This window comes from Corythoichthys intestinalis, chromosome 6 (genome assembly GCF_030265065.1).
Source record: "Corythoichthys intestinalis isolate RoL2023-P3 chromosome 6, ASM3026506v1, whole genome shotgun sequence".
NCBI lineage: Eukaryota > Metazoa > Chordata > Actinopteri > Syngnathiformes > Syngnathidae > Corythoichthys > Corythoichthys intestinalis.
In genome coordinates this window covers 25510428-25798785 of record NC_080400.1, presented here as the reverse complement: position 1 = coordinate 25798785, position 288358 = coordinate 25510428, and the positions used below count along the sequence as shown (strand labels likewise).

The window sequence follows — 288358 nt, the reverse complement described above, 5'->3', positions numbered from 1 at the left end:
CAAATTTTCAAAAACGGTCAAAAAATACTTTTGGGTCAAGGAGCGCCGGAAAACGTTCCAAAACCACATCAGGACTCTCGGCACCACCCAAATGTGCCAAAAAATTTAACTTTTGGAAAAAGTCAATTTTTGACTTTTTTGTAAGGGGGGGTGGTTACGCATTTTTTTCAAAATTTCAAAAACGGGTCAAAAAATACTTTTGGGCCAAGGAGCGCCTGGAAACGTTTCAAAACCACATCAGGACTCTCGGCACCACCCAAATGTGCCAAAAAATTTGGAAAAAGTCCATTTTTGACTTTTTTGTAAGGGGGGGTGGTTACGCATTTTTTCAAAATTTCAAAACGGGTCAAAAAATACTTTTGGGCCAAGGAGCGCCGGGAAACCTTTCAAAACCACATCAGGACTCTCGGCACCACCCAAATATGCCGAAAAAGTTGACTTTTGGGAAAAGTCAATTTTTGACTTTTTCGTAAGGGGGGGTGGTTACGCATTTTTTCAAAATTTCAAAAACGGTCAAAAAATACTTTTGGGCCAAGGAGCGCCTGGAAACATTTCAAAACCCAATCAGGACTCTCAGCACCACTCAAATGTGCCAAAAAAGTTGACTTTTGGGAAAAGTCAATTTTTGACTTTTTCGTAAGGGGGGTGGTTACGCATTTTTTCAAATTTTCAAAAACGGTCAAAAAATACTTTTGGGCCAAGGAGCGCCGGGAAACGTTCCAAAACCACATCAGGACTCTCGGCACCACCCAAATATGCCAAAAAAGTTGACTTTTGGGAAAAGTCCATTTTTGACTTTTTCGTAAGGGGGGGTTGTTACGCATTTTTTCAAAATTTCAAAACGGGTCAAAAAATACTTTTGGGCCAAGGAGCGCCGGGAAACCTTTCAAAACCACATCAGGACTCTCGGCACCACCCAAATGTGCCAAAAAAGTTGACTTTTGGGAAAAGTCAATTTTTGACTTTTCCGTAAGGGGGGGTGGTTACGCATTTTTTCAAAATTTCAAAAACGGTCAAAAAATACTTTTGGGCCAAGGAGCGCCGGGAAACTTTCAAAAACATGTCGGGACTCTCGGCACAGCCCAAATCTGCCAAAAAAGTTGTCTTTCGAGAAAAGTCCATTTTTGACTTTTTTGTAAGTGGGGGTGCTTACGCATTTTTTCAAAATTTCAAATACGGTCAAAAAATACTTTTGGGCCAAGTAGCGCCGCGAAACGTTCCAAAACCACATCAGGACTCTCGGCACCACCCAAATATGCCAAAAAAAGTTGACTTTTGGGAAAAGTCAATTTTTGACTTTTTTGTTATGGGGGGAGGTTACGCATTTTTTCAAAATTTCAAAAACTGTCAAAAAATAGTTTTTGGCCAAGTAGCGCCGGGAAACTTTCCAAAACCACATCAGGACTCTCGGCACCACCCAAACATGCCAAAAAAGTTTACTTTCGTGAAAAGTCAATTTTTGACTTTTTTGTAAGGGGGGGAGGGGGGTGGTTACGCATTTTTTCAAAATTTCAAAAACGGTCAAAAAAATACTTTTGAGCCAAGGAGCGCCGGGAAACGTTGCAAAACCACATCAGGACTCTTGGCACCACCCAAATACACCAAAAAAGTTGACTTTTGTGAAAAGTCCATTTTTGACTTTTTTGTAAGGGGGGTGCTTACGCATTTTTTCAAAATTTCAAAAACGGTCAAAAAATACTTTTGGGCCAAGGAGCGCCGGGAAACATTCCAAAAACACATCAGGACTCTCGGCACCACCCAAATATGCCAAAGATGTTGACTTTTAGGAAAAGTCCATTTTGACTTTTTTGTAAGGGGGGGAGGTTACGCATTTTTTCAAAATTTCAAAAACGGTCAAAAAATAGTTTTTGGCCAAGGAGCGCCGGGAAACTTTCCAAAACCACATCAGGACTCTCGGCACCACCCAAATATGCCCAAAAAGTTTACTTTCGGGAAAAGTCCATTTTTGACTTTTTTGTAAGGGGGGTGCTTACGCATTTTTTCAAAATTTCCAAAACGGTCAAAAACCACATTTTGCCCAAGGGGCGCCGGGAAACGTTCCAAAAACACATCAGGACTCTCGGCACAGCCCAAATATGCCAAAAAAGTTGACTGTTGAGAAAAGTCCATTTTTGACTTTTTTGTAAGGGGGGGGTGCTTACGCAGTTTTTCAAAATTTCCAAAACTGTCAAAAAACACTTTTGGGCCAAGGAGTTCTGGGAAATTTTCCAAAAACATGTCAGGACTCTCGGCACAGCCAAAATATGCCATAAAAGTTGACCGTTGAAAAAAGTCAATTTTTGACTTTTTTGTAAGAGGGGGGTGCTTACGCATTTTTTCAAAATTTCAAAAACTGTTATTTGGGGTGTAACGGTACACAAAAATTTCGGTTCGGTACGTACCTCGGTTTTGAGGTCACGGTTCGGTTCATTTTCGGTACAGTAAAAAAAAAAATTGCTAAATATAAATGCTAGTTGTTTATTACACACTTTTGTGCTTTTGTGTCACTTCCCGTTCACTGACCGAACGATTCATTTGGGCGGTTGTGGGTGGGGGGGATGAGGAGGGCGAACGATTCGTTGAACGATTCGTTGAACGATTTGTTTGAACGAATCTTTTTACTGAACGAACCGGAATTGATTCGTTTTCTCAGGTGAACGACTTTTCCCGTCACTAATTGACGCAGGAGGGCCGCGTCTCGCGTCAGATAATAAACTCTGTCGTTCTTTTCGCGTGTGTTGTGTTGAGCCGCTTCCGGGACACATCTAACACGTGGCCGCACTGTGACTGGTATGCATTGGCTGCTTCTGAAGCCCGCGTTTCACTGTGTTCTCGCGGCGGCCACGTTGTCGCGCTGTTGACGTTTCTGGACTGTCCTACCGTGTTGGTCCTTATTATAGTAGAGAAGATGGAGTAAATATAATCTACACAAAGAAACTGTAACCCGATCAACTCACAGCCTCGAAAAGTAAGGGTTATATTACATCAGAAACTCGTTCGGTACAGGTCCGTTCTGAACCGACTACCACGTACCGAAACGGTTCAATACTATTACATGTACCGTTACACCCTTAACTATTATATATAGTAGCATACTATAATAATAATGTTAGAATTTTTTTTAAGAATTGTTCTGAATAATGTTGGAAAGGCAAAGTCAGTTTTCTGAATCTGTTTACTTTCCATTCTTTTGCACTCGTAAATGCTATCAGCATTTAACATCATTGTTTATTTGTGATTAATTATTGTTATTTAAATGATTATTTGTACTTTAATAAAGAATTTAAGTGTTCCAAAATGGTTTTGTGAATTAATAAGCATGGGCCTCTTGGCTGCATCTCTGATCAGTTTTCTCCTTGTTTGAGAAGAAAGTTTGGAAGGACGGCCGGGTCTTGGTAGATTTGCAGTGGTCCGATGCTCCTTCCATTTCAATATGATGGCTTGTACAGTGCTCCTTGAGATGTTTAAAGCTTGGGAAATCTTTTTGTATCTAAATCCGGCTTTAAACTTCTCCACAACAGTATCTCGGACCTGCCTGGTGTGTTCCTTGGTTTTCATAATGCTCTCTGCACTTTAAACAGAACCCTGAGACTATCACAGAGCAGGTGCATTTATACGGAGAGTTGATTACACACAGGTGGAAATTAAATTTCATATCTTTATGTTTGACGCCTGAAATGTGGCGAAAGGTTGCAAGATTCAAGGGGGCCGAATACTTTTGCAAGGCACTGTAAAAAAAAAAAAAAAATATATATATATATATATATATATATATATAACTGGGTGCCATAACCAGTGTTTTTGTGTTTTCATTCATTTTAATGTCATTAGCTTCTTATTAACTTTGTATTCATGTGTAGTTGTATTTGCAATTATCAACAACTACAAACAATACAATAATGCGTAATAATGAAATAATAATAATAATTGCTAATATTTAAGTTTTATAATGACCAAAAATAGTCCCTTGCCATATGAAGTCAACTTTTGAACAATTGATCACCGCAGTGACCACGTCACTGAAAGGGGTAAAATAATAATTATTAATGTCAAAAGAAATAACAATGAATATAATTTTTTGTGTGTTGGAAATTAAGGACCACAGGCAAAAAAAAAAAACAAAAAAAAAAGCATTAAACCTGTTTTGACCTGGAATCATGGGGTTAAATGCAGATGAGGTTGAGTTTGGCAGTACTCCTCGATAATGTAGGACAAAAAAAGTTTTTTTTAGTCTGCTTTTTTCGTTGTTTTTTTAACTGCCGTGGGCGTGCCAAAGAAGAGTTGCCTCCTTTACGTTACGGCACACACACGCAATTGCATAACGCTTTCCGTCCATTCTCTGAATTTTCTTTCGCGCACTTGAGAAGAAAAAGACATTTGGTGATCACAGAAGAGAACAAGAACTTTCAACTTTCCTTCAAGGACTACTTCGGCGATTAACACAAACAATGGCTGGTGAGTTTTGCATTGAACCCAAACACTTTTATTGTACTTTTGCTTTCTGCCATGTGAACGTCATGTCGAGGGAAAACATGTAGCTTGTATTAAAATACCGAGAAAGTACAATAATGGATTGTTTTCTGGACATTGCAGTCAAATAAATTCATGTAACTTTAACCCTTTGCCACTTTTGGCTACTATTGACGGCGCTAGACATTCCCTGTCATTCTATTCAGGTCAAATGAATCGTACTTTTAACGTTGTCACTGGCAAGCATAAATGATAGTAAAGTTAATATGAAAATGTTAAATTATGTGGACGCCTATGGACTTGAGGAAGTCGGCGTGAAGTCACGATGACGTCACCTCGCTTAGCAACGTGTCGCCATTTTTGAAGGGGGCCCGCACAGCTAAACAGCCATAGGCTGCGTTCCAATCGCGGTTTGAGTTGCCTTCGCTCACTTGCCCTAAGCACTTGCGATGACGTCACACTGAGGCCTCTTGGAGGGAAAGTGAAAGTGGGCTGAGGGGGAGCGAAAGACGTAAATTGAACACACCTGCCCTCGTTCACTAAGGCAAGAAAATCATGGAACAACCTCAAGGTGTGGGAGTAGCGCTATACTGCCTATTTTAAATCAGTGGCGCCTCCAGAAATTCTTCATATGGGTGGCCAAATGGGGCGCCTTAAAACCTTGGGGTGGCACACCAAAAAATAAAAGCCATAATTTCAGGTTTTTACTCTGTTGTAGTATTAAACAGGCCAGTAGAAAATTGTCAGAAAGACTTCAAGACACACTTTCTGATATACTTTTGTTGATGGTGTTATATTGTATATTGTATACTATTATATTGTGTTAATGTACATAGTCCATAATAATCCGGTCACAATTTTGAAATCCGCAGCTACTACAATCTACATTATACTGGGGAGTGGGGTAACCAGTGGGGTAGCCGACAAATTCATTGGGGGGAGCCGTGGCCAGGGCTCGCCACCTCCTGGTGGCACCATTATTCCACATCGCACAAAATATACTGCGACTCATGACAATAAGCCAGAGAAGTATTCCGCGCTTGATCGTAATATATTGGTACTTGGGAATTATCAGAATTATTAGTTTTGTATCAAATTTTATTTGGGCATTTCATTATTTATTTAGTTATTTGTCTATACCTTACAATCTGTAAACAGATTTGATGTTCAAATACATTTAACCTATTTGAAGTTTAGTTTCGGTCTCTCCCAACGCCATTTGATTGACAGAACATTCCTTTCGTTAAAAGCACAATAGAAAAGGCAAGCGAAATAGAAACATCAATGACAAAAATTGTCATTGTTTTTTCCTTTTCTTTACTAACAAAAGTCAATAAAAAAGTAACTTTACTCTTTATTTACTCATTTATTTCTCTTTATTATTTTTTAAATTTAATTATTTTTTTTAATTTGGCACTTCTGTGGTTCCATACGTCCTGCCATAACTGCCACATACAGTCTAATTTTTCTTTATTTTTATTTATTAACAACAATGATACATTTTACAATTCCAAAGGCAGTTTGGTATCTCATTCAAACACCGTGCTGGCTCCTCCATTCATTTTCTTCTTCTCTGGTGGTAAATAGACAGCAGCCAACAGTGTTTGAGCTTCATTATCACCACCGCGTGGACATATTTCCGTGTACCACTGCAATGCATTGTGGGATACAGGGAGCTCCGGAGTGACCATCGTTTTTCACTCGATCACTGAGCCCTCTGAGGGTCCATCTCAGCAAGTTCACTTCGCTGTTTTGGGAATTGGAACGGCCCTTAAAATGGCGGCGGGGATTCCCTCGGGGGGCGGTGGCTAGGGCAAGTGAGCAAGGGCTCATTTAAACCACGATTGAAACACAGCCATAGACAAACGTTGTCTGACATTCATATGTTTCAGCTGTGTTTTGCGTCTTTTGGTCGTACAAACGTCTTAAACGTGACTTTTTATTATCACGAGTCACTGCCGACAGACGCAAGGAAGCGATACAACTTAAAATTAGCGTTTATTGGCTTGCAAATCTGCCCATACAAAGTCGCAGCTGATAGCTGGATAAACAAAGGAATGGCCTGCAGTGGAGTTCGGAAACATCTACAACTACCTCATAAAGTCACCCAGTAAGTTGACCTTTATCAATTACGTGGAATATGTACTTTGTGGAACTAAGAAAACTGGTAGTATATACGGAGTGATTATTTCTGCCGTGACCGGTAATTCGCCTCCAAGCGTTATTTAGCCGTGAACACGCCACGGCGAAATAACCAATTCCCACCGGGCCAATAATATACTGATTGACCGATCAGAGCAGTTCACGGCAAAAGAAAAATAACGCTTTGCGAGTTGTTGCTAATTGGGGCAAAAAAAATCGATTAGGGTTTACTCACCAGTAATAATATATCGGCTGCAAACGTAAATGTGCTTGGATTTAGGTTCCCACAGGCGGGAATAGTCCACGGAACCGTCTTCTTATACTGTTCCTCGATCAATTGCTTTCAGCCATTTGTTTCTCATTTTCTTCTCACGAGGAAGAATGAAGAACTTCAAATGTGTGACAACCAGCAACACAGCAACTTTTCGTCATTCCGACGGAAATAAGACGGCAAATAAGACGAAAGTTGAACGCGTTTGTATTGCAATGCACTACAGAGCAACTGCTTGTGACTCGTCTTTTGCCCCGTTTTCAATATGGCGACGCTTTGTTGTGGCTGGTGACGTCATTAATGCCCGGATGTCCGACTTCTTCTATGGAATCACAGGAGTGATAAATTAAAATAAATAAATGACAATACATAAATGTAAAGTGAAATAAAAGAATGACTAAATGAAGATATAAACGTATATTTTATCATTGACTTTTATTTTTTGTTACTGAAAATCCTAAATGGAAAAAACAACTTTTGTCATTGACTTTTACATGTATTCTCTGAGAAACAAACGGAAAAAAACAAAAAACAATGGCAATTTTTTTATTTGCATTTTCTATTTCGCTTGTCATTGTCTTTGCCTTTGCTTTACTGAAAGGAATGTCCCATTTCAGTCAGTTGGGTGGCACCCAGGGCAGCATACCAGAACTTTGCCCGGGACGTACATGAGGTACCTAGCCTTGTGCTCCGTAAAAAAATTAGATGGTCTCAGCAGGTCTTAAAAAGTCTTACACATTACTAATCTTGAAAAAGTTTCTTAAGAGGGCATCAAATTTTGTTTAGACGGTTCTAAATACAGTGGTACCTCGACATACGAGGTTAATTCGTTCCAGGACCTTGTTTGTAAGTCCAAATAGTTGTATCTGAATCTGAATCTGTCTTTAAATGATGAAACAGTTTTAAAACTTTCACATGTCGAAAGTAGACATGAGGGAAATTATGGAATAATGGGCGCAATTTTAACAACTTTAACGGTTGATCCACAACATTAAATTAATTGAATGTAGTTTAAAGCTGCTGATACAGAATGGGGACTTGAGTATTTTATTTACTGTTTTTAACCGGTAACTTGATACTAAAATAGTAGTTCGGTTTATTTAGCCTGGAGGATTTTTGAACAATTTTGGAACAAATATACAAAACATAAAAAAAAAAAAATTTTTTTTTTTTTAAATAAAAAAAAGAAAATGGAGGGAGGGGGGCATCAATAATCGATTTATAATCGAATCGGAGTCTCTGAATCGTAATCGAATCGTTAGGTTCCCAAAGATTCCCACCTCTAAAGATAATACAACAACAATTTGCAACAATTCCATCATTTATCGATAAACGCATGTCTTTTGGATTTATATCATGCCACTTCGTGTAATTACACACATCGCAACACCAAGAAAATGATAGAAATTTGGATCGATTGTCAAGCTAAAACGACGGGCGCCCGAGATCCCGGAAATCTAGCATATTGTGTGCGTGACGTCACAACAAGGAAACAACCGACTCAGTGCTTAGTACTGAATGGCGGCTATGAGGGCGGACAATTTTGTTTCTAGTTGCAGCGACGAATCCAACGCAACGAACGTTCTTATGGTGACGAGGAGAGTTATGAACCTTTCTTTGGTGTTTTGGGTTATCAATTTGAGCCCAAACGAAAGCCAATTCAGCCTAATGATGATCATTGAGGGGAGCAATCACACTGATGAAACACCGGCAACAGATCGTGTGGAAAACACCGAATGGTTTGTTTTGCATTTCTTTTTGTGAAGCTGATACACCGTGACCGCAAAATAATGTAACGTATAGAATAATTATCATTTATTGTGCTATCATAGGTTTTGGCTCTGCCAACAGACACAAATATGAATGGGATTAGAGGATTTGTTCTATATATTTTACGAGCCATAATTTATACATGTGTCCAGTCCTATATCCAATGCGCGATATGTTCTTTTTTTTTTTTTTTTTTATAAAAGAGTACTCATTCTGGCCATTTCGAGCTTTGCTGCTCCGCTCCTTTGGTTAGCCTGGGGTAGTGGGGTGGTCTCATCAGAGCCAGCCATCGTCCTCTTTCTTGATATCTCGGGACATTTAGGTGGCTGTGCGTGTATGGTGGTCACCGCATCTGCCTTCAGCAGTAATTTCTTAGCAAAACCTGATTTCATTTGTACATTAGAGGTGGGAATCTTTGGGTACCTAACGATTCGATTATGATTACGATTCAGAGGCTCCGATTTGATTATAAATCGATTATTGATGCACCACAAACCCCCCCCCCCCCAATTCCCGCTTTTATTTTTTGTACACTAGTTCCAAAATTGTTCAAAAATCCTCTCAGGCTAAACAAACTACTATTTGAGTATCAAGTTAACTGTTAAAAACAGTAAATAAAATACTCAAGTCCTCATTCTGTATTGGCAGCTTTAAACTACATTCAACTAATGTAATGTTGTGAATCAACCGTTAAAGTTGTTAAAATTGCTCTTGTTATTCCATAATTTCCCTTCCGTCTACTTTCGACGTGAAAGTTTTAAAAACGGTTTCATCCTTTAAAGATAGATTCAAGTCAAGATTTTGCCGATTTAAAAAAAAAAAATTTTTTTAGATAAAAAGTAATTAGGTTCGCTACAACAGCCTTCTAGAGAAGTCTACTGCTTTAAGATGGCGCCTGTTTACTAGCACGGGAAAGTCCGTCATTTCGCATCTATTTCTTGGTATATGATCTAACACGGCCGTCGTCTGTCATTTCACATCTAGTTCCAGGTATATGTGATATCTACCATAGCCATATGTTGCCGTATGTTTGTAGCAACTGGGCGCTGTTTGTAGCGGCTGACGTCTGCAGTCAGGTATTTTTGTTTTTTTTTTTATCTAGTGGCATGAGTTGAACATGATATTTACTCTCGGTCCGTTCCTCATTGCGTCCTGAAGACCGCGCTGACTGTGTTTTATTTCCGCTTTACCTGGTATAATTCATTAATCGGAATTTGGATGTTTGTGAATCGTTCTCGAATCTTCCACGGCCGAATCGCGAATAATCTAAGAATTGGAAATTTCGCACGCCTCTATTGTCCATAGTTCGAATAGCTTTCAGGTGTAAAATGCGCACCACACAAAACCGTGCCAGAGGCTGGGTCTGCAAAATTAGCCCTCTTAGCACGGACGAACTTTACTCATTGTCTGCGTAGTCCAGCTCTTTTTCTCGCGTTCGGGAACTCATTGGTCCTACATTGCGACATTGGCTATTTGTACACCACATAGAATGACAGGTTTGAACCATTTTAGAGATTTTTTGATAAAACACGAACTCTCTCGTCCATCAACAACGATGGCACCTGCCTCGACCTTTTGTTTCCTTGTCTCCGCCCCATTCGGCTGTTTCCGGAATACTTTCGGAAATGTTCGTAATTTTCGATCTATTTTTTTGATAATTGCTCATGAATGTGATTTATTTTTTCGTTAACTTTATTAATATTTGTTATCTTGCCACATAACGGTTCTATTGATACTGTACCTCACAGCCCCTTAGTATTATAATACCCTTTAAGCATTAATTTACGCCATGTTCGTGTTGCACATGTATGTTTATGATGTAAATAGTTTTTTTGTACCGTTAGATAACATTGAGTGTCCAACTGAATATAAAAGAGGGCTTTTTTCACCACCACAAAAGCTTTGGGAGGAAAATTTTATAAGGGTGCAAAATTTGACAACACCGGTCCGTGAAAAAAAGACCCAAATCACACCGGTCCGTGGTGCAAAAAAAGTTGGAGACCCCTGATCTACGTCACAGCTCCCCGTCCGATTGTTTCTTAAGGGGGCCTCGTATAGTTACGCACATTACAATACACAATGAATAGGTTGCCGCTGAACCCTTCACACTAGGCAGTTGCTAGTTTGAAACAGCCTTTAAAAAATAAATAAATAAATAAATAAAATATCTCTTTTGCATGGCGTGGCGGCTTTTATTTTAGTGTGGCAGTGTGCCACAATATTTAAGATGTAAGGGAAACCCTGAATACTAATATAATAATAGTAATAATAATACCTGTAATAATGTAACAAATCTGTTTCTAATGTGGCAGTCGTATTTTGTGTGGTGTACCTGAACACACCATGGGGCTGATGGCAGAGAGAGTGAGTGCAGCTGAGATAGTATTCCTTTCATTTTTAACGTCCTTTTGTTGTGGGCAGTTGGCGTGTTTTTTTTTTTTTTGCACTTGTTCTGAAATAAATGATTAAAAACCTGACGAAGCTGGCGATGGTCGTCACTTTTACTTATGAAGACTGGCAAATGGAGGTCAGAGGAGTATTGTCAAGCAGTTCACGGAGGTGCATCCCACGCTCATATTTTTCCATTTGTAAGCCTCAACTTTTTTCTTTTTTCACCCCTTGCTTTAACATTCTTGGAACCCATGTTGTTTCCTCTCACAAGAAAACCAGCCGTGTGTGTGTCTTGTGGGAAAAAATTAAATTGCGACGCTGTCATAAATCGTCGTATTTCGAGCATTCTGTCGGATGTAGAAACAAATGGCGAGTCAAATTTTACGTCGGATGGCGAAAAGATCGTGTGTCGAAGTGATCGTATGTCGAGGTACCACTGTACTTTAAATTTTAAATTGCTCTTCATTACCTAAATTTGTGCTTGAGAAATGTCCAAGCCACGAAGAAACATATTTTTGCTTATGCAACCTAATTATTACAATTGAAAGTAGGCTATGTTAAGCAGGGAGGAATTTTAGGAATTGATCTTGATGAACATGAACAAATGTAAGTCTTTAGAGTTTAGGGTCGTAAGTTGTATCTTAAATTTTACTTGCTGAAACCTGTAGGAACCCTAAAATTGAAAACCCGTAGAAATACTTAATAAATAGGGAAACATTGTGAGGACAACTTTCCAACTATGTAAGAATACAAGCCTGAATGTCGTGGTTGACTTGCCAAATATGAACCTAGAAAAGGCTTGGTTGTGCTTCTTACAGAAGAACTCAAGGCAGTGAGAACACAGTTCGTGGCAAGGGTGTCCACGACCATAATGGAACAAGTCATGGATAATCTTTTGGATGAAGAGGTCTTCAATTCTGGGGAGAGCGAGGCTATACTTGATATGTCGAAGACCCGCGAACAGAAAGCTCGTCTCTTCATTGAGACGGTGATTAACAAAGGTGATGACGCAAGCTGGAAGATGATCACTCACCTGTATAAAAGGGATAAGAAGCTCGCCAAGGAATTGGGCCTTCCTGCTCAGTCATCCTAAGGTAAGCAGAAGAAGTTCTCGGTGTGAAACGATAACGTCCATATTAATATTGAAGAAAAATGGTCATGTAAAAACTGCCAAAGACGATTTCTCTTTTCTCAGGTTCTTTTATTCTCATGATAAAACAAGAAGCTGACGGCACACAATTCTGGAGTAAAACAGAAAATACCAAAGTACATTTATTGAGGAAAATAACTGGCCGGCCACTGATACGACCTCCGTGGAAGTGGCCCGACCCTTCATCCCATACATTATTTATTTGCATATCAAATAGTGGACCAAACCAGTGGACAGCCCTGTTCCACCCCCTAATTAAGGACGCACTCAAACCTGGCCAAATATGGGCATAGATACTGACAGCACATCCACTTGTCAATCTTATGTTTTAAGGGAGTGTGGAGCTCCCACCCCCTGACCAACATAAAGAGGTCATTACAACCGCGTGTTATGTGCCAGAAACAAAGAACACTGTGTTTTAGGATATACATAGAAAAGGGAAGATACATGTCTGGATTTTTATATGAGTAAATATATGTGTATCATGAGTATAATACTACATGCATATATATATATATTTGTATATGTATATATACAGTGCCTTGCAAAAGTATTCGGCCCCCTTGAACCTTGCAACCTTTCGCCACATTTCAGGCTTCAAACATAAAGATATAAAATTTTAATTTTTTTGTCAAGAATCAACAACAAGTGGGACACAATCGTGAAGTGGAACAAAATTTATTGGATAATTTAAACTTTTTTAACAAATAAAAAACTGAAAAGTGGGGCGTGCAATATTATTCGGCCCCCTTGCGTTAATACTTTGTAGCGCCACCTTTTGCTCCAATTACAGCTGCAAGTCGCTTGGGGTATGTTTCTATCAGTTATGCACATCGAGAGACTGACATTCTTGCCCATTCTTCCTTGCAAAACAGCTCGAGCTCAGTGAGGTTGGATGGAGAGTGTTTGTGAACTGCAGTCTTCAGCTCTTTCCACAGATTCTCGATTGGATTCAGGTCTGGTCTTTGACTTGGCCATTCTAACACCTGGATACGTTTATTTTTGAACCATTCCATTGTAGATTTGGCTTTATGTTTTGGATCATTGTCCTGTTGGAAGATAAATCTCCGTCCCAGTCTCAGGTCTTGTGCAGATACCAACAGGTTTTCTTCCAGAATGTTCCTGTATTTGGCTGCATCCATCTTCCCGTCAATTTTAACCATCTTCCCTGTCCCTGCTGAAGAAAAGCAGGCCCAAACCATGATGCTGCCACCACCATGTTTGACAGTGGGGATGGTGTGTTCAGGGTGATGAGCTGTGTTGCTTTTACGCCAAACATATCGTTTTGAATTGTGGCCAAAAAGTTCAATTTTGGTTTCATCTGACCAGAGCACCTTCTTCCACATGTTTGGTGTGTCTCCCAGGTGGCTTGTGGCAAACTTTAAACGAGACTTTCTTCTTGCCACTCTTCCATAAAGGCCAGATTTGTGCAGTGTACGACTGATTGTTGTCCTATGGACAGACTCTCCCACCTCAGCTGTAGATCTCTGCAGTTCATCCAGAGGGATCATGGGCCTCTTGGCTGCATCTCTGATCAGTTTTCTCCTTGTTTTAGAAGAAAGTTTGGAAGGACGGCCGGGTCTTGGTAGATTTGCAGTGGTCTGATGCTCCTTCCATTTCAATATGATGGCTTGCACAGTGCTCCTTGAGATGTTTAAAGCTTGGGAAATCTTTTTGTATCCAAATCCGGCTTTAAACTTCTCCACAACAGTATCTCGGACCTGCCTGGTGTGTTCCTTGGTTTTCATAATGCTCTCTGCACTTTAAACAGAACCCTGAGACTATCACAGAGCAGGTGCATTTATACGGAGACTTGATTACACACAGGTGGATTCTATTTATCATCATCGGTCATTTAGGACAACATTGGATCATTCAGAGATCCTCACTGAACTTCTGGAGTGAGTTTGCTGCACTGAAAGTAAAGGGGCCGAATAATATTGCACGCCCCACTTTTCAGTTTTTTATTTGTTAAAAAAGTTTAAATTATCCAATAAATGTTGTTCCACTTCACGATTGTGTCCCACTTGTTGTTGATTCTTGACAAAAAAATTAAATTTCATATCTTTATGTTTGAAGCCTGAAATGTGGCGAAAGGTTGCAAGATTCAAGGGGGCCGAATACTTTTGAAAGGCACTGTATATAATTGTAATATCGCCATATTGTGAGAACATTGTTATCCTGAGCCTTGTATCGCAATTTGTATGGGTTCCCAACCCTACTGAAGAACTTAGGTTCTGGCCGGCCTGCTAATAATTGTTCATTGACGATTAAATGTGTTGAGCTTAGGTCATTTTTGCTTATTCCTGTTCATTAAGAGCATTAAAAGAACCTGTATAATGGGAAAATTGACTTTGTTATGCGATAGACGTCCAATCCATTTTGACCGGGGAGATGGCAGCGATCTAAATAAAGTTGAGAAATTAATTAACTCAACTCGAAACCCCCGCGAAAGATTCCTTAGGCTTTTAAAAACTCCCAGCCTGGTTCATTACTCAAAACCGCAATCATGGGCAAGACTACCGACCTGACTGTTGTCCAGAAGGCCATCATTGATACCCTCAAGCAAGAGGCTAAGACACAGAAAGAAATTTCTGAGTGAAGAGGCTGTTTCCAGAGTGCTGTATCAAGGCATCTCAGTGGGAAGTCTGTGGGAAGGAAAAAGTGAGGCAGGAAACGCTGCACAACCAGAAGAGATGACCACAGCCTGAGAAAGTTTGTGGAGAAGGGCCAATTCCAGACCTTGGGGGACCTGCAGAAACAGTGGACTGAGTCTGGAGTAAAACATCCAGAGCCACCGTGCACAGGCGTGTGCTGGAAATGGGCTACAGGTGCCCCATTCCCCAGGTCAAGCCACAATTGAACCTGAAACAGTGGCAGAAGTGCCTGACCTGGGCTACTTAGTACTTTTTTCAGATGAAAGCAAGTTTTGCATGTTATTTGGAAATCAAGGTGCCAGAGTTTGGAGGAAGACTGGGGAGATGGAAATGCCAAAATGCCTGAAGTCCAGTGTCAAGTACCCACAGTCAGTGATGGTCTGGGGTGCCATGTCAGCTGCTGGTGTTGGTCTACTGTGTTTTATCAAGGGCAGGGTCAATGCAGCAAGCTATCAGGAGATTTTGGAGCACTTCACGCTTCCATCTGCTGAAAAGTTTTATGGAGATGAAGATTTCATTTTTCAGCACGACCTGGTACCTGCTCACAGTGCCAAAACCTATGGTAAATGGTTTATTGGCCATGGCATTACTGTGCTCAATTGGCCTGCCAACTCTCCTGACCTGAACCCCATAGAGAATCTGTGGGTTATTCTGAAGAGGAAGTTGAGAGACACCGGACCCAACACTGTGGATGAGCTTAAGTATCCTGGGCCTCCATAACACCTCAGCAGTGCCACAGGCTGATTGCCTCCATGCCACGCCGCATTGAAGCAGTAATTTCTGCAAAACCATTCCCAACCAAGTATTGAGTGCATAGCTGATATAATTAGTTGAAGGTTTACTTTTTTGTAATAAAAAACACTTTTTTTGTATTGGTCGGATGAAATATGCTAATTTTTTGAAATAGTGATTTTGGTTTTTCTCGACTTTTTTGCCAAAATCATCAACATTAAAACAATAAAAGGCTTGAAATACTTCAGTTGTGTGCAATGAATCTAAAATATATGAAAGTCTAATGTTTATCAGTACATTACAGAAAATAATTAACTTTATCACAATATGCTAATTTTTTGAGGACTAGTATATAGACCCTACTCACCTACGTCACAAAATGGGCGTGTCGCTGTTTCCGGCCGCCATATTGTACCTCTTTTTCAGACCTATTCTCATTGTTTTCTATTAGTCGAGCAAGTTATAGAGCAATTCATGGAAGCCCCGGTGTTATCTGACGCTGTAAACTCATTGGATCCGTTGCATAAAAGGCGTTACGTGGAAAAGCTTCAGTTTATCCATTCGCCAGATCCGTATTTGATGCCTAAATCGATGTTTTTCGACCCGCTGGCTTCGCCTGACATCTGATACCCACACAAAATCAGCCTATTCTCACGAAAGTTTGAAAAACTTTAAGAGCTTGGAGGCTTATAAATGCTACGTTGCTGGTTAGGTGAAACACGTCCTCGTACACGAAAATTCGGCAGGAATCTTGTGCTCGGAAGGTGAGTTACGAAATTTTCAATTGAAAATCTTTTGTTCTTGCTAACATCCACTGTCAAGTCTAATGTATTTCATGTCATTTGTCAATGGAGCTAGGGCTTTTAATGTTTATATGGTTTAGCGATAGCACTAACTACATACATACGTGTATGTTGTCGGCGATTAGCCTAGCAATGATCTTAATTGTGGTTGTCAGCCCGAAACCCTCTAAATATATATTAAATGCATCTTACCAGATATAAAATGACTACTACATAATCTGTGGTAGTCGTTTGGAGCCCAGTTGTCTCGTCGAATTGCAGCAGTCAATCGCGGCCTCCTCTTCGTGTCTCTCGGAATACGGTAAAAATTCAAGTCTCTCCGTCTATCTTCTCGGTTTTTGCAACCGACCGCCACACACGACTTCACCATTTTGAGTATTAATGTTGACGAGCAGTAAAACGTGCAATAATAGGAAGAATTTACGAAGCGCTAATGCATTTCTATGGCGAGTATGCGGACATCATGGCGCGGGGGCGTGGCTGTGACGTCACGTGAGTAGGGTCTATAGAACTCCAGAAATTTAGTCCCATCCTGCCATCTTGTGGTGAAAAGATAATATGACAATATGTGATAAGCAATCGGAACATAATTTCATATCAACTGTGGACACGTCCATAAATATAAAACATTTCTCCCAACATTTCTCTAAAAAAATGGAATAAAATAATAATAATAATAATCAATGAAAAAAAGAAATAACAATAAAATAAATATAATTTTATGTGTGGTGGAAATTACGGACCACATGCATGTACAGTATAGTAAAAAAGCGTTAAACCTGCTTCTGGATCTGGAATCAAGGAGTTAAATGCAGATGAAGTTGAGTTTGGCAATACTCCTCGATAATGTATGATTTAAACAACAAAAGAAACATTTTTTAGTCTGCTTTTTTCACCCTTGTTTTTTAGCTGCCGTGGGCGTGCCAAAGATTAGTCGCCTACTATACGTTACAGCACACACACGCAATTACATAACGCCTTCCGTCCATTCTCTTAATTTTCTTTCGCGCACTTGAGAAGAAAAAGACATTCGGTGATCACAGAAGAGAACAAAAACTCTCAATTTTCCTTCAAGGACTAATTTGGGGATTAAAACACAAACAATGGCTGGTGAGTGAGTTGTATTTCTTGTATTCCCCATCCCCCACCTTTATTTTACTTTTGCTTTCTGCCATGTGAACGTCGTGTAGAGGTAAACCTGTAGCTAGTATTAAAATACTGAGAAAGTACGATAATGGATTGTTTTCTGGACAATGCAGTCAAATAATTACAAATGACTCTAACCCTTTTTGCCACTCTTTGGCTGCCGTTGACGGCGCTAGACGTCCAATACATTTTGACTGGGAGTGGTTCCTATGGAGGACCAGGAGTGCAAAAATTCAATAAATAAATACACAATTAAACAAATAATTAAAAGTGTCATTAAAATGCTTTTATTTCAATATTTATTTATTTATTGCAATATTTATTTCAATTTTTATTTATTTATTTCAATTTTTATTTATTTATTTCAATTTATATTTATTTCGATTTTTATTTATTTCAATTTATACTTACTTATTTCAAAATTTATTTCGATTTTTATTTATTTATTTCAATTTTTATTCATTTATTTCAACTTTTATTTATTTCGATTTTTATTTATTTATTTCAATTTTTATTTTTTTTATTTCATCATTTATTTATTTATTTAAACTTTTATTAATTTCACTTTTTATTTATTTCATTCTTGCACTCTTGTTCCTCTGGAGGTGCAACAATGAAATAGTTTTATCTGTCACGTTTGCTCGTCAAAGTTTTTAACGTCTGATTGGTTGCTCAGCAAAGCAAGTCTTAACTAGTCGATCTCAGACAATAGATTGACGCCTGAGGCATTGGCTAATTTTTATGTACACCCGATACATAAAGTGGCAGTGTAGATCCGTATAATCTCAAAAATAATTGCTCCCTCAAAATCACAAAGACGACGAAGATTAGTAGCTTCACTAGCGTGGTCAGTGTAACGGTAGTAGGCTTTGACGCATTTCGCGTGTTGTCCAAGCAAAACATACATATGTCCAAAATGTGCCCAGAGAAGCAGCAAATTTAATCGAGGACACTCTGAGGAGAACTCCACCAGCAGCCCACGGTGGAGTCCAGTCTGTGGCTTCTACATCGCTCGGGCCAGCGCCTTTAAACGGGCTGATGTCTGCATACGGGAAACTCTAGTATAACTCAGAAGTGGAACGGTCCTTGTATATTTACCAGATTTTATTTTATTTTTTTATCAAGTTTTGAAATAAGGCTAAATGACAGAAATAACTAGCAGTTTTACTCTGAACTCCGACATCATTTTTACATGACAATGATTTAGTTTGGGTCTAGGGGTGCTCCAGTGTCTCTCTAAAGTGGACCCGTTGTCGAATAGGTCACCGTTTTTCCCCCCCATATATTTAATAAAGGGACTTGCGCTCTGAAGCCACCTCATTGCATTCTGAAGCCAGCGCATTGCATTACCGTAATGCACATAATGCAAACAATAATCCAAATGAGGGGCGGCTGGTTTGACTTCGTTTTTACGAGTGGAGGCTGGCTTGACCGCATTTCTAAACTATCGAAAACTCTTCGATCAACATCTTGATCTGACAGAGCCGAGATGATGCCAATAACGTTAATTAATTGCTCTGTTTTGTAGGACACGTACCCAGGGTCCAAATGTCCTGCTTCAATTTGTTCTGAGAAATCTAACATGTCCCAAGAGAGCTCGTGCAAAGTCTCAGATAATGCCGCCATGTTGGGAAGAAATAGGACGAAGCAATCGCTTATTACTCGATCAACTCAAGCCCCGCCTAGTTCACGCCCGCCCACCGAGTTTGATGAGCCAATGACAGATAAAATTATTTCATGCGGCCACACGGGAACAAGAGTGCAAGAATGAAATAAATAAAAAGTGAAATAAATAAAAAGTGAAATAAATAAATAAATGATTAAATAAATAAATAAAAATTGAAATAAATAAATAAAAATTGAAATAAATAAATAAAAGTTGAAATAAATGAATAAAAATTGAAATGAATAAATAAAAATTGAAATACATTTTAAAATAAATATAAAATGAAATAAATAAAAATTGAAATAAATAAAAGTTGAAATAAAAGAATAAAAATTGAAATAAATAAATACAAATCAAAATAAATTTTGAAAAAAAAAAATTTGAAATAAATAAATAAAAATTGAAATAAATAAATATGAATCGGAATAAATAAATATAAATTGAAATAAATAATTAAAAATTGAAATAAATAAATATAAATCGAAATAAATTAATAAAAATTGAAGTGAATAAATATAAATTGAAATAAATAAATACAAATTGAAATAAATATTGAAATAAATAAATATTGAAAAATAAAACATTTTAATGACACTTTTAATTATTTATTTAATTGTGTATTTATTTATTGAATATTTGCACTCCTGGTCCTCCATAGGTTCCTAGTCAAAATTGATTGGATGCATGAACATTCCCTGTCATTCTTTTCAGTTCAAATGAATCGGACGTTAATCGTTGTCAATGGCAGGCTTAAATTACACTACCATAATTTTCGGACTATAAACCGCTACTTTTTTTTCTTCATTTTGAATCCTGTGGGTTATAGTCCAGTGCGGCTGATTTGTTGCTTTATTTTGGTTAATAAATCGTCAAAAGAATGTCATAAGACTGTCATAATTATGACATGACACTATATGACAGATGTCATTAAGTAGGGTTGCCACCTGTCCCTTAAAATAAGGAACAATCCGAAATTGGGAATTAAATGTTGCGTTCCGTATTGAACTAATACGGAATATAAATGAATAGATACATTTCTATGCATTTTGGGAGTTTTTGGGATGTCCCTATTTTTCTCTGCCCGTACAGCTTTGGGCGCGAGGGAGGCGTCCCGTATTTCTTATTTCTGAAAGGTGGCAACCCTATCATTGTGTCATCATGACCAAGTGTCATCCAGCAAATTATGTAACTAACTCCATTTATGTCCAGCTTGGATCGTTTAAAACCATTTAAAAGTGAGATAATTTGGCGGATAGTACTAAATGACATCTGTTGTTAGCATTCATGAATGCTCGTTACAGTGTCATGTCAAAATTAAGTTTGTATAATGACAGTTTTATAGCACCACTAACAATAAAAGTATTACATTTTTTTAGCTTAGGTGATTTTTTTTTTTTTTTTTTTTTTTTTTTTTTGCTCCTGAATTGTGTGTTGTATAATGAGAAAATGTACTTTTTTCTTATTCAGTATGTATATTAGAGCTGTCCCGACTAGTCGACTTAGTTGACGTCATCGATGACATAATTACGTCGACGAACACAACATCCCGTCGACGGTTAACTCATTTGCTACCAAAAACGTATAAATACGTTCTATTTTTAATTGTTTCAGTATCCCAAAGACGTATTTATACATCTTTTACGTTTTTTTTTTCTTTTCTTTTTTTACAAGAGACATCTCTGGGTTCTGATTCAATTTAGCTCCAAAGCACAAAGCTGTAAATCCATTTTAAAGCAATAAAACTGGCCACTGGAGGGCAGTAGCGCATTTGGTGAGACCCGCAACCCGACTCAACGGCAACGAACGGCCGGGCCACATGGCCCGGCTGCCAGCGGTAAACAGCCGAATGGTGTCCAGCATGCCACAACCAAGCAGAAGAACCTAGAGGACGCCCGGGATGCCAGGCGCTGAACAACCGAGCACAACGGCCGGGACCACCAGTGCAGCGGACGATGCTGTTGAGTCCGTGCTGCTGGCCGAGCACACCCCGTAGAGACAAGAAAAAATCCATCTTTATGAGACAGGCAGCGATGAGGGAAAAGTTACTCGGCTGTCGCGGCCACAACAGCGTCATCTCTCAGTTAGTTATGTGTAAATAAATAGTTACTTTGCTATCAAAAGCTCTATTTGTCTTATTGTTTATGTTATTTTGTAAAAGGAAGACATTTTTCAGACGTTTGGGATGTAACTGAAGCAAAAACTAGCTGTGTTAAAGTCAAAGTTAGGTTTGAAATGTATGCTTTCACAAAAAGCTAAATTTCTCTGTTTTTTCATCAGAAATTGGAAAATTGCTCAAACTAAGCTATTTTCTAATGCTGATTTCTAAAGAATGGAAAAAGATATGAACTTACTTTTTTACCTGCTAAAAGAAAAAAGTCTAATATTTCTTTTGGTGGGTTCCATGTTTATATGGCAATAGAACAGAATTTTCTGTGGGCCTTCAAAATCAGTCAAAATCTAGTAAAACGGCCGGGAGCAAAGGGGATTGCACTGGTGAAAATGGCTGGGAGTGAATGAGTTAATGAAGGGTTAACAGAATATACTGTATGTGTGGGAAATTTCAGAACGTCGGACGCTCAGAGAGCTGAGTTTTATCACAGCGCGCATGCATACATTTATGCATGCGTGCTGATGGCATACATATGAGACTCCAGTTCCTTTTACAGATGTTTATTGGTCATCAACACACCATAGAATTAAAGGTCGGACATACAAAATAAGGAAACACATCCACATTAAACACTGAAAATGTTAGCATTGCTCCATTGAGGCTAATGGGGAAAAAAGACAACCTACTTTAGCCTGCTATAAAACATTGGCAGTCTTCTCCAAAGCGCAAACTTGCAGTTAAAAGGCGACACTTCAAACATGAAAAATCGCTGGTTCACAGCATTTGCAAAAAAAACAAAAAAAAATCCATTACTTACACGACATGCAATGACAAAAAGTGCTTTTTTGCAGAGTGTAAAGCATACGGTTAGCGGGGTAGCGAACGTACTTGAACATTTCAAAATAAAAGCACGTCACGTTAGTCATATAAATAACAATTTCTGGAGTTAATCCCACATACTTCAGAAATCAGATTGTACACTATGAATAGCTTTAAAATGACACCCTTCATGAAAAAATCTGATTAGCAATGAATAATCATTATAATTATTATAATACTATTATACAGTGGGGCAAATAAGTATTTAGTCAACCACTAATTGTGCAAGTTCTCCCACTTGAAAATATTAGAGAGGCCTGTAATTGTCAACATGGGTAAACTTCAACAATGAGAGACAGAATGTGAAAAAAAAAACAGAAAATCACATTGTTTGATTTTTAAAGAATTTATTTGCAAATCATGGTGGAAAATAAGTATTTGGTCAATACCAAAAGTTCATCCCAATACTTTGTTATGTGCCCTTCGTTGGCAATAACGGAGGCCAAACGTTTTCTGTAACGCTTCACAAGCTTTTCACACACTGTTGCTGGTATTTTGGCCCATTCCTCCATGCAGATCTCCTCTATAGCAGTGATGTTTTGGGACTGTCGTTGTGCAACACGGACTTTCAACTCCCTCCACAGATTTTCTATGGGGTTGAGATCTGGAGACTGGCTAGGCCACTCCAGGACGTTGAAAGGCTTCTTACGAAGCTACTCCTTTGTTGCCCTGGCTGTGTGTTTGGGATCATTGTCATGCTGAAAGACCCAGCCACGTCTCATCTTCAATGCCCTTGCTGATGGAAGGAGATTTTCACTCAAAATCTCTCGATAAATGGACCCATTCATTCTTTCCTTTACACAGATCAGTCATCTTGGTCCCTTTGCAGAAAAACAGCCCCAAAGCATGATGTTTCCACCCCCATGCTTCACAGTGGGTATGGTGCAATCCAATATTCTTTTTCCTCCAAAGAAGAGAACCAGTGTTTCTACCAAAACGTTCCATTTTGGTTTCATCTGACCATAACACATTCTCCCAGTCCTCTTCTGGATCATCCAAATGCTCTCTAGCGAACCGCAGACGGGCCTGGACGTGTACTGGCTTCAGCCGGGGGACACGTCTGGCAGTGCAGGATTTTAGTCCCTGGTGGCGCATTGTGTTACTGATAGTAGCCTTTGTTACTGTGGTCCCAGCTCTCTGTAGGTCATTCACTAGGTCCCCCCGTGCGGTTCTGGGATTTTTGCTCCCTCTTCTTATCATTTTGACACCACGGGGTGATGAGGGAGTTGAAAGTCCGTGTTGCCCAACAACAGCCCCAAAACATCACTGTGCTAGAGAAGATCTGCATGGAGGAATGGGCCAAAATACCAGCAACAATGTGTGAAAAGCTTGTGAAGAGTTACAGAAAACGTTTGGCCTCCGTTATTGCCAACAAAGAGTACATAACAAAGTATTGAGATGAACGATTGGCATAGACCAAATACTTATTTTCCACCATGTTTTGCAAATAAATTCTTTAAAAATCAAACAATGTGATTTTCTGTTTTTTTTCCACATTCTGTCTCTCATGGTTGAGGTTTACCCATGTTGACAACTACAGGCCTCTCAAATATTTTCAAGTGGGAGAACTTGCACAATTAGTGGTTGACTAAATACTTATTTTCCCCACTGTAACAAAATATTAATAATGCTTTCTTGCACAAATTATGCCTTTAAAAAAAAAAAATAATAAAAAAACCTTTAGGTCACTTAATCAACTCGGTAGCTGCCATTGACAATGCTAGATGTCCAAACCATTTTTCACTTGGAGAGGACAACGTCAAAATGGATTGGACATCTAGTGCTGTCAGTGGTAGGCAATGAGTTAATTTATAAGACATTCTAAAAAAAAAAAAAAAAAAAAAATCAACTTTAAAATGTAGTTGGGGTGCCATAACCAGAGTGTATTTTTGTTTTATTCATTTTAACGTAATTATATTAGCTTCTTATTAATATTGTATTCTTTTATAATTGTATTTGCAGTTATCAACAACAGCCAAAAATACAACAATGCTTAATCATGAAATAATAATAATAATAGCTAATATTTAAGTATTTTTATTGACCAAAAATAGTCCCCCTATATGACGTCAACTTTTGAATAATTGGTCACTGTAGTGACCACCTTCCCTGAGAGGGATAAAATAATAAGAATGATTATCAATGAAAAAAGAAATAACAATAAAATAAATATAATTTTTTGCGTGGTGGAAATTACCCAGATAGGAAACCGACATTGGATAAATGTTGATTTTCCATCAAAATCATCAGTATGGTTGACATCGAAATTTTCGACGTGAAGTGACGTTGAAACAACGCGATGTATGTCAGGCGATGGTTGGGTTAACATTATTTTATAGTTGATGAACTAATGTTGACAAATAGTTGATTTATGATTGACTGGGAAATATAACTGAAAAGTCATCGAATTATGCATGAGCGGGTGTTTTGGTCAAAAATGTAACGTTGATTTAGCGTTGTTTCAATATTATTAATAATTGAAATGACGTTTAGGTTTTTTAAGGATTTAAACATTGAAACAACATTAATTGAGGGTGCAAAAGTGACGTTGATTCAACAATACAGTAAGAGATCGACAGCGGAATGTTGATCCAACATCTTTTCAACGTCGGTCTGCTATCTGTGTAGGGACCGTGACAGGCATCTACAGCAGGGGTCCCCAACCACCGGGCCACAGACCGGTACCGGTGGCCGCACAGAAATAATAATTTGGTATAAACGACTGCATTCTGGCCAAATTAACTTTGCCTGTGTCCCTTAACACACTAATATCCCTGTCTACTCTAGATATAATACTACAGGATGGAATATCGTCATAGAAATCCATAGATTGGACTGCTAGCAGTACATCTTGTTTTGTATATCTATGTGCGCTTGTCCTCGATAATGATGTATGGTGTAGGGCGGGAGCATCACATTTGTTCCTTCCCGGAAATAATTAGCCCCCACACTAGAATGAGACAGAAAAAGAGACGTCTTTGGACAGATTTTTTTACGGGGTAAAGGGCATCTGACGAGCCAGAAGATGAGCCTACAACCTCGAAGAAAACAAAATCTATGCTAATTCCCAATCACTAAAGACCCATGAACTGTGAAGGAGTGGATTTGTGACCCGTACGTGAATAAACCGAGTGATTCGAGCATGTCTGTGCAACAGGAATATCAGCTTGTAGAGATCGCAAATCACGGTGACCTTAAACGTACATTTGAGACGGCAACTCTACCGAGGTTCTGGATTAATGTCATTTCGGAATATCCTGACATCGCAAGGAGAGCACTGAAAACTGTGCTACAATTTCTAACATCGTATCTTTGTCAAGTGGGCTTCTCTCACTCTCCCATCTTAGGACCATCTCGTCTCAACGAAACAAGCTCAGGCATCCCACTGATTCAGCGGGTGAGTTGTATTTTCCCGGCACTTAAAACGACCGTGCTCAAACAAATGTTATTTTATATTTGCTTTATTTTTATGCCACCCATTGCCGGTGTTCTGGCAAATTTGGCATGCGCGTAACGTTAAAAATGACCGCGAATGCAACGATTCCAAAGTACACACTACAAACTTTCTTTAAAGAAAGGAATATTAATTTATGTTTGCCATGTTAGCTGCACGCAACAACTGCATGCAGCGCTCTCACTTAATGACTTCGCCGTCTCGTTAAGCATTAATTTACGCCATTTTCGTGTTGCACATGTATGTTTATATTGTAGATAGTTTTTTAGCACCGTTGGATAACATTTCGAGTCCAACTGAATATAAAAGAAGGCTTTTTTTCACCGCCACAAAAGCTTTGGGAACAAAATTTTTTAAGGGTGCAAAATTTGACAGAACACTGGTCCGTGGTGCAAAAAAGGTTGGGGACCCCTGATCTACAGTATATTTAAAAAAGCATTAAGCCTGCTTCGACCTGGTATCAAGCGGTTAAATCAAGGGCGTAGGTTTGGTCTCAACATGGGTAGGGATGATATAACAACATAACCTGCAAGTACAGTTTTTTCAAAGGAAGGGACATTATTAAACCCAAACTGATTGGGTGAACAGGGATCAGGGCTACATTTGTCATGAACACGAAATTAATTAATTAATAGGCCAAATGATCAATGCAAAATAAATCTGTTTTGACTTATACTAACTTTCATGCGTTTTGGTTAAGGTGATACACCATTTGATTCAAACTTTTGTTTTCAAAAACTACTAAAGAAACATTTTTTAAAACCAGAATAAATTTCTGGATTTTATCAGCAAATTCAACATACACAATAAATACAAACCTATTAATAATTTTTTTATCTGTCCAGGAATGCAAAAAAAATAAACGTTTGTCTTTGGACCACTCAGCATTGTCTAAATTAATAACATATAACTGAAAAAAAACTCATAACGTTAACAGCAGAAAACACATAAAGGACATTTCTCTTTAAGCAGCTTCCCACCTGAGTTTTGCAGGTTAGCATGTTCACACAGTTTAATGTTATGCTAAGTGTGATGCAGGTCAGACTTTCAGTAGCAAAATTAATTATGTGTTTCCCATGTCCACAACACTGACGTCTTTTACATTCCTTACAGTAGCTGCTGCTGGCTGAAAAAAAAAACCTTCTAATATCCTTCCTCTTCAAAGGGGTCGGAGGAGTCAACCGGAAATACATCTAGCTGACGATAGCACCAACATATTAGTAGTTAGTGTAGACGTTCAATATATTTCTTGTTGTAGTTTATGTTTCTTTTCTATCTTCTGTTGTGTTTCTTTTCTTCTGTTCCCCCATAACCCCTTCCTGTTCGCTGCTTTGTCATAATAAACGAGGTATGTTGAATGATCACAATGGAAGTATGTCAGACTCTCAATGTGAAACATTAATACTGTTCAGACCAGTGTTGTTAATAACGGCGTTAGAATATAACGGCGTTACTAACGGCGTTATTTTTTTTTTTGTAATGAGTAATCTAATTGATTACTTTTCTCATCTTGGCAACGCCGTTACCGTTACTGAGGCGGAAAAGGCGTGCGTTACTATGCGTTACTAAGTTGGTTGAATAAAAAAAGTCTGAGAGAAACGGACTCACGGAGACGAGAGAGCAGAGCAGGAGTGGGGAAGACGCCGTTGCAACCGCGATGCTAGGTGGCTCCAATAATACCTGACTGTAGCCATAGCCGACAAACTACGCCCATATGACATGGTAGTTATCATATTATAGAACTAGATGCAAATGACAGACACAGCTGCACTGGCAACATGTTTTAAGGACTACATGCATTAGTAAACAGCCGCCATCTTAAAGCAGTAGACCTCTCAGGAAGGCTCTGATGTAGAGATCCTTCCTAGCGAACCTAAGTAACTTTTTTTTCTTTTTTTTTTTTTTTTTAAATCTAAAATGCTCCTAAATCGGCAAAATCTTAATTTAAATCTATCTTTAAATGATGACACGGTTTTAAAACTTACACATGTTTAAAGTAGACAGAAGGGAAGTAATGCAATAACGGGAGCAATTTTAACAACTTTAACGGTTGATTCACAACTTTAAATGGCTTCCACACATAGCAAAGGTTACTATCTGGTTATCGCAATACCCTTGTGTCTAGTTAAGTGGAGGATAAAGAATTGGGCTAGGGCCAATTGTCCCCCAAACCCTTTAAACTTCACATTGCGTGACCTGTTTTTTTTGTTTGTTTGTTTGTTTTTTTTTTTTTTTTTTTTTGAGAAAAAAAAAATTATCACTAGTTACTTTGCCAAGTAACTAATTACTCTTACATTCAGGTAACTGAGTTACTAACGCAATTACTTTTTGGGAGAAGTAATTTGTAACTGTAATTAATTACTTTTTTAAAGTAAAATTAACAACACTGGTTCAGACCATCCGGGCACTTAGACTTCCATTCTCCGTGTCAAACAGCTGAACAGGACAGGTTTAAAAAAAAAACAAACAAACAAACAGAGGGGTCAGAGGAGGCAGCGTGTAGTCGACATGTTGTATTTTTGTCAGGGCTGTGTGGGTGAGCATGTATGGGTGTGGCGGCGGGGGGGTGGGGGGGGGGCATGTTATCAGTCAATCCAACGTGCATATGAGGTTAAATAAAATTAGAACGGTCCGGCAGATTCAGCAAGTGAAAAGGGGTAAATGTAAGTCTGAAAATAATAAATATATCACTTAATAATAGTAGGGTCAATTCTATCCTTAAAACATAAAAAAAGACAATCTAAAATACCTACATAACTGAACTCATACAATACAAATAAGGTTGCCTGAAAGTTGGTGGGGACAATTTGAGGATCATGAAAAGTTGGTAGTGTTATGTCCCTACCGTCCCTATGCAAACCTACACCCTTGGGTTAAATGCAGATGAACTTGAGTTTGGCAATACTCCTCGATAAAGTAGGACTTTAAAAAAAAACACCAACATTTTTTTTTTGCCTGCTTTTTCCCCCCTTGTATTTTAACTGCCGTGGGCGTGCCAAAGATTAGTCGCTTCCTTTACGTTACAGCACCCACACGCAATTACATAACGCCTTCCGTCCATTCTCTTATTTTTTTTAGCGCACTTGAGAAGAAAAGTCATTTGGTGATCACAGAAGAGAACAAAAACTCTCAACTTTAAGGACTTAATCGGCGATTAAAACAAACAATGGCTGGTGAGTTTTGCATTTCTTGAACTTTCCCCCTCTCACTTTTACTTTTGCTTTCTGCCATGTGAACGTCGGGTAGGGGAAAACCTGTAGCTAGTATTTAAATACTGAGAAAGTACAATAATTGATTGTTTTCTGGACATAGCAGTCAAATAAATACATGTGACTTTAACCCTTTTGCCACTCTGGCCACTGTTGACGGCGCTAGACGTCCAATCCATTTTAACTGGGAGTGGCTCCTTGTCAAAATGGATCGGACGGATGAACATTCCCTGCCTCTCTTTTCAGTTAAAAATGAATCATACGTTTAACTTTGTCAATGTAAATGATAGTAAATAGTTAATACGATAATGTTAATTTATGTGGACGCCAATGGAATCACAGGAGTGCCAAAGTGGAAAAAAAAAAAAAAAAAAGACAATATAAATAGATGTAAAGCGAAAGAAATGAATGAATTAATGAAAATATAAAAGTATATTTTGTCATTGATTTTTATTTTTTGTTACTGAAAATCCCAAACGGAAAAAACAATGACAACTTTTGTCGATGACTTTTACTTTTATTCATTTAGAGACAAACGTAAAAAAAACAAAAAAACAAAACAATGGCAATTATTGTCATTGAAAAACATGAACAGGAAAAAAAATATGGCAATTTTTTTTTTTTTTTTTTCGATTATCATTGTCTTAGCCTTTGCTTTACCGGAAGGAATGTTCTGCCAATCAAATGGCGTTGAATAAAGTAAAAGTCAATGATAAAACATACTTTTATATTTTCATTTGTTTCTCTTGTTATAATTTATTTATTCTTTCATTATTATTTTTTTTTTTAATTTAGGCAATCCTGTGATAGGCACCAGGTTTTTACAGAGGCAAGTCAAAGACTTAATTAAATAGCCAAAACTAGTCACTTACCCTTTGAAGGGTTAATTAATTGAAGCATGGCGCACAATTTCACGATTGGAATTTTCGTTAACTTCTGATTTAGTTTAGTTAAAAAATTTGTATGTGAGTGTGTTCAAAATTAAGCAATTACACATTCATATGCAAAATAAGCATAATATATTTTACATTGCCTCTGATTCAACCCAAATAAAGATGTTATGTAAGGTTTTCCTGGTTCTTTCGAGCAAGCGGCTAAAACTTATACAAGATGTGCTTCCTTCACGCCGGCAGTTCAGGGATACATACAGTAATTATTTAAAAAATGTGTCTATTCTTTATTCTTGCAAATGATTCTACAGTCCCTGACAAAAGTCTTGTCACTTATCCATTTTGTAGAAACAATTGCTAATAACCCAACTTTAATTATTCAATTGGTTTCAGAAATGGCTCATGTAAAAGCTAAGACCCTCCCAAATGATGTTGAATGTACAAAAATATATTTGTTTCACTGAAAAAAGATTTATTATTTAATGAAGACATAAAGGTCAAATTTTGGCAAGACAAAAGTTTTGTCGCCTACAGAAAGTAGTGTGAAAATTGAACAAAAAAATGTACTTCAAATACAAAAATATGTTACATAACATAGGCGAATGAAGTAGTGGTGCTGTGAGATCCAAATTTAATATTTTGTTTGACTTCCATGGGCTTGAAGGACTGCTTCCATGCGGTTCGACAAGGATTCATACAATTTATTGACAAAGTCATCAGGAACATCAAAGAAAGCAGTCTTGCATGCCTCCCAGAGTTCATCAACATTCATGGGTTTCGTCTTCCATGCTTCCTCTTTCATCCTACCCCAGACATGCTCAATGATGTTCATGTATGGTGACTGGGCTGGCGACAAGACTTTTGTCAGGGACTGTATTGTCCGTCATTTTTTTAGTCGTATTCTACATAACTTATCTTTTTTTTTTTTTTTTTGACAACTTTTTTTTTTCGCACTGTCCTTGGGAGTTGCTGTATCAATTTGGTTGCATTTCTGCTCAAGAAATGCATTTTTATATAAATACAGTACATCAGAAAAAAAAATTGATTAGGGGTCTAGTGACGGTTTCCCATTTCAGTCAGTTGGGTGGTGCCCAGGGCAGCATGCCAGAACTTTACAAGAGATACCTTGCCTTGCGCTTCTTGAAAGAATTAGATAAGGGAATCAGCTGGTCTTAAAAAGTCTTACACGTTACAAATCTTAAGAAGGCATATTTTGTCTAGAAGGTTTTAAATACTTTTAAATTGTTTTTAATAGTTTTAAATTGCACTTCATTGCCTGAAACTGTGCTTGACAAATGTCCAAGCCACAAAGAAAAACATATTTCCGCTAATGTAACCTTATTATTACGATTGAAACTAGGCTATATTTAGCAGGGAGGAATTCAAGGAATTGATCTCGATGAACATGAACAAATTAAAAGTCTTTAAGAGTTTAGGGTCTTTAAAAGTCTCAGATTTAATTGTTGAAACCTGTAGGAACCCTGAAAAATGAAAACCCACAGAAATACTTGATAAATAGGGGAGCATTGTGAGGACGACTTTCCAACTACAGTGGGGCAAATAAGTATTTAGTCAACCACCAATTGTTCTCCTACTTGAAAAGATTAGAAAGGCCTGTAATTGTCAACATGGGTAAACATCAACCATGAAAGACAGAATATGGAAAAAAAACCCAGAAAATCCCATTGTTTGATTTTTAAAGAATTTATTTCCAAATTAGAATGGAAAATAAGTATTTGGGCACCTACAAACAAGCAAGACCTAGTGAATGACCTACAGAGAGCTCGGACCACAGTAACAAAAGCTACTATCAGTAACACAATGCGCCGCTAGGGACTCAAATCCTGCACTGCCAGACGTTTCCCCCTGCTGAAGAAAGTACACGTCCAGGCCCGTCTGTGGTTCGCTAGAGAGCATTTGATTGATCCAGAAGAGGACTGGGAGAATGTGTTATGGTTAGATGAAACCAAAATAGAACTTTTTGGTAGAAACACAGGTTCTCGTGTTTGGAGGAGAAAGAATACTGAATTGCATCCGAAGAACACCATACCCACTGTGAAGCATGGGATTGGAAACATCATGCTTTGGGGCCATTTTTCTGCAAAGGGACCAGGACGACTGATCTGTGTAAAGGAAAGAATGAATGGGGCCATGTATCGAGAGAGTTTGAGTGAAAATCTCCTTCCATCAGCAAGGGCATTGAAAATGAGACGTGGCTGGGTCTTTAAGCATGACGATGATCCCAAACACACAGCCAGGGCAACAAAGGAGTTGCTTCGTAAGAAGCATTTCAAGGTCCTGGAGTGGCCTAGCCAGTCTCCAGATCTCAACCCCATAGAAAACCTGTGGAGGGAGTTGAAAGTCCGTGTTGCCCAATGACAGCCCCAAATTATCACTGCTCTAGAGGAGATCTGCATGGAGGAATGGGCCAAAATATCAGCAACAGTGTGTGAAAAGCTTTTGAAGAGTTACAGAAAATGTTTGGCCGCCATTACTGCCAACAAAGGGTACATAACAAAGTATTGAAATAAACTTTTGGTATTGACCAAATACTTATTTTCCACCATGATTTGTAAGTAAATTCTTTAAAAATCAAACAATATGATTTTCTGTTTTTTGTTTTCAACATTCTGTCTCTCATGGTTGAGGTTAACCCATGTTGAAAATTACAGACCTCTCTGATATTTTCAAGTGGGAGAACTTGCACAATTAGTGGTTGACTGAATACTTATTTGCCCTACTGTATGCAAGAATACAAGCCTGAATGCTGTGGTTGACTTGCCAAATATGAACCTTGGTGGGGTTGTGTTTCTTACAGAAGAACTCAAGGCAGTGAGAACAGAGTTTGCCAATAAGGTGTCCTCGACTATATTAGAACAAGTTATGGACAATCTTTTGGATGACAATGTCTTCAATCCTGGGGAGAGCGAGGCTATACTTGATGTGCCGAAGACCAGAGCACAAAAAGCTCGTCACTTCATTGAGACAGTGAGTAACAAAGGTGATGACGCAAGCTGGAAGATGATCCATCACCTGTATAAAAGAGATCCAAAGCTCGCCAAGGAATTGGGCCTGCCTGCTCAGTCGCCCCAAGGTGAGCTTACGTGGTTCAGAAGAAGTGCTCGGTGTGAAACGATACCTTCCATTTGAATATAAATATTGTGTGTCACTCTCTCCAGCTGCCTCATTGATGGAAAATAAATGGTCGTCTACGCTCATCCCTTGTAAAACGGCCTTTTGGAATTCCATGAAGAATAATTCAAAGGTTTTGGCCAAAAATGGCATTTTACGCAAACAGTTGTTATTTTATGCTTACTTTTGCCTATTTCTAGGTTTACCCTGTGACCAAAGAATCCATAAAGAATCGCGTTGCTCTGCTCATCACCAATATAAAGTTTAAGGACAGCAGTCTGAACAGAGATGGAGCAGAGGCAGATGAGCAGAACATGCATAGACTGTTGCGTGATTTCGGATATGAAGTTGTCCCATACACAAACTGCACTGGAGAGGTAACCAATAAACTCGTTTTTGACAATTACACTTGCACGTGCTGCGCTACAGACCGAGCTGTTTTGGTTCTGATAGGAAATCAATGAGGCTGTCATCAATTTCTCCAAACATCCCAAACTCCAACACACAGACAGTGTGATAGTAGTGATCATGTCTCATGGAAAATTGGGATCAGTTTGTGGCGTCAACTGGAATAAATTTCAAAAGAATGATGATGAAGATTTGTTTGCCATCGACAACATTTTCAAGCACCTTGACCCAAAAAAGTGCCAAGCGCTGTTGGACAAACCCAAGCTCATCATCATCCAGGCCTGCAGAGGAGGTGACTTAACAGATTCAAGGTACAATATTCATTATTGCATCATTGTAATATTGTCACATGTGTCTTACTCAGTTGAAGAGGGCTCAGTGGGCATCAGGGATGACGCTAAGGGGCTGGTTTCCGATAGTGCTCAGCAAGCGGGTCCATCCGCGTCTGCTGATGACGCCAACATCGTGGAGGATGGCGTACGATTTGTGCACAAAGAGAAAGATTTAATCCTTTTTCTCTCTTGCACCCCTGGTCAGTACATCTATTACCTTTTACCATGATCTGCGTTTTGGGTTGGTTTGATTTTTGTATGTTCATCTGTGTGCTAGTTCTACTAGAGGCTTTGCATCAGTCAAGGTTCATTACTTGATGTGTCATTCACATTAGCTGTCTACTGACACTTGCTGTACAGGTGAAAGTATAGCAGATGACGCTTATAAGAATGCCCCAACATCTATAGACGTGTTTCCGAGGTACTTCCGCATTTCTGCTCGCGACTTCCGTTTTACACTTTTTCTAACCAAAACAACAGTGGAGCTGGAGTGGCATTACTCATCAAAATCTCTCAAAAAAGACAATTTGGAAATGCCGCATCCATCTGCTATCATCACTTGGGATGATAACATGAAGAAATGGCTAGGAGTCGCCACAACTAAAGTAGTTTTGTATTTTATTGATTTAAGGGCAGTGGATGGAAACACAATTAGGAACCTGAAAAGCTCCAAAGCATCCAGTTGAATGTGTACTCATACATGAGTATGGGAATTTTGTGTTCATGAAGGCAGATGTGAAACCAAGACAGTGCCTCCACAAACAATAAAAGGTACAATTAATAATATTGATGATTAATGATTTAAATACAATTCTGTGGCGAGGTAGATCCCCATTGTTGCTTTGAAGCTGGACGCAGTTCAGAACATTCCACTTTCAAGCATATATACAGTGGGGCAAATAAGTATTTAGTCAACCACCAATTGTGCAAGTTCTCCTACTTGAAAAGATTAGAGAGGCCTGTAATTGTCAACATGGGTAAACCTCAACCATGAGAGACAGAATGTGGGGGAAAAAAACCTGAAAATCACATTGTTTGATTTTTAAAGAATTTATTTCCAAATTAGAGTGGAAAATAAGTATTTGGTCACCTACAAACAAGCAAGATTTCTGGCTGTCAAAGAGGTCTAACTTCTTCTAACGAGGCTCCACTCGTTACCTGTATTAATGGAACCTGTTTTAACTCATTATCGGCATAAAAGACACCTGTCCACAATCTCAGTCAATCACACTCCAAACTCCACCATGGCCAAGACCAAAGAGCTGTCGAAGGACACCAGAGACAAAATTGTAGACCTGCACCAGGCTGGGAAGACTGAATCTGCAATAGGTAAAATGCTTGGTGTAAAGAAATCAACTGTGGGAGCAATTATTAGAAAATGGAAGACATACAAGACCACTGATAAGCTCCCTCGATCGGGGGCTCCATGCAAGATCTCACCCCGTGGCGTCAAAATGATAACAAGAACGGTGAGCAAAAATCCCAGAACCACACGGGGGGACCTAGTGAATGACCTACAGAGAGCTGGGACAACAGTAACAAAGGCTACTATTGGTAACACAATGCGCCGCCAGGGACTCAAATCCAGCACTGCCAGACATGTCCCCCTGATGAAGCCAGTACACGTCCAGGCCCGTCTGCGGTTCGCTAGAGAACATTTGGACGATCCAGAACTGGGAGAATGTGTTATGGTCAGATGAAACCAAAATAGAACTTTTTGGTAGAAACACAGGTTCTCATGTTTGGAGGAGAAAGAATACTGAATTGCATCCGAAGAACACTATACCCACTGTGAAGCATGGGGGTGGAAACATCATGCTTTGGGGCTGTTTTCCTGCAAAGGGACCTGGACGACTGATCTGTGTAAAGGAAAGAATGAATGAGGCCATGTATCGAGAGATTTTGAGTGACAAATCTCCTTCCATCAGCAAGGGCATTGAAAATGAGACGTGGCTGGGTCTTTCAGCATGACAATGATCCCAAACACACAGCCAGCGCAACAAAGGAGTGGCTTCATAAGAAGCATTTCAAGGTCCTGGAGTCGCCTAGCCAGTCTGCAGATCTCAACCCCATACAAAATCTGTGGAGGGAGTTGAAAGTTCGTGTTGCTCAATGACAACCCCAAAACATCACTGCTCTGGAGGAGATCTGCATGGAGGAATGGGCCAAAATACCAGCAACAGTGTGAGAAAAGCTTGTGAAAAGTTACAGAAAGCGTTTGACCTCCGTTATTGCCAACAAAGGGTACATAACAAACTATTAAAGGGTATGTCAACCCCTGGGGAAATGTTAATATTCCATCGTTTATCCATAAACGCATGCCTTTTGTATTCATATCATGCCACTTCGTGTAATTACACACAAGAAAATGAGAGAAATTTGGATCGATTGTCAAGCTAAAACGACCTGCGCCCGAGATCTGGCAGATTGTGTGCGTGACGTCATTACAAGTGAAGAGAGTGCCACCGGCCACTAGGGGGGCAGCGCCTGTCTGCATCAATATAATTCCTTCTAGTGAGGGGAGAATTTGGGGTGTTTTGAGCTGTTTATGCTGTTGCATTGTGTTCGTCCTGCACATATTCCAGGTTCCCTCATGAAGAAACACCCCTCGTTGTCAATAAAAGAGAATTCAGAATTGACAGTGAGGGGTGTTTCTTCACCAAGAAAAAGGCTCAGTGCTTTAATACTGAATGGCGGCGATGATGGCAGACAATTTCGTTTCTAGTTTCAGCGACGAATCTGACGTAGAAGGATGTAACGAATGTTCATCTAATGGTGACGAGGAGAGTTACGAAGATTTAATTGGTGTTTTAGGTCACCAATTTGAGCCCAATGCAGCGTAATGAAACGGTCATTGAGGGGAGCAATGACACTGATGAAACATCGGCAGCAGATCGTGTGGGAAGCACAGAATGATTTGTTTTGCATTTCTTTTTGGGAAGCTGATACACCGTGACCGCAAAATAAAGTAATGTACAGAATAATTATCATTTATTGCGCTATCATTGCTTTTCGCTCTGCCAACAGACACAAATATGAATGGGATCAGAGGATTTGTTCTATATATTTTACGAGCGATAATTTATACGGGTCCAGTCCTGTATCCAATGCGTGATATTTTTTTATTATAAAATAGTACTCACTCTGGCCATTTCGAGCTTGGCTGCTCCCCTCCTTTGCTTAGCCTTAGAGTCCTTTGCCAGTCACCGTCCTCTTTCTTGATATCTCGGGACATTTAGGTGGCTGCACGTGTATGGTGGGCACCGCATCTGCTTTGAGCAGCAATCTTTTAGCAAAACCCAATTTCACTTGTCCATAGTTCGAGAAGCTTTCAGGTGGAAAATGCGCACAACACAAAACCGTGCCGGAGGCTGGGTCTGGAAATTTAGCCCTCTTTGCATGGACGAACTTTACCCATTGTCTGCGTAGTCCAGCTTCTTTTTTTGCATTCGGGAACTCATGGATACTATATTCCGATACATAGCTATTTGTACACCACATAGCACAGCAGTTTTGAACCATTTCAGTGATGTTTTGGTCAAACAAATCCAAACGCTACTCTCTCGTCGATAAAAAACAATGGCACCTGGCTCTGCCTCGACTTTCATTCACTTGTAGTGACGTCCCCGCCCCATTCGGCTGTTTCCGGAACACTTTCGGAAATGTTCGTCATTTTCGATAATTGCTCATTAATGTGATTGATTTTTTTGTTAACTTTATCAATATTTGTTATCTTGGCACATAACGGTTCTATTGATGTCTCACACCCCCTTTGCGTTTTCATACCCTAAGATGAACTTTTGGTATTGACCAAATACTTATTTTCCACCATGAGTTGCAAATAAATTCTTTAAAAATCGAACAATGTGATTTTATTTTATTTTTTCCACATTCTGTCTCTCATGGTTGAGGTTCACCCATGTTGACAATTACAGGCCTCTGTAATATTTTCAAGTGGGAGAACTTGCACAATTAGTGGTTGACTAAATACTTATTTTCCCCACTGTATATAGACGCTTCCAGGAGTTCACACAACCAAGCACAGCACAGAAAGTCCCGGAGTGTCATCTACGTCGTGCTGAATACATTTTTGGAGATTCCGTGGGTTCCTCTGTTTCGATTTGGCAGTTTAAAACTTTGTCTACTTCAACCACAATTCAGGGTGTTCTGTCTAAACCGGAAGTTCACAGCAGAAAATTTCAATGATGGCGCCACCCAATTTTTACTCAGGAAACTTGTTTATACAAGGTCATGAAAAATTGTGATAAAAAAAAATTCAAAACAAGTGCGCTTATAACTATTTCTTCAGCCGAATATATAAAAGATGACATCATGCCTGAGTCGAGCACTGCATTTGAAAGTCTGGCTTGTCAGAATTTCTCCACTATCACAAAGATGTTTATTTTTCAAAAGCTCACGGAGAAAACATTGTCATATTCGTTTGCCATACATGTACCTTAGCTGGGAGCTGCGAAGAAGCATTAGTATAGATTCTTCTATTGATTGTAATTGGATGTAGATGAGTCAAAATAATAAGGTTTCCTTATTTGTAAAACCGATTCTGTTGTGTTTACAGACACATGCAATGTTTATGTTGTGACAATACCAGTTAGGCCAGTGAGTGGCGCTGTAGGAGTGTACGTATAATGAGGAGAAGAAGAGATGAGAGCGACTGGCAAGGATGCTATGTTTTCACTGCTACGAGTACATTAAAAAGTAATCGAATGCTTCGTATGGCTGCTTCTTTCTAAATAAACAACACAACAGATTCTAAAACAAAAATCCGTTTATTACTGTTGATTTTAACAGTGGCGTCTACTGCTTTAAGATGGCGGCTGTTTACTAACGCCAGCAAGTCTGTCATTTCGCATCTAGTTCTCTTTACATTATCTAACGCCGCTGAGTGTGTCATTTCGCATCTAGTTCTATGCACATGTGATATCGACCATAGCCCGATGTAATAATACGATTTAGAAAAGTCTGCATTTGAGTCTTCCCCCGAGTCCAGTCCTGACAATATGTTGTTGAACTTCATAATCTTCCATTAAAAGCCTTTGAAATACCTATAATTGCCGTAAACAAATCCTGTTTTGTGAAACTTTGAATGAACAGAATGTTTAGTGTAGCATAGTTGGAGTTGCATGATGACCATAAAACCTCTCAAATTGTACTTTGGGATTGAAATACTTCTTGCCAGGCAGTAATTCTGCTAAACTGCTCCAGTGTCAGTTGGCGAACAATGGCAAAGGAAATGATATGCATACCAAAACTGAGTAGCTCGAGCTTTCAAATACTGATGGAATCACCTCTGTATACATTATACCTGTAATGAAATATGAAAAAAGGTATACAGTGACTTTTGGGACACTTTACACTCTTGCTTGCATTCCCAACCCCAATTGACTGAGTATGTTTGTAAAACAGCTTTGTGCATATGCGGATTTTAAGGGGGGGCCAGCCCCCCCGGTGGTTGGAAAGTGTCATTGCATGTAATTGACTTTCCTATATATATAAAAGTTGTAAAGCAATAAAACTGCTACAAAAATGAATGAAACGAACAAAAAAAATGTTTTTTTTTAAATAACGGGTCAAAATTGTTTTTATTTAGGGGAGTGCAATTTAATTTTTTTCAGTGAATTTTTTTCTTTGATTGAAAATATTTTTTTTGCTTGAAGCAACTTTTTTTTGGATGGAATGATTCAACCACAAATGTCCCACCCAAAATATGGCCCAAACACAAAAAGGATTGCTTCAATCAACGAAAAAATTTAAATGAAAAATTAGGTGTTCAAATACAGATTTTTCAATCTCAAATAATTTTTCCCGTTCAAAAACTTTTTTTCTATAATTAAAATTCTTCTTTGATTGAAGTGATTTTTCTTTATGAAAATATATTTCTTATGAAGCAACTTCCTTTTTGATTGAATAAAAAAAGACAAAAATGTCCTAGCCAAAATTTGGCCCAAACACAAATCAACATTACTTCAATCAAAAAATTTGCTTCAATCGAAAAAAACTTGACTTCAGTTAAAAAAAAAAAAAAAAAAATCAATCAAAGAAAAATAGCTTTCACGTGCATTTTTTTGTTTTTTGAGTTTCAAATTTATTTTTGCATTCATACACATTTTTTTTTTTTTTTTTTGATTGAAGCAACATTTTTTTGGGTTGAAAATATATATTTTGATTGAAGCAACTTTTTTTTGATTGAATGATAAAGATATAAATCTACCTCCACATGGCTCCGCCCAGGGAATACAATTTTTGCCAGGGGTAACTACATTGGCACAACACCGGCCGGCGCACCATATTCAATGGATGACGATCTTGGCGAAAAGTATTGCCTAAGCAGCCTGATTTAGAATTCCCCTCAAGAATGATGGGAAACAAAAAAACGGTCATTGTCAACTTATTATTATAAATATTCTTGTAAGTTAATTTTATAGCTGACACTGCGTTTCGGGGTCATCAACATGTTGTGCCCCCCCTGCCCCATAAGTCAAACTCCGCCAATGGCTTTGTGTATGAAAAACCGTTTATAATTTTTATCTTGTCTCACCCCTGCAGGTACGGTCTCGTACAGACACCCAATCAAGGGCTCTCTACTTATTCAATTCATTGTTGATGCGCTCTACACTCATGCATGTGAGGAACATATTGAGGAGATTTTCAGAATCGTAAGTTTTAATATGAATGTTACATAGTTGCACTGAGGAGAGATTCAAGATGCTCCATACATATGTACTGTCAGAATGTGTTAAAGTTCCCTAAATAATGTAGAGGAAAAGTAACTCTTCCTGTACAAAAGTGTAGGTATAGTACAGGTGTGACAAAGTTGTATTCCAAATTTATCCAGTTCCCCAAAACAATGGATTTCACGTTTTGTGGAATTCCCCCCCAAATGTTTTAAAGTGTAAAAATGTTTATACATCTTCGCTGCCATTGACGTCTTGTGATATCAATAACTGCTAATGGGTTAATTTATTTTTCTTCTTGGGGAAACAAACAATGTCAGATGTTTTGAGCTCTTATCCTCTTATTCAGCCATTTTTGCAGTTAACAAGGTTTTTCCATTCCAGTTATAATGGCTGTCAAATATTTGTGTAATTTTTTTTTTTTTTTTTTTTTTTTGCTTGAGCGTAAGCGGACGCATCCACAGGTGTCTTTTGTATGAGTTTAGTGATGCCAGTCAACTTTTCTGATACAAATATTATTTTTTTCACCAATTTCATGATGTAGTATTGGAGTTTTTAAGTTTTGTGGCTAACCTCATGATTTTTGTTTTCAACCATACAGGTCATGTATCGCTTTGGAAAACTGCCATTTGTGACGAAAAAACAGATGCCATCTAAAGATAGATGCACCTTGGAAAAGCAGTTCTACCTGTTTCCAGGCATTGATTCCTGATCACTTCAAAGCACATTAACATCATATTATGGAAGTTCTTTATCACAATTGCTGCCGTTAATGGCAGTAGATGTCAAATCCATTTTAATTAAATAAGAGGGCAAAAAAGGAAATTGATGCTAATAGTGTCTTGAACAGCTTATCTTTGCAATTAAATGTACTGGATATTTTGGACTATTAAGTCGCACTGGACAATAAGTCACATTTTTGGGGGAAATTTATTTTATAAAGTGCAAAACCCAAGAACAGATATGTCATCTTGAAAGGCAATTTAAAATAAAAATAGAGAAAGTTTCTCGCTAACTCCAGACTTACTTTCTACTGCTTGAGTACCGTTTTTGGCTGCATTTTTCACTATTTGCAGCTTGTAATGTGCAGAACATGATTTTTTTTACGGTGACATTTTGTTCAGCCCTTCTCAGTTGTTTTTATAAGTTACCGCCAATGTTGAAATGCAGGCCTTGAGCACCTCCTTGCGGTTTCGTGTGAAAATAATGTGGAATGCTATAATAATGTGTTACTATTTCACACATAAGTTGCTCCAGACTACAGCGGTACTGCTTCAAATTAATTAAATTTCTTCCAGGACCTAGTTTGTAAATCGAAATGGTTGTATGTCGTGCGCTATTTTCCAATAAGAATACTGTGCATTATAATTTAATTTATTTGTTCCACGCCCCCAAAAACCTATGCTAAATCCTTAACTCTTAAAGTTGTTGCCTCAATTGTCAGTGAATCCCAAAATTTGAAAAATAAGGTCGTAATGGAAGCTTTTTTTTTCTCTCCAAATTATTAAAAAAACAAAAAAAAAACAAATGAATGTGCTCAAATATCTATAACACTTGATAAATGCTGATTTTTCTTTTCTCATGGAACCTGCAGATACATGTGTTGACTTGCAGCCATCAATCCTTTTGAGAAATAAAGTCTAAAAAATCATTAAATTCTGGTGTATCAAATGTGATACATATGACTATAAAGGGTTAATACATACTGCAGGTACAATTACAAATATCAATTACACATAGCTAAACAAAGAAATTATAAATAAAAACCATAATAAATATGAATCATCTTAACTTATAGTGCCTGGCGAACGGAGGTCGGAGGAGACGGTGGGTGGAAGTCTCTTTATCCTTAATCCAATCAACAAAAGGCGTTCCATCTCCTTAATTGCGCAGTGATGTTTAGAGAGCCGTCCCCTAGGATGCTTTGACCACTTTGATGGCTTCCATCTGCTTGAGGACCGCTGAGATCGTACACATATTCCAGCCGTATTGTCGAGCTAATTCACTGACGCGCACACTTCGCTCATATTTTTCTGTCATTTCCTTCTTAATTTCAATGGTAAGCGTCACCTTTTTCCTTTTTTCACCACCTGCCCTAACCTTCTTGGGACCCATGTTGATTTCTCACAAGAAAGTCCGCTGTGGTGTCGTCTTGCGGGAAAACAATGAAATTGCGACACTGTTGTAAATCAGCGCATTTCGAGATTGTCATATGTCCACACAAATGACGAGTCAAATTTTACGTCGAATGTCCAAAGGATAGTATGTCGAAGTACCACTGTTTTAAGTCGCACCCCCCCGACTATGACAAATCTGCGACCTATTGTCCGAACAATACGTACTGTAGTTGTTCTCTCCTTGCAGAAAAATGTGACTAAAATGCTTTCTAAAACAAACAGGCTTCCATTCTTGGACACATGCAAGAAAAGAAAAACATTTTAAAAAAACAAAATTAACTATTTTGACTGCAAATCCAAAAGTTTGTAACACATTCTATCTAATGCATGGAATCACTCTATACAATATAACGTTTAGCCATTATTTCAATATCGAAATAAAACCTTTTTGAGAATTTCATTGTCTTGCTCCAACATGCTCATGTGTGGAAAATTACCTTTTTTTTTTTTAAGTTGCTAAATTTGTTGAGACTATGACGGTGGATTAATGGGATTTCAATTCATTTAAATAAGAAAAGATGATATGCGATACCAATGTCTTGATTTATGGGCAAAAAACAGGGAGTAAATCATTTCTGAATTTGTACCTGTGAGAGTGGGATGGAAGTGATTTTTTCACATCAATCCCACGATTAAAAAAATACAATAAACATTGTAATTTATCCACTGGGCTAAGCCATTGACTCTGAACATTTGACATTTAGCATGACAAGTAACAAACTGCATACAGCAACTAAAAGTCAAAAGAATCTAGGGCCTAAATTCCTCTTTGCCAGAGTTGTGGAATAAAGGTTGGTATTCATGTTGTGAACAGGTTCCAGCACATTCAAATAGGTCCAGGTTGTCACAAGTTTAGAAATGAGGGCCCCATTCCCACGCATCTCCAGTAGAAAATTGCTGGTCAAACATGAAACGTAAATGCTACTTGGAATGCCTGCACACTGCAGTCTAGCCTGCTCACTATTGAACTACTGCATTAAAATCCTGCCTTCACAGACCAGCTAATGCTGTTTTTTTTTTTTTTTTTTAAATTTTGTATTTATTTTTATCATTCGGTTAAAATTATATAAATATAAATGTAAAAATATATATTCTATTATATTTAATTATTTTACCAATAACGCACATTTGATTGGTTGATGACTTGCCCCCCCCCCCCCCCCCCCCCAAGAAATGCACGCGCAGCCCAGACAGAAATATATGTCGACTACATGCTGCTGCCTCCGCCCCTTTCGAAGAGGAGGCCTATTAGAATTTCTTTTTTGGCCAGCAGCAGCAACCACTGTAATTAATGTAAAAAGACGTCAATGTTGTGGAGGTGGGAAACACATCACTAATTTTGCTACTGAAAGTCCGACCTGCATCAGAGTTAGCGTAACATTAAACTGTGTGAATTTACTAACCTGCAAAACTCGAGTAGGAAGCTGCTTAGAGAGGTGTCCTCCTGTATGTGTTTTGAAGGAATCTGACTTTTTAACCAGATTGCCAGAATCACGGCAGCCGAACGCGCTAGCGCAATTCCAATTACCCGGGCTGGCGAAGCCCCGACAACCCGGCCAAACGCTGCGTTTTTATCCTGGTTTTAACCCTTTGTACCAACTCCATTTTAAAACTTGGAAAAAGGCTTCGAAACACTTCTCTGGCCATGGTGAGGTTTTGCTGGTCCTGCAACTGTTACTCATTCGCATCGGGCTCTTTTTGTCCGTCCACATTCATTCAAATCTAATCTGCTTTTTTTCCCCTTATATATGAATAAAATGCACTTTGATTATATTAATAAGTTAGACTAATGCAAACAATTAAACGGTAACTAAAAGAAAATGTATTATTCCCTTCAGTTTTCTACTGTCAACGTTAATTAAACTGTAAGAAATGTAGTTAACCGAGGTTTAACTGCTTCTCCCCAATTTTCATTTTTATTTTATTCATGTGGTCTTAAAGCACCCCAATGGAGCGTTCATTTTTTGTTGAGTTTGGCTGTGCTTGTGGAGAAAAGCATTTATTTTTGCCAGTGATGCCATTGCCAAGAGTAGTGCTACTAATTTCACCAATGAGACGTCGCAACAATAATCACATGACTCCATTACACCAATCAGACGCAAGCTTGCCGATCTATGATCATGCCAGCCTGTTCAATCATGTGGTGTCTTAAAAACACCGTAAAAATGAAGTATTCGACATAGAGTGCTGCTCACATGATTCGAAAGCGCGGTTTTAAATCTCCCAGTTTTTATTTGGCACCGATTGACCACGGAAAACCGGAGATATAATACATTTACTTTTTAAATACTAACTATGAAGGAAGTATTCAATATTCAAACTAGGAACGATTTTCTCCACTAGAGGGCATTGATGCTCTTTGGACAAATCATGCTTAATTTCTTTTTTTTTTTCTCTTGCCGGAAATTCAATTATTATTATTTTTTTTTGTATTTCTTTGGCTTTATTTGGTTACAGTGGGGCAAATAAGTATTTAGTCAACCACCAATTGTGCAAGTTATCCTACTTGAAAAGATTAGAGAGGCCTGTAATTGTCAACATGGGTAAACCTCAACCATGAGAGACAGAATGTGGGAAAAAAACAGAAAATCACTGTTTGATTTGTAAAGAATTTCTTTCCTAATTAGAGTGGAAAATAAGTATTTGGTCACCTACAAACAAGCAAAATTTCTGGCTGTCAAAGAGGTCTAACTTCTAATGAGGTCTAACGAGGCTCCATTCGTTACCTGTATTAATGGCACCTGTTTTAACTCTTCATCGGTATAAAAGACACCTGTCCACAACCTCAGTCAGTCACACTCCAAACTCCACTATGGCCAAGACCAAAGAGCTGTCGAAGGACACCAGACCAGCACCAGGCTGAGAAGACTGAATCTGCTATAGGTAAAACACTTGGTGTAAAGAAATCAACTGTGGGAGCATTTATTAGAAAATGGAAGACATACAAGACCACTGATAATCTCCCTTGATCTGGGGCTCCATGCAAGATCTCACCCCGTGGCGTCAAAATAATAACAAGAACGGTGAACAAAAATCCCAGAACCACAAGGGGGGACCTAGGGAATGACCTACAGAGAGTTGGGACCACAGTAACATGGCTACTATCAGTAACACAATGCGCCGCCAGGGACTCAAATCCTGCACTGCCAGACGTGTCCCCCTGCTGAAGAAAGTACATGTCCAGGCCCGTTCGCAAGAGAGCATTTGGATGATTCAGAAGAGGACTGAGAGAATGTGTTATGGTCAGATGAAACCAAAATAGAACTTTGAAGGGTGGGGGTGGAAACATCATGTTTTGGAGATGTTTTTCCTGCAAAGGGACCAGGACGACTGATCTGTGTAAAGGAAAGAATGAATGGGGCCATGCATAGAGAGCTTTTGAGTGAAAATCTCCTTCCATCAGCAAGGGCATTGAAGATGAGACGTGGCTGGGTCTTTCAGCATGACAATTATCCCAAACACACAGCCAGGGCAACAAAGGAGAGGCTTCGTAAAAGGCATTTCAAGGTCCTGGAGTGGCCTAGCCAGTCTCCAGATCTCAACCCTATAGAAAATATGTAATGGGAGTTGAAAGTCCGTGTTTCCCAACAACAGCCCCAAAACATCACTGCTTTAGAGGAGATCTGCGTGGAGGAATGGGCCAAAATACCAGCAGCAGTGTGTGAAAAGCTTGTGAAGAGTTACAGAAATTGTTTGGCCTCCATCATTGCCAACAAAAGGTACATTACAAAGTATTCAGATGAACTTTTGGTACTGACCAAATACTTATTTTCCACCATGATTTGCAAATAAATTATTTAAAAAATCAAACAATGTGATTTTTTCCCCCCATATTCTGTCTCTCATGGTTGAGGTTCACCCATTTTGACAATTACAGGCCTCTCTAATATTTTCAAGTGGGAGAACTTGAACAATTAGTGGTTGACTAAATACTTATTTGCCCCACTGTATGTAATGGGTTATTGTAAAGTATCATTATAACAACAGTTCATAAAGATATGTTTGTTGTGAGGGAAAAAAATACCATTGTTAAAAAAAAAACAAAAATAAGCCATTACTCACAGTTACTCATTACTTGAGTATTCTTTTCACTGGATACTTTTTACTTGTACTTGAGTACATTTTTTAGATGACTACTTTTACTTGAGTAATATTATTTTGAAGTAATGCTACTCGAGTAAAATCTTTGGCTACTCTACCCACCTCAGCTATCAATTAATTAGGTTTATATCCGTGAGAAACGTAGCCCTGGCCCCCGTTCATCCAATCTATTAGGTCTTATTAATGTCACGTCCCCAGCAAAAAGTGTACATGCATGTTATGCTGATATACATTATCGTCCCTACCAATGTTGAGACCAAACCTACGCCCTTGCATTATAATTTTCTGGCATAGTTTTGACCCTTTCTATAGCACTCACTGAACTCATTAGCTACTGTTGATGGTGCTAGATGTTAAATCCATTTTAAGTGGGAGAAGTTGGCCATCAGCCCTTCCGTTCAAAATGGATTGGACATCTAACGAAGTCAAGGGCTCTGAAAGATGAGACCTGCATTAAGCCTGCCCTCCCATCCCACACAAACTTGGGGCAAATAGTCTGTTTCGTTTGTGCCATAAAACCTTTTCTTTTTATATTATGAACATTCACAGCCAGTCGCCAATTGGACGTCTATTGTTGTCAATGCCAGGTTTTTAACTAAATATTATAAAAGAGTATATAAAAATAAATAAATAAATGAACTTAGAGTTTTATTGGGGGAACAAAAGTGTATTTACACTTGAAACTTCACAAATTTAGATGTTTAACTGCGATGAACTAATACTTTTTTAGAAAAACACCATAATTTAGGAAATTGCGGTTTTCAAAAGTTCCACACACCAGTTTGTGAAGCCGGGATGTGTGTAGTTCACATTTTTGACCAAGACACTGATACAAATCTGAACTACGATTTGTCTGTAAACGCCCATCTGTATCTTGGCCTTTCTTGGAAGTGATTGTCAGAGAGATACACAAGCACCGTTTTTGTTTTTTCAGACAAGCTTTACTTGAAAACAAGACAAGTTGAAAAACAAAACCATATCATTACAACACAACACAAAGGCAGCAGGTTGAATAGGCAACATGGTAGCACGGTTGCAGTTTGATGAGTTATTTTTTTCTTTGTTTTTTACTGGGCTACTTTGAATTCATGCTGACATCTTCAAGTAAGAACCAACAGAATGGACAATTAAAGCTCAACGGTTCTCAAAAGACACAAAAAAGGAGTCATTAATTATATATCTCAACCTGGGCAGACTCCAGTTTTTGGAGCATACTGGCAGTGTTAAGCAAGCTTACAAAACAAAATGACAAGTCATTTCATCCCTTTCCCCTAACGCACTTGAACGTGTTGAGACAATACAACACGCCTCCTCTTCCGCATGCACTCACGCACACCCTTATAAGGAGCTAAAGGAACTTGCACTCATGATGGGAGGAAGTTTGCAACTGAAGCAGGAGGGCATTTTTAACGTTGAGATCCTGATGTAATACAATCAGTTTTACACCAAACCTAACCATGCAGGATGTTTATTTTGTTGTTACTTCATAAGGGAGGTAGAGGAGAGGACTTTGACAAAGTAGTGTTAGGGCAACAGAGGAAAAAAAAAAAAAAAACTACGACGTATACTATGACCCAAAATGGTTCAAACCTGTCATGCTATGTGGTGTACAAATAGCCATTTGTCGCCATGACTTCCTGAACGCGAGAAAAAGAGCTGGACTACGCAGACAATAAATAAGTAAAGTTCGCCTGTGCAAAGAGGGCTAATTTTGCAGACCCAGCCTCCGGCACGGCTTTATGTGATGCGCATTTTACACCTGAAAGCTCTTTGAACTACGGACAAATGAAATCAGGTTTTGCTAAGAAATTGCTGCTGAAAGCAGATGCGGCGCCCACCGTACACGCGCAGCCACCTAAATGTCCCGAGATATCAAGAAAGATGACGATGACTGGCACTGATGAGACCACCCCACCACGCCAGGCTAAGCAAAGGAGGGGAGCAGCCAAGCTCAAAATGGCCAGAATGAGTACTCTTTTATAATAAAAAACATATCACATGTTGGATATAGGACTGGATAAATGTATAAATTATCGCTCGTAAAATATGTACAACAAATCCTCTAATCCCATTCATATTTGTGTCTATTGGCAGAGCGAAAACCTATGATAGCACAATAAATGATAATTATTCTATACATTACTTTATTTTGCGGTCACCGTGTATCAGCTTCACAAAAAGAAATGCAAAACAAACCATTCTGTGTTTCCCACACGATCTGTTGCCGGTGTTTCATCAGTGTGATTGCTCCCCTCAATGATCGTGTAATTAGGCTGCATTGGCTTTTGTTTGGGCTCAAACTGATAACCCAAAACACCAAAGAAAGGTTCATAACTCTCCTCGTCACCAGTAGAAGAACGTTCGTTATGTCGGATTAGTCGCTGCAACTAGAGACAAAATTGTCCGCCATCATCGCCGCCATTCAGTACTAAGCACTGAGCCGGGTGTTTCCTAGTTGTGACGTCACGCACGCAATATGCTAGATTTCCGGGATCTCGGGAGCCGGTTGATTTAGCTTGACAATCGATCCAAATTTCTTTTGTTTTATTGGTGTTGCGATGTGTGCAATTACACGAAGTTGCACGACATAAATCCAAAAGGCATGCGTTTATGGATAAATGATGGAATATGAGCGTTTCCCCAGGTGTTGTAATACTCTTTAAGTTATCAAGTCAGCTAACTTCATGTCTTCGTTCGCAGTGCATTCTTTGCGAGTGTATTTTTATATTTTAAACATAGACTTCACCATCAGTTGACGAGACAGCTCCTACAGACATTACGCCACGGCTTCCTGGCCAGGCAGAGTGTCGTGGCGGCTTTCACTGCGATAAACATATGCTGCGTTCTATCGTCGAATTTAAGTGGAAACAGGATGACAGTTTTGATGCGTACAAGCAGGTAGGAGTCTCTCGAGAGGGATTTGGTCAAGGATTCAAGGCAATTATTATATAAAATAGCACCGTGCATGCACTTTGAAACGTTTGAAAAAACTGAAATGAATGGGGGGGGAAATTGCGTAACTTTAGCTTGAAATATTTACATAAAATGAAGATAACTGCCTGTTTTGTTTGCTTTTTACCAAGAATCTAGACCAGGGGTAGCCAACGTCGTTCCTCGAGGGCCCCTATCCAGCTTGTTTTCCATGTCCCCTCCTCCAACACACCTGACTCAAATAATCAGGATCGTTATCAGGCTCCTGCAGAGCTTACTAATGGCCTGATCATTTGATTCAGGTTTTTTCAAAGGAGGGAGACATGGAAAACAAGCTGGATAGTGGCCCTCGAGGATCGGAGTTGGCTACCCTGATCTAGATTGTTTTACGGTCATATTGATAGAAATTCCGGGATTTACGCAATTATTTACAAGAAATTTTAATTCGAAAAACGTTTTGTTTTGTGACGGCCGCCACGTTGGATTTTGTAATTATACACAATAGCATAACTTAACATTCAAATAATCAGGTAATTTTCAGCCAACTGCCTGTTTTTGGGCAAAAAACTAGTACTGCTTCCATACCAAAAAAAAAAATCGACTTTATTTAACATGTTTTATTTTATGTTACATTTCAACCTAAAATCGACGAGGGCCAGATGGGCAATAGTGACATCGTAATTCAACCTAAATAAATTGTGATTATGTATAGAAAAATGCTAATTTTGCTTTTGTTGAGTAAAATTGAGATGATTTTGCATGCTTTCCTCAAGTTTTAAATTTTCTGATGTGAAAATTAATTGATTTATTAGCTGTTGAAAACTCAAACAAACGTCAAAACTGCACGAAATAAACATTTAAGTCGCTATTTCGGGCAAAAAGTTTAATGAATAGTAAATTTTGCTATTGATCCTGAAAATACAGATTATTGCCTCTGCTTGTGGTGATTTTTGTGCATCTAGCGTAAAATCTGAGAATTTTATAGCCATTTTAAGTTTTGTTTTACTTACAACAAAAAATAATTAATCTGAATTTTATTGGGGAACGACTTTGAATTTTTTTGATGCCACTGCTCATGGAGACTCATATACGCCTCGGGGAGGTGCTTTTTTGGTTTTTTGGCGCCTTAAGTTATAAAAATATTTGAATGATAAGTTTTTGAAAATAGGACCCCTACGGAACGGCCCTGCCCCCCGTTTCCCGTCAACTGATAGTGAAGTCTATGATTTTCAGTATAAACCTCCCTCCACAACATATTGGAAACTGATTTTGCCTAAATCTGGAGAATGTTGCACTGGTTTTGTGGCAAAATAAATCACTTAAAACACTCTGGTATATACAGTACGTCTGCCCCCAATGATTTTGTTGTTATAGAGTGACGAAGCTTGTCTGACTAGCAACCGCAACTAAGGGGGGGGTGGAGCTTTCGTGATAGGTCAGTATCGTGGCCTACATTACATTGTAAAGTGGGTGTAACCAAAATAAATTAAACATTTTGGAGTAGCGTTGAGATGATATTCATGCGCAGTATTGTTTGGTAACTCAAGCGTTTGTGGATTGCCAGAAAAGTAGTGATTTGGGTAATTTCATTTGGAAAATATACAAATTTAATGGAGAAAACTTTTCTGTTAACCTATATTAGTAAAAATACATTAGTGTACGGTACTATTGTTTTTCCTTTTCCTTATAGCCCCAACACTACTTTGTCAGCATTGGGTAGAGAATGAAAAAGAGGAAAAACGGTGTTTGTGTCAGCAAATTCGACTTTGAAATAACAACAACAAAAAGACTTCAGAAAAGTGGCCCGTTATGTCGCTCGTACATAAAACAGACAACTCAGCACATTTTCAAAGTTGGAATGTATAAATAGAGCGAAACATTACGCCTCTTTGTAACTTTTTCCACACAAGAATTTACTTTGAGGGGAAACATCATACTGTTGACAACACTCAAACATTAGTTGCAGCACCTCACATTTTTACAAAATCCCAAACTCATCCCAAAACATGTCGCCGTCGTGTCAGGTGTCACAGGAAGTGACGCGCCCCGTAACAAAAACATTGCGTAATACCTTTGCATTCATGGTAAATGTTAAAGTGAATGTATGTTTCTGTTTATGTGTAAGTGTGTTTGCTAAGGTTTAGGCCAGCGTGCCCCCTAAAGCGGACGCGATGATGATTCCCAGAATAACACAACATATAATAATCATAATTTTCTTCTATTAGTGAGCAACAGAAGACGAGAAGAGAGCGTGAGTCATCCGGGGCAGCAGGGAGCAGAAGAAAATATGTTAGAAAGTTTTGTATTTGACAAACATGCACACGCAGGGGCGGAACTTAGAGAAATGCAGGTGGTGCGACCGCAACCGGGCTTGGGCCTCTAGGGGCCCTGGTTTGTTGGCATAAAGTGGTGATGGTTGGGCAAAGGGCGGGTCAAACAGAAAGGTAAGATGATTTAGTTATTAATATATATCTGCCAACTGCTTGGCCAGTTGTTCGGAGGGGCACACAAATCTCCCCCCTAACACACACACCTCAGAATCATCTTGAGGGGCCCGTGAATAATTGTCAACTAGCACCCCCCGTTTAGGGGTCTACTAGGGTTTTTTTATTTATGCTAATCGCACCCTTGCCCTGCTCACATTTGTTCCGCCACTGCGCACACGCTACTCCACAGTATAGGAGAAAAAGTATCGGGAGCCACTAATACTTTGAAATATCATAAGGTTGCTGATCCCAGTCAATGTATACATCAAAACTAAACCTAAAAGGAGTGAGGAGCATGACATCTATTCAATCAATCAAAATCTAAACGCTAAATGCGAACACATAATGGAAAATACCATAAACATGGTAAAGAAACTAACATCTGTGTTGCAGTAATTAAGATTCCATTTTAGTTACAAGTTAAATTATATGGCGGAAAACACTTAGGTGACTTGAAGTTCCCCTCTGAGACCCCGAATTTGGCCAAATTTCAAAATTGTCCAAGATGCATGTGTGATACATCATTGGAACGCTTAAAATCTCAATTTTCTGGGGGAAGAAACATTTTGAACAGGTGGGCATCGTTAAAAAAAAACTGGAGGTGAGAACACGAGAGAGCATAATTAAAGATGCCATGATTTTAACGAGATATTTTCGCGTACTTACCTCTTTTCGATCCAAAAACTCTATGTAGCATGTATCACCGTATGTCAAGACACAGCTGTGAATGGCTGCAGCCAGATTATTGGGGGATTTTTTTGCGTGAAATATGGTAATATAACAAGGGCCGCGATGCAGAAATCGCAGACGTCAAGGACTGGTCGAAATTTTCTTTTTCATATATTTACCCTTTTAAAGGTTTTTTTTCCTTCAATTTTTCTTTGTTTGGGGGAAAATGCGACAGTAACAAAAAAAAAACAAAAAACAAAGCGATAGTCATGAGGTAAATATCCGTGACTTACTTACCAACACTATTTTTTTGATTGTGACGTAATTTGTTTAAAAGTTTGAAATATAATATAATAGAATACATTTTTAAAGTCGTTCTTTTTTTAAACTAAATATTAGCCATTTATTAATGATTCTCAGCTAAAAATGACAGACATTTTGAACAAAAAAAATATAATAATAAATATAATTACTTACCTTCTTTTTATGACAAAAGCGCAACGTCTGTAAACGGGGGTCTCCAGAGTAAAACGGACAAAAATGAATAGTTCGGGGGCTTAATGCGCCATGCATCTGCTATGGCAGCATATAGACACACATTTTTCATTTCTTTAAAAAAAAAATCCGGATCTTACCGTTTAAAAGCTGACATCACTTTTGGATTTCCCATCCATTTTTAATTAATCATAAAATTTGTTAACTCATTGGCTGCCATTGCTGATGAAAGACATTCAGTCCATTTGAACTAGGAGGGATGGGAGCGAAGGAACATTCAACTGGATTGGACGTCCACTAGTGACAAACTTAATGAAATTCACTGCTGAAGGATGAAAAGAGCCACATGATTGGATGTCTATCCTCGTCAACAAAAATTGTTATCCAGCGCGGTCTCCCAAAACTTTTCCTCACAATTAAATCAAACAGAAATCAAAAAGCCTGCAATGTTTTTGGAATGTCAACATTAAGGAATTCATGCAAAGCGTCTTTGACGAGCTACTTTCAGTCTTATAGAAAGTTTTGCCATGCAAGTAAACCAGTTAAAGGAGACATAATGCATTCTGGTTTTACATTTTAGGGGTAGAATTGTCCGATATGATCGGCTAAAAGCATTTTAAAATGATATCGTATTATATCGACATTGGTTTTTCATTATCGGTTATGGGCCAATATGCACGTTGCCTTCAAAATGAATGTACAGTGGGGCAAAAAAGTATTTAGTCAACCACCAATTGTGCAAGTTCTTACTTGAAAAGATTAGAGCGGCCTGTAACATGGGTAAACCTCAACCACGAGAGACAGGATGTGGAAAAAAAAAAACAGAAAATCACATTGTTTGATTTTTAAAGAATTTATTTCCAAATTAGAGTGGAAAATAAGTATTTGGTCACCTACAAACAAGCAAAATTTCTGGCTGTCAAAGAGGTCTAACTTCTTCTAACGAGGTCTAACAAGGCTCCACTCGTTACCTGTATTAATGGCACCTGTTTTAACTCATTAGCGGTATAAAAGACACCTGTCCACAAAGTCAGTCACACTCTAAACTCCACTATGGCCAAGACCAAAGAGCTGTCGAAGGACACCAGAGGCAAAATGCACCAGGCTGGGAAGACTGAATCTGCAATAGGTAAAAGAAATCAACTGTGGGAGCAATTATTAGATAATGGAAGACATACAAGACCACTGATAATCTCCCTCGATCTGGGGCTCCATGCAAGATCTCACCCCGTGGCGTCAAAATGATAACAAGAACGGTGAGCAAAAATCCCAGAACCACCGAGAGGACCTAGTGAATGACCTACAGAGAGCTGGGACCAGAGTAACAATCAGTAACACAATGCGCCACCAGGGTTCTGCGGTTTGCTAGAGAGCAATTGGATGATCCAGAAGAGGACTGGGAGAATGTGGTATGGTCAGATGAAACCAAAATAGAACTTTTTGGTAGGAACACAGGTTCTCGTGTTTGGAGGAGAAAGAATACTGAATAGCATCCAAAGAACACCATACCCACTAGAGCTGGGAATCTTTGGGCACCTAACGATTCGATTACGATTATGATTCAGATGGTCCGATTCGATTCTAAAACGATTATTGATGCACCCCCCCCCCCCCCTTTTTTTTTTTTTTTTTTTTTAAATATTTTGTACATTTGTTCCAAAATTGTTCAAAAATACTCTCAGGCTAAACCAAACTACTATTTCAGTATCAAGTTAACATATAGCAGTAAACAAATATACAAAAATAACAGTAAATAAAAAAACTCCAGTCCCCATTCTGTATCAGCAGCTTTAAACTACATTCAATTAATTTAATGTTGTGAATCAACCGTTAAAGTTGTTAAAATTGCTCCCGTTAATCCATAATTTCCCTTTTGTCAACTTTCGACATGTGAAAGTTTTAAAACTATTTTAAAGATAGATTCAAGTCAATATTTTACCGATTTAGGAGTATTTTAGATAAAAAGTTAATTAGGTTTCCTTGGAAGGTTCGCTACAACAGCCTTGCAGAGAAGTGTACTGCTTTAAGATGGCGGCCGTTTCCTACGTCTGCATCTAGCTTTTTGTAGATGTGCTGCAAACGCTACCGCTACCGTAGTGCATCTAGTCTTATATAAATGATATCTACCGTAACATTATGTGCATGACGTACTTTTGGAGCAGCTTCAGGTATGTTGTTGTGTGTTTTTTTATCTCGTGGCATGAGTTGAGCTAGAGCCGTGAGTTGAGCATTGGCATTACCCGAGGGGCCGGGTAATGAGAAGCATGATGTTTAGCTACTCTCGCTCCGTTGCTCATTGACCGCGCGGCGCGCTGAGTGTGTTGTACTTCCGCTTTACTTGGCATATTTCAATAATCGGAATTTGGATGTTTGTGAATCGTTCTCGAATCTTCCACGGCCGAATCGCGAATAATCTAAATCGGAAATTTTGCACACCTCTAATACCCACTGTGAGGCACCGGTTGGAAACATCATGCTTTGGGGCTGTTTTTCTGCAAAGGGACCAGGACGACTGATCTGTGTAAAGGAAAGAATGAATGAGGCCATGCATCAAGAGATTTTGAATGAAAATCTCCTTCCATCAGCAAGGGCATTGAAGATGAGACGGGGCTGGGTCTTTCAGCATGACAATGATCCCAAACACACAGCCAGGCCAACACAGGAGTGGCTTCGTAAGAAGCATTTCAAGGTCCCGGAGTGGCCTAGCCAGTCTCCAGCTCCCAACCCCATAGAAAATCTGTGGAGGGAGTGTAAAGTCTGTGTTGCCCAACGACAGTCAAAAAACACTGCTCTAGAGGAGATCTGCAAGGAGGAATGGGCCAAAATACCAGCAACAGTGTGTGAAAAGCTTGTGAAGAGTTACAGAAAACGTTTGGCCTCCGTTATTGCCAACAAAGGGTACACACCAAAGTATTGAGATGAACTTTTGGTATTGACTAAATACTTATTTTCCACTATGATTTGCAAATAAATTCTTTAAAAATCAAACAATGTGATTTTCTGTTTTTTTTCTCCCCACATTCTGTCTCTCATGGTTGAGGTTTACCCATGTTGACAATTACAGGCCTCTCTAATATTTTCAAGTGGGAGAACTTGCACAATTAGTGGTTGACTAAATACTTACTTGCCCCACTGTACGTAAAAGCCTGTGTACAAGGGCCGGCCACATCTTGGCACAACAGTTATGCTTATTGACCATTAGATGTCTCCAAACTAAGATTCTTTGGAATTGTTAAGTGAGCAGAGTGATTTCAACAATAAATATACCGGTAGGGGTGCAGTATAGGCAGTTTTTCCACAACTTCAGTTGTTCTCTTATTTTTCACACAATGTTCATTTGGAAAACCCTGAAGTTGTTACATTTATCATTATTTAATCATCCAGTCACAAAACAGTTAGCCATAATATATTAAGTCTACAACCGCATATATCAGAATCGATTTTTGGGATATTTGGTATCGGATATTTGGAGTTGGACAATATCGGTTATCCGTTAAAAAGTTATTGTCGGACAACTCTAAGAGTTTAGAAAGAAGGTCTGCAACATAAGAGTATTAAAAGGCATATCTTTGACCTTCTGGTCAAAATGCAAATAAGGAACCAAATAAAACTGGCATTTGACTGTTTAAATAAAACAAAGAGCCACAAAACCATGATTTTGTTTTCACATTTGGTACTCCAAAGGCAAAATTATTTCGATAATGTAAAACTAAGTGTAAGTAAATTTTCATTTGTTATGTCCCCTTTAATTGTTTTTTGGTTGATTTACTTTGGTAGGGAAAACATGCAAAGCTCTGCAGGTACTGTGCGATAAAGGTAGGTTTACATTGTATGTCAGGCCTCTTCGTCATTCTTTACAAGCAGCACTTGGTACAAAGTCCATTTACAACAGTAAAATGGGTCTCTTTATGATCGTCAAAGTCGGCTCGGCAAGGTTCTTGTCATGTCCTAACTCAGGCCAACTGCCAGACAAATTATGAGGACGCTCAAACAAGCAGCAATACAACCTCCTATCAGGATCATCTTCTGCATGAGGGAGGAATGGAATGTCAGAAATGTTTAAAGAGCAACCACACAAGGAGTAATTCCAGAATTGTCCATATCAATTCATTTTTATCCATTTAAATGGAAGTTAAAGTGGATTGGATGTCTATCGCTGTCATTGGCAGCAAAACAGCTCAAAGAAAGACCCTAAATGTCACAGGAATTCAAAAGTTGCCTACTTAAAAAAAAACAAACAAAAAAGTACCGTAATCTTTGCATAAGCAAAAATGTATTTTGTCAGTCAAGTCAAACTTTAACAAGGGAGGAGAGAAGTGAATATTTATAGATGCTAGAATTATGAAAAAATGTTAATCATTTTTAAAGGTTGATGGCATTGTAAAATAAAATTCATTGTAAATGAACTACAACCATACTTTATTGATCGTCAGGAAAGGTTGCTGTTCTATTAGAAACCAGTAGATGGCAGTTTCTCCACAGTGATGTTTTTTTGTCATTAGGGCAAAGTGTCCAAATCGGTTTTGCTTTCTATAGCCAAAATAATACATACTCAGCATTATACATTGGGGCAAATAAGTATTTAGTCAACCACTAATTGTGCAAGTTCTCCCACTTGAAAATATTAAAGAGGCCTGTAATTGTCAACATGGATAAACCTCAACCATGAGAGACAGAAAGTGGGGAGAAAAAAAACAGAAAATCACATTGTTTGATTTTTAAAGAATTTATTTGCAAATCATGATGGAAAATAATTATTTGGTCAATACCAAACGTTTATCTCAATACTTTGTTATGTACCTTTGTTGGCAATAATGGAGGCCAAACGTTTTCTGTAACTCTTCACAAGCTTTTCACACACTGTTGCTGGTATTTTGGCCCATTACTCCATGCAGATCTCCTCTAGAGCAGTGATGTTTTGGGGCTGTTGTTGGGCAACCCGGACTTTCAACTCCCTCCACAGATTTTCTATGGAGTTGAGATTTGGAGACTGCAGAGGCCACTCCAGGACCTTGAAATGCTTCTTATGGAGCCACTCCTTTGTTGCCCTGGTGTGTGTTTGGGATCATTGTCATGCTGAAAGACCCAGCCACGTCTCATCTTCAATGTCCTTGCTGATGGAAGGAGATTTTCACTCAAAATCTCTCGATACATGGCCCCATTCATTCTTTCCTTTACACAGATCAGTCGTCCAGGTCCCTTTGCAGAAAAACAGCCCCAAAGCATGATGTTTCCACCCCCATGCTTCACAGTGGGTATGGTGTTCTTCGGATGCAATTCAGTATTCTTTCTCCTCCAAACACGAGAACCTGTGTTTCTACCAAAAAGTTCTATTTTGGTTTCATCTGACCATAACCCATTCTCCCAGTCCTCTTCTGGATTATCCAAATGCTCTCCAGCGAACTGCAGACAGGCCTGGACATGTACTGGCCTCAGCAGGGGGACACATCTGGCAGTGCAGGATTTGAGTCCCCTGGCGGCGCATTGTGTTACTGATAGTAGCCTTTGTTACTGTGGTCCCAGCTCTCTGTAGGTCATTCACTAGGTCCCCCCGTGTGGTTCTGGGATTTTTGCTCACCTTTCTTGTTATCATTTTGACGCCACGGGGTGAGATCTTGCATGGAGCCCCAGATCGAGGGAGATTATCAGTGGTCTTGTATGTCTTCCATTTTCTAATAATTGCTCCCACAGTTGACTTCTTTACACCAAGCGTTTTACCTATTGCAGATTCAGTCTTCCCAGCCTGGTGCAGGTCTACAATTTTGTCTCTGGTGTCCTTCGACAGCTCTTTGGTCTTGGCCATAGTGGAGTTTGGAGTGTGACTGACTGAGGTGGTGGACAGGTGTCTTTTATACGGATAATGAGTTAAAACAGGTGCCATTAATGCAGGTAACGAGTGGACTCTTGTTAGACCTCGTTAGAAGAAGTTAGACCTCTTTGACAGCCAGAAATCTTGCTTGTTTGTAGGTGACCAAATACTTATTTTCCACTATAATTTGGAAATAAATTCTTTAAAAATCAAACAATGTGATTTTCTGTTTTTTTCCCACATTCTGTCTCTCATGGTTGAGGTTTACCCATGTTGACAATTGCAGGCCTCTCTAATCTTTTCAAGTAGGAGAACTGGCACAATTGGTGGTTGACTAAATACTTATTTGCCCGACTGTAGCTTGAAATGGCAAGCATTGTGAAAGACTGTAAGAAGTTGTGTTACTAGTGTTGAATTCGAAAAAGTTCTAACTTCATTTTTTTTCTTTGGATTGACACGATTTCATTGAAGTGTTGTATGAAGTACCAGGAGTACCAAAATTATTTGAATACATGATGAAAAAAAAAATTTTTTTTTTGTGGTCATTTAAAAAAAAAGTATTTAAATATTTATTGATATATTTCAAAATACATATATACATAATGTATTTATTATATTATATTTATATTTGAGATTTTATTTGCATTTGTACTGACTTAGTTAAATGTTACATATTTCAATTTTCATGTTTTTTTTTTTCATTTTGTTCAATTATTTCAGCTTTTATTAATTTATTTCAATAGTAATAATAATAATAAACTTTATTACAGTCTCAATGGTTCCGACAAGTGCTAGACAATACATACAAAAGATTTAAAACACATAAAAGAAAAATACATAATATAATCACAATGCAAAAACCACCCAAAAATGCTTGCATTGAGTGTAAAAGAAAAAATTCAACAAAAAAAAAAAAAGCTTATCGCTGCCATGATTTTGCAGTTTTCAACGAGGCTTGCCGTGTATTAAGACCTGCAGCCACGAACATCTGGTGCTACACAAATCTGTAAGTTACCTGGAGTTTCCGCTTGCTTGCCTGTGTAATTAGACCACAAGTGGGCAATACGTATGTATTTATTTGAAATGTTGAGATGAACAAAAATGAAAGTAGATGAATAAAAGTTTAAAATAATTCTTGAACTGTCAGGCACACCCAACTATTAGCCGCAGTCACCAGATTTCACAAGAAAACAGAATTTGTCCATATTTAAGCCACACTGGGCCATAAGCGACAGGTGTCCATAATGTGGGATATTTACACCACAAGACATGCTGCTCATTAGTAGGCCTGTTGCGATACAAAATTTTAGTAGGCAATACATTGTCTCATAAATTATTGCCGATGGCGATATTATTGTCTTTTTGTAACCAATTCAACCACTAGTGTAGTGACAATATACCGTAATTTTCGGAGTATAAGCCGCTACTTTTTTCCTTCATTTTGATACCTGTGGCTTATAGTCCAGTGCGTCTTATTTGTTGATTTTTTTAGGTAACTTTATTTGACAGCGGTGTCATAAAACTGTCATAAGATCATCAAAATTATGACGTGACACTATCATGGACATTACTGAATGCTTATGTCATTAAGTGTCATTTGGCAAATTATGTCACTAACTCAATTTTTGTCCATCTTGAATCTTTTGCATCCATTCAAACTGAGATCATTTGCTGGATAACACTTAATGACATCTGTTATAAGCATTCATGAACGTTCAGGACAGAGACATGTCATAATTATGATTGTGTAATGACAGTCTTATGGCACCACTGTCAAATAAAGTGTTAGCAAATACCATAACTAGCAATTGATGAAACAATTGGAACAGTAACTGAAGAAATATTTAGCACAGAACATGATTTTCAATTGTTATTTACATCTGTAGCGCTGCAATGCATGCTAAGAGGCATGTTGGATGACAATAGTCAACACCAGGTGGCAGCAGAGGTTGACTGTCTCCCCCAAGGGAGCAGTGATGGCCAAATGAAGCTTCTTGAAGCAATAAAGCTTTGCAGTAATTGGTTCAAAGTTTAATGATGGTTCATTTGGTCTTGTGACAGTCGATCGTATGATGCCGCTGTCAAATAAGGTTGAACCGGTTAATATCTTTTGGTGTAAATATCCCATAATACAGTGAGGACAGCTGCGGCTTATAGTCCAGTGCGGCTTATCTATGAACAAATGCCGTTTTCGTGCCAAATTTGGTGGGCTGCGGCTTATAGTCAGGTGCGCCTTATAGTGCGAAAACTAGGGTATCCTATTAATCACACATTCAAATCTATTAAATTGTGATTGTAAAATAAAACGCAAGCTATAATAAATATAATAATAAATGTTAAAAACAAACAAACACACGAACATGCACACACACAATGCATAACTTGCCATTTGAAAGCAGGGTAATTGTATGTAGAATATAAAATAGGTGAGAAATCCAACACCATGTTGGTTTTCTGCCAAATAGAGCCCATCAAAAGTGTTGATTTGATCCAAAATGACTGTAATCTTGTCCTGCAAACAGCCCATGTTAGCAAATTTGAAGCCAAATTATTCATTGCTAATCAGATTTTTCATAATCAGCTTTTCATAAAGCTTCGTGTTGAATTGGAAGTACAGAATGTAAGAGTAACATCTTTATGACATGCTTTTATTTTGAAATGTTCACCGGAAGTACGTTCATTAAGCCGCTTACCATAAGCTTTACATTCAGTTAAAAAAAAGTGCACTTGTCTCCTATTTTCATTATGTATGTGGTGTCAGTTGTACATTTTCCCGATTTTTTTTGCATTGTTTGCAAATGTTGTAAACCAGCAAGTTTTCATGTTTGAAGTGTCCTTTTACCTGCAAGTTTGCGTTTTGGAGAATACTGCCAATGTTTTTATAGCAGTCTACAGTGGGAAAAAAATAGAATAATAATATAATAATAGCAATGATAATAATGTACACCTGTATGTAACGTAACGAATCGGGTTGTAATGTGGCGGATGTGTTTTGCGTGGTGTACCTGAACGCACTGCTCGGCTGACAGAGTGAGAGAGGGCTTTTTACTTTCACTTTTTGTGTTCAGCTGCAGCGGACAGTAGGCACGTTGTGTTGCACAAGTTCTGAAATGAGTGATTAAAAACCTGACGAAGCTGGCGATTTTTTTGGCGATGTTACAATGATAATAATTGTCACCTTAACTTATAAAGACTGGCGAATGGAAGTCGGAGGAGGACCTTGGAGATCGTAGACATTCTACGGCTGTATTGTCAAGCCAGTTCATGGACTCGCACACCACGCTCATATTTTTCTATCATTTCCATCTTCATTTCAATGGTAAGCCACACCTTTTTCCTTTTTTCACCCTCCGCACAAACATTCTTGAAACCCATGTTGATTTCTCTCACAAGACCACCTCAGAGCCCCGCAGACGGTGGATGCATTTAAAAAAGGACTAAAAACTCACCTTTTTAAAAAAGCTTATTCTAGCTAATTTTATTTGACTGTCTAATTTTTATCTGATTGGTATCTGATTTTATCTGTGCTTCTGTCTGTTTTGCTTTTACTCTTTTATTCTTAGTCTTTTTTATTATTTTTTTTGGGGGGGGCAATGTGTACTTTGAGATTTGTTTTTCAAATGTAAAGTGCGTTATAAATCAAATGTATTATTAATATTATTATTATTATTACAAGAAAATCCACCTTGCGTCCGTCTTACGGGAAAACAAACTCCGGCGCTGCCATAAATCGTCATATTTCAAGCATGTCGTTGGCTATAGAAACAAATGGCGAGTCAAATTTTACGTCAGATGTCGAAAAGATCATCCGTCGTAGCGATCGTCTGTCAATGTACCGCTGTACATTGTCTTTTTTCCATTAGCCTCAATGTAGCAATGCTAACGTTTTACAGTGTTTAATATACCATAGATGTGTGTTCTTATTTTGTCTGAACTTTAGTTCTGCAATGTGTTAATGACCAATAAACATCTGTTAAAGGAACTGGAATCTCATATGTACTCAACCCACACGTTTGCCGATTGCATGCAGCACATGCAAACACACGCACGCGCAAATGTATGCAAGCACGCGACGATAAATCGCAGCGGGGAAAATTACTGACCTCATTTTTATTTACCGTGTGATTACATAATTTGACTTATTACATATCGCGACAGGCTCACTTATTAACCTACAAAATATCCATAAATTAGGCGCACTGGACTATGACCCACAGGGTGGAAAGTGGAGCTGAAACGAATACTCGAGCAACTCTAGTAACTCCAGTTTGAAAACTGATCCGAGTAATTTTATTCACCTCGAGGAATCGTTTCATTTTGCCAACTCTAAGCATCACGTTTTGCCCGGACTACTTTTAATGCGGGACAACGCGCTGACGTCATGTGCGCAGAGGAAGAAGCAATTTAAAAAAACAACAACAACAAAAAAAAACAACAATTTTACTGCAGCCGACAGCCGCTACAAACTTCGCTAACGTTGCTAAAAACTACGCCCGCATGATGCTAGTGTGGTAGCAGGTAGTGTCCTATGCGTCTCATAGATATCGCATGCATTTAGAACTAGATGCGAAATGACAGACTCAGCCGCGTCTGGGCAGCGTTACTAAACAGCTGCCACCTTTAAGCAGTAGACTTCTCAGCGCTAATAAATATAATGTTACTGTCAGACGCTCACGTAACGTTAGCCCTTCGGAGGGTTAGCTTTCTATTGATTATGACCACTGTCGATGCGTGGCTATCGTGTTTTACATACAGGCTTTATTTAATCTGTAAAAACACAGCGCTGTAGAGTGATGAGGGTGTAAAATTAAAACATAATAAAGCTAACTGTCAGTTTTAGCTCAGTAGTCATTGCAGAATAAAACACCAAGTAGCACTGGTCCCTAATGTGCTCCAATAAAGCAGGTATCATACATTTATTTTGAACACTGCAAAAACTCAAAATCCTATCAGTACTTACAGTTTAGTCTAACTCAAAACTTAACTAGAACTTAAAAATAGCTTGACACAAATGGAAATTCAATTTAAACACGTGGGAAAAACACATAGCTTTCAAGTGATGTGTGTTATCAAGAGTAATTACATTTTTAGGTAAGAAATATGTTTTTTTGTTTTTTTAATAAGATCTAGAAGTTTTTTGAGTGAAAGCAGTGATTTTTTTTTTCTAGTCACATCTGAGATGCAATTGTTGGCTGTTTTCAACAATGTACATTGAAAATAAAGACATTGATTGACTGAAAATTGTTCAATATTGGATTAAATGTCTTTTTTTCTCATGTATATTTATAATTGCTCGTTACCTAAAATAAAAAAAAAAAAATGTTTTATCCGATTACTCGATTAATCGAAAGAATTTTCAGTCGATTACTCGATTACTAAAATATTCGATAGCTGCAGCCCTAGTTGAAAGCTTTACAAAACGGCAGCTTATCGTGCAAAAATTACAGTATATTAACATCAAAATAAACTGAAATACAGTAAATCAAAATTTGAGAACAATATTAAATACATCAATAAATATTGTAATATATACTGAAATAATAAAATTCAGTCACTTATTTCATTATGCATATAATTCATTTAATTTTGGCACTCCTGATTCTCCATAGTATTACTATCTGGTGGATGTAAAAGCTGCCATAAATATGGCCTTAGATGTGTGGCGACTCAAACACAGCACACTTGCTCCACATGCAGGACATACACTGCAGCGTGCATGCAGACAACATTTACAACACATGCCACATGCTTGTCACGCCCTCCGACCGCTTGTCACTCACCCTCCGAGCTTTACTCTGGTATTTAACTGCTTTCTTAGTGTCTGAAACAGCCCTCTCCACATAGTCTACCGAGTGTTCCACATTGTACTCTATGCGGTCTATCATCTCTCCCTGGCATAAGTCGGAATGAGGAGGATTGGGGTTGACATGAAAGAGAAGGAAAGGAGGGAGAGAGGGAAAAGTTAGTTTCCAGATAATAAGAGTACTCTCACCCGCCTGTTGGTCTTTTTAAACTTCTTGCATTTGGGGATGGTGTCTTTTGCTTGCTCCACATAGTCCTGGGCCTCCTGCACGATGCACTCGATGTTGTTCACCAGATTGCCCTGCATGACAAAAAAATAGCAGTCTGTGCTGTTGAATCGTTCCTGAATTGGAGGACATTTTACGTCTCACTCTTCTAATGTTGAATAATCTTCATACAAAATACTAATACTTTCTGAGTAAATCTACTTGTCCCACCGCACCTAATGACTAAACTGAATCTCAAAACAGTCCAAATGAAATTTCTTTTTTTACTTTTGGTATTATTTGTTTCATTGTTGTCTCTTGGGGACATTTGTTTTAAAAATGTAATATTTCAAATATTTAATATTATTGGTGGAACAAGTAACAACAACATGCATGCAGTGCTGTTACCGTCAACCTTTTATACTGGTAGAAGAAAAAAGCAGTGAGTCACATGTTATGCTAGACTTGAAATCATCAGTCAGTTTTCAAAAAGAATGAATAGCGCTAGTTAATATCCGTATTTCTTTTTTTCATATTTTTATAAAATCGATAGCCTTGAATTAGACATGTCCCGATTGACGATTTCAAGTTATACTGTGGTAATAAAACATCAAGGTTTCAAAACTGCAAAAATTTTCCGTCATACCGTCTCTAAGGTATTAGCTATTTTATATGTCCCAAAAATGCATGGACAAATACCTCACTTGCAGCTGCAAGGCTCAACCCTCCCCCACCGGTTGTTGCTCAGTGTCAGTGAGTCAGCTGTGCTACACGATGGCTGGAGAGGTGAAATTTTTCCCAATCGAAGGAAACGAAATCGCTGGTATGGGAATACTTCGGCAACATAAGAGTTACAGACGGCCGCAGCTTAGAGGAAGAGGGCCAACCAACATGTAAAACATGTTTGCGGAGGGTGGCTGCCTAGGAGGCAATACCTCCAAATATGATTTCGCATTTATACAAAATTAAAAGTTAGTAAACACTGTCATGAATGTTTCCCACGAGAGTTAACTCCAGCATGTTTAGTGTGTCTAACGGTGGTAAAACGTGTGTTTTTTCTCTCTGGCAACTCTCTGTGTTGAGAAAGAGAGAGTGTGTATAATGTAAACATGATACAAGTCATACACATGCACTTTTAATTTAAAATAATTCAATCATTTGTGTTCTGATGGTAATAATGTTGAGTTGTGGCCGTGGGTTTAGGCTCACCTAAAGGACTGCATTTATTTTTATTTCAATATGTATTCATTTATTCATTTATTTTAACTTAACATTATACTTATGCTCCAAATTGTTAATATGTTTTGAAAAATAAAAACCTAGTTCAATGGAACATTGTATTTTTATTTTAACCCAGATATCTCAAAGTAACACATTTTAGAGCTGTAATTCCAGCACCGTGAAACCGAGATATTTTGGCTTACGGTTATCATACCGTCAGAATATCATGCATATGCCTAGCCTTGATTGAATGTCTCACTCTACCTCATCCAACCCTGTTATACATATGATCAGAATAAAATTAATTTCTTTTGGTATTTTTTTTTTTTTTTTTTAATCTGGAGGTTTGTTCTTTTTATCAGTGGCAACAGGTAGCTTAAAAGCTAGCTTGTAGTCCTAAGAAAAAGCTAATACGAGTATGGATTTGCAACTCTGTTACTGTGATTAGGCCAAATATTGTAAATATCAAATAAATCATGTCCTTAAAGAATGCCATTGTTTTGTAAGATGAGTTGATTAAGGCATCGATAGTTTTTTACCCAAATCTGGTGAATATCAGAGAATTAAAGGCTTAGTTTCAAGGACCTGCCAATCTATTTGAACTGGGAGGGCAGTCAGAGAACAATCGCTGTCATCAGTGGAAGCCAATGTTATTTTTTCTTAAAAAAAAAAAAAATCAAAATATAGTACATGGAACATTCTTACAATAAAGCTTGATTTAGTTATAAACTTAGAACACACATAGCAGGATTTGGTGCATTCATATCTGAAGCCAAATCATATCCCATTAATATTCCAGGCAAAAATCTTATTGAACAAGTGATTGCAACAAGTGGATATGAAATAAAAATAGAAGTCAATTACCTTTGTGCGTCAGCTGGCTGCTGTGTACTCTGGCGCTTAGTGCCAATGATGTGCAAACAAAAGTGTGGAAAAATGAGAGGTAGAGACAAGTCACGTTAATGGTAAAGTGATGGAAGAGAAACTGAGAGAAGCAAAATTAACACAATCGTGTGGCATTTTAAAACAGAAAGGTTAGTTCATTCAATTATCATTTGCAATTAAAGCCTCCGTGAGCTCAGGGAAAAACATGGCATGTGTTCATAAGAAAGCTTGAGAGCCAAAATGGATAAATGCAACTGAAAAATCAGTTTGAGGCTTTGAAATAGGGAGAAAAGTAGTGTCCTCTCCATTGTGCTCAACCTGGATTGTCGATTTTAAAAGTGTATGAAATAATATGTCATATTAACAACACACGCCATAGCACAGGGGTCAAACTCAAGGCCCAGCGACAAGATGCGGCCCACCAAATTATTTTATGCTGCCCGCGAACGTAATACAAGTGGATTGACATGTACAACAATAAAATTCAATTAAAGTTTCTGTAGTGCTCAATAAAGATCGAGTACTACAGATAGCAATATAAAGTTTGCAGTAGTTGACTTGTTCACCTTTTGCTGTTTTGCAGTTTTGTTGTGGAGAATTGTTTCGTTTTTAACAGTGTATAAACGTGCACTGTGTTCTGAATCCTATCGTGAACTTAGAGTTTTTAAATCAGTTTAATGTAGGAAAATCTTAATACCTGTCCGAGAATAGCATATAGCATAGTGTAAAAAATTTAAAGTTTAGGAAATTTAAGGAGGTCCAAAATATTTTAAAAATCTAAATAAAATAGTTACTGTTTTTTTAATTATATATTTTTACAAAAGTGAAATGTAAAAAAAAAAATCTTAATACCTGTCTGACAATAGTATATAGCATAGTGTAAAAAATTAAAAGTTTAGGAAATTTAAGGAGGTCTAAAATATTTTAAAAATCAAGAGAGAATAGTGACTGTTTTTTTAATAATGTATATTTAACCCTTTAACAAAGGTAAAATGTAAGAAAATCTTAATATCTGTCCGAGAATAGTGTATAACAGAGTGTAAAAAATTAAAAGTTTCAGAAATTTAAGGAGGTCTAAAATATTTTAAAAATCAAAACGGAATAGTTATTGTTTTTTTAATGATGTACAGTATATTTAACCCTTTAACACTGGGCGTGTCGGCGGCAAAATGTTTACGCATATCATCTTTGAAGCCTCGTCACGCTGTAATTATGTCACCCATATGCCACTGGTCGGTCTCATTTGAAAGTGAGGAAGTTGAGGTCCACGCCCGTTTTTACTTGAAGTCAATCGACCAAGTAAAACAGGAGATGTCATTCGATTTTTATCAGGGCTGTCAAAATTATCGCGTTAACGGGCGGCAATTAATTTTGTAAATTAATCACATTAAAATATTTGACGCAATTAACGCACATGCCCCGCTCAAACAGATTAAAATGACAGCACAGTGTCACAATGTCCACTTGTTACTTGGGTTTTTGGGAGTTTGTCACCCTCTGCTGGCGCTTGGGTGCGACTTATTTTATGGCTTAAGCACCCATGAGCATTGTGTAATTATTGACATCAACAATGGCGGGCTACTAGTTAATTTTTTGATTGAAAATTTTACAAATTTTACTAAAACAAAAACATTAATAGGGGTTTTAATCTAAAATTTCTATAACTACAAGTCTTTCTATCCACGGTTCGCTTTAACAGAATGTTAATAATGTTAATGCCATCTTGTTGATTTATTGTTATAATAAACAAATACAGTACTTATGTACTGTATGTTGAATGTATATATCCGTCTTGTGTCTTATCTTCCCATTCCAACAATAATTTACAGAAAAATATGGCATATTTTATAGATGGTCTGAATTGCGATTAATTACGATTAATTAATTTTTAAGCTGTAATTAACTCGATTAAAAATTTTAATCGTTTGACAGCCCTAATTTTTATAGTTTTATTGCCCTCATGAAGCATGAAAACGCTGCATGGACCATGTGTCCATATTTCCATGATTTCTTGTCGTTTTTCAAAACCGAAAGCACTACGAAAGACTACATGTCCCAGCAGTCATTGTGAGGTCACAAAGGACGTCATCTGAAAACTTTTAATATATTGGAATGAATCGAAAACTAAATTTAGCGCAAGCTAATGCATTAGTTCATCAACTCGAGGAAGAGGATGGACCAGATTTGTCGTTGTTTTCTTCAGATGAGTCGGCAATTTGGGGACAGGCTGACAGCGCAAACGGTGGAAGAGTGGGCTATGTGACGTAGTGTATGACGTAGCCCTTTGCCTTGTTCAAGGGGGAACTGAGTGGCATGCCTGAAGACATTGAACCGAATTAGTTTCTTGTCAATATATTTGAAAAGACATTTTTTCAATGTTATATTTGATTTTTTTTTTTTTCACTACCAATATTTTCAATTTGTATATAGATGTGTGTGTTCGAGAGGCTTGTTTGCATGTATATACTTTTGATAAGCTGATGGGCGCAATACCTAACCTCACAAAGAGATATCCTCCAACCCCTTTTTGTGTTAGATGATATATACGTATATATACAGTATATATATATATATATGTGTGTGTGTGTGTGTGCGTGTATATATATACATACATATATATACATAGATGATATATATTAGATTAGGGGTGTAAAGGTACACAAAAATCTCGGTTTTGAGGTCACGGTTCAGGTTCATTTTCGGTACAGTAAGAAAACAAAATGCAAAATATAAATGTGCTAGTTGTTTATTACACACCTTTCAACAATAGGAACATTAGCCTATAGAAAGCTAGAATTCTGCTCAAAAAGTAGCGGGCATTTAAAGATAATCCAACAACAATTTGCCTTTCAAACCCCGCGTATTGGTCAGCTTTCTTTCTGAAAGAAAGAAGAAAAAAGAAGTCCTGTGCTAAAGAGAAAAGCAATCCCAATGACAAAGATTAAAACATGCATTTTACAAATGAAATGCCTCAATGAGTCATTTTTTTCCCCTTATGAACGGTTTTGAAAAGCTTTATTGGTGGATTTTCTCATGTTAAAGCGCCACACAGAAATTAATAAATTTAATTGTGTAAGCAGGATCTGTGTATTATTCTTATTATTTAAAACAGGTGTTTTAGCTCATTTCAATTTATTTCATTTAAATGGGCTATTATTTATTTTATTATGTGTTTATATTTTACAAATATGATGTAGTATTCATTTATATTGTATATTTTATGTTGTATAACTTTAGTTCCTATTTGAATATTAGTTCCTACTTGTTTTTTTGTGGTAGTAGGGTTATGTATTGAACACGGGGCCGTGTTGGTTATTATGATAGCAGAGAAGACAGCAGTAAATCAACAAACAATCAACTGTACCCCGATCTACCACTCAAGAGATCTGATGGACTCAAAAAGTGGGTTACGATTGCATATTAGTTTGAAAATCGACCGGATCCACCGTATTTTTACACGAGTGACTTCCGGTCTGGCCGATCCTAGCTACCAGTAGTAGTATTGACGCAGGAGGGTCGCGTCTCGCGTCAAATAATATACTCTGCTGTTCTTTTCGTGTGTGTCGTGTTGAGCCGCTTCTGGGACGCGTCTAACACGCGGCCGCACTGCGACTGGTGCGCATTGGCTGATTGACTTTAACGCCCGCGTTTCACTGCGTTCTCGCGGCGGCCACGTTGTCGCGCCGTTGACGTTTCTGGGTTATACTGTCCTACCGTGTTGGTCCTCATTATAGTACAGAAGACAGAAAACTGTAACCCGATCGACTCACAGCCTCGAAAAGTAAGGGTTACATTACGTCAGAAACTCGTTCGGTGCGCCGCCGTTCTGAACCGAGCACCACGTACCGAAACGTTTCAATACAAATACATGTACCGTTACACCCTTACTATATACATATATATATATATATATATATATATATATATATATATATATATATATATATATATATATATTTATATACATATATACTCATTAATTTGCACTGTTGGTCTACTGTATTTGTATATGTAAAGGCCAAAAACACCTATAACCATACCTGCTGTTTGTGTTGAATTGTCAAATATAAAACTATTCAGTCTTACTTTTTTCTGTTGAATGTTTATCCTAACAAGGTTTATTAAATATTACTAATCTTCAAAACGGTTTGTTGAGCATGTTTGGTTGTCAATTGGACATCACTATTACAAATATTGACGAATATTGTCTTTTTGGGTCCAAAATGTTGATTATAATTGGTCTGTGAAGAAAACAAAAGTTTGGACATGAGGGTTATGGTGTCCTGAAAAAAGGGACCCAACCAGGCCATTGAGAAATTTTTTTTTCTTTGAAATATAAAGGCGGACAAAATAGGCTATGGTGTTAAAGGGTTAAATAGACTATAAAAGTATATTTGCTATTAGGATGCTCAGTAAAAGAAGATTTGTACCATCTTGAGGTCACCAGTGTCTGTAAACGATTGATTGACAATCTGAATAGTCAAAATGAATGAAACCATAATAAGGATGTGGCCCGCGACACAGATGAGTTTGACATCCCTGCCCCACAGAAAGGGGATCAAATGTCTTTTGTCTGTGTTCTAATTTTAGAAGGGGTGGGGGGTGGGTGGGTGGTTACACGCCCCGCTGGTTAAATATTTGGCACTGACACACAACATCACGTAGCGGATGCAACATAAGGGTTTGCACCTGGCTCTCCACCAACATGGCCATGTCCATGAACATGTCATGAAGCTCGCGGATACTGTTCTCCAGCTTGATGATCTCATTGTGCCGCGTTTCAATCTCGTTCATGGCCTGCTCGGTGATGTTGTCCATAATGATCTGATCCACAAAGAGAGCAAAAGCAGAACATTTGGTTGTTCGGGCAGTCTTTTCTTGCTGCCGTCCCAGTTCAAATTGTTTGCATGTCTATCAGCATCAGTGGTAGTGAATTAATTAATTTCCAATCCATTTTTAATTACTTCCCGTTTAATATACAGGAAGCATTTAGAAAAAAGAAGTTTATTGATCTGTGTTGTATGCCAAAGTCACTGAATGGTCAATATCAAATCAGTTTATTTCACTCTGGTTCATATTTCACCAACAATGGCAGCCAATGAGCTAAAGTGAAGTTTGGCCTTGAATAGTGCCATTCAATTGCAGTGAGTAAAAACTGCAACTTTTTTCCTCTGCTTTGAACCCTGCGGCTTACAGTGTAGTCCAGCGCACTTACTGTATACTTACGAATGTCTCTACAAATGGAAGTTTCAGGTAATGACACGCCTCAGCCGGAAAATAAAGCCTTTTGTTATGTAAGAAATTTCAGGATACGAGAGGTAAAAATACAGGGCACTACTGTAAAAGATACGCATGTACTTCCTGCGTTCTGCTTTTAAATGTCACGCCATAAGATCCAGCTGCCCTATTGGTCATAATCTTTCCCGTCATGGTTTAGTATTCTGTTCTCCTTTTAGCCTATAGTTCATGACGTTTTACTTTGGAATTCGCGGTATGATGACGTGCAAAGGTATAGTATAGTATAGGAATAGGTGTAGTTGGCTCGACTTCTTCGCCAAAAGAGCACAAGCCTTCTCATGTTTTTGTCTCACGAAGAGTTTTTTGATTAGATGGAGAGATTTCTTCTCTTCTGGATTAAGGAAAAGGAAATCACCGAGACGGTGGTCCACCACAAGTTCGATCTCTTGAAAGAAGAAGACATTGCCTTATTCGGAAGAGAAGATCCTGCATATATTTTTTCTTTTTTGCTTTGCATTATGTTCTATTATGTACTGCTTTACAGATATTAACGGTTGAGTTGAGTATAATGTTGAGTTAGGTATATGGAATGATTCAAATGTGTTTGGCTGTTGTTTTATTCCAGTTTTAAATTTAATGTAGCATTTCAGTAGTGCTTGGAACGGATTACGGCATTTACATGGAATAGGCGTCTCTACTTTCGGAATTTGTAGGTTACGAGATTACTTCCATAACCAATTAATTTTGTAAGTAGAGATACCACTGTATATTAAGCCTGTCACGATATGCAATAAGTCAAATTATCGCATGCTAAATAAAAATGTGGGAGGTAATTTCCAGGCTGTGATTTATCGCCACATGCGTGCGTGCATACATTTGTGCGTGTGTGTGCTGCGTGCACTCGGCACACGTGCGTGCTGATTACATAGGAGACTCCAGTAGCTTTCACAGATGTTTATTGGCCAATAACACGCCGTGGAATTAAAGTTCAGACATACAAAATAAGGAAACACTTCTATGTAAAATGTTAGCATTGCTACATTGAGGCTAATGGAAAAAAAGCAATGTACTAACCAATTTAGTCTGCTATAAAACATTGACAGTCTTCTCCACAATGCAAAATTGTGGTTAAAAGGTGACATATCAAACATGAAAACTGGCTGGATTAAAGAATTCGCTAGCGATGCGAAAAAAAGAAAAAAAAAATCTATTACTGATACAACATGCATGACGAGAGAGAAGTGCATTTTGTTTTTGTTTCTTTTTACTGAGTGTAAAGCTTACGGTTAGTGTCTTAACAAACGTACTTCCGGTGAACATTTCAAAATAAAAGCATGTCATGTTCAGATTTCTGGAGGCATTCGCATATATTTCAGATTCTACACTTAAGAATAAATTTAAAATGACAGCCATCACGAAAAAACTGGTTGGCAGTGATAATATGATGCAATAAACGATAATAATTTGGCTTCAAATTTGTTGCATGCGCACTTTGCAGGACAAGATGACAGTCATTTTGGATCAAATTACCACTTTTAATGGGCTGTAATTGTCAGACAACAAAAATGACAGTGGGTTTCTCACCTATTCCATATTTAATTAATTTAATTTAATTTATGAGACAATATATCGCCAACTAAAATTTGTTATCGTGACAGGCCTAATGTATATGTTTTTTTTTTTTTTACAGCCTGATGAGCTGTATGCCTTTAGTAGGGTTGTCAAAAGAATTGGAAAGTTACCAGGTATGTTATGGTTACTGAATTGTTGGATCCAGGTAACGTATTTGATTGCAAATGTATCAATACTTTTTTGCATGACCAAAGGTAACCAGAAATTTGGTATCATGGGGTAAATTTATTTTGCACTACCCTTGATAGTAATGGAGAATACAGTATTTTGCATTTTCCTTGTTAACTCATTGGCTGCCAGTGACTATACCTGCGACTTATAGTCCAATTCAGCTTATATATGAATACCGTAATTTTCGAACTATAAGCCGCTACTTTTTTCTTTCATTTTGAATCCTGCGGCTTATGGTCCAGTGCAGCTTATATGTTGATTTATTTGGTATAATAGGTAAATTTTTTTGACAGCGGTGTCATAAGACCGTCATACAGTAACTATGACATGACACTATCATGGGCAATACTGAATGCTTATGACAGATGTCATTAAGTGTCATCCGGCAAATTATGTCACTAACTCCATTTATGTCCAGCTTGGATCTTTTACATCCATTCAAAAGTGAGATAATTTGCTAAAGATAACACTAAATGACCTCTATTATGAGCATTAATTAATGCTCATGACAGTGTCATGTCATAATTATGATTGCTTAATGACAGTCCTATAGTGCCACTGTGAAATAGTGTTACCAAATACCATAATTAGCAATTATTGAAACAAATGGAACAGTAACTGTAGAAATAATTAGCACAGGACATGAATTTTGATTGTTATTTACATCTGTAGCGCTGCAATGCATGCTAGGAGGCGTGTTGGACAACAACAGTGTTGACAGCAGGTGGCAGCAGAGGTTGACTGTCTCCGCAAAGGGAGCAGTGAAGGTGGTTCATTTGGTATTATGACAGTCGTATGATGCGCTGTCAAATATAAAGTGTTACCGGTGAATATATTTTGGTGTAAATATCCCATAATACAGAGAAGACAGCTGCGGCCTATAGTCCAGTGCGGCTTATCTGTGAGCAAATGGCGTTTTCGTGCCAAATTTGGTGGGTGGCGGCTTATAGTCAGGTACGTCTTATAGTGCGAAAACTACGGTGAATGCAGTTTTCTTGTGGAATTTGGTTATAGTATATATGTTGCGCAACTTACCCCTGACGTAAAAATAGCAGGATTGTCACTTTCCAGCATGCTTTCCAGCTCCTCGTTTGTCGTATTTCTTCCAGCTGGGAGGCACAAAAACACAATTAAGAACAAACCCAGTCAGTGAGTTATTTGTATCAAAGCTATCCTGCAATTCCAATTCAAATTCACCTCTGTCTGATTAAAGACCATTTTCCCACATTATTTAGTTTAATTAAAATGAAATGAGCGGGTCTTTTTGCCATCTGAGTTGATCGCTTTTTTAATGGGCACTCCTCCTATAGACGCGCACGATGTGATTTAAAAAATAATTGGTGTCAGAATTCAGGGCAGACATCCTTTGCTAGAGCCGTGCAAAAGAACTTATTTTAGTGCAACTTTTTGCTGATTGCAACACGTCTGGTCCGCAACTTCTAGTAGGTCGTTGTGTTGCAATTTGACTGTTTTACTCTAAAATCATCCTCAAACAGTCAACCTATGGACACAACTTGTAATTAAAACATCTTCATCAACAGCTCTTTGCGAGTTTCCCTGCATACAGCTGAGGTTTTGATGCTCTTCATATAAGTTCAGGGCCCCCTGCGGACGTGTCCTCCTTTCAAAGTATTGATATCTCTTTGCTCAGCTACATTCCGGTGTTCTCCTGGGCACCATTGCCAGAAAACAAGTCGTGGCCAGTCAGCATCAGTCCTCTCTTCGGTCACTCCTACGCACGATTAAACCCACCGTGAAAGCTAAAATAAAACCACCGAAAGATAAGAAGAGAATGTGATCAGAGTCTAGAAGTGTGCCCCCCCACCTTTAAAGATGCACTAAATGAATTTTAAACAGTTTCATGTGTAAATGAAATGGGAGTTCGTCCTGGTTGAGGAGTGTTATCCAAGTAGTTTTTTATTTGATTGCACTTGTGTTTAGGAGTAAACAATAAACAATAATATGGCTACAATGTAAGCATGTCTTACCTATTTGAAGACATCAAAGAAAAAAAATTGCTTTAATCAAAAAATATATTTTTTTTCAATCAAAGATAAAAAAAACATTTGAAAAATAAAATTGCCCTCCCCTAATTTTTTTTTTTTTTTTTGAAAATTATATGCAAAGCAAATGACCGCCTAAGGTGCTAGTCACATGATCTGTTTGAAAAATAATTTTGCTCCCATTATAAAATTATATTTTTTTGTTCATTTCATTCATTTTTGTTGCAGTTTTATTGCTTTTCAACTTTTATATATATAGGAAGGTCAATTTCATGCATTGACACTTTTTGGCCACCATGCCCCCCCCCCCCCCCCTTAAATTTCGCATATGAGGAATCGTATATTAAAAACACTTATTGACGGCAACAGATGTAGTGCTGCAACGTTTACTCGATTAACTCGAGTATTCGATTAGAAAAAAAGATTCAAATTAAATTTTGCTGCTTCGCGTATTCGTTTAAAGTGGCGTTGTAATGGTTGATTTTGAAAGTGTTTGCATTTAGTTTTATTGGGTGGATACACTGCCTTCTAGTCTGCCTCATTTCACTTGGCTGAATCCAGGTGCTTCCTGTGAAGACTAACATAAGCTACGTTTTTGTTTGAGCTAATGTTTTTTTAATGCATTTGTAATTTAGTTTATAGGTATATTTAGCCTATTTTTGTGGGAATATGTGTCTGAACCATTTGTTAAGATCATTGTTAAAAAGTTAGCATTTTAAAGCATTTGAACTAGCGGACTTTTGCTATCTAAGTTAGCCAATTGTTTTTTTTGTTGTACATAGATCCTCCTTTATTAATTTTTTTTATACCGTTTGAGGCTCAGCTCAGGTAATTTAGTTTTCCATGTTCCTTATCCGATTACTCGATAATTCGAACTAATGGTTCTTCGATTAATCGACTACTAAAATAATCGATAGCTGCAGCCCTAAATAGATGTCCAATCAATTTTGACTGAGGGTTCAAATGGATTGAACGTTAATAGCTTCGGCAGCCAAAGAGTTAATAAAGTTCTTTAAAAGGGCAATAAATCTTCTAAATCGTTGCCATTTACACATCAGTTGGGTCACAGCTTGAGTTGAAGGACAGAACAAGTGAGTCATCTATAATAACAACAATTTCCCTCATGCACGCACGCGTGCACGCACACACTTCCTTTATTAGGCGATCTCTCATCTGGTATCCATAACCTTCACCCTGATCTTCACCTTTAATCTTAATCTTTGTCACATCACTCAGAGAGGTTAACCAAAAATAAAATTGCTTCTTCCACTCAGACACAAACACACTTCCACCAGCCCATGTCCACTCCACATTATCTCTTAAATCCCCGCAAAGGCTCTGAGGGAGGCTCTTATTTGTTACCATGGCGACCTAAACCCTGTGAAGCCAAATGCCGAGCCTTGCAAGAACCCGCTCCATCCGTTGACGTTGATATATTATTTAAAAATTCATTTAACACGGCTACCAGTACAGATATGAGTCCGGTTTTCATTTTAAAGACGCACAGGAATGATGTTCATGCACTATTCTACACTACTTTATCACAGGTGTCAAACTAAAAGCCTGGGGGCTATATCCGGACCAGCACACCAATTTGTGTGATCCGCGAAAGTAAACACTATATTCCGCTTACTACTTCATGTTACCTGTTCAAATAAATTCAAATACAATGAAATGAAAAGATTGAAGGTGACAGAAATCTTGACTCGACTTGAGAGAATATAGATTTTTCTTTTGTTTTTTCATTATTTATTTTAAATGATTAAAATTAAGAATACTAAATAAATAATGAAATGTACTGTATTCTGAAAAAATATCTGATAATATTTACTGTTTTAAAAATTACAAAATAAAAAACATTTCGTCTTTCCCTTTTTTATTAAAAAATGTTAATAAATTTTAAAAATATATACAATTTGAAATACTATAAATTTCAAAAACTTTTTTCTTTCCTTTTTATTTGCACCATTTAAGTTTCATTTCTATCAAGTTTAACTAAAATATACATTATACATATTGTGTTAGACAATATTTGCTGTTAAAAGACTCAAAAAAGGGGATTTGGACAATTTTTAGGTCAATGGTTAAGTAATAACAAAGATTAATTCACGATCAAAATAGTTGTTGATTCTTTTGATAACCGATGAGTTGTCTATTAATCGATTAATCTAGGCAGCCTTAGTTGGCAGACATAACGCCTCTCTGAAGGAACGCATAACTACGATGTGGCCCGTGACCAGTGTTGTTAATCTTACTTTAAAAAAACGTAATTAATTACAGTTACAAATTACTTTTCCCAAAAAGTAATTGTGTTAGTAACTCAGTTGCCTGAATGTAAGAGTAATTAGTTACTTGGCAAAGTAACTGGTGATAATTTTCATGTTTATAAATAAAAATATATAAATATATATATATATATATATATATATTAAAAAAAAAAAAAACAGGTCACACAATGTGAAGTTTAAAGGGGTTTGGGGACAACTGACCCTAGCCCAATTCTTTATCCTAAACTTAATTAGACACAGGGGTATTGCGGATATTGCGATAACTAGATAGTAACCTTTGGTATGTGTGGAAGTCATTTAATGTTGTGAATCAACAGTTAAAGTTGTTAAAATTACTCCCATTATTGCATTAGTTCCCTTCTGTCTATTTTCGACATGTGTAAGTTTGAAAACTGTTTCATCATTTATAGATAGATTTAAGTTAAGTTTTGCCTATTTAGGAGCATTTTAGATGAAAAGTTACTTAGCTTCGCTGGGAAGGTTCTCTACAACAGAGCCTTCCTGAGAAGTCTACTGCTTTAAGATGGCGGCTGTTCACTAATGCATCTAGTTATTTATTATACATGTTGCTAATGCACCCATGTCTGTCATTCGCATCTAGTTCTGTATATATGTGATATCTACCAAAGCACCATGTGGGCGTAGTTTGTAGGCTATCGGCTACATTCAGGTATTATTGGAGCCACCTAGCATAGTAGCATCGCGTTTGCAACGGCGTCACACTCCCTTGCCTCCTCCCGACTCCTGCTCTGCTCTCTCGTCTCCGTGAGTCTTTTTCAGACTTTTCTCGTGTCAGTCAACCAACATCGTAACATAGTAACATAGTAACGCACGCCTTTCCCGCCTCAGTAACGGTAACGGCGTTGCCAAGATGACAAAAGTAATTATTATATTACTCACTACTGAAGAAAATAACGCCGTTTAGTAATGCTGTTATATTCTAACGCCGTTATTAACAACACTGCCCGCAACCATAGGCAGAGTTTGACTTTTGTGGCAGGGCAGGGCAAAACATGTTGATGACCCCAAAACGCAGTGTCAGCAATAAAATTAACTTACCGGTACAAGCTATATGCTCAAATAGTAGCCTAGCCCTTGCTTGTACATACTGCCATCCCAGCTGTGTGTGTGTGTGAGCACGCGCGTTTTTCTGTCTGACCTACTGGAGAAGTAGACGCTGCATCCTTTTTGACTGAATATTCCAGCCGGAATCTGTCCTCAGGTGGTTTTGGCTAAGCAAAGCAAGTGGCCGTCTCTAAGGTGCTAGCCACATGATGTGTTCGAAAAATTATTTTGACCCATTGTAAAAAATATTTTTTTTGTTCATTTCGTTCATTTTTGTTGGTTGTTTTATTGCTTTACAACTTTTATAGACAACATTTTACCGGCAAAATCATCTTTCGGAAAGTCAAATATATATAAATATATATATATATATATATATATATATATATATACATATATGTATATATTATATGCATTGACATTTTCAGCCACCGGCCCCCCTCCTAATCTCCGCGTATGCTCGTGACAACGATGAGTGGAAAAGATCTTTGCCAATTTAACAGTTGAACAGCAAAAAGTGATATTTTTGTATGGGTGTATCAGGTGCTCGTGTGTCGAAACTGGAAACAAGTGTTGAAAATTGGGGAGGGGCACCAGAGGATACATCAAGAATGCTCTCTGACAGGTTTTCAGGTGCCAGAGCTGCCGCTTCCTACATGATGAAATGTGCTAGAATGTTGTTTGTTGTTAGCCAAGATGCGATGCAACAGTTAAGTAGTGTTACTGTAAGCCTCTTGAATCAGTGTATCATTTGGTCATTCCTTATCTGTTTTAGAATCCAAAATTGGAAAACAGATAATGACCTTTTTCATTTCTCGTTTTAGAATACAAAATCTGTTTTAGAATCCAAAATTGGAAAACCTAACGATTTATTTCATTTCTCGTTTTAGAATACAAAATTGGAAAACAACTTATTTCTGATTTTCTGATTTTGTTTTAAGATTAAAAATAGAATATGAGCGACGCACAAGTTCCTCTAGGTGAAATATGTACAGAACAACACCACACAAGTGACACGCTTCCCTCATTAAAAAGCACGTACCGTATTTTTCGGACTATAAGTCGCAGTTTTTTTTTTCATAGTTTGGCTGGGGGTGCGACTAATACTCAGGAGCGACTTATGTGTGAAATTATTAACACATTATGATATCATTTCACATGTTATTTTGGTGTTTTGGAGTGAAACTGATGGTTTGGTAAACTTGTTAGCATGTTCTTTATGCTATAGTTATCTGAATAACTCTTAATAGGTATGGCTATGTTCGCGTTCTGCCTTTGGCAATGTGTGTTCAATTGTATTATTGCAGAAGAAGAAAACGTAAGCATTTTATAGCAATTACGCTAGCAGACTTTTGATATGAAGTTAGTCAATTGTTCTTTTGCTGTACTTAGATCCTCATTTATTAATTTTCTATACCGTTTTAGGCTGAGCTCAGGTGTTTTAATTTTTTTTAATGTTCCTTATCCGATTACTTGATTATTCGACTAATAAAATAAGCGATAGCTGCAGCACTTAAAAATAATACAACACAAAAACGAAGAGAACGAAAATACCATGATAATTCCATTCTGTCATTTTCTACTTTTAAATTCAATACAAAATCAAAACAGCGAAAAACAGGCCGTTATTTGTTTTCTGATTTTGGAATTGAAAACGAAACAAATGAAATAACAATTCGCTATCTGTTTTCTGACATGTCATATTTTTACCGATTTTGATTGATTTGAGGATGTTTGTTTTGGTAGCAAAGTTTATTCAAACTATAAAACCATTCTTTCAATCGATGGGGAATGGTTGATACCTGTAACAATGCTTGGTGGTCGAAACGGGAACAATTATGGTATTTCTGTTTGATTTTTATGATATTTTGAGGCCATTTTGCCCAATCACTTAACTCATTGCCTGGCATTGACAACAACAATGACATCTAATTTATTTCAAGGCAATGCATTTCATTTGCAAGGCAAGGCAATTTTTTTTTGTATAGCACACAAAGTAATTCAACATGCATTATATCAAGTGAGAATCAGCAAGACACAATTAAGAAATTGAAATAAAAATACAAATAAAGTGACACATATATCAGTAAGACATTTAAAAAGAAATACAAATATAACAAAAAATAGAGTACTCACTAATCTCCAGCTGCCTTTGAATGCGACCTTTGCAACGCTCCCTGTAGTCCGACTGTGTGGTGTTGTACTCGGACATCACCTCCACAAATTTGCGAGACAATGTGGAGTGCTAGGATGATACAGAGTAACCACTTATTAATAACTCTTTGGCTGCCATTGACGCCGATAGACGGCCAATTCATTCGAACTGTGAGGGCTGTCAGCAATCATTCTTTCACCGTCAGTGGCAATTAAACGTAACCATAAGTGGCAGCAATGCTCCCTTTAATTTTTCATGTGTTTGAGCAGACACACAAGCTCCCTGAGCACACTGCGGACCACGGTGAGCAACATCAGATATGTACTCTGTGGCCACACACCAGTATCACGCCTGGTCAAAACCTTGGATCATGGAGTTACATGGCTTATTAAAAGAATGAAATAACAACAACAATTTTTATTAGTTTACTTTTAATATGATTGATTTGGCCCACTTGAAAAAAAAAAAAAAAAAACTTGTTATTTATGAGATGTATACTATTTTATATGTGAAAGTCCTGCTTTAAACAGAGAAAGAGGCTTGCTTTGGCCTGGGTAAGGTCAAGTTGTAGCATGGGTGAGTTATAAATAAAATATAATGAACAACCAGTATGGGAGTAAAGTATATCAAACTCCCACATTAAAACTGTCCAGACAATAAGGACTAGAGCTGTCCCGACTAGTCGACATAGTCGACGTCATCGATGACGTAAATCCGTCGACGAGCACAACATCCCGTCGACGGTTAATGAAGGGTTAAAAAATATATGCGTGGAAAGTTCAGAATGTCGGATGCTCTGTATGGAAGCGGGGAAAGTGGCACAAAGCCAAAAAAAGCGCACCAGAGTGTCCAAAACATTGACTTATTTCAAAGAAACAAAGGAGGGTACACTCTTTTGTCCTGTCTCTTCAATGCCAAGCTTGGCTGCACGTCGGCCGTGAATAAACACCTCAAGCGCCGTCACCCAGTTTGTAATTTTTTTTTTTTTTTTTCATTTTTTTGTACACCAGAGGATGCTGTCGCCTTACTAATTAATAATGTTTCATTGACAATGGGCCTATAAGTGCTATTAGTATTGTTCTTAATGCTAATTGAAAGGTTTATTTCATTTTATGGTTTATTTTATGGTACAGAAAATTATATAAGGTTAAAAGGTCATAAATATATACAGTATGTACAGTGATTGCACTCAAGGGAGAGATTGTCAATGATAAGGTAATAAATTAAGGTAAAGACAATTCATATAGGCAATTCATTGATATATAAATAAGGTTTAAAAGGAAAAAGGTGAAAAGTTTTTGTTAATTTATAATTGTGTTGTTTTATTTGTGTGCACCGTAGCTCTTACGGTGTGATTACATCAAGAATGGAATAAAAGTTGTAAACCATCAGTTTAAGAGACCATCTTTTCAATCGGGATGCTACACTAGTTAATTCTATCAGCATTTGAACTCATTGTTTATTTCGTGATTTATTATTGTTATTTGCGTGTTTATTTGTACTTTAATAAATAATTTAAGTGTTCCATTATATTTTTTGTGAATTGATAAGCGTCAACAAAAATTTCATTGCTAAATTAGTTTAAAAAAAAAAAAAAAAAAAAATTTTTTTTTTAAAATTATTAGATTAGTCGACTAATCGTAAAAATAGTCGGCTGACTAATCGGGAGAAAATTTGTCGTTTGGGACAGCCCTAATAAGGACACTTAAGATTCTTTGTCTCTGTGTCTGAGCAGCTACACTGCAAAAAACTATCTCCTTAAGACAATCTAAATTCCTTTGTTTTACATTGTAAACCTACTAAAAATAAGTGAACTAATCTGCCAGTGCTTTAAGTAAATTTCACTCACTTAGATTTCGTGAAATCAAGAAAAAAAAATGCTAGCTAAATATACACTGCTGAAGTGTATATGCAATTCATATGCAAAAATAAAAAATACAAAAGAGAATGACAAAAAATTTAAATCATTATCATTTTACACAAAACTCCAAAAATGGGCCGGACAAAAGTATTGGCACCCACAGCCTAATACTTAGTACAGTAGCACAACCTTTAGACAAAACAACTGCTAACAACCGCTTCCGGTATCCAGCAATGAGTTTTCTACAATGGTCTTCTGGAATTTTAGACCATTCTTCTTTGGCCAACTGCTTCAGGTCTCTGAGATTTAAAGGGTGCCTTCTCCAAACTGCCATTTTCAGATCTCTCCACAGGTGTTCTATGGGATTCAGGTCTGGACTCACTGCTGGCCACTTTAGAAGTCTCCAGTGCTTTCTCTCAAACCATTTTCTATTGCTTTTTGAAGTGTGTTTTGGGTCATTGTCCTGCTGGAAGACCCATGACCTCTGAGGAAGACTCAACTTTCTCACACTGAGCCCTACATCATGCTGCAAAATTTGTTGGTAGTCTTCAGACTTCATAATACCATGCACACGGTCAAGCAGTCCAGTGCCAGAGTTAGCGAAGCAACCCCAAAACATCATGGAACCTCTGCCATGTTTGACTGTGGGGACCGTGTTCTTTTCTTTGATGGCCACGTAATTTTCCCTGTAAACTCTATGTTGATGACGTTTCCCAAAAAGCTCTACTTTTGTCTCATCTGACCAGAGAACATTCTTCCAAAACCTTTTTAGCTTTCTAAGGTAAGTTTTGGCAAACTCATGCCTGGCTTTTTTATGTCTCTGGTTCAGAAGTGGGGTCTTCCTGGGTATCATACCATAGAGTCCCTTTTCATTCAGACGCCGACTTATAGTACAGGTTGACACTGTTGTAACCTCGGACTGCAGGACAGCTTGAACTTGTTTGGATGTTAGTCGAGGTTATTTATCCACCATCCGCACAATCTTTTGTTGAAATCTCTCGTCAATTTTTCTTTTCCGTCCACATCTGGGGAGGTTAGCCACAGTGCCATGGGCTTTACACTTATTGATGACACTGCACAGGGTAGACACAGGTCTTTGGAGATGGACCTGTAGCCTTGAGATTGCCCATGCTTCTCAATTTTGCTTCTCAAGTCCTTAGAGAGTTCTTTGGTCTTCTTTCTTTTCTTCATGCTCAATGTGGTACACACAAGGACACTAGCCTGGAATTCCAGACTCACCGCTGTTCAGCAACTGAGTCTGGCGACCGTCCGGCGGATCAAATTCCCAGGGTGGAGCAAACCACAGCAAACAGACAGCGGGTGGACCAATGAGCGACGGGCAGACCCGACGTTGGTAAGGCGAAAAGAAACTAGCACGAGCAGAAAATGGAGAAGTTTATTCAACATGGCTAGCGCGAGACAGACTGTTGTTAAAGACTTGTGTCGATGTGTTTTCGGTAATTTAAAACAGATTTTACCGCGGACTGGAAAATATTCTCGGCTCTCACGTTCGCCATCTGTGTTGTTGTGGAGTCGACTTCTGACGAGCAAGAGTGACGTTGCTCGTTAAGAACATGTCACGCAAATAATCGAATTTGATTGGACGGATGATTTCATTCGCCTCGATAGGCCATTAAGGAGCTGGGTCGCAGACTGTTCTCACAGTGTTTGAAAAATACAGGGAGAACAGTCTGGCCGTGCCAGGCAACAAGGACACAGGACAGAGGTTGAGTCAACTTTAGTCCATTTTAACCGGCTGCAAGTGTGATTTAGTTATTGTCACCACCTGTTATGCGCCACAGGTAAGTAACAGTTGCTGTTACAAATTAGAGAAGCATCACATGATTTTTCAAAGGGTGCCAATATTTTTGTCCAGCCCATTTTTGGAGTTTTGTGTAAAATCATAATGATTTAAAAAAAAAATTTCCATTCTCTTTTGTGTTTTTTGAAGGACCATCAGAGGATGCAGGTGGCCTTTATATGTGTTTCCCCAAATTTCAGCACAATAGGTGAGATCCGGCAAAATCAATGCACTGTTAAGTGTTTGTAGAGCCTTCTCATCTAGCACATTTTGAGCTCTAAAGAGAATAGAAATGCTTCTGGCTAATTTATTTTTCAGATGGCTTACATGTGTATTCCATGTTAATAAATCATTAATTACTACCCCTAAGACTTTGTGTTCTCTAACTTGCTGGATTGTCACATGGTTTATTTGTATGTTGAAGTGCTCCTTGAGACCTTTTTTTGCCAAATAGCATATATTTTGTTTTTTTCAAGATTTAGAGATAATTTATTAGCATTGAACCATTGCTGCAGCTTATTCCACGTTTATTTGCAAAGTCAGACCTTTCAGGTCATTACCTGAACAAAAGATATTGGTGTCGTCTGCAAAAAGTACCATTTTTAATAGTTCAAAGACCTTGTATATATCATTTATATACTGTATAGAATAAACAGTTTTTCATTGCAAGCAAAATAAATGAAGCTATTACTACAAAAGTGTTTGTAATTGCAATCATTTTCTGGGAGAAATTGAGCATTATCTGACAGAATTGCAGGGGTGTCAGTACTTTTGGCCAGCACTGTATGTGAGAGTCCTGCTTTAACCATAGGAAGAGGCTTGCTTTGGCCTGGGTAAGATCCAGTTGTAGCATGAGTGAGTTAATAAATAAAACATAATGAACAACCAGAATGGGAGTACAGTATACCAAACTCCCACATTAAAACTCAAAAAGGAGACTCAAGATTCCTATTCTCCGTGTCTGAGCAGCTGCACTGCAAAAACACTGGTTTTCAGTGTAAGCCTACTAGAAATAAGTGAACTTACCTGCCAGTGCTTTAAGTACATTTCAATCAGATTTCGTGAAATAAGAAGAATAGATAGCTGAATGCAAGCTTTACAGACCGATTAAAAAATATGCTTGTTTGGCAGAAATGTTCTTAATTTAAGAATATATATTGTTCAATGCAATATTTGAAAGCAATTTTTTCTCGATTTAGGTGGAAAATTTAGATGTATAGGCTTAATAAAAACAAATAGTAATATTTACTTAAAGTAAGTGGAATAATCTGATGCATTCTGTTAACTAGTCTCTAACACTCAAAACAAAATGGAGAAAAGTATTTGACTAGATTTAGGAAAAGACGGCATAAAAGTTTGCAGTGGACAGGTTAAAAAAGGGCGGGAAAAAACAAACCGCTTGTTCTTCTATTTGCACGTACACCGATAGCCATTTCGTCCTAAAAGAACCGCATTTGTTTTTTACTTTCGCTTGATGAGTCTGGTATCGCGGCACGTTCCTTTCGCCATGGTAAGGGGTTAGCATTTGTGTCTCTTAACTCCGCTGCACTGTTGTTAGCTAGCTAACTTTTACGGTGCGTATGGGCAGGGCACATATGCACAACACTGTCAATCCTATGATTGGCTGCGCAGCGTAGGTGAAGTGAACTGTATCGTATTATTGGCTAGACACCTGTTGCTCATTGAGATATGTTGCAAAATGGTACAGAAAAAAATTTTGTTGGTCTAATTGACTAGATTATATCAGTTCCAAAATCAGACATTAATTAATACTGTAGCGCTTGCAAAGATTGGCATTGGAATGTTGCGTCATTAAATCAGCACCGGAGTCAAGTTCACTTTTCACCACCAATAGGAGCGTCGCGTTGGCGTATTGAACGCACCAATAGGAGTGTCGCGCTGACACATCACACCGGTCCCGACAGTTGTACTAGTCGCGTTGCCGTATCGAACGCACCAATAGGATTGTCGTGCTGACACATCACTGCGGGGCTGACAGTGATGCTTCAATATGTTTCTGTTGAGTTTTATTTTGCGCACTGCATAGATTTTCTTGTGCTCTGAGGGAACATTGAGTGTCAGTTTTCCAAGTTCAAAGTACAACAATTAATGACATTTGCTTGTTTCGGTTTCTGAATACCTTATTTTTCGAACTATAAGTTGCACCTGAGTATAAGTCGCACCAGACCCAAAATTTTGGGGGGAAATTTATTTCATAAAATCCAGCATATAGAACAGATATGTCATCTTGAAAGGAAATTTAAAATAAAAATAGAATATAGAACAACAGGCTGAATAAGTGTACAGTATGCCAATGTTACATGATGCATGAACAACGAAATGTGAACGTGGCCGGTATGTTAACGTAATATAGCTATTAAGAGTTATTCAGATAACTTTAGTATAATTAACATGCTAACACGTTTACCAAACCATCAGTGTCACTCCAAAACACCGAAATAACATGTGAAATGATGTGATAATATGTTAATAATTTCACACATAAGTCGCTCCAGAGTATAAGTAGCACCTCCAGCCAAACTATGAAAAAAACTGCAACTTATAGTCCGAAAAATACGGTATATAATATTTTTAATTTGAATAGATTTTATTAATGAATTTAAAACATGTTTAATAGAAATGCTAGTTTCTTGCTATTTTTCCAATAATATTTTATATAATACAGTATATACATTTTTTTTTTCTCAATTTATTTTTCCCTTAAATGGCATTCAGTGAGTTGGTCTGAAGAAAAAATTGTTTCATCACATTTATCTGTTTTGAGATTAATTCCGGATAAGCATTCACCTGTGTCTTGCGTATCCTCAAATCGGCCGACGACCTGTTTTGACTTTCTTCCTGCTCGATAGTGTGCTGAATGCCTGAAACACAAAAAGACACAAAAGTGACAAAAATTGTTAACATGTATGTATATTTTCTGCTATTGTGTTAAGACCTTGTTTGGATTGATTTATTGAAATAAGTAGAGCAGAACTTACTCTTTAATTTGGAGCGCACCTTGTTGGCCAGTTTCTTGATGTCTGCCATAAGATCCTCCAGTTCAACCTTTGTTTCTAAGGAAAAAAGACAAAAATAACAATTGTGATTAGAAATACTTCCATAGACATGTGATGAATCCATGTGTCACAAGAGCTTGCCTTCTGTTCCGACTTCATAAAGACAAACAGCATGCCCCCCCATGCTGTTTTCTTCTCATGACTGCAGAGCACTTAAAAGCACACGCTTGCTACAAACCCTGCACTGATATTTTGAAAGTTTGATAAATTGCTTTCACCAAAGCTGCAGTAAGAGTGCAGCTGCATGAATGAAAACTTTTATCTTAAACTTTTTTCAGGTTAAAAGTAATATATTTTAGGCCATGTCAATACTACAAAGGTCTGAAGCAAAAAATTCAAAAGTTACTTTGCTGTATGGGGAAATGTGAGGGTACTGCCTTTTCTGCAATACCCAAAGAATCGTCTGTACCGAGGTGGCAGATCTGGACGCTTCTTTTGTGTTGTTTTGTGTGTCATACTGCGACATAGATAAACGGTCATTTACACCGCTAAAATGGGGTTGGTAATGAGCGGTTGTATGGCAACCCACACTGTGCTAAGGAATGAGAACAACAGTCAATGCATGCAACATGGAAGCAGCACGCGCAATAATATCGTCTCTAACAGCAGCGACGGCTGCTATATACTGTATATGCAGAGTGTTCCAAAAAAATACACTCCTTAGCAGCCAGTTGGTAACCAAAATGTCTATGGATTTTTTTGTAGATTAAACCTATTGAATCAATGATGGCAGCAGCCAGAATAAAATTTGAAGAAAGAAAAATCATTCTTAAATGCTACTGGAACATTTTTTCGGACACCCTGTATGAATATAAATACAAAGATTTCCTCACTTGCTTCTTTATTGTGGCAACGAGATCAATGCACAACAATTCAACCGTCGGCCGCTTCCGCTTCACTCGCTCGCTTCCATATACTGGTACAGTACATTGGTACCTCTACATACCAAGTTAATTCGTTCCAGCACCTAACTTGTAAGTCAAAATGGTTGTACGTCAAGCAGTGTTTTCCCATAAGAATACATTATAATTCCATTAATTCGTTCCACAGCCTCAAAACCTACACTAAATCCTTAATAAATACTGCTGGTACTAGGCCTGTCGTGATGACAAATTTTAGTGTGCGATAATTTATCTCATAAATTATTGGGATATACGATATTATTGCGGCCCCCCCCCACCCCCCAATTTTTTTTCAAACCAATTTACAATAACACAGTGAGAATACAGTATATATTAATACAACAAGTACACCCATTTAAACGCGATAAATATTTACTCTTAAATTCAAAAATACTTTTTAAGAAATCACAACTAAAAACAATAGACCATGCCTCTTAAGTAAAAGACAATATTAATACCGCACAGAAACACAGCATAAATAAAATGTGTTTTTCAAGGGGAAAAAAAATGCACTTAATAACTTAAGCATTTAGGCAAATGAAAACTTTTCCCGTCATAGCTTCTGCAATAGTGTTCCATAGGGATGCAACGATACAGTTAAGTCACGGTTTGGAACGAATTTGAATACGGGGGACACGATTTTCGATCCGATTCAATACATTTAATGCTCTGGGGAAATTTTTTTTTTTTTTTCGTTTTTTTTTTTTTTTTTTTTTTTGCTAACGAGCAAAAATTAAATAAATTGTCATCATATAAACATGCATTTTAGAGCATAATTTATCGTTTCGCGCACACACGTGCGCGCGAGACGATAAATCGCAACGGAAAAATTACAACCTTCATTTTCATTTATCGTGCGATAATTGGAATTATTGCATATTGTGACAGGCTCAGCTGGTACTATTACAAGTGGCAATCATACATAGCAAAACAAATAAATTATTAATAAAAACCAGAATAATAAAATCATAATAATTCCCGTAATAATGTAGCGAATCGGGTTCTAATGCGGCGGATATGTTTTGCGCACAGACAGAATGGTGCGGTTGAGATTTTACTTTCTCTTTTATTCTTTTGTTGTTGCCATGAACTGGGGCAGACAGTAGGCGTGTTGTGTTGCACAAGTTCTGAAATAAATTTTAAAAACTAGGGCTGTCAAAATTATGGCGTTAACGCGCGGTAATTAATTTTTTTAATTAATCACGTTAAAATATTTGACGCAATTAACGCACATGTCCCGCTCAGACAGTATTCTGCCTTTTGGTAAGTTTTACAGCAAGGTTTTTTGTGCTGTCTAACAGCGAATTCTTGTGGTTGCTTTGCGACATGGTTTATTGCTTTCTTGCCAGTTCAATATGGCTGCACGACGTCTCGGGCTGACGACTACGTTGTAATGTTGTGCTTATATGATCCTTGGACAAGATTTGTCCGTAAGTATGGTTGTTGTAAAGAATGTACATATTATGTTAGTAAGCGAAATGTTATATTTTTTGTATGAGACGCTTTTTGTTTATGTTTAGTGAACCTGTATAGCGTGCTAAGCTAACGTTGTTGCTAATGCAATGCTTGTGTACTTTTTATTTTTGTAGTTTCACTACGGTCAAAAGAGGACAGTGGTTTGAGGCCATTTTATTAATAAATCAGATGAAAAAGGAAGAAGTCTGATTATTAAGGCGTCGTTCACTAGCTGTCTAGCTTTGGAAAAAGTAGACGCTTCGGAGTGAGGACAGCATAGACAGATTTAAATGACAGTAGAGTGAAATGCCCACTACAGTCCTTATGTACTGTATGTTGAATGTATATATCCATCTTGTGTCTTATCTTTCCATTCTAACAAATTATTTTACAGAATATATATATAATTTACAGAAAAATATGGCATATTTTATAGATGGCTTGAATTGCGATCAATTGCAATTAATTATGATTAATTAATTTTTAAGCTGTAATTAACTCGATTAAAATTTTTAATCGTTTGACAGCCCTAATAAAAACCTGACAAAGCTGGCAATTTCTTTGGCAATGTTACTACACAAAAGATCGCGTGTCGAAGTGATAGTATGTCGAGGTACCTCGACACGCGATCTTTTCGACATCTGACGTAAAATTTACGCGACATTTGTTTCTACATCTGCGACATGGTTGAAATACGACCATTTATGACAGCGCCACAGTTTCTTTGTTGTCCTGCAAGACAGACGCACAGCGGATTTTCTTGGTTAGTGCAGGTGGCGAAAAAAGGAAAACGGTAATGCTTACCATTGAAATGAATATAGAAATGATAGAAAAAGAATTGTGCTATACAAATGAATTTGCCTTGCCTTGCTTAAAATCCCTACCCCACCTATCTCACTGTCATGTCAGTCACAGGTACAGCGTTCAGGTACAGCAGGCAAAACACATCCGCCACATAAGAACCCGATTAATTCAGATTTGTATTCATATTTTATTTGTTTTGCTACGTATAATTACAATTTGTAATGGTACCAGCAGTATTTATTAAGTATTGAGTGTAGGTTTTTTAGGCTGTGCAATTAATTAGTCCACTCCACACAGTAGAGGCTGAACTCCGTACCGTCCGCTTTCTGTATAAGGGCCTATAGTGCACTGCTGCAGGATCGGGTGAGACATCTATCCAAAACTCACATCATTTCTCCAAAAAGTCCTCAAAATCTCTCCCCCACCTACCTCCCTCTTTCCAGGAATACATACATTGTCACTGGCCACTTGGGGGCAAAAATGCACCACAAAAGCATGAACCATTCAACAGTAAATACAGTGATTGCTTGCACTACAAAGGGATAAAACTCAGAGCAGATGTTAGAAAGACCTTTCCTAAAAAATCACATGAATACACAGAGCTGTCAGATTAATCTTAACCTACCAATCATCAGAACTCAAATTATACGCAAAGGGAACTCATTTCGTTTTCTTAAACCAATGGGGACAAAATAACGGCTCACATACAAAACCTCAGAGAATTAAATGCCGTTTCTACAAAGTAATTTATCATCTAGACGCCGACAGGGATATACAGAGCCGTCGCGTCCCATTAGGCAAACCAGGCAATTGCCTAGGGCCCCCAGCCAGCAGGGGCCCCCTGAGGGCCAACAGATTTAGCACACACAGATTTACTGCACTGTCACTGGGACAAGTGCGACAGTGCCAGTAAAAGCCTTGTGTCTGAATTCCCTGAAGGGGCCCGTTCACTCGCTCTACACCCCCCCCTCCCTCACGTGACTCAGAGTGAGAGTGAGCGGCGATTTGGCTTTTTTTTAATTGGTGTATATCCAAAATGAAGAGAAGTTATCCTTCTGGAAGCGACAAAAGAAAGAAAAATAAAAAGCAGAAGAGGAGAAAAGGAAGCAAGACAGTGGTGAGTGTACTATGTTATTGTAATTTTATGTCCAAATGTAGTAGAAGCCGGGCACTTTGAGTGTCCTAAAAAGCGCTCTATGAGACCGAGGCATTATTATACTTTTAATAAGTATGCTATTGCTCCAAGTCCAACTGTCCCCCTTACTTGCACACGCTCGAAGGGCCCCATGTTGCTTGTTGCCTGGGGCCCCCGGGGACCCTTACTACGCCTCTAGGGATATATTAGTAACTATTAATAAATATGATCTTTTTAAGTTTCTCAACTGAAAGTATTTCTACCAAAATGGTAGTTACTGTATTTTTCCGACTATAAGTCGCACCAGAGTATAAGTCGCACCAGCCATAAAATGCCCAACGAAGAGGAAAAAAACATATATAAGTCGCATCTGAGTATAAGTCACATTTTTGGGGGACATTTACTTGATAAAATCCACACACTGACAAACATAGAACAGATATGTCATCTTGAATGGCATTTTAAAATAAAAATACAATAGAGAACAACATGCTGAATAAGTGTACAGTTTGATAATTTTACATGATGCATGAACAACGAAATGCGAATGTGTGTGTAACATAGCTATTAAGAGTTATTCAGATAACTATAGTATAAAGAACATGCTAACAAGTTTACCAAACCATCAGTGTCAGTCCAAAACACCAAAATAACATGTGAAATGATATAATAATGTGTTTATAATTTCACACATAAGTCGCTCGAGAGTATAAGTCACACCCCCAGCCAAACTATGAAAAAAAAACTTATAGTCCGAAAAATACGGTAATTCTTTATTGTCATAAATTATTGCTATTGGGGTGAGACAAAATATCGAAATGCTGATATATCATACTTTGTATCCCAAAAGGTTAGCGATATGCTCCTGCCAAGAATCGAGATATCGTTTTAAAAAGGTGTCAATGTCTAAAATAGAAATAAAAATGAACCAACAAGTTGCTACCAAAATCTTACTATAATAGTGTCTCAGTTAACGCTAAGGCTACATTGACGGTGCTCGACGCCCAATCCATTTAGACAGGGAACATTCGTTCATTCGAAACCAGAGCATTCACAGTCATTCTGTCCGATTTTCAGGGCATTTACAGGTCACTTGCTGTTCATTTTAGGGCATTCACAGGTCATGTTCTGTTGAGTTTGAGTCCCTGCCTTTTCATTTGGGTGATTCCCTGGTCACTTCCTGTTCTGTAACTCAAAATAAACTGGAAGAGACCCATAAAATACCCAAAAATCAACAGGAAGTAACTGAAAAGCAACAGAAAAATTACCTTAAATGGCCCAAAATGACCTCATTGCCTGGCATTGGCTGCTACTGACAGCCATAGACGTTCAATCTGTTTGAAGTGGGAAGGATGGCAGCAAATTCGTTCATTCGCTGCCACCCTTCCAGTTCAAATGGATTGAACGTCTAGAAGTGATAAACTCATTCCAATTCAGAGCAGAAGCTTGTTTTTCTGTTAATTAGTTGTTTGTAGAATATCTTAGAATTTCCTGAATGTATCAATAATCTTATCGCCATATCGTCAGACCATCGTCATCGTGAGCTTTGCATCGCAAATCGTATCGTATCGTGAGGTACGCAGAGGTTCCCAATTCTAATTGCTATCATCAGTTAGAAACATATATCATGGCAGTTTTTTTTTCCATATTCCCCAGCACTACCAACAGGTATAAAAGTAAAAAATACACATGCAAAGCACAGTGGACTAGTGATTAGAATGCCTGTCACTTGGTCAGGAGGTTAAGGGTTTGAATTTTAGCAAATGCTTTTCTGTGACGTTTGCGCATGGTTTTCTTCAGGTTTCTCATAAAAATAATCAAAAAGTAAATAAAAGAAGTATGTGTATTATACTAATTGAAGAACGTGTCCATAGATATGGATGTAAATGGGTGTGTGTATGAATGAAAATATTAATTGAAAGTTTGAAAAAAAAATCAAAATAAAAGGAAAATCTGCTTAAAGGGGAAGTTCAGGATTTTTGACATCAGGCTTAATCCTCGAGTTAGCAAGGGTTTAATTAGTCGGTGGAGTTGTTAGTTATTTGTTTAAGGGGTCCTGAGTGTCTGAACTAGCGCGAGTAAATTGGGCCATCTTAGCTTGCCAATAAAAAACAACATTTGCACACATGTTAATCATCGATGGCCCATGCAATCAATAGTGTTGGGCTATGTTTTGGGGATAAAGTTATTAGAACTTGCCATGCATGTCAATAATTGCAGTATAAACAGCAACATTTGAAATCCACAAGCTCTGCAGCGGAGCAGAGCGGAGTGTTGTCACGGATTACTTAAAAAAGTAATTTAATTACTGATTACTGATTACACCTCAAAAATGTAATCTAGTTACTTTACTGATTAGTTTATTATCAAAATAAGTAAGTTACTTTAAAAGTAATTTATCAGTTACTTTTTACCATTTTTTCTCCTTTTGCTGCTTCAACAAAAATGACAACAGAAAAATGTCATCGCATGTAATTTAATTTTTCACACAGGGCTTTAACTTTGAGTTAGCGGGGGTTTAATTAGTCGATGGAGTTGATTTCAACCACCATTGAGTCACGCTAGCTTAGCCACTCCGGAGCCCTGAAACTAGCAAATAACTGACAAACTGCACAGAATTTGTTCAAATCAACTCCAACGACTAAACCCCCGCTAATTCCAAGATTAAGCCTAATGTCAAAAATTTTGAACTTCCCCTTTAAAATAAAGCCCTAGCCGTTAAAATGTTGTCTATAAAAGTTGTAAAGCAATCAAACAAACAACAAAAATTAATGAAATGAACAAGAATCCTACAACGTATCTCATAATGGGTCAAAATTATTTTTCAAACAGATCATGTGACTAGCACCTTAGAGACTATCCCTTTGCTTTGCTTAGCCAAAATTACACCTGGGGAGGTAAGATGGATATTTAGAATTTTTTAAATCTTAGCTTTTAAACGCTACCAATAACAACTGATCTTAAACCGTTGATTGAACACAAACAGTGTCAAGATGTATATATACATTAGACATGTGCCGGTTACCGGTTTCACGATTTACCGTGGTGTGAAAATGTTGCGGTTTCAAAACCACTAAAATTTTCCGTCATACCTTAGTACGGTATTCGCTATTTTTTATGTGCCAAAATGCAGCCGAATTGGCTAGGTGCGGCAGCACTCCCCCTTCCCCTGTTTGTTGCCGGGAGTGGCAGTGACGCTATTCTGGTAAACAGCCAGCAAACCCAAAAACAAACCCTCCAAACACAAGGCGTACTTTTCTTCAATTTATTGAGCTCTCAAATCGTGGTGAAATATACAAATGAATACATTTAAAACTTTGTACAATTGTATTTTTCCACCTGTGACTAGGTTCAACAGGATAGCAGTAGCACCATGAAAAAGTTCGCCAAAACACACATTTTCCTTTCAAATTCAATATACAAACTAACTAAAACTTACAAAGACGAATGTTAGCCTTGGCTAAGCTGGGAGAGCAGCTTCGTCGAGGTTTTATGTCTCACAGCCGCTGAGTAAGAAACAAGCTTGAATGAAGGTGGGGGGGGGGAGATCGCGTCAAAGATCGCTAATTGCGAAAAGAGGTCTCACTCCTCACTTTTTTTTTTTTAGATGAAACCTTTCCTCAACAATATTTACATTTTAACTAACTTATAAAACTAACTTATACATTTTTAACTAACTTATTAACTTATGAATTCTTTGTTCTTTTTAACACAAAGGGATGACATCAGGTAGACTAGAGTTGACACAATGGCTGAAAATGGCAAAACTTCACTTGAGCTTCTCCCCCTCAAAAAAACTCTTCCTGGTCCGCACGACGACCACGACTCCGTTCCTTGTTCGCACGACGATTCCGACTCCGTTCCTGGTTCGCACGACGATTCCGACTCTGTTCCTGGTTCGCACGACGACTCCGACTCTGTTCCTGACCCTCGCCCCGATGATGCTGCTCCCCGTTTCCTGCCACAACGTGGCGGTATGGACGACCGAGCACTACCTCGTCTGGGACGCCCGCCTGATCTGCCCGTGCGGTCACCCAATGTCTGGCGCCCCGGGCGCCCTCCCGATCGACCCATGCGATCGGCCCACGTCTGGCGTCCTGGACGCCCGCCTGACTGGCCGTGACGGGCTGGTGTTGCTCCCTCCTCCGAGCAACCTTCTGACTTTTTGTTTCCTCGGGACGTCTGGGATCCGTCCCTTGAGGGGGGGGTACTGTTAGGTTTTGTGTTTGGTTTCTCCTTGTGTGACTTGTCCCTGTGATTACCCATTGCTCTCACCTGTGTGTGTTTTCCCAGTGTATCCTGCAATCTGCATCCACCTGTGTTACCCAGCTGTTCCTCGTCTCGTTACCCCTTGTCTGCGTATATAATGACCCAGTTTCTTGTCACTCCTTGTTGCGTCATTGTCTATGTCAGTGCCAGAGTCGATGTCTATCCTAGCCCTCGTGTTCCAAGTAAGTTTTTTGATACCCAGCCTTTTGTTAGTAACCTGAGTTTTCTTTGCTGCTGTGTTTTTGGGATCACCTCAGTTTTGGTTTGTACTTTGTTTTTTCTGTCGGCCTTAATTAAATCATTTTTTGCACCGCCCTTTTTGCCTCGCTTCACTTTTCCTGCGTTTGGGTCCTCACACACCTGCCCGCCCAGCAATCCCTGACAGTCATACAGTATATATTTTCAATTTTATTTAGAAGTGTTTTTACTTTTTTATAGCAATTATTTTGTTCTTGCTCTAATACTGAGCAACTTGAGCTGTGGCTGTGGGTATAGTCTAGGTTCTATTTATTTTAATTTTATATAAAATATTTGTTATTTTTTGTTTATTTATATATTTTCACATTATATTCATGTTCCAATTTGCAAAAATGTTCTGAAAAAAATCCTGTTCAATGGAAAAAAGTTTTTTTTTTTTTTTTTTTTTTTTAAACCCATACATCTCAAAATTTTGGAGCTATAATTGCAATACCGTGATACCGTGAAACCGTGGTATTTTTGCTCACGGTTATCGTACCGTCAAAATCTCATACCGGCACATGCCTAATATACATACAGTGGGGCAAATAAGTATTTAGTCAACCACTAATTGTGCAAGTTTTTCTACTTGAAAAGATTAGAGAGGGTCTGTAATTGTCACCACGGGTAAACCTCAACCATGAGAGACAGAATGTGGAAAAAAAACAAAAAATCACATTGTTTGATTTTTAAATAATTCATTTCCAAATTAGAGTGGAAAATAAGTATTTGGTCACCTACAAACAAGCAATGATCTGAATCTGCAATAGGTGAAACGCTTGTTGTAAAGAAATCAACTGTGGGAGGCTAGGAGCAATTATTTGAAAATGGAAGACATACAAGACCACTGATAATCTCCCTTGATCTGGGGCTCCATGCAAGATCTCATACCGTGGCGTCAAAATGATAACAAGAACGATGAGCAAAAATCCCAGAGCCACACAGGGGGACCTAGTGAATGACCTACAGAGAGCTGGGACCACAGCTCAAAGGCTACTATCAGTAACACAATGCGCCGCCAGGGACTCAAATCCTGCACTGCCAGACGTGTCCCCCTGCTGAAGAAAGTACACGTCCAGGCCCGTCTGCGGTTCGCTAGACAGCATTTGGATGATCCAGAAGAGGACTGGGAGAATGTGTTATGGTCAGATGAAACCAAAATAGAACTTTTTGGTAGAAACAAAGGTTTTAGTGTTTGGAGGAGAAAGAATACTGAATTGCATCCGAAAAACACCATACCCACTGTGAAGCATGGGGGTGGAAACATCATGCTTTGGGGCTGTTTTTCTGCAAAGGGACCAGGACGACTGATCTGTGTAAAGGAAAGAATGAATGGGGCCACGTATCGAGAGATTTTGAGTCAAAATCTCCTTCCATCAGCAAGGGCATTGAAGATGAGACGTGGCTGGGTCTTTCAGCATGACAATGATCCCAAACACACAGCCAGGGCAACAAAGCAAATATATATATATATATATATATGTAACGGGTGCACGCAGGTCCATGTGGAGCGTGGAAACCTCCCTGCCGATTCCTTCATGTAAGATCGCTAGCGGCTGTGCCGTTGGCTCGAGCTTATTGGTGTAGTGGTTACCGATCTTGCCTGCCGAGTGGAAGCGTCGTTGGCGCGCGGGTTCGCGTCCCGGCCTAGTCAGAGGTGGGAGCGGAACGCGGGGCGGCGCTGACACAGGGGTTACAATGGTGCCGTGACCCGGATCGGCAGCGAAGGTTTCGGGGGGTGAATGTAACGGGTGCACGCAGGTCCATGTGGAGCGTGGAAACCTCCCTGCCGATTCCTTCATGTAAGATCGCTAGCGGCTGTGCCGTTGGCTCGAGCTTATTGGTGTAGTGGTTACCGATCTTGCCTGCCGAGTGGAAGCGTCGTTGGCGCGCGGGTTCGCGTAACGGCCTAGTCAGAGGTGGGAGCGGAACGCGGGGCGGCGCTGACACAGGGGTTAACCCAGTACTTCTCAAATAGTGGGGCGCGCCCCCCTGGGGGGGCGCAGAGCGATGCCAGGGGGGGCGCATGTGTCCTCGGGGAACATGCTTTTTTCTTTTTTTCTTTTTGCCGGACTGGAATAAAGTGTACTTGCACATCCACTCAGTGGGTGGCAGTGGCGCTCTCATTTTCAGAGTGCGTGCAGTATTTTTGAACTAAGGAAGAGCACTCAGCACACAGAAAACAGATATGAAGAGCAGTGCGCCGCCGCCGTTTTCGAAAGCCGTTTTCCGACCGGACTCACTCACGCAGCGATCCACTGTCTTGTCCGGTTCTCACGTCGCCGCCCGAGAAGTGCCATTTTCGGCTTGGGATCGTCACGACGACCGCCCTCACCTACGGTTCTACCTCGGCCGCCGAGAATGCGCTTTTTCCATGCCGTTTGCCTTTTAGCTTTGACTTTTAATACAGTGGGGTGATGAGGAAAGACTACTGTTTACTGTGTCTGAAAATAATTATAGCGGACTGCCTGAAGCCAAATCAATTAAGACGCCACTTAAAGACATTCGACCCCAATCTCATTGATAAGCCACTTGATTGTTTTTCAGCGAAAACGTGCCGAATATTGCCAACAATAGTCCTGCTTTGTCAGTGTTATATCGGTAAACCAGTGAGCATTGTTAGCATGCTGATTGCAAAATGACTCCACACCATTGCAAAGGAGGTAATACTGAGTGTGAGCAGCAAAAATAAAAGCTGTCCTTCTGTCCAAGGACACTCTTTTTTTCCCCTTTATTCATTTTTGTTTTTTCGGTCAAATTTTTTGGCATATTGTCCTCATGAGTAAATGTTTCTAATCAATTTGAATTTGTTATTATTTACGGATTTTATTACATTTTATTTTTCTGTATCAAATGGTCAAAAATACCTTGAGTGTATTTTTACAGTTTGAATGTGACTTTTTTTTTTTTAATTCAGGCAAATTGATGCACGTCAAGTCTTCTCTGTTACAAACAAAACAATGTTAATAAAGTTATACTTTATTATAAGTTGATCTGTTACTTTTTTCTTTAATAGAAAAAAAGGACACAATGTTAGGCAGATGCGTATTTATAATAGTAATTTTATAGACGAATAATACTATTTACAGTGGCGGCGGAGAGTTTGGGGGGGCGCGAAACATTTACGTCTTGCTTGGGGGGGGCGTAACAGAAAATAATTGAGAAGCACTGGGTTAACCCCTCCCACCTCTGACTAGGCCGGGACGCGAACCCGCGCGCCAACGACGCTTCCACTCGGCAGGCAAGATCGGTAACCACTACACCAATAAGCTCGAGCCAACGGCACAGCCGCTAGCGATCTTACATGAAGGAATCGGCAGGGAGGTTTCCACGCTCCACATGGACCTGCGTGCACCCGTTACATTCACCCCCCGAAACCTTCGCTGCCGATCCGGGTCACGGCACCATTGTAACCCCTGTGTCAGCGCCGCCCCGCGTTCCGCTCCGACCTCTGACTAGGCCGGGACGCGAACCCGCGCGCCAACGACGCTTCCACTCGACAGGCAAGATCGGTAACCACTACACCAATAAGCTCGAGCCAACGGCACAGCCGCTAGCGATCTTACATGAAGGAATCGGCAGGGAGGTTTCCACGCTCCACATGGACCTGCGTGCACCCGTTACATATATATATATATATATATATATATATATATATATATATATATATATATATATATATATATATATATATATATATATATATATATATATATATATATGTATATATATATATATATATATGTATATATATATATATGTATATATATATATATATATGTATATATATATATGTATATATATATATGTATATGTATATATATATATATGTATACATATATATATATATATATATATATATATATATATATATATATATATATATATATGTATATATATATATATATATGTATAAAGGTATTCTTCATTCTACATGCAATATGAGGCAAAAAGAAAATAGTCACGCACAGGCACTACTAAGGAAACTAACTTTAATCCGATTACTGGCTTGGAAAAATGAACGCGTTAGATTACTCGTTACTGAAAAAAAGTAATCAGATTACAGTAACGACACTGGGCGGAGCGATATCACATCGTTTTTTTTCACCGCTGACTTTGCCCTTTTCCTCTGTCTGTTTCTACAGCCTCTAAATGCACATTTCAACATGTTGCCGGCCGTCACTTAACTCTGCAGACTGATGTTGCATTCAAGGAAGGTGGGAAGTCAGAGTTTCCAACCTCCTCTATGGAAAAATATCATTAGAACGCCTCCACTATTTGATCACTTACGAGAAGGCAGGTTTACTTGAGGTCAAAATGTCTTTTAATGGCCAAAATAAAAAAACAACTTATCGCGTTCAGCTATCTTTGCTGTATACATTCGCTTGGAATCGCAACTGGTATCCTCCGAGCGGGATAAGTCCGACTTCCCACCTTTTTCGAATTCAGCGTGAGCACGAGTGGCCGAAGCACTCCTCTCTATTGTGGTCGTATTACGCATCTAAAAAAAAAATTAGTCCTGCAGAATGAAATGAATTACGGCTATTGTTTTGGCCGCATGGTTGTTTTGGAACAATGATCTTTGTTTTCGAATGTATTTGATTATGTTGGATCTGTTTGAAGATCCGTATCATTTTTTATTGGCATGCTAGGAAGGTGCCTTTGACTCGCGCTAGCTTAACCACTCTGGAGCCCTGAAAATAACAAATAACTTGCCAACTGCACAGAATTTGTTGAAATCAACTCCACCAACTAATTAAACCTTCGCTAACTCGAAGATTAAGCCTAATGTCAAAAATTCTGAACTGCCGCTTTAAGGAGGTTAGACAAAAATAATAAGGTATTATTGTTAATGCGTTTTAAAAAAGCACTCCCCCAATACTGCCGCTTGGTGTTTATTCATTTTAATTGTTGTTTGGTTTTGCATGTTTTTCAACTTTGAAATGACAGAGAGAGGTCTAAGGTTATGGAAGAATGTAACCATAGAAACACCTCATGAGGTCAGCAGAGCCACCGTCACAGCCAGAGGAGAAAGCAGGCGTGTTCCTGTATATCCCACCTTCTGGTTACTAAACAGAGAAGACCAACCTGCTCCATCAAGTGTCCATTGAGCCTTGTGATTGGCGGTCGAAGAGAAAGGAAAGTGCACGCGCTAATGAAACTGTACAAGTGTGAGGGGAAAAAAATAGAATCAATTGAGCTGTGGCTTCACACTCAATCCCTCTCTTTTCCTCTCTCTCTCTCCTAGACGCCCTCAAACGGAATCTTCAGGTCACGCTTGTTGCCACCATTAATACAGCGTTGCTATGGCGACGCGCGCAGCCGGGACTCTCACCAGCTTCAAATTGTTTCCAAAGTGGCAGGAGAGGGAGAAAGAGGAGGATGGAAGCCGGAGACGAAATCAAGTCGACTGGAGGAAACTTTCCTTGTGTCTTATGAAGTGACAGATAGGATACCGGCCATTTTGACTGAGAGGGTAGGCAGTTAATAATCATGCAATTGACGGTGCTGGATGTCCAATCCATTCTGACTGGGAGAGTGATCAAAGTTCAGGTCACAGAGTATGTGGCAGTTAGCATAACAGATATTAACATTGAATCTGCTAGAATTTACATGAGACAATTTGTTGTCTGTCCCTTATAGGTACACGATAATTATTGGTCCGATAATGGGAATTATGACGTCATCCCAATACATACAATAATATTATTAATAGGACCGATAATATACAGTTTAATTATTTTGGCACTGTGTCGGCGGATTGGGATGTGTGTGTTCATTTCCCCTCCTGTTTTGCCAGTCCAAAGTATCACTGACTGTGTGTGGGAGAAGAAGAGGGTGTTGTGCCACAAATGAAGCGCTCCCTTCTGTGACGTAACGCTGAAACGACGGCAGTGTGCTAAAAAAAAAGCATGGTGTCGGTAGTGTGGGATTTTTTAAAGTTGTCAGTGGAAAACAGTTCACTCGCAATTTGTAACAAATGTAAAACCAAAGTTCCACGAGGAGGGAAAAAAGTGTCGAGCTACAACACATCTTAATAAGCCACTTAAAGCAGAAATGTGAAGTAATTTCATAACATGCCAAATAGGGTCACAATTAAAATAATTAAACATTGTCCAACAAATAAAGCATTAAAAAATAATTTATATGTTGTATATTTGACAAAATAATCGCGTTTCCGAAGTTCGAGCCTGAAAGGGGACGAACCCGGAAGTGATACGTCACACCGAGAACAGCGATGGCAGCGCTCCATACATACGGCCGCCATACAAAGCCCTTCAAACAATGATTCAAACAGTGATATAAGCGATAGATCGAGCTCAAGGGAAGAGATCCAAGTTTTTGAAGAGTTGGAGGAAGAAGAGGAGGTTGGAATTTTATGTTGGACCTAACATGTATTAGCCAGATGCTAATCAGGATGCAAACAATGTGCCTAGACTACCTGACATGGAATGGAGACAAGACCCATCGAGATTACAAGATTGGTAAGATATAGGCTGTTATTATTTTCATGATTTGAAGATGCAGGCATTTGCACATAATTTTATGGTTTTGTCTATCTGATGACATTGTTTAAAAAAATAATAACCAGACTTCATGTTTATTTTGGCAGAGCCGGCAGCTCTCGTGCATATAAAATAATAATATAAAAACGTTGGGGGGAAAGAAGGAGATGAGTCGTCGATGGCTTTCTCCACTTTATTGTGGCAACAATAAGAAAACATAATAATAGCGGACTGCCGCCACATTCGACCGCGAAGTTTTGCTTCTCGCTGATCTCCTCCTCGCCTCCTACTCCAGCGTCTCTTAAACGGATCGTGCATAGTGTCTTGTTATGAGCTTTTTGTTTACAATGTATCGAACACACGACGTGCTGACAACTTTGTCTCTTTATTAACACATGGAGAAGTTCTTATGGAAAAATAAGAACACAGCTCGGCACAGCTCTCGGCAGGAAGTGGCGTCTAATGGCGTGAGGAAATGTAGTTTTTTCACAAGAGTGAACATATTACAAAGCACCACTTCAGTGTTGTCCCGAGACTACATTTCCCATGATTCACTGCGTGACTTGAGCCGCTTGCTGATTCGCTGCGAGATTGACTCAATGCCAACTCGCTAGTTGTCACCTGTCAACGGCTCTCGTAAAACACAAACTAGATGGCTATCAGGTGATCACCGTGAACGAAACGCCGAACTGTACAAATGCAATGCAATGCTTGAAGCATGAAGGTGGAAATACATAATACAAATACAAATAAATGTGCACAAACTCACCGGCGGTGTGTGTCTCTTACGGCAACGTGACTGTGAATTACCGCGACGCCAACCCGCTTATATGCACATCCACACCCCTTTCCCGATTGAAAGTGGATGAACCCTTTCGGACAAGATCGTAGATGACGCACAATTTAAACACGCTTAACCTAGCAAACACAACAACAACTATGATCGGGGATTGCTACGAGTTGGCTTTCGGCTAACGTCGCTAGCTTCTACTGTACATTCCACAACAGTTGGCAGCTCTGCTTTGACAAAGTCATCAGTCATCCATCCAAAAATCACACTTACTTTTTGGCAAATCCTTGATCATAGGCAGACCGGTTATGGAAGCAGGCATCTTCAAAGTGTTTGTAGCAGAGAACACTACTCGATGATGGCGTGAAATTCATTCGCAAATTCATTCGAAAGATGTCCATTTACGTGCCCTGCTATCCTTTGGCCACTAATACAATTTTTCTTTAGAGTGAGAACAAAACATCGCCACACATCGCTGTGGCATCTTACCGAGAAATAATGCAACAAACAATATTGTTCTATGGCGGACTTCCCTCGCACTTCTAGGTGTGACGTCATTTCCAAAATTTTCCGAAGGTTGCCAAAGAAAAGCATTTTCGTTGTCAAGGGCGTTGCTATGGGTTAAACAAAGAATCTGGAAGGGCTGCGTTAAAAAAAATAACGAAAATATGCTTATAATTGTTTAGCCATTGATATTATTCAAAAACATGGTTGGCCAACCTTACCTCACATTTCCGCTTTAAAAGATCACAATTGCTTCGATGGCGTTTTAAAAGAGTACGAGAACACGCAAGCTGCGAATGAATCCGCCCATTCAATTCCAAAGCCAGCTAAGAAAGCCGGGGTCGTACCATTTAACGAGACCTTTGAAAAGTTTAACAAAGATGACCGAGGGCTATAGCGATCACAGAAATGATGACGCTACCAACCATTTTCCCTCATCGAAGACATAGGATTCAGGTGGCTATTTCGCCATTTGGAGCCCAGGATCATCATTCCAAGCCAAATGTTACCAGGAAAGTATGACGAGATTGCCACACGCTTCCATACTTCCATTGGCAACCATGCACGGCACGTAAGTTTCACAACGGACATATGTACTTGTAACAAGGATTTCGTACTGTGCAGAGAAGAAACTTCATGCTTTATTGAAAATGGGTACACTCACTGCCGTTTATATGGATTGTTATGAGGCAAGCCATTAGTCCTTTTTGTTCGACCATATTTTTGATAATGAGGAATGAGTGATGAACCTTACCATATAATGTTTGCATTTTACAGTGTTAGTTATAAGCTAGTAAGTTATTGAGAGGCCTTTTGGTTTTTGATGGGCTTGATGCCCTATAATTGCCAGGTTAAGAAAGTTGTGTTATGGACCAAGACCACAACAGTACAGTGTTTCCCACAGGATTTTAGGAGACTGTGGTGGGAGGCTCTCTGACCATAGGATTTTTTGAAACTGTGGTGGTGGGCTGCATCGGAGTCGGACAGCCACACCATGTCGTGCCACGGCGAATTTTTTTTTTTTTCATTATTTTTTTCCCCCAAGAAGAACCATAACAAAGATATATTTGAAATATTTCATTAGCTAGGCTAATGTTATAGCTCTCAGCTACGGTACATGTATGTAAAATGCGTTGCTGATTACAGCTACGTTACCCTATGTAATAATGTGACTTTTTTTCTCGTAGCAATAGTACGACTTACATCTCGTAGTGACTCAGGGTTGGCAACCCAAACTGTTGAAAGAGCCATATTTGACCCCCCCCCCCCCAAAAAAAAACTGATACAGTATGTCTGGAGCAGCAAAAAATTAAAAGCCTTGTACAAGCCTTATAATTATCAATACTAGCTATATTAGCCTACTATAAAAATGAATAAGTTGGCTAGAAATACATAATTAGCCTTCATGATTAAATGTTTATTTTCCCTGCAGTGGATCCTATAGCGCACCACGTGACTACTCTGTTGTACGATGACACCAAAAGTTTAACTTCATTACAATATTAATGAATTGAAAGAATGTTTGTATCATGTTTGTCCTCCTAGAAAAACTATTAAAACAAAAAATATATTTCCCTCCCCCATCTTTTTCCATTTAAAAAAAAAAAAAAAAAGCTCCGAAGCAGCACTAAAGAGCCGCATGCGGCCCAAGAGCCGCGGGTTTCAGACCGCCGTCGTAGCCCTCCTTTTTCCTTTTTATTTGACCCTCATAAGTACTACATTACCACAACAATAACAGTCCTTCTGTCAATTGACCCATTTACAGGACTGGGGGAATTCTAATGGCCGTGTAAAGTTTTTCTTGATTCGGTGAGAAGGTGAATAGTTTTTTCCCCGTTGTTCGTGAACTAAATTTCCACACAAACGCACATCGAGGTACCATTAACTTAGCAAGGAGAGGTATGAGAGTCATTTTTCGAGGGTCCCAGAGCTCGCGAAATTGGGGGGGCGGGGGGGCGCATTTATCCAACTTTCGTCAGCCGTAATTGTCTGAAGTTGGCGCGTCGGTGTTGTGCCGAAAAATAGCCACTCCACGCGAAATGTCCCCCCGACGGGAGCGCCTACACGTCACTCGTACAAACAGCCTTTTCTTACCAATCGATGGACAAGGAAACGTCGTTCTTGTACCGTGAATATGTATCATTTTACTCTGCTTGAACTAATAAATACTTTACTGTGACCAACGCTCTGAAAATAGAGCAAGGCTTTATTTTGGGCCCCGCCTCTCTGTTTAAGTTCAATCAAAGTTTGCTTTCCGTCCAAGACGGCCGTCCACCGCTCACTTTCGCCGAAAAGTCCGATCCAAACTATTGTAATGCCCCGGATATGGGGAAGAAGGAGAGAAGTCTGTATTTGCTTACCCACTTGATTGTGGTAACAATAATAAAGAAAAACAATAACAAAATAACAGCGGGCTGCTACGACATGCGACCGCTATCTCTCGCTATCTCGCTCGTTCTCCCATTCTTCCTACTCGTTCCCCTTGCGTCTCTTAAATGAATAAATAAATAAATAAAATACTACTCTAAAATGCTGCTCTCACTCGCGCGGGTAGTAGAGTGGAGTGGGCTACAGCTGTGTAATCAGCTGACTGACGCATCTGATTAGTATCTTTTTTTTTTTCGGCGGGGGGGGGGGGGGGGGGCGCAAACGAGACTGTGGCGGGCCCAAACGAGACTGTGGCGGGCCGCCACAGTCTCTTTCATTGGTGGGAAACACTGAGTAGTGTCTAGTCCTGTTGCACCAAATGTTTTTATCTGATGACCAGGCACTATACCTGTTGGGTTTATGTTTTAGTTCAGTGCTCAACATTCAGGGGACCCATCGTCAATGAAATTTACTGATTGATTGTGATTGACTCAAATTATATTTCAAAAAAATAAATATTGGCACTTAATTTGAAGTCGAGATTGTTCTGGTCTTTGTTTTGTTCATTATAATAATGTTCATGCCATCATAAAAAATGGTTAGGTCAAAGGTTATGTTGAGTCCACCACTATTTTTTTTTTTAACCTCCAGGTGTTCAAAAACTCAGGTGAGTATACATTTAAAAAATTATATATTTATTATCGGTTATCGATATCGGTATCGGCTTTGAGGAGCAGGAAGTTATCGATATCGGTTTCAAAAAAATGGATATCGTGCACCCCTACTGCCCCATTACTTGTTCTCATCCAAAAAAATAAAGACAATAAACATTTTCTTTTTTTTTTTTTTTTTTTTAATCAGGTAAAGTATCCTTTGCTGTCAGCATCAGCTCTCCTTCCTTTGTGATTTACAGCCCATCCCTGTGATCGCCAGCCTCAAGTCAGGGCACCATGACACTAACTCCCGAATCAAATGGATTCCTTCGCTCTATCGTTAGTCAATTTGCTGCCTTTCCGATGCGCCTTTATCTTACCTCTCTGTCTCATCTCGGTAAATGTACAACTAGTCTTTTGTGTGTTTGCCCTGCTTATCGACTGGTCTGGAGTCCAGGTGGCACCTTTTCAAGGCTGACCTCATCACTTGAACGATGTACATTATTTCCAACACAACGGGGAGTAAACTATTCACACATAACAATATAGAGACTTTAATCAACATAATTTTGCAAAGTGAGAAGAAGCAGAGTGTACTGTATAATTACATAATTATAATGTGAATGGTCAAGGTTCAGAAAACTCTGGTGCAAGATCTGTATGTGGCTTTACTTTTAGAAGTATAAAGAGTAACAAAGATAATTTTATTTCATGCAAACGTCACTTTTCAGGATTTATAGAGTTTATGTTTCATGCAGAAATGAAGTCTGTTATTTGTAGCAGTTATTCAAAATAATATAAAAACCCAGACTTTACTATCAGTTGCCGAGACAGCTCCTAAAAACATTGCGCCACGTCTTCCCGTAGGGGGCCGGGCCAGTCAGAGCATCGAGGAAGCTTTCACTGCGATAAAGTCAAACACACGCTGCGTTCTAATGCCGGATTTAGGTGGAAACGGAAACAGGACAAAGGTTTTAGTGCATACAAGCAGGCAGGACTGTCTCGAGTGATTTGGTCAAGGATTCAAGGTAATTATTAAATAAAATAGCACCATGTATGAAGTTAGAAACGTTATGAAAAGAATGGAAAAAATTAGCGTAACTTTAGCTTGAAATATTATTGTAAAATGAATAATAACTGCCCATTATTTTGCTTTGAACCAAGAATCTAGACTGTTTACGTTTATATCTATAGAAATTCCGGGATTTAGAACTTAAAAGTGTTTTTGTTTTGTGATGGCCACCATGTTGGATTTTGTATCCATACACAATGCCCTAATTTTACATTCAAATAATCAGGTAATATTTGGCGAACTGCCTGTTTTCTGGCAAAAAAACCCTAGTAATTTAGACATTTCTGCATTTATATTTTAAAAATTCGGCTTTTACGTGTTTTATTTTATGTACAATGTATCAAAAAAGTGAGTACACCCCTCGCATTTCTGCAGATATTTAACTATATCTTTCCATGGGACAACACTGACAAAATTACACTTTGACATAATGAAAAGTAGTCTGTGTGCAGCTTATATAATAGAGTTAATTTATTTTCCCCTCAAAATGTAGCCATTAATATCTAAACCCCTGGCAACAAAAGTGATTACAACCCTTTGAAAAACCGTACATCCCTAAATGTCCAAATTGAGTATTGCTTGTTATTTTCCCTCCAAAATGTCATGTGCCTCGTTACAGGAGTGCTGTCAACATTGCTGCAGGGATTGATGAGGTGGGGGGTCAGCCTGTTAGTGCTCAGACCATACGCCGCACTCTACATCAAATTGGTGTGCATGGCTGTCACCCCAGGAGGAAGCTTCTTCTGAGAAGACGGAACACAAGAAAGCCCGCCTGTCTCATCAGACGATAGGACATGGTTCTAGTGATCCATGTGCTTTGTTGACATGTCTTCAGCAAACTGTTTGCGGGCTTTCTTGTGTACAGTCTTCAGAAGATGCTTCTTCCTGGAGTGACAGCTATGTCAATTTTTAACATGTACAATTACATTGGTGCAGTCATATTCATTTTTTGACATGGTCATCATTTCTTAGGACCTTTAAACGCTCTGTCATTGTTATTTCATGAATAATAAAATCGAACAATTGTACACGAGCATGTTAACAATTAAAATTACCATACAGTATTGACTAAAGCAATTAAAGGGAAAATTATTCTTTTTGGTTATTTAAAAACAACCAGGTCTCAAATACAAATATGTAATACTTGTAGAGCTGAAACGAGTACTCGAGCAACTCGAGTAACTCGAGTTTAAAAACTGATCCGAGTAATTTTATTCACCTCGAGTAATCGTTTATTTTGACAGCTCTAAGCATCACGTTTTGCTCGGACTACTTTTAATGCGGGACAACGCGCTGTCACGTGCGGAGAAGAAGAAGGGGGGGAAAAAAAACTTACTGCAGCCGACAGCCGCCACAAACGACGCCGACGTTGCTAAATACTAGCCCGTACGATGCTACGTTGGTACAGGTAGCGTCTCATGCGTCTCATAGAGATCACATGTATGTTGAACTAGATGCTAAATGACAGACTCGGCCGCGTCTGGGCAGCTTTAGTAAACAGCCGCCATCTTAAAGCAGTAGAGCGCTAAGCGCTAATAAAGAGCGCTAAGCGCTAATAAAGAGCGCTAAGCGCTAATAAATAAGATTAACGTTCCTGTTCTGAAGTCACGTTAGCCCTGCGGAGGGCTAGGTTTCTATTAATTATGACCACTGTCGATGCTTGGCTAACGTGTCTTACATACAGGCTTTAACATAACATAGCATTGTGGAGTGATGAGGGTGTAAAATAAAAACTTAATCATGCTAACTATCAATTTTAGCTCAGTAGTCATTGCTGGATAAAACACCAAGTAGCACTGGTGCTAATGTGCTCCAATACAGCCTGTGTCATACATTTATTTTGAACACTGCAAAAACTCTAAATCCTATCAGGACTTACAGTTTAGACTAACTTAAAACTTAACTAGAACTTAAAAATGGCTTGACACAAAGAGAAATTCAATTGAAAGACGTGGGAAAAAATCCAAACTTTTAAGTGATGTGTGTTATCAAGCGTAACGGCATTTTTAGGTAAGATATATATATATTTTTTTGTAATAAGATCTAAAGTTTTTTGAGTGAAAGCAGTGAATTAGTCTTTTTTTTTATTTTTTTTATTCTAGTTACATCTGAGATGCAATTGTTGGCTGTTTTCAACAATATACATCGAAAATAAAGACATTGATTGACTGAAAATGGTTCAAAATTAGATTAAATGTCTTGTTTTCTCATGTATATTTATAATTGCTCTTCACCTAAAAATATATTTGTTTTATCCGGTTACTCGATTAATCGATAGAATTTTCAGTCGATTACTCCATTACTAAAATATTCGATAGCTGCAGCCCTAAATACTTGTTTTCATTACGAATCTTTTTTTTTTTTTTTAATTAAAAATATTTTTATGAATAAAAATATAAATTGATACACACAGAAGTTGTTTTTTTTGTTTGTTTATTATTTCATGATTTAACTCTTTGCCTACCTAAACCCTGACAACAATAGCTGTTCAACTAATTTGAACTCAGAGGACTGGCTGTGAGTGCTCATGTTTCACTGCAAGCGCTCATTCGCTGCCAGTTTCTCCCAGTCAAAATGGATTGGACGTCGAGCACCATCAATGGCAGCCAATGAGTAAAATGAGTCTCCTATCAACGTTAAGAAATAATTCATCTATGTGTACCGTTTAAACATGAAAGTGAGGACTTTTCACGTTTTCCATGCTTTCACATTGTTTCTCGTGCCAAACTCCAACTGCTGCCTGCCAGAAAATGAGTCCACAAATAAACACACTCTGGGATTTCACACTGTGTGATGTGAGAAAAAAATTAGCCATTCTTTCTTTACTTGAAATTTTCCCACAAAGCTAAGTAGGCAGTCTGGTGCAGTAGTTATTGTCTGTGTATTTTACCATCTTTGCATAATCAAGTGAATATTAACCTTAATTTGGTCCAGCACCACAACGTTTTATTGTACTTTCCCAATCACGATTTTTTAGCTGCCCCCAGTTTTCTGAACACTGTTGCTCCTGAGTCATCTACTCAACAGCTCGATAGATGCGTGGTTTAATTGCAGTCTTTTTTTGGGGGGGTGGGAGGGAGGCTGAACACAACTCCCCCCTGTGAAGTGAGCATCATGCCAACATTCCCGATGCCCCCCACCGAACTAAAGTGCTGTTTAAAGGTACCGTGCCATGTTAAAAAAAAATCTCTGATGTTTTATCTGGTTTGGAAGATAAATTGGTATGGAAATGGCCAGAAGGTCCTATTTCAGATTATTCTACTTGGTCAAAAACACCTGGCAGTTCACAATCATTTTACACCAGCTATAATAATCATTTTAAATTTCCCAATGGATGTTTTCCCATTGAAAGGGAACGTGAGCTTCCTCCACGAGATTCACACTCTCCCACAGAGGACCCCTCCAACTGGCTTCAAACCTTCTTCCAGAAAACTTCACCACTCACATACTCTTAGACCCTGCTCTCCTTATTGCTTTTTAACAAGTCTCCTTTTCGTTTTTCGGTCATCAAATCTACTGTTTAAAAAAAATAAAAAATAAATATTAAATTTAAGGCATACTGGCAGCTAGAGTTATCAAAATATTACCACTACAGAAAAGGGAAACGTAAAAAACATAAAAATAAGAATGTCCCGATCGCATATTTTTGCACCCGAGTCCAAGTCACCTGATTTTGAGAATCTGCCCATACAGAGTCCAGATCCGATACCTAAAAAAGTCTTTTTTTTGCTCTATATCTATTCTGAAACAAACGCGGTTGCGCGGTGTCTGTAAACAGGGGTCTCCAGGGTAACACGGACAAATTAAAAATAGTGTGGGGGCATAAAGCGCCATGAAACTGCTATGGCAGCATATAGACATATTGTTCTATCAAACACAACAGTTCTTTTGGCTTAAAATACAGCAGTTTATTTTAAGGAGGGGTGCAAGAGCAGAAACTGCTTTTTCAGTCTTGTCTGTATGTGTGTATATATATATATACATATATATACACACACACATATATATACATATATATACACACACATATATACATATATATACACATATATATATACACACATATATATATACATATACATATATATATATATATATATATATATATATATATATATATATATATATATATATATATATATATATATATATATATATATATATATATATATATATATACAGTGCCTTGCAAAAGTATTCGGCCCCCTTGAATCTTGCAACCTTTCGCCACATTTCAGGCTTCAAACATAAAGATATGAAATGTAATTTTTTTGTCAAGAATCAACAACAAGTGGGACACAATCGTGAAGTGGAACAACATTTATTGGATAATTTAAACTTTTTCAACAAATAAAAAACTGAAAAGTGGGGCGTGCAATATTATTCGGCCCCCTTGCGTTAATACTTTGTAGCGCCACCTTTTGCTCCAATTACAGCTGCAAGTCGCTTGGGGTATGTTTCTATCAGTTTTGCACATCGAGAGACTGACATTCTTGCCCATTCTTCCTTGCAAAACAGCTCGAGCTCAGTGAGGTTGGATGGAGAGTGTTTGTGAACAGCAGTCTTCAGCTCTTTCCACAGATTCTCGATTGGATTCAGGTCTGGACTTTGACTTGGCCATTCTAACACCTGGATACGTTTATTTTTGAATCATTCCATTGTAGATTTGGCTTTATGTTTTGGATCATTGTCCTGTTGGACAGATAAATCTCCGTCCCAGTCTCAGGTCTTGTGCAGATACCAACAGGTTTTCTTCCAGAATGTTCCTGTATTTGGCTGCATCCATCTTCCCGTCAATTTTAACCATCTTCCCTGTCCCTGCTGAAGAAAAGCAGGCCCAAACCATGATGCTGCCACCACCATGTTTGACAGTGGGGTTGGTGTGTTCAGGGTGAAACCCTCCGTGCATTGTAAGGAGTTTCCTTGTCTTGATGTCGGTAGCCTGCATCTCTTCCAGTGGCCAGGATACGATGCCAGCAGGGTATCTGATTACTGGTAGGGCATAGCTGTTAATGGCCTGGATCTTATTCTTGCCATTCAGCTGACTCTTGAGGACCTGCCTCACCCTCTGTAGGTATTTGGTTGTGGCAGACCTTTTAGTTGCTTCCTATGGTTTCCATTTGCCTGGGGGATCCCCAGGTACTTGTAGCTGTCCTTCACATCTGTTATGTTGCCTTCAGGTAGTTCAGCCCCTTCAGTTGAGATCACCTTCATATACAGTGCCTTGCAAAAGTATTCGGCCCCCTTGAATCTTGCAACCTTTCGCCACATTTCAGGCTTCAAACATTAAGATATGAAATTTAATTTTTTTGTCAAGAATCAACAACAAGTGGGACACAATCGTGAAGTGGAACAACATTTATTGGATAATTTAAACTTTTTTAACAAATAAAAAACTGAAAAGTGGGGCGTGCAATATTATTCGGCCCCTTTACTTTCAGTGCAGCAAACTCACTCCAGAAGTTCAGTGAGGATCTCTGAATGATCCAATGTTGTCCTAAATGACCGATGATGATAAATAGAATCCACTTGTGTGTAATCAAGTCTCCGTATAAATGCACCTGCTCTGTGATAGTCTCAGGGTTCTGTTTAAAGTGCAGAGAGCATTATGAAAACCAAGAAACACACCAGGCAGGTCCAAGATACTGTTGTGGAGAAGTTTAAAGCCGGATTTGGATACAAAAAGATTTCCCAAGCTTTAAACATCTCAAGGAGCACTGTACAAGCCATCATATTGAAATGGAAGGAGCATCAGACCACTGCAAATCTACCAAGACCCGGCCGTCCTTCCAAACTTTCTTCTCAAACAAGGAGAAAACTGATCAGAGATGCAGCCAAGAGGCCCATGATCACTCTGGATGAACTGCAGAGATCTACAGCTGAGGTGGGAGAGTCTGTCCATAGGACAACAATCAGTCGTACACTGCACAAATCTGGCCTTTATGGAAGAGTGGCAAGAAGAAAGCCATTTCTCAAAGATATCCATAAAAAGTCTCGTTTAAAGTTTGCCACAAGCCACCTGGGAGACACACCAAACATGTGGAAGAAGATGCTCTGGTCAGATGAAACCAAAATTGAACTTTTTGGCCACAATGCAAAACGATGTTTGGCGTACAAGCAACACAGCTCATCACCCTGAACACACCATGCCCACTGTCAAACATGGTGGTGGCAGCATCATGGTTTGGGCCTGCTTTTCTTCAGCAGGGACAGGGAAGATGGTGAAAATTGACGGGAAGATGGATGCAGCCAAGTACAGGAACATTCTGGAAGAAAACCTGTTGGTATCTGCACAAGACCTGAGACTGGGACGGAGATTTATCTTCCAACAGGACAATGATCCAAAACATAAAGCCAAATCTACAATGGAATGGTTAAAAAATAAACGTATCCAGGTGTTAGAATGGCCAAGTCAAAGTCCAGACCTGAATCCAATCGAGAATCTGTGGAAAGAGCTGAAGACTGCTGTTCACAAACACTCTCCATCCAACCTCACTGAGCTCGAGCTGTTTTGCAAGGAAGAATGGGCAAGAATGTCAGTCTCTCGATGTGCAAAACTGATAGAAACATACCCCAAGCGACTTGCAGCTGTAATTGGAGCAAAAGGTGGCGCTACAAAGTATTAACGCAAGGGGGCCGAATAATATTGCATGCCCCACTTTTCTGTTTTTTATTTGTTAAAAAAGTTTAAATTATCCAATAAATTTTGTTCCACTTCACGATTGTGTCCCACTTGTTGTTGATTCTTGACAAAAAATTAAAATTTTATATCTTTATGTTTGAAGCCTGAAATGTGGCGAAAGGTTGCAAGGTTCAAGGGGGCCGAATACTTTTGCAAGGCACTGTATATATATATATATATACACATACAGTGGGGAGAACAAGTATTTGATACACTGCCAATGGGTTTTCCCATTGTCAGTGTATGAAATACTTGTTTAAGGGATTAAATGAATTATTGTCATGTTACTTAAACATGAGTTACTGCCTAAAAATACATTAACTTATGTCAATTAAGGGACCCTTATTGTCAAGTGTTACCATTGTTTCCGAAAAATGGGATATGCCGTTGTCATGGATAACCTTTAACGTCCAATCAGGATTCAACTTTAAAAAACCTTTAAAGCATCATTTCAAAATACTCATTTAGATCTTCTTTATAAGTGTGCAAATTTGAGAAGAAAATATGAAAGCATTTTATTTGTTCAACAAATTGTGTGGAAACATCCACAGAACATAAAGGGTCATTCATTAATCATAGTTCTTCGTGAAGTGCTCCCATCAACAAAATGCAATGTTAACTTCTACCCACCTGCTATAATTCTTAATAGTTTTGTTGTGTGTAACAGTTTTAGTGAAAAAGTTACTGTGTGCGACTGTTTTCAGTGTGGGAGACATAACACCCGTTCATTTTATTTTCCCCAGGGACACTAATTACAGCTGTGACAATACAGGTAACAATAAACTTATGGCTATTTTGAGGTGAGATGTGGGTGTAAAAATTGCTGCAGGAGGGATTCCAAAAGTTGAAATGAGAACAACCTGCTCCTCCTAATAAAAATAAATGGATCTTAACATAGTGAACAGAGTATCCACCTCCATCAAGGATTAAACATTTGTCTATGGAGCAAACGAGTGGAGCCCTGCATCTTAACAGCTGCTCTAATGCTTAAGTTTCACATAGATCCACCTGGATTGCCTCTGGATGCCAGGGAAGGCAATGTAATAAGATCCTACTCAAGCACAACAAATTACTTCTTGATCTGGTGGGTATTGACAGGGGTGAAAAGCATCTAAACGTATTAGATCGGATTTTTAATATTAAACTTCAAATGCTTCTAAGTCCAAATGAAGGTAGACTGGATTTGATTTGATGTTTTCCTTCTTAGAAAAGACAGGAAAGTTAGCGCTTTGAGAAATTAATAAGGGCCCTGTGACTTGTAATAGATTTTTTTCTATACGTTTTAGAAGAAGCCGCCTTAACGAACAACTCTCTGGGCGACCACTAAACCAATGATCAATGGTTTTTGACCTTTCGTTAAACAATCCATTACTCGCCACACCATCAATTTTGGTAATAAGAAAGAGAAGTGGACAGGGCTAATAATTTCCAATATCTCAACTGTAAAAATGCAATTTGGCAGCAGAAAAAAAGGAACTTCGGTCATGTCTCTCTGTATAACACACATTGGCTTATACCTAGATATGAGTGTGCACACATTAATTTATTATGTGTAAGTGGGTTGTAATTATAGAAGACAGGGGAGGATGAGAACAAAGGAGGAGGTGAAAGATTGGATCCTGGGGTTTAAAAGTTGGAGGGGGTGTGGGACACGTAATGTCATTATAAAAGCAATAAACCACGAAGGAAACATTCAACGTACTGCTACACTGACTTATAATTCAAATAAAAAAAGAAATTCCAAGGTGTTATCAGTGTGTGGCTATGCTTTTTTTCCAAATCGGAAATAGGGTATAGTGTAAAATAAATGAATAAATAAATAAATAGAACACAGTACTGACAGCTGTGGATTGTCACAATTTGACCGTTAAAATATAGTGAAACTATAAAATACTTGTAAAAGCAGTACCATTGTACTGCTAATTTCTAAGGTAGATTTTTGTAGATTCGCTTTAAAACTGAAAAAAAAAATTAATACTGCATGTTTTTTCACATTGTGATCCATATGTCACTGGTTTTGACGATGATGTCAGTAAGCTTCTTTCCACATTTTTCCCACTCCCAACCGGAATGTAAACCCACATGGTAATCCTGGCGGTCAAGCATGCTGACTACTGAGCTACTGAAGAACGGTTGGAATAAGTCCAAGTAGAAGGTAAAGAAAACTTTACTCCCTGATACTGTAACTTAAAAGTGTTAGGGCCTCCCCCCCTCCCTCCTGACACTTAACCCACCTAACAAAAAGAGGCAGAATCAAGACTGGGCTATTAGCTCAGTATTCAATAAAGCTGTGTGAAATTTCCGATACTTAGATTATTCGCGATTCGGCCGTGGAAGATTTGAGAACAATTCACAAACATCCATATTCCGATTATTTAAATATGCCAAGTAAAGCAAAACTAAAACACAGTCATCGCGGGCCTCGGGACGCAACGAGGAACGGACCGAGAGTATACATCCACAACTCATGCCGCTAGACACAAAACAGCCAAAAAAAACCCTGCAATTTCTGGAGAAATTACTCTGGGTCTTTGCCGTGTGGAGATACAGACCTTAGCCCCGCCCAGGTTGATTTGGGGACATTTCGGGAACAATATCAGGTCACTTCCTGTTGATTGGGAACATTTGGGCGCCGTGTCCTGGTCATATTAAGTCATTTTGGGACAATTGGGGGGCATGGCCTGGTCATATCAGGTCTTTTGGGGAGCGTGTCCGATTGATATCTGGTCATTTCCTGTTGATTTGGGGACATTGTTTTTTTTTTGCCATTGAAAATGAATGGGAAAAATTTGGATGTCCACGGCCGTAAATGGCATCGACTTATGTAGGTGTCAATGAAATCCAAGTACATTGGCATCAATACAATGGACAACCATGCCCGTCAATGGCATTAAACAAAGTAAGTATCATTGGAAATGAATGGGAAATTTGGACGTCCATGGCCGTCAATGGCACCACCCTCCATGAACGTCAGTGTAATCGGGGACATTTGGGGGACACGGCCTATTGACATCTGGTCATTTCCTTTTGATGTGGGGACATTGGCTTTTTTCCATTGAAAATGAAAAATGAAAAAATTTGGACATACGTGGCCGTCAATGGCATCAATATCCATAAGCGTCGATGGAATCCAAGTACATTGGCATCAATAGAATTGACATTTCTGGCCGTCAATAGCATCCGTCTAAATTGGCCTCAATGCTATGTCAATGCCATTGAAAATTAATGGGAAATTTGGACGTCCATGGCCGTCAATGGCATCGGTTTAAATATGCCTCAATGGAATCCGAGTACATTGGTATCAATAGATCCGACATACATGGCCGTCAATGGCATCAATGCAATTTAAATTTCATTTAATTGGAAATTCCATTGAAAGTGAATGGGGAAATTTGAACGTTGCATTACATTTAAAATGAAAGGGCAAGTTTTTGGCAAATTTCCGGGGAACCGCAAATTTTTCCCAAATTCTGTATACAACTTTTATGCCCCTCACCATCCCATAATTTTTGAATTCCAAATTATGTGATTTGGTCAGAAATTGTAGGATTAGATACATTTAGATTTTTTTTTTTTCCTTAAAATTGGCGTTTACGGGCGAACTGAAAATTTTTCGGGGGTCCTTCGAATAATTCCCTGGTCGCATTAAAATTCCGGTCGTTTTGATATTGGAACGGTGCCGATCGGTCAAACGGTTCGGGCTGTGCGGCACGCCGAAGAAATCCCATTCAAAAAAAAAAACAAAAAAAACAATAACACTATCTTGGTCTTTTTTCAAAGACCCAGATAATAAAAAATAAAAAAATACACAAAACAGCAATATGCATGGCTGACCTAACCAACCAACCTATCTGTGAGATTAGAACCACTTCCATCTAAAAATTTAAAAGCAGACGTGTGGAATTATTTTGGATTCTACGAGAAAATCTTCTTATAGAAATAGGGGATTTCGAAGAATGTTGAAAGCAAGCCGAGGTACATCATCCCATCCCGACGCCGTTTCACTGACACAGCAGTCCCGGCTCTCTACAAGCAAACGAAAGTAGGAATCATGTCATCGCTGTCGAATGTAGGCAGAGTCGCCGTTAGGTGTGATGCGTGTGATACATCTGTAGCTCCCGAATTGTTTGGTACAGTAATTGCCCATTTCATAACCGATGAGTGGGAGCTGAAAGCACACGTGCTTCAAAAAAGAGCAATGAACAAGATTGCTAATATGGTTGAGCTGCTAAGCGGTGCAGTAAATGAATGGAACATCGCAAAAAAAGACGTTTCTGTTGTTACAGACAACGCAGCTATTATGGTTGTCACTGCCCAGCTGAGTAACTTTAGCCATCTGACATGCTACACCCACAAGAAGAAGCTAAACACACTTGACCTGTCTTGCATATTGTTGCGGTTCGGATGCAAAAGGACTTAACGGTTTTTTGTTTTTTTAAATAATTTGTACCTCAGGGAAACCTGTTAATGTTTACATGTTCATGTTTCCTCAGCATAAAGCAGAAAAGCTCTTTTGGGCCATTTGTATTGAAGTAATAGTACACATTGTCTTTCATTTATACATGAGTTCACTTCTAATTGGATAGAAATTAGGGCTGTCAAACGATTAAAATTTTTAATCGAGTTAATCACAGCTTAAAAATTAATTAATCGTAATTAATCGCAATTCAAACCATCTATAAAATATGCCATATTTTTCTGTAAATTATTGTTGGAATGGAAAGATAAGATGTAAGACGGATATATACATTCAACATACTGTACATGAGTACTGTATTTGTTTATTATAACAATAAATCAACAAGATGGCATCAACATTATTAACATTCTGTTAAAGCGATCCATGGAAAGAAAGACTTGTAATTCTTAAAAGATAAATGTTAGTACAAGTTATAGAAATTTTATATTAAAACCCCTCTTAATGTTTTCGTTTTAATAAAGTTTGTAAAAATTTCAATCAAAAAATAAACTAGTAGCACGCCATTGTTGATGTCAATAATAATTATGGTGCTGAAACCCATAAAATCAGTCGCAACCAAGCGCCAGCAGAGGGCGGCAAAACACCAAAAAACACAAGTGCGTCAAATACTTTAATGTGATTATTTTTAAAAAATTAACGCCCGTTAACGCGATAATTTTGACAGCCCTAATAAAAATATATTTCTGCAAGATGCTACGATTTATTCTGTTGAAGATTGAAGGTAGCTGCTGATACAGAATAGGGACTTAAGTATTTTGTTCACTGTTTTGAATTGTTAGCTTGATACTGAAATAGTAGTTTATTTAAGCGTAGAAGATTTTTGTACAATTTTTGTAACTAATGTACAAAACATTAAAAGCAGCTAATAGCTGTGTAGGTGGATGTGTGTGTTTGTGTGTGTGTGTGTGTGTGTGTGCGTGTGTGTGTGTGTGCGTGTGTGTGTGTGTGTGTGTGTGTGGGGGGGGGTTGTGCATCAATCATCAATTTATAATCGAATTGTAGCCTCTGAATTGAAATCGAATCGTGAGGTGCCCCAAGATTCCCACCTCTAGTATTCAACATGTTTAACTGCTGTGGTGATGGCGTGAGTTCAAACTGATTGGAACAGGTTAAGAACAAAATAGAGAAAGTTACTTTTTGCTATATAATTATAGGTAGACTATAGTTTTGACTTGATTGTTGTTAAATTGACAAAAAACATTTTTACTTTTTTTTTTTTTTTTTTTTAATGGTATAATTCTGGCAACCACAGCTGCTAGTAGCGCATCAACCCCCCACCAGACAAAACAACCCCCTAATTTGGATAGGCCGCATTATGTGGCTTTTTTTTTTTTTTTTTTGTCAAAATACAAAGAGACTTTATCTATAATTAGAAACTGCAATTTCTGGAGAAAGTACTATGGATCTTTGCTGTGGGAGATACCGCCCAGGTTGATTTGGGGACATTTCGGGCACACGTCCTGTTGATATCACGCCGCTTCCTGTTGATTTGGGGACATTTGGGGGACACGTCCTGCTAATATCATGTTTCTTCCTGTTGATTTGGGGACATTTTCTGGGACGCGACCTGTTGACATCAGGTCGCTTACTGTTGATTTGGGGACATTCTGGAGACATCCTTGATGCAAAAAATATATAATTTTAACGCCACAGGGCATAAGGTATACAATCAGTTTGTTGTCATTTACTGATGTGCTTGGATGCACAATAAGGAACCAAGGAAATTGAACGATTACGCCTGATTAGGTTATTGCTCACTCGCTAACACAAGCTTAAAGTTGAGGAATGTTACTAACCATTTTTAAACCTCATACATCATAATAAAAATAAATTAGTTTTAACTGCAGTCTTTTTAAATATAAAGAGGAAAAAATGGAAATGAAACAAGAAATTATTATTATTATTATTATTTTTAAACCTTTCTTTAAACAGCGTCATAGAACTTGAATTTATAACATAGTAAATAGAATTAAACCTAAGAATGGAATCTCATATTTTTCTATATGTACTCCATGGAAGAAAACACACCAAGGCATGCATCTGGAGAAGCTTGAAAAATAGCAGGTAGAATAATTATGCAAACTCTTTACAGGAAAGCCTGAGCTGTGTTCCAATTTCATATACCGGTACTGGAAATCGTCTTATATACAATGGCTCAATGACTCTGTAAAGGAGTGATTTACCGCTCCAGTGCAAGCTTTCATGTCATGATCCCCCTTTTATATCATTGTCCGACTTTTAATGAAAAGATACTGTTGAGGTGGTTGCAGCTTAACGTTGGATTCTTTGGAATAATTGACGGAGAATACGTTTATTTCAGCCAAAACTCGACGTGTTTAATTTCCACCGACATGCGGATACATCCTCTCTCATTGCTGTCTTCACAGGTAATGCCACAAATCAAAGTAATCAAAGTCAAGCAAAACATAAGTAGCACTTTAGACAATGAAGTCCCATCCTGTCATGTTGTGGCGAAAAGATAATATGTCAATAATAACACGCAATAGGAACATCATTTCCACATCAACAGAGGACACATTCATAAATACAAAACATTTCTCGCAATAGATACCCTGCCCACTGCTAAGAAGCATGGCAGTTAGCAGTGGATATATGTCAGAATTGCTCATTTTGTGCCTCGCTGCCCTTCTGACAGGAAGTTCAAGGTAAAATAGTGTGTGTCTATGTTATCACTCAAAATCGGCCCACTTGTAAAGTGCATTGAGGCTATAAAGCGGTCAATGCGATCAGGGCGGTTGGTTTATTAAGGAGGTCCTGGCGCCCCGAGGGTACGGTGGCAGGTAGTGATCTACACGTAATGAGCAATCCTGACATTTGCATCAAGCACTGATTGATGCATATATCAAAAACGCACACACACGGCATTGATTTGTATCTTAGGCTACGATTGTACCATAGGGTGTGATGCCCAATTGGGATTTTTAGTTAGTTTTGTTCAGCTGTTCATATTGCACAAACATGCGATTCGCAAGGTGAAGGGAACACTTCCATGAGGTCACACGCATGCGGACTGTGACACATGTGACACACCATCACAGTGTTTATAGCATAGACTTCATAACCTATTGACAAGACACGGTAAACAGGGCCAATCCGTAGGGGGCCTATTTTCAAAAACTTAAAATTCAAATATTTTCAAAACCAAACTGTGCTGCAGCTCAGTTTCAGGGTGTTGGCAATCTTCTTGTAGCCTTGGCCATCTTCATGTAGCACAACAATACGTCTTTTAAGATCCTCAGAGAGTTCTTTGCCATGTGGTGCCGTGTTGGAACTTTCAGTGACCAGTATGAGAGAGTGTGAGCGCCGCACTACAAATTTGAACACACGTGCTCCCTATGCACACCTGGACCTAGTAACACTAACGAGTCACATGACATTTTGGAGGGAAAATGACAAGCAGTACTCAATTTGGACATTTAGGGATGTCGTTTCTGAGGAGTCTACCCACTTTTGTTGCCAGGGGTTTAGATATAAATGGCTATATTTTGAGTTATTTTGAGGGGAAAATAAATTAACTATTATATAAGCCGCACACAGACTACTTTTCATTGTGTCAAAGTTTCAGTGTTGTCCCATGAAAAGATATACTTAAATATCTGCAGAAATGCGAGGGGTGTACTCCCGTTTGTGATACATTGTATATATATAAATTACATATTTATAATTATATATACAGTGGGGCAAATAAGTATTTAGTCAACCACTAACTGTGCAAGTTCCCCCACTTGAAAATATTAGAGAGGCCTGTAATTTTCAACATGGGTAAACCTCAACCATGAGTGAGAATGTGAGAAAAAAAAGAGAAAATCACATTGTTTGATTTTTAAAGAATTTATTTGAAAATCATGGTGGAAAATAAGTATTTGGTCAATACTAAAAGTTCATCTCAATACTTTGTTATGTACCCTTTGTTGGCAATAACGGAGGCCAAACGTTTTCTGTAACTCTTCACAAGCTTTTCACACACTGTTGCTGGCATTCTGGCCCATTCCTCCATGCAGTTCTCTAGCGCAGTGATGTTTTGGGGCTGTCGTTGGGCAACACAGACTTTCAACTCCCTCCACAGATTTTCTATGGGGTTGAGATCTGGAGACTGGCTAGGCCACTCCAGGCCCTTGAAATGCTTCTTACGAAGCCACTCCTTTGTTGCCCTGGCTGTGTGTTTGGGATCATTGTCATGCTGAAAGACCCAGCCACGTCTCAGCTTCAATGCCCTTGCTGATTGAAGGAGATTTTCACTCAAAATCTTTCGATACATGGCCCCATTCATTCTTCCCTTTACACAGATCGGTTGTCCTGGTCCCTTTTCAGAAAAACAGCCCCAAAGCATGATGTTTCCACCCCCATGCTTCACAGTGGGTATGGTGCAATTCAGTATTCTTTTTTCTCCAAACACGAGAACCTTTGTTTCTACCAAAAAGTTCTATTTTGGTTTCATCTGACCGTAACACATTCTCCCAGTCCTCTTCTGGATCATCCAAATGCTCTCTGGCGAACCGCAGACAGGCCTGGACGTGTACTTTCTTCAGCAGGGGGACATGTCTGGCAGTGCAGGATTTGAGTCCCTGCCGGCACATTGTGTTACTGTGGTCCCAGCTCTCTGTAGGTCATGCACTAGGTCCCCCCGTGTGGTTCTGGGATTTTTGCTCATCGTTCTTGTTATCATTTTGACGCCACGGGGTGAGGAGGGAGTTGAAAATCCGTGTTGCCCAACGACAGCCCCAAAACATCACTGCTCTAGAGGAGATCTGCATGGAGGAATGGGCCAAAATACCAGCAACAGTGTGTGAAAAGCTTGTGAAGAAATACAGAAAACGTGTAGCCTCCGTTATTTCCAACAAAGGGTACATAACAAAGTATTGAGATGAACTTTTGGTATGGACCAAATACTTACTTTCCACCATGATTTGCAAATAAATTCTTTAAAAATCAAACAATGTGATTTTCTGTTTTTTTTTTTCCACATTCTGTCGCTCATGGTTGAGGTTTACCCATGTTGACAATTACAGGCCTCTCTAATATTTTCAAGTGGGAGAACTTGCACAATTAGTGGTTGACTAAATACTTATTTGCCCCACTGTATATATATAATTATATATTATATAAAAAATCTCAATTCTTGGTTAAAAGCAAAAGAAACCGTGCAGGGAGCATTTATTTTACGTAAATAGGGCGAATCTGCGGCTCGTCTTTAAGTTCACTGTGGCGCCGCCTTGCTACAAGTCCACAGCAAAGAGATTTCTCGTTGAAATTCTTGTGAATAAATGCTTAAATCCCTGAATTCTTTATAGATATGAACAGTCTCGATTCTAAAAGGAAAAAAAAAGGGGATGTTTGAATTTACTTTACTTAAATCTGTCAAAGAATGATCTCTATGTTAGCTATTTGTAATGATAAGGGGGCTGCCACAATGGCTTTTTCCATTCAAAATTCTTGTGAATAAATGCTTAAATCACTAAATTATTTATAGATATGGACGTAAAACTGTCTCGATTCTTTGTTAAAAGAGCAAAAAAACGGGCAGTTACGCATTTATTTTAGGTATATATGTCGAAGAATGACACCAGTGCCATAGCGGTTCCCATTCTCCCATTGATTTTTTTCACAACGTTTCAAAATGCATGCATGGTACAAAAAATACAATATTTACCTTGAATCCTCGAACAAATCGCTCCTGAGACAATCCTTCCTGTTTGCATGCGGTACAGCTTTCGTAGTTCTTAAAAAAATCCAAGCTTAAATCCGTCATGAGTGTGTGCAGTCTTCGGCTGACTATTAATAATTGAAGCTCGGCCCCCTATGGTAAGGGGTGATGCAAAGAATGACGAAGTATCAGGTCAATCGGTCATGAAGTCTGTAGTTTATAGAAGTAAATCCCTTCTGGAAGACTCAGCCGTCACGCTTTTTTTGTAATGTTTAAGGATTTTATGCTACCGGAGGAACATTTTTTTTGTGCAGTATTAAGAAGCAAAAAATGTTTATTCTAACCCGGAAGTGGGTCAACATGGACACACCCTTGCATACAATCTAATGTTATTAGTGCTTGGTTTGTGCCGGTAAGCTTTTCAAAAAAGAATATGCCGAGTAAACACTGCTGCTATGGAACTTGTAGAAACGACTCGACATTACGACATATGAATGATGTTTTCCTTTTACGTTTCCCAAAGCCAAAAAATCGGAGGAAAAAATGTGAAGAATGAATCAACTTGCGCAGATGTCCAAAAGACCAGTTTAACGCCAGCAAGGTGAAGCCATTCACATTTCATATGCAGCAAACATTTTGTTGGGGGCCATGGTCCTACAGAGGACAAAAATGTAAGTCATTTTGATATTTTTACCTATTTTTTAGCGTGGTGTTTTGCCGTGCTGCTTCTGTCTGACAATGAATGACCTGAAAAAAATCAAAATGGTATCTGACTGCCACTGTTGTTATCTTTTCTGTTGCAAAAAAAAAAAAAAAACTTTACTAAGGGGGAAGTGTAAAGAAATTATAGATCTAAGATTTGTTATTAATGAAAAAATTAAAAGTGTTCGCTGGCTGTCACTGAGTAGCATTTGCGATCGCTATACAAAAATAGCAATGTAAATTACCCCCAAGAACGGTCAGAGACGTAAAACAGCCAGACCATATAATTTATAAGAAAGACAGGGCATATGGTGGTAAAAGATAGATTGTTGAAACAGGAGAATGTCATTGTCAGTGGCGTAAGATGAACGTTCACAGTGCAAGGGCATCGGATACATACTGGAATAAGCATGTACAGGTATGAGATTCTGACGGTATGATAACCTTAAGCCAAAATATCACGGTTTCACGGTATTGCAATTACAGCTCTAAAATGTGTTAGTTTGATATACCTGGGTTAAAAAAAAAACCTACTTTTTTCATTGATTTCATTGAACAGGATTTTCATTTTTCAAAACATATAAGTAAATTGGAACATAAGTATAATGTTAAGGTAAATGAAAATAATTTTAAAAAACTGAAATATACAATAAGATTAAAATAAATGCAGACCTTTAGGTGAGCCTAAACCCACAGCCACAGCTCAACATTATTACCATAAGAACAAAAATAATTGAATTACTTTCCATAAAAAAGCACGTGTGTATGACTCAAATCATTTTTACATTATAAACACACACTCTCCTTATCAACACAGACAGTTGCCAGAGAGAAAAAAACGTTTTACCACCACTAGACACACTAAACACTAGGAGTGGGAACCTCTTGGTACCTAACGATACGATACGATTTGCAATACAAAACTCACGATAACGATGATCTGACGATATAGCGATATAACGATTTCCGATACATTGGTCAGGAAATCATTCTAGGATATTCTACAAAAAACTAATAAACAGAAAAACAAGCTTCTGCTGTGAATTGGAATGAGTTTATCACTCGTATACGTCCAATCCATTTGAACTGGGAGGGTGGCAGCGAATGAACATTCGTTCATTCGCTGCCATCCCTCCCACTTCAGACGGATTGAACGTCTATGTCCGTCAGTGGCAGCCAATGCCAGGCAATGAGTAATTTTGGTCCATTTAAGGTTATTTACCTGTTGATTTTCAGTTACTTCCTCTTGATTTTGGGGTATTTTATGGGTCACTTGCTGTTTTTTTTGCGTTACAGAACAGGAAGTGACCTGGGAATCACCCAAATGAAAAGACAGTGACTCAAACTCAACAGAAAATGACCTGTGAATGCCCTAAAATGAAAAGCAAGTGGCCTGTAAATGCCCCGAAAATCGGACCGAATGACTGTGAGTGCTCTGGTTTTGAATGAACGAACTTTCCCAGTCTAAATGGATTGGGCGTCGAGCACCGTCAATGGCAGCCTTTTTTTTTCTTTTTTTAACACCTTTTTAAAACGATATCTCGATTCTTGACAGGAGCATATCGATAACCTTTTGGGATACAAAGTATCAGAATATATCACCATTTCGATATTTTGTCACACCCCTACTAAACACGCTGGAGTTAACTCTTATAGCTGGTCGGAAACGTTCATGGCAGTGTTTACTAACCTTTAATTTTGTATAAATGCGAAATCATATTGGAGATATTGCCTCCTAGGCAGCCACCCTCCGCAGACATGTTTTACATGTCGGTTGGCCCTCCTCCTCTAAGACGCGGCCGTCTGTAACTTTTCTGTTGCCGAAGTAATCCCATACCAGCGATATTGTTTTCTTCAATGGGGAGAAAAAGTTTAGAAGTTTCACCTCCTCCAGCCATCGTATATCACAGCTGACTCACTGACACTGAGCAACAACCGGTGGGGGAGGGTTGAACCATGCCGCTGCAAGTGAGGGATTTCTCCCTGCATTTTTGGGACGTAAAAAATAGCTGAGACCTTGAGACGGTATGACGGAAAATTTTTGCATTTAAAAAAAAAAATTTTTTTTTTTGAAACAGTGACGTTCTCTTACCATGGTATACCTTGAAACCTGTAATCGGCACATGTCTATACTGGAATTATATCCACATATGAAAAAGGCCCAGATGTGAAAACACCGGAATCGGACTGTTCATACTGCATAAAAATGTAAGCATATGGACTAAAAAAAAAACGTAATTGACCTGCGGTGAGAACGTAGCCTTGGATGCGATATCGTGCTGCTGTGTGTGTTACGGCTGTACAATGGCTAATTAAAGACCTCGTCTGTCTGACACATGCACCAGGGAGCAGATCGATGCGTCCCCAGGCAGGTAAGTGGTACAGGATCAATGAGAAGGGAGGAAAAAGATTTTTGGGGGAGCATCCCTCGTTTAAGAGCAGGGGGCCCAAATCGATGCCCTGACTTGAATGAGCAGCAGGTGCGAGGAAAGACAAATGGGGTTGCCAGGGGATGTCAAAAAGATTGTGACTGGTGAATATAATGAACTGGTGAGAAAGAACAGGACAAGCTGTGCCCCTCGGAGATGCAACAGGAGCATTTTTGACAAAATAGCTCCTATCTTCCAACCTTTTTGAGAAAAAGAATATCTCCTCTATGTGGGGTGCTAGCCAACTTTCGACAGGCATTTTAAAGCCAATTAATAGCCAGGCTGAATCCAATCCAGACCACTGTGGCGTGGAATTATGTGTCACAAGAGCCCATCCGGAGTGTGCTTCTACTTCATTTTCATGACAATTATTAATTAATTGAACTAATTTGTGACATCTTTTTGAGCTAAGACTGTTCTAATACGCATCTCGCTCAATAAAGTTTACTTGTGCGATATAGTTATGGTCTCCGGAGCCTGGTTCGCAATCAAATCCCTCGCAGGGATATATGCTGGAGAGGAGATGATGAGTTTGGCAGGCTGTCAGGCCAACGCCAGAGGCACTGAGACACAGGGTTGTGTTAGTAATCACTTCCTGGTCGCTAAATCGTGACCTATATATTAGCTGTGTCCCAATTTAAAGCAAACCTCTAGACCTCAAACATTTGAAAGTAAAGGTTTTCCATTCTCAAGTCATCTATCAACATTAACAGTGACATACTTTAACTGATTTTTTTTTTTTTTTTTTGGTTTAACATTGCTGGAAAAACCTGTCGCTAAAAACCTCGGTGAAATTTGAATACTTATATTTATTCATTCAATCATTTAAAGTGCCTGTGACACAAGAAAGCATGATTATTTCATATTACACACGGTATTTTATGCTCCTGAATGGAATGGATGTGTGTAGAAGCGATCAATATATTTACGAATTTTTTTTAAATCCCGCGCTACGAAAATGAGAGACTTCTGGTCACAGTCTTGGATTTAGGATTTTGCGGATGAATTCGTTTATTTTTCGCATCAAGCCAGCCCAATGCGCTGCAGGCTTTTGTTGCTCCACCAGGTAGAGAGGTGTGAGGCTTTTTGGAATTTGAAAAGATCCTGTTAACAGCGAAGAATGGGCAAAACAACAAATGAAAGACCATTTGGACGGACGAGGAAGTGAGTAAGCTACATGTTTTATATTACGTCAAATACTGGGATCATGGCACACGTTTTAATAAGAAGGAAGCTTGCATGAGGTTGCTGGGGCAGCCCCCTGCTCTCGTCTACGGTTCTCGATTGTGTCGAGACTTCCACTCCTCTTGGGCCTCTTGGCCTGCCCGCCGAGAGCGCACTATCCTCGGCATGGGCTCAGGCAGCCACATGCTCCGACGTTGGCCGGTTTGTCCACCTAGAATGCAACACTTTCGGCGTTCATTCCCCTGCGCTTGTGATGTCATCACCGGTGATGAGCACTACCTGCCAAGGGAACGACGAGCCGAAACTTGCTCGCCGCCAGGGGCTGGCCGATCGGTGAAGGCAATCACCCCCGCCACCGTGTGCGACATTGGTCGGGGTAGTTTTGTGTGATTTTTTTGTGTTCGAAAGGCAAGGAAGAGACTTGGGAGAGCTGCTTGGTTTGGGTTTGCATGTAGCTCAGCTATTAGTCTCCGAGTCCCCGCAGGGAAATGAAAAGAGCCGGACTAACTATGGTGGCATAAAATACTGTTCGGGAGGTTTAAGAAGTTTTTACCATTATGCAGTAATTTAGCCCTGTCGTACTGAATGAATGCATCTCTCTACTCCAGACATGTCCAAAGTCCGGCCCGGGGGCCAAATGCGGCCCATGGTCAAATTTCATCCGGCCCCCAGCCTCTGTCATAAAATCAATAACATCTGGCCCGCACACAGACTTAATAAATTGGTCAGCAATACTGCAACCAGCATATGAAGTAGCTTACACAGCTGCTCCTCATTTACCCACTAAAAGGAAGCAGCACTTTAACCCTTTATTGCCAAATGTATCACATTTGATACACCTAAAATTTCATGATTTTCAGACTAATTTAGAATTTTGACATTTCTTTTTGGAAAAAAAAATGATGGATGAAAGTCAACACATGCATCTGCAGGTTCCACAAGAAAAAAAAAAAAAACACGATTTAGCATGGGTTATAGATATTAGAGCGCTTATTACACATATTCATTTTGACTTTTCTTTTCACAAATTTGAAAAAAAAAGGTTTCTTTAGGACCTTATTTTTCAAATTTTGGGATTCTCTGATAATTGCTTCATGGTGCAGGTATTTAAGGGCTAAGCAACATTACTCCGTGTGACCCTCTACTTCCAATTTTCTAAAATGGCGACACTCAACAAAAAAAAAGTTGACTGTGACAGCAGACGCTTCAAGGATAGGTGGAAATTGGACTATTTCTTCACTAAAATACGCAACAACTGTGTCTTGCCTCATTTGCAAAGAGACAGTCGCTGTTTTTAAAGATTTAAATGTGAGGCGATATTACCAAACAAAGCACGCTAACATGTACGACAAGATTACAAGGAAGATACGCAGCGAGAAATTGAAGCAACTTGAAGCTAGTTTAATTTCACAGCAGTAGTATTTCGCAAGAGCCCGACATTCGAAAGAGAACGGCGCAAAGGCTAGTTGTGAGATTGTTGAAATTATTCATTTAAAAAAATAATAAAGCAAATGTGACAAATGGCTTGTTAAATTTTGCTTAAATATATTGTTCTACGTAAAGGAAGTCAGCCAAGGTTGGCCCCCCACATTTTTACCACACCAAATCTGGCCCCCTTTGCAAAAAGTTTGGACACTCCTGCTCTACTCCAATATTTTTACAGGATATTCTTTGTATCCTAAGTATTTTTTCCTCAGTTGTTAAATAAATTGTATGGTCATGACTAGGGATGGGAATCGAAATCCGATTCCAATTCGGAACCGGTTCCGAGTGTTTCGAGGCCTCGACATCACAATGAAAAAGCCTTAACGATCCCTTTAACGAGTCCTAAAGACGCGTATTGCGTCGTGACGTGTCTTGTTGTCCAGACGCATCAAACTAGCATGGCGCCAAGAACCACTCGCTCCAAAGTTGGACTACACTTCACCAGGAAAGAGTGTGAAAATGAAAGGTTACGACGGGTAAGCACGAGCATTGCAGCCATAAACATAACAATGACAGCACGTAGGTTCAAACGCTCGAAAGTGTGTCTTCACTTTCACACACGGAAAAATTACAACAAAGCGACTTGCAGTCATTGCAAGGTGGAGATAACTGCATCGGGAGGGAATAGACTGCACTGTCCTCACCGAGACAGCTACACAGCTAGCTAAACTCCGAAATGACGATACAGAAGACGTTGGTATAATTTGCTGACTTTATTCAACCATCACTTGAAGAGTGAAACTAAGAATAGAAATGAAACAAATCAATTTCGTCCCCAATAACAAACAGGTTTGCATCAACGTAAATCAGCGATGATTAGCTGCTAATAACAGTATGGTTAGCATTCGTTCGCTAGCATTAGCACATCGTTCAAACCACTACACAACTGGATTTAAGTGTCCGATCGCGAGTGGAAACACAACAACAACAACACAAAAGATTATACATACAGGCGTTGCCTCTGTAGATATTAACATTAACAAAGAACGTAGGCTCGTAGAAGTGTTTCCCTCTCTCACTTCGCACGCTCACTCGCTTGGATGCGGCATTTCTTCGGGTGCCCAAACTGCGGCCCGCGGCCCAAATACGGCCCGCCTCCACATTTGGTCCGGCCATTTTGAAATTTTATTTTTTCTCAATCGTGTTATTTATTTCCTGGCCTTTTTCCTTGAAGAATTCAGAGCGGGTTATTTGGTTATTATCTATTTAATTAATAGTGTTTTTATTATTAATTATTATTATTATATTATTATTTTTATTTTATTTACTTTCATTCCGTGAAGAATCCAGAAAGGGTTATTTGATTGTGGCTTTCTGAAAAACAATTTTTTACATTTATGCACTTCTGCAATCGTCACACTTTTTTTGTTACAAACTGACCCCGGCCCCTCATCAGAGAAGGGGAAAAGTTATGTGGCCCTCACAGGAAAAAGTTTGGGGACCCCTGCTTTAACACATATTGCCAAACGCAGAACAACAACCTATCTCCCAATATATACCAATATTTTTTATTTCTATGAGATAAATGTTTCAGTAAAATGTTACACATTCTTGTGTATTTGCCACTTATTGCCACAGTTAACATTGAGGCTTTGGGCCTCTTTTGATCTCGTTGTGAGTTTGTAAGGTTGTGAGTTCTGATTAAACAAACTCGATGCCAATCAAAACATTTGTTGTTCTTTTTCCCCAAATTAGAATCGATAAGAGAATCGATAAAGAATCGAATCGTTAAGCAATATCGATAATGGAATCGGAATCGTAAAAATCCTATCAATTCCCATCCCTAGTCATGACAAATAACAGTCTAGTGCTAAATGGAATATAAAATATTAAAAATGCTGTCTTTGTCGCCTTTTTCCCGTTCTGAATCTTTCTCCTACTCAAAATAAGACTGTATGTCACATACTCCCTCTGGATCGCTAATTATGTTATTAAAAGCCACACTTGAACCATTGAACCACCTCCTCTGTTGGGCTCAATGCTAAATCCACCGAAATCGCTCGTTTGCTGACGTCATCACCCAGATGGAGATGCCAGAGCACTATAATGACAGGAGGAGCTAAACGGCAGATTTAAAGAGACATTTCTCATCATGTGCGCTTTGCCAAATTGTTGTATAATAGTCGAAACATCTCAAAATATGATTTTCATTCCAATAATAATGCTATTTAAGATTTTTTTATGGTGTGGTGTCTCATGCGCTCTAAAACACGCAAAGCCTTCTTGGACAAGGCTATGTGCTAGGGATATTAGTGATGTATCCTCCAAATTGTCTCAAAATAGCTTTCAAGAAGGACATATTTGGAGTATAGATTTGGAGCATTCTTCTAATTTAAATCAATTGGGACAGGCCTTGGCACAGTGTGTGACAGAACTGGCTTTCAAAAGCAGGTTTCTCAGGCTTCATACCCTCAATTGGGACACAGCTGATGAGTTTTTCCATTTTGTAGTACTAGTTTAATGACCAGTAAGTATTTGTTATCCGCGTAATAGCACCATCAACAAAAATTCTTTAACAATAGGCGAAAGCCAAAAATATTCCATGATGCAGAAAATCGTCATGTAATATATGCGATATATCTCCCAAATCAGTCTTACTCTCATCGGGGTTTGGTGATGCAAGGATTGCACTGTGTTTCCTCTTCACCTCCTCAACCTTCTCCGCCAGGGATTCAATGAAACCTCGGATTTCCTCTACCTGTCGAAAAAAGCAAGAAAAGAGAGATTTAGATCCGTTCTGAAGTGGGAGGAAACATTCATTTGACAAAGGTATAATTGAAAATAAACAGCAGTAAATTGAAGTAAAATAAAAAATCAATTTTCATATCGAAATGCCCCTAGAAAAATGTTTTTAAACTTATCACACAATCAGAACAGCTTACCCCAAAAGCTTTGTGGCACTCTAAAAAAGCAATGTTGATTTTTGTTGTTGTCGTCATAAAATTACATATTAAGCACATTAAACTAACAAGTTTTCTTTGAATGAAGATTTTTATGGTGTTCTTTTAGCTGCACACAATACAAGGAAGCTGGACCACATTACACCGGTTTTGAAATCGCTACACTGGCTTCCAGTGAGTCAAAGGATAGACTATAAAATACTACTGCTCGTCTACAAAACACTTAATGGCCTTGGACCAACATACATGCTTGACTTGTTAGATTCCTACGAGACATCCAGACCCCTAAGGTCGTCTGGAACTGGTCTTCTGCATGTTCCAAGAACAAGAACCAAGCAGGGTGAGGCAGCATTTAGTTATTATGCTCCTCACCTCTGGAACAACTTACCCGAACCTCTGAAGTATGCTCAAACTGTTAGCTCTTTTAAATCAGGGCTAAAAACGCTTTTGTTTAGCACTGCATATCCATAACTGTCTATATATTTCAATCTACCTGCTTTCTATTCCTCTTGTGCTTATCTCCATTGCTGATTTCAATTATTATTAGGAGTAGTAGTTTTTGTTTTATTTTTTATTTTTGTTTTATTTGTATTTATTTATTTTTATTCTGTGATTAAGTGCGATCTTTTGTCTTGGTTTTCACGTTGTATTGATTTAAATGTGATTTTTATGATCTTCATGTGATGTAAAGCACTTTGAATTGCCTCGTGTTGAATTGTGCTATATAAATAAACTTGCCTTGCCTTGCCTTGCACACTTGAAATGTGTCATTTGTCTTCGAATAAAGGCTCCTCTCTTATAGCTGTCCATGCGTCAGTCAAAGTTTAAAAATTGTACTCGCTCTGAACTCGGTGACACAGTAACAGGCTGTCTGTCTGTGCATCGTTGCCATGGAGACAAGTACCGCTCTCCACTTGCTGGCCCAACCAAAATACATACTGAAAACTAACAAAAATGTATTCATGTATTACATCTACCAAACGTATGTAAGCATATGGATACCAAATCCTCCAAAAAGTCCAGTGTCACATTTTGTGTAATATGTTGTAATATGTTGCAAGAGGTGGAAGTGACTGACAGGCAAATCCTCCAGTTATCTCTCTCATCAATCTCTGGTGTCAACTGAGCTGCAGATGAAAATGTGACATGAAGGGCAATGACAGCCAAGCAGGGCGGAAGTAATAATTTATCAAGAAAATCGGGTTATGAGCTTGGTTATGTAATGAATTGAACTCGCAAGCCAAGGTATCACTGTACACTTGAACATCATGCTTTTGACAATCTGCCACGAGCATTCGCGCTTTGACATCCTAACCAATCAGGGCCCTTTCCATCTGCTTCTGGCAATATGGGGGCAACATCTGGAGCAGCAGCAGGTCACTTCATCTCTCACGTCAGCGCTCTTTATCACTACCGACTTTCATCTCACCGCGCAAAATGTCTTGCACCTGTTCCGCTTCGGGCCTGCCCACGCCAACCAGCAAGCTCGGTAGATAGATCATGTGTTTGACAGTTTTCTTGCGGCTCATTTTTCACCTCCCTAGATCACCCATACGCAGAAGCAGTATATTACAAACATAAATACAATAATCAAAGAGTAGGGATTGACATTAAAACAACTCAGAAATTCGAAATAATAACAAATGTTGCACCGATACCAGTATCGGCAGGGGTCGGCGATACGTTACTAAAATGGTGGTAGTGGTGAGTACCAACAAATAGGGCACCGATACCATTTACTGGTATCACTTGACCGCAGCCTTCTTTCTCCTGACACTCACTACACTCTGTGTTGTGTGATGACACGTGATCACTTTGCATGCCAAGCAGCTACAGTGGGGCAAGTAAGTATTTAGTCAACCACCAATTGTGCAAGTTATCCTACTTGAAAAGATTAGAGAGGCCTATAATTGTCAACATGGGTAAACCTCAACCATGAGAGACAGAATGTGGAAACAACAGAAAATCACATTGTTTTATTTTTAAAGAATTTATTTCCAAATTAGAGTGGAAAATAAGTATTTGATCACCTACAAACAAGCACGATTTCTGGCTCTCAAAGAGGTCTAACTTCTTCTAACGAGGTCTAACCAGGCTCCACTCGTTACCTGTATTAATGGCACCTGTTTTAACTCATTATCGGTATACAACCTCAGTCAGTCACACTCCAAACTCCACTATGGCCAAGACCAAATAGCTGTCGAAGGACACCAGAGACAAAATTGTAGACCTGCACCAGGCTGAGAAGACTGAATATGCAATAGGTAAAAAGCTTGGTGTAAAGAAATCAACTGTGGGAGCAATTATTAGAAAATGGAAGACATACAAGACCACTGATAATCTCCCTCGATCTGGGGCTCCATGCAAGATTTCACCCCGTGGCGTCAAAATGATAACAAGAACGGTGAGCAAAAATCCCAGAACAACACGGGGGGACCTAGTGAATTACCTACAGAGAGCTGGGACCACAGTAACAAAGGCTACTATCAGTAACACAATGCGCCACCAGGGATTCAAATCCTGCACTGCCAGACGTGTCCCCCTGCTGTAGAAAGTACACGTCCAGGCCCGTCTGCGGTTCGCTAGAGAGCTTTGGATGATCCAGAAGAGGACTGGGAGATTGTGTTATGGTCAGATGAAACCAAAATAGAACTTTTTGGTAGAAACACAGGTTCTCGTGTTTGGAGGAGAAAGAATACCGAATTGCATCCGAAGAACACCATACCCACTGTGAAGCATGGGGGTGGAAACATCATGCTTTGGAGCTGTTTTTATGCAAAGGGACCAGGACGACTGATCTGTGTAAAGCAGCGGTCTCAAACCGACTCCACAAAGGGCCGCAGTGGGTCCTGGTTTTTGTTCCAACAGATCCAGCACAAACAGTTCAACCAATGAGGTTTCTACTAACATAAGCAGCACCTGATTGCAATCAACTGATTACACTTGTAAGAAACCAGATTGGTGAAAAGGTATTTGTCTCGTTTGGTTGGAATGAAATCCAGTACCCCCTGCGGCCCTTTGAGGACCGGTTTGAGACCACTGGTGTAAAGGAAAGAATGAATGTGGCCATGTATCGAGAGATTTTTAGTCTCCTTCCTTCAGCAAGGGCATTGAAGATGAGACGTGGCTGGGTTTTTCAGCATGACAATGATCCCACACAAAAAGCCAGGGCAACAAAGGAGTGGCTTCGTAATAAGCATTTCAAGGCCCTGGAGTGACCTAGCCAGTCTCCAGATCTCAACCCCATAAAAAATCTGTGGAAGAAGTTGAAAGTCCGTGTTGCCCAACGACAGCCCCAAAACATCACTGCTCTAGAGGAGATTTGCATGGAGGAATGGGCCAAAATACCAGCAACAAAAGCAAAAGCTTGTAACTGAACAATGAATGTTACCAAACAAACCTTTGACCAGGCCGACCGTCACAGTCCCCAGCAGAATAAGGAGCAAAACACAGGGTAGGGTACGTCGCTCATGTTCAATACATTTTTTATGGAATGAGCGCGACAAGGTGAAAATCGCCAACCCTCTTGCGGTGAAGCTACACACGACGTTCGTGCACATGAAATTTCACGCTTGTACATGTGCACCGATGATCAACGATGCAACATAAGAAAATAAGATATGGCTTGATTTCTGTCGCTGTCACCAGTCACTACAACCAATCAGCAAATTCCAAATGTTGTTAGAGAACACAACCTATTTTCAGAGCAACAAAATGGAAATATCAGTGCGACATCCTAGTAGGGCTGGGAGAAATGGCCTTAAGTACTTATCAAAGTAAATTGAGCAGATTTACCTCGATAATGATAAATGACTATAAATTCGCTCAAGTTGACTGTTTTATCATTTTAAAATCCGAATCAATGCATGAAATACAAATGAACCGTTTCTCGTTGATTTATTTCCGCTCTCAATTTACCATATTTAACAATCAGCATGGTGCTTTGCATGGCATCAGCACCATTGGTGTGTCAATGTGTGCGTGAGAGGGTAAACGTGTGCAAATGTAAAGCGCTTTGGGCATTATAACAATGTAGATAAATGCTGTATATAAGTACTCTCCATATATTTACCATTTACCAATTGTACATGCTGTGTAAACGTTAAGTATATAAAAATATCTTATAAACAATAAGCATTCAAGTATGAACATTTATAACAGCTTGTATGACTTGAACAATGTACATTATAAATATCAATATCTCAACTGTGCAAAAATGTCATAACACAAATGCCTTACACAAAGAGGGGCTGAACAGTACACTTCAGACAGAGTATCAGACAACTTATTGTTAATGAATGCTGTGACATGATTACACAAACACAAGTGTTTACTTCAAGGTTTCAAGTGTTTATTTTTTCCCCGGAGCATTTTCTGAAATACATGCACGCACATATGCACACCCTCACACACACAACCATTAAGCTATACTGCTCTAACTCTTTTACCAATAAAACACTTAAGATTTTATGATGGCAGTAATGACGCAGAATAAAGCAAGCACATACAGAAAGATAGCTGTGGCCATTTAACGGTCATATTCTAGGCTACACTGTTGGAATATACTTTATGCTGAATGCTGTACCACCCTTTCCCGCTTGGGGCAATTTGCCGCCGGCCGCCCCAGCAGGCCCTGGATGGACGCGCGGGACGGAAAAGGTGACGTGCCCGTTCGCGTTGCGCCGCCTCGGCCGGGCCGGATCATAAAAGCCATCAGAGAATTCACACACACACACAGATACAACATAATGCGACATGCTGATTGCTAGATGCAATCGTGCACAAACCAATCATTAAGTTCAGCCGTTTGGACAAGGTTACAGTCGCTGTCACAGGTGGTGATGGCGACTTTCTTCGCACCACACTATAGCCCCTTTCACACACCCCCAAACAGCGGGAATATCGCAGGATTTAATCGTGCAGCAGTTGTATGTAAAACAAATTCCCAGGTCGACTGACAAGGAGATTACGCGGACATTTCATGGGTGTTAAATTCCTGGGTCACAGCACAATGGCTGATGACTTAAGTATCATGGCGGGCCGATCATCACTTCCTCCCTCTTTGCAGTAAGACAAAAAGTGGTATACAAACATCGCAATTATCAGCATAGCAAGCTGGAAATAGCTAAATTACACTGAAAAAAATAACGAAATTAAATTGCTACACGATCCTAGAGCCAAGGAAGAAAGTATATCGTCCATCTTTGGAAATGTGTGGTTTATTTTGTTGCATATGTTAGGGTCCGCTGCTGCGGAAACTAGGTTGTACTTCAAAACAGAAAACAACGGAGGGATGCGTTCAAGGGTTTATTAAATACAAAAATACACGCGTTCAAGGGTTTATTAAATACAAAAATACACGCGATTGCAAAAAAAGGGGGAATTACACAACGCGTCTGCGACAGTAGAACCGATGAAGAGAGTCCATCGTCTATATTTGGAAATTCGTGGTTTATTTTGTTGCTGATGTTAGGGTCCACTACTGCGGAAACAAGGTTATACTTCAAAGCACAAAACAACGGAGGGATGCTTTGCAGGGAAGTATATGTTTTAGTTAAACACACAACATGTAATTAATTTCTTTTCTTGTCTAAACTTCTCCCGGACATGTCAACAAACAGCAAGAAGCAAGTTTTCGAAGAATTGTTCACTAACTGCTACATGTGAGGTTTGCGGTTAAAATTTATTCCTCGTAACTTCAATTTCAGCTCACCAAAATATGGCAGAATGACCGTTCATATCTTGAAAACTCATTGGTTATGTCATTTGTAAGGCAAACTGCGTCAATTTTGTAGCTTTGTCTTGGTTTTATTGCAGTACATGAATGATGTTGTTTTTTTGTCCACTCAGCATCTATGTACCTGTATTCTTATCAGCCCCTGCCTTCAGAATCAATGGTGCTGGCCGATTTGATTTTACACTGCATTAGCTACAGGGCTGTTTCTTGGAAAAAAATCAGCTTTCAGATTCATGTTCAGGGACAGTGAAGTAGTGGAGTAAGTCGCCACTGAAAGTCCAATATACCTCATGCATGACCCGCCACTGGTTAATATTCTGTTATCTCTTTAATTAGCTGTTGATTGGATTTTTTCCCCTTCGAAAACCAACATAATTGGTTTGAGAAGGCCACCTGGGACAAACCGGCCTGGATGAAAGGCTCATTGATGCAAACATTTGAAAGCCACAAACGGCGTCCGTTTGACGGGAAGATGATGTGAGTGAGCCAGGATGAAAGCACTACCAAGCTGTCTCACTTTCCAGACCACGTGTCGGTGAGTCACGGTGCGGCTCTCATAAGACAACAAGAGCGAATTTTATTAGTGTGGGTGCAAAACAACATCAGACGCGGTCGCAAAGTGCACACGCAAACACACACATACAGAAATACAACAAACACACTGTTTCACTTTCAGGGTTTCACAGGGCTTTGGCATGTACTGGCACTATAATTCCTGCCACTGATATGTTGTCCAAGTCCTGCTTATGAATTCACAGGCACAAGCAAGAAATAAATGACATCTTTTTTGTTTTGGTCTGCTTCGTAATGAAAGCTCGGGGCGCCAGCAAGTCTTACATCTGTTCACTTTACACTTGCATCATCAGTTTGGAGTGTGCTTGTCATAAAAACAGAACTAAACTGATAGTCAACGGTGAGTGAGTGCTGATCAATATATGACCAATTCAAATAGGCAAGTTTCCGAGGTACTTCCGCATAACTTATAACCGCATTTCTGCTCGCAACTTCCGTTTTCCACGTTCTCTAACTAAAAAACAATGGCGCTGGTGGCATCACTCACCAAAATTCCTCAAAAAAGACAATTTGGAAATACCACATCCATCTGCCATCATCACGACATGGGAAGACAACATGAAGAAATGGCTAAGAGTCACCACAACCAAAATATTTTGCATTTTATTGATTCAATGGCAATGGATGGAAATGCAATCAGAGACCTAAAAAGCTCCGAGGCATCCAGTACCTATGTACCTGCACAGCAACAAACGTCGTGCTGAATCATTTTTGGAGAGTCTGTGGGTTCCTCCGGTTATATTTCGCAGTTTTAATTTGGCCTACACACTGCTTATTTCAACTGCACTTCAAATTGTTCTGTCTAAACCGGATGTCTGTCGCAGAAAATGTCAATGATGATGCCGCTCAATTTTCGCTTAGGAAACTTGTCTATAAAAGCTTTAATTCTCAAAACTCGTCTATCTTGCTTATTGTTTTTTTTTTCTTTTTTTCCCACCCACAAGTGTCTCAAAATCTTGCTTGCTTGTGTCTTGTTCTTCTTGGGGAAGACACTAACTAAAATTACTACTCTTCCATTATTCTTGGATGGATCAGAATGAAATTTGGTAGGTATCCTAAGGACGTATACGTATTAATCCTTAGAACCCAAAATTATTGTGATGCCAAATAACCAATGATTCAAATACTAAGACTTTTCTAGGACCTTTTTAATGATTTTTGTGGTATCACAAAATATAGGCAAAATAACTCAAGATGTAATATTATGTAGTCGATGTGGTATTTTAAATCAAAATGCTTCTGAAAGTTTTTAACGATAACTTGGATTAAAAAGCTCGTTCCGAAAAAAGAAAGCCAACATTGAGCTAAATAACAATTAGCACTTCGGAATCATATTTTAAGACAACTTGGGGAACTTCGGGGAGAAGATAGTTTCAGCTGAAAATATAAACCAATAAACTATTACAGGTCAAAGAATTCAAGTTAACGCATCAAGACTACAGCAACTTGGCCTAAAGGTTGACTAAAATAACTCAAAAGGCAGAAGTGTTGAACATAGATGAACAAGAAACTTTACTTCCAAAAAAACAGACTTATCATTTCGCAATGTACGTATATTAATAACCATGAACAAAGATCATCATTAAAACAAAACAATAGCCATTGCTTTTACATGTCCAATTCTTGTCAAAATAGCTGTGAAATCAACACACGACATGCTTGCACATGTAGCGAGCTGTGAGCACGGCCCGTGTCGAATGGGGCGCCTGCTGCTGAACGATATCAGGAGGGTAAAGGATTCATTACGACGACCATCTGGGCCTCGTGTCAACTTTTCCAAGTCAACAGATGCTTTTTTTTCGCAACAAAAAGAGGAAAGAAAATGCTTTATGATTCCACTGATTCTATGCACCAAGACTGAAAAACGATGTTGGCAGTAGAAGCCATTGTGAAAACACACCTTTAATGAGGTGCACAGAAGCCTCAACTGAATCCATAATACAATAGGTCCTCTATATTGCAGTTTTTTGGAACAAATCTTTTTGTCTATTTTGTAGCAATTATTTTTTTAATACTATACTAATGTCAAATTTTTAGACGCAGTGGTGCACGGGTGTAAAACAGGAGTGAGTTCCGGATCTGACCCACCACCTAATTTTGTTTGGCCTGTGAAAGGCTAAAAACACAAAATTGCAAATTGTTGTCACTTTTAAAAATCGCTAAGATAGTGCAAGAATTTTTTTATAGGCGCCCAATTCATTGAAACTAGGACTTGCATTGAATGCTAATCCTTCAGTGCCATACAAGGCGATAGCCGTCTAACTCATTTTGACTGAGAGGAGTGAATGAAAGAACATCAAAATGGATTGAACGCATAGCAATGGCAGCCAAACAGTTAAATTAGTGCCCTGTAATAATTCGAGCATAAAGGGGACAAAGGAAAATGCATTGTTGTATATGTACATTCGTATGAAAAAGTATCTGAGCCTTTTGGCATTTCTCACATTTTTACATAACATCAACAGCAAATGTGATCTGATCTGTCAAAATCACACAGATGTAAAAACAGTGTCTGCTTTAACTAAAACCACCACTAAAGCCACACATTTATAGGTTTTCATATTTTAATGAGGATAGCATCCAAACAATGACAGAAGGGGGAAACATAAGTAAGTTAACCATCACATTTAATATTTTGTAGCCCCCCCCTTTGGCAGCAATAACTTCAACCAAACGCTTCCTGTAGCTGCAGATCAGTCTGGCATATCGATCAGGACCAATCTTGGCCCATTCTTGTCTTGCATGAATCGCTGTCTGTAGGTCATGCCAAAGCATCTCAATGGGGTTCAAGTCTGGACTTTGAGTTGGCCACTCCAGAACGTGTATTTTGTTCTTCTGAAACCATTCTGAAGTTGATTTGCTTCTGTGTTTTGGATCAATGTCTTGTTGCAGCTTCCATCCTCTTTTTAGATTCAACTGTCTGACAGACGGCCTCAGGTTTTCCTGCAAAATATTCTGATAAACTTTTGAATTCATTCTTCCATTAATGACTGTAAGTTGTCCAGGCCCTGAGGTATCAAAACAGCCCCAAATCATGATGCTCCCTCAACCATGCTTCACGGTGGGGATGAGGTGTTGATGTTGGTGAGCTGTTCCATTTTTCCTCACCACATGATGTTGTGTGTTACTCCCAAACAATTCAACTTTGGTTTCATCTGTTAACAAAATATTTTGCCACAACTTCTGTGGAGTGTTCAAGTGCCTTTTTGCGAACACTAAATGAGCAACAGTGTTTTTTGTTGTTGTTTTTTTTGTTGTTTTTTGTTTTTAAGACAACAGTGGCTTCCTCTGTGGTGTCCTCCCGTGAACACCATTCTTGGCTATAGTTTTACATATAGTTGATGTGTGCACAGAGATATTGGACTGTGCCAGTGTTTTCTGTAAGTCTTTAGCAGACTCTGTAGGGTTCTTTTTACCACTCTTGAGTATTATGCACTGAACTCTTGGCGTCATCTTTGGTGGACGGCCACTCCTTGGGAGAGAAGACAATGTGCAAAACTCTCTCCATTTGTAGACAACTTCTCTGACTTGATGGCTGAACATCCAGACTTTAAAGGATGGTTTTGTATCCTTTCTCAGCTTTATACAAATCAACAATCCTTGATCGCAGGTCTTCAGACAGCTCTTTTGACCGAGCAACGATGCACATCAGACAATGCTTCTCATCAAGACAATTTTTACCAGGTGTGTGTTTTATAGTGGGCAGATCAGCTTTAAACCACTCATCAGTGATTGGGCACATGCCTGATTTAAATTGTTTGGTAAAAAATGGTTTTAATTGCGTTTTAAGTCCTTAGACAGAGGGTTCACTTACTTATTTCCCCCCCTTCTGTAATTGTCTGCATGCTATCCTCATTTAAATATGAAAACCAATAAATGTTCGGGTGGTTTTAGTTAAAGCAGAAACTGTTTTTACATCTGTGTGATTTTGACAAAGATCAGATCACATTTGATGGTGATTTTATGCAGAAATGTGAGAAATTCTAAAAGGTTCATATACTTTTTCATATCACTGAATATTCAAACCCCAATTAGCTAGATGTTGTGAATAGGGCTGTAACTAACGATTATTTTTCATAATCGAGTAATCGGACGATGAAATTAAACGATTAATCGGATAAATGACAATTCAATGACATTTCATAATTTACCTTGAAGTTGTTTTCGGCTTGTTGTAGGTAGCAATGAAGACAAAATGGATGACTATTTCCTTCAACTGTATCGATTATCAAATATGTTGGCTACTAATTTATAAATCAATTTAATTGATTAGTTGTTGCAGCTATATTAAGAACCCTGTTTACACAGTAAGATGTCCAAAAGTTGGCAAAAATGTGAATTGTTGTTTTCCAAACTAAAAGCAGATTTTTGTTCATGTCCTACTTTGTCGCAACAAAAATATAATGAGGAAATCTGATAAAATGTACAACTGAGAAGTTATATAATATGTTGTAATTTCAAGAATTTAGACAAGTTTAAAGTGAAAAAGGTCAAAAACGATTATTGGTTATCAAAATAGTTGTCGATTTATTTACTGATCAATTACCGTATTTTCCCAAATATAAGGCACACCCGTGTATAATGCGCACCCCAAATTTACTTATAAAATCTAGGGAAAATTATTGTACCTGTTTACAACGCGCACCCTAATTTTAGCACCAATATATAGAAGAATACAAGAAAACAGAGCTCGTGTACAGATACAGGAATGTCATTTTACTGACTGGTGAAACACAGCATAAGCATAGCACATTGGTAGTTCAAAACATTACCATAAACAGACAATATTTATGGTAATAATACGATTTGACATCTTTTCCAACTTACCAGAATCTAGGAGAAAACAAAACAGATGTAACTTTTCTTTTAAAGGCTGCTGTATAACTTGCTCGTTTCATCATGATGAATAAATGTTTCTTCCATGGATTGATACGATAAAATGAAAGTGAGAACGTAAGTCGGAAATCCGTAAGAGCTCATCGCTGTCGACACGACAGTAACAATAGGAACTATTGTTATTTGGGTTTAAGTTTCCCGAGGGACAGATATAGCTGACGGACACAGGAAGTCTGTTTGCTTACATTTGTTATGGTCCGAGTTGCGGCGCTGCAATAAACGTTGACTCAAATGAGTTCAAGAAACTAAATTCTGTGCTTTATGAAGAGTGAAAAGAGCGGAATTTAACACAGACGAAATCATTCGGCCGATTAGAGTGAAGTATTATCGAAACAAAATGGTGACGTCACGCACCGTAATTGTCGGCAACGGGTCGCCGCATACGTTTCTTCAACACAACGTGGCCGTATCAATAAAAAAAAAAAAAATTCGGTTTATATATATATGTAATATATATATATTTCTCCCTCCATCCATGTACCCGTTTACAATGCGCACCATGATTTTACAAGTTGATTTTGGGAGGAAAAAAGTGCGCGTTATATTCGGGAAATTATTGTAGTTGACGATTAATCGATTAATTGTTGCACCTCTAGTTGTGAACATCTCAAGTCATATGATATTACATTCACGCAACATTTTATATTTTCTGTAAAAATAAATGCCCTGGAACAAATTAACAAAAATCTATAAATGGTTGGGTGATTAAGAAAGTCAAATTTAGAGCCATGTTAAGAGCAAGTGCACAGTGAAGGACAGAGTAATCTGCTAAGGCCGTCCACCTAAAAACCTAATTAACACACACAGTCGGGGTAAGACGCTCAATGGATTCCATTTTGACCTTCATCTCCTATACTTCACTGTCTGACGTTATTACCTCTATTGGAAAAGTCTCCAGCTCAGTGGTGACCTGCTTTGACAATGTCTTACTAAAGAGCAGTGTTCTATCTAAAAGTGGAATTCCAGACAAATTGCGGCCGCATGTTTCAAGTTACAGGCTGTCTGTCGGAAGAACAGAATAGGCAGAAAAGCAATGTGAGCGAACTTTATAATGGCGCCCATTTCATCTCCATTGCAGCCTTTTTTTTTTTTACAGTTATTCCAACAAAAAGGATGCTTACCCTTGAAAGGCAAATAGAAGAAAGGCCTTTTGCATATCAAGTTGTGATTCTTAGACAGCAGTGAAAAAATCATGCACTCAGCCAGCAATGCTAAATGACAGCTTGACTGGACTTGACAAAAATGAGTCACATTTTGTAATAAATTTTAACTGTGATATGGATTCTTTGAGGAAAATCAATTGCCTCGATTAAACAAAAATAACGCACAAATATTTTGTTGCTGTACTTAACCCTTTATAAACTTACTGTACTTTTATACTCATTTAAAGGGCAACTGAAGAGCTTTTTGGATTTCGCTCTTGAGTGTTTTACTCAGTTGAATTGTATTAAATGCATCATTCGCTGTCTCAAAAAGTCACGTAAAAAAAAATAATAATAATAATTGACCGCGTAGTTTTTGAGTTATGGCCATAGCAACACCATAGCAACGAGGGACGCGCCGCCCTGCCGACCGCTACCCGATGACGTAACTTTCAGGGAGCCTCGCCACCACTCTGAACACGGAAATATAGCACCATGCTATCCTCGCCATATATTGCAAACATTTTCTGGGTTTTACTCGCGAGATCCGTCATGCCATCGCGATGTGTAGCGATGAATTGCTCACAGGAAGACTCGAGACTCTATGCGTGGTGCAAAAAAACTTCTCCTGCAAAGGTTTGGACCGTTTTTATGAGCATGCATACAAGTCCCCAATCGGCTCATTGTTTTCATCATTTCAGCGACGACAGCTTTGAAAACCTACAACAATGCAACCTTGGTTTTACAAAGACGTAAGTAGACCATTACTGGCTTTTCTTGATAAACGAGGGGGACTCCTACTGCCTGTTTGTTGAAGCGCGACATTTTTTTTGTTGCTGCTGCCCTGTCATAAGTAGATAAGTTTGCTGACAGGTCTACTCATGTGATTTTATTACTATATCAATAGGTATTGTGTAAATTCGAATGTCCCCAGCACGAAATAGGTCCTTGGCTTGTTGTTTTTTGGCCTGTCACAGGGTAAATATATATTGAAAAATCAATAACATATCATTCATATAGCCACATTTGGGCTAGCTTTACCATATTTAGATCGGTAGGAGCTGTCCCATTACCTAATATCCAGTTTTAGCTATATGGAGCGCATGGAAAAATATACAACCATGTAATCACATTCTCTCAAATAAAAAAATCACGATGCTGGACTTAAGCTTACCACTCACTCTCCCGTTCGTGAAGTGTTCGAGCTGTCAATTGGCGTCATGACGACATCTGCTGTGTCAAGTAAATCGCCGCCATCTGACGCCTCAGGTTCAAACATGTGGGGATTAATTGTAGTTCATCTTTCCTGGGAGCCTTTGCCATCGGTATCGTCACGAAAGAGCGATCCTGAATGGTTACCTTTGGTGGAAATATCACTGACAACTTTGTTGCTGCTATGCTAGTTGTGGATAGTCTTCTCTGTTGCGTCGGGGAATCTACGTCACACTTCCGGGTTTGCGAAGGGATCATAAACGGAGTGCAAAAAAACTAAAAAAACGCAAATTATCCTTGCAATTACGTGTTGACAATTTCATGGTTGTTTTGACGAACTCGTCCAAAGTTTATATTCGTAAAATTACACCAAAATCCGGAAAGGTCTTCAGTTGCCCTTTAACTCATTGACTGCCATTGACAACGCTAGACCTCCAATCCATTTTGTTCGGAAGGGCTTGTGGCTGCAGTGCACTGGAAGTTGAGTATTCTTCATCAGTCTTTCCAATTTTAATGAATGGGATGTCTATTGTTATCAATAGCAGGCGATTAATTTTATTAGAGTCTCAACAGGGCTAGGGAACCTATGGCTCACGAGCCAGATATTGGTCTTTTGACGGCTGAATCTGGCTTGCAGACAAATCTTTAATTATTTTTTTTTAAATAGTTCTGTTAAACTCCTTTGCGCATTGCGCGAATCGGCGACGGTCACTGGCGACTAGAAAGCCGATTCACAGTAATTTTTGCTAGTTGCTAGTTGCTACAAACATTCGTCAACAAACGGCTATGGTAGATATCACATATATCTACAGCTAGACAAATTGGCAAAATCTTGACTTGAATCTATCTTTAAATGATGACACAGTTTTAAAACTTTCATGTCGAAAGTAGACAGAAGGGAAATTATGGAATAACGGGAGCAATGTTAACAACTTTAACGGTTGATTCACAACATTAAATTATTTGAATGTAGTTTAAAGCTGCCAATACAGAATGAGGACTTGAGTATTTTATTTACTGTTTTTAACGGTTAACTTGACACTAAAATAGTAGTTTGTTTAGCCTGAGAGGATTTTTGAACAATTTTGGAACTAGTGTACAAAAAATTAAAAGCGGGGGGGAATGGGGGGTTTGTGGTGCATCAATAATCGATTTATAATCTAATTGGAGCCTCTGAATCGTAATCGAATCGCCCAAAGATTCCCACCTCTATTGTTGAGCCAGTTCACAGATTTGCAGCCCACGCTCATATTTGCAGTTTCATTTCAATGGTAAGCTTCACATTTTTCCTTTTTCCCCACCTGCACTAACATTTTTGGAACTCTTGTTTTAATTTCTCTCACAAGAAAATCCGCCATGCGTCCGTCTTGCGGGAAAACAAAGAAACTGCGGCTCTGTCATAAATCGTCGTATTTCGAGCATGTCTTCAGATGTAGAAACAAATAGCGAGTCAAATTTACGCTGGATGTCGAAAAGTGTATTGAATCGTGTATTGAAGTGATCGTATGTCGAGGTACGACAGTATAAAAAATTATTTAAAGCAAATGATATTAAAAAGAAAAAAAGTTTTATCTTATTGGGGGGTCACAAACACTGTGTACGTCAGTTTTTATTCATTTTAATGTTATTATTTTGGTTTTATTATTTATCATTTTTTATAATATCTAAAAAATTATGATGATTAAAAAGTCGAGGGGTTATGTGTTCAGTTCTGTATGTCTCTGTATGCTTATGTTCAAGACAACTCAAAAACGAATAAAGGTATTATCATCAAACTTGCAGGATATGTTTGTAATATGAAATGGAAGAGAGATATTTTGGGAACGTTTTGTGGATCTGGAGAAGGCGTTCGACCGTGTGCCTCGGGGAGTCCTGTGGGGGGTGCTCCGGGAGTACGGGGTACCGAGCCCCTTGGTAAGGGCTGTTCGGTCCCTGTACGACCGGTGTCAGAGTTTGGTCCGCATTGCCGGCAGTAAGTCGAATTCGTTCCCAGTGAGGGTTGGACTCCACCAAGGCTGCCCTTTGTCACCGATTTTGTTCATAATTTTTATGGACAGAATTTCTAGGCGCAGCCGAAGCGTTGAAGGGGTCCGGTTTGGTGACCTCAGCATTGAATCTCTGCTTTTTGCAGATGATTTAGTGCTGTTGGCTTCATCAAGCCGTGACCTCCAACTCTCACTGGAGCGGTTTGCAGCTGAGTGTGAAGCGGTTGGGATGAAGATCAGCACCTCCAAATCCGAGACCATGGTCCTCAGTCGGAAATGGGTGGAGTGCCCTCTCCGGGTCGGGGATGAGATCCTGCCCCAAGTGGAGGAGTTCAAGTATCTTGGGGTCTTGTTCACGAGTGACGGTAGGAGGGAGCGAGAGATCAACAGGCGAATCGGTGCAGCGTCTGCAGTAATGCGGACTCTGCACAGGTCCGTAGCGGTGAAGAAGGAGCTGAGCCGAAAGGCAAAGCTCTCGATTTACCAGTCGATCTACGTTCCTACCCTCACCCAAAGCTCGTGACCGAAAGAACAAGATCCCGGATACAAGTGGCCGAAATGAGTTACCTCCGCAGGGTGTCCGGGCTCTCCCTTAGAGATGAGGTGAGAAGCTCGGTCATCCGGGAGGGACTCGGCGTCGAGCAGCTACTCCTCCGCATAGAGAGGAGCCAGCTGAGGTGGCTCGGGCATCTGGTTCGGATGCCTCCCGAATGCCTCCCTGGAGAGGTGTTCTGGGCACGTCCCACCGGCGGGAGGCCCCGGGGACGACCCAGGACACGCTGGAGAGACTATGTCTCTCGGCTGGCCTGGGAACGCCTTGGGATCCCGCCGGAGGAGCTGGTTGAAGTGGCTCGGGGGAGGGAAGTCTGGGCTTCCCTGTTAAAGCTGCTGCCCCCGCGACCCGACCCCGGAACAAGCGGAAGATAATGGATGGATGGATGGATATTTTGGGGTAATAAGGACGACAAAGACTATTTACTATTTACTGTATCTCAAGTTAACAAGTAAGGTGATATGATATGATATGGTATGATACGATACGATACGATACGATGCGATGCGATGCGATGCGATGCGATGCGATGCGATGCGATGCGATGCGGTGCGGTGCGATACGATACAGATACGATACAGGAATGTCAAATGCAATATTGCTGCGGGTCATATTATATGTAAAGGTTTCCTTCATGCCATCGTGACCGTGATTCCATATGAATGTGTCAAATAATTAATTATTTGTAAGAAAAATTGAAAGATACTTGAAGCGGGAAGCCATACCATTTTCTTTTCAAACTATATAATTTATTTCAAATTTTGGATTGTGCACAAAAAAAATCACTCAATTGTGCAAATTTCTGTAGTTTAGCATGAAGCGCGGTGTTTTCGCCTGCTAACCGTTGTTCAGTGTAAATTTTCAAATGGCGAAAACGGGCATCTAAATTTCTGTGTGGCCGCATCTAAATTTCTGTGTGGCCGGAAGGAGCAAAGTTTGAATTGTAGGCTTATAAAAAAAATTATAAAATTATATCGAGGCAGACCGGGTTGCTGTGACAAAACAGTTTGGAAAATTGCCTCGAATATCTCGCTCCTGCCCATAAGCGCTCAATACAGATTGAAGCTCTTTTTAAGACGCCCGAGTGTGTTATTGTGCATCTTCACTCTTTTTTGTCAATCTTCAAGCCTGCCACGTACTGAATACATGATATGTGAAAAAGCAATTTGGCATTAAGCACCAGCAAGGCCTGGCAGATTGCTTGCCTTGTTGATCGTTCGTACGCACACATGCTGTGTTATGAGTCACGCGATGCTATGAAACATGTTTGTAAGTCTGCCTTCCACACGACTAACATCAGAAATATGTTTTATGCAAGGCAGTTATGGTACTATGGCAGCTAAAAGCACAATAATAGGCAAGTCTATAAATAGCGGAACATTGACAATTTAAAAAGAAGTTACTGGGCACATAATGAAATCACCCTGCATGCAACTCGATTCCCCAGCAGGTCTTTGTTTCTCTTGGGAGGAAACGTCCCCTAACACAGAAATGAGCCCAACTTCAAACCTTCTAACCCGCTTTTCTGATAGCTGTACAAATGTTAAATTCATGTTCATGCAATATCTGCCCAGCACGTACAATAAAAAACACTCCCAGATGCGTACAGTACTGTATTTTATATGCACTGATGCCTATTGGTCACAAGGATGCAGAAATTGCAAAAGCAGTCAAAATGTGACAGGGAGAGCATTGCTGCTATTGTCCGATTAACTCATTGATTGCCATACGTCCCAATAATTATCACAAATAATTGAACGTCTATCGGCGGCGGCGGCAGCAAATAATAATGCCGTAATTTCTGGAATATAAAGCGTACCTGATTATAAGCATGGGCCAAATTTCACAAAATTTTAGGAATCCTCATATATGCCGTATCTGACCATAAACTGCAGGTGTCCATATATTAACATTGTATATTTACAGTACATAGATGTTAGACAGAAATATTTGATTGATCAAAAATATTATTTGTTAACCAGATAAACACGCATCAACATCACCAACTCGTGTTGTCTGAATGCTTAGAAATAAAGTAACTTTCAAAAACAGGTGACTACATTTTCAAAGATATATAATCCACTTTACCTTGCCTTCTAAAGTTGAAGTGGAAGAAATCCTCTTAAAAATGGTTAACAGCTAGTGCTAGCCCTTTTATAGCAGCTTTGTTGTAACATACAGTGGCAATTAAGTCCTCTGAGTTCCAGTTGAAAACTGCTAATCAACGCTACCGTTGCATTCTGTTGTCATAGCAAAGAGTGGATGCCCATCCATTTAAAATTGTTCTTTTGTAGCAGCATATAGTATCAGATGTCTGACGAGCTTCTGGCAAGCTTTATCGTGTCGCAGCTGAGAGCTACGTCATGGCAAAATTTGGAAAGCCATTCTTTTAAAATATACGGAGCCCCTATTTTAAGCAATCTGGTGCGCACCAGAAACTATCTGGTAAATAGGGGTGTGACAAAACATCGAAATGGTGATATATCGTGATACTTGCCAAAAGGTTATCCATATGCTCCTGCCAAGAATCGAGATATCGTTTTAAAAAGGTGTCAATGTTTAAAAAATATACAAATATATATAATCAAATGAATAAAAACATTGTGGTGGTCAGTCAATGTTAATCTTATAGATCGAGTGCAGGGAAATATATATGGAATCCCTCCATTCTGAGGAAAAAAATATGGAATCATGAGAAACAAACAAAGAAATAACAATCAAAACACATCTCTAGTATTTAGTAGCACCACCTCTGTCTTTTATGACAGCTTGCAGTCTCTGAGGCATGTACTTCATGAGTATTCTTCATCAATTTGGTGCCAACTCTCTTTGATAGCAGTTGCTAGATCATCCATGCAGGTCGGAGCCTCGCTGTGGGCCATTGTTTCCAATTTCCACCACAGGTTATCAATAGGGTTGAGATCTGGGCTATTTGCAGGCCATGACATTGACTGGATGAGTCTTTCTCTCCAAGGGATGCTTTAACAGTTTTAGCTCTGTGGCATGATGCATTGTCATCTTAGAAAATGACAAACATTTTCAATTGAAGCGATAAGAAAGCTGTCTAAAATTTCAATGTAAATTTGTGCATTTATTGACGATTTAACCCCGGCCATCTCCACAGTGCCTTTGCCTGACATACAGCCCCATATCATCAAGGGCTGAGGAAATTTTGATGTCTTCTTGATCAATCATCTTTGTAAAACTCACTGGAACGGCACCAAACAAAAGTTCCAGCATCATCACCTTTTCAAAAGTCAAGAATCTGCATTGGACAAGGTGTCAAGAGTCAAGAATCTGCATTGGACAAGGTGATGATGCCGGACCTTTTGTTTGGTGCTGTTCCAGCTAGACTTTAAATGGCCCAAAATTACCTAATTGCCTGGCATTAACTACCAATGACAGCCATAGACGTTCAGTCCATTTAAAGGGGTGGCAGCGAATGAACCCCTCCCGGTTCAAATGGATTTGACGTCTACTAGTGATAAACTAATTCCAATTCACACAAGAGGTTTTTCTGTCATTAGTTGTTTGTAGAATATCCTAGAATGATTTCCTGACCAATGTATCGATAATCGTTGTATCGTCATATCGTCAGATCATCGTTATCGTGAGCTTTGTATCGCAAATCATATCGTATCGTGAGGTACCAAGAGGTTCCCACTCCTATTGGTAAACATTAGCATTATAAAGCATTTAAGCTAGCGGTGTTTTATTTTGAAAGTTAGGCAATATTTGTAAATATTAGCATTATATAGCATTTAGGATAGCAGACTTTTACTATGCGAGTTACCCAATTGTCAACATTAGCATTATATAGCAGCTAAGATAGCGGACTTTTGCTATGCTGCTTTCTAGTCAGCCAATTGCAACAATTGGCCAACAAAAGTTTGCTAGCTAAAATGCTATATAATAGAGATGTTCCGATCGATCGGGTCCGATCACGTCATTTTCAAAGTATCGGAATCGGCAAAAAAAATATCAGTCATGCCTTTTTTAATATATATATATATATATATATATATATATATATATATATATACTGTATATATATTTTTTAATTAAATCGTTTTCTAATTGTATTTAACGTTGCAGACAAAATGTCTTACACTCATCCAGAGTCTTTAATTTTGGCTTAAAGTGGGGCTGTCAAATTTATTGCGTCAACGGCGGTAATAACATTAAAATATTTAACGCAATTAACGCATGCGCTGCACTACCCACTCACGCATTGACGCGTTTAATCTATAATGGCACCGTATTACGTATACATAGAACTAAAAGGCAACGTAAAATGAGTAGAGAGAAATTTGGCAGCCTTTGAAGCCTTTTTTTAATTGGCTAAAGCCTTACAATCCCTCTCTCGACGATCAGAAATATTGTGGGAAGCAATGTGGGAAAGAAAGATAGTAGTTGATCTTTTTCTTAAAACCCTATTTTATTTCCCAACGCTGAGAAGATATATCAATTGGTACCATTACGCACAGTCATGGTTGCACTTCCCATCATGCATTTGGGCAGAAGTTAGATGGCTGAATTATCATTTACTGAAAGCTCATAAAAATCCACTAGATGGAAATCTTTAGTCACAATATACAAAGTCTCAATTATCCTTTAAGAATTACAAGTCTTTCTATCCGTGGATCCCTCTCATAGAAAGAATGTTAATAATGTAAATGCCATCTTGAGGATTTATTGTCATAATAAACAAATACAGTACTTATGTACTGTATGTTTAATGTATATATTCGTCCGAGTTTTGTTCATTTATTTCTTAATGCATTGCCAAAATGTATATGATCGGGAAAAATTATCGGGAATGATTGGAATTGAATCGGGAGCAAAAAAAAAAGCAATCGGATCGGGAAATATCGGGATCGGCAGATACTCAAACTAAAACGATCGGGATCGGATCGGGAGTAAAAAAACATGATCGGAACAACCCTACTATATAATGCTATTTTTTACCAGATAGTTTCTGGTGCGCACCACATTGCTTAAATTTATTTTAATTCTGTCGATGTCCCTATAGGGGCTCTGAAAAATTATGTTTAATTATCCATTTTTTAACAATTTTAACAAGAAAATATGAAGGTCGTTTTTAAAAAAAAAAAAAATAAATAAAAACATAAATAAGCCACTTTTAAAAGCCGGACGGTAGAAACGGCAAGAAAAAAAGTAGCGGCTTATAGTCCAAAAATTGCGGTAATCATTTGGAGATTAAATCAGTTGGCATAGCATCAGCAAGGGTTAACAATAAATCATGCCAAATGTTGATGAGAAAGGAAAAAGCCAAAAGATTGATTAGAAACATGCAAGCAAGGTGAAACAATAGCACAGAATGGTGTCCAGTTGACCAGTACAGTGTCAGCAAAACATTTAATTATTGTAATATGTTGAATTTAATTTGTATTTTTTCTCGAATGCATGCAATCTCCACTTGATGTACAGGATTCATATGGGGAGGAAGGTGTTCTTATATGTTTAAGTGGAAAAATAAAAATTCACCTGCTCAAAGAATTCATCCATGAATCCTTTGTCCATCCCAACAGTGACGTCGTCCTCCTCCTCAGTTGTCTCCTTTCCCTGCAAAAAACAGCAACGTTTAAGTTTAAGTTTAGTACCTTGCCTAAATTGAGGTACAATGCAAAAAAAAAAAAAAAAAATGTTCAATTGCACTAGAAACATTACCGCATATATCACTACCCCACCAACTAAGTAATTATAAAAATTAAGAAGAATAATCTCAACATACTCAAGTACAGAATCTCACTGGGAAAAAAATCAATCAATAAATCAATCAATCAGCTTGCATCTATCACCTAAATTCGGAAAAGAACTATGATACCTTTTAAAGTAAATGTCCCAAGTAATTCATGTATAAAAAGTCATTTTTTAATATACCATTAAGGCCAATAAATATTTAACAATGAACCATGCCACATGCAAGTTTCCTTCAACAGGTCCATTAAGCACTTTATTTAAATGCAAGGATGAATGGGAATTAATGAGCCATCATCTTTACTGCTCGCAAAGTGTTTAATGCGGTCACAACGGAATAAATTTACACAATGTTTCTGAAGGTCACGGCAGCCCCGTGAATAAAAATGGAGGGCGGTGAGACAAAATTTCATGTTAGTTAACTTACATCACTACTTGGTCTTAGCAAGTCAAATGTCATTGTATGTAGAAATGTTAGCTGTAGTAACATGTTCACAAATACAATTATGACACCCCCCCCCCAATGTTTTACTACATTCATATAGGACAGTGGTCTGAAACCTACGGCCTATGGGCCAGTTTTGGTCCACAGGACAATATTTTGCGGCCCGCACTTGACATCCAACGATTCGATTACGATTCAGAGGCTACAGTTCGATTATAAATCGATTTTTAATGCACCCCCCCTCCCCAGCTATTAGCTGCTTTTACTGTTTCGTACAATTGTTAGAAAAAATGTACAAAAATCCTCTCGTGCTTAACTCATTCACGCCTAGCCATTTTACAGGATTTTGACTGATTTTGACAGGCTCACAAAAAATTCTGTTCTATTGCTATATAAACATGGAACCCACCAAAAGAAACATAAGACTCTCTTCTTTCAGCAGGAAAAAAAAGTTAGTCCATACCTTTTTCCGTTCTTTAGAAATCAGCATTAGAAAATAGCTTAGTTTGAGCAATTTTCCAATTTCTGATGAAAAAACAGAGAAATTGAGCTTTTTGTAAAAGCATACATTTCAAACATAACTTTGACTTTAACACAGCTATTTTTTCCTTTAGTTACATCCCAAACATCTGAATAATGTTTTCCTTTCACAAAATAACTTCAACAACAAGATAAATAGAGCTTTTGATAGCAAAGTAACAATTTATTTACACATAACTAACTGATAGATGACGCTGTTATGGTCACGACAGGCGGAGTAAACGTTTCCCTCATCGCCGCCTGTCTCTGCTTGGCGAGCAGCACGGACTCAACGGCATCGTCCGCTGCACTGGTGGTCCCGGTCGTTCTGCTCGGTCGTCCAGCGCCTGGCATCCTGGGCGTCCTCCAGGTTGTTCTGCTCGATCGTCCGTCGCCTGGCATCCTTACGCCTGGACGTCCATTCGGTCGTCTTCCGCCGGCGCCCCGGCTGTGCGGCGGACGTTCGTTCCTTTGAATCAGGTTGCGGGTCTTACCAAATGCGCTACAATTGTTTACAAACCCCGGCGAGTCTGTTATTTCGCATCTAGTTTTCTATACATGTGCTGCTAAAGCCGCGGAGTCTAGTCTTTTCGCATCTAGTTCTTTATACATCTGATATCTACCGTAGCATTATGTGGGCGTAGTTTGTAGTGGCTATCGGCTGCACTCAGGTATTATTGTTTTTTGTTTTTTTTCTAGCAGCACGAGTTGAGCCTGATGTTTACTCACTGTCCGTTCCTCATTGCATCCTGAAGACCGCGCTGACTGTGTTTTAGTTCCGCTTTACTTCGCATATTTCAATAATCGGAATTTTTGAATCGTTCTCAAATCTTCCACTGCCGAATCCCAAATAATCTAAAAATCGGAAATTTCGCACACCTCTTATTAGTGTTGCCCACAGATGTTTTGCAAAGGGCTATAAAATAACAACAAAAATTTAACAAAATTAATGAATTAATTCAAGGATATATTTTACGAAAATCCAACAATTTAAATAGTAGTGAATTCTAAAAACTTTTAAAAAGCCATGAGTATACATGTGCTGGTTACCAGTTTTAAGGTATACCGAGGTATGAAAACGTCAGGGTTTCAAAACAGCAGAAATTTTCCGTCATGCCGTCCCTAAAGTATTAGGTATTTTTTATGTCCCAAAAATGCAAGGAGAAATCCCTCGCTTGCAGCTGCAAACCTCAACCCTCCTCCACCGGTTGTTGCTCAGTGTCAGTGAGTCAGCTGTGCTACAGGATGGCTGGAGGAGGTAAAACTCCTGAACATTTTCCCCCATCGAAGAGAACTAAACACTAGTATGGCAATACTTCGGCAACAGAAAAGTTACAGACGGCCGCAGCTTGGAGGAGGTGGGCCAACCGACATGTAAAACATTTTTGCGAAGGGTAAAGCAATACCTCCAATATGATTTCACATTTATACAAAATTAAAGGTTAGTAAAAACGGTCATGAATGTTTCCCACCCGCTACGAGAGTTAACTCCAGCGTGTTTAGTGTGTCTAGCGGTGGTAAAATGTGTTGTTTTTTTTGTCTCTGGCAACTGTCTGTGTTGAGAAAGCGAGTGTGAGTATAATGTAAAGATGATACCAGTCATACACACGTGCTTTTTATGGAAAATAATTCAATCATTTTTGTTCTGACGCTAATAATGTTGAGCTTTGGCTGTGGGTTTAGGCTCGCCTAAAGGACTGCATTTGTTTTAATTTAATTTAGAATATATTTTTTAACATTATACTTATGTTCCAATTTGCTAATATGTTTTGAAAAATAAAAATTCTGTTCAATGGAATTTGTTTTGTTTTTAAAACCCAGATATCTCAAAGTAATACATTTTAGAGCTGTAATTACAATACCGTGATACTGTGCAACTGTGATATTTTGGCTTAAGGTTATCATATCGTCAGAATATCATACCACACATGCCTAGCCATGAGTAATAAAAGTATAAATAATTCTAAATAACATACAATTGATCTTAAATAACAATATTTGAAATGATTTTTTTTTTTTAAATTGATACATTTTTAAAAAGTCACATAAGGTAAGTATGTGCCATCAGTGTTTTGCTCTTTTTTCCTGAAATATTTTTGTATTTTATACATCTCTCACATCGCTTAATACTTTGGCTGCCATTCATCAATCAGTCGTCCGCTTCCAGCCTCTCCCAGTTAAAATAGATTGGACATCTTTTGCTATCAATAGGTGTTTTCAATATCAATTTCCCTATTTTACTTTCTACCACAACACATACTGAGTGACCTGGGCTGGTAGAGAATGAGTTAAGATAATGATAACCTTTGAATAGATGTGTACTGGAAGGGTTAATGTTGAATTTCATAGTTGTTGCATCTTTCGCTATTTAGCAGCAAAATTGCATGTTGGTTCTCCATTTTAAGTTTATTATTCTTTATTCCAAATGTAATCAGTTTGGAGCTTCTCCCATTATATTTGCTACAGGTGGACTCTGCACTCTGTCAAGTCCTAAAGATGTCAAGTAAAGTGACTCAAGTCCCTTATCTCAGCTGAACAACTTTATTTATTTTATTTACCGTATTGGCCCGAATCAAGTGTGTGAGGGTAGGAGGGAGCGGGAGATTGACAGGCGGATCGGTGCAGCGTCTGCAGTGATGCGGACTCTGCACCGGTCCGTTGTGGTGAAGAAGGAGCTGAGCCAAAAGGCGAAGCTCTCGATTTACCGGTCGATCTACGTTCCTACCCTCAACTATGGTCACGAGCTGTGGGTCGTGACCGAAAGAACAAGATCCCGGATACAAGCGGCCGAAATGAGTTTCCTCCGCAGGGTGTCCGGGCTCTCCCTTAGAGATAGGGTGAGAAGCTCGGTCATCCGGGAGGGGCTTGGTGTCGAGCCGCTACTCCTCCGCGTTGAGAGGAGCCAGTTGAGGTGGCTCGGGCATCTGGTTCGAATGCCTCCTGGACGCCTCCCTGGAGAGGTGTTCCGGGCATGTCCCACCGGCGGGAGGCCCCGGGGTCGACCCAGGACACGCTGGAGAGACTATGTTGCTCGGCTGGCCTGGGAACGCCTTGGAATCCTTCCGGAGGAGCTGGCTGAAGTGGCTGGGGAGAGGGAAGTCTGGGCTTCCCTGCTGAAGCTGCTGCCCCCGCGACCCGACCCCGGAATAAGCGGAAGATAATGGATGGATGGATGGCCCGAATATATAACAGTGTTTTTTTGCATTGAAATAAGATTGAAAAAGAGGGGGTCGTCTTATATTCGCGGTCTAGACATTATACCCATTCACGACGCTAGATGGCGCCAGATATCATTGAAGCCATGACAGATCTCAGCTACTCTCCACATTCACAACGCTAGATGGCGCCAGATATCATAGAAACAATGTTCTGTCATGACAGATCTCAGCTACTCTCCCCATTCACAACGCTAGATGGCGCCAGACATCACTGAAGCGATGTTCTGTCATGACAGATCTCAGCTACTCTCAAATTTAACCAGTCTGCATTATTTTATTGCAATGTTTTTCCTTATTCAGATTTGTTTCAAGACTACAGTTACAGTTAGACTTCACTTTGATGGTTATGCAGTTATGGCAATTTTGTTGTTTTATCACAATACATTGGTTTATATATATTTCAAAAACCAGAAGCCATTCATTTACAAATGTGATTACACTTTAGTTTACATATTTAAATGTTCAGATATTAAGATTTGAATGAGGCAAAATAATATGCATTTTCTCTCAAATATATTGTCATAATCATTTGTTTCGGATGTAATGTAATTATTTTCTGTATAAAAAGTAATTTGGTGTTCAAAAAGTCTTTTTTCAAACTTGAGTCTTGAAAAAGAGGGGGTCATCTTATAATCAGGGCCGTCTTATATTCAGGCCAATACGGTTATTTATTTATTTTAGCTATCATGCTTGCGAGCGAAGCTGCTTTTAAAATGGAATCATCAGGAGGAAGAGGAGGAGTAGGCCACTCAAAGGGACTGAGTAGGAGCTCCCGGAAGGAAGGGAGCAGCAGTTGTGTGTTCTGCCTCCGCACAGCGAGAAGACAACACTAGTTTGCCTTGCTTTGGCGAGGAAGAAGAGAAAGAGTGGCCCCTAAAATGCCTGAAGCGACATCCCCCTGAGCCCATCAGATTCAGCTTTCCTGCTGAGCTACAAAGAGGCTGGAGGTGGACATCAGTGATGGACTCTTGACTCCGTCTCGGGTATTTGGCTTCAATGACCGCACATTCAGCACATGCTCTGAGCAGAACGTGCAAGGGCACTGACACATAAAGTACATGTCCATAGACATGTGCTATGAGGTTTTGATTTCAGTCCTTTTTTTTCCCTGTCGAACAGATATTTTGATTTTGGGTCACTTCCTGTTGAATTTGGGTAATTTACAGGTCCCTTTCTGTTGATTTTTGTTTTGTTTTTCCAGGGAATATCCCAAAACGAATAGGAAATGAATGGGGGATATTCCAAAATGAACAGGAAGTGCTAGCTGTGAATGCTCATATTTCAGTAGCAGTTAGAGCGCTGGAAGTCCAATCTACTTCGAACTAACATTTCTTCATTTGTTCGCCTTCTAGTCAAAATGAATTGGACGTCTAGTGCCGTCAATGGCAGCCAATGAGTTAACATACACTCTATTTGAGTAGAAAATTTTGGTAGCAACCTTTTTAAAAAAAAAAATTTAAAAAAAAGAAAAAAGAAAAAACAATGACACAATTTTAAAACAATATTTCAATTCTTGGCGGGAGCATATCGATAACCTTTTGGGAAGCAAAGTCCTCTACATACAAAGTTAGTTCATTCCAGGACATTGTAAGTTGAAATGGTCGTATGTCGAGCAGGATTTTCCATAAGAATACATTATAATTCCATTAATTATAACATTAAATCCTTAGCTCATTTGCTCCCAAAAACGTATAAATACATTTTTAATTGTTTCAGTGTCCCAAAGACGTATTTATACGTCTTTTACTTTTTTTGTCATAAGAGAAGTCACTGGGTTCTGATTCAACTGAGCTCCAAAGCACAAAGCTGAAAATCCATTTTACAGCAATAAAACTGGCCATTGGAGGACAGTAGCGCATTTGGTAAGACCTGCAACTCGATTCAACGGCAACGAACGGCCTGGCCACACAGCCGGCAGAAGGATGCAAGGCGGCGGACGACCGAGCAGAACAACCGAGAGGACGCCCGGGATGCCAGGCGCTGGACGACCGAGCAGAACGACCGGGACTACCGGTGCAACGGACGATGTTGTTGAGTCCGTGCTGCTCGCCGCGGAGACCCCGCAGAGATTCACAAAAATCCATCTTTAAGAGACAGGTGGCGATGAGGGAAAAGTTTGCGTGGCTGTCGCGGCAACAATAGCGTCATCTCTCAGTTAGTTGTGTGAAAATAAATTGTTACTTTGCTATCAAAAGCTCTATTTGTATTGTTTTTTTATCTTATTTTGTAAAAGGAAAACATTATTCAGATGTTTGGGATGTAACTAAAGCAAAAAAATAGCTGTGTTAAAGTCAAAGTTATGTTTGAAACGTATGTTTTCACAAAAAGCTCAATTTCTCTGTTTTTTTCATCAGAAATTGGAAAATTGCTCAAACTAAGCTATTTTCTAATGCTGATTTCAAAAGAATGGAAAAACATGAACTGTTTTTCCTGCCTGCTGAAAGAAGAGAGTCTAATCCTTTTTTTAGTGGGTTCCATGTTTATATAGCAATAGAACAGAATTATCTGTGGGCCTTGCAAAATCAGTCAAAATCCAGTAAAACGGCCGGGAGCGAAGGGCCTTGCTCAGGTGAAAATGACTGGGAGTGAATAATTTAATAAATACTGCTAGTAACATGACAAATGGTAATTACACATAGCAAAACAAATAAATTATAAATACAAATCGGAATAATATTATAATTTTAATAATAATAATTCCTGTAATAATGTAACAAATTGGTTTCTAATGGGGCGGATATGTTTTGCGTGCTGTCGTGCTGACGTGACAGTGAGTCAGGTGCAGTAAAGATTTCATTTTTTGTTTTTGGCGTCAACTGCGGCGCACAGTAGACGTGTTGTGTTGCACAAGTTCTGAAATAAATGATTAAAAACCTGACGAAACAGGCGATTTCCTTGGCGATGGTACCACAATTATAATTGTCACCTTAACTTATATGACTAGCGAATGGAAGTCGGAGGAGGACCGTCGAGATCATGGAATTCTACGGACGTATTGTCGAGCCAGTTCACGGAAGCGCACACCAAGCTCATATTTTTCGATCATTTCCATCTTCATTTCAATGGTAAGCGTCACCTTTTTCCTTTTTTCACCACCTACACTAACCTTTTTGGAACCCATGTTGATTTCTCTCACAAGAAAATCCGCCGTGCGTCCATCTTACGGGATGACAAAGAAACTGCGGCGCTGTCATACATCGTCATATTTCTAGCCTGTCGTCGGATGTAGAAACAAATGGCGAGTCAAATTTGACGTCAAATGTCGAAAAGATCGTGTGTCGAAGTTATCATATGTCGAGGTAACACTGTATTGCGACTAGGGGTGTAACGGTACACAAAAATCTCGGTTCGGTACGTACCTCGGTTTTGAGGTCACGGTTCGGTTCATTTTCGATACAGTAAGAAAAATAAATGCAAAATATAAATGTGCTAGTTGTTTATTACACATCTTTGTGCTTTCAACAATAGGAACATTAGCCTATACAAAGCTAGAATTCTGCTCAAAAAGTAAAAAAGTAGCGGGTATTTAAAAGTAATCCAACAACAATTTGCCTTTCAGACCCGTCGTATCGGTCAGCTTTCTTTCTGAAAGAAAGAAGAAAAAAGAAGTCCTGTGCTAAAGAGAAAAGCAATCCCAATGACAAAGATTTTAACATGTATTTTTAAAATGAAATGCCTTAATGAATCATTTTTTTTCTTATGAACGGGTTTTAAAAGCTTTATTGGTGGATTTTCTCAAGTTAAAGCACCACACAGAAATTAATAAATTTAATTGTGTAAGCAGAATCTGTGTATTATTCTTATTATTTAATTACAGGTGTTTTAGCTCATTTCAATTTATTTTATTTAAATGGGCTATTATTTATTTTATTATGTGTTTATATTTTACAAATGGGATGTAGTACTCATTTATATTGTATATTTTATGTTGTATAACTTTAGTTCCTATGTGAATATTAGTTCCTACTTGTTTTGTTGTGGTAGGAGGGTTTTGTATAGAACACGGGGCCGTGTTGGTTATTGTTATAGCAGAGAAGACAGCAGTATATCAACAAAGACAAGTCAACTGTGCGCCACTCAAGAGATCTGATGGACTCAAAAAGTGGGTTACGATTGCATATTAGTTTGAAAATCGTCCGGATCCACCGTATTTTTACACGAGTAACTTCCGGTCTGTTCGGTCCTAGCTACCGGTACTAGTATTGACGCAGGAGGGTTGCGTCTCGTGTCAAATAATAAACTCTGCCGTTCTTTCCGCGTGCGTCGTGTTGAGCCGCTTCTGGGAAGCGTCTAACACGCGGCCGCACTGCGACTGGTGTGCATTGGCTGATTGACTTTAACGCCCACGTTTCACTGCGTTCTCCCGGCGGCCACGTTGTCGCGCCATTGACGTTTCTGGGTTATACTGTCCTACCGTGTTGGTCCTCATTATAGTAGAGAAGACGGAGTAAATATAATCTACACAAAGAAACTGTAACCCGATCGACTCACAGACTTGAAAAGTAAGGGTTACATTACATCAGAAACTCGTTCGGTACGCCTCCGTTCCGAACAGACCACCACTTACCGAAACGGCTCAATACAACTACATGTACCGTTACACCCTTAATCGCGACATATCACAATTTCGATATATCGTCACACCCCTATACCTTGGGTTAAGGGGGTTAACCATGGTTAACATGGCAGCAGGACGGAGATATCATCCTTTTGTGTTTCCTATTAAAGCTTCCTTTGTCTTAGTATTGGAGCCAAAGCGAGATGCCTCCTGCATTAGACATGATTCCAATGTGTGTCAGCTGCACTCAGAGATTTATTATCATAAAACAGCAAAAGCAGCATTCATTATGTATGTGCACTCACTCACCAGCATGAGCATACACTTTGAACTTCTGACAATGAATTGTTTTCTGCAGTAGGCAAATAAAAGTATGGGGAGCACATTAGTGCTAAAGCGGTGTGGTGCTGATGAAACACAAGTATCATTTGCAATGCATATAGAGTAATTATGTGCGTGTGTATCTGATATTTCAATCTGGCAGTGACGCAAAAGTACTCAAAACCTGGTATGAGGTTCTGAAACCGGTTCATTCATCCGCTTTTGTGTGTGTGACAGACAATAAATACATTAACCCTTTCGGTGACAGCGTTCACTATATTGGACAGCTATTTAAAAGTTGATAACTTTTATCTTTTTACCCTTTATAAGGCCAGTGACTATTTTGGTCATCTAAAAAAACTAAAATATTAGCAATATTATTATTATATCATTAAAAACTATAATAATCATTACTGTATTTTTATATAATTGTACATCTATAATTGAATTCAATGTTATTAAAAGCTAAATTATTGATATTAAAATGAAAAGAAATAAACCATGGTTACCACTGCAAGTAAGACTCTAAAGTACATTTTTTTCCCAGAGTATTTAACTCATTGCATGTGATCGACTGGGATAGATGTCCAATTCATTTAAACTGGGAGGAATGGCCATTATTGGTCATTTGTTCACTGGCCCCCAAAATGGATTGGACGTCTAACGCCGTCAATGGCAGCCAATGGGTTTATTGAATGACCGGTTAGGGTAAAAAAACATAAATAAATGCATTTTTAAGTCATAATCTGTGTAGTGCTGTCCCGACTAGTCGACGTAGTCAATGTCATCGATGACGTAAATGCGTTGACGAGCACAACATCTGGTCGACAGTTAATGAAGAGTTAGAAAAATATATGCGTGAAAAGTTGAGAATGTCGGAAGTTTGGTATCCTCCAAGCTGGGAAAACCGCACAAACAAAGCCAAAAAAGTGCACCAGAGTGACCAAAACATGGACTTATTTCAACGAGACAAAGTAGATTACACTGTTGTGTCCTGTCTCTTCAATGCCATGCTTGCATACTAGGCAGCACTTGGGCTGTAAACAAACACCTAAAGCGCCATCACTTAGTTGTAATTATGGAAGACGACAGGAGACAAGAAGCTGGCAGATCGTAAGTCCATCTAATGAATGAACGACATGTTTTTTTGAAGTTGCTAAGCCTGTCGCAATATACAATGAGTCCATTTATCGCACGGTAAATAAAAATGTGCGGTAATTTTCACGGCTGCTTTTTATCGCCGCGTGCGTGCGTGCGTGCATACATTTCTGCGAGCGTGTTGATGGCATATGAGACTCCAGTTTCTTTCACAGATGTTTATTGGTCATTAACACACCGAAGACGTCCAGACATACAAAATAAGGAACACATCTACTAGTATAGCATTGCTACATTGAGGCTAACGGGGAAAAGACAACCTACTTTAGCCTGCTATAAAACATTGGCAGTCTTCTCCAAAACACAAACTTGCGGGTAAAAGGTGACAATTTAAACATGAAAAATCTCTGGTGAACAGCATTTACAAACGAAAAAAAATTTATTACTGACACCACATGCAATGACGAAGTGCTTTTTTACGGAGTGTAAAGCTTACGGTTAGCGGTTTAGCGAACATACTTCCGGTGAACATTTCGAAATAAAAGCACGTCATGTTCGTCATATAAATGACGATTTCTGGAGTTCATCTTACATACTAACACATACAGAATTCAGATTCTTCACTATGAATAGCTCTAAGATGACACCCTTTTTGAAAAATGTGATTGGCAATGAATAATTATTATAATTATCATAATACTATTATAAAGAGTTGTACACTATAATATTAATGCTAGATATTTTTTTAAAGAATTGTTTTGAATCATGTTGGAAAGGCGAAGTCAGTGTTCTGAATCTGTTTACATTCCATTCTTTTGCACTAGTTAATGCTATTAGCATGTGACCTCATTGTTTATTTGTACTTTAATAAAGAATTTAAGTGTTCCAAAATGTTTTTGTGAATTAATAAGCATTAACATAAATTTCATTGCTAAATTAGTAAAAAATAAATAAATAAAATTATTAGATTAGTCGACTAATCGCAAAAATAGTTGGCTGACTAATCAGGAGAAGATTAGTCATTTGGGACAGCCCTAAATCTGTGTACGAAAGGGTTATTCAGAGTTATACATTACTTGAATTGGGAACTGACTACTGACAGTGGAGAAAGACCGTTCATTTTCCCGTTCCTATAATATTTCTTTTCAGATGACCCAGTCTGAGTCTGTTGCTGTTATAAAGGTGCTGTATTACCTGAACAATCCATTCATTTTGCAGTTTAAAGTCCTTTAGATTAAAACACTAATAAAGTACATCATAACAGTGTGGTCAAATACAAGACAGGAAGGGCCTGTGCGTGCATGTAACATGAGTGTAAAAGTGATTGGTTAATACCGAACACAGCCACATCTCCAGTTTCAACTAAAGTGACTGTAATTAACTGAGCGCCATGGAGAAAGAAAGTTGTGACACTTTCTGATCTCGCCGCGGGTGGTCACGTGGTTGATGAGGGCGTAGTTCCATAGTTCCAAGCACAAGCAGTGCTGTAATGGTTCTCTATGGAACTGACAGCGTCGATTGCAACATTTATGGTGAAAATGGATAAAATCTCGCATCTACAGTGGGGCAAATAAGTATTTAGTCAACCACTAATTGTGCAAGTTCTCCAACTTGAAAATATTAGAGAGGCCTGTAATTGTCAACATGGGTAAACCTCAACCATGAGAAACAGAAAGTGGAAAAAAAAAAAACAGAAAATCACATTGTTTGATTTTTAAAGAATTTATCTGCAAATCATGGTGGAAAATAAGTATTTGGTCAAAAGTTAATCTCAATACTTTGTAATGTACCCTTTGTTGGCAATAACGGAGGCCAAACGTTCTCTGTAACTCTTCAAAAGCTTTTTACACACTGGTGCTGGTATTTTGGCCCATTCCTCCATGCAGATCTCCTCTAGAGCAGTGATGTTTTGGAGCTGTCATTGGGCAACACGGACTTTCAACTCCCTTAACAAATTTTCTATGGGGTTGAGATCTGGAGACTGGCTAGGCCACTCTAGGACCTTGAAATGCTTCTTACGAAGCCACTCCTTTGTTGCCCTGGCTGTGTGTTTGGGATCATTGTCATGCTGAAAGACCCAGCAACGTCTCATCTTCAATGCCCTTATTGATGGAAGGAGATTTTCACTCAAAATCTCTCGATACATGGCCCTATTCATTCTTTCCTTTACACAGATCAATCGTCCTGGTCCCTTGGCAGAAAAACAGCCCCAAAGCATGATGTTTCCACACCCATGCTTCACAGTGGGTATGGTGTTCTTCGGATGCAATTCAGTAATCTTTCTCCTCCAAACACGATAACTTGTGTTTGTACCAAAAAGTTCTATTTTGGTTTCATTTGACCATAACACATTCTCCCAGTTCTCTTCTGGATCATCCAAATGCTGTCTAGCGAACCGCAGACGGGCCTGGACGTGTACTTTCTTCAGCAGGGGGACACGTCCGGCAGTGCAGGACTTGAGTACCTGGCGGCGCATTGTGTTACTGATAGTAGCCTTTGTTACTGAGGTCCTAGCTCTCTGTAGTTCATTCACTAGGTCCTCCCGTGTGTTTCTGGGATTTTTGCCCACCATTCCTGTTATCATTTTGACGCCACGGGGTGAGCTCTTGCATGGAGCCCCAGATCGAGGGAGATTATCAGTGGTCTTGTATGTCTTCCATTTTCTAATAATTGCTCCCACAGTTGACTTCTTTACACCAAGCGTTTTACCTATTGCAGATTCAGTCTTCCCAGCCTGGTGCAGGTCTACAATTTTGTCTCAGGTGTCCTTCGACAGCTCTTTGGTCTTGGCCATAGTGGAGTTTGTAGTGCGACTGACTGAGGTTGTGGACAGGTGTCTTTTATACCGATAATGAGTTAAAACAGGTGCCAATAATACAGGTAATGAGTGGAGCCTCGTTAGACCTCGTTAGAGGAAGTAAGACCTCTTTGACAGCCAGAAATCTTGCTTGTTTGTAGGTGACCAAATACTTATTTTCCACTCTAATTTGGAAATAAATTCTTTAAAAATCAAACAATGTGATTTTCTGTTTTTTTTTCTACATTCTGTCCCTTATGGTTGAGGTTTACCCATGTTGACAATTACAGGCCTCTCTATTATTTTCAAGTAGGAGAACTTTCACAATTGGTGGTTGACTAAATACTTATTTGCCCCACTGTAAGTACTTGTTTGATGATGTCATTGCACTATAATATATTTGTAAATGCTAGTTTCACATTTGGAGTGGTAACGTGAAAACTGAAACTATGTTAATTATTACACTGAAGGGAACTTTCCCATGTCGTGGGGGAAGGTTTCATGTTTGTGATAGCACTAACATTGGAAATCGACTTTTACATTGAAATGCGAGATGATTTAAGTTTTTCTTTTTCACAACTGTTTTTCCAGAGAATGTAGATTTCCTTGATTCATTTACATGTAGTAATACATTAAAGAATAACGACTCATTACCGTTTAATGAAAATAATTTTTTTTATTGAACAATTGGTGAAATTGGTGTCATGGTTTACTGTTTACACCAGGGGAGTCCAAACTTTTTGCAAAGGTTTGGTGAGGTAACAATGTGGTTGACCGACCTTGGCTGACGTCCTTTATGTAGAACAATATATCTAAGCAAATTTTAGCAAGCCATTCTGTGTGTCACATTTTCTTGATTTTTTTTTTTTAATTAATAATTTCAACAATCTCGCAACTAGCCTTTGTGGCGCTCTCTTTTGACTCTCGGGCTATTGCGAAATACTGCTGCTGTGAAATTAAACTAGCTTCAAGGTGCTTCAATATCTCGCTCTGTATCTTCCCTGTAATCTTGTTGTACATGTCAGCCTGTCTTGTTTGGTAATATCGCCTCACATTGAACTCTTTAAAAACAGCGACTGTCTCTTTGCAAATGAGGCAGACAGTTGTTGTGTATTTTAGTGGAGAAATAGTCCAATTTCCACCTATCTTGACAGCCAGCCATTCAAATGTATGAGTCCGCCCTTGTCGAAACCATATTTGGAACTATTCAAGGCTCCATTACCCGGAAGTAGTAATATAATGGATCCTACGGGAGTGTTGCAACTCTCTTTCTACATAGCTCTGAAGTAACTAAAGCAAATAAGGAAAAATTCTTAGCAAAAGGCTTTTTAAAAAAACTGACTTTATTTGAGGTTAATCAGAAGCACTATAAATGGTGATTGGATGTGATTCGTTATTCTAATAAAGCCACATCTTCTGCAAAGCAACACTCCCCCCCAATTTCTTTAGATTGTATTTTTTTAGCATCACACATTATCTCTATATTTAGGCGTTGACATGAGTTATAATGCAGCCCTTCACTTAATGCCATTAGGTTGAATGTGATTCTCCGCCATATACTTTATCATAAACCAGGGTAAAGAGCTCACATACAATGCATCAAATTAGACTTGACTCATTCAAACCTTTGGGACATTGTGTGCCTACACACACTGAGAGCTCTTAAGACTATTCTCCTTCCGGCTTATCTGGCAGCGACATCACAGACACTGACACTACAACATTCAAACAACGCAGTGCTTCAGTTTGTTTACAGGGGCAAAACTGAGCAGACGTGGCACAATTTTATAGAGATGTAACGTGGATCTAGAATTATAATGGAGAGGGACTGTTTATGAGTCAAGTTCCATTTAGTGTTAATGCTGAGAAGTGCAACAAAATGTACAATGCTGGCCAAAAGTATTGGCACCCCTGCAATTCTGTCAGATAATGCACAATTTCTCCCAGAAAATGATTGCAATTACAAATGCTTTGATAGTAATATCTTCATTTATTTTGCTTGCAATTAAAAAACACAAAAGAGAATGGGAAAAAAATTAAATCAATATCATTTTCCACAAAAATGGGCCTGACAAAATTATCGGCACCCTTTGAAAAATCGTGATGCTTCTCTAATTTGTGTAATTAACAGCACCTGTTACTTACCTGTGGCACATAAGAGGTGGTGGCAATAACTAAATCACACTTGCAGCCAGTTAAAATGGAGTAAAGTTGACTCAACCTCTGTCCTGTGTCCTTGTGTGTACCACATTGAGCATGGAGAAAAGAAAGAAGACCAAGCAAAATTGTAAGGAAACATGGGCAATCTCAAGGCTACAAGTCCATCTCCAATGACCTGAATGTTCCTGTGTCTACCGTGTGCAGTGTCATCAATAAGTGTAAAGCCCATGGGACTGTGGCTAACCTCCCATAGATGTCGACAGAAACGAAAAATTGATGAGAGATTTCAACAAAAGATTGTGCGGATGGTGGATAAAGAACCTCGACTAACATCCAAACAAGTTAAAGCTGTCCTGCAGTACGAGGGTACAACAGTGTCAACCCATACTATCCGTCGGCGTCTGAATGAAAAGGGACTCTATGGTAGGATACCCAAGAAGACCCCACTTCTGACCCAGAGACATGAAAAAGCCAATTTTTTTGTCAAAACACAAATTTTGCAACCCATCAAAAACTGCAACTATGCGGTTCTGCGCATGCGTGTAACATTAAAAATGGCCGCGAATGCAGCAATTCCAAAGTAAACACTACAAACTTTCTTTAAAGAAAGGAATATTAACTTACGTTTGATCGTGGATGGATATGTAGAAAAGTTGCCATGTTAGCTGCACACCGCTCTCTCACCGTTAATGCCTTCGCCGTGTCGTTAAGCATTAATCAATAAGCCCGGTTCACACAGACGCGATGTTGGAAATTGTAGCAAGGTTTTCAGTGTTCTCGTAGCGCTGTCAGGATATTCCGGAATTACTTTAATTGTCTCCAATGTACATTTAAGGTCGCCGTCATTTGCGATCTCTACAAGCTGATCCTCCTGTTGCACAGACATTCTTGAATCACTCGGTTTATTCACAAACGGGTCACGAATCCACGCCTTCGCAGTTCGTGGGTCTTCGAAGTTGTAGGCTCATCTTCTGGCTCGTCAGGGGCCCTTTTTCGCCGTAAAAAATCTCTCCAAAGACGTCTGTTTTCCAGTCATTTTCGCTCGTGTGGGGGAACAAATGTGCTGCACCCGCGGCCTAGTCATACGTTATTATGGAGGACAAGCGCACATAGATATATTATATATACCAAACAAGATGTACTGCTTGCAGTCCAATCAATGGATTTCTATGTCGACATTCTAATCTATACTGTAGTATTATATCTAGAGTAGACAGGTATATTATGTGTTAAGCATGGGCACAGGCCAAAATTAATTCGGCCAGAATGCGATCGTTAATCAAATATTATCTCTGTGCGGCATGGTAGCAAATGCGCCACGGACCAGTACCAGTCCGCGGCCCGGCGGATGGGGACCCCTGCCATAGAGCACCTGTGGAAAGACCTGAAAAGGGCAATTTGGAGAAGGCACCCTTCTAATCTCAGAGACCTGGAGCAGTTGGCCATAGAAGAATCGTCTAAAATTCCAGCAGAGCATTGTAAGAAACCTATTGATGGATACCGGAAGCGGTTGTTCGCAGTTAGTTTGTCTAAAGGTTGTGCTACCAAGCATTAGCCTGAGGGTGCAAATACTTTTGTCTGTCCCATTTTTGGAGTTTTGTGCAAAATGATTATAATTTAATTTTTTTTCATTCTCTTTTGTGTTTTTTCATTGCAAGCAAAATAAATAAAGATATTACGACCAAAGCATTTGTAATTGCAATCATTTTCTGAGAGATCTAGCATTATCTTACAGAATTGCAGGGATTCCAATAGTTTTGGCCAGCAGTGTAGGCTGAGTTTAAAGTTCTTGTGCAGGCCGTAGTTTGGACACCCCTGATCTAGAGGTTTACCTAGCCGTTACTGCTGACCAAGAGGACAAACTTACCCATGAAAAAAATAGTTGTACTCCAGAGATATTTGGAATTTTCCTGAATATTTTCAAGCATTCATTCAGGTTAGTTTTTTGTTTCGTTTTTGATCTCAGGACAAGTACATACAGTATACTTAGAAAGTGTATGTTCAAATAGTTTCTGTGTGCATTGGATATATTTGAAGGATGGGATGGGAAATATCCTCCAATTCTGTGGACATTACTCAGTCATTACCAGTGTTGTTAATAACGGCGTTACAATATAACGGCGTTACTAACGGCGTTATTTTTTTCAGTAATGAGTAATCTAATTAATTACTTTTCTCATCTTGGCAACGCCGTTACCGTTACTGAGGCGGGAAAGGCGTGCGTTGTTACCGTTACTGAGGCGGGAAAGGCGTGCGTTACTATGCGTTACTAAGTTGGTTGAATAAAAAAAAGTCTGAGAGAAACGGACTCACGGGGACGAGAGCAGAGCAGGAGTGGGGAAGACGCCGTTGCAACCGCGATGCTAGGTGGCTCCAATAATACCTGACTGCAGCCATAGCCGACAAACTACAACCACATGACACGGTAGGTATCATATTATAGAACTAGATTCAAATGACAGACACTGCTGCATTGCCAACATGTTTTAAGGACTACATGCGTTTGTAAACACCCGCCATCTTAAAGCAGTAGACCTCTCAGGAAGGCCCTGATGTAGAGATCCTTCCTAGCGAACCTAAGTAATTTTTTTTTTATCTAAAATGCTCCTAAATCGGCAAAATCTTAACTTAAATCTATCTTTAAATGATGAAACAATTTTCAAACTTACACATGTTTAAAGTAGACAGAAGGGAACTAATGCAATAACAGGAGAAATTTTAACAACTTTAACGATTGATTCACAACTTTAAATGACTTCCACACATAGCAAAGGTTACTAGCTAGTTATCGCAATACCCTTGTGTCGAGTTAAGTGGAGGGTAAAGAATTGGGCTAGGGCCAATTGTCCCCCAAACCCTTTAAGCTTCACATTGTGTGACCTGTGGGGTTTTTTTTTTTTTTTTGAGGAAAAAAAAAATATCACTAGTTACTTTGCCAAGTAACTAATTACTCTTACATTCAGGTAACTGAGTTACTAACGCAATTACTTTTTGGGAGAAGTAATTTGTAACTGTAATTAATTACTTTTTTAAAGTAAAATTAACAACACTGCATGGCACTAAATGCGTTAGTAGACAGCCGCCATCTTAAAGCAGTAGACTTTTTAGGACGGCTCTGTTGTAGAGAACCTTCCTAGCGAACCTAAGTAACTTTTTATCTAAAATACTTCTAAATCGGCAAAATCTTGACTTGAATCTATCTTTAAATGATGAAACAGTTTTAAAACTTTCATATGTCGAAAGTAGAGAGACGGGAACAAATGCAATAATGGGAGCAATTTTAACAACTTTCAACAGTTGATTCAGGGTAAAGGGTAAATTAGGGTAAAGAATTGGGCTCGGGCCAATTGTACCAAAAACCTTCACAAAAAACTTCACATAGTGTGGCCAATGTTTTTTTTTTTTTTTTTTTTTTGAGGGAAAAAAAAAAAGTAATTATCACCAATTACTTTGCCAAGTAACTAATTACTCTTACATTTAGGTAATTGAGTTACTAACGCAATTACTTTTTGGGAGAAGTAAGTTGTAACTATAATTAATTACTTTTTTTCAGTAAGATTAACAACACTGGTCATTACTCATTACTCAGTCTTGGCGCACATTTGATGACTCTACAATCGACACTTTCTAGTTCCATCCCCATATTCCCCTCAAGAACCACTCAAGTATGTTTTTGCAGAAAGCGACTAAAGTCGAAAAAGATGTCAGATAAGGCCTCCCTGCAGCGTGGAGGCTTCAGCAGCATGCACACAAGATGAGGGTGAATCATGTGGGTGGCAGATGAGAAGGAGCACAGCAGCACTAAGTCAATGTGTGCATGTGTGTCCTCTCCCTGACAATCCCCCTCAACATCCTCCTGTCTTAATGGTCTTTTTGCTCTCCATCCTCCAGATTTGATCTCCACTGGAGAAGTGAGCATTGGGCCCACACAGCTTAGACATTATCGCCTCCTCCTTCTGCGTTTTACCTTCTCTATTGCCCGACTGCTCGGCACCATCCAAACAAGCTCTCCTTAAACTAATTCCCTAACCGCCAATTGAGAATTTTTGGTGGCTTCGAGAGTCAGTAGGAGCCAATGGGTATTGATTCTGTAGGTCCTAGTTTAGTGTCAATAGGGATTTATTTGTGGGCAGTTGTTCGATACAAATGGGAGCTAAAAGTGTTTTTTGATGGGTCCAATAACATTGACCAATTTGAAATCAGGGCGTGGGGGGAATCATTTATTTGAGGATTCCAAAATAATGTCCATTTGATGAAAAATGAACACTTAAAAAGTGTCAATTTTTGTTCAAATGTGTAATTGGAGAAGACGCAGTATGAATCTTGTATTTAAATGACTCAATGGGACTTAATTGGACGTTCTTGGTCAAAAATAATGATCGACAGTGGAGAACTTTTTCGTGGCTCCGAGTCAACAGGAGCCAAATGTATTGATTTTGTGTGTTCTAATTTACTGTCAATGAGACCCAATACACTGGCTGCCTGTGGTTAGCTGAGATAGGCTACAGCACCCCTGCAACGTTTCTGAGGATAAGCGGTAGAGAGGATGGATGGCTGGATAGATGGACGGACGGACAAATGGATGGTCCCTGACCGCCAATGGAGAAATTTTTTGTGGCTCCGAGAGTCAATAGGAGCCAACGGGCATTGATTTTGTGGGTCCGAGCTTACTATCAATAGGGATTTGTTTGTGGACAGTTTGATATGAATGAGAACCTATCGCATGTTTTTTGGCTGTCCAATAACATTGTCCATAAAGTCAAATTACTCCAAAGCGTCCAATGTAGAGCTGAAACGAATACTCGAGCAACTCGAGTAACTCGAGTTTAAAAACCGATCTGAGCAATTTTATTCACCTCGAGGAATCGTTTAATTTTGCCAGTGCTAAACATCACGTTTTGCCCGGACTACTTTTAATGCGGGACAACACGCTGTCATCACGTGCGTGCAGAAAAAGCAATTAAAAAAAAAAAAACTTACTGCAGCCAAAAGCCACTACAAACTACGCCGACGTTGCTAAAAACTCCACCCGCATGATGCTAGTGTGGTACCAGGTAGTGTCCGATGTGTCTCACAGATATCGCATGCATTTAGGACAAGATGCAAAATGACAGACTCGGCCGTGTCGTAACGTTACCCCTGCAGAGGGCTAGGTTTCTATTGATTATGACCACTGTCGATGCGTGGCTAACGTGTCTTACATACAGGCTTTATTTAATCTGTAAAAACAGCGCTGTAGAGTCATGAGGGTGTAAAATTAAAACATAATAAAGCTAACTGTCAGTTTTACCTCAGTAGTCATTGCTGAATAAAAACACCAAGTAGCACTGTTCCCTAATGTGCTCCAATACAGCAGGTATCCTACATTTATTTTGAACACTGTAAAAACTCAAAATCCTATCAGTATTTACAGTTTAGACTAACTTAAACTTTACCAGAACTTAAAAATAGCTTGACACAAATGGAAATTCAATTGAAACACGTGGGAAAAACACACAGCTTTCAAGTGATGTGTGTTATCAAGCGTAATTAAATTTTTAGGTAAGAAATATGTTTTTTTTTTTTTTAATATATAAGATTTTAAGTTTTTTGAGTGAAAGCAGTGAATTTTTTTTCTAGTCACATCTGAGATGCAATTGTTGGCTTTTTTCAACAATGCACATCGGAAATAAAGACATTGATTGACTGAAAACGGTTCAATATTGGATTAAATGTCTTTTTTTTTTCTCATGTATATTTATAATTGCTCTTTACATTAAAAAAAAATGTTTTATCCGATTACTTGATTAATCGATAGAATTTTCAGTCGATTACTCGATTACTAAAATATTCGATAGCTGCAGCCCTAGTCCAATGCATGACTTTTTTGGTAGAATTTTCCCTCTTTTTATCATGAGGTCATGAGGATTGAACAACAGTTTGAAGTTAGAATGGGTAAAATTGGGATTTGGGAGGAGACATCATGTGTGGGTCGTTTCTGAATGTAGATGGGATTTAATGGAACGTTTAACGAAAAAAAAAAATTGTCCACGAATGATCAATGAAGTTATAAGATTAATCATACAATCTCAACTACGTCTCATCTACATCGTGCTGACTACATTTCTGGAGATTCCGTGGGTTCCTCCGACTTGATTTTGCAGCTTTAACTTTTTCAACACACTGCTTATTTCAACCGCAATTCATGTTGTTCTTTCTAAACCGGAAGATCGGAACAGACATTTTCCAAGATGGCGCCGCTCATATTTCGCTCAGGAAACTTGTCTATAGTATGTAGTTTCATGTACATACATCGTTACATGTATGTAGTTAATGTGAACAATGTGATTTGAATGACTCAATGGGATTGGATGGGAGGTTTTTGGTCAAAATAATGACAGCTAATGGATATATCCGAATCATCGTTGCCACCCCTTCCCAGTTCGACTGGATTAGACTCCTCATCCTGACCTACTCTGGCATAGTGACGAGCCGAAAAATTCACATGAATACAATCGTCAGACAATGTAAAGTTAGCTTATGACTTGGAACACAACCTGCACTCTCAAAGAAAATCAATTCTGGGCACGAAGTCAGAATGTCGGCAGCTGCCAATTCTCAGAGAGACAACTCCTTTCACTGTGGGGGATCCAGCCTGTCATCAAAGCACCTGGTTATTCTCATTCTGACTCGTTAACGCATAATTAGCCGACGGATATGGATATTGAAATTAGAGGATGACTGATGCGGGATTTTCAAAGGCCAATGTCGATATCTTAAAAAAAATTTCAGCTGATTGCTGATATTCAAAGCTGATTTTGTTTGCTGATATTTGAGGTTTATACACTTTTTACATTTTTAAAGCACGTCGATTATGAAAGGCAATTTTTGAAAAATTGTTTGATTTAAAAAAGCCCTACATCATAGTGACGAGAATGCCACTAAATCCATTAATTATTATTTGTGTTTGCTATTATTAATTCACAAAACATTTCTGAACACTTATTTGAAAGAGAGTTTAAGAGGAATAAATTTAAAATATGCATTTGTATTCCAGAAGAAGTCCTAATTTTCACCGAATAAATACCTGTACATAAAACGCAGACACTCTGAGAACTATGCACTCTTTTAGTAATCGACAAGCATTAAAATAGTTGTTTTAGCGTCGATTATTCGTATTTTTCGAGTGGTCAAGTCGCTGTGCGCCAAATAGTTTCATCATTCATCGAACTGTTTGTTAAAACTACGACATTATCTTCCCTTCAAATCAGGGAAAGTGAAAGGTGAAAAAGCTAAGAGTCCAGTCATCCAGACAGCAGATATTGTTCTCACAGCTGCAACTAAAGCAAAAGCAGCAGCCGAAGAATAATCCCTGAAAAGTCACTTCATCATTAAGCAAAAAAAAAAAAAAAAAAAAAAAAAAAAAAGAAAGATGGCAATAGTGACACTTGTTCAAGCAGCCGATTTATTGTTCTGAGACTTTGAAAATAAAGCAGAAATATTATTTTCAATAAAAGCAATTCAGCTATTCAAGAACAACATTTACGCGGCAAGCCATGATGACTCACCCTGTTTAAGTGAGCCAGATAAAGATTTCTAAGGCTTAAACCTGTTCCATCATGACAAGTGAAACAATAACATACTAACATTTATGTTAGCAGCTATCCACTTTATTATTTTTGCAAGTCATTATATTTGATGGTGAATGAAATAAAAGCTCCACTGCAATGTGGTGGGTAGGGTTGGGCATCGAGCATCGCGCATCGATGAGACCCAGTTCTAACACTCCAATGGTCCCGGAACCGTTCAAATTTTTAAATTTCAATTTCATGTTTCAATGCTCTGACCGCCGAGCGGAAAAAAATTGCTGCCGAAAACCACGAAGAAGAAGTCACAAGAAGCGCATGTTTGTGCACTGCAACTCGATTACAACCGTGGACACTCAAAAGCGGCACTCAAAAATTTGGCTCAACTTTACAAAAAAAAAAGACCAGTCGGCTCAGTGCAACATTTGCAACACAACTATATCATGCAAATTTGGCTGCAGGACCAGTATGATTAAACACTTCTGAGTAGCATAGCCGAGTGCCGCGCCGGTCTTCTAACCAGTCAGAAAGGTAAGCAAAACCATAAATTACGTCGGTCGTCTGGTGTTCCCACAATCCTACCCCAGATTAAGCAGTGGGATGGATGGATGGATGGATGGATGGATGGATGGATGGATGGATGGATGGATGGATGGATGGATGGATGGATGGATGGATGGATGGATGGATGGATGGATGGATGGATGGATGGATGGATGGATGGATGGATGGATGGATGGATGGATGGATGGATGGAAAATGGGATGAGAATAAGTCATATCATTACCTCAGGCTATGGTCAATATCATGTATATAGAACTAGATGCGAAATGACAGTCGGTAGCATTAGCACATGTAATAGAGGACTGGATGCGAAATGACAGACTCGCTGGCGTTAGCAAACAGCCCCCATCTTAAAGCAGTAGATGCCTCCGTTAAACTCAACCGTATTAAAAGATCGTCAAATTATAAACAATAGAAGAATTTATACTAATGCTTCGTCGTACTTCCCAGCTAAGGTACATGTATGGCAAAAGAATATGTGTAAATGTTTTCTCCGTGAGCTTTTGAAAAATAAACATATTTGTGAAAGTGCACTCCTGTGAAAGAAACTTCATTACATTCAAGTTCAAAGACTGATATTTATATACAAGTTAAAAATAGCCCTGTGAGAAGTTCATATAATTCATGAATTTCATATTAATTGTATCAATAATAAATAATAATAATAATTATAATAAAATAATAATAAATAATACTTAATTTTAAATTCATATAATTAAAAAAATCATCTAGAAGTTAGGACATATAGTTAATATAAACTAATAAATTTTTAAACTTTAAATTTTTTGACTCTGCCTCATGATTTTGAACAGGAGGGCATTTAAAAAAAAAAAAAAATTGATCCAAAAACTCCATGTAGCATGTATCACTGAGTGTCAAGACACAGCTGTGAATGGCCACAGCTGGATTTTTTGGGAATTTTATGGGTGAAACATGGTAATATAACAAGGGATGCAGAAATCGCAGACATTAAGGGGTGGTCGACATTTTCTTTTTCATACATTTACCTTTTTAAATGTTTCCCCCCCCCCCAATTTTTCTTTGTTTGGATCAAATATTTATCCTTTAACATATCGAAAAAATGCGACAGAAACAAAAAAAAATACAACTAAGTGATAGTTATGAGGTAAAGATCCGTTACTTTTTTACAGACACCCTTTTTTTCCATTGTGACGTAATTTGTTTAAAAGTTTAAAATATGCGAGTGAATAATTTTTTTAAAGTCGTTTCATTTTCTTTTTAAACGAAATATTAGACATCAATTAATGATTCTAAGCTAAAATTGACAGACATTTTGCATAATAAGTATAATTAATTACCTTTGTTTTATGGCTGGGTTGAAACAAAAGCGGTTGCACGACATCTGTAAACGGGGGTTTTCAGGGTAAAACGAGCAAATTAAAAATAGTTTGGGGGCTTAATGCACCATGAATCTGCTATGGCAGCATATACAGTGCTGCTCGAAAGTTTGTGAACCCCACAGCGATGGTCAGATTTTTTGTAAAAAAAACTAAAATAACCTTATTAAATGTTAAGTTATACCCAAATCCACAATACTGACATTCCAAATAATGGACTGAAACAAAAGAAATAGTTATATTGTCATTCTTTATTTAACAAAAGTGGTTGATTTAAGAAAAACTCAGATATCATGTGTGCAAAAGTATGTGAACCCCTTCAGTTAATAGGATATTGCGCCTCCTTTTGCAGAGATTACCTCAACCAAACGGTTTCTGTAGTGACTAATCAGCCTCTCACATCTACTTTGGGGGATTTTTGCCCATTCTTCCTTGCAGAACGCAGTCAGTTGAGAGAGGTTTGATGGGCGTCTGGCATGAACTGCTCGCTTCAGGTCCCGCCACAGCATTTCAATGGGATTTAGGTCAGGACTTTGACTGGGCCAGTCCAGAACACGAATCTTCTTCTTTTTCAGCCATTCCTTGGTTGTATTGCTGGAATGCTTTGGATCATTATCATGTTGCATGATCCACCTTCTGCCAAGCTTTAACTTCAAAACAGATGGCGTCAGGTTATGTTCTAGGATTTGACAATATTCCTCAGAATTCATGATTCCCTGGACTATGTGGAGTTGTCCAGGTCCTGAGGATGAAAAGCAAGCCCAGATCTTGACATTCCCACCTCCATGCTTCACTGTTGGGAGAAGGTTCTTTTGGTGGTATGCAGTGTTGACTTTTCGCCAGACATGGCGGTTTTGGTTGTGACCAAACAGTTCAATTTTGCACCTACATCAGTTGATGAAAACTCTTTTTAATTTAGTCTCGACAACACAACTGTTAAAAAAACAAAAAAAAAACTACTGAATTGATTGATTAGGAAATCAGGTTGAAATAATAGAAAATTCCAAAATGTTGAGGGGGTTCACAAACTTTTGAGCAGCACTGTAGATATATTGTTCTATCAAACACAACAGTTGTTTAGGCTTAAAATACAGCAGTTTATTTTAAAGAGGACTGCAAGAGCAGAAACTGCTTTTTCAGTCTAGATTACTTTCATTAGTTTCAGTAGCAGCACGATTAGTATTACCACAAATAATACTGTCTGTACTGCCTAGTTGTGGGCGATCTTGGAAGGAAATTTGAGGTGACAGAAAAGGGGACTAAAAAAATAGTACCAAATATGTACCGCATGTACTCGTGTAATGAGTACACACTGCAACTGGGCTTTTGGCCTAGTGTTTAGCGTGGCCTCCTGCTGTGCTGGACACACCGTCAAATCCTGGACGAGTTGCAGATCCATGCAGACAGGTTACACTTGATGCTTTGGATGTACATCATTGTTATTGCACACAATGCTTAAGCCACCCCTGTTTTCCATTGCAATGTAAACATAGCACAAATCTAGTGCAACGGATAACTGACAGATTGAAATGGAAACAAAATTTGGAAAAGTGGTGCTTGCCCTGAGAAGTTAAATATAAAATAACAGTTAACTCTTTTATGCACAAATTATGACAGTTTTTTAACCTTCGAGGGCACATATTTGAATCACTGGCTGCCACTGATGGCGTGTGCTGTCCAATTCATTTAAACTGGAATGACTGGCCCTCAATGCTTATCTTTCTGTGTCGTTGACGACAAGTTCCCGTTCACCGTGGATAATGACCAAAACATAGTGGGGTGAGTAAGGTACGTCGTTTGTATTATTTCAAATACTGGGATCGTGGCACAGGTTTTAATAATGAGGGAGCTTGCATTTTGTGCGTGAAAATATTCTCTGTCCACTGAGAAAGCCACACGGCCGATGACCAGCTACTTGTCGCACACCATGGTCGCCAGCCGATAAAGGCGTACCCGCCGAGAATGTGCTTTCCTCGGCTTGGCCACGAGCAGCTCCCCGCTCTGACGTCGGCCAGTTTGTCTGGCGGTCATTTTCCAGCTGCGTCCCTAGCAACGAGCACTCCTGCCCGCAGCAGGGGTACGACGAGCCGTAACATGCTCACCACCGGGGCCTGGTAGATCAGTGAAGACAATCAACCTCAGCGCTGTGTATGACATGAGTCCGAAAGGTGAGAAGAAGTCTCAGATAACCTGAACGGTTCGGGTTAGCATGTCAGCTAGCTGTCAAGCCTCCTGTTTGGTTTATGCTCTTTCCTCCGAAGCCGGGGCAGGGAAATGACAAAAGCCGGACTAACTCCAGTGGCATAAAATACCGTTCGGGAGAGGAAGAAGTCGGCAGTTTTGACCATTATGCAGTAATTTTACCTTGTCGTAATGAATAAATGCATTTTTAATATTTCATATTCCATTTAGCACAAGACTGTTATTCGTCATGACCGTTAGGGGTGTGCCATCTTAGGCACCCCATGATTCGATTCGATTACGATTCAGGGAGCTACGATTCAATTCGTGAAAGATGATCACGGTATTGCCGATGATCACGGTTATCACGATTATCATGATTATCGATGCATCGTACATAACTAATAACTATAGCAGACAAACAATTTTTTGTTTTAATATATCCTAATTATTCAACATGAACGATGGAAACATGCCCCTAAAACAAAAAACTGCCATTAGGTTTCTTTTTAATTTATTTTTTACAAGAAAGTGCAAAAACTAGGGCTGTCAAAATTATCGCGTTAACGAGCGGTAATTAATTTTTTAAATTAATCCCGTTAAAATATTTCATGTAATGAACGCACAAATGCCCCGCTCAAACAGATTAAAATGACAGTACAGTGAAAGGTATACTTGTTGTGTTTTTCGGAGTTTTGCCGCCCTCTGCTGGCGCTTGGGTGCGACTGATTTTATAGGCTTCAGCACCCATGAGCATTGTGTAAGTAATTATTGACATCAACAATGGCTGGCAACTAGTTTATTTTTTGATTGAAAATTTTACAAATTTTATTAAAACGACAACATGAAGAGGGGTTTTAATATAAAATTTCTATAACTCGTACTAAAATTTTATCTTTTAAGGACTACAAGTCTTTCTATCCATGGATCGCTTTAACAGAATGTTAATAATGGTAATGCCATCTTGTTGATTTATTGTTATAATAAAGAAATACAGTACTTATGTACCGTATGTTGAATGTATATATCCATCTTGTGTCTTATCTTTCCATTCCAACAATAATTTACATAAAAATATGGCATATTTTATAGATGGTTTGAATTGCGATTAATTGTGATTAATTACGATTAATTAATTTTTAAGCTGTAATTAACTCGATTAAAATTTGTAATCGTTTGACACCCCTAGCAAAAACATTAAGCATTTTAAAGGGAGTACTTATTTCACTCAACAATACAATAAAATTTACATAGGTGGAATGAATTCCACATTTTCTAGAAACAAAGTGTCCTTAGAAATAAGACTTCTTTTAACCAATATACCTTGTTTTCACAGATTTCTGTACTATTTCGCAGGTTTGTAGTGTTACCGCTGTACTTAATCGTGGTTTTACGCGTTTCTGCATGGCAAATACACGTTAGCGAATTAGCTAATTAGCTTAGCGCTCGGCGCTAACTATTAACATCTCAAAAACAACAACAATAAAGGCTAAACAGTACAAGAAGGTTCGTGTACTCACCTCTTGTAGACGCACACGGGTCTTAGCAACACACTCAAGACATTTTTCAATTGACATGATTTAAAACTAGGGCTGTCCCGATCCAGGTTTTTGCACTTCCGATCCGATACCGATACCGACCTATCTGAGCATGTGTTAAAGTTTAAAGTTATTTAGCCTCCTTACTTAGTTGTCAGACTCATGTTGAAAAAGTTTTAGTACTCTTGATAACAACTAGCCAGCTGAATTAGCTGAGTTTGAATAACACACAACGGTTGGTAACAAGAAACTGACCTGTTTATTCAGTGACAAACACAAAACATTATAAATAACAAACAGAAATGGCATCGTCAGTCAGTAAAACGTGCAAATAATATTGTAAACTGTCTTAAAAAAGCAAAACACACCAACAACCTCAGTGGAAAATCCCACAAATCCCCCAAGCTATTAGATGCTTTTAATGTTTTGTGCATTAGTTACAAAAATTGTATTAAAAGCTTCTCAGGTTAAATAAACGACTATTTCAGTATCAAGTTAACATTTTAAAACAGTAAATAAAATACTCAAGTCCCCATTCTTTTAAAATTGCTCCCGTTATTCCATAATTTCCCTTCTGTCTACTTTCGACATGTGAAAGTTTTAAAACTGTTTTGAAGATAGATTAAGGTCAAGATTTTGCTGATTGAGGAGTATTTTAGATAAAAAGTTAATTAGGTTCGCTTGGAAGGTGAAATGATCCCACACAGCTGACATTTTTACTGATAAAGTCTCTCGGTAAATTAGGAGACGGTAATGTAAATGTAGTGTGTTGAAGGTGTGCCGTATAATGCGGACCGGATTTTAGGGAAACCGAAGCAAAAACTGGAATGAATTATGTAAGTCGGTGCGCTGGAAAACCCAGACCGGACTTTAAAAAACTGGATCGGAAGTCTGGATCGGAATTTTTCCGTGTTCCGATCCGATACAGATGCGCATTTTTTTGCCCATATCGGCGTCCAATCCGATCCAAATATCGGATCGGGACATCTCTACTTAAAACTACAGCAGAAAGACAAGGAGCAATGAACTATCTCTCTTCCCCTCTTGCTCTAAAAAATAACGTGCCTCTTCTCATACACAAATTTATTTTCCAGTCTTTTGAAAAACAGTAAATCTCTCACTCATTTACAGGCAGCATAGAGGTGTCCGGGCGGCAGACGTGTCTCGAATTTTGTTCCGCTACGAGCGGCTGTGATAAAGTTATGAGGGAAAATCATCGTTTTTCAGCCTTGAATTGTCACGTGTCGAATCGCGATGCATGTAATAATCGTTTTTTTGGAACTCCTCTAATGACCATACAATTTATTTATCAATTGGGGAAAAATACTTAGAAAAAAAGAATATCCTGTAAACATATTGGAGTAGAGAGATTGAAACAATCATGACATCTTGCTGCTCTGTGTCATATTTTCCTCATTCTAAGTCTTCCCCCTCAATGGGCTGAAATCTTAATCAGATTGCCGACGTCATCATCCAGCAGGCGGGTCTAAACAGCAGATTAAAAGTAAAAATTCTTGACATCTGCGCTTTGCCAAATTGTTGTATATTGTCGAATCGTCTCAAAACATGATTCTAATTCACATAATAATGCTATTTAAGATTTTTCTTAAGCTGTCACAGGCACTTTAATTTTTAAGCACAACTTTACACCTTGGGTGCGATGCGCATGGTTTAAAGACATTTAAAGGCTAGTTTTCTAGTACAAACCAACAAATCCAAAGCCACATCATATAGAAATCTCGTTTCTAAAAATAGTTGTTTGGGTGAACAAGGCCAAAGCCACACACACACGGGTTCAAGAGTGTTTGTGTCACATCCATGCTATTAGTTAATATGTCACTCTGACTCCAAACAGGCGCTGACAGTGGGTATACACGACCAGCCGCCTGAGCCAACAGTGAAAATGAGGAAGGAGTCCAAAGTAGAGTTGACAGCCTGCTGATAAATTATCCATTGGAGGAAAAAACAGAAGAGCGCAATAATGGTGGAAGTTGTCTTGCTGAGAGAAAAACATTATACGGGAGAACTAGACGGCATGTTCTTCTCAAATGAGAAAATGAGGAGGGATGATTATTTCCAGCTGCAGCATTTATATTGCAGGAAAAATGCATCTATTTTATAAAAAGCGTAACAGGCTCAGAGTGATAACCGCATGACAGATAGCAAACCCCGTGGTGAAATCTCTAATAAGCTCATCAACTTGGGCTTTAGCGGCCTGATAAAAGCTGACAGTCACATCACTATCGAAGCCATCTGTCACTGAACCTCTGACGGGCCAAGCGGGAGCGGCGGGCACGGGTGACGGCGCATCACCGACCCGGTTATTGAGACTGACAGCTTTGGGGCGTTGAGGCAGACGTGTAGTAAAATCCAGAAGGACAGCATTGGAGAAAAGGCTGCAGTCCCTGGCAAAAGCAGCAAAAACAAAAAAAGTCCATTTTCTGCCAAAGCGGCACACGTGGACAGAAGAGTAAACGTCAAGCTGCAACGACAAAAAACCCTGAGTCGCCGCTCCTAAATAATGAACAACAAGGCTGTTTAATACGCAGCAGTCATACATTTAAAAAGCAGCATGTTTCACGCATCACAAAAGGACAATAAAAGCTTGAAGGGCTGTTGACATTTGTGGCTGAGAGTTCGCTGAAAACCACACGCACCGAGTTGGCCTTCGACTTTTAACTACTTCAGCTATCTTGAGCCTGATATCATCAGAGAAAAGCAAGTAGAATATGAGTTAGGAGCTCAGCTGGATATTGAGGCATGAATCAAAAGTGCAGGAATTTCTCAGAACTGAGTAGTGTTACGAGTAGGGATGGGAATCGAAATCAGATTCCAATTCCGGACCGGTTCCTAGTGTTTCGAGGCCTCAACATCACAATGAAAAAGCCTTAACGATCCCTTTAATCATTCCTAAAGACGGGTATTGCATCATCATGTAACGTGACGTGTCTTGTTGTCCAGACGCATCAAACTAGCATGGCGCCAAGAACCACTCGCTCCAAAGTTTGACTACACTTCACCAGGAAAAAGGGTGAAAATGGAAGGTTACGATGGTTTAGCACGAGCATTGCAGCCGTAAACATGACAATGACAGCACGTAGGTTCAAACGCTCGAAAGCGTGTCTTCACTTCATGAGGAAAAATTACAACAAAGCGACTTGTAGTCGTTGCAAGGTGGAGATAACTGCATCGGGAGGGAATACGACTGTACTGTCCTCACTGAGACGTTAAGGCTCAGTCCTGGCTATACAGCGAGCTAAACTCCCAAATGACGATGCAGAAGACGTTGGTATAATATGCTGACTTTATTCAGCAGTCGTTATGACACCATCACTTGAATAGTGAAACAAAAAACAGAAATGAAACAAATCAATTTCATCCCCAATAACAAACAGGTTCGCATCAACGTAAATCAGCGATGATTAGCTTGTAATACAGTAATAACACAAACGGTTAGCATACGTTCACTAGCATTAGCACATCGTTCAAACCACTACACAACTGGATTTAAGTGTCTGATCGCGAGTGGAAACACACAACAACAACAGAAAAGATGATACATACAGGCGTTGCCTCTGTAGATATTTTACAAACATTGACAAAGAACGTAGGTTTGTAGCAGTGTTTCCCTCTCTCACTAACTCGCTCACTCGCTTGGAAGCTTTGTAGCTGCACTTCTTCGCGTGAGGAAGCACAAGGGCGCCCCCACTTGAGCGTGAAAGCACACTAAAAACTAAAAGGCATACATTTCAATATAATGGTAAATAACACATTTTAACACATATTGCCAAAGGCAGAACAATAGGAGTGGGAACCTCAGGGCACCTCACGATACGATACGATTCGCGATACAAGGCTCACGATAACGATTATATCACGATACAGCGATTATCGATATATTGGTCAGAAATTGGATACATGAAATTCTACGATACAACTGTTGAAACGAAAAAAAAAAAAAAGATATTTAAAAATAGAAAAAATACTGTTTAAGTCCTTTATTAAACAGTGACACCTTTTCTGTGCAACATTGCTGTAAAATATAAATCTACTGCAAATTGTGCCCCTGCACATATAGAGGAAACCAACCACGACCACTCGTATCGCTTGGAGAGATCATGATGAATGGCACCCTTAATTTCTTTAAAGTTTTAAATCTTTAAAAAAATTAATAAATAAAAAGTGCCGTAGGTGTCAGCAGTTGAGCTTGGAGTGGGGCAATGATAAAATTGGTGGGTCTTTTCTTCGTATATGACCTTTGTTGCTTGGTTTGAGCACTTCCGCTATCTGCTTCAGCATTTAAGATGTCAGACTTGCTCAGTCACAGTCCTCACCTTAAAAACAACAAAATAAAACAAAAAATATTAGCTACTTCATAGCGTTTGAGTTGAAATCCTGATTTTTTTTGTGTGTTGGAAGTATTGAATTAAAAAAAATATGAATTGAATGTATAGAAATTAAAAATTCAATAATTACCTATTTTTAATATGTAGGCTACATTAATTATCATGCACATCACTTTATATATCTTACCTATTCAAACCATTTTATAGCTTAATGTATCAAAATGACAGTAATAACAGTTTGTGTAGTTTGTTTCTCAAATAATATCAAATAAATCGGTAAATTCATGTGGGCTAGTTCGATATTCATTTTCATCCAGTTTAGGGTCCTGGTTTATTTTATATCATTCAACACCAAATGTCATCAAAATAATACATGTAAATTAAAAAGTCAATTACATTGCAAAACTTTCTTACCTCAAGTGATGAAAGCGAAGCTCACTAGCTCCGGTGTCCACTACGTCACCAGCTCCCAGTGAAACTTATTTTTCTTAGACAATTCTTGCATACAGCAAAGTCCTTGTTCACCTTACTTCCTTTCTTGTTGGTGTAAAATCTAAAGTGTGTCCCCATGTGTGATTTGTAGCAATATTTTTCTCATTTTTTCCTCCACCGTTCTCACGGAGCTTTTTTATTTTTTCAACCCACTTGGAGCTTCCTCTCTTCTTCTCTAGACAACTTGTGCGCACTTTACCCTCACACCACTCCCGAGCGCCCCTAGTGGACCACCAAGGAATTGCTCAACAAACATTGAGCAGTTTACAGCATCCATACTCCATTGTATGGCCAATATGTTAAATAAAAGTATCGATTCTTGGCGGGAGCATATCGATAACCCATCGGGTTGCAAAATATCGCGATATATCGCTGTATCGAGATATTGTCACACTCTTACAGAACAACGACCTCTAAGCCAATATATACCTTTTTTTAAAAAAAAATTCTGTTAGAAAAATGTTTCAGTAAAATTTTACACATTCTTGTGTATTTGCCACTTATTTCCACAGTTAACATTGAGACTTTGGGCCTCTTTTGATCTTGTTGTGAGTTTGTAAGGTTGTGACTTCTGATTAAACAAACTCGATGCCAATCAAAACGTTTTTTCTTCTTTTTCTCCAAATTAGAATCGATAAGAGAATCGATAAAGAATCGAATCATTAAGCAATATCGATAATGGAATCGGAATCATAAAAATCGTATCAATACCCATCCCTAGTTACGAGAGTAAATTACAGTTGATGACCGCACATCCATTAGTGTGCTTTTAATGGAAAAATGTGTTGGTTTTAGTACTCACAATTAGACATGTGCCGATTAACGGTTTCAAGGTATACAGTGGTATGAAAACGTCACGGCTTCAATACCGCAAAAATTCTCCCTCATACCGTCCCGAAGGAATTGGCTATTTTTTTATGTCCCCAAAAAGCAGGGAGAAATCCCTCGCTTGCAGCTGGAAGGCTAAACCCTCCCCTACCAGTTGTTACTCAGTGTCAGTGAGTCAGCTGTGCTACACGATGGCTGGAAGAGGTGAAACTCCTTAACCCCCCCCCCCATTGAAGAAAACGAAATCCCTGGTATGGGAATACTTCGGCTACAGAAAGGTTACAGACAACCGCTGCTTGAAGGAGGAGGACAAACCAACATGTAAAACATGTCTGAACCCCACGTTGCTCCTTGTGCTGTGTCACCAGTAGGTAGATGGCGAGATAGTGTAAAGCGCTTTGAGCGCCTTCAAAGGTGGAAAAGCGCTATATAAGTATAACACCATTTACCATTTACCATTTGCGGAGGATGGCTACCGAGGAGGCAATACCTCCAATATTATTTCGCATTTATACAAAATTTGTGTGTCTAGCAGTGGTAAAACGTGTTTTTTTTCTCTCTAGCAACTGTCTGTGTTGACAAAGAGTGTATAACATGATACAAGTCATACACACGTGCTTTTTATGGAAAATAATTCAATTATTATTGTTCTGATGTTAATAATTTTGAGCTTTGGCTGTGGGTTTAGGCTCACCTAAAGGACTGCATTTATTTTAATTTCATTTAGAATATTTATTTCCTGGTTGTTGTTTTTATTTTAACATTATTCTTATGTTCTAATTAGCTAAGATGTTTAGAAAAATAAAAATCATGTTTTGTTTTTTCTTTAAACCCAGATATCTCAAAGTAACACATTTTAGAGCTGTAGGCCTAATTGCAATACCGTGAAGCCATGATATATTGGCTTAAGGTTTTCATACCGTCAGAATCTCATACCGGCACATGCCTACTCACAATTCATTAAATGTTCCTGCGCTTGTGCACCTAACAGAAACAAATATTGGTATTTGACGTATATACAGTGATCCCTCGTATTTGCAGTTAATGGGGACCAGAACCCGCCGCGATAAAGTGAAAAACCGCAAAGTAGCGCCTAGATGTATTTATTCAGATTTAGCATTGGAAAGGGATACATATAAGACATGATTTTTCAATTTTTTTCCCCAAATTATAATTTTAAAAAAACTTATGTACCAGTATATACAGTACTGGCCAAAAGTATTTGCACCCCTGCAATTCTGTCAGATAATGCTCAATTTCTCCCAGAAAATGATTGCAGTTACAAATGCTGTGGTAGTAATATCTTCATTTATTTTGCTTGCAATGAAAAAACACAAAACAGAATTGGAAAAAAATCAAACTACACAAAACTCCAAAAATGGGCCGGAAAATAGCATTGGCACCCTTTGAAAAATCATGAGATGCTTCTCTAATTTGTGTAAGTAACAGCACCTGTTACTTACCAGTGGCACATAACAGGTGGTGGCAATAACGAAATCCCACTTGCAGCCAGTTAAAATGGATTAAATTTGACTCAACCTCTGTCCTGTGTCCTTGTGTGTACCCCATTGAGCATGGAGAAAAGAAAGAAGGCCAAAGAACTGTCTGGGGACTTCTGAAGCAAAATTGCGAGGAAGCATGGGCAATCTCAAGGCTACAAGTCCATCTCCAAAGACCTGACTGTTCCTGGGTTTACCGTGCACAGTGTAATCAATAAGTGTAAACCCACTGTGGCTAACCTCTCTGGATGTGGACGGAAAAGAAAAACTGACAAGAAATTTCAACAAAAGATTGTGCGGATGGTGGATAAACCTCGACTAACAAAGAAGTTCAAGCTGTCCTGCAGTCCAAGGGCACAACAGTGTCAACCCGTACTATCCATCGGCGTCTGAATGAAAAGGGACTCTATGGTAGGATACCCAGGAAGACCCAACTTCTGACCCAGAGACAGTGCCCGTGTGCATGGGATTATGATATATGAAGACTACCAACAAATTTTGCAGCATGATTTAGGGCCCAGTGTGAGAAAGCTGGGTCACCCTCAGATGTCATTGGTCTTCCAGCAGGACAATGACCCATAACACACTTCAAAAAGTACTAGAAAATGGTTTGAGAGAAAGCACTCAAGACTTCTAAAGTGGCCAGCAATGAGTCCAAACCTGAATCCTATACAACACCTGTGGAGAGATCTGAAAATGGCAGCTTGGAGAAGGCACCCTTTCAATCTCAGAGACCAGAGCAATGTAAGAAACTCATTGATAGATACGGGAAGCGGTTGTTCGCAGTTGTTTTGTCTCAGGGTTGTGCTACCAAGTATTACGCTGAGGGTGCCAATACTTTTTTCCGGACCATTTTTGGAGTTTTGTGTAAAATTATAATGATTAAATTCTTTTTTTTTTCCATTCTCTTTTGTGTTATTTCATTGCAAGCAAAATAAATGAAGATATTACTACCAAAGCATTGGTAATTGCAATCATTTTCTGGGAGAAATTGAGCATTATCTGACAAAATTGCAGGGGTGCCAATACTTTTGGCCAGTACTCTATATATATTCTAATAAATGTTTTTTAAGCACTTCAAATGTAATAATTATGATAAGATTTAAACATGTAACTATTCCACCAAAATATTTTTACACAAGAATAAAGTAGAAAATGCTTGTCTTAATTAAATGCTTCATTGCGTGAGTCCACACAAATACGCTCAAGTTACTCACTTGCACACAATGAGTTGCCGGAGCAACTGTTTAACAAGTTAAACGATGATTGATGCATGCGGCGCCTTTAAGTGCTGGCTTCTAAGCGTCTCAGGCAAGATCAAACCTTAACGTCTGTCAATCATCGTTAACTTTGATAAGCAATTCCAGTGCACTGTATGACCAAGAAAAGCAGCAGGAGCGAGAGTGAGAGTCTACGTGATTGTTCTTCCTCTGGCCAAGATGCACCCTCTCGCCAAGTCAAGGTCAAGGACAGACAGACGGTGAATTATGATTATTTTGGATTGAACCACAAAAACATGGTGTAATTTTCGAGGAAAAAGCAAATGGCCAGAAAGAATGGTAAGAGAAAATAAATGTTAAATCACAAGATCGAGGGGCTATTTTTAGAGGCTGTGACAATGACTGATTGCCTCAATCTTTGATTGCAATTTCATACATTTTGGAGACAGGAGCTCTCCACACTTTGCGTTTTAAAAGCCCCAGGTTCATATCGTTACCGTTGGGTAGAAATCTCAAAATGTAGTCAATATTTTTCACGTTGTCTGTTATTTTTAAAAATTAATGACAAATATTGACTGCAACAATACTCTGTATGTTCAGCTGAACTAGCTACTATCACTTTTTTCCTGTCCAGCTGACTCATTCACAAAGGTGGTCCAGTTTTGTTTGGACTCAAACTAAACCCCACATGTAGCTGTTGGCACAAGAGGGGTCAAAAGGGTAACCAAACCCTGAAACTAAACAGATGTGAGTGTTTCAAAAGGGGACAATCACACCTTATCCTACTTTGTATCTGTGCTTTTTCTAATCAGATTTTTATCATAAAGCCCACTCGGGCTGCAATTAACAATTATTTTTATAATCGATAAATCGGACAATTAATCAAATGATTAATCAATTACTCAGATAAAATTCACGTTTTTCAATCACCTTCACAATCCAGCTTGAAGTTATTTTAGGCATGTTGTAATAATTAGGACAAAATGGATTATAATTCAAAACTAATATTCTATTACAGCTCCCTGTAGTCTACAACTGGACTGTTTCAAGTAGCTAAAATTTGTTAAAGTTTTCAATAAAGGTTTTGAGTATAAAACATAAAAACAATTCCTCAGTACACAAATCAGACAAAAGTCCTGTTCATTCAAATAAAAATTTTAAAAAAGTGCTGCTGATTGAGATTTTTTTTCTTGTGGGCAAATCGCTGATATAAATTGCGTCAATGACTCATTTATTTTGTTTAAACAAACTAAACAACAAAACCGAAAGAGGAAATTCTGGGGAGAAAAAAAAAAAAAATTCAACTGCTCGAGCACCAAAATTGGTGCCGACTACTTTATTTTTCGGACTATAAATCGCACCTGAGTATAAGTCGCACCTGCCTAAAAATGTGCAATGAAGAGGAAAAAAAATATTTAAATCGCACCGGATTATAAGTCGCATTTTTGGGGGAAATTTACTTGATGAAATCCAACACATAGAAAAGATTGAAAGGCAATTTGAAATAAAAATACAATAGAAAACAACATGCCGAATAAGTGTACTGTATGATAATGTTACATGATGCATGAACAACGAAATACGAACGTGGACAATATGTTAACGTAACATAGCTATTAAGAGTTATTCAGATAACTATAGCATAAAGAACATGCGATCAAGTTTACCAAACCATCAGTATCACTTAGGGGTGTACCAGAACACAAAAATCTTGGTTCGGTACGTACCTCGGTTTTGAGGTCACGCTTCGGTTCATTTTCGGTGCAGTAAGAAAACAAAATGCAATATATAAATGTGCTAGTTGCTTATTACACACCTTTGTGCTTTCAACAATAGGAACATTAGCCTATACAAAGCTAGAATTCTGCTCAAAAAGTAGTGTGTATTTAAAGATAATCCAACAACAATTTGCCTTTCAGACCCCGCGTATTGGTCAGCTTTCTTTCTGAAAGAAAGAAGAAAAAGAAGTCCTGTGCTAAAGAGAAAAGCAATCCCAATGACAAAGATTTTAACATGTATTTTACAAATGAAATGCCTCAATGATTTTTTTTTTCTTATGAACGGTTTTCAAAAGCTTTATTGGTGGATTGGTGGAAGTTAAAGCGCCACACAGAAATGAATAAATTCAATTGTGTAAGCAGGATGTGTGTATTTTTTTTTTAATTTAATTACAGGTGTTTTAGCTCATTTCAATTTATTTTATTTAAATGGGCTATTATTTATTTTATTATGTGTTTATATTTTACAAATATGATGCAGTATTCATTTATATTGTATATTTTGTGTTGTATAACTTTAGTTCCTATGTGAATATTAGTTCCTACTTGTTTTGTTGTGGTAGGAGGGTTTTGTATTGAACACAGGGCCGTGTTGGTTATTATTATAGCAGAGAAGACAGCAGTAAATCAACAAAGACAAGTCAACTGTGCCCCGATCTGCCACTCAAGAGATCTGATAGACTCCAAAAGTGGGTTACGATTGCATATTAGTTTGAAAATCGACCAGATCCACCGTATTTTTACACGGGTGACTTCCGGTCTGCCCGATCCTAGCTACCGGTGGAAGTATTGACGCAGGAGGGTCGCGTCTCGCGTCAAATAATAAACTCTGCCGTTCTTTTGGCATGCGTCGTGTTGCGCCGCTTCTGGGACGCGTCTAACACGTGGCCGCACTGCGACTGGTGTGCATTGCCTGATTGACTTTAACGCCCGCGTTTCACTGCGTTCTCGCGGCCACGTTGTCGCGCCGTTGACGTTTCTGGGTTATACCGTCCTACCGTGTTGGTCCTCATTATAGTAGAGAAGACGGAGTAAATATAATCTACACAAAGAAACTGTAACCCGATCGACTCAAAGCCTCGAAAAGTAAGTGTTACACTACGTCAGAAACTCGTTCGGTACGCCTCCGTTCTGAACTGAGCACCACGTACCGAAACAGTTCAATACAAATACATGTACCGTTACACCCTTAGTATCACTCCAAAACACCAAAATAATATGTGAAATGCTATAATAATGTGTTAATAATTTCACACATAAGTCGCTCCAGAGTATAAGTCGCACCCCCAGCCAAACTATGAAGAAAACTGCGACTTATAGTCCGAAAAATACGGTAATTTGATCATTGATTAGTTTTCAGTTACCTTAATAATTATTGTGGCAGCAAAACTCAAAACTTTTATGCATTAAAGGCATGTGACCTGTGGTTTATTTAGGTTGGTACAACCAAGGCTGCTGCTATTTCTGTTTTACTCCCTGTGGTACTGTTAGTGCATCTTTTCAGCAACGTGAAGAGGCAGCAAGACACGCCTCTCGCAATCACACATGCACGCGCATGAACACAGACAATGAGGGTTGGCAGAGCAGCGTTGTCTCCCTGGAGGCCAATTCATAGCAAGATCCTCCACTAAAAACTGCACAGCCGTAAATTGTTTCCCTCTCCCTCCACACCTTAACTGCCAATTACGCAGATCTGACAATGGCCACTTTACCACAGGCATAAATGCAAAGACTCGGACGTACACACACAAACTGAAAGAGTCTTGCAGATGTTGATACTGGCTGTGTAAGAGCCATATTTGTCATTTTGTTGGAAACAAGCACGCAACACAGTAATGCAGTGACGTGCGGTGAGGTTCATGGTTGGTGAGGCACGGACTCCTTTAGTGTCAGATTTCCAAATATATAAACCAAAAAGGGTAGCTTATTCAATTGGCTACTGGTTAATTAATATCTCATCAGCATTCTACACAAAACACGCACACACGGTACATATTATCGATACGTAAAAGTAAGAAAATAACATGCATTTGCTCCACACCCTCAATGTGTTGGTCGTCGCAATTCTATAATTCATGCAACATAAATGAGAGTAAAGAGTGGTGTACAAAACCACAGAATTCAATTCTGACCTTTAGTGAAATATTTAGTTGTTTTTAAAACTTTTAATTCTGATACTTTAATCAATTTATTACAGATTGCTAAACAAAAAGTGTGAAAAGAAAAACAAAGAATATTTTATTTAAGGTCAAAATTTAGTTTTTAAATATTCTATTGTATTTTTCTTGGTCTAAGCTCTTTTTTTTTTTTTTTTTTTTTTTTTATAAGATTGAAATGACAACTGTGTGCTCTTGCGGCTGTCCTTCACCACAAAAACCGGCGTTACTTTGGAAGGGCATAGGTTTGGTATCAACATTCGTAGGGACGATATAACAGCATAACCTGCATGTAGGTACACTTTTTGCTGGGGACGGGACATTAATTAGACCAAACAGATTGGATGAAGGGGGCAAAGGCCCACATTTCTCATGTATATGAACCTAATTAATTAATAGGCAAAATGATCAATGCAAAATAAATCCTTATCTTCTGATAATAACTTTTACATGCATTGGTTCAGATGATACACTGTTCGATTCAAACCTTTGTTTTCAAAAAATACTAAAACATTTTGAAAACTTCCTGAATAAATGTCTGGTTTTTATTAGCAAACATAAACATAATGAAAATAATTCACTTAATAATGGTAGGGTCAATAACATATGGAACTATTGAAAGATCTAAATTCTCTATGTAATTGAACATTATATCATGCAAAAAAGGTAAGGTTGCTTAAAAGTTGGTGGGGACAATTTTAGCATCCTGAAAAGTTGGTAGTGTTATGTCCCAACCGTCCCTATGCAAACCTACGCCCTTTTTGTAAAAGTCCTCCTTATTTTCCTTTACTTTAAAAAAAAATCTCTCCGCCTCAGTGGAGAGGATTGCTTCAATTAGATCGTTCTGTGTTCTATTTGACAAGCCAGAAAACACAGTGGATGTGTCCAAAAGTCTAGCTAACCTTTCATCTTTCTCAGCAAACCATGTAATCGTTCTACATATATGCCACGTTTAGAAGAGCTTACACGCTCATCGTTACCACGAAATGTTAACTCCTGTTTAGCTAGGATGCAGGTTGCATTAATGAGGTCTTTCAAACTCTTTTCTTTACCTTAGCATTGAGGATGCTACCATTGAGCTTCCGCTGTTCGTCAAAGCCAAATCGATCCTTGAGCTTCCAAAAGTTTTTAAAGCAATCAGGCTTTGAATGTGAGTGGTCGAGCTCTCATGTTTGCTGAGGCTTCGCGGTAGTTTTTTAATGTCACAATATCTCGTGTTAGTCCAGACATTGGCACAAGTTGAGAAGAAAAGGCAGGGAAAGCAGCAAAGGCGATTTTTCGAAGGACAGCCACATAGCCAGTCTTTTCGGGTGTACCAGTCCGTTTGAAAAGCGCGAGTTATCTTCTGTCCCGTAGTTTGAAGCAAACCTTTTAGCTCCGGTGTAGTGTTAACCGCGTCCACATTTAACGGAAAGTCCAGTTTCGCGTACGCCCCCTTGCAGTGCGGCAGAGTACTATCTGCCGCAACCTGTGCCTTTTCACTGCGGTTTTATTTCCCTTTAGCAAAACTAAATATGTCACTAACAAACATTAAACTTTAAGGGATAAAGACATTAGCCAGACTGTGGAAAATCAGGTCAAATAAACGTATCTGGAAATATTATAATGGCGACATGCAGATGTACGGCAACCAGCACGCTCCAATTCCATGTATCAACCCAGTTTGTTATGGATTACGCAATCAGAGGTGAGGCTTTACTCGTTGCTGCCGCACCTCTCGTTTCATTTCTTTACTTGAACAGGAAATAGGCAAATTCAGCGATTTTGACTATAAAAAATGTTTGAAATGAGTCATACATAAAGAGCAATGGACAAATATTCATATAAATTTGATGCTATGATTATTTTTTTGTCATGATAGGCAGGTGAGGCTCGGCCTCACCTGCCTCCCCTGACCGCACGTCACTGCAGTAATGTCACTAAAAAGGGGGTAGTGATATTACAGGATGTTCTTTATAATAAATACAGTGCCTTGCAAAAGTATTCGGCCCCCTTGAACCTTGCGACCTTTCGCCACATTTCAGGCTTCAAACATAAAGATATAAAATTTTAATTTTTTGTCAAGAATCAACAACAAGTGGGACACAATCCTGAAGTGGAACAAAATTTATTGGATAATTTAAACTTTTTTAACAAATAAAAAACTGAAAAGTGGGGCGTGCAATATTATTCGGCCCCCTTGCGTTAATACTTTGTAGCGCCACCTTTTGCTCCAATTACAGCTGCAAGTCGCTTGGGGTATGTTTCTATCAGTTTTGCACATCGAGAGACTGACATTCGTGCCCATTCTTCCTTGCAAAACAGCTCGAGCTCAGTGAGGTTGGATGGAGAGTGTTTGTGAACAGCAGTCTTCAGCTCTTTCCACAGATTCTCGATTGGATTCAGGTCTGGACTTTGACTTGGCCATTCTAACACCTGGATACGTTTATTTTTGAACCATTCCATTGTAGATTTGGCTTTATGTTTTGGATCATTGTCCTTTTGGAAGATAAATCTCCGTCCCAGTCTCATGTCTTGTGCAGATACCAACAGGTTTTCTTCCAGAATGTTCCTGTATTTGGCTGCATCCATCTTCCCATCAATTTTAACCATCTTCCCTGTCCCTGCTGAAGAAAAGCAGGCCCAAACCATGATGCTGCCACCACCATGTTTGACAGTGGAGATGGTGTGTTAAGGGTGATGAGCTGTTTTGCTTTTACGCCAAACATATCGTTTTGCATTGTGGCCAAAAAGTTCAATTTTGGTTTCATCTGACCAGAGCACCTTCTTCCACATGTTTGGTGTGTCTCCCAGGTGGCTTGTGGCAAACTTTAAACGAGACTTTTTATGGATATCTCTGAGAAATGGCTTTCTTCTTGCCACTCTTCCATAAAGGCCAGATTTGTGCAGTGTACGACTGATTGTTGTCCTATGGACAGACTCTCCCACCTCAGCTGTAGATGTCTGCAGTTCATCCAGAGTGATCATGGGCCTCTTGGCTGCATCTCTGATCAGTTTTCTCCGTGTTTGAGAAGAAAGTTTGGAAGGACGGCCGGGTCTTGGAAGATTTGCAGTGGTCTGATGCTCCTTCCATTTCAATATGATGGCCTGCACAGTGCTCCTAGAGATGTTTAAAGCTTGGGAAATCTTTTTGTATCCAAATCCGGCTTTAAACTTCTCCACAACAGTATCTCGGACCTGCATGGTGTGTTCCTTGGTTTTCATAATGCTCTCTGCACTTTAAACAGAACCCTGAGACTATCACAGAGCAGGTGCATTTATACGGAGACTTGATTACACACATTTGGATTCTATTTATCATCATCGGTCATTTAGGACAACATTGGATCATTCAGAGATCCTCACTGAACTTCTGGAGTGAGTTTGCTGCACTGAAAGTAAAGGGGCCGAATATTATTGCACGCCCCACTTTTCAGTTTTTTATTTGTTAAAAAAGTTTAAATTATCCAATAAATGTTCTTCCACTTCACGATTGTGTCCCACTTGTTGTTGATTCTTGACAAAAAAATTTAATTTCATATCTTTATGTTTGAAGCCTGAAATGTGGCGAAAGGTTGCAAGATTCAAGCAGGGCCGAATACTTTTGCAAGGCACTGTATAAGGATGAACTATATTCTATCGGTTTATGACGGTTTATCAATGCGGGGTGCGCCAGCCTCAACAAGGCCTGTGATGATTTGTCCCAGGTGAAGATGGACCAAGCAGTATCAAGTGTTGCCACTGCACAAATGGTAACGAAAACATTTAAGGAGATTCGGGACCAAGAGAGGCTCGCTCGCGGGAACCAGGCCAGGGCGGATGATGACTGAACCACCTGAGCGGATTGCGGCGGAGGTGGGCCTCCATGACTCCCTCAGCTAGTCCTCCTTACACAAATCTGACAATTACCCTAATTGATGAACTTACAATTGATCGACAACTTTACCTAAGTGTTACATCAAATCAATGACTTTTGGGAAGAAAATTCATGTGGGAAAAAAAAAAGCTGTTCAGGTACCACAATGTGCAATGCCTACTCAAATCTAAGAAAAAAGATTCAAATTTATTTGTGCTGCTTCAAGTATTCGTTTAATTAAAGTAGCGTTGTAATGGTTTGTTTAGAAAGTGTTTGCATTTAGTGTTATTGACTTGGGTGAAACACTGCCCTCTAGTGCCAACAGTGAATATGATGTAACTCATTTCACATGGCTAAATCCAGCTGCTCCCTGTTAAGACCAACACAAGCTTTTTTTTTTTTTTGAGGTAATGTTTTTTTAACGCGTTCGTAATTTAGTTTTTAAGAAAATTTAGCCTTTTTTGTGGGAATATGCGTTTGAATCATTTTCAATCATTTTTTTTTTAAAGTGAGCATTTTATAGCATTTAAGAGAGTGGACTTTTGCTATATAAGTTATTATTCTTTTGTTGTGTTTAGATCGTAATTTTTTATTTATTTTTTTTATACCGTTTGAGGCTCAGCCCAGGTATTTTAATTTCTTTATGTTCCTTATCCGATTACTGGAAATAACTAGTTCGATTATTCCACTACTAAAATAATCGTTAGCTGCAGCCAGTGTTGTCAGTAACGTGTTAGTTAGTAACGCGTTACTGTAGTCTGATTACTTTTTTCAGTAACGAGTAATCTAACGCGTTCATTTTTCTATACCAGTAATCTGATTAAAGTTAGTTTCCTTAGTGTCTCCACGTTACTATTTTTTTCATTGCCTCATAAAGTATGTAGAATGAAGAATATTGTAGTCATGTACGAAGAGCATTTTGAATAGACAATGCTAAAATAAAAGGTTCCCGGTACGTGTTGCCATGACAACCTCTTAGCTATTTACTGTTTTGGTCCCGCGTCGCATGTGTTGTGGGACTGAAGGCGTGGGCCAGGCGGGTGGACATTCGAGCAGAGTGTTGAGACGTTGCGAGGGAATGTTGATCTGTGGATATCCATGAATGAAGGTATTTTTCCTTCATTCTGGAGGGTATAAGCAAAAGGTTGGACCCCCTACTTGCGCGGCCGTTTCGTAGCTTTGCCGTAGCAACGACAGGCAGTCATCGCTCCAAGTTGGCAAGCTTTGTTTACTTCATATGCGTGTTGCACATTTATCCCGTGAGGTGATGTGTTCGTTTAGAATCTGTGGGATGTGTTGTAAGTCCGATTGAGTGTAAAGTGCTCAGTTGCCGCCACGTTTTGTGGCCAAATTGACCGCGTGTGCGTTGAGAGGAGTACTTCCGGGTTATGCACGCGCATCCGCGCCCGCCACCACCTTTGCAATTTTGTGCAGTCAGTTTGCATTGTTTTTACATTGGCTCTGATATGCTGTTAACCATAACCCAAAATTCAGAAGTTTTGACATTAGACTTAGAGTAAGCGGGGTTTAATTGGTCGGTGGAGTTGATTTCAACAAATTCCAAGCAGTTTGTCAGATATTTGTTAGTTTCAGGGCTCCAGAGTGGCTAAGCTAGCGCGAAATTCTGATATTCCCCTTTAAATTCAATCATCGGAAAGTCAATTACATGTGATGACATTTTTCTGTTGTCATTCTTATGTTGAGGCGGCAAAGGGAGAAAAATGGGTAAAAAGTAACTGATAGATTACTTTTAAAGTAACTTAGTTACTTTGATAATGAAGTAATCAGTAAAGTAACTACTTTTTTCAGGCGTAATCAGTAATCAGTAATTAAATTACTTTTTCAAATAATCTGTGACAACACTGGCTGCAGCCCTAATTTTTATTTATTGATTTATTTTTAACAACAAAAAAGAATCTACCAAACCTTTATTTTTCTTAACACCAGGGGGTGCTGCAGCACCCTCAGCGCCACACTTCCCGCGCCACTGCTGTGAATGCTGATTTTTCAGTGCCATTGGCGGCGATGGACGTCCAATTCATTGAATAAACGTGACGTTTAGCGCCGTCGGTGACAGCCAATGAGTTATATGACTGCCATGTAAGGGTTTAAAAAACGAATTCTTGTATAAAAGGGGTTAATATATGTTGACTGTTGTAGTTACTTGAGGCATTTTAACAGGTGAAATGGGCGGCGTGGGACTCTTGCGAAATTGCGCGGATCGATGAAACCACACACTTGCAAACAGACGTAGTGATTTATCACAGACCCGTGACACACTTTCACCCATATTATGGAGGCTGGTTTAGCTCCTATAAATCTAGCGCTAAAGCCCAAATTATACAAGGCAAAGCGTTCTGACAAGTCAAAATGTCTTTAGGATAAAACAGTTATGCAGTTACACTAGGGTTTAGGAGCATATTTGGTCACAACTGTGGCGCGCGTACTACTTTTTACGCACGCTATTCCAAAAGTAAAGGTGCGTTAAATGGTGGGAAAAGCAAGAAAACACAACTTACATGTCGAAGTTCTTGCATGCGGTCCTTCATGGTGGAATTTTAGGGATGGCGGTGATGATGGAGCGGATGTGGACACGCCAATAAGCAGGCTGAGGATGCGCGTAGGGCGGCTTCACTAGGAAGCGATTTCCCCCCCTTTTTTTGTGTGTGTGCTCCTCGTTCCTCCTCAGTCTCGCCCGCCAACTTCCTCCTCGAAAGAGCCGTATGGACACGGGGATGGAAAGGACCTGTTGACTGGAAGTGTGACTATTCACTCGGGGAGGACAGAAAGAGCGAAAGAGGGAGAGAAAGGAATGAGAGAGGGGTCGGGAGGCTCTGGTGGGCTACGGGATTAGGTTGAAAATTGACAATCGATCGAAGGCTAACTGAGATAACGCCCAGGTAGTTGTTTTCACTGCGTGTGCCGATTCACAGCGCCCCCTGTAAGGTTAGTGGGCATATTGCAAGCAAGACCCCGAAGTACAATAATGAAATACATACTGTCCTTCTAAAAAAAAAAAAGCATATTGTGATAAATTCATTATTTTCTGTAATGTACTGATAAACATTAGACTTACATATATTTTAGAGTCATTACACACAACTGAAGTAGTTCAAGCCTTTTATTGTTTTAATATTGATGATTTTGGCAAAAAAGTCAAGAAAAACCAAAAATCCCTATCACAAAAAAATTAACATATCATGAAAAGGTACTCTAAAGAAGCTACTAACCTAATCATCTGAATCACAAATTAACTCAAAACTCCTGCGAAAGATTCCTGAGGCTTTTAAAAACTCCCAGCCTGGTTCATTACTCAAAACCGCAATCATGGGCAAGAATGCCCACCTGACTGCTGTCCAGAAGGCCATCTTTGACACCCTCAAGAAAGAGGCTAAGACACAGAAATTTCTGAGTGAATAGGCTGTTCCCAGAGTGCTGTATCAAGGCACCTCCGTGGGAAGTCTGTGGGAAGGAAAAAGTGTGGCAGGAAACGCTGCACAAACAGAAGAGGTGACCGCACCATGAGAAAGATTGTGGAGAAGGGCCGATTCCAAACCTTGGGGGACCCGCAGAAACCTGGAAAGGTGCCGCATTCCCCAGGTCAAGCCACTTTTGAACCTGAAACAGCGGCACTTAGTTTTTTTTTTTTTTTTCAGATGAAATCAAATTTTGCATGTCATTCAGAAATCAAGGTGCCAGAGTTTGGAGGAAGACTGGGGAGAAGGAAATGCCAAAATGCCTAAGTCCAGTGTCAAGTACCCACAGTCAGTGATGGTCTGGGGTGCCAAGTCAGCTGCTGGTGTTGGTCTACTGTGTTTTATCAAGGGCAGGGTCAATGCAGCTAGCTATCAGGAGATTTTGGAGCACTTCATGCTTCCATCTGCTGAAAGGTTTTATGGAGGTGAAGATTTTATTTTTCAGCACAACCTGGCACCTACTCACAGTGCCAAAACCACTGGTAAATGGTTTACTGACCATGGCATTACTGTGCTCAATTGGCCTGCCAACTCTCCTGACCTGAACCCCATAGGGAATCAGTGGGATATTGTGAAGATGAAGTTGAGAGACACCAGACCCAACACTGTGGATGAGCTTAAGGCTGCTATCGAAGCATCCTGGGCCTCCATAACACCTCAGCAGTGCCACAGGCTGATTGCCACCATGCCACGCCGCACTGAAGCAGTCATTTCTGCAAAAGGATTCCCGACCAAGTATTGAGTGCATAGCTGATATAATTAATTGAAGGTTGACTTTTTTGTATTAAAAAACACTTTTTTGTATTGGTCGGATGAAATATGCTAATTTTTTAGATAGGGATTTTTGTTTTTTCTTGACTTTTTTGCCAACATCATCAATATTAAAACAATAAAAGGCTTGAACTACTTCAGTTGTGTGTAATGAATCTAAAATATATGAAAGTCTAATGTTTATCAGTACATTACAGAAAATAATGCTTTATCACAATACGCAAATTTTTTTTAGAAGGACTAGTATATGAAAAGCAGACTAGGCTGAAAAAGCAGTTTCTGCTCTTGTACCCCTCTTTAAAATAAACGGCTGTATTTTAAGCCAAAAGAACTGCTGTGTTTGATAGAACAATATGTCTATATGCTGCCATAGCAGTTTAATGGCACAATAAGCCCCGAACTATTATTCAGAACCGCTTGTTTCAACCCAGCCATAAAAAGTAATTATATTTATTATTCGAAATGTCATTAATTGATGTCTAAAATAAAAAATAAAAAAAAAACTACTAAAATTATTTAAAAAATTATTCACTCACATATTTTAAACTTTTAAACAAATTATGTCACAATGAAAAAAATTGTGTCTGTAAATAGGTCACCTGATAACTATCACTTAATTGTATTTTTTTTTTTTTTTTTTTGTTACTGTCACATTTTCGCAATAAATAGTCGATCCAAAGAAAAAAAAAACCTTCAAAAGGGTAAATATTTGAAAATCTCAACCACTCCTTGATGTCTGCAATTTCTGCATTGCGAACCTTGTTATATTACCGTGTTTCACCCATAAAATCCCCAAAAAGTCCAACTGTGCCCATTCACAGCTGTGTCTTGACACTCGGTGAGAGATGCTACACAGAGTTATGGATCAAAACAAGAAAAGTACGCGATAATATCTCATTAAAATCATGGTGTCTTTAATTATGTTCTCTCATGCTCTCACCTCGAGTAAGGGTTTAGGGGTTTAAAAAAAAAAAAAATTTTTTAAATGCCCCCGTTCAAAAAAATTCTTCACCTATGAAATTGAGATTTTAAGCTTTTAAACTTTCCAATGATATACAGTATCACATATGCAAATAGGACAATTTTGAAATTTGGCCAAATTGGGGGTTTCAGAGCGGAACTGAGTGTTTTCCGCCATATATCTTGAAAACTTTGCTCTTTTAATAAGCTGAAAAGCTTCAATCTTCTACAATCAACAAAGTTTAAACATGGAACTGCTTTAGATATGTCCATTTACTTGTAATCGCTCGATCAAATTTGTTGGTTTCATCTTTTATGTTAAATTGTCAAAATACTTATACTGAGCATTCCAAATTTTTGGCCTGCCCTGTACATGATGTTATTTGTCCTTGCTCGGTGGATTGAAAATGGAGGAATAGCAGGAAATCAAACATTCCAGTATACAACAGGAAGGACAGAAATGATATTCAAACCTAGATGTAATTACTATGCTCACACCATAATAAATCAGTACAACAACAAAAAATAATCGGTTCTGTAATTAAAAAAAAAAAAAAAAACAAAGGTTGTGTTCTGTGCTCGGAAATGAGTTTTTTTTTTTAATTTCTCAAAATACTATTGAACCCCTGACAATTTCATTTATAAATTATGTGGCGTTTAAATCAGCAACTTCATTTTCAATTCCATCCATCTTTCCATCCATCCATCGCCTAATGCAGGGTCGGGTTGCGGCGGTAGCAGCTTTAGCAGGGAAGCCCAGACTTCCCTCTCCACAGCCACTTCAACCAGCTACTCCAGGGTATCCGAACCAGATGCCTGAGCCACCTCACCTGGCTCCTCTCAACGCGGAGAAGTAGCGGCTCGACACAGAGTCCCTCCCGGATGACCGAGCTTCTCACCCTTCTCTAAGGGAGAGCCCGGACACTCTGTGGAGGAAACTCATCTCGGCCGCTTGTATCCGCAATCTTGTTCTTTCGGTCACGACCCACAGCTCAAGACCATAGGTGAGGGTAGGAACATAGATCGAATGGTACATCGAGAGCCTAGCCTTTTGGCTCAGCTCCTAATTCACCACTATGGACTGGTGCAGATTCCGCACCACTGCAGATCCGCCTGTCGATCTCCCGCTCCCTCCTACCCTCACTTGTGAACAAGACTCCAAGATACTTGAACTCCTCCACTTGGGGCAGGTTCTCATCCCCGCCCCGGAGAGGGCACAGCACCCTTTTCTGACTGAGGACCATGGTCTCGAGTTTGGAGGTGCTGATCTTCATCCCAACCTCTTCACACTTTGCTGCGAACCACTCCAGTGAGAGTTGGAGGTCATGGCTTGATGAAGCCAACAGCACCACAGCATCTGCAAAAAGCAGAGATGCAATGCTGAGGTCACCAAACCGAAAACTCTACGCTTCAGCTGCGCCTAGAAATTCTGTCCATAAAAGTTATGAACAGAATCGGTGACAAAGGGCAACCTTGACGGAGTCCAACCCTCACTGGGAACGAATCTGACTTACTACCGGCAACGCGGACCAAACTCTGACACCGGTCATACAGGGACCGAACAGCCATTACGAAAGGGCTCGTAATCCCATACTCCCGAAGCACCCCTCACAGGACTCCCCGAGGGACACAGTCGAATGCCTTGTCCAAATCCACAAAACACATGTAGACTGGTTGGGTGAACTCCCATGCACCCTCGAGGACCTTGAAAATAGTGTAGAGCTGGTCAACTACTCGGCGGCCCGGACGAAAACCACACTACTCAGAGATTCGACTTCCCGACGGACCCTCCTCTCCAGCACCCCTGAATAGACTTTACCCAGGAGGCTGAGGAGTGTGATCCCTCTATAAATGGAACACACCCTCAGCTCCCCCTTCTTAAAAAGGGTCTGCTAATCTAGAGGCACTGTCCCCGATGTCCAGGCAATGTAGGGCTGTTGTGTCAGCCACGACAGCCCTACAACATCCGGAGCCCCGAGGAAGTTAGCGCGAATCTCATCTACCCCGGGAGCCTTGCCACCGAGGAGCTTTCCAAACATCTCAGCAACTTCAGCCCCAGAGATAGGAGAGCCCACCTCGGAGTCCCCAGACTCTGCTTCCTCAAGGGGGCGTGTCAGTTGAATTTAGGAGGTCTTTGAAGTATTCTCCCCACAACGTCCCGAGTCGAGGTCAGCAGTACCTCATCTCCACTATACTAGGTGTTAATGGTGCACTGCTGTCCTCCTCAGATGCCGGATGGTGGACCAGAATTTCCTCGAAGCCATCCGGAAGTCGTTTTCCATGTCCTCGCCAAACTCTTCCCATCTCCGAGTTTTTGCCTTGGATGGCCACATAACAATCATAATGGACACCCCACCAAATTTTACTGAGCGTAGTAAGTTCTTCTCTTGGACCGTCATGTTCTGTCTCACTATGCAGGATACTTATCACCGAAAAATTTTCCTTGGTTTCATTAGTCCACAGTACCTTGTTTTATAATAATGATAGGTTATCTAAATGTGCTTTAGCATACCTCAAGCGAGTCTGTTAGTGGCATGTGCACAGACAAGGCTTCATACCTATCACTCACTCAGCTTCTTCTTGTTGAACGATGTACAGTGACACCATTTGCAGCAGAATGTAGTTCTTTAGTGGTGGTCTGTGGGCTGTCTTTGACCATTCAGACCATCTTACACCTTTTCATCTGATATTTATTTTCCCTGCCACCTCTGGCCTTAATAAGGATTGTTTGTGGTCTTCCTTTTCTCATTATATTTTTCAGTGGAACGTGACACCTGAAATGTCAGCGATATCCTTTTTTTTCTTTTTTAATAGCCTTGACTTGATGATGTTGAGCAATATTTCTCCAGGTTATATGAGAGCTATTTTTAAGTCCCCATGATGACACTCTTCCTCGGAGATTCAAAGAGAAACAACATGCAATTAGCCACCTGAAATACATTTTTTTTTCAAATACATGATTTTAAACATCTTTCTATAAATTCAAGGCTTGATAAACTCACATGCTAATTTTGCTTTCCAATTAACCAGTGTTAATGTTACAGGTATTCAAATAACCAAAAATAAGCAATTTTTGCATCTGTGTAATTTTGATTTGATGCACTTGTTAGGACAATTATATCTTAACTAGGGCTGTCAAAATTCTCGCATTAAGGGGCGGGAATTTTTTTAAAATAATCACAAATTATTTGACACAATTAACGCATATGCCTAGCTCAAACAGATTAAAATGACAGTACAGTGTAATGTCCGCTTGTTACTTGTTTTTTGGTGTTTGGCACCCTCTGCTGGCGCTTGGGTGCAACTGGTTTTATGGGTTAGTACCATGAGTGAGCATGGTGTAATTATTGACATCAACAATGGCGAGCTACTAGTTTATTTTTTTGATTGAAAATTTTACAAAGTTTAATAACACGAAAACATTGAGAGGGGTTTTAATATAAAATTTCTAAAACTACTAACAGTACTAAAGTACTGTTACAGTACTAACAGTACTAAAAGTACTAACATTTATCTTTTAAGAACTACAAGTCTTTCTAACCATGGATCGCTTTGAGAGAATGTTAATAATGTTAACGATATCTTGATTTATTGTTATAATAAACAAATATGTTTGTGTATGTTGAATGTATATATCTGTCTTGTGTCTTATCTTTCCATTCCAACAATAATTTACAGAAAAACATGGCATATTTTATAGATGGTTTGAATGGCGATTAATTACGATTAATTTTTAGCTGTAATTTTAATCGTTTGACAGCCCTAACCTTAACTCATTTTATGCTTTACAGTGTTCTGATTTGACGTTTCCTTATGTCACATTAAACTGTTCCAATATTCTTTGTATGTGGCACACTTCTTGTACTTTTGAACTGTGTGTGTGACCAGCGTGCGATTAGCAGAGGTGGGTTGAGTAGCGAAAAATTTTATTCAAGTAGGAGTAGCGTTACTTCATAATAATATTACTGAAGTAAGTGTAAAAGTAGTCATCCAAAAAATGTACTCAAGTAAAATGGTATCCAGTGAAAAGTACTCAAATATGAGTAATTTTTGTTTTTGTTTTTTATTTTTTATTTTTTTGAACAATCGTATTTTTTTCTTTCAGCACAAACTTAATGAACTGTTATAATCATAATGTACAATTACCCACTGCATAACCACATTAAGCCCAAAAAAAACAAAAAAAAAAATCCATTGAATTCTGGCAAGAGAGACAAAAAGCAAAAGAAACATTATTCCTCCACAGAGAATGAGTGCCCTGCCCCCTGGTGGAGAAAATAGTTCCTAGTTTGAATAGTGAATACAGTGATCCCTCACTACTTCACGCTTCAAACTTCGCGCCCTCAGTCCATCGCGGATTTTTTTCAATTAAAAAAACAAAAACAAAACACAGATGAGCTGTCCTGAGCCGATCGCGTAGTCTAGCTCTTTGTCCCTCTCCCTGCTCTTTGTTGGTCAGGCAGTAAGTTCACTGGAGTTGCGTATTAAGGTTAACGATGTTTGACGGACGTTTAATGTTTGAACTTCGCTCTTCTGGCAAGATCAAAGCGCCGCATGCGTCAATCGTCATTTAACTTGTTAAACAGTTGCTGTGGCAACTCATTGTGTGTGAGTGAGCAGATTTGAGTGGACTCACTCAGTGAAGGATTTAATAAAGTCAAGCATTTTTCTGCTTTATTCTCGTTTAAAAATAATTCGGTGGTACAGTAATATGTTTAATACTTCTATTACATTTGAAGTGCTTAAAATCATTATTTTATATATATATATATATATATATATATATATATATATATATATATATATATATATATATACACACATAGACACCAGTTATTTTTTAGATTATACTTAGGATTTTTTTAAAATGTAATATATATATACTTATACATATACAGTGTATTTATATATATATTTATATATACATAAAATCAGTCGCACCCAAGCGCCAGCAGAGGGCAACAAAACACCCAAAAAACACAAGTAAAGAGTGGACATTACACTGTGCTGTCATTTTAATCAGTTTGAGCGGGGCATGTGCGTTAAATGCATCAAATATTTTTACGTGATTAATTAATTACCGCCCGTTAATGCGGTAATTTTGACAGACCTACATCGAACACAAAATTTTTTTTTTTTGGGGGGGGGGGGGGGGGGGCGGACGCTACTTTCAGTTTTTCACTTATCGCGGTGGGTTTTGGTCCCCATTAACTGCGAAAAACGAGGGGTCACTGTCCGTCAGGGGTCCCCAAACTATGGCCCGCGGGCCGGATACAACCCACCTTCACATTTGGTCCGGCCCCCTGAACAATTTTGTTTTTTTACTTGTGTTATTTCCTGGCTTTTTCTGTGAAGAACCCAGAGAGGGTTATTTGGTTATTATCTATTTAATTAATAGTGTTATTATTATATTATATTATATTATTATTATTTTTATTTAATTTACTTTTGTTCAGTGAAGAATCCAGAAAGGGTTATTTGATTGTGGCTTTCTGAAAAACAATAAATTTTTACATTAAGGCACTCCTGCAATCGTCACACTTTTTCTGGTACAAACTGACCCCGTCCCCTCATCAGAGGGGAAAAAGCCCTCACAGGAAAAAGTTTGGGGACCCCTGCTGTACGTGGTCAATTGGTGCAACAAAAAAACTGGAGTAGAGGTTTGAATCCATTCTTGTGAGTCATGTTGAGGCCAGCGCTCTATCTCAAATTCTTCATTTTTTACGGTGCTAAAAAGACACCACGTGATTGAACAGGCTGGCGTGATCATACAACAGCAAGCTTGAGTCTGATTGGTGTACTCGAGTCGTGTTATTATTGTTGCGAGTCTTGCGACGTCTCAATGATGAAATTAGTAGCGCTACTCTTGGCAATGACATTGCTGGAAAAAAAATAATAATAGGCAGTGTTCAGAGAAGCGGAGTATTTTGAGCTGAACATCTGCTGCCAGCTTCTCTCCAGAAAGACGGCTACCCCATCTGTGTTGCTTGCCAACGTTGGGTAAGATAAACCTAACAGTAGTGCGCCTTTTATGTCAATTCTGAAATGTTTCAGTCCATGTGTCTTTTTTTATATATCAAAATGAAGTTGTCCAAACACAAGGATTTACACATAATAGAAAATAATGGAGGTACACATAATAGAAAATAATGGAGGTTGTCAGGGGTGCCCGAACTAGTTCATACCACTGAGGTCACAAGATGTATATTTATATTCATTAAATGATTAGAGAAAAAAAAAAATCTGATCCAACATTTCTTTTTTGTAATGGTACCTAAAGTAAAGAATTTCCTGGAAATGTTTGGTGCAAAATTATGATAGTCAATGTCATTTGTAATTGACAATAACAGTTTTCCTTTATTGATTTCCCAAAAAATATGTGGTTGCTATAGAGGCTAATCAGGACATCATTGTAGTTATCATTATAGTTTTCTTAATTATTGATCATACAATGTATGAGTATAGGTTTTTCAACTTTTTGTGTAGCAAAGGTGTTGAAAAAGATCATACATCATCAGGAATTTTTTTTTCTTTTTGTTTATCTTGTAAATTGAATTCAGGAAAATAAATAACCATGGTTAAAAAGAATCTGATGCTTTGTTGTCAACACAAAAGCTTGCTTTACTAAGTCATCACCACGCTCCAACCTCAGTGATAGGGATTGATTAAGAGATGTAACATTCTCTCTTAAAAATTGTCAGAACGATGAAACCCCAAGAACATGTCCAGTATGATCACATTCACTGCGTACGTCTATAGCAGTCAATGCCACTTAAAACCCAGCACGTGCGTTTACGTCGGCATACGTCGTTGTGTTAATCACGGCTAAAAATGAGGCCTCCGCTGTCGTCCTGTGTATTTCGTGTCTGCCCGGACCTCGCTGAAAGACAACATCACACATAGAAGTGAGACCAATTTTACAAGCTGTACTGTATGTACATAAAATAAATAGACTGGTCTCCATACCGTCCTTGTCGTCGTCTCCTCTCCTTCTTTTCCAGAATCCAATCCCTTCCCTTCTTTACAGATTTTCCTTTCATGCTTTTGAAGCGGCATCTTCGCAGGGACAAAGTAGAGGTAATTAAGGGTTTGTTGTGTGCAAGTCAGGTCGTGTGAAAGGCAGGAAAACCCACAGGACAGAGTTTCACGTCAAGCAGGACGACAGCCTTTCTGATTTTTGTCTCTGGGCCTGTTGGGTTCATGAGTGCACGTACAATTCAACCTGACTCGCAACCCAGGCCCACACCTACATGCCCTACTTTCATTTTTTTAACTACAACAACAACAAAAACTGTCATATACTGTATTTTTCAAACTATAAGTCGCAGTTTTTTTCATAGTTTAGCTGGGGGATCGACTTATACTCTGGAGTGACCTATGTGTGAAATTATCAACACATTATATAATTTCACATTTTGGTGTTTTGGCGTGAAACTGATGGTTTGGTAAACTTGTTAGCATGCTCTTTATGCTACAGTTATCTGAATAACTCTTAATAGCTATGTTACGTTAACATGCTGGCCACGTTCGCATGTCGTTTTCATGCATCATGTAACATTGTCATACTGTACACTTATACAGCATGTTGTTCTTTATTGTATTTTTATTTTAAACTGCCTTTCGAGATGACATATCTGTTCTATGTGTTGGATTTTATCAAGTAAATTTCCTCCAAAAATGCGACTTATACTCCGGTGCGATGTATGTTTTTTTTTCCCCCTCTTCATTGCGTATTTTTGGGCTGGTGCGACTTATAGCCCAAAAAATACGGTAATTAGATTTCAATTTCGCACGTTTCTGAACAGGAGGGCATTCCCCCCCAAAAAATAAAAAGTTTTAAACAGCAAAACCCTAACTGGAGGTGAGAGCACGCGAGACCATAATTAAAGATGCCATGATTTTAATGAGATTATCGTGTACTTACCTCTTCGATCCAAATACTCCATGTAGCATGTATCCCCGATAGAGGTTAGATTTTGTGCCCGAACCCGACCCGACCCGACCCGAATGTCGGGCCCACATTTTAAGCATTCACGTTCGGGTCAGTTCGGGTCGGGCCGCCATGCCGGACTAATAAATTATTTAAAAAAAAAAAAAAAAAAAATTGGAGAGCAGGCTCTCTGTATTGCGCTTCTGCTTGTGCGTGTACACGAACGCCGTGGCGCCGGCCGCTTTTTCATTTCCTTGTCAGAGAGGCGCGTCCATGTGAGAACAATATTCCACACACTCAGAAATATGTTTAACAAACTTTCCCAGCGTTAGTTCGTTGTGTGAATGCTTTGATAATTCTCAAAAAAAATATGTAGATTATTTAAACATTAAGAAAACTTGCGTTTTTTTCTGCCAACTCGAAGAAATGAAAATAAATTGCTGCTGCTGCGTTTTTTTCCGCGTCACTCCAAAAAAAAAAAAAAAAATTGGAGAGCAGGCTCTCTGTATTGCGCTTTTGCTTGTGCGTGTGCACGAACGCCGTGGCGCCGGCCGCTTTTTCATTTCCTTGTCAGAGAGGCGCGTCCATGTGAGAACAATATCCCACACACTCAGAAATATGTTTAACAAACTTTCCCAGCGTTATTTCGTTGTGTGAATGATTTGATAATTCTCAGAAAAATATGTAGATTATTTAAACATTAAGAAAACTTGCGTTTTTTTCTGCCAACTCGAAGAAATGAAAATAAATTGCTGCTGCTGCGTTTTTTCCGCGTCACTCAAAAAAAAAAAAAAAAAAAAAAAAATCGGGTTTTTCGGGCTCGGGCCTGCAAATCTAGTTAAGTGATCGAGCTCAGGCCGGGTCGGGCCTCAATACCAGCGGGCCGTGTCGGGTCGGGCTGGATTTTTTAGGCCCGAACTAGGCTCTAATCCCCGAGTGTCAAGACACAGCTGTGAATGGCCACAGCCGGGTTTTGGGGGGATATTATGGGAGAAACATGGTAATATAACAGGGGTCGCGATGCTTATTCGAGTTTATTTTAAAGAGGGGTGCAAGAGCAGAAACTGCTTTTTCAGCCTTGTCTGTGTTTTCGCCATATATAAAACAAGCACTCATGTACTATTACAAGCTCAAAGGTGCCCTCTCCTGGCTAACTCGTACGTACATTTGAGAAGTCTGCAATTAAATATACAGACCTTATACAGAAAATTCAAAATCGTGCTTTGAGGATCTGAGTAGGCTGCTGTATCTGATTTCCTGCACAAAGTTAGAGACCAAGTTGTGGCAGATATTGAACGAGCAAATGATCAGATAGCGCTCATGTCTGCGCTGAGAAGAGTTTGAGATATTTTAGTCTCGCCCAGTGGGAGAGATTTGCTGGTTCAGCGATCGTTTTAGTGAACTTCCTCTGGACCGACTCAACAGTTTATATCTTCCTGCATAGTGGGGCAGCAAAGCAAAGTCCAAAGTAAGTATTTTTCCACTATATAGTGTTTGCATGCTTTGAGGGTCTCTGGATCCAGCCACACAGTTGGGCAGCTTTGAAAACCTTGAGCTTTATGTGGCTGGTAAATCCGCCATCAGTCGAAGGTGACACCAAGGTCCATTGAATATAATGTATTGAGTTTTTACAACAACAAAAAATTATATACATTGGCACCTCGACATACGATCGCTTCGACACGCTATCTTTTTGACATCCGACGTAAAATTTGACACGCCATTTGTTTCTACATCCGACGACATGCTCGAAATACGACATGACAGCACCACAAAAGAACCCACGGCGGATTTTCTTGTGTGAGAAATCAACACAGGTTTCAAAAAAAGTTGGTACAGTTGGTGAAACAAGGAAAAAAGTTACGCTTACCTTTGAAATAAAGATGCAAATTACAGAAAAATATGAGCGTGGGGTGCGCATCCGTGAACTGGCTCGACAATACGGCTCCACGGTCCTCTTCTCACCACCGTTCATCAGTCCTTATAAGTTAAGTTATTATTATTGTGGTAACATCGCCGAGGAAATCGCCAGCTTCGTCACGTTTTTATCATTTATTTAAGAACTAATCCAACACAAAACGCCTATTGTCCGCAGCAGTTGACTGTTCTCTCAAGAAAACGAAAGTATTATTCTCAACCGCACTGACATCTCTCATTGCGACGTCAGCCCAGCGGTGCGTTCAGGTACAGCAAAAAAAAAAAAAAAAGTCTGATCCCATTAGAATCCGATTCGTTACATTATTTAAAGGAATAATTATTAGTGTTATTATTATTCCAATTTTTATTTATAACTTATTTGTTTTGCTATGTGTAATTGCCATTTTTAATAGTACCAGCAGTATTTAACGAGTATTTAGTATAGGTTTTTGGGCTGTGGAACGAATTAATGGAATTAAAATGTATTCCTATGGGAAAAGCCTGCTCGACATACGACCATTTTGACTGACAAACAACGTCCTGGAAAGAATTAACTTTGTATGTAGAGGTACCACTGTATTTTAATTTGTATTCTTTTCAGTTTGGTCGATTTTAGTGACGCTGGTGGACAAAAGCGGTAGTGTTTTGCTTTAAGGAAGACTGCGTTTCCCATGAGGACCAGCACACACCCGAACAGTGTTGTAAAATCATCAACGAATCAAAAATCAATCTCCCGGTCGCCTGTAGATGGATTAAACAACATTTCTGTTTGCAGCAGCTGTGTGAAGGATGAATAGCTATAAGGTAATGAATCCAGTTGTGGCTAAACAATAGCTTATGACGGTTAGCAACCGTGTGGCTTAGTGTGGCATTTGCATTATGACTGAATGTGGGGTGCACAGGTGACCTATTGAACTCAAACGGGTGGTGGGTGGATGGTTACTCATGGGGTAAAGGTGGACTTTTTTTTTTTTTAGGTAGATTGACAAATCTTTGAGTGTCATAATTATAGCTGATTCTCAGAGGTACGAATACTCATGAAACCCAGCATATTTCAAATTACTGAAAAATATACAATACAAATTCGGCATTCTTTTTTTAATTATGTCTCTATAAATCGAAATGTATCTATTATTGAAATTTCAGACCTCTACCTATTTTCTAAGTGGGTGAACTTGCAAAATCACAATGGGTGCAAATACTTCTGCTCCTCAGTATATATAAAAGGAGCCTACTAATAATAATTGTGCCCACACCTCGTGATACTTTTTTGGCATTTAAAAAAATTGCAACTTTCCATTAAACTGAGATTAAGTGCAGAGGTCACCATTATAATTTTTAAAACGGCAAGACCTGAAACCTTTTTAAACAACCAAGAGCTGTGCAACGTTAGGTAAACAGGAGGTCAAATGTGCGTCAAGTAGCTTTTTGCGTTCCACTGTTGTTTATACATGGCGCATCTCATCAATGCTGCAAAGGACTCACCTGACTGGGTGTTAAAGCAAACGATAAGAGAAGCTCATATTTCTACACACACACACACAAATTATCTGCTCAAATGCATTTACGCAGGTATCTACTCGGAAAAATGTCCAATTAAATAATGTGTTAGCAGTGCACATTTGGCCTGAGGTGGCATCTTAACATCATAAAAAGCGATAAGAAGATTGGACACTTTTGGGAGTTTAATCCAATAGACACACTAATGTGTTTGTCATAAGCAGGTTATTGCATCTGTGTAAACAAGAGTGATTGTGTGCATGTGTATCTTTGTACCTTTGTCCTGAATAGTGGACCTGGTTGGAGACATTCTTGTCCGATGTTTCGGAGCCCAAACCCTGAGGTTTATAATGTAGCACTGTCATATGGGTTGCAATACATTGGGCAAAAAGGCTTTGTAGAAAAATTCAACACTTTTACAAATATGATATTGATTTGGATTGAGAACTTAACCAGTTGTCAAGCACTACTTTGTAACACCTCATTAATCATTTGCAACATACCTTGGGCAAGACGCCAGTCACGCCAGCAAAGAGACACAAGAAGAACCTGCAAAGACGCAAAGTGAGCAACAATGGCAACGCTATGAGAGTCACACAAACGGTAAGTAAGCCACTGACTTCTTCGCCTTGGTACTGTTGGGGTAGTCCACCACCATGCCTCCGCTGAAGCCTGCCCTCATGGCCTGCGACGTGATCAGTTCCAGCTACCATAAGGGGGAAACATAAATCTATAGTTATAACTGGAAAGCAAATATTTTTAAACAATAATCGGCAAACATTTTGCCCGCACGTTTACCTGCTCAGAGTTCTCGGGATAGAGCTGAAAAACAGCCCGGGCACCTCTAGACTGAAATACGGAGAACAAGTGAAGTCATTAGAACAGTTTATTGCTCTTCATTGACGGAATCAAGGACATAGTTCGCAAAAGCCCATTCAGCGCAGAGACTAGGGCTGCAGCTATCGATTATTTTATTAGTTGAAAAATCGATGAACTAGTAAGTTCGAATAATCGAGTAATCGGATAAAGAACATGAAAAATTAAAATACCCGAGCTGAGCCTCAAACGTTATAAAAAAAAATAAGGATTTATGTACAACAAAAGAACAATTGGCTAACTTACACAGCAAAAGTCTGCTAGATTAAATGCTATAAAACGCTATTTAATTTTTTTTTTTTTTTTTTTTTTTTTTACAATGCTCTTAACAAATGGTTCGGACACATATTCCCACAAAAAATAGCTAAATATACCTACAAACTAAATTACGAATGCATTAGAAAACATTAGCTCAAACAAAAACTTAGCTTATGTTGGTCTTAACATGGACCAACTGGATTCAGCCATGTGAGATGAGGCAGACTAGAGGGCAGTGTAGCCACCCAAATCAATAAAACTCAATGCAAACACTTTCAAAATAAACCATTACAACCCCACTTTAATTAAACGAATATTCGAGGCAGCAAAATTTAATTTGAATCTTTTTTTCTAATCGAATACTCAAAGTTAATAGATTAATCGTTGCAGCACTAGCAGAGACTACAGTTTTATCCTTGAATTAACAAATAAGAGTAGTGTGGCGAGAGAAGTACTGTTAATTACAGATACAGATTTTCAGCGCCAATATTTAGAAATTCGACGTATATCGGTCTCGGCCATTTTTTCTTTTTAATCTGACCGGCTGATATGAAAAAAATCAATTTAAAAATAGGTTTATTTCGGCTCAGATGCAGCCGCGCCTCTCTCCTGCTTGCTGTCTCATGCACTAGTATTTACTAAGGATGCAATGACAAAGCTAAGTCACAGTTCGAGGGACACAGTTTTAGATTCGATTGAATACAGTTAATGCTCCGAAACAAAAAATACAAGTGTTTTTTTTGTTGTTGTTTTTTTACTTTGCTAACAAGCAAAAATAACAATGCCATCATATAAACATGCATTTTAGTGCATGATATTTGTGTGCTTACTTCTTACTGATCTGAAGAAATTTTGTATAAAACTGCTGAGAACAATCTTTACCGTTTGTAAAGTAAGGTGGGGCACACTACAGCTCTCTTAGCAGCTATGTTTACCACATGAGCAAAACATCCTATTTGTGGTCCAAGTCCATCTGTGTTACATACTGAATTAACAATATTTGCAGCATTATCTATAGTAACTGGTATGGATTGATTTGGCCTGCTTAACTTCCATTCAGTCATGGCGGTTTTTAATTCATCGATGTAGTATATGGACTACGCGTCCCATGATCACTCTGGGCTCACGCAGCCAATGGCATGGGACTTGGGGGTATCTAACGTAGCACATCTAGGCTGCTATTAGATGATATCTAGTGTGTACGCGCGCGAGTGCTGTCGGGGCATTAAAAAACTTAAACGCTACAGAAGCCACGTCTGCTCATTACTGCACAACACCCCCATTTGACAAACAGCGCTCTTAATTTGCCACTCATTGTTCATCATGTAACCGTGAGTTAGCTGTCTGTGTCCCAGGGTGTTAGGCTGTCTCGTGTCAAACCGAGGCCAAGTCGGCAACAATATATTGGCAGACATTGCTGTACATATCCATAAAGACAGTCTTTGTTAAATATGTACGAGTGGGGATAGTGTATCAGCAAACCCAAAATGCTGCCACTCAACGGATCTGTACGACGTTGAAGCCGGCAAGACGCCTCCTTAAGCTTCTGTCTTTCCTCACGAGCAATGATCCTCGTGCGCCACGGCTCCCGCACAGTGGGTATGAGGTGCAGTCTACACGCCAGCAAGCTGTTTGGGAGGCATGCACGGAGAAAACCTTTCCTCACCTCACAATCATAAACGCAAACGTCTGGATTTCGCCAAGCGGTACTGGGGCTTCACCTGGGACCGTGTGCTTTGGTCAGATGAGACCAAGATTAAGCTTTTTGGCAACAAACACTCTAAGTGGGTCTGGCGTGCCACGAAAGATGCGCATGCTGAAAAGCACCTCATACCCACTGTGAAGCATGGGGGTGGGTCAGTGACGCTATGGGGCTGTTTCGCTTCCAAAGGCCCTGGGAACCTTGTTAGGGTGCATGGCATCATGAATGCTTTGAAATACCAGGACAAATTAAATCAAAATCTGTTGCCCTCTGCCCTAAAGCTGAAGATGGGTCGTCACTGGGTCTTTCAGCAAGACAATTACCCTAAACATATGGCCAAATCTACACAGAAATGGTTCACCAGACACAAAATCAAGCTCCTCCCATGGCCATCTCAGTCCCCAGACCTCAACCCCATTGAAAACCTGTGGGGTGAGCTGAAGAGGAGAGTACAGAGGAGAGGACCCAGGTCTCTGGATGATTTAGAGAGATTTTGCAAAGAGGAATGGCTGAAGATCCCTCTTTCTGTCTTTTCCCATCTTGTGAAACATTATAGGAGAAGATTAGGTGCTGTTTTGTTGGCAAAAGGGGGTTGTACAAAGTATTAACACCAGGGGTGCTAATAATTGTGACACACATTATTTGATGTCAAATAATTATTTCTTTATGTGGGATTTTTTTTCCCCACTGAACAAATGCACTTGTACTGAAGGTTGGGTTTTTCTCTTTTTTTTCCATTAAGGTCCCGTATTATTTAGAATTTAAAAAAATATTAGAAGATAAAAAAACACATAATTATTATAAATTCAATAATTATGGAGGGCACTGTATAAATAAATGAACCTTTGGGTCCAGTGGGAGGAGTGGCCACATGAATTATTAATTTTTTTTACTCCAATTTTTAATTTTACGGCAAATGAATATCTGCTCCAAAAATTGGTTATCAGCCCCTCACGTTGGGAAGTGGGGGTGAACGCCAGTTAACATTACAAGGCAGCGAAAGGGTAAACGGCGCAGGCTCAGTGATGCCCCCTGTTAGCTCGCAATTAGCCCGCTAGCTTATTGAGCAATGTTCGTTTTCACTGCTGGACCACTGCCACTAATAGCTGCCCTTTTCCTTGTTGAATTTAGGGCTGTCCCAAATGACTAATTTTCTTCCGATTAGTCAGCCGACTATTTTTACGATTAGTCGACTAATCTAATAATTAATTTTTTAATTATTTTTTTTTACTAATTTAGCAATGAAATTTTTGTTGACGCTTATCAATTCACAAAAAAACATATTGGAACACTTAAATTATTTATTAAAGTACAAATAAACACGTAAATAACAATAATAAATCACAAATAAACAATGAGTTCAAATGCTGATAGAATTAACTAGTGTAGCATCCCGATTGAAAAGATGGTCTCTTAAACTGATGGTTTACAACTTTTATTCCATCCTTGATGTAAACACACTGTAAGAGCTACGGTGCACACAAATAAGACAACACAATTAGAAATTAACAAAACTTTTCACCTTTTTCCTTTTAAACCTTATTTATATATCAATGAATTGCCTATATGAATTGCCTTTACCTTAATTTATTACCTTATCATTGACAATCTCTCCCTTGAGTGCAATCACTGTATACAGGACTGTCTCAGGAAATTAGAATATTGTGATAAAGTTCTTTACTCTCTGTAATGCAATTAAAAAAACAAAAATGTCATACATTCTGGATTCATTACACATCAACTGAACTATTTCAAGCCTTTTATTATTTGAATATTGCTGATTTTGGCTTACAGCTTAAGAAACCTCAAAAATCCTATATCAAAAAATTAGAATACTTCCTCAGACCAAGTAAAAAAATAATTTTATAACAGCAAAACTAAATCAAACATTTGAAAATGTCCATTGATGCACTCAGTACTTGGTTGGGAATCCTTTTGCACGGATTACTGCATCAATCCGGCGTGGCATGGAGGCAATCAGCCTGTGGCATTGCCTAGGTGTTATTGATGCCCAGGATGCTTCGATAGCGGCCTTCAGCTCATTTGCATTTGTAGGTCTGGTGTCTTTCATCTTCTTCTTAACTATACCCCACAAATTCTCGATGGGGTTCAGGTCAGGGGAATTAGCAGGCCAATCAAGGACAGTGATGCCATGGTCAGTGCACCAGTTACTGGTGGTTTTGGCACTGTGGGCAGGTGCCAGATCATGCTGGAAAATGAAATCCTCATCTCCATAGAGCTTTTCAGCAGATGGAAGCATGTAGTGCTCTAAAATCTCTTGGTACACAGTTGCATTTACTCTGGACTTGATGAAACACAGTGGACCAACACCAGCAGCTGACATGGCTCCCCAAACCATTGCTGACTGTGGGAACTTCACACTGGATTTCAAGCAACTTGGATTTTGCTCCTCTCCAGCCTTTCTCCAGACTCTGGCGCCTTGACTTCCAAATGAAATGCAAAACTTGCTTTCGTCTGAAAAGAGGACTTTGGACCACTCTGCAACTGTCCAGTGCTTCTTCTCCATAGCCCAAGTCAGACGCTTCTTCCGTTGTCTTGAGTTCAGAAGTGGCTTGACCATGGGAATACGGCTATTGTAGCCCATTTCCCGGACACGTCTGTGAACTGTGGCTTTTGATACCTGGACTCCAGCTTCAGCCCACTGTCTTTGAAGCTCCCCCAAATTCTGGAGGCGGCTCTTCTTCACAATTTTGTTAAGGCTGCGGTCATCTCTCTTGGTTGTGCAGCGTTTCCGGCCACATTTTTCCCTTCCAACAGACTTTTTGTGGATATGCTTTGAAACTGCACTCTGTGAACAGCCTGCTCTTTGAGAAATTTCTTTTTGTGTCTTACCCTCCTGATGGAGGGTATCAATGATGGTCCTCTGGACAGCAGTCAGATCAGCAGTCTTCCCCATACTTGTGATTTAGTTTACTGAACCAAGCTGAGTGTTTTTAAGGCTCAGGAAACCCTCGCAGGTGTTTCAAGTTAATTAGATGATTCAGGTGATTAGTTGAATAGCCTACTTGTATACTTTTTCATGATATTCTAATATTTTGAGATAGGATTTTTGAGTTTTCTTAAGCTGTAAGCCAAATTCAGCAATATTAAAATAATAAAAGGCTTGAAATAGTTCAGTTGATGTGTAATGAATCCAGAATGTATGACATTTTTGTTTTTTTAATTGCATTACAGAAAGTAAAGAACTTTATCACAATATTCTAATTATCTGAGACAGTCCTGTATACTGTATATATTTATGACCTTTTAACTTTATATCATTTTCTATACCACAAAATAAACCATAACATGAAATAAACCTGGCGGCACGGTGGCTGAGTGGTTAGCACGGCTGCCTCACAGTTCTGAGATCAAGGGTTCAATCCCGGGCTTCGGCCTTCCTGTGTGGAGTTTGCATGTTCTCCCCGTGCCTGCGTGGGTTTCCTCCGGGAACTCCGGTTTCCTCCCACATCCCCAAAACATGCATGGTAGGCTGATTGAACACTCTAAATTGTCCGTAGGTATGAGTGTGTGCGTGAATGGTTGTATGTCTCCTTGTGCCCTGTGATTGGCTGGCAACCAGTTCAGGGTGTCCCCTGCCTACTGCCCGTAGTTAGCTGGGATAGGCTCCAGCACCTCCGCGACCCTCGTGAGGAAAAGCGGCATGGAAAATGAATGAATGAATGAAATAAACCTTTCAATTAGCATTAAGAACAATACTAATAGCACTTATAGGCCCATTGTCAATGAAACATTATTATTTAGTAAGGCGACAGCACCCTCTGGTGTACAAAAAAATGAAAAAAAAAAAAAAAATTACAAACTGGTTGACGGCGCTTGAGGTGTTTATTCACGGCCGACTTGCAGCCAAGCTTGGCATTGAAGAGACAGGACAGAAGAGTGTAGCCTCCTTTGTTTCTTTGAAATTAGTCAATGTTTTGGACACTCTGGTGCGCTTTTTTTGGCTTTGTGCCGCTTTCCCCGCTTGCATACAGAGCATCCGACATTCTGAACTTTTCACGCATATATTCTTTTAACCCTTCATTAACCGTCGACGGGATGTTGTGCTCGTCGACGGATTTACGTCATCGATGACGTCGACTATGTCGACTAGTCGGGACAGCTCTAGTTGAATTTACCAAGATTTTGACCTTATTTCCCTGGGTAATATTGTGCAGCCATTGAGGTATGTTTTTCTAACCAAATATGTCTCTATTGATTTACTTTTATAGCATTATTGTACGCTCTGCCATGGTTGTACTTTCTAAATGTGTGTTCATAGTTTGACGGTGACAAATACATAAATGCCAGTTGTAAGAAGAACTATGGTGTAATTGATGTTAAGGGAGGTAAGAAATATTTTATTTTTTACTTTATCAATATGACATAATACATGTTTTTGAATAGTTATTTTGAGATTAAAGGTACTTGAAGGGTGAATTCAGACTTTGGGTCATGTCACCAGCTTAGGAACGTAGAAATTTGTTCGCAAACCAGGGACCAGCTCTATATTCAACATCCAGGATCTAATGTAAATAAATCAGTCGACAGATTAAAACTTACCAAAGAAGAATAGAGAGTACTAAAGAAGGCATAGAGTCTTTTGGGGGGACTGTGTGTGCGCTTGTCAGCATTACAAAGCCACTGAAGAGCCGAGATACTGAGAGATACGAAAAAACAACAAAATCAATTTAACTAAAACAGTACAGATACATGCAATGAAAATGACAAGAAATATTGTACCTAACACAGCCGTCAAAAGTTCCCGGACGGAACGGCATCCCTTGGCCCATGTCTCCCAGTAGAAGATCTCCTTCCACCTCTCGGTCCAGTGCCACATCTGACATGCGTATTACGGGTGTGACAAAATATTGAAATGGTGATATATCGTGATACTTTGCATCCCAAAAAGTTATCAATAAGCTCATGCCAAGAATCGAGATATCGTTTTAAAGATGTGTCAGTGGTTAAATTTTTTTTTAAAAAGAACTAACAAGTTGCTACCAAAATCTTCCACCATGATAGTGTCTCAGTTAACTCTATTGCTGCCTTTGACGGCACTCGATGCCCAATCCATTAAGACTGGGAAGGGTGAATGAACGTGTAACCAGAGCATTCAGTGACTCTTTCCGATTTTCGGGGCATTTACAGGTCACTTCCTGTTGAGTTTGAGTCACTGCCTATTCAGTAGGGAGATGCCCGGGCCACTTCCTGTTCTGTAACCCAAAATCATCCAGAAACTGACACATGAAATGCCCCAGAACCAACAGGAAGTGACTGAAAATCAACACGTAATGACCTGAAATGGCCCTATATTACCTCGTTGCCTGGCATTGGCTGCCACTGATGGCCATACAGGTGGGAGGGGTTCATTCGCTGCCACCCTCCCAGTTCAAATGGATTGGACATCTAAAATTCCTCTAAACGTGATAAATTTACAACAGAAGGATGACGATAGCTTGTTTTTCTATTTATTAGTTTTTTTGTAGAATGATTTCCTGACCAATGTTGTATCGCCATGTTCTGAGATCATCGTTATCGTGAGCTTTGCATCGCAAATCGAATCATATCGTGAGGTTCAAAGAGGTTCCCACCCTTAATACGTATAGAGTTACAAGTGATTTTTTCAAAATGAAATATATCCCTGGTGTTCTAGGTTGGAGCAGTGAGGAGTGCCCAAAACTAACCCAGCATTGCCGTGCTGATGTCCACACCGACCCAGTAGTGGCGTTCCTCTGTCAGGTAGTCACCACTGAGACCCGAACCGCACCTGAGAAGTTGGGAGTACATGACCAATGATTGTTTCACAACTCAAAGGCTTACGGTACATTAATTCATTCAACATTAAATGATCATGTTTATGTGCCATTTAACGGGGAAGGATGTCTAATCCATTTTCACTGATTATTCGCTCCAGCTCCTCCCATTCGAAATGGATTAGATGTCTTTCGCCGTCATGGGCAGCGAATGAGTTAAAATTTTATTTCAATGAAAGTATGATGCAAGTCTATGGGATCGAAATCATAGTTAATGATTTTGATCCCATTGTAATCCAATTTCAGTGGCTCACCCCACATCCAGCAGGAAGCTCGGCTGCCCTTCCGGAAGGTTCAATAGTTCCACGGCTCTCTCCGACATCTGAGTCTGAATCTCGATCATACGAGAGCTGACAAACAACAGAAGAGATTGTCTTTAATGGGAGGATTGTCTTTGACTTTTTACATTGGAAAGCCTTGAATTAAACACCCCAAATGTTGTTACCACAACCATACTTGATTTATTGATTTAAGTCAAGCCAAAAATTCACTTACTTCTGAGAGTACTTCTTTGCTTCCTCAGCATTGTAAAACTATGTAAGGGAGAACACAGAATTAAAACCTGCGCTCTGTTTACATCGAAGTTGTTAGCCGAGATGTTACAAACAAGTGAAAATGAGCACTGACCACATCTGGAGGAGCGGTGTGCTCCGGTCGTCGACAGGAGCTCATATTAAGCCTAGAAAATACGTGAATGTAAATTACACCTCAAAAAACCAATTTCAATCTTTTACACATGTGTGTACTCGACGTGGGAAGCTCTTCTTCGGCAAAAAAAACGAGGTTAAATTACAGACATGAGATCAGCATCTCGCCATCTAGCGGCTGTTTTCACCCCACCTTTTTCTACGAAATTACACATATTTATATATTTATTTATTGGTGGGGGTGGGGGGTCATAGCTTTATTGACAAAAGATCAACTTTTAAAAATGTTTGAAAACCTATATCCACAGTAACGTAGTAACATAAGCATGATGATTTTCATGCTCATGTTGATTGTGACGTAGCTAACCTCTCCTTTGTGATTGGTTAGGCTTCTTGAACCGCTCTGTTATCCTTGATTCCTATTGGCCCATTTATGCATGACGTACACGGAACTTGGGTTTGTTTTCTCTGTTCAATGAGGGGGGAAATGGCGGAGGTCGCCCACAAGCTGGGCGGCGGAGTTTGCCGCTTGTCCACCCTCAGGTACGGCCAGAGTCGACCGGTGTGCTCCGGGGAAGCTTGGCGTGATAAGGACACTTTTACCGTATGCCGGAATAAGAATGTTTTAACAGAAAATGAAGGCGACATTCGGCTAAAAAGCATAAGGGCAGAACCCAAAATAGAAGTCAGGCCAGTGGGAAGACCTTATCAGGTGACTGAAACTTGTCTGGACCTTAACTCTCCTCGTTTTAGTGGATTTGTTGTTCATGCCAATGAGACTTTGAACGGTTTAAACAAGTCTTTATTTGGACCTTGGAGGCTTTCCGGGAGCAAAGCAGTTTCTTCCGATTGTCTTAACCCCCGCTTCACGTCAAGTCAGCAGCTTCGAGCTTTCTGCATCCTCATCCGAGTCAATAAGTCGGAAAGACGGCACAGTGTTCCTTTTAAATTGAGAAGCTACAGCCGGACGAGAGACTCTAAAGATGTCCCTTTGCACAGAAACAGGACGGCCTATTATGACATCCTCAAAGTTTCCCCCAATGCCACCCAGTCCCAAATCAAGACGGCCTATTACAAGCAGTCATTCATCTTCCACCCGGACAAAAACCCTGGAAATGCCGAATCTGTTCTGCGCTTCTCTGAGATCAGCGAGGCCTACACCGTTCTGGGGAACAAAAGTTTGAGAAGAAAATATGACCGGGGCATTCTCAGCACGATGGATGTCCACGGTGCAGGAAAACCCCCTTCCAAAGACACCCAGAGTAGACCCACTCAGCAGCAGCAGCAAACCACCTCTCGGCGGTTCTCCCAAACTGGAGGGAGGCCCATGTACGACTTCGATGCCTTCTACCAGGCCCACTACGGCCAACAGCTTCAGCGGGAGAGGGAAATGCGAGCCAGGAAGGAGCGTGAAGTTGAGGCGCGCAAGGAGAAGCTGCGCAAGTGGAAGCAATACAAGATGATCGAGGGCACGGTGGGCTTGCTGCTTCTCGCTGCGGGCATCATCTTGATAAGCATCACAGAGCCCTGAAAGGGGAGCTGCATCAGGACGACTTGGACAGACGGAAGGACGTGTTGGCACCGTTTTAGTCTTTATGTCCGTCAATGTACTCGCCGATACGAGTGCAGACACTTGTAAATTCCAACAACAACAAATGTATTTTAGTTTAATAAAGGATGGTTTAAAACGATACCATACATTGCAATTGTCAGTTAAACTTCTTTAAAGGAACTGCTGAAATTGAGTTCTAATTTATATGAATGGAAAAAAACAAATATTGTGTTGAGTTGGCTACTGTGAGATCACAACAGTATTTTCGAACATGACCGTCTAGTTAGGGGTGACCAAATCCGGTCCTTGAGAGCCCCTATCCAGCTTGTTTTCCATGTGTCCCTCCTGTAACATACCTGAATCAAATGATCAGCTCATCAGTAAGCTCCACAATAGCCCGATAACGATCTTTATTATATTAATTATTTGATTGAGATGTGTTGGAGGAGGGAGACATGAAAAACAAGCTAGATAGGGGCTCTCGAGGACCGGACTTGGGTACCTCTGGTCTCAGTATTCCTGCCAAAACGAACGCTCCAAAGAAAATAAATTAACTGCATTAAATACCCAAAACATTTGGACTACATTGTGGTATTACATAATAACAAACTAAAGTACATAGTTATTTTGCATGCAGAGTGGCCAGTAGTGACACATTCATTTTTGTAGGCGCCCTTGTTGAAAGCTGACATCTTGCTGCATGCTTTGAATTTAATAAGAAATGATAGCGCCATCTTGTGGATGAACAAAAAAATGAGTACGCCACCAGTCTATTACTTTTTTTTTTTTTTTTTTTTTGCATATCTTTAAATAAATACTAGGGCTGTCAAACGATTAAAATTTTTAATCGAGTTAATTACAGCTTTAAAAATAATCGTAATTAATCGCAATTCAAACCATCATAAAATATGCCATATGTTTCTGTAAATTATCGTTGGAATGGAAACATAAGACACAAGACGGATATATACATTCAATATACGGTACATAAGTACTGTATTTGTATATTATAACAATAAATCAACAAGATGGCATTAACATTATTAACATTCTCTTAAAGCGATCCACGGATAGAAAGACTTGTAGTTCTTAAAAGATAAATGTTAGTACAAGTTATAGAAATTATATATTAAAATCCCTCTTAATGTTTTCGTTTTATTAAAATTTGTAAAATTTTCAATCAAAAAATAAATTAATAGCTCGCCATTGTTGATGTCAATAATTCACCATGCTCACTCATTGTGCTGAAAACCCATAAAATCATTTGGGCCCAAGCGCCAGCAGAGGGCGCCAAACACCAAAAAAAACAAGTAACAAGCGGACATTACGCTGCAGTAATTTTAATTTGAGCGGGGCATGTGCGTTAATTGCGTCAAATATTTTAACATGATTAATTTAAAAAATTACCGCCCGTTAACGCGATCATTTTGACAGCCCTAATAAATACAATTATAGATTCATAAAATGTTAAAAAATGAATTAAAAACTGGTTATAAGCATTGTGTTTTCTTGTGGTAGCTTTAGAGCAGATTGTTGATCTGTTGACCACATTAGTCACGTAGCATATTTAAACCAGCCTTATTTGATATTACTATGTTTAAGTATTTTCTCAAGGCATCTTTAGTATGTTTGTATGCATCTAAACAAAAGAAGCTGAAAGCACACGGTTGTTCTTCGGGTGACAAATTCGCCTCTTGTAGATGTTTCGCTGGTGTAGCACATTTTGGCAGAACACCGTTTTTTTCTACTCTCGTCTCATCCCGTTTTTCCTGTTCATTTTGCTTTTGCTGCTGTCATGCTCATTAATGTTCCTCTCGGGTTCAAATTGAAAGGGTTAAACATATTACATGTTTATTCCTCCACAGTGATACTCTGGAAGCCCGGCAGTGTAGCCATGTGACTTCACTGCCCTGCCATGTCAACAACAATGGCCACCTACTCGTTATACTAATTTTACAAACTATAAAAACGAAAACATCAAGAGGGGTTTCACTTTCAGTATCACATTATTTTAACTCAAAATAATAAACATTTATCGTTTAAGAACTACAAGTCTTTCTATCCATGGATCCCTTTAAATTTCACAGTATTTAACTCTTTGCCTACCATTGACAATGATCGACGTCCTTTTCATTTAAACTGGGGGGGACTGGCTATGCCATTAACAACGCTAGGTGTCCAATCTATTTGGACTGGGAGGGCTACCAGCGATCATCTGTTGCCAGCATCTTCCAGTCAAAATGGTTTGGACATCTAGCACAGTCAGTGGCAGCCAATAAGTTCCCTATAAAGGATGAAGATTACCTTTGTTTTTGCAGTGTGACGTTTCTCTGTAGAGAACATCGAACCACCGCACAATGACGTCACCTGTGCAGAAAACTGATGATTCTGTTAACAAAAGCGGATTTTTTAGGATTTACTTTGAAATACACTGAATATACAAATAACGCATATTATCATCGCTTAATTACATTAGTTTACAAAAAGAGACAGGAATCAAAATACTTTGTTCACATTTTATTCACAGAAATATAAAGTAGCATGTCAATTACATCACTTTGTACAAAATTGCACAGACTCTTCAAAACTCAGTCAGACTACGGAAACAAAGCTTTGAATCTTTACCAAGTGTTACCAAAACAAAAGGGAACCAAGACTGCACAGACTCTTCAAAACTCAGCCAGAAAACAGAAAAAAATCTTTTTTTGTTTTGCTAAATTGACAATGTGTTCAGGGCATAAGCAGTCTGTGATATGTTAGAAGGGGCCCTTGTACAATAATAAGACTCAAAAGGGGGAAAGTAATTTACAACAGCTAAGGAATAATAAATATGTTTCCAAAAATAGGATTTAAATTGGCACATTAACCTCCTGGGCTGTCTTGGAAAACGCTGCGGTCTGGCCACTCTTGACAACCCATCGATATGTTACTTCTACCTGTGTGCTGTTGACTCATTGGCTGCCATTGATGGCAACTTGATCATTCACTGCCAACCCTCCCAGTAAAATGGATTTAACCGCATATCTAAGCTACACTTAACCTAAAAGGACAAGCTTGCACCGAAAAACAACCCAAATTACTCGAATACAGAACCACACCTGCATTCAAGTGGATAAAATAAGCCAGTGGGATAGCAAAATGGTAACCACCTTCATTTGTATGGAACTGCCTCACTTTTAAAACACTTGCAAATTGATGTAGAAAAATGCATGATCATTTCAGTTTCATTTTTTTTCTTGCTGCATCCTTGAAAACTGAGAAGTTGTACGAAATATAACTTGAAAAATTATCGCTAAGTACATCGAGACGCCCCGAAAATGCTTGGTATTTTCTTGAATAGATGTTTATTGAGGAGTGGGAGGGGGGTGGGGATTTTTGCATCAGGAAAGTTGCCATTTAGTTGAATGGGTTTTTAAGAGCTGATTTCAACCACAGTACAATATATAGGAATATATGTTAATATATTACACTGTTTTTAAGTTACAAATATTTTTGGAATATATATTACATATAATCTGCTTTAGGGGAAATGTAAAAAATATATCTGGTTATAATATACAGCATATTATATAAAATCTCTGTAAAAATAAAGGCCTACAGCCTCATACTGTAAATGCTTCAGCCCCAACAGACACTTGGTGTCTGTACAACTAAATACACAAGCAACCCCAGTTATTACATGAAGACTTATGATGTATATATTGTATTCATTGATACTGTTGGTGTGTGAATAATTTGAAAAACTAGCAGGCTACACACATATGGAACAAACTAAATGTAATTATACTTTCCATTTGAGAGTTTTGTGCGGCTGGCATGGCTACACTGTTACATTTCCTTAAGTAATTTGAAGGACAGATTGCACTTGACAATTTTACTATTTATATGTTTAGGTCTACTAGAGGCCTTACGTTGTTGACTTGACACACAAAAGAAGAAACGCGCCACGTGCTGTCATGGTGCTTGCCAAAAAATGTTCACATTTCAATATATAAAAAAACCCCACACAAGTTGGACTGTTTCAAGAATGTCAACAAATAAGGTTCATTTAAGACAACTTTTGGCTGAATTTGCAAAATTTATGTTGTTGTTTTTTATTTTCATTTGCACATTCAAGTTTTTTTATTTTGTCCTCTCATGTTTCTGACCAGTTGATAACATATAGTAAACCCAAGACAACATTTTTCCCTAAAGTGTCAACGATTAAATGTGTGTCGCCTGATTTTGATATAATGGCGCTCCCATGGAGGTGGCTAGGGTATGCCATGCCTCCCTACCCCCCAATAAATTTATTTTACCTGACTGCTTAGTGTACTGTAGAATTTAATGACTGTATTGTTCTGTGCACAATAGATAATTAGTAGATAATTAGTAGCATTAAATTTAAGGAACTAAAACAAAGGATATCTATCAGTAAGCATTTCCTTAAAGGGACAGACAACACCGAGTAAAATAGACCTTCATTTGAAACACAGTTGCGCAAAGTATTTAAAGCGGGAGTTCAGAATTTTTGACATTAGGCTTGATCTTCGAGTTAACGGGGCTTAAATTAGTTGGTTTAGTTGATTTCATCATCAATTCTGTGCAGTTTGTTAGTTATTAATTTCAGGGCTCCAGAGTGGCTAAGCTAGCGCGAGTCAAATAAATTCAAAATGCAGATCATTGTTAAAAATGCCCATGTGGCCAAAACAATGTCACACCAAACTGCCGTAATTCATTTATTTATGCGGGACGATTTTTTAGATGCGTAATGCTACAGCAATATAGAGGAGTGCTTCGGCCTCTCATGCTAATGCTGCATTCGAGGAAGGTGGGAGGTCGGACTTATCCCAATCGGATGGTACCAGTTGCGACCTCAAAGCGTTCCAAACATTTTTTTTATCTTGGCCATCAAAAGACATGTTGACCTCCAGCAGACTTGCCTTCTCCTTAGCGATCAAATGGTACAGAGAAAACGACGGCTAAGGTAAATAGACCAAACTGCTTTCTTTAGTTTTACTACAGACGGTCTGCTTTACAATGGCAAGCGCATTTTGTCAAGTGACGTGTGATTGAAGCAACTCGTGAAGTCAAGGTACTTTTTTTCTGACTTCACAACTAGTGCCTCCCAGTGTCGTTCCAATTATATTTTTCCTGGTCGGAGGTTGGGAAAACTTCAACTTCCCACCTTCCTTGAATGCAGCATCAGTCTACGGAGTCTTGACTGAAGAACGACAACATAGTGAAACGCGCATTTAGAGGCTGTGGAAACAGACAGAAGAAATAAGCATATGAGAGTTTCCACAAATTCCCTATGAAGAACGAGGAACCATACAAACTGTGGATAGTTGCTGCTAGCTACGACATAAACACAGTGGTGAAAAAAAATATCACTCCGCTCTGCAGCCTGTTACCTACAGAGCTGCTGGATAACAAATGTTGCTGTTCATACTACAGTTATTGACATGCAATGGTAAATTCGAGTAACTTCATCCTGAAAACATAGCCAATTTTTGATTGCATGGGTCATCGGTGATTTTCATGCGTGTATATGTGGTTTTTTTATAGGCATGCTAGGACGGGCCCATTGTCTCATGCTAGCGTAGCCTGTCCAGAGCCCTGAAACTAACACATAAATAACTAACCGCAGGGAATTTATTGAAATCAACACAACTCGAAGATTAAGCCTAACGTCAAAAATTCTGAACCTCCCCTTTAAGCACTGTATGCAAATGGCACTTATAGGCCCGAGCACAGGTGCATTTGATAATGGACATTAATTATGTCACGTGGAGCAGGCATTTTGGGATACTGGCATTTCATTGGTTAAAATAGTTCAAGCATTGATCAAATGCCAGACAGATACTACCTGGAAATACTAATTTTTATTTACTTTTTCTCCACTATTTTACATCAGAAAAATTAAAATGTTTTTTTTTCAACTTTGTAAATTAGATTATTTCCTCTGAGACGCATATGATAAAAGTTTTTGTCTGTCCCGTTATTTTTTTTTCAGATACTAATCAACGGTTTACTACAATAGATTAACGAAAGGCTGAAATTATGGTTTTAGATTTTAAGTGTGCCCATTTGGCCACCTCTGTGAAAAATTTCTGGACCTGCCACCGTTTTGACAGTAAAATGATGAAACCCCAAGCCAAAACGCCCAACTTCCCAGTTTTCTTAATTGCAGCACAGGCCCTCCACGAAACACGTCTACTGTATGTGTGTTGAGACTCCTTGGAGGAAACATGGAGGATACCACATATGGACTCAGAGCAGCTTTCCAAACATGAGCCTAGCTTCGTGCTCAATTCAAACTCGGGTGTCGAGAAGGAAGCGGTCAGATGAGCTGAATCAAAGCCATATGAGTAGAGGGGGGTGACTTCCTGTTGCTCTTTCTGCCTACACAGATCCTCGCCGCTTAAGTGTCATCTAAGCGTAGCCCTTTGTCACGCCTCATTACGATGCCAAGCGCAGCTGTGCAGCCTGACCAAGTCGCCGCTGCTCTCAAATCAAGAGAAACAGGAAATTGCTGTCAGAACCCAAACAAACAACACGGCGTGCTCAATAGAAAGAGTATTGGTTCTCCACGGCTCGAGCCCGCCGGTTCCCGTCGGCGTCGTGGTAGTCCTCTGACGCGCTGCTGGAGGCCTCCAGTAGCCGCTCCGAGCTGGTGCTGCGGCTTTGTAAGCCCCCGCCTGTGCCCGGGTCGCTGCGGGAAAGGGAAGGGAGAGCCGTGGGTGAGGATGAGGTGCTGGAGGAGAGCGTGGTGTCTGCAGGGGGCACGGAGGAGGGCGAGATCCCGGTAGGGTGCGGGGCCGACTGGGCGGAGTCTGGCCGGCAGCTTGCATCTGCCCTGGGCGGGGTGACGAGTGGAGGCACGCTCACTTCTGTGGATGGTTTAGAGAATATACATTAGGATTGCACCTTTGGAAAGCTTCACCCCGCATTAATGGATGGATGGATGGATGGATGGATGGGTGGGTGGATGGATGGATGGATGGATGGATGGATGGATGGATGGGCATCAAAAACATTGATGATCATTGTAAGCCCTCCTAAACTGGATTAGATTAGCGCCGATATTGGCACTGAATCATACTGAGTTTTATATACAAACCCTACATTGTTTTTGTATTCTTACTGAAACACTTTAAAATGCCACAAGATAGCACAAGATTTCGTACGGATACGAAATTCATTCGTTCTGTTATGGGTTTTGTATCATGATTTTTCCATTTAATTAATCACGTTTTACGTGTACATCGCATAATTTGTCTTTAGCTCTACTAAAACACCATATTAAATTTGCGTTCATGTCCTTTGTTTGCCTGTTGTTATTTGTAATGCTTTGTCGCCTCCTAGTGGCATTTGAGTGTAACTAGTTTGTTCGATTCCAGCTCATTTTGCAGATGCCATCACATGACTACTTGAGCTCATTGCAAACACAGAGTACTAAAAGATGACCTAACTTAGGCAACTATTATATGATTGCAGTTCTTGCTATTTTATATCGCTGTTTGTGCCTTGATGAAGCGTCACTTGTATTTGTTTCATGTACATGAGCATTATGTAGCATATTTTGCTTGTTTACATTTAGTAGTTATATTATTGCATTGCTGTGAGCAGGAATGATCTATTACAGTACGTATTATCTTTCGTACGTATGATTAGTAATCTTTCGTAATATAAAGCGGAAAAGGCTTTGAAAAACTTTCTGTAAAATGAATTTTTCATGTAATGAAGCTTTCGTATTTTGAGGTACCACTGTAAATGTACTGTACATGAACTGTTTCTGTGCATTCTCCACTCAGTTGTCATTTCTTATCTAAATTGGATTTTTTTTTTTTTTAAGTGATGACAATCATCTGGATAAAATGTGTTTTTTTAAATTAATTATTAGAATAATTAAAGAACATTAAGCCTGTCGCGATATGCAGTAAGTCAAATTATCACACAGTAAATAAAAATGAAGGCGATAATTTATCGCTGCGTGCGTGCGTGTGCTGCGTCCACTCGGCAAACGTGCGTGTTGATTGCGTATGAGACTCCAGTAGCTTTTACAGATGTTTATTGGCTATCAAAACGCCGTAGAATTAAAGTTCAGACATTCAAAATAAGGAAACACTTCTATATAATTTTTTTTTTTAAACTTTAGCATTGCTACATTGAGGCTAATGGAAAAAAAAAGAAAAAAAACATTATTAACATTCTTTCTGTTAAAGGGATCCACAGATAGAAAGACTTGTAGTTCTTAAAAGATAAATTTGAGTACAAGTTACAGTAATCTTATATTTAAAACCCCTCTCAATGTTTTCGTTTTAATAAAATTGGTAAAATTTAAATAAAAAAAATAAACTAATAATTTAACTATGAAAGGTAGTGATTGAAATACACCACAAGGTGTCAATGGCGAGATTTAAATTAATTAGAGATCTAGCCAAGGCAAAGTCTGAGCAAGTTTTATGTGTATTTTGCATAGCTATTTTGATTGGAAATGCCAGTTCTCTTTGCATTGGTCTTTTCTTTTTGTGAAGATTATTTTTTTGAGGATAGGAATATTATTTTTGTTGTGCTTTCACTAAATGATACTGTAGCGACTTAACTGTTCCGCCCAAATGCATGATGTGAAATTGGGCAACAATGACTGTCGGTGGTGGCTGGAATTGGTATACAGTATCTTCTGCGTTGTGTTCAATTAAGTGTGTTAACAAAAAGATTTGTCTCCTGGGAGAGATAGGAATATTATTTTTGTTGTGCTATCACTAAATAATACTGTAGCAACTTAACTGTTCCGCCCAAATGCATGATGGGAAGTTGGGCAACCATGACTGTCAGTGGTGGCTGCAAGTGGTTTACAGTATGATCTGCGTTGTGTTCAATTAAGCGTGTTAAGAAAAAGATCATCTCCTGTCATTCTTCCCCACGTCGCTCGCCACAATACTTTTATATCTGTTGTGAAAGAGTTGCCAAAGCTTAAGCCAATTAAGGCGCAGTCCAATGAACGCCTGTGTCCACTCGCATTTCTCTGCCTTTTCACTCTCAATGTGCTAAAACGGCATCATTGTAAACTGTTTGAGGCAACGCATGAACGGGTCATTCCGTGCATGCGTTAATTGCGTCAAATATTTTAACGTAATTAATTTTTAAAAAATTAATTACCACCTGTTATTGTGATAAATTTGACAGCACTACTTAAAATGTTAAAATTGGTCTTTAAAAAGCAATTGCCTCTTACCTAAAAGCTCTGTGTCGATCTGCAGTAAAGAATTTTTTATTTTTATTTTTTTTCACAATTCCGATCATTTCAATACATATTTTACACGATGGTCAAGTTATGACAAGTTTGACAACCTATGTGACAACCAACCCGGTTCTCCTCTACCAGTGAAATTTTGTAATTCACGGCAGGAGTGGTTTCCTTGTGAAAATTCAGGATTTACTGTGTCTTGGTGATACTCGTTGAGCACTACAAGGCTACTCTTTCACAAACAGTGTGGGCTTTCTTTTATTATCCTTTCTCAGTGAATTCAGCAACACCGGTGCCAAAGACAAGCCTGACCAGTGTATCAATAACGCCTTTTACAGCAGAATCAAACCCTGGCTCTATACACAACACAGAGGGCCCCTTTATGACCACCAAAGCAGGGCTGGGTCGGTGAGTCTGGGCCATTGCTGTATAATCGCCCCCTCACTCTCCTGTACAGGAGGGTATTCATGGCCTGCCAGTGTGGAGGGTCCATGCAGTGCAGGTTCACTGAGTTTCAGCCACGCTCACTTCTGTACGGAGAACACAACATGCAGGAAGGTTCAGTGTCAACCTGTTCTATCGCTTGAAGTTTACAGCATGGATTGGGCCACTTAATCAGTGTGTTAAAGAGGTACTAATGTCCTTTTACAATAACTGAAACTTTTACAAACATGGGATAGGTCGAAATGGGAGTGTGCCCTGGTTGAAGTTTGTTATCTGTGTAGTTATTGATTTGATTGCAATCGCCTTTTGAGTTGAATCATTCTGCAAACGGTAGGTTTTTAAATTGATCAGGATGTGACACACTGTGCCTCATTATGCCTGTACCTGCAATCCACGTTGTTGCCTCATCAGCCATCGTGCTGTGACCCGGGAATTTAACGCCTGCTTTCACGCACACCGCTTCCCGGGAAAGTCCTGGACATTATACTACGATGCGACCCGTGAATTGTCTGCATAATCAGTCGACCCGGGAAATTGGTTTCACACATAAGGACTACCCCGTTTAAATCCTGCGATTTTCCCGGTATTTTGGCGTGTGGGAAAGGGGCTTATGTTTATGTGTGCTGTACTCATTGCCCAGTCTCTGTTTATACAGACCACAACCCCTTGGTGTTCCTCTCAAGGACATCCCACTATCATCAATGCTTGATGCGCTGGGCATAGCTGGAGCAGGGCTATAAGCTTTTAATCAAACACAAAAGGGCGTGAACAATGTTGCGGCTGACGCCTTGTCCAAGACTGGTGACTAGTTTTTCCTTGTGTGTGTGGTTTTTTTTGTGTGTGTCTGTGTGCCTGTTGTGACCCCTCGTTGCTGCTTGGCAGCCCTCGTAGGTCCTGGGTTATTTGTGCCGTTACCTTTTGTCTTTATGAGCGCAGGGTGTTACAGCTCAAGGACGTAGTCTTTTTTTTTAATGCTTTCATTCTCCCTCATTTTCTCCTCACAGATCGCCCAACTGAGCCTAATCATCATCGCCTGGTATTTAAGACTGGCCGGCCAGCCTGATGACAGCTGACCACGTTCGTTCAGTTATGCTTTTGTTGGATTTGGCCTGTGTTATTTTTGAATGTAATTAAATTATTTTGCACATTTTGATTTTTGTTTGTAATAAACCTTTGTCGTTTATTTTGGACACTTTTTCTGCAACCTGCTCCCGACACCTTCATTTTTACCACGCTCGGTCATTTTTTCCGTTATTGTGCTGTACGGCATGTAACAATTGGCATTAAAACCTGGCACGTATGTGTAGTTTTTCCATACCTGCATTGGCACTTCTCTGTACTTGAACATAGGACCGAAGCGTGATGTCCGCCGAGCCCCCGGACTCCAGCGGGATGGGATGAGCATGGAAGTGTCGCAGCATGTCCGACACGGTGTGGAACCACAAATGGTGGACGTGGCACTGCCCATTGTCGTTGACCGACAAACGCAAATGCTGTGGTAGGAGGGAGAAACAAACAGCTCGGTTCAGTTAATAGTTGAAGCAAACGCGGAGAGACAGAGGGTCAGAGGTGGGCGGAAGCGTGCGACACACAGGGCGAGTTGGCGGCTTCCTCCACACGGTTGGGTGACAGGATGCAATGAGCAGGAAACGTGTTACATAATGTGAGTGGACGTAAATGACGAGGAAGAAAAATACAAATGCAAAACATATTTTGCTCCTTTTTTTCATTAGCTAAACTTCATGAGCTAAGCTGTTTGCCTGTTTGTGTGCACAATTTAAAGTGTCTTTTTGCCTAAGCTACCAGTGCAATATCTGTTTAATCAGGATGATTAACTCATTCACTGCTAGCCCAGGTAATACTGTATGTAGGGGTCATTATGTTCCTGACTTCAAGTTTTTAATTATCATATATACAAAATGCTAAATAATGCAGTTTCTGAGTAAATGTACTTGTCCTGAGCAAAAAGAAGTAAGAAAAGATTCTTGAAATTTTTTTTTTTTTTTTTTTTTTCAGCGCCATTTTTCTCTTGTCCCACTCCATCAACGATCATATTAAATCGCAAATTATACGATTAAAATAAAATTTAAATGAACATTTTTGGGTATTATTTGTTTCATAATTGTGTCTTGTAACTGCGGGAACATTTGTTTTAATAAACATATAGCGCTGGCAAAAGTATTAGCACCCCTTCAATTCTGTCAGATAATTTATTCCCAGAAATTGATTGCAGTTACGAGTGCTTTTGTAGTAATATCTTCATTTATTTTGCTTGCAATTAAAACACACAAAGGAAAATGGACAAAAAAATCAGGCCATTATCATTTTACACAAAACTCCAAAAATGGGCCAGACATAAGTATTGGCACCCTTTGAAAAATCATGTAATGCTTCTCCAATTTGTGTAATTAACACCACCTGTTACTGACCTGTGGCACATAACAGGTGGTGGAAATAACTAAATCACACTTGTAGCCAGTATAAATGGATTAAAGTTGACTCAACCTCTGTCCTGTGTCCTTGTGTGTACCACATTGAGCGTGGAAAAAAAAGACCAAAGAACTATATGAGGACTCAAGAAGCAAAACTGTGAAGAAGCATGGGCTACGAAAAATTGGCGAGAGATTTCAACAAAAGATTGTGCGGATGGTGGATAAAGAACCTCGACTAACATCCAAACAAGTTCAAGCTGTCCCGCAGTCCGAGGGTGCAACAGTGTCAACCCGTACTATCCGTCGGCGTCTGAATGACAAGGGACTCTATGGTAGGATACCCAGGAAGACCTGACTTCTGACCCACAGACATAAAAAAGCCAGGCTGGAGTTTGCCAAAACTTACCTGAGAAAGCCAAAAACGTTTTGGAAGAATGTTCTCTGGTCAGATGAGACAAAAGTAGAGCTTTTTGGGAAAAGACATCAACATAGAGTTTACAGGAAAAAGCGCGAGGCCTTCAAAGCAAAGAACACGGTCCCCACAGTCAAACATGGTGGAGGTTCCTTGATGTTTTGGGGTTGCTTTTCTGCCTCTGGCACTGGACTGCTTGACCATGTGCATGGCATTATGAAGCCTGAAGACAAATTCTGCAATTATTGCAATGCAATTATACGTTATTCTGCAAATTTTGCAGAACAATGTAGGGCCCAGTGTGAGAAAGCTGGGTCTCCCTCAGAGATCATGGTTCTTCCAGCAGGACAATGACCCAAAACAAACTTTAAAAAGCACTAGAAAATGGTTTGAGAGAAAGCACTGGAGACTTGTAAAGTGGCCAGCAATGACTCCAGAACCGAATCCCATAGAACGCCTGTGGAGAGATCTGAAAATGGCAGTTTGGCAAAGGGACGCTTCAAATCTCAGAGACCTGGAGCAGTTGGCCAAAGATGAATGGTCTAAAATTCCAGCAGAGCTTTGTAAGAATCTTATTGATGGATACCGGAAGTGGTTGTTCACAGTTATTTTGTCTAAAGGTTGTGCTACCAAGTATTAGGCTGAGGGGTGCCAATACTTTTGTCTGGCCCATTTTTTGGAGTTTTGTGTAAAATGATAATGATTGATTTTTTTTTCATTCTCTTTTGTGTTTTTTCATTGTTAGCAAAATAAATGAAGATATTACTACCAAAGCATTTGTGATTGCAATAATTATCTGGGAGAAATTAAGCATTATCTGACAGAATTGCATGGGTGCCAATACTTTTGGCCAGGACTGTCATATTATTAGTGGAAATTATATTGTACTAATGTCGATATACAACATGCACGCAACCGCGCAACCATAAACTTTTTTCCATGGTAGAAAAAGCAGTAAATCACATGATATTACAGTCTTGAAATCATCAAACAGCTTTCGAAAAAATGGGTCAACACAATTTATGCCATTGCTTCTATTTTTAACAAATAGTTAGCCTTGACTGAATGTCTCACTCTACCTAATATGACCCTGTCATGCATATGATCAGAAAAAAATTTAATTTGTCCTCTGACGAAGCAATAACAGCTAGCTATACAGTTAGCTTCTACGCCTGAGAAAAAGACTGATACTGTAGTTTTATGATCTATTATTAGCTATTATGTAGCTAAAAACCAGAGAAGTGAACGCTTCTTTTATTCTTATTATTCAAGAATAAAAGAGCCAAAATATCCTCCAAATCTGGAAGGACATTTTAGCTTTACAATTTTCATTGTCATTGCTCACCTTGGCTTTGCCCTGGAAGTTGAAGGTTAGGACGTACTCGCCGGGCCGCGTCTCACTTTGCCGTATCACGAAGAGCCCGTGACTCCTCGCCCCGCCCGCCAGCACCAGCTGTGCCGCACGGACACGCGACAGTGTCCCGTGAAACCATGGGTAACCTGTGAGGCTAGCGTCAACCTCTGGCTCCTTCGATCCCTCGCCTGCCAAACAGAGATTTTTGAGACTGACTTCCTAAATAGCGAAAAAGATTCTAGAAGGAGTGTCGAAATTATTACCTGCAGCATTGTTGGCGCTCTGGGCCTCTGGGGACTGGAGGAAGCGCTCCAAAGGCATATGGGATGGATGCTGGGTGAAAGGGGGTTCCCTGCAACGCACTGAGGGGGCACTGTAATGCTCTGCTGCCACACATAACCTCTCGGGAGCTCGGTACACACCTAAACAAGTTTGTTTCTGTCATTTATGAGACATTAACAGTACATGCGAACCTGACGACGGGTCTTACCCTCGGAAAGCAGCTCGCAGCTGCACGAGGCCACCATGGAGCAGTCTTTGGATGAGGCCTGACCGTGCGGACACGACGCCAGCTCGATGTCGTCGCCGCTGTCCCTGTGTACGAGCACGCCGGAATGACCAGAACAGAATGTAAACAAACAGCAGCATGTCCAAACACACCCTACAAATAAAAGTTGCTGTTGCTCCATCAACATGCAAGAATCTCAGTCATTGCTGTGTGTGTTAGAGTTTTTGTAAAGGAAGCCTGTCAAAACCTCTGCTAATTGAATGATTAATGGCTGTATGTTTCATGCCTCTGCCCCCACCCTTGCTTGCTTTCGTCCTTCCTTAGCAAATATTTATGCGGAGGTTTACCCAGGGTCTATGCAGTCCTGGATGTCTGCGACCCAAGAGTTTTTCTGCAGTGAGTCGATGGTTTCCAGGATGTATTCGCCCCCGTTCTCCACCTATGGAGTCATAAGTCAAAAGTTAGACTTGTGCTTGAAGACGTGAATTACAGAGTGTTGCTCAGTTCTTACCTTTAGGACAAATGTATTATCTTTGTCAGGCATCTCCAAGGGCATTGTCGTCCTCACCTCTACAATAGCTGTCAAAGGGATGCTCACCTTTGCTTTTGAAGACTGAAAAAAGAGAAGATTTAAGTGAAAGGTGCACATAAGATAACTTAAGAAATATTTGGTCAATAATGTCATAATGACTACAGCACATTAAATATATATGCACTAGCGATCAACCGATATGTGTTTTTCAAGACCGATAACGATTATTAGTTGTTAGAGGGGCCAATAACCATCTTTTGGAGCCGATATTCATTTGGAGTAAAAGTGTAAAGATTGGTGTAAAAAAATTGAATAATGCAAACACTGAACTTCATTGAAATGCCTACAGCATGTTTATTGAATCACACAAATAGAAAATAAATGTTTATTGAATCACACAAATAGCAAATGTTTATTGAATCACACAAATAGAAAATAATATCTCCAGAAGTGCCTGAATTTCCTAAACTCAGAAACATCTCTTATAAAGTTGAATAAAAGGTTAAATAAATAGCTCACTGAAAAGTTTCCACAGAAAATACAATACAACAAAAATGCAGGGAGTTCTCAGGCTCATCAGCACATCTTGTAAAATTAAATAAAAACTAAGATAATAGCTCCCTGAATTTTTCCCTGAATTCTCCGCCCTGATGACCTCATCTAAGTATCCTTGAGCAAGATACTAAACCCAATGTTGCGCTTGGTGCTGCGTCACCAGTAGGTAGGTGAGGATATAGTGTGTAGAGCTTTGAGGGCCTTAAAAATGGGAAAAGTCGAAAAGTGTTTCTCCATTTATCATTACCATTTAACCCACCGAATGTGTCGGCGGCGACAAAATTATGCATATCACCTTTAAAGCCTCGTCACGCTGTAATTACGTCACCCACGTGCCGCTGGTTGGTCTTATTTCAAATTGTTTTTACTTGAAGTCAATCGACCAAGTAAAACGGAAGATAATGTCATTTGAGTTTTAGAGTTTTATAGCCCTCATAAATAAGCATCAAAACGCTGCATGGACCATGTGTTTATGTCCATATTTCCATCATTTCTTGTCCTTTTTCAAAACCAAAAGCACCACGAAAGACTACATATCCCAGGAGCCATTGTGAGGTCATGAAGGACGGACGTAATGTGAACATCTTTAATAAATTGCTGAGCGAGGCGCCGCCTACGAAGAGGTAGCGACCGACAGCCGGTTGGATTGAGCGAACGACTTTGAAACGTGGGGAATAAGTCAAAAACTAAATTTAGTGCAAGGTAAGAGAACATTTCATCAACTCGAAGAAGAGGATGAGCCAGATGTGTCGCTGTTTTCTCCGGTTGAGTCAGCAAGTTGGGAAGAGTGACAGGCTGACAGCGCAAACAGAGGAAGAGTGGGCTGTGTGACGTAATGTATGACGCGGCCCTTTGTCCTGTTTAAGGGGGAACTGAGTGGCATGCCTGAAAGAATTTAACTGAACTACTTTATTGTCAATATTTTTGAAAATACTTTTTTCAATGTTATTTTTGATTTTTTTCCACTATCAATCTTTTCAATGTGTATATATGTGTGTTCAAGAAGCTTGATTGCATATATATACTTTAAATAAGGTGATGGGTACAATACCTCACCTCACAAAGAGATATTCTCCAAACCATTTTTGTGTTAGATGATATATATGTCTTGTTCCAGTCGCCCACTTGACATCAGGTTGTCCTGGTCCCCCAACACCTGACGTGAACCTTGTTAACCCGAGCAACGTTCGAGCCGGTAATACTCTATCAATGATTGTTCTGTTCATTCTGAGGTATAGGCATATAGCTTGAAGGGCTTTGGAACATCTGTGCCGAGTACGCACAGGAGACCCCAGAGTCGAGGTGGGCAAGTGGGCAACACCTTCAAAGGTGGTCGAGAACAACTGAGCCAAGATCCTGTGGGACTTCCAGATGCAGGCAGACAAACTGGTGAAGGCCAACCAGCCTGACGTGGTGGTGGTGGATAAGCATCAGAAGAAAGCAGTAGTGATAGATGTAGCAATCCCGAGCAATAGCAACTACTTTGTATCCCAAAAGGTTATCGATATGCTCCTGCCAAGACTCGAGATATCGTTTTAAAAAGGTTTCAGTCTTTAAAATTTTTTTTTTTTTTTTTTAAAAAGGGGACCAACAAGTTGCTATCAAAATCTTCCACCATAATAGTGTCTCGGGTAACTCTAAGGCTGCCATTGACGGTGCTTGACGCCCAATCCATTTAGACTGGGAACGTTCGTACATTCAAACTAGAGCTACAGCTATCCATTATTTTAGTAGCCGATTAACCGATAAACTATTTCGAATAATCGAGTAATCGGATAAGGAACATAAAAAATTAAAATACCTGGGCTGAACCTCACACGGTATATATATACATATATATATATAAAAAGAGGATATATGTACAAGAAAAGAACATTCAGCTAACATGCGTAGCAAAAGTCTGATAGCTAAAATGCTAACGCTTTTTTACAATGTTCTTAACAAATGGCTAAGACATATATTCCCACAAAAAATGGCAAAATATACCTTTAAACTAAATTACGAATGCATTCAAAAAAATCATTAGCTCAAACAAAAACCTAGCTTATGTTGGTCTTAACAGGGAGCAGATGGATTAAGCCATGTGAAATGAGGTAGACTAGAGGGCCGTGTAGCCACCCAAATCAATGAAAATAAATACAAACATTTTCAAAACAAACCATTACAACGCAACTTTAATTATACGAATACCCGAAGCAGCAAAATGTAATTTGAATCATTTTTTTCTAATCGAATTCTCGAGTTAATTGATTAATCGTTGCAGCACTAATTCGACACCAGAGCATTCGCAGTCATTCTGTCCGATTTTTGGGGGCATTTACAGGTCACTTGCTGTTAATTTACAGGTCATTTCCTGTTGCGTTTGAGTCACTACCTAATCATTTGGGTGATTCCCAGGTCACTTCCTGTTCTGTAACTCAAAATAAACACGAAATGACCCATAAAATACCCCCAAATCAACAGGAAGTAACTGAAAATCAACAGGTAATTGACCTTAAATGGCCCAAAATTACCTCATTGCCTGGCAATGGCTGCCAATGACGGCCATAGACGTTCAATCCATTTGAAGTGGAAGGGATGGAAACTCATTCCAATTCACAGCAGAAGCTTGTTTTTCTGTGTATGAGTTGTTTTTAGAACATCCTAGAATGATCTCCTGACCAATGTATCGATAATCGTTGTATCGCCATATCGTCAGATTACGTTATCGTGAGCTTTGTATCGCAAATCGTATCGTATCGTGAAGTAACAACAGGTTCCCACTCCTAATAATAACACTCACAACCAGCACGCAGGCTTTCCTATGTTTATACTCTTTTTATTGTCTTTTCTTTAAAACAAATAAATATGTTTAGATTAGCAATTTAGCATTAATTTTCTTCCATATCCCAGTGAAATAGCTGTAATAGTTTCCTTTCAATGAAAAGCTTCCTAATTAGTTCAATTCTATGTTACTAGACTAGTAAGACAAAAAATAACACCACTTTACAACATACAATTGACAAGGGTCCTAGGTAAAAATAACTCTTTTACTGTAAGATACCATACTTAACGTTAAAATAGTTTCAAACGTAACCATTAGACGACCTGTCTTTGGTTGTATGGTGAGCAGGCCTCAAAATGGTCCTTCATGCATGATAATTAGGGGCCCAAATGAGTCATGGCGTGTCGAGCCACACCCCCCGCCCCCAGTCTGAAAAGCACTCAAACACAGCAAGAAGAAGGCCAATTTTTCACGCCATCATTGGACTGCAACAGACACAAAACAGGAAGCGTTTACATCATGTGATCAAAGAGCCTGCCCTCCATTTGCCCTCTGCCAAGGATAATCTGAATACATCCAAAGGGTGTTTCTATGCGTGTGTGAGGAGACTGATGGTCTGGTGGAGGCTTATCAGCTGATCTGTCTGGAGTAACAGCGTTCTCATCTTGATCCTGGCCACCATCCACACCCACAATTCCTGTCTGAGGATCAAATGTCAAGCAAAAACCTGCCCATGCACCGCTTCCGGTAAGCCTGCGGCAGGCAGAGCCCCCCCCCCCCATCTCTAAGGAAAATGAAGAAGCATTCATGGCTGCTGATCTAACCAATTAGAAACATTAAAAATATTGAGTTTTTCTGCATAACATGCTTATTTTGAGGTGGTGGAAATAGCAATCTATGAATTAAAGAAAATGTAAATGAATTGATTAAATTAAGTTGAATCCATCTATTTACGTACCAGTTGCCAGGCTCCATGTTGACTTTGTTTTTATTAGATTCTTTTATTTCATGTAATGTCATGTTTTTCTATTAAACTTTTTTACATTTTGTCAAAAATATTTCTATATAAAAATAATAATAAATAATATTCTACAAGTAAACGTAAGTCATCCCAAAAATATACTCAAGTACAATTAGAAAAGTATTTGGTGAAAAGAATACTCAAGTAATGAGTAAAATTATGAGTATTTGTTCACAATGTTTTTTGTTTTTTTGTTTTTTTTTAAAACAATTGTATTTTTTTCTCAGCACAGTTATATATAGGAACTGTTATTATTATACTTTGAAGAAGACTCAAATATAATCAAATTTATTTATATAGTCATTTACAAAAACCCGAGAGGTTCTCAAAGTGCTTTACAAAAATGCAAAATATAGTTAATGATAAAGTCTATAACCTATTACATAACCACATTAAGCCAAAGGGAAAAAAAAAATCATTGAACTCCGGCGAGAGAAAAAAATACAGAAATGAAGCATCATTCGTCCAAAGAGCAGAAGTACCCTCAAGTGGAGAAAATATATTTCCTATTGTTAAACTAAAAGGATCATATCTCCGGTTTTCCATGATCAATCGGTGCCAAATAAGAACGAGGAGAGAGGATAAAATCTGCGCTTTCGAGTCATGTTGACGGCAGCGCTCTATGTCAAATATTTATTTTTTTCTACGGTGCTTTAAAGACGCCACATGATGGAACAGGCCAGCGTGATCATAGAACGGCAAGCTTAAGTCTGATTGGTATAATGGAGTCATGTGATTATTGTTACAACGACTACTACTGGTGTCTATGGCACACAAAAAAAGTAAAATCGAATATGTAAAATAAAGAGGAAAAATAATACGACTAGAGTAGCCGAAAGTGGCGGTGTAAGAATAGCGTTTTTTTTGTAAACAAATCTACTCAAGCAAAAGTAAAAAGTATGACTTAGTAAAATTACCCTTAGAAGTACATTTTTCCCAAAAAGTTACTCAAGAAAATCAATGTAACGCGTTACTACCCACCTCTGAACCATACTGATGTGAAACGTTGGTATGAACTTGTTCCAAACCATATAAGTTCTTGGCTTTGACCCTTTTACTCCATTAAAATGAATGCCTTGCAAAATGACCAACATGATACGACTTGTAATTCTAGTGGGAATAGTAACTGCCATTATATCAGTAAGTCAGTAATTGAGGAAGTTGACATCCATACAGTAGATCTCTTCAGGGCGTAGTCTTAATAATATACTTACAGTTTGAAGTTATGACCTTGTGGAGTCAGGTTTTGAAGAATGCCTTTTCACGGCGGTTCCTCAGAATATCTTTCAAATTGGCTTACGATCTAAATTGGGAATGGCCTTGGCTGAGATCTGCACTTTGTATTTCACTGAAATAGAAGATATTCAACATACCAGGCTTTTTTACACCTGTATAGCAATTTCCATGCTGTCTCTGTATTTATAGTTATGCATTTTTTCAAACATTATTTACAAAGGTAATGACATACATTTTGAGGTTATGAGCAGCATACAATGAAGTTCTTTGCACAGCCGCCTAAAAATATGTCGTCAAGCGGAACTAATTTAAGTTAGCACAGTACATACTAAATGTACACTGGTCGATCTGTTGGGGAACACTTGGGGCCGATTTAATAAATTTGGGGGGATGGATGATCATTTGATCACACACACACACACACACACACACACACACACACACACACAAACACACAAAAAAATCAATCTTGCCCTTTGTGAAGAGTCAGTTAGCAACATAAGTCAGTTAGCATTTGGCCGCGGACATTTGCAGTCATTAATATGAGCATGTGAGTGCATTGCGACCCCAACATATTTAGAATTGTAACGTCTGCCGCTCGTGGCTAAGTTTAATGCGTCAAGGAGTGGAATTTGTATTGACAGTCCAGATATGCACTGTGTGGTAATTGTTTTGCACCCGCTAGATGGTCTCATTACTGTCTTTCCTTTGTAAGTGAATTCAGTCAGTTAATATTTGTTTAGAGAATGCACACAATAGGCTGCCGCATTAATGCTATTTTTAGACCGCAAGGCTGCGTGACGTCACCATCGTAAACCGGAAGGGGGTCAACATCGAAGTACGCTTGCATATAATGCTAGTACTGCTTGTTTTCTGCTGGTAATCTTTCAAAAAAGAACATGCCAAGTAAACACTGCTGCTATGGAACTTGTAGAAACGACTGTAGACATTACAAGATATGAAGGAAATTTTCCCAATACGTTTCCCAAAGCCAAAAACACACGAGGAAAAAATGTGAACAATGGATCAACTTGTGCGGACGTCCAAAAGACCAGTTTAACGCCAGCAAGGTGAAGCCATTCACCTTCATATGCAATAAACATTTTGTTGGGAGCCATGGTCCTACAGATGGCAATGCTGATTCATTTCCTGCCACAACCTGCCCGAAGAGGCGAAGCCATTTTCATATTCTTACTTATTTTTTAGTGTGGCGTATTGCCGTGCTGCTTCTGTCTGACAATGAATGACCTGAAAAAAATTAAAATGGTATCTGACTGCCACTGTTGTTACCTTTTCTGTTGTAAAAAAAAAAAAAAAAAAAAAAAACCTTTAGTAAGAGGGGAAGTGTAAATAAATTAATAGAATTAAGATTTGCCATTAAAGAAAAAATGAAAAGTGTTCTTTGGCTTTCACTGAGTTTCATTTGCGATCGCTACACAAAAATAGCAATATAAATTACCCCCAAGAACGGTTACAGATATAAGACAACCAGAGGATATAATATATAAGAAAGAGTAGACAGGGCATATGTGGATAGCTTGTTGAAGTAGGAGAATGTCATAGTCAGTGACGTAAGGCAATACACACAAGAAAAAGGTGTCGATAAAAAAGCTACCTCTGGATCAGGTCGGCTCTTTTTCCCCATCTTTTTCAGCCCTCGACACTCAAGCCATCTTCTTTCACTGAACATTTGTATGTTCTTCCACATCTTTACCAGTCAATTTGGCAGCAGGGACATCATTTTCGAACAGAATTGGTAGGTTTAGCTCAGTAAACATATCGTTCGTACACTATTTAAAAGCATCTAGCATGAGTGACAAGACGAGTTTGATCCCCCTAGCAACCGTTGCTGACGTCATAAATATTAATGAGCAAAGGTGACGTGTTTTGTGCGGTACGCTATTGGCTCAAATTCAAACTGTTTCACCATTAAAAGGCACTAAGATTAAAAAAAGAAATAAAGACTTAGACACCTGATATGATTCAGTAGCTTCTCCGGAAAAAGTATTTATTTTTTATAATTTTTTAAATTTATTATTATTTTTTTTTTATTCATTATTTTCTCAATCCTTGCAATTTTTGTTATGTAAAGAAAAATGCAACTTACATTTTAATTTTTGGTAAATTAAGTTATAATTTATTAAAGTTTTTATCTTTTCAGTTATTTTAGAGATCTTCTGCATGTGAAGTTGAAAAAGACAGTCTTGGTTCACAAGTAACGGTCAGTGTTTTCCAATAAAATAAGATTGATTGGAATATTAAAGGGGCAGGCTGTTGGTTCCCAAAAAACTCGTGATCGGGAAAAAACAAGATCGCCAGGTCAGAGTTTTCAAAGATCAGTGATCAATGATCGGCCAGAAAACTGATCCGGGCACGCCTCGTACTTACTGTTTTTAATTTTAAATATTTATTGTAATTGACTAATGGTTAGTGTAAGGGACTATGGCTTTCCTTTGTGCGTTATATGACCACTTCTGTATGAAGAGAACTCTTTCAAAAAGTAAACCTGTAGTAGCAAAAGTCCATTTAAAAGTCCAATGACCTTTGAACGAGCAGCATAGTAAACCCTGTAAACCAGTTAAAAGTAATAAACAGTCAATTTATGCTAGAACTCTCACCTATGGATAATTTGGGAGTCTTCAGTGAACTTTTCATGCATGTTTTTGGAGTGTGGGAGGAAAGGAAACCAAAGTACCCTGGGGAAAACCCACACAAGCATTGGGAGAAAATGAAGAAAACATTTTCTATACCACTCTCATTTACACCATCACTGAGTGGGAACTAAACCCACACTGGTTGTACCAAAGTCAGCTTGTACAGTACAAGACAGTTGAAAGGATAACATCTTACCTGAGACTTTTGCACAGTATTACAAATGTACAGTGTTGGGAATAACACCGTTATAAATAACGCCGGCGTTATTTTTTTCAGTAACAGGGTAATCTAATTATTTTTTCCGCCGTTACAACACCGTTATCGTTAATGACGGTCAAAAGCGGTGCGTTACTTACTTTGAATAAATTGAAGAAACTACCAGCCGTAGCGAGTCTACTCTGCTCTGTTTATTTGTCATCAAAGACTTGGGGTGCATTCAGGTTCATGGCAATGAAAATAACGATGGAGTTACCGTTTGATACAGTCATAATGTGCAGGTCCTGCACCCATCCGCAGCAAAACTGTTTGTAGCTTTGTAGCGATTTGTAATTTCGGGGTTGAGTTTAGTAACATACACCAAACAATAAATAAAGCAGAATGTCCACTTCGCGTAATTGTGGAAGCCCGTCAACATCTTTACTCCATTTGTCTTGGGCTTGCTCGTAAGGGTCGTAAGGGCGTTGTTGTTAAATCTCACGTGATCCCCCATTCTGTGACGTAAACGCTCGAGCCTAATAGCGCACGTACGTCAGAGCCGGTTGTTTATATGTGAATTGTCTCGCCCTGTGTTTGTATATGTGTATTTGTTGTTAATAAAGTTTGTTTAAAACAAAAAAACAAAAAACTTCAGAGCCGGTGTTTTCACACACAAACCGGAACAGTGCGTGCGGCAAACACACACACGCAAAACAGATGCAGAGGGATATGATGGCAGAGCATTCAGAGGAAAATTTGTCCTTTACGAGGTGGAGATATAAACACTATTTCAAGTTGGTCGAAATTAAAGGAAAGAACGTGCATGTAAAGTGTAATTTATGTCCCGGGCCAAAGCTTTTGTTGACATCTGTGGTAAGCAATTCAAATCTTTTTATTTGTGTTGCACTTCAAGCGTAGGATAAATCTGTTGCTGGTGAGGTGCATAAATATTACAAGGTTCTATAACACAACTACCTGTCTGTTCTTCTCTATTCAACTGACTCGAATACTGCTCAGAAAATTTCAAATTTTTTGACATACAACAAATTCTTTTTAAAGTAACAGAAATAGTTACTTTCCCTGGTAACTAGTTACTTTTACTATAGAGTAATTCAGTTGCTAACTCAGTTACTTTTTGGAAGAAGTAGTGAGTAACTATAACTAATTACTTTTTTAAAGTAACATGCCCAACACTGCTAATGTATGTAAATAGATTTTCAAGAAGGTTCATGCACACATCTATATTTTAATCAATTATTTGATGGGACAGTAGGGTGTGTGTATGGTCAGCAGGCCTCTGCTGTGTCATCATGCACCAGCCAGGAAGGAGACTGCGCTGGTCACTTTAATCATTCGACACCGCTGAGTGTGCACTCCCATGATGTGAAAAGGACAGCAGTAATAAAGCTTCTTCTCGTTTATGGAAGTGTTCCTTTCGCATGTCGATGCAAATATAATACAGCATGTGAGAGTGCTGAGGAACAACAATTGCATGTTCCTTTTGCTGGTGACTCATACAACTATTTTTGGTTCTTTGTTGTCACCGTGTGCCCAAGATGAGGAAGTGATTGGATTTTCTGCAAAAGCAGTGGGAAACTTTGCAATGTGCTAACAGTTTCCACTTTTCTGTCTCGAGACCCCGCAATCAGCTCTCCTTTTGCGCAAGCCTATTCAAACCACCTGAGCCACTTTCACCCCGAGTTCCTAGCCGAGGAGGATTTGCACAAACAGAGCTGCGCAGCCCCGCGGGCTTCAAAAGGTCATGGGCAACAATGTGGAAATCCCACATCAACAAATGGGAAGTACAATTCTTTAATGCTAATCTTATAAGTAGCAAAAACAAGGAATTCATGGACTTTTCTGTTGCTTATACTCACTCAGCTTGGAGAATTATATGATTGTAACATCCATTCATTCATAGTTAGATATTAGTTTTCTAGATTAACAAAATTGAGCTTCCACACAGAGATTCTTAGCCCAAGATTTGGCAGCAAATCTGCTTTAAGATCTGCCGCACGCAACAGCCAGAGTACTTAATCTGAAACACTATCATCGAGAAAAACACCCACCACATCACAACCACACCATGCCAATCTATACTAGGCATGGGTTGATATCAGCTTCTCACAGCATGATAACTTTGAGCAAAAATATCATGATATCACGGTATAAAGCTCTAAAAAGTATTTTTGAGAAAAATAGGGTTTAAAATTACTGTGTTCCCAATGAAAATGTACAGTTTATTTTTAAAAATGCAATACTTGTTCCATTAAAAATAAAATCACACATTACAACAGGCATGAAAATGGGTCAGGGGTTAAAAAGGTGAGAACAGTGTGGAGGACATATGTTCCGGCGTTTTGCCAAAATGTCTACAACGGCAAAACGTCCTACGGTATCCGAGGCAAATTTGACACCCAAAGTACTACCGTGTGCTCTCAACTTGTTTAGTTTAGATGCATACAGGCAGAACGTACCAAAATATTCTTTAAGAAAGACTTAAATGTAGTTATATCAAATAAGGACGGTTTAAATACGCTACGTGACTAATGTGGTCAACTGCTTTAAAGCTACCACAAAAAAAACATAATGGTTAAAAATGTGGGAGGGTAATACATGCAAAAAGTATTTTTGCGGGAATGAAAAGGTCATAAAAAACTCAGTAAAAACAAAAATAGTGAGTACTCGCCGCTTTTAACTGATGTGCGCATGCGTGCGAATGTTTGCGCAAGCGCGCTGAGCATTGTGTAGGACGTTTCACCATGTAACAAGGAATGGCGTACCGCGCACAGGCTATTTTTAGACCGTGACGTCGCATCGTAAAGCGGTTGTAAAGCCTAAGTGGGACATTATAAACCCGCCCTCGCATAGACACAACGTAATTTGTGCTACTTTTCTCCGGTAATCTTTCAAACACAAACATGCCTATAACGCATTGCTTTTTTGGAACTTGTAGAAATGACTCTAGACATTACGACACATGAAGGATGTTTTCTTCATACAATTCCGGAAACCAAAAACTCGGGAGGAAAAAATGTGAAGACCGAATCAACTTGCGCGGACTTTTAACACCAGCTCGGTGAATCCATTCACATTTCATATGCAGTAAAAATTATGTTGGGTTGGCATGGTCTTGCAGAGGACAAAAAGGTAAGCCATTTTTATATTTTTAACTTATTTTTTTAGCGTAACGTAACGTTGTGCCGTACTGTTTCTGTCTGACAATGAATGACCTGAAAAGAATTACAATGGTATCTGACTGCCACTGTTACCGTTTCTGTTATATATATAAAAAAACAACAACTTTAGTAAGGGGGAAGTGTAAATAAATTATAGACTTAAGATGTGCTATCAATGAAAAAAATAAAAGTGTTCGTTGGCTGTCACTGAGTAGCATTTGCAATCGCTACACAAATCTAACTAAATTACCCCCAAGAACGGTAAGAGACGTAGGACAACCAGAGGATATATAAGAAAGCCAGGGCTGATGGTAAAGGATAGCTTGTTGAAACAGGAGAATGTCATTGTCAGTCGCGTCGATAAAAAGCTAAAGCTATGCATAGGTCGGCTCGTTTTTTTCGTCTTTTTCAGCCTTCGACACTCAAGCCATCTCTTTAACTGAACATTTTTATGTTCGTCCACATCTTTGCCAGTGAATTTGGCACCACGCACATCATTTTCGAAGAGAATTGGTAGGTTTAGCTCTGTAAACATGTCCTTCGTACATGATTTCCGTTCATTTCCTATTAGGGACAAACGGTGGCTTGTCCCTACTTAGCAACAGTAGCTAATGTCATGAATATTAATGAGCGGAAGTGACGTGTTGCTTGCGGTACGCCATTGCCGAACACCGGTACACTGTACAACCCAACAAAATATTGAGCTCTGTCTAAACACAATGTGTTTCAGTAATCTGCAGGTGGCACCACAGACACATATACCTTGCGCAGGCCATGTTTTATTTAGAAACAAAGTTTACTTTGAAGCTGAACGAGTTAGGTGTTTAACACTGTGCACGAATGTTGCACTGAAAAAAAGGCGCCACACGTCCCCGAAATACCAATTACAGCGATATTACAAAGAAGCTTGTGTTTCTTCTTTTATATTACCGTTAAATACACAAGCTTGACGCTAACTTAATGGGAGCTATTTTTTCACTGGAGATTTGACTAGCTCTGGCAGTGTTCGACGCAAGTTGCAACAAACGGCAGTAACTTTGTTATACAGCAAAATATGAGAAGGATTGAAACCGTTACTTACCAAATCCAATATGCTGGCAAATGTATTCATCTGAAAAAAATATTGGGAGTGAGACCTCTCCTCGTCCAGCGAATGTGAATTTGTGCTTGGGGCAAGATCATCTGTCGCAAATAGCGATCTTTGACGCTATCCTTTTTTGCACTTCAAGCTTGTTTCTCACTAAGCGGTTGTGACACTTAAAACCTCGACGAAGTTGCTCTTCCAGCTATGCCTAGGCTAACATTCGTCTTTGTAAGTTTTTAATTAGTTTGTATTTTGAATTTGAAAGGAGAATGTGTTGTTTTTGGCGAACTTTTTCATGGTGCTAATCAGTTGAAGCTACTCACATATGGAAAAATACTATTGTACAACGTTTTAAATGTATTTATTTTGTATATTTCAGTTACCGAGATTTGAGAGCTCAATAAATTGAAGAAAAGTACGCCTTGTGTTTTGTTTTTGGGTTCGCTGGAATAGCGTCACTGACACACAAAGCAACAGGGGAAGGGGTGAGCGCTGCCGCGCAACTTTTGGCTGCATTTTTGACACATGAAAAATAATAGCGAATCCCGTCCTACGGTGTGAAAGATAATTTTAGTGGTTTTGAAACAGCGACGTTTTCATACCATGGTAAACCATGACACCGGAAACCGGCACATGCCTTCCCCCACCCCCTTAAAAACGTTTTCCTCAGATCTATACGATTCACGTAGGTCACCCCTTTTGACTTCAAAATGGCAAATTTCACCGAAAGGTGAGAGATTTTCATGCCTGTTACAATTTGCAGCCGTGGTGAGCTATTTTTAGAACATAAATGGGTTACTTTTGTGATCTAGGGGTTTAGCTGATGCCTGCGGGCACCAAGTTGATTATCTCTGCTCTACGAAAAATAAATAAATTTCAACAAAAAATGTAACAATTCAACTTTGAAACATAGTGAACAATCCATTCATTGTTCAAGCTTAAAGGTACAACTAAGGATGTCCCAATTCTGATTTTTTTAAACTTCCGGTCCGATTTGTTTCAAGATATGTGTGCCGATACAGAGCCGATGCAGATCCGATGTTTTTAGAACAGTAAAAATAAAAACTAAAAAAAATCTTGTTTTTTTCTGAGCTTTGCTGCTCGCTTAATAATATTACTCAATGCCCTGTTACTATCATTAGTTTCTAGCAGTAGTCTCAGTCAGCGGACATATTTGCCTAGTGGTTTGATTTATGGCATCCGAAAAGCAAGATGTTACTGAAAGCACGCGACTACTAGGTCGGATCCGATCTTATCACCAAATCCGATACTCCAAAAATTTTTAGCGTTGATACCGGTACTTAGTACAGATCGGGACAATACAACATATAGCCAACGTACAACGCAACAAGCAAATGTTGATTAAAACATTAAAACAACAAAAGGGAAAAAAACAGCATCCACTTGCCTACCATCATGTTTGTGACATCTTGCCACCCAACCAACTGTGCATGCGCTGAAAATATGTGCAATACCGTAGTGTACATAATGAAAAATCCCTTATGATACACTACTGTTCAAATGTTTGGGGTCGCTTAGACCCCAAACTTTTGAACGGTAGTGTATGTCAACAAAGATCTTTCTATACATTTAAATCAGTTACTAACACCCAACCAACTGCGCAGAAAATATGTCAACAAAGATGCCTACCTTTAAAGCGGTTATCAAAACATGGTGCTTTTGCTTTTAGAACAACAGAAAGAAGAATAAATGATAGAGAATATATGATGGCAACCCAAGCACTTTAATCCAGTGCACCACTAACACCAGAAAAATAATTCTACGATTGTATCATTGTAATGTAAAGGTGCACCTAATATCTGGCTTGAGAGGAAGTTGTGGCCTTTAATAATAATTTAGAATAGAAACGATGATAATATCTGACAACAAACCTTTGGCGGCACGTAGAACTCCAGTAGGAACTTCTCGGCCCCTTCGTCCCTCTTGCTCTTCCTCAGGAGCAGGCGGCACTTCTGCCACTGCGCAGCACCCATGCAGTTGGTGTCATCGGCCACCATGTACCGAAGCGCTCCTTCCCTCTGGATCTCCAGCATCTCGGCCTTGTGGCCCTGGGAGCTTCTGGACAGTCTCAGTTTTTGGGACCACTTTTCCCCCCCCGCGGTTGTCGTGGTCTCACCTCCGGCAGTTCCGTTCGGCCTCCTGACCGCGGAGGGACCGTCAGGTTCAGGAGAAGCGCGGCGATGCCACATCTCCTTCACCCCATCCACTACGCACAGGCTCATGTTCCTCAGTGAAAAGCCTTTCTTGAAGCGAGCTTTGGGATGGCTCACCGACACATCCTCGGAACTGCGGGACTGACCCAGGGCGGGCACTTTGTGGGTGGGTTGAGGGCCGCGGGCACCAGCCATGCCTCCGCTTCCTCCGCCTTCAATCCCACCTCCTCCACTGTCCATGCTATCCAGGGATTCGCTGGAAGCCCCGGCGTCCTTGCGTCTCTGGTAGAGCTCGTGGCTGTAGGACAAGGGGCAGCCCTGTATGCCCAGAAATGGAACGATGCTGTACTTGGGCGCAACGTTGAAGCCGTCCTCCCCCGGCGAGCACGACTGGTTCTCCCTAGCCTGGCTCAGAGCCACCGAGAAGCACTCCAGAAAATGCTGGGCAAAGTGTTGAGAGAAGCTGGCGTCGGCGCCGGGCGAGTCGTAGCACGGATTTTCTGATAGGAAGCGCTGGAACTTATCAGCGAAGTCTACGGCCGAGGCTCGAGCGTGGAGTTCGCAGAACTCTCGCCAGTCAGGCAGCGGGCACGAGGATGAGAGCTCCGGGCTACCGGGCACCGCCGCTCCGTTCATCACTGGGCCATGCCAACCCACCGAGGGGAGGCTGGAGGGGGAGAAGAAGACAACAATGGTGTGAAGTCAACATTTTAGGTTGCTCTTAACAGAGCAAATCTGTCTAACACAGGACACACTCGACAACAAATGCCCAGTTTCATTCTGGATTTAATTCAAAACAGTGCAGCTTTGAGTCTTAGATGCATGTCCACCCTTCTTTCATTTCCTGTTATTGTTCTGCTATTGCCATTTAATAGGTCAAATGGGAAGATGGGAACATAAGGAAACAGCATGACCAAAAAGGAAATCACCAGCGTCTGGCCCAGCCCTGAGCTTGCCCAGCTTGACTTCGGTGACAAGCGATCGAATTATGGTGACCGTCTGCTTGTAGCTTCTCTCAGAGCACTTTTAAAGGACTCTTGGGGGAGTCATCCATCTTACTTATTGACTTTGACAAACACCTCAGAAAAAATGCCAGATTTTGACTAGAAAAAAAAATCAAGTTAAATAGTCCCCTCAGGAAGTCGCGATTGTGGAATGTACCGCAAATTTCCACTTCTTCCGCGGAAACCCAAGCAGCTCGCGGCTTACAGGGCTAGGTGCTGGATATTTCATTATACCTGTAGTTTAATCCTGGCCACTGGATGCCACCATAAAATAGCACCTGCAACTGACTCTGCATGGTATGGAAAGAGAACAAGATCACTGTTTTGAATGTTGTAGAGCAGGGGTGCCTAAGTCCGGTCCATCGAGAGCGCCAAACCAGCTTGTTTTCCATGTCTCCCTCCTTTAACACATCTGAATGAAATGATCAGCTCATTAGCAAGCTCCGCAGGAGCCTGATAACGATCCAGATTATTTGATTCAGGTGTGTTGGAGGAGGGAGACATGGAAAACAACCTGGATAGGGGCTCTCAAGGAACGGACCTCAGCACCCCTGTTGTAGAGCCTCACTTATATTGGCCGGGAAGTGTCAGGCAAATTGTGAATACAAGTGCTTTGCAAAGGAAAAAAAGGTGAATGCTAATAGTCTCAACACAAACGCAATTAGCCACAACTCAAACGGAAAATGACCACGACAGGAGTACAGAGCATAGAGCACAGTAAGTGGATTTACAACAGAGGCTGGCTTACAAAGGTAGATATAGATACTTTCTGTCTGTGACCATCTCTGCTCAGAAGAAGTCATTCTGGAGATATTGTTGTATGCCATTAGCTCCCAACGTTAGCCACTGACGTTATAATCCAGTAGAAATCGTTGTAGCCCGAGATGTTTGTAATTCTGACATCAGCCTGTCAACTTTTTTTCCTCAAACAGTTTTTATTGGCAGGCAGAAGTAATGTTTAGAAAACAAGTGAATAATTTGAACGTAACTTTAATAGATATGTCCTCTCCCCCTTAAAATCCATCTTCCCTCCGGGGTTTATGTGTTTTATGTAGGCCTGTCAAACGATTAAAAAAAATTTTTTTTTCATTCATTCATTTTCCATGCCGCTTATTCCTCACGAGGGTCGCGGAGGTGCTGGAGCCTATCCCAGCTAACTTCGGGCAGTAGGCAGGGGACACCCTGAATTGGTTGCCAGCCAATCGCAGGGCACAAGGAGACACACAACCATTCACGCACACACTCACACCTATGGACAATTTAGAGTGTTCAATCAGCCTACCATGTTTTTGGGATGTGGGAGGAAACCGGAGTTCCCGGAGGATTAAAATTTTTAATCGAGTTAATTACATCATTACATAAAATTAATTAATCGTAATTAATTGCAATTAATCGCAATTCAAACCATCTATAAAATATGCCATATTTTTCTGTAAATTATTGTTGGAATGGAAAGATAAGACACAAGACGGATATACTGTATACATTAAACATACGGTACATAAGGACCAGAGGTTGCGCCAGACATTTTCGTTGTCTGTCATTTTGACTGACAGGGTCATAAAAATCCGGTCATAATCTATTTTTACCCGTCACTTAAATTTTTTAAATGATAATGATGACATATTCAATAGTATTTAGTTTTCATTCATTTTTAATTAATATTGTAACGCTTGCTTGGCGGCGAAAAATTAGACTCGAAAGTCGTGGTATTTTTCTCCCTCTTTTTATTCTGCTTACAGGTAACAACACCAACAAAACAACAACTCCGCCCCCAAAGAAAAAGAGGCAACTATATAGACCCCAATCACCAACGTCACACAATGATCTTAATTGTGGTTGTCAGCCCAAAATCTTCTAAATATATATTAAGTGCATCTTACCAGATATAAAATGACTACTACATAGTCTGTGGTGATCGTTTGGTGCCCAGATTTCTTGTCGAATTACAGCAGTCCATCTCGCTCTCATCTTCGGGTCTCTCAGAATACGGTAGAACTTCAAGTCTCTCCGTCTATCTTCTCTGTTACTGCAACCAACCGCCACACACGCCTTCACCATTTTGATTATTAATGTTAACGAGCAGAAAAACACGCCGTAATAGGAGGCATGTACGTAGCGGTAATGGGCAAACACGACGAGCTGACACACAATATGGCGGCTCCAGTCAGGGGGGCGGAGTTGTGACGTCATGTGATTGGGGTCTATACACAGGCGGCAATCTAGTCCACCAATTGGATGACGCGCTGGCACACCGGGTGCACCATAAGAACCTCGCGTTGATGTGTCAGTCACGGTGCCGCCGCCAGACCCCGGTGACGCTACAATATTCTGACAGAATAGCCAACGACGTCACGCATTAAGAGAGACAATAGCTAATTAATATGCTCACTCGCCACCCTGTGGTCTGGGGTGTGAATTGCAACCTGTCAAAATGATGGACGGACTTCAGTTTTTTCCGTTACCGTTTTGAAAAACCGGTCAACGACGGAAAATATTCGGTTAACGCGACCCCTGATAAGGACTGTATTTGTTTATTATAACAATAAATCAACAAGATGGCATTAATATTATTAACATTCTGTTAAAGCGATCCATGGATAGAAAGACTTGTAGTTCTTAAAAGATAAATGTTAGTACAAGTTATAGAAGTTTATATTATAACCCCTCTTAAAGTTTTCGTTTTAATAAAATTTGTAAAAATTTCAATCAAAAAATAAACTAGTAGCCCGCCATTGTTGATGTCAATAATTACTTACACAATGCTCATGGGTGCTGAAGCCTATAAAATCAGTCGCATCCAAGCGCCGGGAGAGGGCGGCAATACTCCATAAAACACAATTAACATGTGGGCATTTCACTGTACTGTCATTTAAATCTGTCTGAGCGGGGCATGTGTGTTAATTGCGTCAAATATTTTAACGTGATTAATTTTAAAAAATTAATTACTGCCCGTTAACGCGATAACTTTGACAGCCCTAGTTTTATGATATGTTGGCTTGGTGTATAATAACGAATGGTGAAGCAGCTTGCCATGAGCTGGGACGCAATGTAGGAATAGAAAGAAAAAAATGTGCAGCGGGCTGGCAATCAATGATAAGCTACAATTCTACCAAGGGCCCACTTAATTTCAATAGAGGTAGGTTCTTCTGAGCTTCACTCGAAAATTCCTGGCTGCCAGACAGTTGCAAGTAATCTGGTTTTTATAACAAGGAACAATTACCAAATACTGTATCACATATTTAGCTAGCATCAATGCCTCTAATCCTAGTGATACTTTTTGAGATAGTTTTGTGACGTTTGCATAAAATGTGATGGAGGGAGGTGGTTCATCCAGAGTATGCATACATAATGCTCCACTGGCTTGGGGATAGGAGCGAGGTGTGATGAAAACATGGCTGAAAGATGCTTCTCCCCATGTACGTGCTAATGCAACCCTGTTGGCATGGAGGATGAATTGTAGGCATAGGAAACAAGCTACACATACTGTAGTAGCATTCATTTTCCATAAAGTGTCATAAGGGTAAGATTGTAGACTTCCTTGACACCGATAAACTCAAAGTGAAGTCTCACACAGGTAAGGGCAGCACCAAACTCACATAAAGAGCACAAGATCAGACTCCACAGCGTGATTTCCAGTCATGCATACTGTCTGTCTACACACACAAGCGATAGCGACACATCTGCAGAGGACCATTGTGCAGTAACACACATGTTGATCCTATTATTTGTTTCTGTGATGCATGAACATGAAAGGATGTCAAGACGGAAGTGGGCAGGCTCGGCGACACACAGATACGCGTACACCCACACACACAGAGGGATGACAAACATTCCACACGTGGTGAAAGGCCATTGGTACAACATACGACACACACGTGCGAGACATTGCCGAAATTTCTTGGAAAGGCAGCTTGCTTGTTAACTCATTGGCTGCCATTGACCATTTAGCTAAAAGCAATAGCAGTGAAACATTGCTGCAATATATAAACACCTTTCTGACTCAGGAGTAGTGTGGCCATTCCCACAACATCGAAAAATGAGGTCAACTTGCAGAATTTAGTGAGGAAAGAAGAATCGCAACATCAAATTTAAGTGTAACATTACAATTTTCTACATGATACTGTAGCAAAGCTATTATAACACAGTCATTCTAAGATACATTATTCATTCCAAGACAATTATCTTTGACATACAGTAACATGATATAGGGCTAAAAAAATCTTATTACAGAAGGCACACATGCTTTTTTGGAGAACATTTATGGTTTCAAATATGCAAACTAAATTTGCATGAAAATAAATTAATTAAAAATACATATCTCAGTTTTTGATAGAGCTTTTATGTAAACAACAGGGAAAAAATATTTTAAATGTGCATGTAAAAAGTTTAAAATATAGCACGACACTGATGTGACATAAAAAAAGTTAATTTTTATAATATGCAGAAAATTTTATGGTACAACATTTACTAAAGACAAAAAAGTCCAGCAACAACAACTACTGGCGAGGCTAATTTTGTGAGCAACTAACTGCTAGTGTGCTAACACAAACGACAACAATTGAATTAAAGTCACCAATTCCCCTTTTTGGCAACTCTTTGTCAATGAAAATGTAGAATAAATAAGTGAAAAATGCTCAATGCAACCAGCAAAGGCCTTCGAATAAACGACTGTCCTGCATAAATCAGGACGTATGGTGATTGTACTCAGGAGACATGGCGTAAATTGGTAGCGGTTCCAATCTCTTTAATTGTGAATGAATTTAGACATTAGTTACATATCAGCCCCTTGCAAAGGACAACTTAACATGAAAGTGCTGATAAACAAATCAATGCACTTTAAGCTACTATGTGCATTTTTGAATCCATCACATCATCTCAATTCATTCACTAAGTGTTGGTGTGTGAGCAAGTCAGTATCTATTCAGCTATTTAAATACCTGCACCGGGCCAACTTTCCACTCATTCAGCAAACAACAACAACACTTGCGGTACAATTGTCAAACTGCACACATGGATGTGCCACTGTAAGAACTACACAGACACACTTTCAGAGTCAGCATGAAACTGAAACCGTGGGATGGAAGGAAGTGGACAGTTGTGCCTCAGCACACTTTAGCCTTTTGGCGCATAATGATTGACAGTCAGGAGAAGGATCTATGAATGAAAGAAGGAGCCAAGGGACGACGTGGAAGGCGGCTCCCATGTTTTGGCTGCAGCTGCTAAAACAATCCAGTGAGTGTATGAGTGTGGAGGTGGGAGACAACGCGGAGGACCAAAGGGAGCAGAGGCCTCCCCCTGCCACCCCCACTTTCAACCTCAAGGCCACTGGAGCCAAACCTCCTTCCGCTATCTCATCCCTATCTGTTGTTAAGATCTACCACTACTGAGCCTCCCCCTTCTCAACTCCCCCATGGGGGTGAGGAGGGCTTGATATCTCTGTCAGATGCTTGGGTGAACTGAGTGTAACAGTAAACGGAGAAGCGAGGAGAGAAATTAAAGCACAGTGTGGAAAATACTATTTTTCATCTTAAGAGTGACAAACTGTATGCTTCATGAACCTCACCAGCAGTGGTTGGCCTGTCGATATGCAAATTTACTTTGTTGTTCATTATTTGAATACTGAACAGAGACATGTCGACCTATAATAGATGGAAAAAGGATAAAATCCATGTTTGTTACTTGATTTTCTTTGACTTTTTTGTGATGTCAGTAAAGAATGGTATTTGTAAAGGCTAAGGGGAATGACCTTAAAACAGGAAATTGATCTTAATGCTACAGGAAGGTAGTCCACACCCATCAGTCCTGGATTTAAAAACAAATAGCTTGACCAAAAATATATTCGAGCTTTTATAGTACACTTTAATTATATCTTGGAATTTTAAAATCGATAAACGGACCACTTTCTCAAACATCGAGTGTTCTTCACTTTCAGCCAATAGTTTTATTTGTACAGTGGTACCTCTACTTAAGAACAGGCATGCAAACTGGTTAGGGGTGAAAAAGGTGACAAAGTAACATGGACACACTGCATGCGCGGAAAAGTGCATTTCATAGTGCAACCAGAGACATCTCAAATTAAACACAGTACATAATAATTTAACATATACAAGTCTAAATCTCTCAGCCTGAAATCAGAACATATAAGACGCATTAAGTAGCAAATTATACAAAATACAGTATGTACCATTTGCATTAGGCAGAGAACAGCTGTACAGCATAAAATATGAATTTACAGGTAGAGTATAAATTCCATTCACTTAACTATTATGTGTTAGAGAGAGAGAGGGAGAGAGAGACAGACAGACAGACAGACAGACAGATAGAATAAAATTACAAGTCTTCAAAAGCTTTAACTGTAGTGATGATAATTGTATTTACATTCAACCAAAGCAATTAGTACCATGGTCCTTAATTTCGATTGATAGGGCATCATACTGGATAAACAGAAGTACACCTGTAGGCTGTTTTATGAACGGGGGTGTGTACGAACAGCGCGGGAATTGGTGTACTTTCAAATGTGATCTGTAGCGGAGCTCTCCGGTTTGATAAACTCTTGATGGCTAAACAAATGAAATGACCTACACAACAAGGCAAAACTCTTCCCTTTCTGTAATTATCGAGAGTATTGAGGGGAGCTTAAATAACTCGCTGTCAAAAATAACTGGTGACCATTCAGAACTTTACTAACAAAGCCCGGAACATGTCTTGTATGGAAGGCACTAGTTCATCATTGCTCATGATTTATCTATTTTTTAATCGTTAATAAGCGCTTTACAAAGGGACCTTAAATAACTCGTCACAACGCCAACTGGCAACAATTCAGATCCCAACTGACGTTCCCTAACTTTACTAGCAAAGCCCTGTGTGAAAGGCGCTAGTTAGCCCCTCCGCAGTTAGAGCTACCTCGAGTAACTGCATTCTACGAGGCGGTGAAATATCGAGGACTATCTGAAGTCAGTTATCAAGAAATTAAGCGAATACTATTGTTATAGACGCCATTACAAGCGCAGGAATTGATCGAACGACACGATTGAAAATTTATGAAGACTTATTATAGGCCATCCCTAAAACTTTTAGCTTTAAGATGTTAAGAATTTTTGACATTAATCCCTTACCTTGCCGCAATTTCCAACGGGTCTGGGCAAGAAGCTGGGATGGAGAGGGGTTCGGCCTCCTCATTGCTGATTGATGATAACTGTGCTCCCGTCTCTTACCCTTGTCCGTTATTTGTTGTCACGAGAAGCACGAGAAGAGAGTGGCGGTGATAGGTCTAGGTCATAGGACTAGAGTGTAGTTTTGAGCATGGACTACGGTTTTGAAGTTAAAAAACCTTCAAAAAAAAAAAAAAAAAAAAAAAAAAAAAAAAAAAAAAAACATGTCCTTGTGTGAATCTCATTGAGCATGGGGGGAAAAAAAGACCAAAGAATTGTCTGAAGACTTCAGAAGCAAAATTGTGAGGAAGCGTGGGCAATCTCAGGACTACAAGTCCATCTCCAAAGACCTGTGTCTCCCGTGTGCAGTGTCATCAATACGCCCATGGCACTGTGACTAACCTCCCTAGATGTGGACGGAAAAGAAAGAATGAAAAGAGATTTCAGCGAAAGATTGTGCGGATGGTGGATAAAGAACCTCGACTAACATCCAAACAAGTTCAAGCTGTCCTGAAATCCGAGGGTACAACAGTGTCAACCCGTACTATCCGTTGGCATCTGAATGACAAGGGACTCTATGGTAGGATACCCAGGAAGACCTCACTTCTGACCCAGAGACATAAAAAAGCCAGGTTGGAGTTTGCCAAAACTTACCTGAAAGAGCCAAAAATGTTTTGAAAGAATGTTCTCTGGTCAGAGAGACCGAAGTAGAGCTTTTCGGGAAAAGGCATAAGCATAGAGTTTACAGGGAAAAAAACGAGGCCTTCAAAGAAAAGAACATGGTCCCCACAGTCAAACATGGCTTTTTTTTAATCCACATACGCCTTGCTTTCTGCTCTGCGCACGGCCTCACACCCTCCCTCTCCCATCCCTTTATTCCTCACAGTCACTGCAGCATTTGCTTATTAAAATTAACGATCGTCGTGGTCTTAGATCTTGCCAAGAAGCGAACTTCAAAGCAGATTAATGTGTCAATCATCGTTTAACTTGTTAAACAGTTTCTGCAAGGAAGCCGCGCTGGAATGAATGTGTGTGTGTATGTGGAAACGTTGGAGACATAAAATAAATGCCAGAAGTGATCATGAGGAGTTTGAAATTTCTACATGTCACTCCAAGATTCACAGCTAAGGTAGATAAACAGAAGCATTTAATAAAGCCAAGCATTTTTCTACTACAGTACTTTATTCTTGTTCAAAAATGATTTGGTTGGACAGTTATGTTTAAAACTGATCATAATTAGGACATTTGAAGTGCTTCAAAAACCATTTATTTATATACGTTTTTTAAATCACTTTGGGGGAAAAAGTGAGAAAAAAACATGTTTACATGTATCTCTTTCCTATGCTAAATCTGAATAAATACATTGAGCACAAAAAAGACACACACACAAAAAAAAAAAAAAATGGGGGGGTGCGCTACTTCGCGGTTTTTCACTTATCGCGGCGGGTTCTGGTCCCCATTAACCACGAAAAACGAGGGATCACTGTACACTGTGGTGATAGTGAGTCATCCAAAGTCTTTCCAAACAGCTATTCAAGTCATCTAGAGAAAATTTCTTTAAAAAAAAAAAAAATATATATATATATATATATATATATATATATATTTTTTTTTTTTTTTTTTTTTTTTAATATCGCAATATAATATCGCAATATATCGCAAACCCCCCAAAAACCGCCACAATAGTTTTTTCCAATATCGTTCAGGCCTAATAATAATAATGATTATCCCTTTCCGATCCTCTGAAATTGATGCGATTTCAGATCACACGAGCAGAACGGGACATCTTTTTTTAAAACATCTGGATTTGAAATTTCTCAAGACACTCTGCAACAATTAATTGAATAACATGGAGTCATGTTTCTGCAGTTCTGCGGCTACTATCATTCTATACAACCAATACTAAAACGAAAAACAAGTTAAATTTCCTATACGATTAAATAATTGATTATTCGGTTGAATACTTGATTCTAAAAAAAAATTGAGTTGCAGTCCTATGGGGGTAAAAATCTCAATTTAAATAAATCAGGTAAAATATTTTCTCATATATATTCTTTTACTGGCATTTGATGCGCTTTTCATACAAATACATGCCAGCACGCACATCACATGCCCCCTGCAAGCTGCTTCATGCCAGCAGCACGCCCGCAGTGATCAGCTAATGAGCATGATTGGCCATGTCGTGCGCTCACCCCAGGCGGTTTGGGATGGCCGTGTTTTATAAGATTAGCCTGCACAGCGCGCGCATACGCACAAACAACGCACAAACACAGCTCGCAGTGGGTACAGTACACGGCGGCACGCAACCTCACTATGAATTCATTAAGGATGTTTTCTTATGTAAGATGTAAATAGTGCTGTAGAGTTAGGACATTTCAGGACGAAACAGCTGTCGTGTCACACACAAACACACTCAAACCACTCACACAGTAAAACAATGAATTGCTTGTAACATGATGAGCGGTATTGATCAGATTAGTAACGATTGTGGTAGTATGCGAGCTTGTAGCGTTGGGACAAAAATGATGACAGATGAGAATGTCAAAAACTTCAGATCAGAAGTGACGGAACAAGAAACAGAAGTTGGGGGTTATCAGTAAAAGCATCCCGCCCCACCCTGGTTCCGCTGAACTTTGAACTGACTTCTGATAACCTCTCAGACGCAACTGGCTCAGAGGTTTTGCACTGGGCAGGACAGCAGGAATGAGAAAGTCTCAAAGAACTTTGATCTAAATGTAGATATACTGGTAGATACAAACAGTCAATTTCAGTACAGGGTTGGACTGCACTCCCTAAAGTTGAAGGAAAAATATGAAAGACTAGAAACTAGCCTGTATAAAAGATCTAACATTTCGTAGGGGCAACCACATCGTCATGACAATTTTTCAATTTTAAGGTTAACATGCCTTTTAAAATGTGGCTGGTCTGGATAAAAAGAAATGTTGTGCCGATACCGATGCTAGTTTTGGAAGGTGTCCTGATCCGTTACTAAAATGCTGGCATCAGTATCAATAATGCACCGATGGCATATGTACTGTTCGAGGTTTTGTTTCCTACTGCTAAAATTAACAGAAGTAGAAGAAGTAGCAGTAGAAGAAGAAGCTTTTTTTTAACGGTAAGTGTTGGTACAATACAAGCAATGGCCTATAATGCTTACAGCTTAGTATTTGAAATAAAAATGACGTAATTTTCACGTTTTTGATAGTTTTGTTTCTAAAACATTTCAGATATTTTAATGAAAACTTTTATTCTTTTTGGCTTTTCCCTTCAGGAGTTGCCACAGCCAATCAGTTGTCGCTTCGACTCATTTGATTGGTTAACCAATCGATACATCAATCCAGAAAGATGCAGCATTATGCACCTAGTATTATCAAGCACCTTTACACTGGCTGTAAATGCAAAAGGCTGTCATTGTGTCCCCCCCAAAAGAAAAGAAATGGAATGAGGAGTCAAGTCAACCCAGCTATTTTTGGCCTTCAGAGATTGTATTAATTTATTGGCTACCATTAACAACAATATAAATCCAATCCGTTTTGACTCATGATCATTTGCCGACAGCCCCTCCCTGTTGAAATGGACTGGATGTCTGTAAACATCAAAGTCACTGTCATTGCAGTGCCATTGCCACAACATTGTCACATGCGTGTAACTAATAATATCTCCTCAGCCATCTTTTTTTGTGCTGAAACGATTAGTCGATTAACTTAAGTAATTCGGTTGGAAAAAACATTCGAATGAAATTTTGCCGTTTCACGTATTCCTTTAATTAAAGTGGCGTTGTAATGGTTTGTTTTGAAAGTGTTTGCATTTAGTTTTATTGATTTGGGTGGATACACTGCCCTCTAGTGGCAACAGTAAATATGACAGAAATCATTTCACATGGCTGAATTCATCTGCTCCCTGTTAAGACCAACATAAGTTTTTTTTTGAGCAAATGCATTCATTCGTAATTTAGTTTATAGATATTTTTAGCCGTTTTTTTTTTTTTTTTTTTTCCCCTTGTGGGAATATGTGTTTGAACTATTTGTTAAGAGCATGGTAAAAAAAAAAAAAAAAAGTTAACCTTTTATAGCATTTAAGCTAGCGGACCTTTGCTATGCAAGTTAGCCAATTGTTCTTTTTTTATTACTTAGATCCTCATTTATTTACTTTTTTTAATACAGTTTGAGGCTAACCTCAGGTATTTTAATTTTTTCATGTTCCCCATCCGATTACTCAATTATTCGAACAAACTAGTTCATAGATTAATCGACTACTAAAATAATCAATAGCTGCAGCCCTAATCTGTTTCCATATGGGTACTACATAGTCTGGGTACTACACATGCAATATTTGGACAGTTACACTATAGCATTTTTACACTGTTACATAAATACCTATGCACAAATTGTAATTTGCGCCATCATATCAAGTCAGCCATCTGCCTTCTAGTCTGAGTACTCTATACTGTCATATACGCACTGTACACCGAAAACTGTGTTTTTATTTTAGCATCTTTGATATTTTTTTCCCTCGTCAAAATCTATCATTTCCAAGTGTTCCATGTTATTGTTCCGTATAAATGGCATTGACACGAAAAACGAAAGAACAATGTCAACCTGGAAATTTTCCACTTTAAATACTAGCATCAGGCCATTTTGACATTTACACTAAAATGTGTTTTTCATCTTTTTTCCCCTTGTCCTTGTTCTACATAAATAGCACTGACATTTAAATACGTAGAAGCGCTTGAATAAGCGAGCATTTTCCCAACCTTGAGCTTTTAAAGGGTTTTTTTTCAATCCTTGTTCATGGCACTGTCCTTTATCAACATCGCCGACAAAGAACGGTGATCCAAACCCGGCAAATCTCTGCGACGATATAAGCACCTCACTGCCACACAAGGTGTAGTCATCCATAGGAAAACTCATGTGAAGATGTACGCATTTCCCAGCTGGCGTTGCCTGAGCTCACAGATCTGCAACCAGCCTCCGCCATCACCAAACAATGGGGCCGACGAGCCGAGGCGTCCATATGGCATCCAGCGATAAAAGGATGGAGAACGTGTGGGAGACGCACATTCCATCGCTGACTTCCATTTCCTGTCACTCACCCACCAGGTCTAACTAATTTCACAGATGACCACAGGCATCCAAATACAGTACGAGCGTAACACCTCCCGGCAGTAGACAAGCTTTTCATTTACTGCACTTAACATTAGGAACACCTGCAACATCATAATCTTAAAAAATGCTTAGTATATTAAATGATACTGTCAGACATTTAAAACTATACTCATTATTGTGCTTGTGACTTATTAGTTTAATAAGCTCAATGACTAAACTCTCAGATCAAAACACTCATGTCTCAAATCCTATCTGAATTTTCATGAATGAACATGGTGTTCATGAACTCCATTAACCTGTAAGACACCAGCAGAACAAGTAGTGCAGTCTAAAGTCCTGTACTAAAGTGTCTAAAGAAGTGTACTTTCTAAAAACATAAAGTATACCATCATGACATAGATTGTTATGAACTGAATAGCGAATATATATACTGAATATACTATATATAGTAAGATGCTGGATCACAACTTAATGCTTCGGTGGTTCTGAAAATTTTGACATCAAGTATCACCATAATAATCAAGATTACAGTTGCGTAGTATGTCCAAGTCTTCATCGAAACACTTTAACCCTTTAACACCAAAGCCTATTTTGGCCGAAATTGCATGCATTTGATGTTGCCTTTATATTTCAAAGAAAAAATTGTTTACAATGGCCAAGTTGGGTCCTTTTTTTTCAGGACACCTTGAACTTCATGTCTAAACTGTTGTTTTCTTCACTGACCAATTATAGTCCACATTTTGGACCCAAAAAGACAACAACAAAAATCCCGAAATCTTTTTTCAAAATTTGTAATGTTGATGTGCCATTGACAACCAAACATGCTCGACCAACCGTTTTGAAGATTGATAATATTTATTCAACTTGTTAGGATAAACATTCAATAGAAAAAAATAAGATTGAATAGTTTTATGTTTCACAATTCAACACAAACAGCAGGTATGGTCATAGGCGTTTTTGGCCTTTACACATACTATGGTCAAAACAGGTTATATACTGTACAATATAGTGAGAGAAAAAAAAGTATATATATCATCTAACACAGTGTTTGGAGGATATCTCTTTGTGAAGTTAGGTGTTGTACTCATCACCTTATCAAAAGTATATAGGTACATGCAATCAAGCTTCTCGAACACACATCTACATAAAAATTGAAAAGATTATAGTGAAGAAAAAATATGTAACTTTGGAAAAAAGTATTTTAAGAAATATTCACAAGTAGTTCAGTTCAATTCACAATACAGTACACAATAAAGTTTTTTTTTTTTGCGCACTCAATAAAGCTTCTTCTTGAACAAGTCACGGAGCTGCGTCACACACAACGTCACACAGCCTACTCTTTCGCCGTTTGCGGCTTTGCGCGCTGCTGTCACTTCTACTCGCCGAGACGCCGACTCATCCCAAGAAAACAACGACAAATATGGCTCATCTTCTTCCTTGAGTTAATGAAATAATGCATTAGCTTGCGCTAAATGTAGTTTTAGATTCATTCTGCACGTTTCAAAGTCGCTCTCTCAAACCAACCGGACGTTGCTTGCTTCGCATGCCTCCCTTTCAATAGTTGGCGCCTCGCTCGGAAATTTATTAAAAATGATCACATTCGGTTCGTCCTTCTTGACATCACAACGGCTCTTGGGATATGTAGTCTTTTGTGCTGCTTTCGGTTTTGAAAAAGGACAAGAAATGATGGAAATATGGAGATGGATACATGGTCCATACAGCGTTTTAATGCATATTTATGAGTGCAATAAAACTATAAAACTCAAATGACATTATCTCCCGTTTTTCTTGGCCGATTGACTTCAAATAAAAACTGGTGTGGACATCAACTTCCACAGTTTCAAACGAGACCAACCAGCGGCACGTGGGTGACGTAATTACAGCGTGACGAAGCTTCAAAGACGATAGGCGTAAATGCGTCGCTGCCGACGCGTTCGGTGTTAAAGGGTTAAACATGATTTAAATTAGGGATGTCCCGATCCGATCACGTGATCGGAAATCGGGCCGATCATACCATTTTTCAGAGGATCTGAATCGGGTGAAAAGGATCAGGTTTTTACTAGGGCTGTCAAAATTATCGCGTTAACGGGCGGTAATTAATTTTTTTAAATTAATCACGTTAAAATAGTTGACGCATTTAACGCACATGCCCCGCTCAAACAGATTAAAATGACAGTACAGTGTAATGTCCACTTGTTACTTGTGTTTTTTCGTGTTTTTGTCGCCCTCTGCTGGCGCTTGGGTGCGACTGATTTTATGGGTTTCAGCACCATGTGAATTGTGTAATTATTGACATCAACAATGGCGAGCTACTAGTTTATTTTTTGATTGAAAATTTTACAAATTTTATTTAAATGAAAACATTAAGAGGGATTTTAATATAAAATTTCTATAACTTGTACTAACAATTATTTTTTTAAGAACTACAAGTCTTTCTATCCATGGATCGCTTTAACAGAATGTTAATAATCTAGTCATCTTGTTGATTGTTATAATAAACAAATACAGTACTTATGTACCCTTATGTTGAATGTATATATCCATCTTGTGTCTTATCTTTCCATTCCAACAATAATTTACAGAAAAATATGGCATATTTTATAGATGGTTTGAATTGCGATTAATTATGATTAATTAATTTTTAAGCTGTAATTAACTCGATTAAAAATTTTAATCGTTTGACAGCCCTAGTTTTTATTTGATAAAATATATTTATGTTTTTTTGCTTCATGCTCGTACAGCCTCACACTCTCCCTGTTGTTGCTTTTCGTAGTCACCAGTGCAGCTGGCGTTTGGTACTTAAAGTTAACGATGACTGAAAGGTTTGTAGCTTTGATCTGGCGAATTAAGGCTTGGTAGCTCTACGATCAAAGGCACAAATGTGTTAATAATCATTTAGTCAAACTTCGTTGTCAAAAGTTACTAAAATACAGTGGTAGCTAAACCTACGATCGCTTCGACATATGATCTTTTCGACATCCGACATAAAATTTGATTCGACATTTGTTTCTACATTGGACGACCTGCTCGAAATACGATTTATAACAGCGCCATTGTTTATTTATTTTTCCGCAAGATGGACGTACGGCGGATTTGCTTGTGAGAGAAATCAACTTGTGTTCGAAAAAGGTTAGTGCAGGTGATGAAAAAAGGAAAAAGGTGACGCTTACCAGTGAAATGAAGATATAAATGATGGAAAAATATGAGCGTGGTGTGTGCATCCGTGAACTGCCTCAACAATACGGCCGTAGAATGTCTACGATCTCAACAGTCCTCCTCTGATCTCCGTTCGCCAGTCTTTATAAGTTAAGGTGACAAATTATTATTGTAACATCGCTAAAGAAACCGCCAGCTTCGTCAGGTTTTTATTCATTTATTTCAGAACTTGTGCAACACAACACGCCATGAAAAGTGAAAGTAAAAAAAAAAAAAAAAGCAACTCTCTCACTCTGTCACGTCAGCCATGCACGCAAAACACACCTGCCACATTAGAACCCGATTCGTTACATTATTACAGGAATTATTATTATTCCTATTATCATATTATTCCGATGTTTATTTACAATGTATTTGTTTTGCAATGTGTAATTGCCATTTGTAATGGTACTAGCAGTATTTATTACGGATTTAATGTAGGTTTTCGGGCTGTGGAACGAATTATAATGTATTCTGATGGTAAAATCCTGCTCGACATACAACCATTTCGACTTACAAATCAAGGTCCTGGAACGAATTAACTTCGTATGTGGAGGTATCATTGTATATGTTTTAAACTCTGCAACACTCATGGAAAAAACGGAAAAAGAAGTACTGTAAAAAGAACAGTACTGTAACGTGTTGTAACTTTTGTTCAAATAATTATTGAAAAAAAAAAAAAAAAAAAAACTTTCGGTATCGTATCGAGAATCCGTATTGGCAGAGCCTCAAAATCAGGTGACTCTGACACGGGTGCAAATATATGTGATCCGGACGTCCCTGATTTAAATATTCCTGCATATGTACATCATCAGTTACTCTCAGAAAGTGACAAAACACACATCCCTAATTTAAATATTCCTGTATATCATCAGTTACTCTCAGAAAGTGACAAAAACTCTTAAATCCACAGGAATGTGACATAAAAGTAAACTAAGTACTTGCAAATTTGCTCTAAAACCTCCTAATAGTAATTTCAAACTTTTGAATCGACTAAAATACTCCCCAAAAGTAAACTACATATTACTAGATGTACTATATACTCCCAATATTCTGAAAGTACTTTTAAAATTTCCTGAAATTCTCAGTAAAAAAAAGTCTCAATAGAAATAGTACTTCAGTTGAGACGTTTCAAAATAAATAACTATCAATATGTTGTGTATTTTATAATTTCAACTAAAACCTAAGAAAAGATAAAACACCAGCTGAGGTGGTGGAACTGCAACCATATTAGTTGACCTGTGGCGCAGTTGTCGCAGAGATCTACGAACTATGCCTAGCAACAAGTGGCCAGAACTATAAACTTGAACATTTAAATAAAACAAAAAAAAGTATAACAATGAAAATATTGGGATTTGAAGCGATCTTATTGTAACCCGTGGAGGAACTCTGGTGAAGCCTAACAACATTTACCTAGCGACATTTAACTGGAATAAGAATCAGAACCTTTGAGCTTGGCAGATCAGATTGCATTTCAGTTTAAAAATGAAAATCTACATTTCTGTTGTTCTTTTTTCTCATTTGAATGACAAAAGATGAGTCTCTAGTCTATTGCAATGGGCTTTCTTTCTGGCTCACCGATGTTATTGGGCTTATTGAAAGACACCCGATAGAAAGTCAATAGCAAACCCAGCAGAAGCAGCAGAGGCCCGGCTGGCGCAGCCCTGCTCTTGTGCCAACAGTGGACTTCATGAATGGAGGCTGCTGCTGTTGAATGGCTCACACATGCAAGCAGCAGATGAATGGCAGTCTTTGGAAACAACACCACGCAGACGCCCACCCGGAGACCACCAGCAGCAGCCAGGCAGAAGGGTCTGAGCTCCTCTTAAAATACTGATAAACGGATTATAAGAAGACCCCCACCCCTCCCCAGGGGCGGACTGGGACTAAAAAGCAGCCCTGGACTTTGACTCAGCCCAGCCCACAAGATACGCTATACGAAGGGAAACAGACCCCGTAGAGGTGTCCGGGGGCATACCGCCAAACCCTCGGGGAGAATTTTTTTTTTTTTTTTACATTTTATTGTAAAATGCATCAATTTCTTGCACTTTAAGAGAAAATGAAGAAAATATGTCTAGACTGTCACTGTCTGACTTGGGGCGCTCAAAGTACTGCAAGGCTGAACTGGAGTTGGGTTCATTTTCTGTACTAGCTCTATGATAGACCTGAATAAACAAATGAAAATGTATTCTTCAAAGCAAGTTTTATGTATTCGGGCAAATTCCACATTCTGAAACTGTCAATGATTATGATGATGATGACAATACATTCATTCATTCATTCATTCATTCATGTATCCAATTGATTATAATATATCTCTATATATCTCTGTCTATAAAACGATTTCATTGTTTATGCCATAATTCAGTGGTCTCCAAACTATTCCACATAGAGCCGCAGCGGGCACAGGATTTCATTCCAACAAAACAAGACAACACCTCTGCACCAATCTGGTGTCTTACAAGTGTAATCAGTTGATTGCAGTCAGGTGCTGCTTGTTTTAGCAGAAACTTCATTGGTTAAACTGTCGGTACTCGATCGATTGAAAGAAAAACCAGGCCCCGCAGTGGCCCTTGAGGACCGGTTTGGACTTTGGAGACCCCTGCCATAATTAATCTTGCCATACAAATAATACATTTCAATGAAAATACAAAAAAACATTTCAAGACAAATCCTGTATACATAACCTTCATTGGAAAGTATTAACCAGAAAACAAAACGATATATAAATGATTAAAAATATATATCAATTTAACTACCTAAACTTTAAAGTAAAACCATTCATTTTATTAATATTTTGTTATATTTCTTCTGAATTAATATTGCTGCTGCGTGTGCATACGTTGTTTTACAGCTATAATATTTTTTCTTAGGAGAGTGATAGTAGGACTAGCATATTATAACTTGACACGATTGCAAACGGGTACATCGACTAGCTGGCACTAACCCTTTAATTGTCATTTATTTCATTTAAAATGTACCTACCTTGTGGATAACAATTGCCAGTATACCGAGCAAGTGACCCTCTTCATCCCTTTTTACTTGCTCTGCGCTTGTCTGGGGAACTTCCCTCTCGAACTTCCACCAGCTTATCATTACCTCCTCCCTCTATTTTTCTCCCTCCCTGCACGGGCTGCACGTCAAAGCGGCTGCCCCCTCTCACCATCGCCGGGGCTGGGCTGCTGTTACCCAACATGGCCGTTGCAGCCAGACTGCTGCTTGCGAAAATATTTGTCAATTTATGACATTTTAATGCTTTGCTCTCCAGTTTCTTTAATTTTTTTCTTCCTAACCTTCTCCGCGCCACCCTTCTCTTTTCTTTTTTTGCCACCACCATCCATATTGGGCATTAACGCTCGTCGCCATTTTGCTTCCACAAGGAACCAATGAAGGCAACTTTGTGCTTCTTTCGTTCTTCTATCGGACTGGCGATGAACAGCCAGGCGCATTGCTGCCACCTGTCGGATTGGATGCAAACTGTAGATAATCAGAGGCTAGGGGGGACAAAAACAGTGATCTATAATGAATGGCGGCCGCCGGCCGTCCAGGGCACCGGCCGTTCTGTGATCCTCCAGAACCCACAGATTACCAGTCCGCCCCTGCCCCTCCCTCGGTCCTCCCCTTATGCTTAATCTTCACCTCCAAAAGTGACTGAAGCGCCCCTCCAAAATGTCCGAAATGTCGCACACCAGAATAAACCCCTTTTCTTTCTCTTCCTCCTCAACATGGAATCGCTTTTTTCCACGCACATCACACATGACACCATGAAAGAACAGATGGATGCTGACACATTAAAGCGGGGCTCATTCACCTCAGTGTAGGGCTGGTGTCATGACGACGACGGCTGGCGGACCAGATACTGCCTCGTGAGGTCCTCTTGCACCGGCTCGAAAGTCCACCACCTCACACTTGGACGCCCGATGTCCTTCCACTCCGCACGGATACGCCTTCTTCACGGCCCGGTTAGCTCGACGTTCATCCCCGCGAACTACGCAGTGTGAGCCTGCCTGGCTGTGAGTGGCTTATCCCGACCCGAATGTCGATGCCTGCCCGACAAGCTAGCGGGAGGAAGATGATAACATACTTCCGGTTAGGCTCTTCCAGTATATAACCTTCAAACACGTAAAATTAGCTGAATTCGAAAGGTTTTGGGATACCAAAGACAAACATTTTAAGAATGAAGGTCAATGTGTTATGCTGGTTTCAAAAATGAACACTAACTGCTTGACAAGTGGTCTTTGTTTGATTACGATGACCTCACATGTGTCCCCATAATTAACTTTGAAATCCCATCAACTGGGGTTTAGCGGAGTTTGACGAAAATATATTTTACAAACAACCCCAAGTGCATGTGAATTTTAAATATGAAATGCAATGTAAACCATAAAAATTAACCGCTTATTGGGCAACTGACAATTTTTGGTCATTAAAAATAATAAATAAATTTATTTATTTATTTATTTATTTATTAATTAATAAAATAACCCCATAAAGACCTGGCGTCCACATATGTGACGTCCTCATATGTCTATTATAACTATATACTGTTACTATTAACCATTATTAATATATATATTTTATCAATAAATAACAATTATTCATAGAATGTGTATAAAACAAAATAACATTCAAATTAGTAATACTGTAATTTTCGGGCGAAAGACCCCAACTTTTTTCCTTCATTTTGAATCCTGCGGTTTTTAGTCCTTTTTTTATTTTATTTTATTAAACCTGTCCTGTTCAGCTTTTTGACACGGAGAATGGAAGTCTAAGTTTTAACAGTTTTAATGTTTCACATTGAGAGTATGACATACTCCCAGAGGTGACAGTGAAAGTGGGCCAGAACTGTCAGGAACGCAGTTCCGGTATAAGATACAGGGCCAGAACGCAGTTCCAGTATAAGATTCAGGGTCAGAATGCTGTTCCGGTACACGGTTCTTTGATTCCCAAAATATGACGGCAACTGTCAAAACGCTATGTTAAAAAAAAAAATGCTAAGCTGCCACACATACATTTCATCTCCAAGAAGAAAACAATCTACCAACATCAGATTTATATACACATGTGTTAAAAACAAGCATAATAAAGTGTTTGTGTAGCGTAATCCGTTTCCACCAATATTTATTATTTATTTTATTCCACGAACGGCATGGAGGTTTCCCCAGCTGCTGCAGTTTTCGAAGTCTGACGATGATGAGTCATGTCAATGTGCGAATACACGCAGCAAAGCAAAACGCCTGGACTCATTTATCCGTTCAATTGGCTGTCATACTGACATGTGATCAGCAGAGATAGTTAGCTCTGATTGGTTCAAATGTCCATGTCTTCTGGAGCAGCAAAAAAAAAGGTTGAATTGATGCGACAAAAAAGGGCAATGCAACATAAAATAGATCAAATCTTTAAGAGCAACGAAAGACATGAGGAGGCTTACTTATCATATTCAGTTTTATTTGCTCTGATGGGGAGGTTCAGAACATCTGAGCTGTCAATGTGCACTTTGGACTTAAATTTGTTCATTTATGTTAGGCTATTTATTCATTTCCTTATGATTTAAAAAAGTCAATGTTTGCGCGATCTTCAAAATATATTCCATTTCACTCTGCATAATATGTCATTTGTACTTACTTTTCTGAATGTATGTTGCTCATATCTTATTATAAATATATAATATATAATATTATAAATAGGACTAGTAGTATCACATGCAGCAATTGACGTTGCTATGCGCTTGTGTTTAACTATGCCTTTGCTCATTACTGTACCAACAACTTGCCTCACCTTTAACCAAGGGCGTAAGGTTTGCATAGGGACGGAAGGGACATAACACTATGAACTTTTCAGGATGCTGAAATTGTCCCCACCAACTTTTAAGCAACCTTATTTTCATTATATAATGAGTTCAGTTAAATAGGTAATTTAGATTGTCTTCACATACTGTATGTTGTAAGGATAGAATTGACCCTATCATCATTACAGGAATTATTTTCATTATGTTCAGACTTACATTTCCCCCTTTTCACTTGCTCCATTTGCTTATATTTCCCCCTTTTCACTTGTTCCACCCTGCCCTTCCCCCCCTCAAACGCACATTTAATTGGCTGATAACTTGGCCCCCTTCCCACATATAACACACACGCACAACCCCGACAGAATTATGTCATGCCGCCTCCGACGCCCCCTTTGAAGAGGAGGGATATTAAAAGTTTTTTTCCCGCCAGCAACAGCAACTCTAAGTAATGTAAAAAGACGTCAATGTTGTGGAGGTGGGGAACACACCACTAATTTTGCTATTGAAAGTCCGACCTGCATCAAAGTTAGCGTAACATTAAACTGTGTAAACTTGCTAACCTGCAATACTTGGGTAGGAGGCTACTTAGAGAGAAGTGTCCTCCTGTATGTGTTTTCGATTGTTAACGTTAATTAAACTGTGAGAAATGTAAGGAACTCTGCAGGAAACTATAGAACCCAAAAAACGCTAGCAAAACGCTGCTTAGAGAGAGAGGTCTCAAGTCTGTGTTTGCCAGTCAATTTTCAATTGTGTTTTATTTATGTGGTCTGAAAGCAGCCCAAAGGAGCTTTCATTTTTTTGTTGAGTTTGGCTGTGCTTATTGACAAAAGCAGTAGTGTTTTAACAGAAGGAAAGTTCAATTTTTATTTATTTTTGTTATCAGCTGTCAAATACGCTTTTTTTCCCCAGTTACATTTATTTACTTGGACAAACAATGTTGAGTAGTCTTACAGATTTTTTTTTTTTTTTTTTTTGCATTCGGGGATAGTTAAGAGATTAAGTTGTATTTATTGTGTACTGTAGATTAATGTAATTTAGGTTATGTTCAAATTTTGCAATTTAAATTTGCTAATAAAATCCAGACATTTAATCTGGAAGTTTTCAAAATGTTTCTTTAGTAGTTTTTGGGAAAAAAAGGTTGGAACCCAAGGGTGTATCACCTGAACCAACACACATGAAAATTAGGATAAGGCAAGGCAAGGCAAGGCAAATTTATTTATATAGCACAATTCAACACGAGGCAATTCAAAGTGCTTTACATCACATGAAGATCGTAAAAACCAAGACAAAAGATCGCACTTAATCACAGAATAAAAATAAATAAATACAAATAAAACAAAAATAAAAAATAAAACAAAAACTACTACTCCTAATAATAATTGAAATCAGCAATGGAGATAAGCACAAGAGGAATAGAAAGCAGGAAGATTGAAATATATAGACAGTTATGGATATGCAGTGCTAAACAAAAGCGTTTTTAGCCCTGATTTAAAAGAGCTAACAGTTTGAGCATACTTCAGAGGTTCGGGTAACTTGTTCCAGAGGTGAGGAGCATAATAACTAAATGCTGCCTCACCCTGCTTGGTTCTTGTTCTTGGAACATGCAGAAGACCGGTTCCAGACGACCTTAGGGGTCTGGATGTCTCATAGGAATCTAACAAGTCAAGCATGTATTTTGGTCCAAGGCCATTAAGTGTTTTGTAGACGAGCAGTAGTATTTTATAGTCTATCCTTTGACTCACTGGAAGCCAGTGTAGCGATTTCAAAACCGGTGTAATGTGGTCTAGCTTCCTTGTATTTGTGAGGACTCTGGCTGAAGCATTCTGTAGTAGCTGCAGCTTCCTGACTGATTTTTTATCAAGACCTGTAAATATACCGTTGCAATAGTCCAATCTGCTGAAAATGAATGCATGCATAAGTTTTTCCATGTCTTGTTGTGTCAGAAGCCCCTTAATTCTGGTTATATTTTTTAGGTGGTAATAAGGTTAAGTAATATAACATGTAGGTGGTAATATAGGATAAGTCGATATAGATTTATTGTGCATTGATCATTTAGCCTATCAATTAATTAAGGTTCATATTCTTGAAAAATGTATCCCTGACCCCCATTCACCCAATCTGTTAGGTCTTTTAATGTCCCGTCCCCAGCAAAAAGTGTACATGCAGGTTATGCTATTATATTGTCCCCACCAATGTTGAGATCAAACCTACGCCCTTTTCTTTAACCTAAATTTTTTTATTTTTTAACTCTTTCACTACCTGAGCATTTTGGTTTTTGCAAACTCACAGAATCTTTGTCTTTTATAAATGGACAAATGTTGCCGTGAACATGGTTACATTCTTACAAAATTCAGATTGGAAAAGTACTACATCGTTCTTTGTCATATTTTCAGCAATTATCCTCAAACGTGTACTACTGTACTGTAATGTAGGTTGCATTTAGAAACAAATTTATGCAATTACTTTAAAAAATTGTTTGTGCTGTCTGAGTAAGTGAGTGAGTGACCACATGGCTTGTTGATGTTTACCACTTAGTAGCTAGCTGGCTTGCTGAATACACACCGTCCTTTCCACTAATCCCCTTTGAGAGGATTGACTGTGGGCCTTTCACAATGGGGGCCAAGGGCCACGCCACCATGGCCTGGTCAAGCAGAAGACAGGTGCTGCTTTTGGTGAACCCGTTACTTCCTAATCCCAACAGTTTTTTTTAGCTTCACAACCTGCTTTGGAACCATACAAAGATGCTGTTCTCCAGCTCTATATAGGAAGATCTTAGTTGACTTCACCATACGGGTAGTTGGTTGGTTGGCAAGTACACGAACACGATGGCGGGCAGTGAAGAAGTGACAATAATTAGTGAGTAAAATCTCTGATATAATAAACACTTGAAGGTCTGAAGACTGGAGGAGGTCTAGAGAAAAGCTTAGAAGATGTACTGGTACCAAAATCGTAGTAATTGAAATCTGATCTGGGATGACGAAAAGTTGGTCTGACTCAGCTGTTTCCGCCACAAATCTGTTCATTCATTCCTATTTGACCCTCGTGGTATTAGTATTGTTGTTACTAAGCCAGTGGTTATAGCTCCGGTGGACCTACGAGTTTTGGGCTTTCACCGAAATTCACAACTTTCTCTTAAAATACTCACCAGATGCTTGCTACATTCCGAATACAAGTTACATGAACAGCATGGTTAATATTTTCTTTTTACCTATGTTAGATCACTTTTGTGAATTTAAAAGGAAAATTGGTTATAGACAATTTTCATGAGCGAAAATTGGGCGGCGCCATCTTTGACATTTTCTGCTCTGGATTTCCGGTTTAAACAGAACATAATGAATTGCGGTTGAAATAGAGAAAGTTTTAAACTGCCAAATCAAACCAGAGGAACCCACAGAATCTCCAAAAATGTATTCAGCACGATGTAGATGAGACTCGGGGACCTTCAAAGTTCAAAAGTTCAAAGTTTGCTTTATTGTCAATTCTACCACATGTGCAAGGACAGACAGAGAATTGAAATTGCGTGACTCTCTAAACTCAGTGGCAAGTAAAAATGAAATAAAAGAAATAAATATATATAAAAATAGACAACTGTACAATCTGACAATATCTATGAAACAAGACACAAAATAAAAACAGGTGAATGGTGCTTGGTTGTGTGAACTCCGGGAAGCGCCTATATACAGGCCCGGATCTAGGTTTACCCACCAGAGTGGGCACTAAGAAATCTTGAGGGGGCACCCCCAATGCGGGTTTTTTTTTTACCCTCTGCATTTCTCCGGGCTTAGCAACGTGTCGCCATTTTGAGATGGGGGCACGCACAGGTAAACATCCGTAGACAAACGTCTGAAATTCATATATTTCGGCTGTGTTTTGCGTCTTTTTTTCATAAAAACGTCTTAAAGACGACTTATTATTATCAGGAGTCACTGCCGACAGACGCGAGGAGGCGATGCAACCTAAAATTAGCGTGTATTGGCCTGCAAACATGCCCATACAAAGTCGCAGCTGATAGCTGGATATACAATCCAAAGGAATTGCCTGCAGTGGAGTTCGGAAACATCTACAACTACCTCATAAAGTCACCCAGTAAGTTGACCTTTATCAATTACGTGGAATATGTACTGTGTAGAACTATGAAAACTGTTAGTATATACGGAGTGATTATTTCTGTCGTAACCGGTAATTCGCCTCCAAGCGTTATTTAGCCATGAACACGTCACGGCAAGATAACCAATTCCCACCAGGCCAATAATATACCGATTGACCGATCAGAGCAGTTCACGGCAAAAGAAAAATAACGCTTTGCGAGTTGTCGGTTACGGTAATAATAACCACTGCCTAGTCTATTGAATCCTAGCAGCTAATTGGGGAAAAAAAAAAAAAAAATTGATTAAAGTTTACTCACCAGTAATAAAATGTCGGCTGCAAATGGAACCGTCTTCTTTTACCGTTCCTCGATTGATTGCTTTCAGCCATTTGCGTGTCCTTTTCTTCTCACGAGGAAGAATTAAGAACTTCAAATGCGGCTCCGAACTCTTCCTTGTGTTACAACCCGCAACACGGCAACTTTTAGTCATTCCGATGGAAAAAAAGACAGCAAATAAGACAAAAGTTCAACGCGTTTGTACTACAATGCACGACAGAGCAACTGCTTGTGACTCGTGTTTTGCCCCCATTTCAATATGGCGACGCTTTGTTGTGGCTGGTGACGTCATTAATGCCCGGATGTCCGACTGCGAGAAAGTGTCTGGAGGAGAGAGAGGAAGCGCATATAACATACGAGGTTGGAAAAACAGCTTGTTTTGGTTGTTGCTTGTTCGCCGTGGTAGCGGCAAAATGAAATTATATGCAATATGGTCTTAAAAAAGTATTTTAAAGTCTTAAATTGGCTTGTTGAACCCTGCAGGGATCCTGAATGAATAAATACTTCTGATCCTCCATAGCCACCATGCTCGAAGTCTGTATTTAAAGTTGTTCTCTAACCCTCTCTACACAGTATTGTCACATGAACTGTACAAGAGCGCAGCTCAAAATAGCAAGGCAGCACACATCGGTAACACCGTACAAAACAAGGAAGAGAGAGAACATGACAGGAAAAAATATATTACACGTGATAAACATGTAGTGAATTGGAATCTAATAATAATTCAAAGTTCAAAACAATGAGGCATCATTTTTGCCTTGTAGGGGATTAATCTTGCAGATTCTAAAGATACAGGTAAGGATCTGGGAATAAAAAGCTACTTGTTTTGAGGTTAGCAAGTCCTGGGTTGCATTGCCCGCTTTATAGTCACCAATCCGGGCTGGAGAGGGGGCTGGGGGCGTTGGCTGATCCCGGAAGCACGTGATCGAGTGATTCAGCGAGACGCATTGTCAGAGCAAATCGTAGAGCAACAACACGGAGCCACCTGACAGAGAAGCTCTGTTTCCATGGAAACCCCCATGGGGAGGAGGGGGCGGGGGCGAGGGTGGGGTGTTTGCCGTGGGAGGAAAGAGAATGATGAAAGAAAAGAAGAGAAATAGTTAGGAAGCTGAAACGGTACTGAGAGAATTGGCTGCAATCAAATGAATGAAACCCTTGCAAACACACACAAACTCGTATCCATGCAACAGTTCTCGGTTTGTATTAGGGTGAGCTTGTTCACCGCACGAAGAAAAATGAATGAATGCGAGATTTACAGAAACATGGTACAATGGATCCATTGGCAGGATCGGGGGCTTGCCTCCCAAGCCATAGAATGAAATCACAAAGGAAAGATGACATCATTTGAGCATAACTCTTCCTGTGCCAATGAAATAAGATGAAAAAAAGATTTAAGATAAAAACAACAACAACAATTAAAAAGTAATTTAAACAAGCTGACTTAAAATAAATACAAATATAAAAAAACGGTAAATGGAGAGTACCTACAGTATATAGCGCATTTAACTACATGGTTACCATGCCCAATGCACCTTACATTATCAGACATTTTACCCTTTCACGCACACATTCACACACCAATGGTGCTGCTATCATGCATCGCACTGCCAACCCATTGGGGGCAAATTAGGCTTCAATGCCTTGCCCAAGGGCACTTCGACAGTTGGCAGTCCTAGTCAGGAATCGAACCGCTGACCCTTCGGTCCCAGAACAACTTGAGCTACCAACTGTGCAACAACCGCAAAAGTCCAACAACATAACAATTAAAATAAAAATATAAAATAATGACAAAAAAACCCAAAGATGCCACATACAAAAATTAACAGCAAAAATATGAAACTTAAGAAAAAACAAAAACAAAAAGGGAAGAAAATAATGTGAAAAAAAAAACAATAAGATTTTTAAAAAATAAATAAATACAATAAAAAGAACCTTTAAAAAGAAATAACCAATTAAAAAAAAAAGGAACAACTACAGTGGGGCAAATAAGTATTTAGTCTTCTACTTGAAAAGATTAGAGAGGGCTGTAATTGCCAACATGGTTAAACTTCAACCATGAGAGACAGAATGTGGAAAAAACAGAAAATCACATTGTTTGATTTTTAAAGAATTTATTTCCAAATTAGAGTGGAAAATAAGTATTTGGTCACCTACAAATAAGCAAGATTTCTGGCTGTCAAAGAGGTCTAACTTTTTCTAACGAGGTCTAACAAGGTCTAACGAGGCTTCACTCGTTACCTGTATTAATGGCACCTGTTTTAACTCATTATCGGTATAAAAGACACCTGTCCACAACCTCAGTCAGTCACACTCGAAACTCCACTATGGCCAAGACCAAAGAGCTGTCGATGGACACCAGAGACAAAATTGTAGACCTGCATAAGGCTGGGAAGACTGAATCTGCAATAGGTAAAATGCTTGGTGTAAATAAATCAACTGTGGGACCAATTATGAGAAAATGGAAGACATACAAGACCACTGATAATGTCCCACGATCTAGGGCTCCATGCAAGATCTCACCACATGGCGTCAAAATGATAACAAGAACGGTGAGCAAATATCCCATAACCACACGGGGGCACCTAGTGAATGACCTACAGAGAGCTGGGACCACAGTAACAAAGGCTACTATCAGTAACACAATACGCTGCCAGGGACTCAAACCCTGCTGAAGCCAGTACACGTCCAGGCCCATCTGCGGTTCGCTAGAGAGCATTTGGATGATCCAGAAGAGGACTGGGAGGATGTGTTATGGTTTACTTTACTTTACTTTTTGGTAGAAACACAGGTTCTCGTGTTTGGAGGAGGAAGAATAGTGAATTGCATCCGAAGAACACCATACCCACTATGAAGCATGGGGGTGGAAACATCATGCTTTGTGGCTGTTTTTCTGCAAAGGGACCAGGACGACAGATCTGTGAAAAGGAAAGAATGAATGGGGCCATGTATCGATTGCCTGGCACGGCCAGACTGTTCTCCCTGTGTTTTTCAAACACTGAGTTATAGTCTGGGATCCAGCCCATTAACGGCCTCTCGAGCAAGTACAAAATCAATCGACAAATCAGATTTGTTTATTTGCGTGACGTGTTCTTAACGAGCAATGTCACTCTTCTGCGTCGGAAGTCGTCTCCACAACAACACAGATGGCGAACGGGAGAGCTGAGAATATGTTCCAATCCACGGTAAAATCAGTTTTAGATTACCAAAAACACATCGACACAAGTCATTGACAACAGTCTGTTTCGCGCTAGCCATGTTGAATAAACTCCGCTCTCCTCAAGTCCCTCGTCCCGCCCGTCGCTGATTGGTCCACTCCGCTGTCTGTTTGCTGTGGCTTGCTCCGCCCTGGAAATTTTATCCGCTTAATGGTGGCCAGACTCAATAGCTGGAACAGCGGTGAGTCTAGAGTACCAGGCTAATGTATCGAGATATTTTGAGTGAAAATCTCCATCCATCAGCAAGGGCATTGAAGATGAGACAAGGCTGGGTCTTTCAGCATGACAATGATCCCAAACACACAGCCAGGCAACAAAGGAGTGGCTTCGTAAGAAGCATTTCAAGGTCCTGGAGTGGCCTAGCCAGTCTCCAGATCTCAACCCCATAGAAAATCTGT

The 288358-nt window shown here is 39.1% G+C and overlaps 5 protein-coding genes across 9 annotated transcripts; 2 read left to right on the top strand and 3 right to left on the bottom strand.

Moving 5' to 3' along the window:
- The first annotated feature begins 17312 nt into the window (after nucleotides 1-17312).
- Nucleotides 17313-42879, top strand: LOC130917460 (caspase a-like). Of its 3 annotated transcripts, none has more exons than XM_057838886.1 (9): nucleotides 17314-17496; nucleotides 28720-28814; nucleotides 32559-32834; nucleotides 32920-33005; nucleotides 33073-33249; nucleotides 33326-33572; nucleotides 33645-33812; nucleotides 40177-40286; nucleotides 40906-42879. In XM_057838886.1, exons 2-9 carry the CDS (start codon nucleotides 28808-28810, stop codon nucleotides 41014-41016), a joined length of 1182 nt encoding a protein of 393 aa, XP_057694869.1. In that variant the 5' UTR covers nucleotides 17314-17496; nucleotides 28720-28807; the 3' UTR covers nucleotides 41017-42879. The 3 variants fall into 3 exon arrangements, with proteins under 3 accessions (XP_057694872.1, XP_057694869.1, XP_057694871.1); XM_057838888.1 differs by lacking the exon at nucleotides 17314-17496 and adding an exon at nucleotides 24945-25584; XM_057838889.1 differs by lacking the exon at nucleotides 28720-28814 and having other exon boundaries at nucleotides 17313-17496.
- Nucleotides 42880-47257: 4378 nt separating this feature from the next.
- Nucleotides 47258-203816, bottom strand: stx1a (syntaxin 1A (brain)). 3 transcript variants are annotated; one of them, XM_057838389.1, is made up of 10 exons: nucleotides 203414-203815; nucleotides 156206-156283; nucleotides 134298-134397; nucleotides 88300-88374; nucleotides 88109-88182; nucleotides 81620-81728; nucleotides 75163-75236; nucleotides 71776-71910; nucleotides 64753-64863; nucleotides 47258-51731 (listed from the first exon to the last, which is right to left on the bottom strand). In XM_057838389.1, the coding sequence occupies exons 1-10, from the start codon at nucleotides 203441-203443 to the stop codon at nucleotides 51654-51656; spliced, it is 864 nt and encodes a 287-aa protein (XP_057694372.1). In that variant the 5' UTR covers nucleotides 203444-203815; the 3' UTR covers nucleotides 47258-51653. The 3 variants fall into 3 exon arrangements, 2 of the variants coding, with proteins under 2 accessions (XP_057694372.1, XP_057694373.1); XR_009063436.1 differs by having other exon boundaries at nucleotides 51685-51731; nucleotides 64753-65075; nucleotides 203414-203816; XM_057838390.1 differs by lacking the exons at nucleotides 47258-51731; nucleotides 64753-64863 and adding exons at nucleotides 56265-57189; nucleotides 64965-65075 and having other exon boundaries at nucleotides 203414-203816.
- Nucleotides 203817-211268: 7452 nt separating this feature from the next.
- Nucleotides 211269-226903, bottom strand: bud23 (BUD23 rRNA methyltransferase and ribosome maturation factor). The gene is made up of 12 exons (XM_057839849.1): nucleotides 226728-226903; nucleotides 226596-226633; nucleotides 226355-226450; nucleotides 225972-226054; nucleotides 225028-225124; nucleotides 224848-224944; nucleotides 218247-218297; nucleotides 218069-218154; nucleotides 217952-217997; nucleotides 217725-217786; nucleotides 213068-213157; nucleotides 211269-212981 (listed from the first exon to the last, which is right to left on the bottom strand). The coding sequence occupies exons 1-12, from the start codon at nucleotides 226770-226772 to the stop codon at nucleotides 212927-212929; spliced, it is 846 nt and encodes a 281-aa protein (XP_057695832.1). The 5' UTR covers nucleotides 226773-226903; the 3' UTR covers nucleotides 211269-212926.
- A 295-nt stretch (nucleotides 226904-227198) lies between these two features.
- Nucleotides 227199-228458, top strand: dnajc30b (DnaJ (Hsp40) homolog, subfamily C, member 30b). Its single transcript, XM_057839455.1, has one exon. The coding sequence runs from the start codon at nucleotides 227223-227225 to the stop codon at nucleotides 228276-228278; it is 1056 nt and encodes a 351-aa protein (XP_057695438.1). The 5' UTR covers nucleotides 227199-227222; the 3' UTR covers nucleotides 228279-228458.
- A 2343-nt stretch (nucleotides 228459-230801) lies between these two features.
- On the bottom strand, nucleotides 230802-278572 carry LOC130917444 (SH2B adapter protein 2). Its single transcript, XM_057838846.1, has 9 exons — nucleotides 278346-278572; nucleotides 257795-258743; nucleotides 243193-243294; nucleotides 243029-243120; nucleotides 242664-242767; nucleotides 242437-242595; nucleotides 242165-242361; nucleotides 239294-239468; nucleotides 230802-235171 (listed from the first exon to the last, which is right to left on the bottom strand). The coding sequence occupies exons 2-9, from the start codon at nucleotides 258710-258712 to the stop codon at nucleotides 234846-234848; spliced, it is 2073 nt and encodes a 690-aa protein (XP_057694829.1). The 5' UTR covers nucleotides 258713-258743; nucleotides 278346-278572; the 3' UTR covers nucleotides 230802-234845.
- Nucleotides 278573-288358: the final 9786 nt, after the last annotated feature.

Coding starts and splice junctions, on each gene's coding strand:
- LOC130917460 (XM_057838889.1), top strand. Junction 32,835..32,919: donor GCCTGCTCAGTCGCCCCAAG/GTGAGCTTACGT, acceptor CACTCTCTCCAG/CTGCCTCATTGATGGAAAAT. Junction 40,287..40,905: donor TTGAGGAGATTTTCAGAATC/GTAAGTTTTAAT, acceptor TCAACCATACAG/GTCATGTATCGCTTTGGAAA.
- dnajc30b (XM_057839455.1), top strand. CDS start 227,223: ATGAGGGGGGAAATGGCGGAGGTCGCCCACAAGCTGGGCGGCGGAGTT.
- stx1a (XM_057838390.1), bottom strand. CDS start 203,443: ATGAAGGACCGCATGCAAGAACTTCGACAT. Junction 134,398..156,205: donor TGGATGAATTCTTTGAGCAG/GTGAATTTTTAT, acceptor TTTTTTCGACAG/GTAGAGGAAATCCGAGGTTT. Junction 65,076..71,775: donor CCATGTTGGTGGAGAGCCAG/GTGCAAACCCTT, acceptor TTTGTCATGCAG/GGCAATCTGGTGAACAACAT.
- LOC130917444 (XM_057838846.1), bottom strand. CDS start 258,712: ATGAACGGAGCGGCGGTGCCCGGTAGCCCGGAGCTCTCATCCTCGTGC. Junction 243,295..257,794: donor AGTTCTACGTGCCGCCAAAG/GTTTGTTGTCAG, acceptor CTCTTTTTTCAG/TCTTCAAAAGCAAAGGTGAG. Junction 242,596..242,663: donor CTGCGAGCTGCTTTCCGAGG/GTAAGACCCGTC, acceptor AAACTTGTTTAG/GTGTGTACCGAGCTCCCGAG.
- bud23 (XM_057839849.1), bottom strand. CDS start 226,772: ATGAGCTCCTGTCGACGACCGGAGCACACCGCTCCTCCAGATGTG. Junction 226,634..226,727: donor ACACCGCTCCTCCAGATGTG/GTCAGTGCTCAT, acceptor TCCCTTACATAG/TTTTACAATGCTGAGGAAGC. Junction 226,055..226,354: donor AGCTTCCTGCTGGATGTGGG/GTGAGCCACTGA, acceptor CCAACTTCTCAG/GTGCGGTTCGGGTCTCAGTG.